General features: G+C 40.7%; 1 protein-coding gene, 1 long non-coding RNA gene and 1 other non-coding gene across 3 annotated transcripts; 1 reads left to right on the top strand and 2 right to left on the bottom strand.

Moving 5' to 3' along the window:
• The first annotated feature begins 38,862 nt into the window (after positions 1-38,862).
• On the top strand, positions 38,863-232,074 carry Ccdc192 (coiled-coil domain containing 192). Its single transcript, XM_034518367.2, has 7 exons — positions 38,863-39,035; positions 42,975-43,026; positions 67,235-67,342; positions 97,696-97,827; positions 99,708-99,764; positions 167,617-167,749; positions 230,378-232,074. Exons 1-7 carry the CDS (start codon positions 38,941-38,943, stop codon positions 230,695-230,697), a joined length of 897 nt encoding a protein of 298 aa, XP_034374258.2. The 5' UTR covers positions 38,863-38,940; the 3' UTR covers positions 230,698-232,074.
• LOC117720271 (U6 spliceosomal RNA) lies at positions 169,944-170,048 on the bottom strand. The gene has a single exon (XR_004608290.1). It is a non-coding gene; the product is annotated as a U6 spliceosomal RNA (small nuclear RNA).
• On the bottom strand, positions 230,312-240,287 carry LOC143434303 (uncharacterized). The gene is made up of 3 exons (XR_013103704.1): positions 240,189-240,287; positions 237,006-237,169; positions 230,312-230,416 (listed from the first exon to the last, which is right to left on the bottom strand). It is a non-coding gene; the product is annotated as an uncharacterized LOC143434303 (long non-coding RNA).
• Between the last annotated feature and the right edge of the window lie 16,675 nt (positions 240,288-256,962).

Genomic DNA, 256,962 nt, shown 5'->3' with positions numbered 1-256,962 from the left:
TCTCCTCTCCTTACTCCATCTCTTCCTCTCGGTACTCCTTCCCCCTTGGCTCCTCCTACACATCACCCTTCCTATTAAAATAAAGCTTTTCTCTCTAAATACAATTAGAGCATAATTATGCCTATTTGTATCAGTGAGGTACAAGATAGTCCTAATACCCAGTCCATCATTTTGTTGACTAACCAGAACCTCTGTCATCTCTCCTAACTAAAACACTTAGTTCTGAACCTGGCTTTTTTCTTGGCTTTAGAAAGAATGTCAGCTGAAAACCATCCACTCAGATCTTTTCTCTCAAAGTGAATAGCCAGGATTGGCTATGAGACTATAGGTTTTCAACCCCGTCAGAAATCCAGAATGACTGAGTTAACTGAAATTATGGGACACACAAAGCATAGCTTCTAAAACTTAGCCAATTTATAGAGACCGATGAACACCTGGGCAGTCCCTATACTACAGAATGTTGGAGCATCAAATCTTCAGCCTTCTGGCCCAGAATCATCTGACAGACCTTGGTGATGCAGAATTATTAAGGGCTGATTACTTTGTCTAGGCAGATATAATCTTTTATCGATACTTTGACAATTTCATACATGTAGACAACTTAATTTTATAGATTTGTTTTAATTTTGTTTGTATTTATGGGTGTCTGTGGAATATATGCCACATGTGTATGAGGAGGGCACTAGATTCTCCGGAACTGGAACCACCATCAGTTGTGAGCTGTCCATGTGAGTACTGGAATTGAACTCCAGAAGAGCAGCAAGCACTCTTTGCTGCTGAGCTACCTCTCCAACCTCCTGAGCAATATATCTTGATAATAGGTAAACAGACTCCCCTTGTCTACTCACCTTGGACACCTTCCTTCATGTCCTCTCCTATTTTATGTTTGTTTGTTTTTATAACCCACACAGGGCTTTCTGTTGGGATGTTGACTCATTAGCTTGATTTCCTGCAGGTCTTTATGCAGTAAACATAGCAGTGTGAGTTCATGAGCCATTACTGCCCAGAAGTCAGTGTTCCACAGGCTTTCTCTTCATCCTCTCGGTTCTTCCTTTCTTTCTTCAGCCTCTTCTCCAATGCTCCTCAAGCCTTGGGTAAGGACCTTTGATGTAAGTGTCCCATTTAGGGGTGAAAAATCACTAGTCATTTATTCTCAGTCATTTATTATTGACTAGTTAAGAGTCTCTGCACTAAATGCTGATCACTGCAGAGAGCAGTTTGGCCGAGGTTGAGGGCTGCACTAATCTATGTGTATAAAGATAAAGATTTAGAAGGTAGTTTGGCAACATGTCCATTGAGAAGATCAAGGTAGCAATAGGTTTTCCATCAGGGACTATGATTGCCTAAGGCATTTTTTTGACAAGGTTAACATTACCAGGCATGAATTCTTTCCCATATAGCAGGTCTCAAATGCAACCCAAAAGTTATTGGTTAAGCCCCGTAACTTTGTGCCATGTGGCTGGCATGTGTGGATCGTGACTTTGAAGTTTTAGATTTCTGTGTTTAATTTGGAGTGTATAGGTCTGGAGAGATGTCTCAACTGTTAAAGATTAGGCTCCCAACCAAAAATAATTTGGAGCGTACATAGAACTGAGGATGCTAGAGCCCATGAGCCCATGAGAGGATTAAAAGTTAGTAGAACATAGATGATATGAAAGTAGAGGCAGGGATACTAGAGGGTTGGGGTGGGGCAGGGTCAAAGGGGTTAAACCAAGTATCCTAGCCATAGCCTGAAATGTAGGATATGTAACTGTTGATCTGGGTGATGTACTCCGGAAGTTTTCAGGCAAAATGTTAAGCTGCCTCCTGGTTTCCGCTTGCTGTTAGGAGTAAATTAAAACGTGAGTTAAGCAAGGAAGGGGAGGGCTGATAAGCTGTGCAGAGCTAGAACTTGTCAGGTTTCAAAATGGCAAATGGTAGGAAATGACTTCAAAGCAAACCCCAAGCTTACAGCAGCCCCAGAACAAGGGCCAAGGCTGGGGTGGGTAGGGGTTGCAAAATCAGTCCTTAACTCCTCAGAAAAATCAAAAGGGTGCATCAGACAGCTCTTTAGTCATAGCAAAGGCCCTTTGAGATCAAAGGTGTTCAAAAGGATAGACAGGAAGAAGAGAGATGTGCTGGATTCCCCAGATGTGAGAAAGCAGGCTAGCAAAACTAACCCATCTGTAAAGTGAGAAAGGGAGAACAGTTTCACCGGAAGGGCCAGGGTTCTTGTGTGGATGGATCCATTCTTAGGAAGGACCTAACCTTCCCTTGGGCTTCACTCAGAGCTAGTACCTTTAAGGCATATACATATTAACTCAAAACCCACCCCTCTTCTAACTATTCCCCAGTTCCTAGGGCATCCCAGCTTTTCAGGTACTTGTTATAAAGCACTCACTGAAAAATACCAAAATTCTGTACGGGGCAGAGTGGCAGCAGAGTATACATCACATATGTACAGAGATATGGCACAAGTATGTGCATATCCACATGTACCGTTTGACCTTGAGCATCTGTGAGCATTCATTAGTTAGAGTGTGTGACGTTTGTTGCCTTTGTATCTAACACTAGATTTTGATGAGCATCCTTGTTGGAGACAAGGAACCAGAGTTGGGGGAGCCATAAATACAAAGAGGGATGAAACTCATGCCAGGTCTTGTTTCACCTCTTATCTTGATAGCGTGGGTGGTTTACAGAAACAGGACTCCTTATTGAAGAGCTAACACATACAATCAAGCCTGGTGTCGTCAAAGCTGAAGACAGAAGCTAGGGGTTTAGCATGTGCTGGTCAACACTGCTTTGCCCTGTGGATGGCTGAAAAGATGTCAATAGTGTGTCAGCTACGAGTCAGCTCTTTTTTTTACTTTCACCTTCAGATTCGCACCCAGGAGTCTTTCTTGAAACCTAAGCAGAACTATACAGCTGTTCAAAAATGGTAATTCTGGGGCAAACAATTCGATCTGGACAAATTGACACTTTATAAAGCTTCCATAAGAAAAGGGTTTTGTTTTTTTTTTTTATTTCTGTTGGTTTTGTTGTTGTTTTTCATTTTGTTTGTTCTTGTTATTACTATTTTAAGAAGTACTGTGATAAGAAAGAGCTTGTCAGAAGACAGTTTCTGTTAGAGAACAAAACAGGAATTCTAAGACTTGAACTACTGGGTAGGAAGAAGTAAATACAGAGTTATCTGGACCACAAACCAATGCTGAAACAATGTTTGCCTCCTTCAGAAGGAATTCTGAGCTAGCCAGGGGGATGAATTGGGTGAGCATTGATCATTCCATCTTCTTCCAGAATAAGAGATAGTCAGACCTTGTTTGGGATAACTGGATAAAGGGAGAAATATTCAAATAAATATTTCTAACTTTGAATGAGAGAGCATCTTAGGGAAACATTGAAACTATGGCAGTAGTTGGTATATCCCCATATTAAAAATTTAACATCAACCAGGATGTGTCCATAGGTTGGTATGGGGCTTAAAATGAAATGCTGATAATTAGGAAACATAAAAGTGTTATGCATGAATGGGTTAAAAATAAATCTGACCCAAGTAACTTCAAAGTACAGTACTTTTTACTATATGCCAACGCCTAGAGGCAAAAGGCTAGTGAATTTGTTTTCCAAAGGAATATGCCCTCAACATCCTGAAACCACCCTCAAGTAAACCATAGGCTCAAGCAAATGGGCAAACATGCTTTGGATCATGTGTGTCAGTGTCTTCTCCAAGGAGAGTAGGTAAGATGTATTAATGACATTGGGGTATTAACTTAGAATCAGAGTTAAGTGTGTGATGTATGAATACAAGTACACACAAAGTATGTATGGGGGCAGGTATGTCTGTGTACAGGCATTTGCATGGTTACGTTTGTGTTTTCACTCTCTCTGCTAGGATGGCACTGAATCTATGATACTTTAATGATGTGAGCACACATGGCGCCTAGGTTCTACTTTTTGTTGTTGTTGTTGTTGTTGTTGTTGTTGTTGCAGTCCTTCAGTAAAAGGAACTGAAACTATGGAATTGGTGAGAGAAGAGAAGGCTCCACCAGGGAGCCCCTCCCATAAAGGTGAGGCATATGCCAATATTCATGACAGGGAGACGTGTCAAGAGGGTACAGAAGTTCCCTGGCCAAATATTGACCACTTTGTAAAAGAAAGTTTAAAAACATAGCAGAAAGAAGCCATAATCCACAGAATAAAATAAGCATCAGCGAGTCCATTTATAAACAAATGAAGATCATGTTTAGAGTGTAATTCTAATTAATACTGTAATGCTGTAGAGTGAATCCTGTAAACTTAAATGATTGGTAAGCATCATAGAACAATTTAATTCTGGCAGGACTCATGATGGGTGTTAAAATTGCTAGCTGAAAACTATGATTAAAACAAAAGCTATTTATATAGAACTAAAGTACCTCCTTTCCAAATGCCTCTCATTATAAGGTGGGAAATGGCAACTCTAGATTGAAGAATATATCATCTTAGCAAAAGGATCAGATTAGACATCACCTGTATTAGTGCACTCAGTGACAAGGTCACAGTATTTGTATAGTTACTTTTCTCATTGATGACCCTGAATGCCAGATAAAGAAGCAACTTAAAGGGATAATGTAGTTTCACTCATGGCTTGGCAGTGTAGTTATGCATTGTGCTGGAGAATGTGTGCAAGAGAAGGAGCTGCTAGTGGCTGTGTGGGTGGGAGTGTAAGCCTGCTGACTAGATCTCAGCAAACCGGGACATGGTAATTGCACAAGCATCAAGGCTATAAATCTAAAGGACAGACCCTGGTAACTCACACTCTTAGGTGTGCTTCCCAAAGCTCTCACAGCTTCTTAAAACAATAGCAAAAGCTGGGAACCGAGTACTCAAATACACACACAGACACACACACACAGACACACAACACAGACACACACACACACACACACACACACACACACACACACACACACACACACACACACACACACACACACACACACACAACTGAATTCAATCATGTAGGAACATGAGAAAAACCCCAAGTGAGAGACATTTTTTTAAAACCAGCCAGGGTTTCCAAGAATCATAGTTGTGGATGACAAAGTCTTAGGAACCATCTAGATGAAGGGAGATATGATGGCCTCTGGTACGGGCCATGGGTTCAAATCTAGGGCAGAAAGTCTACATTTGTGGAATGTTGCCACATATGAATCAAATATATAGATGACTTAATAACATAGTAGTTGATGTAATTTGAGAGAAGTTTGGGGAAAAATATATGAAAATAACATGATATTGTTTTTATAATCTTTTGTGAGACATTTAAAATGAAAGTAAAGGCTTAAATAAGTTGTCAGACAGTAGTAGGCATGAAGTTTAAGAGTGTAGATCATGTAGATCAGAGGGTAGGCTGTAGCAGAGGAATCCTAGATATGGTTACACAGCCAGCCCCATCTCAAAGTTGACTTCTCCATGTACAATTATGGTGGTCAATAGAACTTAGTTCATGCTGTACATTGAACATTCATGTTGACTTTCTCACTTGCTTCATTTTTTCTTCATTTTTAATAGGCAGAGATATATAAAAAATAAAAAATAGGAACCTCAAGGCTAGAGAGATGGCTCAGCAGTTAAGAGCACTGGCTGCTCTTCCAAAGGACCCAGAACCCCCATGGCAGCTCACACCCATCTATAACTCCAGTCCCAGGGGATCCAGCATCCTTTTCTGGTCTCCACAGGCACAGTAAACACATGCAGCACTGACATGCATGCAGGGTATAAGTATACCCAGAAGTTTGGGAAGAATTAATCATTTCTATATTACTTATTTTTATTATTTTAAAAAAAGAAGCTGGTAACTGCACAGGATTACACACCCCTAAAACACTGTAATAATATGGCTAAAGGTTATTCCTGTAGGCTCAAACACTGGAATGCTGATATATAACCACAATGCCAATTCCAAAGTATTTAATAAAATGAGATAAAACTTTAAAAGATGAGTAGATCTGGTAACAGAGGCTGTAAGTCCAGGCTTAACCCAGGGTACAGAGAACAAAGAGCCATGTAAGTGTGGTCGACGGACAAGAGAGAGAGGGGATTCTCCAATTTAAATTGTCAATGGGATGTGTAAACAGAAGTGCCGTTGGGGTTTTGATTTATATCCAAGAATAGATCTGTCTCCCAATCTAGTAAGTCTGCAAACACCCAAGTATTCCGGAACAATCCAGACTGAAAACTGGAAGTGCAGCATTGGATTTAGAGGAACGTGTCCCATCCAGGTTGGCAATGAATTTAGCTACTCAGTAGGGCATGGCACATGGAATATATTCATCCCTGGAGACAAATAACTGAAGGAATGAAAAGGAAAAGAGGAAGTAGAGGAAGTAGACTATGTCACACTATGTTAGTTCATTTTCTGTTGTAACAAAATACCAAGCCCACTGCTTTCCAGGAAAGTTAATTTAGCTCACAATTTTGTAGAGGTAGGAGCCAAGATATGGCAGTCCTGTCTATTTGGCCTCTAGTGAAGACTCTCTTGGCTGAATCACATGGTGGAGAATAAAGAAGGAAACTAACTGTGTGCAGGAGAGACCAAGCTCATGAGTGCTCTTGCTTCATTGCAATCTACTCCTCAGGGAACGTATGTATCCTTTGAGACCAGCATCAATACCTTTCGAGAGTAGATACTTCGTGTCACAATTACCTCACTGTAGGCTCCACTTCTTAAAGGTTCCATTACCTCAAACCCATCCCTCTGACGGCCAAGCCTTTAACACATGAACTCTTGGAGAACAAAGTACACCCACGCTACAGCAAACAGCCAAGGGGGTAGCTCTGATCATCAGCTGCTGACTGACTCTTGTCCATAATGAGCGCCTTGGAAAGATGACTACTGCCGATCTTTGGCTTCGGTATAACAGAACCTATCTGACAGGGTTGCCATATGAAATAAACAAATGTATTTATGGTCATGCTGACTTTAAGAGTATGATGACTATCTCCAGGCAAAGTGGAAGTTTGGATAAATGGTTTTACAAAGAGGTAATTTGTCAGCATTCCTTAATGGACAAGTAGACAATTGGTCTGACTGCCCTTAGACATTTGAGGGTTCCATCAGGACACTGAAGAGCCTTGGCCGAACCTGCAAATACTCATTTGATTCTCTCCATGTGTGATAGTGAACAAGCATGTTTACTTTATGGCTCAAGAAACGAAGCTCATTGGTTACAGCAAAGTCTCTCAACATGAGCACTGTGGTATTCTGGATCAGACCAGTCTGAGCCATCACCTCCAGAAAAATATATCTTCCAAGCTTTCACGTTAAGGATATGAACATGCAGGACTATTTTCTGTAATCAAAATACTTTTATGACATTGAGTCTTTTGTTCATGCACACAAATATAACCATATTTTATTAGGTGTAAATAGTTAACATGCAAGGATTTCTCAGACAGTGCTCGTGTATAATCCAGACATATAGGTGAAAAGCTTCCTCATTGGCTTACCCCTCTTTCCTTCCCCTGGGGGTGGGTATAAGTTTGTAGGAGGAACAGGGTAAGGGATAAAAATACTGTCTTGTTGTGAGTGGAGCCATTTGCTTTCAGGTTTTGATGCCCTTTCTTCTTAGGATGATATTCTTTGAGCTTTAGAAAATTCCATTTATTTTTTGATAAATAATTCCATTTATTTATCTTTTTTGTTTTTGAACGCAGAAAAATTCACTGCCTCACAGAGTCTGCTGGCACCAGCCTCCATCCTGGGCTTATCTGCTTACAAGCTTGTGCGAGGCCACAGCTTCTAGCTGTCACTGTATTTCATTCTTAAGCTAACCACTAGGCTTCTTTTGACCTTCCTTTTTTTGCCTCTGTCTTTCTCTTTGAAATCCAGATTCAGGGATCCTTACAGTGCCCTGCCACACCATCCTCAGCACCATTGATAATCTCGCCTGTGCACTCCTTTTCCTAAGAGCACTGGCACACCCACTGGCTAACATAAGCTCCTCACACTGAGCCACAAAGGTGCTCACCCAGAACACCTTGCTTCTTTTGATCATGATGGCATCAACAACTTCTCTATGCATGTCTAGGCAGCCTTTGTAAGGGATTTGGGGGCCAGGTATACTCTGATTAAGCACCACCAGGTGTTGAAGGGTCAGAGTGACTCATGCTACGTGCACTCTACTTTCTCACTGGGCTGTATGTACACACTCTTTTCTTTCTTCTTCTGGAACCTTCCCATAGAGTGTAAAGTCATGCTCTTTTTCACATTGTTCTCGAGCATCTTTCTTTTTCTAACTAACCAGGATTCAATTCTGTTTTGAGTTATTAAATAATTATTTCACAATTGTTGGTTATATTTTTCCCTATAAGAAAAACATGCCATTTGAATATAGTGGTCATCACTTTTATAGTCTGTGGAGTATCTGCGTTGCATACATATATATACATACCTATACATATATATGATATTGAATAGTGATATATATATATTAGATATTGAATATTGTGATCCATTGATATAAAAATATAAAAAACTCAAGCACAGTTCCAAATTATTTTCTAAGATTCACAATAGTTTTGAGGCATGAAAATATTGAAACAAAGAACAAGTGAACTTGGTTTTATAACATTTATAACGTGATTTATAATGGAATGATGGTTATGGATATGAGGAACTACTTGGAGTGCCAAGTAAACAGTGGGGCTCGTTCTCTGAATTTGCCATTGCTGTTTTCCAGTGGGCCATTTCTTAGTCAGTTGTTCTTCCTCTTCAGAGTTCATTTTCAATGACACAAGAGTGAAACTTCAGTTAAAAAAAAAAAAAAAAAACAAAGAAATCAGAGGGCACAAAGTTGGAGAAATGGCTCAGTGGGTAAGACTGCTGCTAATCACACATGAAGACCAAATACTGAATTCCTAGCAGCCTCATAGAAATCTATGCATGGATGCATGTGACTGTAACCCCAGCACTGGTAAGTGGAGACAGGTGGGTCCTAGAGGCTGGCTGAAGCCAGCCAAGCTGAAATGGTGACGTTAGGATTCAGTGGATGATCCTGTCTTTAGGAAATAAGGCAGAGAGTCATAAAGCACCTGATTGTTTCCCTTTCCACACATACATAGGTGCTTGAACACACCACACACACACACACACACACACACACACACACACACACACACACACAAGCAGCACCAGCATATGGCATCAATACAGAGTTTAGAGGAACAGGGTCTTTTATTATCACTACCAACCGTAAAAGTAAGTATTTCCCAGAATACTTTTATTGTGGACAAAGCTAAATCCACTAAACTTTCCACTAAATTAAACAAATTATCTTTCTCAGCACTTAAAGAATCCTCTGGGGTATTTTTTATTCTTTCATATTTAAAAACCAACTAACAAGACCTTGATTTGGCCAATATCCCACCCATCCATTTATTCAGCAAGTGATCATTGGCCACTTTTTATGTTCTGGGTATTGAGATTCCAGTGGCCTTCATCATCAAAATCCTATACATTTAGGGCTGTCTGGATGACTCACTGAGTAAAACGGTTTGCCACCAAGCCTGACAACATGAATTCAGTTCCCTGGATCCCATACAGTAGAAGCAGAGAATTGTTTTTCACAAGTTGCACTTACATGTACACAAAACAAACTAGTAATTAGCAAAAAAAAAAAAAATCAGATGATGTTTTATTTAGGACTTAATTTCGTAAGCAGATACCTCAAATCATGTAAGAATTTTTTAGGCAACTTAGAATCCCCTTTAAAATGGCTCTCTTTTTCATAAACACTTTCAAAAAACCATTTTTCCATAAATAAGTTCAAAGTTTTAAAATGTAAAATGTAATTGGAAATTCTGAACATCTGACAGATTTTCTTTTGAGTATTAAGTTTCTTTTTGCCTTCGAATTTGGGGCAGAGGAAGTACTTGTGAACTGTGTTGAAAAAAGTAGCCGAATGACTGGCACCTTCGGAGGTAACTGCCCCCGGTAAGGATCTGCAAGCGGGGGACGATGCTGAACAACGTATGACGCATGGGGCCTGAATCGAGTTGCGTTTTAGTATTAGCATTTAGAAGAGAGATAAACACAGCAGCCTCCAAGGGAAGTGATCCTTCCTGAAAACGATCTGGGCACACGTGGGAGGCCAGAGAAACCCCGGAGCTGTTGACAAGTGGAGGTTAGTAAATATTTGCCAGAAACCCCCACAGCTCTCAGAGCAGCATCGCCCCCATTCCACTGCTCTGCTAGACAAGTAGACACGCTAGATTCCTCCCTGGAATGCCTTAGAGGATACTATATTATTTCTGTCATCTTTCAGTAAAATATTAAAGAGACTCTCTGCACAGACAAATATATACCAGATATCAGTTCTTCCTTGGCTAACTTGACAATGCCACACCCGATGTTCTTTGCTGTCTGACTGTCATTTGACCCGGCTGAAGTTTGTCCAGCACCTCTGTTGTTGCCAGCATGCTCTACTCTGTACATGGTTGTTACCGAGTCCATATTAGGAGCGACTTGATAGCTGATGTTTACTTTGACAAATGGAATACAGTCCTAGAGGAAAGAATAGACTTTGTGCAGTTCGACCTTCCGGGGTGTTCATGAAGACGTGGTACGCACAAAATCACCGCACTCTTCCCTTGTTAGAGACAGAATGAAAACCTGCAGCCATAATTCTAAAACTCCAAAAGTGGTCCAACAATTAAAATATGTCTTTTTTTTTTCCCAGAAGGCAAGGGACTGCTATACCTAGGCGAGTTTTCATTTCAAAGCTGAACAATGTGTTTTCAAACAATTTTCTCATTAAAAGATTTTTTTTTTAAACTTGCTTCGATTAATTGCCTTTGATCCTTTGACTACTCTGCCCAGTCTTGGTCAGGATAGTTTGTTTAGTAAAGCTCACGTTATCATTTTCCTGCTGCAGATAAAACGTCCTAGTTAATTAGTTGCAGCCAGGAAATGCATCCATTTCAATTATTTTCTGAGATGTGATAAAATAACAAATCCTCATTTAAAAATCACATTAAAGGAATCAGGCTTAAATGCTAAACCACGTTTAATATAACTCACTTCAGTGGAAATATGCTACCAAAGGAGGCTGAAAAATAGGTTTTTCTTGATTTGATAATCACTTACTGGGCTCTTTCTTGGGGAGTGTTAAAATATCAAACCATGAATGTTTCAGTGTGGCTAAGAATTCCAAGAAGCTTTCACAGAAGTTTCTAGAACAAAGCAAGTATGGGTGCACGTGCGTGTGCTGTGTACTTGTTCACATGTAGGTACGTGTGTGTGTGTGTGTGTGTGTGTGTGTGTGTGTGTGTGTGTGTCAGGTTAGAGGCTTTTCCTGGGGAGAAACAACATTTGCACAAGTCAACTAACCCCAGAAAGAAACCCATGCAGACTGAAGAAAAGACTGCACTGAAGTTCAACTTGATGAACCAGTGAGTTTTATTGGAGATATTACCAGGTAACTCGAGTGTGGGTGAGGGGTTAATCATAAAGAATAAGGACAACTCAAAATCAGGCCATATCTGGGTGATGACTCACAGAAGGTAAAACCCTGGAGAACCTCTGTGCAATTTTAAGACAGCTCAATAGACCCAAGCATCTCCACTCAGCATCTTCGCTGGCCAGTCTCTTCCCCAAGTAGTATCTAATGTGTCTGTAAATCTCTGGAGGAGCCTTAGAGAGTCTTGCATGTTTTCACTTTCCCAGACATAAGATTCTGGAGTCTCATGAGCCTTCATCTTCTGAGTAACCTTGCTACATTTTTAGAGGAAAAAAAAAAAAAAAAAACAGAGATCTCAGTTCAGGAAAAAACTGAAATGCAGCTATGAGTGCATGTGCCTGTGAAGGCGAGAGCTCTGCATCCTATTTTGGGGGTCAAGGTGTTTCAGTGAACCTGGAACTCACTGATTTGACTAGGCTGGGCCTCTCCACTGAGGATTGGGGGTCTGCCTATCTCCACAGCCCTGGGGTTACAGCAGTACATGCAATACATACACACATACATACATATATTCACACATACATACATACATATATACTTACCTATCATCTATATCTATCTATTATCTGTTTATCTATCTATCTATCTATCTATCTATCTGTCTATTATTGAGAGAGATATTTTAAATGGCAGCATTCAATGTCTTTTCTTAATCAGCCACCATGTTCCCGACTAGCCTAGGCCTGTGGCCACGAGCGACAGCAGCCTACCTCCACTGCTCAGCTCAGGCCGTCTGCTCAGGAGACCAGAGACACTGGCCCTACCACCCATGAGATTCCAGGGTGGGAGATGTCTCTGCCAATCTTCCATGCTGTTTCCACAAAGTTGGGCTGAGCCCAGACCATCTCACCATCCACTCGGTACCCAGTATGAATGAGACTCTAATGTTTGAAGATTAATCGAAGGCTTTATATGTTTGGTAATGCTCAATTAACCAGATGCCCACACAATTGGAGGTGTTTCCCAATTAACTAACCTAGATATAAGTTGTTACCCAGGACTGCTCTTAGTACATGCATGGTCATCCATGGTGCCTACAACTTTGCCTCCCTTGCTCCTCCTCTTCCTTCTCCTCTTTCTCTCTTTACTCCTCCTCTTCCCCCTCCTTACTCCTCCCAACTTGTGTAAATTTCCCACTACATCTATGTCTCTGTATCATCTGTATCTGTATCCATACCTGTCTGTCTCTGTATCATGTTTCCATATATATTCCTATCTATCTGTCTATCTGTCTGTCTGTCTATCTATCTATCTACCTATCTACCAACCACTGTATCACTATATCTCTCTGTGTGTATATGTGCATCTTTCTGTATATGTGTGTGCACGCACACATGTACGCATGTGCACTGGAGGATCCAAACTTAAGTTCCCATGCTTGTGCTACAGGCACGTTATTGACTGAGCCATGCATCTGGTTTCCAAGGGAGAATGTCTCTCTTTAAAATGATTTTTTAAAGAATATTATACATGATCAATGTCTCTGTATCACTTCCACCCCCTCCTCCTTCCTTAGACTCCTCCCATGAATCACTATTACCTTTTTTTGTCCCTTCAACTCTTCCCATTCACCCTCTCAACTCGTGATCTCATTATTATTCCTAACACACACACACACACACACACACACACACACGGCAACCTCCCAAATCTGTTTAGCAATGCAAATATGTACATGTGTCCAGGGATGATCACTTGGGATTGGACATCCTATACAGAACTTCATTGCTGGAATAATTTGGTTCTCCCTCTCTCCATAGCAACTGATCACCTGTAGCCTTTCATCCAGAATGGGATCATGTGGAATTTCCATTTTCCATGCTGGCGCATCAACTAGTGTTGTCATCATGCAGATCCTTCTTGAACAACTGTGTTGTTGAGATTCATGGGTATGTTTTCTCTGTCATACATAGGAGATACTTCTATCGGTAGATGTCCTGGGCCTCTGGCTCTTAAAACTTCCCTACCTTTCATTCCCTAATTTTTTTCTCTGAAAACAATATAGCCTATTACTATTGCATTGGTAGCCTTCCAGAACATATAGGTGAGACCGTGCTGCTGAGGACAACACATATTTTGTACACAGGACATGGAAGAATCAAGATGGAACTGATCTGGAAGCCTCCCCTCTGAAGCTCTGAGGGCTGGCTTTCCTTGTAGCCAAAAGTATTGGCAATCTGCCAATGGAGAAGAGCAATTGGTAGGTCCACTAAACTGTAAAGCCAGTGAACCGTAACAATGACTGTGGCAGCAAGAGCTACCCAAGGGTTCAATAGTGGCACTTTTATCTCAAGTACAATCAATAGTTTCCTAATTTTACATAAGGCCCATTCATACAGTTGAATCTGTGCCTGTACCAAAAATCTCACCAACTACCTATGGCTGGACAGGTCATAGACTCTAGAGAACCTACTACTGCCATTTTTTTCTAAACCAATATAATTTCTACCTGTGATCTAAATGCTAAGTACTCATGGATAAGTATAGCTCTCATCCTTCATCAAAGAAGGTTATTTCTGCAACAACTGGAGACCATTACAGAGATTCACAGCAGAACAAATGCATTGACTAAGGCACTTTGGGTGACCAACCCCAAATGATACATACACAACTCAGCCCCCAATTAGTGTGCAACGCTGACCTGTCTTTTTCATCTTGCCGTTAAGAAAGTAATTTAATTTCCCCTCAACCTAATCTCTTTTGGTAGATAACTGAGAATGGAAGAAAAGTATTCTGTAAAGTTCAGGGGAAGGAGAAATACTGAATGCTAATTTTTTACTTATAAGTTGCTGTGACATATATAAGGATAAGAGAATTGTCAGTTTATCAGAAATTGTATAATGAGGGAAAACTTTGTGAAAACTCTCTTAATGCCTTAAACTGTTTCAGCTACTTTAGCAAGTCATCAGAATTCAATGATCCTACAGCATTCCATGCCCAGCTGCTGTTGTTATAAACAAGAAGGGGTCAACACCCTAAGTGGATCTTTCTTGAATTTAGGTCTAACATAAAGCCAGAGGAAATCTTGGAAAGCATCAAGCTAAGACAAATACTCTGTCTAGCTTACAGAGACTCTCGTGGGTCTTGTAGACTTCCACAGAATTTCAGGCTACTTTCTCCTTCTGTGCTGTAAATTCTCTTCCTGAGACTTTTAGAGAAGCCCACATTCAAGGACAAGGCACTGTGTAACAACAAGATTTAATTAAGGACCCAGGAGGTGGTGAAGATTGAATGTTATGCAATCAAATGAAATATTCTTCTGCAGTGTTTTGTTTTCTTAACAAATTACCAAAGTTACTTGGGAAGAAATCTAATGGAGAGTAAACCCCAGTGATTAAATCAGGGGTGGTAATGTCTGTGACCTTCTCAGAGGGCACCTTGTTTTCCATGTTTGTCTGAGTCCATTTTAAGTACAACTAACTTCAAAAATAATACAGAGATGGTTCAGTGTGGTGGCACTTAGGAAGAAAAGGAAAGTGGGTCTCTGAGTTCTAGGTGAGCCTATTTCAGGCCAGCCAGGACTACATAGTGGGACTCTGTCTCAAAGAAAGGGGTTGGGGAGGCCTGGAGTTGGTGGTGCATACCTATAATTCCCACCCTTGGGATCCTTCTGCAGGAAAATCTTAAGTTCAGTTCAGCCTGAGCTACATACTGAATACTATAATAGTTTGAGATATTTTGGTAAAGTGAAAATTGGTTCAGAAAAAAATTCAGAATTAATTTCACAGGAAGGAGCAAATAATGCTGACGTCTACGTCAGTACAGCAAATGCTAACTCAATGAGCCTGTTACTTTTATAAGTTTCAAGTATCTACTTTGCAAGAGCTCAGAAAGCTCTGGGTTCAAGTTCTGGTCTAAGTCATTCATTCTTTCACTCATTCAGACTTTCCACAAACATGTTACCAACTGTGTTCTATGACTGTGTGAGATACTACTGAGAGGAGAAATATGTATGAACGCTCCAAAGATGCGACATGCTGTAGGATCAGGGCACCTCCAGTCTAGGCCCTTTGAGTAGTTTCCTAGGGGAAGCATATTTATGCTGAAGTCTAAAAAATGACTATGTAGCATTTACTGTGTGAGAAGTAGGGGGAAGCATTCCAGGTGGAAGGAAGGCACACACAGAAGTCATGAGGATGCAGACAGCACAGTGTTTGGAGACATGGAAATACAAGGTTAGTATGTGTAAGCACAGCACCCCTGTAAAAGCTTTGAGTAAACAAAGCCACTGTCCAGATTGTGGCTTTAGATACAACAGAACTCCTCACGGAGAAGGCTGAATTCTCTAGAAGAGACCTGAGATGTGTCAAGATTGAAGTCGATTCAGCTTGACGGCGTTACTTTTAGCCAAATGCCTGACAATTTGACTATGAAAGGGGGCAATAATGACAGCTTGTGAAGCATCAAACAAAATAGAAAACCATTGGTGTATAATTATTTAATTATTATACATGAATAAATTTAAAGTTTGGCAGCAGATGAGATTTTCATGTAGTTTCAAATTATCTTCCTATAAAAATAGCTGTCAATTTAAAAGACAGAGAATACAGTTGTCCATAGATTCCTGGCAGACACTACCTTGAGTGATCAACATTAAGACGGTTAATGTAGTTAGTACATACTGAAATGGTGTATCATATTCGAGCAGTCACTGAGAACGGAACACCATTTCCTTATATTGGCTACCAAAGTGCATAGGTATCATGATGACAGCTCAGGCCCATCAGGACTAAGAGGCACATGATTACCCTGGCTTGTAATCTTCAAGTTTAAGATCATAAAAGTCAATGGAAGAATGAAAACCTTGTTTCAGCCAAAGGATCCTAAGCAGACATCGTAAGTGATGACAGGGCTATGTCAGCATCTTTGGCTGAAAGAAATATTATTTGGATATGTTTTGTAAAACTTGAATAGAGTTTGAGAGATGAGTGAACATGAAGCACCTTCATTTCGTGGCTGGAGTATGTATATGTCAGGGAATGCTCTGATTTAAAACAAACCCTTTGAAGTTTTTGAGGATAATGATGGTTGTATCCATAGTCTGTGCACCCAACTGATTAAAAAAAATATTCCGTGTACTATATTTCCAAATATTTTTGAGCAAGCTCAATATTCTTTTAAAATAAACAGTAAATTCAATAGTATAAAGAATAAGAACAGGGGCTGGAGAGACTACTCAGCAGTTAAGAGTGTTTGATGCACAATCATGAGGTTTGGGGATCAGATCTCCGCTCCCACTTAAGCCTGAAGTTCAGAAAATTCTCTGACTCTAACTTGGAGGGACCTGAGGCTGTCTTCTGACTTCTACATGTGTGTAGGCTACTCCACCCATGAACGCATACAGTGTGCATATGCTCACACCGATAAAAGTGGTGTCGTTAGAAAATGATAAGAAGGCTAATATGACTAGAAACCTTGACTTGGATTTCCACATCTGAATAAGCAGTGCTAAGCAGCTATGCCCCAGTCAGAACGCATTGCGATAACTAGTCCTCGGGAGTAATATACAAATGACAAAGAACATGTGTTAAGTTTCATTGCTATGTAACAAATGTCTAAACAATTGGTAGCTGAAATACCACAATTTATCATCTTGGAATATCTAGACTGGAGTTTGGAGAATATCTGAATCAGCTCTTTGAGGAAAGGTGGAACACCAGCCCACTGTCTTCTCCTCTGGAGCCCAATGTCCTCTTCAAACTCATTCCTAGTATAAGTGGAGTTCAGTTCCTTATAGTGCAGGACGGAAGCCGTCTGTCTTCTCTGACTGTCATCAGGGGAAGTCTCTTGACCAGAGAAATGCTTACCCATGATGCCTCCATGACAGAGTGAAGAACTTCCTTCACATTGGGTCCTCGTGTTTGGGATCTCTCTTTTTCTTCTATTACCATCTACAGAAATCTCTGCTTTTAAAGCTCATGGAATTAGGTGAAGTCACCCAAAAAATACATATATCTTGTTGTCATCACTGGAGATTGAACCCGAGCCTCCTGTTGGGTAAACACTCTACCAATGAGTGATAGCTTCTCCCCAAATTCCCTTATTGTAACAATGAACTGATTAGTAATTCTAACTGCATGTATACCGCCCCCCTTTGTCATGCAACATGATCATGGAAGTAATGTCTGGTAAAGGTCATGAGACCATTTCAGAACAGTGATGAAATGGACAGATCGGAGGAATACTTTAGAGTCTATTATTAAATGATGCAGGTGGGAAGAGCTTGGAAATTTGGTTCTTATATCCATGATCTGAAAGTTGAGGCATTTGGGGTTATGATTTGAGACACTGCCAATAGTGAGTGTCCCTGACTTACCTCTACTATGCTACAGGAGTGGTCAGAGGGCCTCTGATGTATACTGCAACTCTAGCACAGAACTCAATGCATATTGCAGATGCTCAAATGACAAGACAACAACAACAAAACAGTAAATGAATGATAACATACAACAGTCAAAGATTTATTTCTTATTTAAGTAATCAGAATCCCAGGTGCAAGTCTCTCTGAGTCATTCTCCTAGAATAAGGCACGTTAGGGTAGAAAACAGACAGTGAATTTCCAGTTTCCTTTTGATTAATGATATCTCTGTATTTATAGAAGCCAGAGACACAATTTTAGGGCATAATTTGCCAAGATGGCTTGGAATATTGCCATTTATCAGTAGAGGCAGTTAATACATTTAGTACAAAAGATATTACAGTGGTATGCTGCTGCAATTAGCAGATTATTATTATTATTATGAAACTTAAAACGTTGTAAGAGGAGGTAACTGTTTTGAAAATTATTCTGACAGTATCTTTATTTATTTCTAATATACAATTTGAATCTGCTGTTCTAGTTTGCTTGTGTTGCTGTGATAAGCACTGAGACCAAAAGCAACTAAGAGAAAAGCATCTTTTTTTTTTTTTTTTTTGCTTACAGGTTAGTCAATCATCCAGGGAAGCCAAGGCAGGAACTCAAGGTAAGAGCTTGAAACAGAAACCACGGAGGAACACATCTTACTGGCTTGCTTCCTCTGGATTGTCAAGCTACCTCTCTTATACAATGGAAGCCTACCTGCCCACTTGCATAGGGATGACACCACCTATAGTGAACTGAACTCTCTTATACCCATCAGCAGCCAAGATAATACCCCAAAGCCATTCCCACAGCCATGTCCACAGGTCAGTCTAACAGAAGCAGTTACTCAATTGAAATTCCTTCTTCCTTGATATGTCTAGGTTTGTCAGGAAACTATGACAATGACCAAGGTTAAAAACAAATTGAAGCCTTCAAAGGAAAACAAACAAAAATCCATGATAGTATAAATCAAAAGTGATCATATTTTGATAAATGTCTGTGTAGTAATCTTTGCAGCCTCAGCTATGGCACACCAGCACATACACTTACAGCTCTCTATAGACAATACTACATGGTTTTGTAGTTTGTTTCATTTGAAAATACATGACAGGCATATTTTCATGGCAATGAATACAAATAGGAATTATCATTTGAGTAGTTACATGATGCCTCCTATTCTGCTTTTGTGATATATTTCATTAGATGCATTTCTTTCCTGGTGGACTTCTTCTAAATAAGCTTCAGTTGCTCTAGCGGGACACACATTATGTTGACCAGCATCCTGCTACATCAGCCTTTGCATGCCGCCCTAAGTATTTCTGTAAAATAAATATCTATCAATATTACAGATACCGAAGGGTAACAAAACTTGATATTGACAGATTCCTTTCAGAAATGTCTAATCTCATGCTTAGATTATAAAGTATGTGTTTACCCCTTATCAACAAGGTAAAATCAATAGACTATTGAATATTTTCCAAATATGTGAAATACATGCTGTTTTATTTGCGTTTTATTTTATATAGTATTTTGCATCTCTGCTTCTCTGAATTTCAAAATCTCCTTGAAGGTGAGCTTATTGAGTGGCTTTTAGGCATTATCTTTTTTCTCATCCTCCTTGGAGAGGAGCTGCTTCCTGCAGAATAAAAAAAAATTGTCTCTAAATATCCTTCATAAATAAAGATTTAAGTTGTCTTATTAACATAAGAAATCAGAACATGTCTGGTTTGATCCTCTACTTATGATATGGTCAGGGGCCTAAAATTACAGTTTGGAAAGTAAGAAGAACCTCATCTTCCCATCTTGCAATCTTTCTACCATCTTAACTGTTTGACTTCTGCATTTCCTGGGTTAAATACAACCTCAAAAGAAAATGTAGTACTTCTATACAATGGGGTATTATTTAGCTATAACAAAGAATGGAATTATGTCTTTTAGATATGTGGAAATGTGAGCTCTATGTTCAATGAAATAAACCAGAAAACAAGAAAAGCATGTAATAAATACTTACTTCTCATATGTGGAAATTTAAAAAAAGAAAAGGGAACCTGTTTGTGGAGTAGATGAGGTCTTAGGAGATGTATATTGTTGATTCTGGAACAGTCATGTCAAAAAGCCCAATACCTCTGCCCCATGTGAATGGTAAACTCTTCACTACTATGAGGTTCAGAGAAAAGAGAGAGACTTCACCAACTGGCTAGATTCTAGCCCAAGTATTGGTGTTTACAAACAAGTGACCAGTGTAGGCAAAAGGTAACAACCAGAGCCTCCTTTTCCAGAATTACTGCAGCTTATGACAACTCCCCTACAGAGACCCACTACTGAGAGAGATTACATAAACCTACATCCTTGCTCATATGCACAGCAGAAACCAGCATCCTTGATTCAGATGTAGAAAATAAATGGGTTAAGTTTCTGGATTGCATAGTTGGTGATCTCCATTAGATAAGCACAACCTACCAGATCTTGGCTTTTCTGTGTGTGTGTGTCTATCCTTTCTTCATTCTCTTGCCTTCTGAGTCAGGTTTCCAGGATGAAGCCACGCAGATCGCAGCAAACCTGGATATTAAATAGTGACTGACAGAGCATGGGAAGAGGTGTATGTAGATAAAGTCAGGCTGAATTTGATCAGTATAACCTGTGTACATGTATTGCACTATCACTCTGAATACCATCAGTATGTGCATTTAATACATGCTAATGAAAAGTTTCAAGAAATGTAAAACAGACCTCTTTGGGAAATGGAAGATAACTTTTTTCTTATTAAAATATCTATTATTTTGGGAGTTGGGGGTAAACTAAATGATACATTATGAGTAACATGTTTTAACAGGTGTTGGACTTATGGCTCTATATAGCAGGTGTTTGCTTCTCATCAGAGCATGGTTTCAGAGGTAAGAGGTAGAGCATCTGGGAGAAGGCCCAGGGATGGAGGTGGAGGGATGCAGAAGATACAGAGGACCTCAGATATGCCCTGGACAAACTGCTTTTAAGTGGTGACTGCCCTCTCTGTTCCAAGCAAAAAGCTCTCTCCTATTACAAACTTTTACTGTCACATTTTAAAAAAAAATTTTATTGGATATTTTATTTACATTTCAGATGCCATCCCCTTTCCCCATTTCCCCTCCCTAGAAAACCCCTATCCCATCCCCGCTCCTCCTTTTTGCTTTTATACAATTTTTTAAATGTGAATCAAAGGCTTCATAAGTTTGTTAATGCTCAATAACAAGATGCCCATACAATCAGAAGTGTAACCCAATACCCAACCTAGATATATCAACTAACTTTGACTGGCAGAGACATGCAAACATCCGCCTCCATGTCCGTCCCCCCTCTCATCATGTAGCTCCTCCTCTCCTTCTCCTCCTCTTCTCCTTGTTCCTCCTCTTCCTCTCCTTACTTCTCCCACCTTAGCTCTTCCTACATATCATGCTTTCTGTTAAAATAAAACTTTTCTCTTAAAATACAATTAGAGCATAACTATGCCAATTTGTGTCAGTAAGGTACAAGATAGACCTAATAACCAATTCATCATTTTGTTGACTAAATAGAAACTCTGTCATCTCTCTTAACTAAAAGACTTAGTTCTGAACCTGGCTTTTAAATCCAAAATGACTGAGTTAACTGAAATTAACTCAGTTAATAATTTGTGGGAAGCACAAAGCATAGCTTCTAAAACTTGGCCAATTTATAGAGACTGCTGAACACCTGGACAGTCCCTATACTACAATATGTTGGGGCATCTGATAATCAGCCTTCTGTCCCAGGATCATCTGACAGACCTAGTGATGCAGAATTATTAAGGGCTGATTACTCTGTCCTGGCAGATATAATCAGTCGACTATTACGCAAGTGTGTCATTTTCTGGACAGTGATTTGTCTGTAGATGAAAAGAGAGAATTCTTGCCTAGTGGCTGCCTCACCACAACTGGAGTAACTCCAAAGATGCTCAATTTCTTCTTAGAATCCAAGACAGGAAGCTGTCAGGAGCAGACAGGTCTCTAATCAAAATGAACATTAATACAGAAATGTTTGTAACATCAATTCTGTGGACTTCTGATGTTTTGAAAACCAACTATCCATGTAAGGCAATCTGGACTGTTGTCTGTTAACTCCTCTCAGCTATTTCTAAATAAAATATAGAAAACACTTAACAATAAACTCAGAGCCATGAATTTGATATAGGCCCTTAACTCACAGGCTAACCATCTCAAATCAGTTAGAAAAGTTAAAGAAGGACTGGGTCTAAGCCTTGTATTCCTAAATGTGTTATATAGGCAAAATGCCTATGAGAGTAACAATATTAATCTCACTTTTATATTAACAAGAAGCTCATATCAATGAAAACCTTAAATTCTAAATCAAAGTAAAATTTGTACAATTTAAGAAATTATAACTTCATCTTAATAACAATTATACTTATTTCTACGAATAGGTTATGGCTATGCAATAGATCCTAGCTAATCCTCCCTGTTCCAACAAAACCACTACTTTTTTCTAGAAAGACAGCCCAATTTTAACCACCTCAGTCCCCAAGCCCAGGCAATAGGGGCGCTGACTCTTCATTAACCTCTTCAAGCTGATTTTGAGTGTTGAGATATTAGAAGAAGGGCAGGGGGAAAAGTAAATTGGTAAGCCTCTGATGATGTTTCACTGCATCCAGCTGGAATTCCAGGACATTAGAGGTTCAAGCAGGTCTGCTCAGCTTGCTTGATGAGTAGATACACCGAGGCTGTGTATTCTGCAATATACAATTCTCAAAACAAATTTTAGTATCAAGATAATTTTTTGTTTGAATTCTGGAATCTAGTCTTCTGGTGGCCTGCCTCTGTCATATGTAATTCATATAATTCTGGAAGTTTCTGTGAGGGTGTGCTCCCACCATCCTCCCGTTCCCCGCTCCCTGCTCTTGAATTCACCAACACTAGGGAATCCAAACTTTCAGGCACCAAGGCCTTCCACTTCCACTAATACCTGGCAAGGCCACCCTCAACTACATATACAGGTAGAGCCATGAGCCCCTCCCTTTGTGGTCTCAGGCTAGAGATTTTAGAATGGCTACTCCAGCTTGTTTCTTAGGACCATTTGCTTGAAAATTTGTTTTCCAGCTTTTTACTCTAAGGTAGAGTCTGTCTTTGTCACTGAGGTGGGTTTCCTGTATGCAGCAAAATGCTGGGTCCTGTTTACATATCCAGTCAGTTAGCCTATGTCTTTTAACTGGGGAATTGAGTCCACTGATATTAAGAGATATTAAGGAACAGTGATTGTTGCTTCCTGTTATTTTTGTTATTAGAGGTAAAGTTATCTTTGTGTGGCTATCTTCTTTTGGATTTGTTGGAAGAGGGTTACTTTCTTGCTCTTTCTAGAGTAAAATTTCCCTCCTTGTATTGGAGCTTTCCCGCTATTATCCTTTGTAATGCTGGGTTTGTGGAAAGATATTATGTAAATTTTTCGTGGACTATCTTGGTTTCTCCATCTATGGTAATTGAGAGTTTTTCTGGGTATAGTAGCCTGGGCTGGCATTTGTGTTCTCTTAGGGTCTGTATGACACTTGTCCAGCATCTTCTAGCTTTTATAGTATCTGGTGAGAAGTCTGGTGTAATTCTGATAGGTCTGCCTTTATATGTTACTTGGCCTTTCTCCCTTACTGCATTTAATATTCTTTCTTTGTTTTGTGTACTTGTTTTGATTATTATGTGATGGGAGGTATTTCTTTTCTGGTCTAGTCTATTTGGCATTCTATAGGCTTCATCTCATTCTTTAGGTTAGGGAAGTTTTCTTCTATGATTTTGTTGAAGATATTTATTGGCCCTTTAAGTTGGGAATCTTCACTCTCATCTATACCTATTATCCTTAGGTTTGGTCTTCTCATTGTGTCCTGGATTTCCTGAATGTTTTGTATTAAGAACTTTTGCCATTTTGCTTTTTCTTTAACAGTTGTGTCAATATTTTCTATGGTATCTTCTGCACCTGAGATTCTCTCTTCTATCTCTTGTATTCTGTTGGTGATGTTTGCATCTATGACTCCTGATTTCTTTCCTAGGTTTTCTATTTCCAGGGTAGTCTCCCTTTGTGATTTCTTTATTGTTTCTACTTTCATTTTTATGTCCTAGATGATTGTGTTCAATTCCTTCACCTGTTTGGTTGTGTTCTTTTGTAATTCTTTAAGGGATTTTTGTGTTTCCTCCTTAAGGGCTTCAACCTGTTTACCTGTGCTCTCCTCAAATTCTTTGAGTGTTATTCATGTCCTTCTTAAAGTCCTCTATCACCATCATTAGAAGTGATTTTAAATCTGAATCTTGCTTTCCTAGTGATACAGGGAATTCAGGACTTTCTAGTGTGAAAGAACTAGATTCTAATGATGCCAAGTACCCTGGGTGGCTGATGCTTATGTTCTTGCTCTTGCCTTTTGCCATCTGGATCTCCTTAGTGCTACCTGCCCTGTCTCTGACTGGAGCCTGTCTTTCCTATTATTTTGGTTGTATCAGAACTCTGTGGGATGGGTGTTACTACTGAGGTTAGAGCTGGGGCCCAAGATCTGCTCAGTGCTCAGGTGCAGACAGGAAGGAATCAGTGCTCCAGGCCAGGAGTGACTTACTTGGTCCTAGTGGGTCCCAGTTACTTTCTGTTTGGGGCAAGTGTTGTTATCTCCTTACCTAAGATACTGTCTGGGTTAGAGCTCCTGGGAGGCCGGCTTCCTTTGTATTCTATGAGATTGGGGGCAGAGCTGCTGCCTGGGATCCGTGCTAGGGCCCAGACCTGAAGGACTACTGGCAGGTTTTCATTAAGAGATGTCTCAAGGTCAGTACTAAATATCAAGAAAGTTTGGCAAGTCAAACAAAAGTAAAGATAGAATGCTTTCTATGGAGGTCAGCCTACTCCAGACTAATCCCTTCCACAACTCCAAAGAGGAACACCATGTTCAATGCTGATTAATGATTTGTAGATTTGTGTCCCAGTAAGAAGATGCTGGCTGTCCCACTGAGAGAAGCCCCGCATCTCATGCACACAGTGACAATAGTAAGAAGATAATTCAACCTAAGACCACCTTCTGGGATGGTCCCTGAGTGGTAAAGCTTAAGAAGGGACAGCTTAAGAGTTTCACCTCCACCTTCTCTTTTTGAGCTTTCAGAGTAGTTAAGTGTAATGTGCTACATCATGGAGAGAGAACACACATAATTTGTAATCCAAATCCTTAAACTTCACCGAGGACTGACACCTGAGTGAACAGCCAATACAACACCACTTTCCTTGTGAGTAACAATCCCACAAGACTGTTTGAAATACACTCAGATAAAAATTATAAAATATGCTTTACCACACATTATACTTGTAAATTTTATTGCCTTGTGTGTGTGTATGTATGTATATATATGTAAATTTCAGAACATTTAAAGAGAGGCAGCATGACATAGTTGTCCAAACACAGATGCTGTGAGAGAAATATAACTCTGTGACTGATAAGTGCCACTAAGAGATGTCTCTTCCATCCCTTTAGGGCACATCCAGATTATGTCTACAATATCCTTGGAACGTTACTTTTAACTGGCATAAAGAATTTTCCATTTTCCTTTTTTCTCCCTTGATAGTAGCTAAATTGTAAAATTCGAAACAGCTCAACTAATTTAAAAAATACATTTATCCTAATCCAACAAAATGTCTGGCCAGTCTTGCTACATAAGTGACAGTTTATAATAACATAAAGAGACAGTTTAATAACAAATACTCTTGAATATTACTTTCAGATTAAGTAGGTACTCCGTTTGCATTCATCTGACAGAGATGCGAGAGAACCACAAGAGGAACAGTGAAGCTGAGTGGCTACTGCTGACCCGTGTCCTGGAAAGGTGTCTGGAAGGGGGATGGGATGGAAAGTATGCTTTCTAGAAGAACAGATTTCAGTTATTGGTCCAGTGAATGAACCTGAGTAATACAACTTGAAATAGTCAAATATTTTGAATGATGACGTGACATAGGAAAGAGATGTAGCATGGAAGTGAAAAGTATGAATTTAAGTCTCAAAAGGACATGTATCCGAATCTTCCTGTAGCTACTTCCTAGTTGTAAGACCATGGGAAAATGATTTCTTCACATGATTCACTCATAAGAGGTAGCGATCCAAACAGCTGTCACCAGATTTATGAGCTAAACAATGTAACATGAACAGGACATGGAGGCTGACATTGCAGGAGCTCAAAAGCCATCTTTGCTTGTGTTGCTTGCCTTCCATGAGCTAGTAAGTTATAGGCAAAACAGATGCAACCAGATCCCTCCATGGTGTACCTCGGGCTCCACATCCACCTCCAGTCTCATTGCACCTGTGTCTTTCTTCTTCCATGGTCACTTTTCTGATTCTTTCCGAGGAAAGTCAAACGTTTCCCTCACAAATTCAGTAATCTTTGAAACTCATTTTCTATTAGAAGGTAAGAACTGGGCATTGCCGAAGAGAGTGAGACTTCTTCTTGTGGAATAGTGTTTCAATGTTCTTGAAGCACATACTCATTTAACAGGCTGGTGAAAGGTAACCATATTCTGTCTAGGTGCACACACCATATATCTTTACATGTCCCAAGCTTCCTTTCTAAAAGAGCTTGTCAATCAGTCTTAAAATAGTTCAACTAATTAAATGAATAAACTTTTAATATTGAAAAGTAACCCAGTCCTTAGTTTTCATTCGACACAAATTTGAATTTATGTATGTCAATTTTAATGAGAGACCCTCTATAGGGTTTGATATTTAATGCAATCTGAAATACATTCAGATACCACAATGTTTTTATTACAGTTATTTTCACCCTAATCTTATGAATTCTCATATCTCCACAGTTGTAGATTCAGTGAATAAATGTCACTGGAGTCCCAGGAACATGAGTTGTTTTATATAGCTAGATTATAACATCTAATTACACTGTCTAATTCATTTATGCCTTTTCTACACCAAAGAACCAGAAAACATGACTCTCTTTTCCCAGAACACCTCTTTCAAATTCCAACTTCTAATTAAGCATCTTTTGGACATTTCTACAAAGTACTTAATTTCCTATCAAGATCTAATGGAAGGAAATAGATACTTATATCTTAAAATGACCCTCTAGGGTAGTAAGTTTACTATTGGATATCTGGCCTCATTCCTGTATGTGGTACTGCATATTAAAACAAGTGAATTCTAATAGTGTGTATGGTAGAATAACATATGGGTAATAGACGCTAAAGGTTTCCCTGCTGGCAAAATTTGTACTTGTGCTAATAAAAATAAATCACACTTCCTTTTACATCTATGTTTAAAAGACATGAAAAGTCTGGTGGAAATGAAGTTTAGCTGTTAGAAAGCTTTGGCATTTGATTTCTAAAGTTATAAATTGTTTGGAGGAAATTATTGCTTTGAGGGGGGCACTGGTGAGCTGGGGAAATGTACATCACCGTTTCATGTGTGGCTTGGCTCTGTGTGCTGCCAACATCCAACTTATTAATACTGGTTGCCTGATTCTCCGCTTTCAAGCTCCAGGATTCTAAGAATCCATTGTCCATGATTGCTCAGTGTGAGACTGATGTTTGCTGTTGGCTCGTAATGTCATTAGGAAAATCAGGAGTCAGATAAAAGCAGTTCTTATAGTGGGAGTGAGAGACAGCCTGCACTGGCTGTTTGGTTGCCATGTTATGCATCTGCCCTGCACAAAATGACAGCGGGATCGTTGAGGGAATTCAATATGCTCGTAGTGAGCTTCCAAATGAGACGGCTTATTTTGGGAACACCCTGACATGAGGATGCATTTGTTCTTGGAACAGCCTTGGAAAGGCTTTTACTGAACTTTCTCTTGACTAAAGGAACAGCCCATGTCTGATACATAGAGAAGGAGAAGCAGTTTTACTTCTGTCAATGTTTTTCTTATTAGCCGGAAGGTATTTTATTGCTAAGTATTTGCTTATCATCTGTTTGGAGCAGCACACATTGAAAGTTTGTTCCTGGAAGGCTGGGCACTTTCCAAGGGAAAACTGTACAAACACCACTCATAATAATACGTACTGCACTGTTACTACGTTGACCATGGGCTTTGGAAGGAGACCTGGCATTGTAAATAATAGTCTTTTTATTTTAAGGTTTGTGGGTTTTTTTGTACTTGTACCACAGCTCACCAAAAGTTTCCAGTAATCAAAATTTGAAAATTGACTTCCAACGCTATTATGCGTTAACCAGAGTATGTAGGTGGCAGAAAATAAAAGCTTATTGTGTTTATGAATTATGCCTGACATTTCTTAGAATGTATTATCATGCTTTTTTTGTTTTTTCCTTCACTTGAATTATGTTTTTTTTCCTTTAAGTATAATTTCTGTTCAGTCCTAGGATTTGCCATTTGTGTAATCTGTTTTGCGAATGAGAGCTGGGATGGCCAACTGGTCCTCTATAGATGATAAGTGACATATCGGAAGTGATATATCGGAAGTTGACAGCTGTCTCTACCTTTCCACTTGCTAGAACTTCAAACGTCCTATGTTGCTTTTGTATTCAGTAAGCATATCTCCCAAACCTTATAGAATAATAAAAATAATAAAATGAAGATCAATAATGATCATAGAACTATAAAGTGATAAAATATTAGCCATCCTCTTGCAAGGGTGAGTAATGACTTACTGGTCGAGAAGTGTTGGGTAGGCTGGGGGCAGTTTTACTCTGTGCAGTGTAGCTTGGCCATCCTTAATGAATACCGAGGACTCCAACAAGAACTGTTTCTTTGACTTAACCTATTTTTTTTCTTTTCAGCAATCCACTCACTGCTCTTGTTTAGCACAACCTGAGTTCTATTCCCACTACTTCCTGTGGATATGACAGCATGTTAGTATTTTTTTTATTAGTGTGTGTGTGTGTGTGCATGTGCATGCCTGTGTGTGTCTCTGTGTGTACTTGCGCATATGCTGAGTCCTCCCCAGTCCTCCCCACCAACCTACCTTCAAAATTTTTAACCCAGAATCATTATTGTCTAAAAGAAATGCAGGGACAAAAGTGGAGCAGAGATTGCAGGAAAGGCTGTCCAGTGAACCAGCTTGGGATCCATTCCCATGGGCAGGCACCAAACCCTGGCACTATTACTGATGCCATGTTGTGCTTGCAGACAGGAGGCTGGCATGGCTATTCTCTGAGAAGTTCTACCAGCAGCTGATTGAGACAGATTGGACTGAGGTTGGGGACCCCTATGGAAGAGTTAGGGGAAGGACTGAAGGAGCTGAAGGGGATGGCAACCCCATAGGAATATCAACTGTATCCACTAACCCAACCGCCCAAAGAACATACATGGGGTGGTCTGTGGTACTCCAGCATATATGTAGCAGAGGACTGCTTTGTCTGGTCTCAACGGGAAAGGTTACACCTAATCCTGCAGAGACTTGATGCCCCAGGAAAGGTGGGGGGAAGTGGGTGGGTGGGGCACCCTCTCAGAGGCAAAGGAGAGAGGGGATAAGGTAAAGAACTCTTGGAGAGGGGACTGGAAAGGGGGCAGCATTTGGAATGTAAATAAATAAGACGAATTTTTAAAAAGAAAAAAAAATATAAAGGATGCACTCAGGTGAAATTTTGACCTGGGCAAGTGCTCGGGTTTTGATACTATGCTGCTTGATGAGGATGGAAATACATTCATGTTGTGGACAGACACATTAGCATGTGCATCCTCTCTAACTGAATAATGTATCCATAGACAAAGTTACAAAACAATTCCTAAGCTACAACAACCACAAAGTAGTTTGTTAATGTTATGAATAATACAAATGAATACCAAACATTTTAACTGAGATATTATGTGTTTAAAAAAATCACATAAAGCCCTTGTTAATTACTGCTTATTTATTTTACAATGTTTCTCATGTTGACCCTCAGGTTATTTTCCAATTCAAAATACAAAGCATTAGGGTGGGATGTTTGTCAGTTGGGAGAGTGCTTACCTGATAGGCACAAGACCCAAATTTCATTCCTAGTACTACATAAATAAATGGACGTGGTGGCACACAGCTGTGACCCTGGCTCTACTCGGGTGAAGGTGAGAGAATCAGAAGTTTAAGATCAATGCTTTGTACATGAAGAGTTCAGGGCCAGCCTGGGCTACCTAAGACCCAGGAATTATGTAAGGTCAAGCTTCATTCATGGGTGTTTCCCCTGCTGTAGGTCTGTGGAAAATCTCAAGGTCACAGGAACACACTTGTCTCCTTTGGTAACAAAGTGTATAGCCACACCCCTTCTCTCAGTCTGACCTCTGCTGGCAGTTTTGCTCTTTCTTGATGCAGGGTGCTGCTTTGTTTATGATTCCAGGTACTAAATTACATCACTTCGGAGCATCGTCAACTCATCAGCTGCTGCTACTCACTGCTGTAAATAGTTTTTACAGCTGGCAGGCATATCCTATTTTATAATCAAGGTCATTTTCTGCACGTAGATCCCACAAGTCAACAAGTCAGAAAAGACGGTTTTGAATGCAGTGCTTATTGCTAAACAGGCAATCTCCGCCTGCACTGGGCTTCACTGGGGGATATTAGAATCTTGTCTGATAGCAGACAATAAACACAGGTTCTGATAGTCAGGTGTCTTTAGTACTGAGCTCTTGAGAAAAATCTTTGACTTTATCCTTTTTTAGAGTCATCCTGTTGGAGTGGGTATAAAAGATGGGGGTCTGTAAAATCTATCTTTAGAAAAATATTGACCAGTTCTGTAGAGATGGTTCTATTAAATGTTCCTCATCACTCAATACCACGCTATGAACTAAAATATGTGTCAATTATGCTAAACTCGCACATTTATCTTTATTCCATTTATCAGTAACCCAAACAGTAAGGCCTTTAAAACTGATTCGAAAAATGTTTGAGTCTCTGTCCAGACCAGGTTAAATGCAGCTAATATCACCTAGGAAGCACTTGAAGGCATTGTGTTAGGTATTTACTTTCTAAAGTACTGGTGCAAAGTAAAGAAATAAATGTGGAAATACTATATTATATTATCATCTGTACTTCCGTAATTATGTAAGCAACTAAGAAAATGACATAAATTATACATAGACTCTGGGAAAATGCTATCTTTAGCTGGTCCGTGGTTAGATCTTCCTCAGTGTATTTCAGCCTTCCCTGCTGCATGTTAGCCACAGCCCTTGAGTGAAGTGGGTCCTACTGATGATTCTAAAGCTTGGTTCTGTGGCTCTCCTACCTCATATTATGATTAGTGAGAGGTGAATATATATTTCAGGTTGGCAACAATGAACATTTTCCCAGTGATGGGGTTCTAGCTATTTCAGATTGCCCAATTAAAACACAATATAAGACTTTGGTTCTATAAGGTGATGGGAGGCCATCCTCTTTCTCCATCTTGGACTCCAAACAAAACCACTTGTAGCTCTAGATACTGCTAAAACTAGCTGGGTACCTTGTGTAGCCCCAGAGGAACACAAGCCTGAAGAATAAGACTTTGTTCTTCTCAGAACAACAATATGGACCAATGCTGCTTGATAATGACATTATTATGGCTGGGAAAATGTTCGTTCCTATTTCTGGAGGGTGTCCCACGATGATCTCCCAACTGGGGACAGGGTGAGAGCAGGGAGGGCTCACTACTGTCTCCGCGCTGCCTCCGGCCTGCGTCTCCGCTGTCTGTAGGTCTCCGACCGGGCCTGATGTGGGAGGTCGAGGCCAAAGGACACAGAGTGCGAACAGGAGGGGAGATTGCCTGCCCCTGCCAATGCCTCTGGCGCCCCGTCGCTGACCGGTCTCTCCCAGGTATTGCCCCCTGTCTCTCCTCGCTGAACCGGTCCAGGCCCAGGCTGGGCAGATAAGGAGCCGGCTAGCTGGCAAGGAGGCAGGTTGGTGTCCCAGGCAGGTTCCGGGAGAGCAAAGCTCTTCCCAAGTGTTACAGCTCTTGTGACAAAAACTCTCGGACACCAGGATGATTCTTGAACACGCCTTTACTTCCCCTAAATAGAGCCCTTTTATACAGTTTTGGGGTGGGTTAGGGTCTGACAGCAGATAATGTCTATTGGCTTGACCTGAGAGCTTAGAGATACCTCATCTGCATGCAGAAGAGCATGAGGGACTGTTTCTCATGACTGACAATCATAAGCCTCTCTGTGGGAGGGGTTGTTGGAGGACTGAAGCTAAGTGAAAAGAACCAGGGCCTGGGAGCAGAGCTGAACTCCTGCCGTCCAATAAAGGTTCTGGGGTTCGAAACTCATGCTCAACCAAATATCCAGCTGCTTCTCACACCCCACTGCCCTACAAGAAAACCTAAGCATTTTAAACTCTGGAGCCTTCTGTCTATGTGAGTAAGCGAATTCCCTTGCAAGGTAATTCCACAAGTTGCCTTTTCTGTTACTTATGAACTGAAGTGTCTTGAGTGGTGCAAAGTCCATTACAGCATCTCTGTCCATTTAGCTGTGAGCTATGAGGAAACTTTAGAAGTAAAGATGACTTTTCTGAGACTTCCTGGGTTTCCCTACTGTCAGTTAATCTGTTTTTACTTGCATGGCCCTAGATCCTCTACTTCAAGTCTATGAAAATTATCAAAGACACAAAAAATGCAATATTTGGAAAAAATGTATTTAATTTTGCAGCTAATGAATCTCTGGGATACTTACTAAAAACATAATTAGGAAAAAATGTTTTCACAGAGTCTGGAGTAGCATTGAAAGGACATGAAGATTTAAAGAGGTAGCAACAAAAACAACCCTGAGTGAAGTCTTCAGCAAGTGTGTCCAAGACCTTCTCAGACACATAAAGGCTTTGTTTGGGTGAAGTTTTTGTTTTCTTCTCGTGTGTGTGTGTGTGTGTGTGTGTGTGTGTGTGTGTGTGTGTTCCTGTTTGTATGTGTGCAGTTCCTACCTGCATGCATGTGTTTGTGCATGTGAGTGCATATGTATGTATGTGCATGTGTGCATGTGTGCATGTGTGCATGTGTGCATGTGTGCATGTGTGCATGTGTGCATGTGTGCATGTGTGCATGTGTGAGAGTGCCAGTAGCTAATATTTTGGGGGAAACAAAGACTCCTACTTTCTAATAAAGACTCAGAGTGTCAAGAGCTAGGTAATTTATTTTAGTCTTTCAAGGTTGTGCACCAATCCAGACATAGTGACCCATTAGAGTCAAACGGCACCCAGAATCACAAGTTCTTCCCCTCTCTTTGTCATTAGCTAGCCATTCAGGGAACTACAATCTTTTCTGTACATCCTGCTCCTTTTGACCTATGTACTTAGTCACATAACACACTGCCATTCTGAGATAAACTTTTGGTTTGAATAAAGAGTAGCCAAAAGACCCAAACAGGCAGGTGTCAGTGTAGGAAAATCTTATGTCTATTGTATGGAAGCATCACCTGTCAATAAAAATCCAATGGGACGGCCAATAAGCTGAGGCAGAATTAGAAGGCGGGACATCTGGCAGGGAGAAAGGAACTGAGATCCTCCGCCTGGATTCAAAGGAAATCTGACAAATGAAACTGAGGAGAGGTAATTAGCCATGTGGCAGACATAGAATAGTATAAACAGGTAAATATAAGCTACAGGCTACTCACTGAACAAACCTAGCTATGTCCTAGGCATTTATCCATAAATAATAAGCATCTAAGCCATTATTTGGGAACTGGGGTGTGGGTGGAAAAGTCTGTGGTTACATGTCAGTGTGCAGCAGGATACTTAATGCATCCTGGTCATCTTAAGCCTTGTACTGGCTGGTTTTGTGTGTCAACTTGACACAAGCTGTAGTTATCACAGAGAAGGAGCCTCTCTTGAGAGATCTCCATGAGATGCAGCTGTAAGACATTTTATCAGTTAGTGATCGAGGGCTGGAGGGTTTATTGTGGGCGGTGCCATCCTTGGGCTGGTAGTCCTGGGTTCTATAAGAAAGCAAACTGGGCAAGCCAGGGGAAGTAAGCCAGTAAGCAGCACCCTCCATGGCCTCTGCATCAGCCCCTGCCTCCAGGTTCCTGCCCTGTGTGAGTTCCTGTCCTGACTTCCTTTAGTGATGAATAGCAATGTGGAAGTGTAAGCTGAATAAACCTTTTCCTCCCAACTTGCTTCTAGGTTATGCTGTTTCATGTAAAAAATACAAACTCTAACTAAGACAAACCTAAATCCATCTAAGCTACTTTTATATTAGCAAAGGCCCACCATATTGTGTTTCTCATAGTACCAGATACCTCCTTCAATGATGTCCACCTTGCTTTTTAACTCTATATGTTTTTTGAGAATTTCACACGTAAGTATTGTATTCGCATCCTCCTCCTTCTTCCCTCCCTCCCTATGTTCCTTCTATCTTCCACTTCCTTCTTAAACTCATGGCCTCTTTTCCTTAGTCATTATTATTGTTTAATACACATGCATATAATATATAAATACTCTAAGTCTATTCAGTGTTTCTTGTATGCCTATATTTTTCAGGGCCAATCACCATCCACATTATTGTCTTGAGATACTCTTTCGTGGAACCTGGAGATTATCAGTTTGTCTAGTCTGACTGACCTGCAGTCTCCGAGGATCCATTGTATCTGCCTCCTTAGTCCCGGGACTTTGGGCATTCTTCAGTCCTTTACTTGGGTGCTGGGAATCCAAATTTGGGTATTCATGCTTCGTTGCAAGCACTTTCATTGACTAGCCTAGGTCTCTAGTGCTCTCTTTAAAAGTTAATTTATGTTTCTTTTTAGTTTGAGTGAAAAATAATGGGTTTCATGCACATATGTCATGAGTTTTCTTCATCTATTATCATACTTTGGTCATTCTATCCCCTGTTACATGGCCTTGTCCCTCCTCTCATCTCCCACCAATATCTTGCTTCCCCCAAATAGTCCTCTTCTGCTCATCTGTCATTATCCCCATCATCTCCATCTCCATCGTCTCCATCACTATCTCTAGCTCTCCATGTCCACCTCCACCTCCATCATCTCTACCTCAACCTCTATCCATCTCTATGTTAAATCCAGGTTTTGCCTATGATCAGTGTTACACAGTGCATGCTGTTCTTTCCGCCATCGCTCTTCCATGCCCTTCTGACCAGGCATGCTTTGAATCATGCCTCATCTCTAATACCATACACCACAATAGACCTGCTGATAAAAATAAGTTTCATAAATGAATGAGGGTCTCATTTCGACTTGGAAAGCATAAGAAGAACATAAGTTGATCGCAGGGAAAACAAAGATATGCTGTCACTATACAGTAGAGATTTTTTTTGTGGGGGGGAGTGATAAATAAAGACAAAAGAGTGACTAGAAGTTGTACTGGGACGTCTGAGCACTTGTTTCCTAGGCAGTGTTGTGCATACCGTGAGGCTGAGGCAGACAGGTCTCAAGTCTGAGTATAAGAAAAGAAAATTGAAGTGTATGAGAAACAGTAAGGCTTGCATTAGACTTTACCAGCTGCAAGTAGTCAAGCCCAAATCTAGTGAAGGGGCAAGTGAGGAGGGACTGATGGGACCCTGGGTTCAAGGAGGTTCAAGAGGACTAATGAGGGTTAGGAGTGTATATAACCAAGCCCAGTCCTGCCTCCTGGGAGCTGGCAAGATGGAAGCTAGTGATGAAATGACAAGGGGACGTGTTAGAGGACTCTGTGGAGCAAGAGAAATGTTAAGAGGGAACTCCTCTTCTAGAGAGGAGCTCTTTGGATTTCTTTTTATTTTTGTTAATAGAGCACAGGGAGATGTGAGGTCAAGAGGTGCCTTTCATTCATGCTCCCCTGATGCCAGGACTGGCTGGAACAGTCTTCCCTGCAAGTGTCTCGTGACTTACTGGTCACCTCCCATCCTTCATGCTCCATCCAGATCATGTCACCTCCTGCTCCTATTCTCACATCCTTCTATGTTCTTTCTAGTACATGTTCCTCTCTATCATGTTCTTAGCATGTTCTTCTGTGTGTGCTTGCCTCTACCACGTAAAATAGGGACTTCAAGGGGACAGCAACTTTACCTTGTATAAACCACTAAATCCACAGATCCATGCTAGTTAGGCCTACTCAGAACCTCATTATTTTCAAGTGTTTCGAGGCTTCAGATTCTGTCCTTAGGTCCTGTGATGAACAGCAAGGCTCAGATGAACATGAGTGTGGTAATGTTGTCTGTTTTCCCTTAGCTTATGCGATGGAGACTGGATATCTGAACTTACTGACCCTGTAAAGGTAAATCTTCAGCATGAGGAAAACATTATTGCTAGGAGATCCTGACAACCATTGCTCACTTCAGCAAGGAACTGTAAGATTGGAGAATGAACATGCCTTTTTCAGCCACAAACAAACCATAAAGGGAAAGTTTACATCCTCACTCCATAATAAAAGCTTTTGTGTTTATGGCTGTGTTCCCCAGGGAAAGAATTTAGGACCAAAATGGGTAGTAGAAAAGTCTCTGCTCATGTAGATAAACATTGCTTTCTCTGAAAACAGATGGGAGCCTGGAGGTAATTAGACCCACTGTGAAGAAGAGGACCAAACAATAATGACAAGGGAGCTAGCTTTTACAGACAGACAGCAAGCCTTTCAGTCAATGGGTCATGTTCCCATTGTGCTGGTGCTGATCTGGGCCTGTTCATAGGCTGTTACTCTGGTTTCTCCATCAACTCTCCTGTCTCTTCTTCTCCTACCCAAGCATAAATACATTAATCTGGACACAGCCTCCAGTCTCATCTCAATGTATATCACACTGGGAACATACAGAACTTTTCTAGAACTCTCTAGAAATAGGACCATTTTTTTTCCTCTGCAGGATTATTCCTCCATAGGAGGTACACTACAAATGACTTCAGCTTACTTTCTTAGTTACTTACTTATGCCTCTGCAGAGATAGAGCAATAGTTTTAGAATTTCCAATCCACTTTATTTATTCATTTTGCAATAAGCCAATTGTTGCCACTTGACTGAGTTCTCAGCTCCATGAAAGCTGAGGCAGGGTTGATTTTGTTCACACTACCACCATGTACAGCACACTGTGCTTCAGTAAAGAGTTGGTAAGTAACAAGTAAATCAATGAAAGTGAATGAACACACAAGCGTAGCAGACCCCAAAGACCTCTTCTACGATAATATTCCTATTGTACGCAAGAGTATAATACACGCTACCTCAGCCATGTCACCTCACAGTAATTTATTCCTGTTCTTAATTGCTCTTTTCTCAGTGCTATATTCCTTTCCTCCCATCTTTTCTGGCCCTGTGAAAACCTACTCATTTAATTCAGCAGCAGAGTACATAACACACATAAGCACATACGTGTACATATGTGTATAAGCACAAGCGCATATGTGTACATATGTGTATAAGCATAAGCACATATGTGTACATATGTGTATAAGCACAAGCATATAAGTCTGCATATGTGACTTCTGATTGTCAGAAAAGATATATATTGAGAGCCAGCAAGACGTCAGTGGGTAAAGGTACTTGCTGTCAACTCTGACAACCTGAGTTTGTTCCCTGGGAACCACAATGGTAGGAGAGCACTGAATCCTGCATGCTGTCCTCTGACCTCCACACCGTGATAAGTGCAAATTCTCCTCCCTCAAGACAAAATAAGTATTAAAAAAGAAAAAAGAAAAATACGTATTCGATAGGCTACAAGGTAAGGTTTTAAATGGTGTATTGTAGTTTACAGCAACCATCCTGAGTTCACATTGCTTTTAGCTTCAAATAGTATTAATGATAGCATCAGATATTTGTTATAAAATGCTTTTCCTTTAGACTCAGAGAAAATGTGGGTTTCCATAAAATGCAATTCAGACTTTAAAAATAGAATTATTTACATGATTTTTAACTTAGTTGTGACAGAGTGCTATGATTAACTTCATTAGCCTGGTTAGTCAAGAATTTTGTGAATAAATATCTTTGGGGAACTTGAACACTTGTTAGCCGTCTTGTGAAGGCCTTCACATTACTATACAGCATTCTTTTTAAGGCAGCCCCAGTGAGGATGGAGAAGTCAGGCTTCTTGTCAAGGACCTTAGAAAAGTCTGTTTTGTGCCAGTCATATATCTTCCTCACTTTCTTTTTTATCAGCCAGACATACAATAAGATTAATAAACATTATAAATAGTTAGTGCTCACGGTGCCTCTCGTTAACCATTTCTGAGTTGACCTTCCTTTCATAAAATGTTATGAACCATCTTCTACATGTGAGCTTTAGCCCATGTCGCTAAAGTGCATGGAACTGTAGCCTACTATGTGGGTTTTAATGAAATGAGATACAGGAAACACCAGGATGTTAGACCTGTAAGAGACCAAAACAGTTCAAGTGGTACCTTTGAAAATAAGAAAGCCCAAGTATAAGGTAAGGTGATGTATTTCTGATCCCACAAAGGCTGCAAGGCAGTTGTAATGCCAACTGTAGTCCAGAACCACACACAGTTAGTGTTGGCTTCTCTACCTGGCCCACCAAGTACTCAATTCATATTCCTTTAATTCTTAGGGTTGAAAAAATTGTTTTCATCCTAACTAGTTTATTTTGGCATGAGCCATGTGAGTAGTTTGAGTTCAGAACACAAATAAAAAACTCAGGGGCGTTTCTTAACCATATACCACAGGGTCCTTATGTGTCATCCTATGGAAGCTAGAAATGGGGGCTGCCAGAACCTCCATCAAAAGCTGCAGCAACTGTCTGGGAGAAAACTGCAGCGACAGGTATCTTCTAAGAAACAATAAGGAAGGACTGCAGATATGTTGGGACAGGAACCACACATCATCAAATGTATTACCTGCTCAAGCCTGTGTTAGGGAGCTTGAATGCATAACTGTGTCAGCTGGGATCCCCTCTGTGAAGACACAGGGACAGCAGATTAGCATAGCATAAACCAATCTGTTTCTGAGTGTGCTGCTCTGTCAGACAGCAGAGGGACAACTGCCTCCTTGGCATTAGATCTGGATTTTAAATATCTGCTCTAAGCATTAATCCAGCGCTCCTCTTAAGCTTTGAGTCGATTTCCAGAAATGATGGCACTGTGACGTTTCTCCATCTGTCCTCATGCCTGCGTGTGATTTGTGAGATGTTTTGAGGGAAGCCTGTGGCTCTGTAATGGATTCTTTTTAGCTTCGGGCAGTTAACTGTCATTGTAGTTGCCTAGCAACAATGGACAGCAGAGCAGCACCGGGGATTCCGAAACTCTAAGGAATGAGGTTAGTTGGTGTCTGTCCATGGACAGAGGATCTCAATGGGCCTGCCTTGAGATGGGAGGATGTCACAGCAAGAAAGTTGTAATCCCAGATATTGAGACCTCAGCGAGATGCAGGTGAGTCCTAAGCTCCTTCTGTCCAAAATTAATCCATGGAAATTTCTGGATAAAACAACCTTCACTTCATACTTCAAAGATGACCTTTCTTTAAAGTCTTGGAGAAAACATCAAAGGAACTTTTTTCTTTCCTGGTAAGTGACCTTTTTCTGTGAATGATTGTGTCTTGCCAGATCACAGGGCAAGGCCTGACAAATGAGAGATCTCAACAAGTGTTTGTCAAATGAGTAAAAATGTTCTTCATGTACATTTCTCAGAACCATACACTCACCCATCCCAAGTGTGGGAATAGGGGTGCTGAACCAGACAGCCCTCTTTTCAGAGCCACAGAAAAACAGTGATGCTATCCCCACCCTCCTCTCACAATGTGCAGGATATACCATGCTGGGGCATTCCCCCTAAACCTGTTCTCCAAATAAACAATGCCAACTAGCCCCAACCACGGGAATGAACGTAGAGATGACCTCTATAATCGATCTGCAGTCAATCGCTGGAAAACTTGCATATGAGCTCAATACACATTTTCCCCTTCAAATATGAAAATAGCTTCCATTTAGAACTTCCTTTCCTATCTTGAGTGAGATAATTGGGCCCCTTTTGTAGAAGAAGTTGTCACCTGGAGGGCAGTTTCTTGTGTGGGATGGTCACATATAGCCCTGGTTTCTACCTTGCTTGGCTCTAAGCTACGTCTACATTTTAGTGAATATGTGAGCTTTGCTTTTGACATTAGATCAAAGGTCCATGACTAGTACAGAAAACTCATTTATCTCTCACAGTTTAATGTAAAGATCTTGTTTCTATTTGTAATCTATGAACCTCAGAAGATTCACGGCCTCGTTTTTTTTCCTATTTTGAAACAATGAAACTTGGCCAACATCCATTTTCTCTTAATTTGCCTTACAAAATTATCGAGTGGATTGATATTTGGACATGCAGGCAATTAAAAAAGGTGAACATAGTGTTCTAAATGGAGGCGAAATGTTCTGTGATTATCAACTGTGACATGAATAGCCCAGTGTGAAGCAACAGTGATGCCTAGAGCAAGGCAGGACACAGTTTTCATTGTCAAGTGTACTGTGGGCTCTTGTTCTACTACACAGAGCCTGTGTGGGATGCAGGTACCAAGCAGGGCTTGTAAGGCAGGGGTGCCCTCCTGTAGTTCTTGATCCTGAGATGAGTTCAGAGTAGCATTCTCTCTTCTGAGCATGTATGAACTGGTCTCCTAATTATGCTTGTCATTTTCCTTTCTCCTCTTCCCATGCCCTTAAGACAAACCCTCTTCATCCTCTTCACAAACCATATGAGAACTTGACTCTATTTCTCTAAACAAAGGAGGGTTAGACTCTGGGATGCTACAAATCCAAGGACCAAAACAAGCACCTTCCCAGCACCCCTATCTCCTGTAAGAACAGGGTGCTCACCAGCAGTGCTGCCAAACCATTTGTGTTGAAATCAGGTATTCACACAGCCATAAAGTAAAAGGCATGGGGGAAAGCCTAGCAGTCACATGTTATTAAATGCAAAGATTTATGCTGCAGTAAGGCATTGAGAGAAGACAAACCTCTTCCAGCCTCACGTGATATCACTGCACTCCATGTGCCACAGATGTTTAATAAAGCTTCTTCGTTTTTCCATAAATCCTAAAGCAAGAAAACACTGTGACAAAATCAGGCTCAGAAATATATTTGTTAATTCCTCCTAGTTTTATTTCAAGGTTAAGAAATTGGCATTCTGGAGCTTTGTTTAATTATTATATGTGTCTCCAATGTGTATGCTGAGTTGCTATGGTTACTCTGGGGCCGTGACTCATGGCCTTTAGATGTTATTGTCAGGTGGCCAAGGCTCTCTTTTTTGAAGTCAGTAGTTTTGTTTTATGCTTTATTAAAATTGCGTGGGTTTTGTTGTGCATGCATGGCTTATCTAAGTAAGCCAGTTGGGTATGTTATAATCACAGAAGCTGAACATGCTATTATATAAATAAAGTATAGCCCTTGTTCCCTATAAAAGTGTCACTGAGAGATTAAAAAACACAGACACACAATTATATACACAGTCAAACATACTGAGGGCTATAAGAGAGAGATGCCTAAAAACTACTTGTGAAATACAGAGGGTCCAAGATGTTTCTGGAAGAAGTAGCATTGAGGGTGGTATAAAGAAGTGACAAACCTTCGGCAAGATAAAAGAATTCAAGGAATTTATTAAGAAGAAATGATTGAAGCAATACTCTGAATCATAATATAGTTCACAAGAACATCAGCTGTGTGAGGCATACCAATCAAAGATGAAAAGTTAGATCATTAAAACCTAGATCATTAAAGTCATTCAATGCTACATGTTGATTTTCCCAACAATTATAACCAAGAGGTTACTTTTCATTCTATGAGAAAGAGGAACTGTCTGAAAGGAAGCACCAGAACACCATAGTTTACTAGTGTATCTATGATTCAAGGAAAGCAATTACGTTTTCGAGAACTCGTGTCGTCTTCCATTAAGTGAAAATTGGATTACTTTCACTCATTAATCACTGATTGCTTTGTGAGCCTTTTTTAAGTGGTTCTGATGTCATTGAGAAGTTAGAAAAGTAAGCTGTAAATATTCACATACATGTGAAAATGAAAAAAATATTTATTTCTTAGGATAGAAGTTGAGTAGGTAGAGTGCTTTAAAGGAAGGCTGTAAGCGATTGAATGTGCTAACTCTGAAATTCATTGAAACACTCATCTACTCATTGATTCTTTCAGTGTTAGCCCTTCCAGTCTTCAGGATGCTAAATACTGGAGCTGGAAGGCCACGCCATGGGCTCATCCATTGGTCAGCATGTGCAGGGTTCTAAAGTTAATCCCCAATACTTGAACACACATAGAAGTTGTTGTGGATATAGTAACAAAGACAAGAGGGAAAGATGTCCTATACATTTAAGGAATGCACCTGGTCAGTTGTTACGACACATACGTATAATAAATAAGTGAACTCTATAGAACACCAGAAAATAGTGATAGCAGCAGGGAAAAGTCAGGAGCAGTGATTATAAGCAGTCAGGAGCTTTGATTATAAGTCAGACATATATGGTAGGTCTGTGGAGAAGATGGCATTTGGACAGAGACAAGGAGAGAACAAGGAAGGAAAGAACAGTAAGTCAGATAGGTTTATGTGTATTCCTAAGGTTTTGGGATGCCCTGGGAGTCAGGCGAAAACAATATTTCCAGGATGAAGAAGTGATGGATCCTGTCAAAAGCTGTTAAGGTGAATCACCACAGGACCAGTGCAGATAGCAATGAGGGGTGCCCTGGGGATGCCTCACGTTCCATGGAGTGGTACTAGAGAAAGCCTGGCAAAAGGAGTGGCTTTAACAAAAGATGAGGAGGAGTGGAACTGGGGCCATAGTTTTTGTCATGAAGTGTGTTAGAGGACTCAAGCAGAAACTCAAAAAGCCAAGGAGGCTCAAGCTGAAACAAACAACATATCTGTAATCCTGGGATTGGACTGGGGAAAAAAGAGGAGATGAAAGGAGGGAGGGAGCAGAGGAGAGGAAGGGAGGGATGACCGCCCTGCCTGCTTTTCACAGAGGGCATGCACTTCCCACACTTCCCTCCCTTTTCTTTTTTGAGTTGAAAGAGGAAATTTTGCAGGATTTCAGAACACATTGTACCACTGTTCAGTCTGCTTATTCTCAAGAGAGCCTTTAAAGGCTGTTTCATCTTCCACCTAAAGTTAATGTTCTGTTACCTTTACTTCCTTGTGAAATGTCCAGAATATTTATGGGAAATTCTCTCTCTCTCTCTCTCTCTCTCTCTCTCTCTCTCTCTCTCTCTCTCTCTCTCTGTGTGTGTGTGTGTGTGTGTGTGTATTTGTGTATTTGTGCGTACTGTGTGTGTAGCTGCCTAAACTAAAATTTTGGAGTTCTAAACTCTTATTCCTTTTCCCCATGTCATCCAGGTCGATGCTTGGAAGTTATCAGTCAGATAGTCAGCCACAAAAGAGACCATCGGTAAGAAATAAACTTTGCCTGTTTTGTTTTCTGTAAGAAAAAAAAACAACACAATGCAACTTAATATCGAGGTTTTCTTGATAGAGTTTAGTTTTCACATCCTCTTAGTAAATATTTTTTAAACAAACAGTGAACCATTCTTTCTCGAGTAGGATAGTGAAGGAAGGGGAAGGGGTGTCTGGCCGAAGGGAAGTGGGAAGGGATGTCAGATAAGAGTGATGTGGCGTAGCCTTTCCCATCTTAACACATCATTGATGTCACATTGTTCTTTGTGGCCCTAGGATAGCTTAGACTTCCTGAGCTATTTCATTTGTTTATATCTACAGACATTCTGGAGTTGAGACATGATATAAATCCAGCAGAGCATAGTATTTGGCTTAGTTAAGCTTGGGTTTAAAATACAGTTGATTCCAGACACATCCAGTTAGGGTCTCTTTCAAGGTAATTGAAATAACGGACTCTGGCCTCTGAGGTTTCTCATAGTTCTATCATGTTTTGGGACCACTGTGAGCCCTCCTTCCCCAAACCCACTGTGTCTCTCTGGCCTGTGAAGAAATCTAGGTGGTCATTGAGCCAGGTGAAGCTCAAAGCTGGAGGGTATAGGGACTATTTTTTCTCCAAGTGTAAAAGTTTTCCTAAGTTTCCCTCAGCCTCCCTTGGTTCACTTTTAGGACTTTGTAGACTCGACCCAAAGGCATTTCTTAAACTATCTGAGATCTGAGTTACAAGAGAATGGTACACTGTACATAGTTATAAAACTAGGATTCACAACACAGATCCGGGTCCATGGTTTCCTCTTTAAGCTATATGGTTGCAGGTGATTCCTCTAAGCTCTGTGTGCCTCACTTTTCACCCACACAACTGACGATGATGCGGCTTGAGTAATCAACTTTAGGTGAGATGGTCAGGATCCAAGAACAGCTTGGATAGGACCTAGAAACACAGGAGGATGCTACTTCACTGACAGCTCTCAGTGGGCTCCCCTGTGCATCAGAGGCTGTTCTCAGTGGGCTCCCCTGTGCATCAGGACAATGGTCTCAGTGTGCTCTCATGTGCATCAGGAGGTTGGTCTCTCCCTGGCATCATGGGTTAGAACAGTTTGTTTGATATATATCCAGGATATCACCTTTTCACAAGTAATTTAGTTCAGAAAATATGCTAACCTCTCTGGCTGGAGAGATGGCTCAGTGATAAAAGGCACTTGCTACTCTTGGAGAAGACCCAATTTCAGTTCCCAGCACCTACATGGTAGCTTATAACCATCAGTAACTCCAGTTCCAGAGGATTTTCCGGCCTTTGTGGGCACCAGGAATATACATGGTGCACACATATAGACTAAGCATTAAAATACATAAGATAAAATAAATGTATATTTTAACAACAGAATTAACACACCTCTACTCTTTAGTATAGTTTTAGTGCTAGACAAACTGAACATACCTCTCAAATCCATGAACCATTTTCAGACAGAAGATTTTTGTTAGAAAAAAATGTTAAGTAGAGACTTACTTAAACAATTCAACTTTTAAATGGTTGTAACTTAAAAATGTAGCTATCTACATTGCTTTTGGGGGGAGGGAATTAGGTAGGAAAAACTAATAATGAGTTTTTATTTTATATAATGAAGCTATTTGTGAATACATGGTCTGAAAATTGACTCTCCCATTACCTTTCTATTTGAGGGCAACCTCTAAGTCTGAGAAATGGGACACTTCATGGCCCCAGTGTCTGTAAACACTGACCTTGCTTCTCAGTGTGTCTATCCATCAATATCTTCTTGGTAGCATCCACACCGACAAGGACAGTGACCATAATAGGATTCTGCCTGGGGCTTCCAATTAGCTTCCCAGAGTTAATAATCCAACCCTTTCCAATTTACAGTTGACATGATTTGGATGTCTGGTTCTTGGAGCTATGTTTTCCTTCCTGTGTTTTTTTACATCTCTAGAGAATTTCAGTTAGCTGGAGGAAGTCAGGCTCAGAGACCTCAGAGGCCATGGTGTGTACGCATGCTGCCCCCTCTTCCACACAGTCCTGTTAAGTCATGGAAATTTTAAGGCAGAGAGCCTTAGAGCACAATGTCCCATGAGGGACCAAATCCCAGGTGACATTTAGATGTCTCTCTTAAATCATTAGTTTTAGTTCGGGCAGAGAAAATTTGGGGGCTGGGGGGTAATGAAGAATGAAATCTGCTTCAGTTGTGTGAGGACCTCTTGGCTACATGGGCATATTGGCACACAGTCTGTCTGTCACACTTGTTAAGCTGTGAGTTATTAAAGGGATCGACTTTATTAGTCTCAATAAATCTGTAACCAAATTTCAAACATCTAAAGGACTCTCCGTTAGTATCATTTGAAGTAAAAATTATAGGCTGAGGTACAGGGATAAAGCAGAATGTGTCTCCTCAAATTCTTACAGCAGCATACGAGTGGGGCCCAAAAGGCCTTTCTTCTCTTTGATATTAACCATGATATTAACCATGAAGAAGCTGTGACTGAGGGAGGATGGAAGAGCTTCCAGCTCTGAACGATAAAGTTAAAGGTGCTCACATTTGGTAGGGACATTATAGAACAATCTGATGAGGCCTAGGTATTTCAAGGGGACCTGGAGACCCCCACTATTCTCATACTATTCCTGTGAACCAGTTCGAGAATCAAGATATTACTTGAACTATTGTCTTTGTTTTGTTTTACCATTCTCTGGCAGAGAACACCAGTGTGTATCATCTTATTTAAAGCTGTTCAGGAAATAAAAATTCTATTATACAGAGGATTGGCCTGAAAATGATCAGATTGCTCTCCCTGAGTCAGACTTGAGAATCCCAGCAATGGGGAATACTGATGCCCCTGGTTACAAGGGGACAAGCACACAAAAGCAAGAATATGGCTATGGGTTAGGCACCCTAAATTTATCCCAAAGCTATTCACTTCCCAGCTGTGATTTCACACTTCTTGGTGTAATAGCTTCATTAAAGAACCATGAGTTTAGTACCAAAGATACAAACATTCTCTGGGGTTTTTAATTTCCATGGTTGGGTTTACAAGATGGCTGGAAGTTAGCTAAATGAAGTCACATTTTATAAAGTGAAGATGGAGAGAGATACTATAAGTTGTGTGATATCGTTGGCTCTTCTCTTCCTATAGCAGCAGGTGTGAGGGGCAGATTTCCACTTTCTCCACATTTTCACTTTTTAAGATGGGCTTTTAGAAGATCCCTTCCTTTGAAGAGCAGAAGTTCAAATCATTAATGAATCAAGGTGTCAACAGGCCACTGCACTTTAAAGGAGAATTTCAAGGGATTACAAAGCCCTTTCATTCTTCAAATGAGAGCAACACAGACCTGTATTTCTATGTATATTTAAATAGAAAGATTTGCCGGGGGTTCTAGAAAATAGGTTAGATTTAAAAGTTCACCACTTTGGTAAGGAAAACGTAATTACTCAGAACACTTGCTCTGCTTGACTCCTTCCTCCCTTCCTCCCTTCCTCCCTTCCTGCCTTCCAGCTTCTCTTCCAGAGTCAAATACACAAGCTCTGTTACACAATTAGTCATGGGAAGCCATCCTTTAGTCTAATAGAGCTATCCATCAATACTAAAACTTTGTGTCCAGTAGAATACCCCCCACAAACACAGCCCTCCAGTCTTTCCCCTGAGCTTCAAATACAGGGAGTCAAAAAGTTGGTACCTTTTGCATCAGCCTCTTTGACTCAGAAAAAAAAAAAAAGTCCACTTACATTTACTTCAGTATGCCAGCAGTTCATTCTCACTGGGGAATCAGATTCCTTTGTATGGGATACACATCTGTGTTTATCTTCTTGTCTGTTGACTGACATTCAGGTTATTTCCAGGTCTGGGTTCTTACAAATGAACCTGGGGGTGTTCGTGGTTGGGTCTTTGTATGCACATGTGGTTCCATTTCTTTTGGGTTAACTCCGAGCACTGGACTGGTTGAATCATATGGTAAGCGTTCCAGTTGTTGTATGGAAATGATTTGTGCCCTCTTTTGTAAATACCTTGGGGTGGAATGGTTGAGTCATATGATATAGGTCTGACTTATTCTGTTTAATTGCTAAATTGTTTTACAAAGCAGTCATTGGCATTTTTACACCTTTTGCAGAGGCATGAGAAATTTCAGTTCCTATACATTATTTCTAAACCTGGTAAGATAGCCCTTTTAATTTTATTTATTTTTTTCTGATATTATAATTATACCTCATTGTGGCTTTCGATCTGCATTTCCTTACATAACAAGTAATACCAAGCATTTTACACAGATCTGTCACTTTTTTCTGATACTTACATGTTTTGTTCACTTGTGTGTTGTATTGCTTATTTCTTATTATTTGGTGTTGAGAGTTCCTTTGAAAATAGATTTGGGGTTAAAGTAATTTTTTTTTTATCTTATTCTGACAGCACTTTCCTCTGTCTTTGTTCTCTTTGTTCAGCTAATGGTGTTTTGAGGAGAGCAGAAGTTTTCAGTTTGGTGAAATCTAATTCAATAAGGGCTACTTTCATGGCTCGTGCTTTTGGCATCGTATCTAAGAAAGCTTTGCCCTAGGTCACAGATATTTGTTCCCAAGATTTTGTCTAAGAGTTTCATAGTTTTGGGTTTTATAATTAGGTCTACGATCCATTTTAAGTTCATTTGCCTGATAGCTGATTTTCTTTTCAGGAATTCACATCAATTGAATGTAGTTGCCTCAAGATGACACGCGGGGTGGGGGCGGGGGGCTTCCCATGATGACTTGGTGCAGGGCCTCTGAGCTGTGCCTGGGACCATTCACGAGACATGGCTGACTTGCCAGGCTGCCTTTAGAGATGAGCTGGTGCTCCATTGCCTTCCTTAGGATCTTCCTTCTACTGTGCTGCATCTGATCAGACCTCTGTGGCCAGATCTCTCTTTCCATCTCAGTTTTCTGACCTTAAAACAGTCACAGAATCAAAGTTAGTGGTCAGCTAATGAAGGAGGGTTTGTGACTGAGAATTCATAGGAAGAGCTAATGTGTGGACAAGAGGGAAATCGGGAAAAGAAACTAACATTTGACAGCCCCTTTGAGAAGTCTTTCTCAGTGTTTTAGTGTATAGCTTTGCAAATACTTTTTTTTTTTTTGTAAAAGAAAGTAAGATATTTCATTAAATAAGCTGGAATGATGTTCTTATATTCAATCTAAAATATTTTCCCACAAAAGAATGCAAATATGCAGAGAGTGAGAAAGGAGAGGGTGTACTAGTTAGGTTAGAGTTTTTGTTGTTGCTTGTTTGTGTTTTTTAGGACACAAACTAGAGCTACCTGAAAAAAACAGGACCCTCAACTGAGGAGTTGTCTTTATCAGATCGGCCTGTGGGCGTGGCTGTGGGGCATTTCTTGATTAATGATTGACAGGAGGGCTTGTGGTAGGGCCCAATTCACTGTCAGCAGAGTCATTCTGAACAGGTGGTGGCCATGTGTTATTTTAAGAAAGGTAGCTGAGCAAACAGTAAACAGTGTTCCTCCGTGGTCTGGGCTTGAGTTCCTTCCTGCTTCTAGAGCCTAGACTCTAGGTCCTTGCTTGAATGTGTTTATTCTCTGGCTCTCTTCACTGAGGGACTTATGACTGAGAGACATGTAAACTGAATAAACCACCTCCTCCCCAGGTTGATCCTGGTCAATGTTTTATCACAGCAACAAAACAAGCTATCAGAGGGTTAAGCATGGTGGAGAATGCTCTACATGTACGCTAACTCTTTGTAAAACAGTATCGTATGCCATATACAACTGTACAATAAACAGAAACAATGAAAACTTTCAAAAAAACTTCTTAAAATCACAAATAACACATAAAAATAAACCTCTACTTCTAGAAAAATTGAAGTAGGTGAGTATTATTTCCTTCCCAGTTCTTGAGAGTAAGATGCCAGTTGGAGTTTCTAGCCATTGCTCGTTCTACAGTAATTTGTGCCCTGAATTCTCACAATCTGAAAGTGGCTGACACTTAGCAAACTCTGGTGTCTCTAGCTCCAGTCCTGGCCCACACACTCACTTCACTTAATTGAATTTAAATTTTGTAGCCTGAATTCTATACAGGATATATTTCTGTAGCAATTTTTGATTTAGTAGAGCCTAGAAAATAAGCATAATTAATTATACTTTTATAAATGATAATTTAATCTTTGAGTTTACAGGAAAACAGATTAAAATGCCAATCGATTTTATTTTAATTTGATTGACATTGGGTTTGGAAACCACATCAATCACAAATGACTGATATTTTAATATTTTGTTTATCTAAATAAAGTATTTCTCCATCACAAAACACATCCGAAGTATCAGACAGAGGGGTTCAGAGTAGTTCTCAGGGGAACTCTGGGAGGATGCTTTGGCTAAGCACACACTTGCAGCAGCCACAGAAAAGAAGGGACAAATGTCTACAATGGGTGCTTCACCCATCAGTCAGCATAGCGCTTCTCCCACTGTAGTGGAGAATGAAATCACGTGGTCCAAAGTACTTTACAGGCTGAAGCAATGAGGTCATGTGAGGGGCCTGGGAGACATTTCTACAATGTTTGGGTGAATAGGTATTTTAACTCAATACAAAGAAAGATTTTAGGAACAGAATTAAACCTAAGAAAAGAAATGCTGTAAAGAGACAAAACAGAGAGAAAGAAAGGAAAGCATTGGCCTTCTCATTCGCACCCCATTTTAATAACAGGGTCTGTTTAACTTGGGAGTCAAGACTGGGAAAAAATACTTAGTTTAAAATGAAGCTGGACAAAGAACTGGAAAGGAGAAGATCTTTCCTAGGCCTTTGGGAATGCGGACCTATTTTATTTTTAATTTCTATGATAGAGTAGATGTATAAGAAAAAAAAAAGAGCCTGTCGTCACGCAAATGCCTTCTTTCATTTCTTAAAAATGTCAACAGGCAAAGAGATTTAAAAAGCATGTGTCTCAGGAACAGATTGTTTACACACAGAATGTTTTCCAGAATTCCCCCAGGAGGGTTCAAGGGAGTAAGGAATCTTTATAAATGGAAGCAGTTGATTGTCTGCAAAATTGTTCCACGAGGTGCCTATGACTTTTTCATTTGGTCCCTTCAAATGGTGAAAAGGTCCGAGTAACTGGGTACTATTTGGAGAAAGAACACTAGTGTTGTGAAGCTAATGTGTTATTTTCTATGACAGTGTCAATATTGAGACAGATGTATGAACAGAAGTAGGAGAGAGGTTAAATATCTGCTTCTTAGAGACTGAGGGTTCCTCTATGTTAACATTTTAGATAAGATCCAATTCCATGTCTGTGGTGGTTTGAATATGCTTGGCCCATAGGGAGTGGCTCTGTTAGGAGGTATGGCCTTGTTGGAGGGAGTATGTCACGGTGGGGATGGCCTTTGAAGCTCCACCCAGTGCACAAGAGTCAGTCTGCCCCTGGCTTTCTTTGGCTGAAGATGTAGAACTCTCAGCTCCTGCACCATGCCTGCCTGGATGCTGCCATGCTTCCCCCTCTCTCCTTGATGATTATGGACTTAACCTCTGAACCAATAAGCCAGCCTCAATTAAATGTTGTCCTTTATAAGAGTTGCCTTGGTTGTGGTGTCTCTTCACAGCAATGGAAACCCTAAGACAGTGTGTAACTTTCTCCTCTTCTGAAAGAGGCTGAATAAGGCAGATGTGTCCTTTAGGGGCCATAGAATCAATCGATTTGACTTGAGGAACACACTTTAATTGCTGAAGAAAATTAAAAAATTGGTAAAGATTTTCTCAAGAGGTGCTATCCTCCCAAAGCATTAGAACAGTTATCCACCCCTGTCCTCCCCAAAGGGATGAGTGGTCTTTTGGTGACTGTGCTCTCTGAAAGAGAGGTTGTGAGAGTTGGGGAGCCCTGAGGCAGACAGTTTAAGGATAACAGAGTTCAAGGGAATGCTTAGGTGGGGTTGCTTTCAGCCTCTGCAGCAGAGCTGAGCACATAGGCATAACATGTCTTAATAATTTAGTTAAATTGAAACTAGCTGCTGGTGATAACAGCCCGGGGCCTCTCGATGATAGCTGAGATGTTTACATTAGGTCAGCTCTCAGAGAAAATTGGTTACTTTAAAGTATGTTTGCTGATTCTGACTAGTCTGCTGTGTTATCTGTACTCAGCGAGGGCTAGAGAAATGAAAGGGCTCTCTGAGGCTGCTTAGTGGCTGGCTTCAAAGAGCTGACTTTCTTCCCAAAGCTGTGCATGAGTGAACACACAACGATGACAAGATAAGTTAGTTCATTTCTGAAAATTCCTTATCTCATTAAAGAAAAACATTACCATCTCCCACCAAATTGATCCATTTAAGGAGCAGTTAGAAATATTCACAATAAGCAATAGAAAGATTATTCGTGACCTGTATTGCAATATAGTATATGGGATTGGAAGATTGCTTCAGAGTTAAGTGCAACTGCTGCTCTTGCAGAGGACCTGGTTGGGTTCCCAGTGCCCACATCAGGTGGATCCCTGTGCCTCCATCTCCAGGGGATCCACAGAAAAATGATACCAAGCATGTACTTTCTTCACAAGGCTCCCACCCTCATGGTACTGAAGTCTGCTTTCTAAATGTCCATACTCACATTCTCAAGTTTCTACATACTGTGGAAAGTTCAATTAGTTAATTTTCATCCTCTGGGATTTTGTTCTTGACCTTATAAACTAAATATGCTTGATAAATACCTGAATTATATTCATCTGTGTATGTTATTGAATACCTAGATTCAATGTGCTCTTCAGTTAGGAAAACCCCCAAACTTTCTTGGTTGATTCATAACTTCATGCAAAGGGAAATTAAGCTGTAAGATATTTTTAAATTAAAGGTGATCTGATGGGACTTGAGGGGGTGAAGGTCTGTTTATTATTTGTTGCTTGGTTGGGTTTACTTGCCTTAAATGCTGTGTATCCGAAACGGCCTTCTTCCTGTAGGCGACAGACCTACTTATCATCTTTTTGCAGTAGGTCCCTGGGGACCAGGACCTGAATCCCATTGGGTCTCCTCTTCTGTGGGGAGTAGGTTTGGTTTCAACATGTGTTCTGAGGGTTTTTTTTTTTTTCCAGTGTTCATGTCAAAAATCTGGAGAAAGTTGCTCACAGTGATTTTCTTCCTTAAAGTGCAACTTGTCCTTCTGAGATGTCCGTGGTCCAAGCAGCAGAACTGGTTTGTGATTCAAAGCAAACAAAGTAAACTGTGCAGTGCATGCGGGTGGCTTTCCGATCACACAGGCTGTTACTGGAGAGCCAGGAAGCCATCACGGTTCTCTCCAGGAGCCACATCAGCCTTTCTTGTTCCTTTTCTCCCAGTCGTTCTTCAGCCATTCCCAAACTAATTTATGCCTTGGGGGGGGGGAATTAGATGCTTCTATAAAATAAAATTTAAACTGAGAACATTTCTTTGTGTCAAGTGAAAATTTTGACTTACACAAATGACTGATATTTTAATATTTTGTTTATTAAAAAGGTGGGAGAGTTCTATTTCCCACTCTCCTGGCAAAACGGAAAAATCCACATTCTTGTCCCCAGACAGCATGGATTGTCATTTGTTCTGTGTGAGAGTGCCCGTCTTTGTTTATTTTGTTTTGGTTTTAGAGCTATATTGCTTGTTTATTGATGCATGAGTTAAGGATATCCATTGAAAACTGTAGAAAACTATGATCTGCACACTCAATGTCTATTTCATGTATGTGATTAATTCCACTTTCAGCCTTAGTTTCTAAGCACACTACTACCCAGTAGAAACAAACTATAAGCTGTTCATGAAATTTAAACTCTTCTATTTTAAATTTCCTAATAAGCAACTTAAAACTCTAAAAGTTCAATTTTAATACATGATCCATCTTATTTAAATTAATATAGCCAAGTCTTTTAATGTCAACATGTAATAAAAATATTAATGAGATAAACTATATTCTTATATAATGGGCTAAGTTAACAGAACCTGGTGTATACTTTCTATTTACAACACATCTTGGTTCAAACTGAGCAGTTTCATGAGCTGAAGAGTCGCCTGTGGTTAGTGGCGTTGGGAATCGCTGACTGGTGTCAGGTGATGTGTACCTTCTACATTCATCCTCTGGGTTGTCTAAAAAGTTGGAAATGTTTTCTCTGGGTCTGTTTTCTTCTTTTGTGCAGAACTGATGAAAACATTCAGGATTTTTCACTATTCAGTGAAAACCAAAACAGACAATAGAATGATGTCACCTCTTTAATACCTTCCTGGAGACTCAAAGTACTGTAGTAGCAGAGAGGAACTGAAGGATGGCTTTAAACTCATTTCTATGAATTGCCTGTCTAGACTTCTCTACCATTCATGTTTTGGTCCCCGCTTGGTATATTTTTAAAGTCATATCGTTTACTTGTTGAGCATCTGGCTATGGTTCAGACAGTTACTTTCCCAAAAGTTGTACCTGGTAATCTTCCAAAATTGCTTTTAAATAAAATTCTTAAATTGTAGCAATAAACAATACAGAAAATGTACTTTAACAATACTGCAGTTCATCAGAAGCACATAAGCAATTCCAACTCTTGTTCTTTGTGTTATAAAAAAAAAATCAATGTTTTTGCTACCTTATAAATGTGTTTTTCATATAGTTGTTTACATAACTCTAGTAATGCAATTTAGTGGCTGTAGGATCAGACTGATAATTTAAAATACTTTTAGATTTATTTATTTTATTTTATTTTATGTGTATGAATGTTTTGCCTACTTGTATGTGTGTGTGTATGTATGTATGTATATGTGTGTATGTGTGTATGTATGTATGTATGTATGTGTGTGTGTGTTGTATGTATGCCTGACATCTGCAAAGGTCTGAAGAGGATGTCAGATCTAAACTGGAGTTACAGATGGTTGTGAGCCACTGTTGGAATTCTGGGAACTGAATATCAGTGCTCTGCAAGAACCACAAGTATTCCTTCAGACAAAAACTAATTTTTTACTAAAAACATAGACATACTTAGCCATTGTCTTTACCTGTAGACCATGTTCACTTATGCTTACATTTCTATATTTGCTGTGTCACTAATTTGAAAAGTCATAGCCAAAGGATCCAGCAAAACCCAGGCAATGTAGCATAATTGGTTAATCCTCAAACTTGTGAGATGCCCTTCATTGTTGATATTACGTAGACAATAATCAGCTCTGCAATTTGTATCATAGTTTAACTGTATGCAGGCAACGTGCTGTATATAAAAAAATAACTGAGCTCCAAGTGTTTAGTACCGAAGAAGGAACCGGTTCTTACGATTTATTTTATATAACAATCTAGGCAAGTTCGCTGCCACCAGCAGTTTGAGTGCAATTCCAGTTGCAATTGGGATAGCAGGAATGGTGGCGCTCTTTAGTGTAATGGTAAAATGCACACACACTTGTGCTAGCACATTTGGAGAGACCTAAATTGACCTTGGTTTTGTTCTCAGCAAAAGGACATAGCCTGCTCACTGTGGGTTTAATGGTTCCCGTTTGATGTGTGCTGTCTTTCTATAATAAATTCATGACCCCAGAAAATACCAGTCTGATAGACATGACATTAAGACCCTCACAGCCACCCTTGGCTTTCTCCTCTCTGTCTGTTACATTCTTCTAGTGGTCCACTTTGATTCTGCCGTGGCTTTAGCTTCCAGCCAGTTCTTTAGCCTCCACAGCCACACAGGCCCCCTTCCAGCCACAGTCCAATTCAGGTCCATCCTATCTGCATCTGCCTATCCCTGTGGTGTGGGTTCCAGAACACCAGAAAGGAAATTCCTCTTGAGTATTTTAAAATAATTAACAATGATGTAAAATAATTCCTGGGATGACCAAATAGCAAAACGTCTCCAACACAGGAAGAGTACGCTCACTAAGATTCCTAATTATCTTAAATTCAAAAAAAAGTACCAAAGGACCTGTTTGGGGGAAAAAAAAACCTGCAAGACAGAATTAACTAAGATTCCTAATTATCTTAAATTCAAAAAAAAAGTACCAAAGGACCTGTTTGGGAAAAAAAAACCCTGCAAGACAGAATTAACTTCGTTTCTCTGAACAAATATATGGAAGCTTTGTTCTTTGTAATACTGCAGAGTCATGAAGCCTCAATTTTTTACAAATGTAACTGTTCAAAAAAGAGACAAAGTTCTAATTGGGACCCTTGAACTCTTTGACACGTGAAAGCTGGGATCACATTAATTAAAGAGCAACAGAGGGGGTGGAGAGGATGCCGAAGCTTCTTTTTAAAATAACATTTCTTCTTCTCCTTGTGCATGCATTTCTATCTCGCCCAATAGCTTTTTCCAAGTTGTCTCTACAAAATTTCCTCAAAATCCTTGCTCCTTTGGCCCTGCACCACTGTTTACTGACTCTTCCCTTTCTGACCTTAGAAGGCCCACAGAGCAAGTCATAAAGAAACAAAGTGAAACAAAACATTAAAACTGGGTGAGACTCTAGCTGGTTGGCAGGCGAAGAGCCAGGCTATGTCTTCCAGTCTGCAGTGCTAAGTATTTGCTCTTAAATTGTTCTTTGTCCTTGCTGGCCAGGGAGAGTCAGATCACATAGGCCCCGGGTGTCAAGGCCACCCCTTTCTGAGAATGTGTGGCCCTTACAATCTTCTCCCAGCCTCTCCCGGAGCTGCGAGCTCCCAGAAGCTACACCAGAGAAAAACAAGCCTCAGAGCCTTTACTGTTAACAGTTACCATATTCTTACCACTGTGGATCATCATGAAAGTCCTTGCCTGGAGTTACTGCCTCTATTTTCATAGATGAAGAAATGGGACTTCAAATAATCAATTACCCACTTAACATTACACAAATAAGTGACACACATTTCAAATCCCTCACATTAGTCACATTTATCTTTGAAATCAATTGATAGTCTCTTTCTCCTTATGTTGGAGAGGAAAACGGGTTATTGAAGGTTACAGGTGTTCCAAAAGCTCTTCAGGACGAGTCAGGTCTGATAACAACCCTGTGACTGCTGCCACTAGGCTGGGACCCAGGCATTGCTTGTCACTTTACCTGAGTGTGAAATACACCTGCAATTCTGACACCATGGCAGCTTCTGGAAGCAGCATGGCACTGCCTACCTGGCCAGCTTCTAGTCTACCTGGGGTCTTTTTACATCACTGCCATCCACACTGGAGTCTTAAGATGTTGTGTTTGACTGGTAGAGTCCAAGTCGCCCGCCTACACCTTGGCTGCCAAAGAAAGTTAAGAGTTCTTAACTTCTACACTAGAGACCTAGAATTAGTAAGACAAGAAACTCTCCAGACACAAAGAGACCAAAGCCAGCAGAGCAGCCAGGCAGATGGCTGCACTGAGCTAAGGTTGGATGAATGGTATAGCTCCCTTCACAGGTGAGGGATCCGAGCCTCACTAAGTAGCTGCAGTTGTGTATGCTGTACCTCCTCTCCTGTTAGGACATTGCCTGCATCTTAGAAGTAGTTGACTGGGAGACCTTAAAAGAAATGGAAATTTACAGGGAAAAAAAAAGAGTGCATGCGTCTGTCCTCTGCCTGCCTTATCCGTCTGGAATGTACTATGGAAATTATTGCCCTGCTTTTTATCTGATAGAAAAGGGTGCATAACCCATCTCTCCTTCTGATCTTTGTTAAAAATAAAGAGTTGTGCAGATGCCAGGATTGCAGGGAAATCTTTCTCATTAGACAGCAAGTTCAACTAAGGATTTCCTTGCTAGGTTTGGGGAACAGCCTTGTTGGAGTATAGAAGTTCTTATCCCTGCAGCTCACTGTTTTGAACATTTTTTTTAAACATTTATGTATTTATAATCTAACCACCGGGGGCAGAAACACATTTGTCACCACCCTGAACACTGTCAGTATACAAAATGTAGCAATAATTTACATAGCAAAAGTAACTGGCAAACCACAGGCATCTTGGGCAACACAGTTGCATCACCTCAACTATACTGTGGCCTGACAATTGTCCTTCCTGTCTGCGTGTCTATTTCCTCAAATAGTGATAGTTAGTAGTGGAATGAATTGCTGATTGATATGTCCAAGTACTCAATCTAAACTTTTGTGTGGTGTATGAAAAAGAGTCTGTTCCCAAATATTTTAACTGTCTAAAAAGCAAATTATAAATTTTGGGTAATTTTAATTAGAAAACTCAAAATTCATTTTCCCCAGAAAGCAGACTCCTTTGGCTTTTAAAATCTCTTCCTTTATAGTTTTATTGTGTTTTATCTTCTTTTCTCTAGTTGATTTTCACAACAGACATTTAAAGTAGGTATAAAGAAGAGTTGAATTTATTTTAATATAGACTTCTCATGCTGTGTGTTTTACAGGCTGGTCATATAGGACTATTTCTATTTTCCTCTTGAACTGTGTTAAAATATGTGCAGATTTTACCATTAAGATTATTTTGCATCAACTACTTTATCAGTGTAGATCATACCTCACACTGTTGCAAGTTTCCTGACATTTCTCATCATACAAAGTTGAATCTCCATTCTTATTTAACAACTCCCCGTTTCTCTCTGTCTCCTCTATATTTTAAAGAAATAAAAATAACTTTCATTAGCAGGATTGCCTTGCTTTGTTCTATTTCCCCCTTTTCATTGTGAAGTAAACCTATTCTCACTAGAAATATCTTTGGTCTGTAGCCAACAAGGTAAGTTGACATAGATAATTGGGAAGTTTTAGTTTTAAAACCAAGTTTGGTTTGGAAGGTGTGCTGTTTACTGAACAGAAAGGAAAAATTATTTTCTTCTTTTGAGTTTGAGCCATTTCCTGTTGAAGAAAAGATTATTTGTTTACTTACTTGAATCATTTGTAATGGAGGAAGGAAGAGCATATAGAACATGTTTGTCCAGAATTTGTATTTTATTTTATAAAGATAATAAAAAAAATACCCTGAATATTATAACCCTTCTAAACAACAGCTTCATAATAAATTCTGAAATTGCAGATGGAATTTATCTTAAAGTTATATGCATACATACATGTAAAAAAAGTATACATGTAAGTCATTCAACTGTGTGGACGTTTGATTAAAAAATTCATCAAATACTTTAAAAAGCTCATGAGGTTTTAAATCAAAATGGCAGAGCACTGTTGTTAGAGCACAGAGGAGACCTTGAAACAGACCTAATAGAACAGAATGTGTATCCAGGTGTCCTTGCCACCAGGTCCTTTTTGGGCGGATGTAAGGTATAGAAGGTGTGTAGTTTCCATGGTCCCTCCCACCACTATTGGACAAAGTCAATGTTACTTGAGATCAAACTGGAATATCCCAGGGCAGGTTAGAGTGGCCACTTACTGGTTTAAATTTTTTACAGTTTTTATTTTCTTGTTAATTTTTTTTGATATTATAATATATATTTTCTCTTCCCTTTCTTCCCTCCAAATCTCCCATAACTCTCTCTGATCACCTTCAAATTCATGTCTCTCCTTTCGTTGGTTGTTATTGCAAGCATATATGTGTCTGTATACACATGTCTATTCCTCAATATAACCTGCTCAGCCCATATGATGTTTCTTGTTGTTCTGGTCTGCACCCCACGTTTGGTGCCAGATGACCCGGCCCACACTGCCCCACATTTGGGGGACAAGTGCTCCGATCTGAGTCTTGTCTTGGTATGTGGCCCCAGACCTGGCTCCCAACAGGTCCCCCTTTTTAATTTTTTTCAAAAGGGAAGGCTGGGAAAACTTATGAAAACTGTTCCTGTTTTAGATTAAGACAAAAGACATCAGCCTTCCTTTCCCATCTTTGAATACTCAACAGCCATTTGGTTGAGCTCCTGTCTTAGGATGGTGAGGCTTCCCAGTTAGGGGCAAAGGTCTTGAGGTATTCTCTTACCTGTCATTGTTTAGTCCTCATCAGTCTCCATGACAGAAGTTTTAGAACCTCCTACTTCAAGCCTGTAATAATGGACCTGTGTGGGTTTCATTTGAATAGTGTCTATCTGTTGTCATACAAAAGCCATCAGTTTGTTGAACAGCATGGACCTGAGAGACAAGAGACTTAACAATGCCTGAATGGTTGGTATAAAAGCAATACTCTTTTTTAAGGGCAGCACACAATTCCCCCTGTTGGAGAAGTAAAAAGTCTAAGCCTTGTGCCAACAAATTGAATTAATAAAAGAAATTATACCAATGAAACCATTGAATTTGCATCAAAATTTTGTACCATCTAAGAAATTATAACTTCAGCTTAGTAACAATTATACAGATTTCTACCAATAGATTATGGCTGTGTAATCAATTTTAGCTCTTTCTCCCTGTTCCAATAAAACCATTACCTTTCCCTAGAAAGACAGCCTAATATTAACCACCTCAGTCCCCAAGCCCAGGGAGTTGGGGCGCCGACTTTTCATTAACTTCTTCAAGCTGAATATGGATGTTGAGATATTAGAAGAGGGGTGGGAGAAGGGTAAATTGATAAGCCTCTGATGTCTGTGTCTTAACTGCATCCAACTGAAAGTCCAGGACATCTGTAGTTGTAGGTGACAAGGAGATTCATTCACCAAGGCTGTGTATTCTGTAATATACAAATCTCAAAACAAATTTTAGTATCAAGATAATGTTTTGTTTGATTCTCTGGAATCTAGTCTTCTGGAGGCCTACCTCTGTCATGTCTGATCCATATAATTCTGGAAGATATAACTACTACCTTAATGACCTCTTTGGAAAACACATAGAAAAACCTTTTTTCTCAAATCAGCCTTTCCTTGAGCCAATAACCAGAAAAGCCTTTACATTGACCTTTTATCCAGAGGAAAAATATAACTACACAACTCAGAATCACACCCATTTTGAAAGTTAAATCAATCTAATACAACTTATTAACACTATCTTTCTGTTCGGCTCTCTGCCTAGAGCAGCCTTCTATTTACTTATCTGTCTGGCTCTCTTGACTCAGAGCAGCCTGCAGTTTACTCCTTGAGTCTTTAAAGCCCTTTTCATCTTTTCCTGATGACTTATTTCTTGCCCCATTTTTGTTACTATGACTTACTGGCAGGTTCCCGCAGTAATCACCTTTGTTTCACTTCTGAATTTTTTGTCGACCCTTCTTTCTTCTAGTAACGTCCCTCACTGGGTCTCTCATTCTTGCTGTCCCACATTGGGCATCAGATGCTCTGGTCTGCATCCCATGTTTGGTGCCAGATGACTGACCTGGCCCACACTGCCTCACATTTGGGGGCCAGGTGCTCCGGTCCAAGAAGCTCTGTCAACAGGGTCTAGCAAGAGAGAGTGGGGAGGAGCAAGAGACGCAAAGAATGGAGACAAGACAGAGAATCTGTTCAAGTCCCGTTTATTGAAAGGAAATCATGGGGATATATAAGCACAAGCAGGGGAATGCCGCTGAAGACACTTTACCACATGTGCCTAGCAGCTGGGGCACTAAACAACAAAACAAGATATGTGAGAAGACCAAGATGTTTATCAGAGTGTGCTCAGCTATTGTGGGCTGTGGAAAAACAAGTCTCTTGTCAGGATGTATGGCCCAAGACTTGGCTCCCAACAACTTGTATGCATGTTTTCAGGTGGGCTGTTTGGCATGTGATAACCAACTGGTATGTTCTTCCCTGGAGAAGCCAACTCTTCATCAAAGAGGGAAAACGAACACCACAAAGTACAGAGTAATATATTATAAATCAATATAAATGTGTTAATGTAACCACCAACTTTTTTCTTATTTTTATTTACAACTAAAGCCTGAATGAAATGTTTATATTCAGCAGAACCCCTATGGTGGTGACTCTGGTACCAACATCAGCCATGTCTGATTTGTTTTTAATTTCTTATTGTTTAACATAACTCTTGACAAATCTCAGCATTTTTAAAAAATGAATTTAGTTTTTTACTTATTCACTTACTGCCCCCTTCCAGTCACCCCCTCCCACAATTCTTTATTCCATTCCTCCTCTCCTCTTTCTCTTGAGTGAGTGGTGACCCCCTTGGGTATACCCTTACTCTGGCACATCAAATCTCTGCCAGGTGCTTCATCTCCCACTGAGCCCAGATAGAGTAACATAGCCTACAGTCAGGCAACAGTTTTAGGGACAGCCCCTACTCAACTGGTTCTGTACCCACATGAAGACCAAGCTGCACATCTGTTACTTAAGTGCAGGGAGGCCTAGGTCCATCCCATGTATGTTCTTTGGTTGGTGGCTCAGTCTATGAGAGCCCCAAGTGTCCAGGTTAGTTGACCCTGTTGGTCTTCCTGTGAAGTTCCTATCCCCTTAGGGACTGCAATCCTTTCTGAATTTGTTTAGTAAGAATCAGTGAGTTAAGATTTTGGCCATTATTTACAAGTTACTGGTGAAACTATGAAATGGCATCAACTCCTATGACATTTTTCTCTTAAATTAAAATGTGAGCCCATGGATCCATTGTTCTGTTACTCTCTGTTGACAATACTATAGACTTTTAGAAACAGTCTAACCTGATACAGAAGGAAAGGCTAACTTTTAGAAATGAGTTTCATTTGCTTTACGAGATACCAACTATCCTTCACTCTCTATCAGACGGCTTGATAGATATTACAGATCCACTTTGAACTGGTCCAGAAGCCTGAGGAACCATAATTCTAGATGAGCTATCTAATAAAGCATGCATTTCATAATTAACACCCATCAGATGAGTTGGGGAGAGTACCTCATATGCATTTCATAAAGCAGTGAGAGTGGCTACCTCAAAATAAGTAGGATGAGCTCTCACAGGGTTGCCAAACTTTTATTCCACCCACCCTAAGACAGCATACCAATCTGCAGCAGTTCCTGTATATTGTACCTTAACTTGGTTAAAGATGAAAGATGTTATCCATGGAAAGGGTAGGGGAGAGAGAAAGGAGAAAGATTATAATTTCAGAAGAGGTTGGGCTTCCTGGGGAAAGCCTCTGATTTGCTCCTGTCCTTTCCTTGTTGACAGCTGACACTTGACAGTGTGTTAGCACACGCCTAGCCCCGAGGCTGGCCTCAGAGAAGCAGAGATGAAGTTAGTTCCTGTTGAGCTGAAGTTTCTCAGCATATCTGGCTCTTTTCACCCCTGTTCCTCCCTCTCTCCCTTTTTCCAGGAAAAGCCATTTTCTCTACACCTGTCATTCAGGCTCTCTAGTCCTTTGGCTCCTTACCAAGGGAAAGGCAGAGGAAAAGAGGTGAGAAGGTCAGGCTATCTGTGCCACTGTCTCACAAAGTGGCAGAGACTGTGTTGTGTCCCTCACCTACAGCTTTCTGTCTAGATCCTTCTGTCATGCTCACTACCACCTCCTGCATCCCTGCTATAGGTCAGGAGAAGGCTAAGGCCACCTGCATATCTAGAACTTATCTGACCACTCTCTTTTGATGACTTTACACTGCCCACACCTTTAAACAATCCGTTTGCTTCATTTTCCTCAATCGCTGCCAGGAATTAACATTCTTAATTGAAACATGGAAAGTCAGCCACAGACAAATTAAGTCATACAGTCAGTTCAGGGAGAGAACATGACCTCCAAGCTGAGGAGCTGAATGCTCCCCAGACAATGCTGGTCAAGCTGCTTCCCTCACCCCCACCCGTACCTCCTACTCAGTCATGTTGATAGACACTTCCTGCTACCTCCAACTGTGGTTTGTTCGTCATGGTTTGAACTTTAATATCTTATCGGGCAGAGATAAGGCAACTCCAACGGAGACAAACATGGTTTCCCTGGAGAAGGTGATGAGATTTCCACTGTGAGTGAATTCTGATCATGAAAACCAAGAGTGAACAAATGACATAAAAGAGTCTGTAATTCAGGACTTGGAAATGAGTTGAGGAGGAGGTGTCAGCAGGGACAGACCTGAATCTGAAGGGAATCTGAGCAGAGAGCAGACAGTTAAGGACATAGAAGCCCCTGGTGTCTACCAAGCAGGGAGAAAAAGGTCAGAAAGTATCACTGAAGAGGTGAGATACCAAACAGGAAGCTTAACCACTAGAAACTCTTCCTAAAGAATCTCCAGTATGGATGGAAGTGACTATACTTCTGAGGAGGGGCCCTGCTGAGCACCTGGCATATTAGAAGTCTCAAATTTTAGAGGCACTGTCTCTAAAAATGAACTGGGCCAAAATCCTCTTCTATAAAGGTAGAATCCATGACCGCTTTCTTTTTAGCGAACTTTCTTTTAAATAAACACATATGCATGTATCGGCTGCACTAGCTAGCTTAATTCTATACCTGATTAAACTTTCCACTTGCTGTTGTGAAAGTGTACCTGTGAGAATTCTCTTTTAATGTTTTCCCCCCAATCATCTAGAAGGCTTTAATCGCAAACTATTCTTTTTCAGTTGGCTTGATGAAATTGTTGTTATTGATTGAGTGTGATCTGTTCACATGTTTACCTGCTTTATTTAATTAAAGCTTGCTCTTTAATGGCACTACCATCATCTAAAACTATGACTATAACCTTGTCCTCTGCTGCCTCAGTCTCACCCTTGGCCCTGGCAAACAGAACTTCCTAGGGCTGTAAACTCTGTCATTGTCACTGGGGTGATACACGGAAAGCTTTGCTCAAAGAAACCATTGTCAAGACTCAGCACGGAGGACAGTTGCTTTATACAAGTATCTTCTTTGAGCTGCTGAGCTCCTGATCAATCAACAGCTATTTATTTGGCTTCAATCAAGGGCTCAGCAAAGTCCTATGTGACCTCTGCACAAACAAACTGGATTCGGAATAGAACACCAAGTCTATTACATCAGTGACCTTGAGCCAGCTCTCAAAGTTTGAAGAAGTTTAATGGCTGACACAGATGAGTTAAGTCATCTAAGGACACAGAAATAAAGGCACTAAGAGTTAGTGATAGGATACAAAGAACAAGCTGGGATAGATTAGAGGAAGTTATGGAGAAAGAAAAAAATAAACAGGGAAAGTTGTAAGTTTTCCTATGAACTCTCAAGTGAGAAACTTCTCCAGCTAAAAACAAACCTATGCTTATGTCTTATATGTTTGTTCTATTAATGAGCTATCAGTCCAAATACATGTTCACCCATACATAGTTTGACATAGTTACTGTAATGAAGGAATATGTGTATGATTAAAATTATTTGCTAGTATTTTAGTTTGATCACCTGAACTACATCTGTCAAGATTAATTTGACATTTCTGTAGAAACATTTAAGAGGCCTAAAATTACAAATTACAAATAAGAGTAAAGATGCCATCTGTTTTCTTGTTTATGGCATTTCATTCTTTTTCCTGGCTAAATAAAACTCCACTGTGTATGTATATGCCACATTTTCTTGTTCATCGGTGGGCAGCTAGGCTGATTCTAGCTTGGCTGTTGTGAATATCATGGCAATAAACATGGATGTGCAGGTATCTCTATGGGATGCTGACCTGGACTCTTTGGGTACAATACCCAAGAACGGTAGAGAAGGATGGAATGACAGTTCTAGTTTTGTTTTCTTGAAGACCTCACAACGCTGACTTTCACAGTGTCTAGTCTAATTCATGTTCCTCTCTGTAGTGTGCAAGGGTTCCCTTTTACTTAATTCTCATCTAATTTTTGTTTTCATGCAACAAATTGTTAATTAGTGTAATTCACCTGTCAATTCTTTAACCCTTGGGAGTGTTCATTGTTATGAGTCACACAGTATGTAGTAGTGTCTACAAGGGCTTCAACTCATGAGTTAAAACCCATCCTTGTTTTTCTGCCTTCCTGTCTTACAAAATGAACAATGACTGACCAAGTTTCACGTTTTCTGGTCTTCTGAAACTGGAGGTGCCCCTCCAGTCAAATTCATGTTGTAATTTCTTCTAAATTTATTAATTAATTTATTTATTTGTTTGTTTGTTTGTTTGTTTGTTTTTCGAGACAGGGTTTCTCTGTGTAACCCTGGCTGTCCTGGAACTCACTTTGTAGACCAGGCTGGCCTCGAACTCAGAAATCCGCCTGCCTCTGCCTCCCAAGTGCTGGGATTAAAGGCGTGCGCCACCACTGCCCGGCTCTAAATTTATTTTTAAGTTTTACTTTTTCATTTGGTTATTAATGTTGTTTCTTACTGAGAAGAGCGTGCCTTTGTACAAGCTTTTTCTTGTAAGTCAGTGAAGGAAGCCATGGGGATGCTTAAGAAAGTGTAGAAGGGCAGACAGCTCATGCCTGGGTGCAGGTGCAGACTCTGCATTTTATACTTTCCTGAGGCTGTGCTGTATTCTAAACCATATGATGAGTTCCTAATATTGTCTATATGAAAACCCTTTGCCGTCCAGTCCTCAGTGGCAATCTGTTCAGCTTAGTTTTGCCGTCGCAGAGCTTCTGTCTTACATGGTTGAATTTCTTGGTTGGTTTGGGTGTTTGGAGTAAAAGGACTAAGAAATTAATTAGCTGATACTGACACAGATTTTTTAAAACTTTTCTCTTGATACTAAACTCCAGGCAAGAAGATTCTCCCAGGTAATGGAGCCAGCTCCACACACTTTTGTGCAATAGTTTGGCCTCTCAATGATTTTCCCTTTCTGCCAAAAAAAAAAAAAAAAAAAAAAAAAAAATGTCGTGCAGCACAGGTTTATTTCAAAGCATGAATATCCAAGAATTACTTTTAAGACTGCGTTTTGGAGAACATTTGAATCCACTAAAAATACAATGATTACATATATGTATATACATCTATGAATACATCCTACTGAGATCACTCAGTGTTGCTCACATGCATTTAGGGCTGACTTCTTGGAATTGGTGAACCTATGGGGGCAGAGGTTGTCTCTGAAGAAGACTGAGTCTCCACCTCACAGCAGCCATTAACTGCCTGGAGCTCTTCTATGAATGATACCTTGCAAGAAGCCCTCACCCACTCTGGCATGTCCATTGGTGGTGTCATTTTGTAGGTTTTGCTTAAGCAGCCATGTGGTAGTGATTTTGATACAGCTCCTCTATCATTTCTAGAAAACACGGTCTCAGTCCTCTGTGTCTTACAATCTTTCTACCCCTCTTCCATGATGTTTTCTTGAGACTTATGTATAGGGGTTTTCATGTAAATGTATCAACTGGGGCTGGGTACCACACAGTCAAAGGTTCTCTATATTTTGACCAGTTGTGACTCTACTCTTGAAATTACTAAATCACCCTGGTATAAGGGGGGCTTTGGGCTCCACATTGCCTGTACCAGCACTGCTCTAGGCCTAAGATGTTCATCCCCTACAGTCAAACTTTGGAGAAAGCTGAACAGCTGTATAGGACAGACTTTGGTCTAGAAGACAAATCTCTTGTGCCCTAGAAACTTCTCTCTGTCCTTTATCCTATGGTGGCCCATTGATTTCACTAGGCCAGTGGTGAAGGCCCAGGGTTCCGCATACAGACAAACAGAATGAAGGTTTTGTTTTAAATCGCTGGTTCCATTTACCACCAGATGGCACTATAGTATTACCAGGAAATGCACATGTGCTAAACCAGTGGTGTCATAAACCAGAGGAAAAAACAAAGCTGTTAGAGTATATAGGACCACAATTTTCTTTTTTCTTTTCTTTTCTTTCTTTCTTTTTTTTTTTTTTTGGTAGGGATTTTTCTTGTTGTTGTAGGGGTTGATCAGAAACATCTGTCCAGCAGGAGCATCAGCAAGAAAACGACACACCCAGGGAGATCATAATGCTTGCTCTGATTAGAACTTTTCTGTTGTAAGTTTTCAAATTGATCAGTGAATTGTGGTTGCCACATTAGTGGAAGAATAGTTAGGGCATATTCGAGATTCAGTGTCCAGTCTGTAACTTATCCTGGTCCAATTCTCTACTCGTCACACAGCTTGTAGAAAGTAACTCTAGAGTAATTATAAGCAAGTTATATCTGCTGCCTTAAGTCTTACTAGCTAGGCTGTGGGAAAGGTGATGTCATTCTTAACCATGGCTGTCTTTGCTTAAGTGTCTCTCAGAATAGACAGGTGAAGATCAAAGGGTGCATGTATCCAAATGACCTTCCTGAAGGATGAGTGTTCAACACATAGCATACAGGTGACAGCTCCTGTCAGGATGTGAAACTTTGATCGTAACCTCTTGAAGAACAAAAGTTGCAAATTAACCAAATTCTAACATGGACTATTTTATTCTCATGTTCTGAAGTTGTTCCTTGCCCTGTATCTTTTGCCTTCCTTTTAGACCAAGTTGTTCCTATAAAACTCTATTTTGTTAATAGTAAGAAGAAAAGATTGGTGAGAGTCTATGAACTAAACTTAGCCTCAGTTCATAAAGTTGACAAAAAGTGCTCAGAAAACTATTCCTACCAAAAAACAAACAAACAAACAAACAAACAAACACACATTGATTTTTGTTTTGAAGGGAAACTCACCAGACAGTGGACAGACAGTATTTTCTTCGGAACAACTGGAACACTTGGAGATTTGCCTGAAAGAAGCAGAGGAAAAGGCTAAAGCTCTATTGGAACAGGTAATACCTAGCATGGGGACTGGAAATATCTGGTGCTTGGGCTGCCAGAGAGCAAGTGCAAATCCTTTAACTTCAGACCCAGTGACACAGCACAAATGTACGCATACACACAAACACATGTGAACACACTCAACATACATGTACACAAACCCACACCCATACACACATGCACATGAACACTCACAGGCACACATACACATAAACATACACACATGAACACATACACACACAAACACATGTGAACACACTCACATACATGTACATGAACCCACACACATACACACATGCATATGAACACTCATAGGCACACACACACATGAACACACACATAAATATATATGCATGAACACATACACACACAACTTCATTTTCATCAACACTTCTTTTAATCTACAGAACTTTTAAATTTTCAGCCATTAAAGCTTTGTTTTTTTCACATTTGTGTTTTATTTGGTTTTCATTTACTACAAGTTCCTCAGGAGTCCAGCGGGCCTTCCTTAAGCATGTGGTTTTCCTGAAAAAAAGGAATGTGTATTTGTATTGTAAACAAATAAACTCAGAGGTAAATGAAAACCTAGCAGAACCACACAGATTCTTCTTAAATTGTTCCAGGGAAGTTGACTCTGCAGAGGGGTCTTCAGATAATGGCTTCCTTTTGGGGTTTTCTAGCATTGAGCAAAGCAGGACATAAGAGACACTCGGCCTATGTGGATAGCCTGGACATTACACAACAGGTGCTCTCTGTACATGGCTAGGCCTTGATTTTAGGCACAGTGGGTGTGGCTTATCAGAAATTCTCAACCAGGGTCTGTATCATTACCTAATATTACTATATTTTGAAGAAGAAGAAAAAAAACTAACAAACCCAAACCACAACCAAAATCAGTGTATTGTTCATTGTCATGGACTCAGAGTAGAAATCTTCCCAGAGCTGAGTTGCCCTATGTGGCACAAGGCCACCAATGCACACCCTTAACGACAGTGAGTCGAGGGCAGAGGACAGAAATCTGAATTAATACAGCTGTTTATGTGTATGTGTGCCTGTGAGTGTTCATGTGCATGTGTGTATGTGTATGTTCCCCAAATGACAGAAATCTGTATTAATTTCTCACTGACAGACGGATTGAGGATAGAGTTGGCAAGAAGCTATTTCATGAGGCTTTTAGATTAGCAAGGTATTATACATTTGAGTCTCACAGGAGTGTTTGAGGGACTTGGAAGGAGAGACAGGTTTTATGAGGAGAACTTTAATTGACATGCGAAGGAACCCACGCAGCAGCCTTCCTTTTCTTTTCACTCTATAAGAAAACAGTGTCCTCTAGGGACTGCGTACCGTGTAGCCACTAAACGTAATCAATGCTGTGGTTTTCACAGAACTTTCCCAATCAATGAAACTGTGGTGTTCCCTTGGGAAAATGTCCACTACAGATCCATGCCCTGTTGTTTTCCTGAAATAAACCTCAAACGACAGCAAAATCATGCATTATATAGAAAATAATGATTGACATAAGACTGTTTCAAACTCCTCCCCAAGGAAGACCAGAGTTTTGGATCAGTTTTGAATTCATACATAACTAAGAGAGAGACCCCTACACAAAGATGTCTGTTTATTTTACATTCAAAAGCTTTTTGATACCAATTTTCTCCCCCTACTTTCTGAGAGAGGTTGTTGCTATAGCTCAAGTGGCCTCAAAGTCACTATATATCCAATGCTGACCTCAAATTTATGGCAATCCTCCTGTTTCAGTCTCTCGAGTCCTGGGATTAAAAGTGTGTCTCAATAATCTCAGCTCTTATTTTTTTAATTAAAATAAGTGAGATTCAATTTATTCATAACATTTGTTTTTCATAAAATATTTTTACTCAACACAAGTCCTAATACTTGAGTTCTTAACTGGAAGAATTTCTTGATTTAACAGTAAGCAATTAGCTATGTTTTTTTTTCAGCATTTAAGAAATTAAGTATCTAAAATGGAAATAGATTTCATCCAAATTTTTTGTACCAACCATCGTAAAGGCTAGTGAACTGCTTGGGGAAGGTAGGTGTACAAACCAGGTTCCCAAATAACTCATAGAGAGAAGAATCAGTGGGCATGTAGAGAGGGAACGTGGGTACTCTTATCACTCTGGGTGAGCTGCATGGTAATATTAGGTTTGGGAGTCTGAGTTACTGTACTAACACAGTTCTTAACATTTCAGACTTGTATGACCAAGTGAATTTAGCAAGAAACTGGCAATAGTGTGAGGAATGGAAAGAATGATGTATAAAACACATTATGAAGATTTACAATATTACAGTTTTAATTAATTAGAGCATTTTATTACTCTTGGCTACCTTTACCTCTGCTGTTGAAACAGATCAATCAAACATGAACATAGCTCCCGAAGTATTCAACCTGACACTTCTGATTTCTGCTCTAACCTTGTCTTTGAGAAGATAAAGGATGATAGTTGAATCTAGTAATAACAAGTGAAAGTCAAAATGAGTTTTGGGGATGACTTTTAGGCACTATAACATGCAAATGGGGGAGTTACAGTAGTTAAGTGGGTAATACACACTGGCTGTGAAGGAAATCTCATGATTCTGTGCAAGGGTTAGCCCACAGGAAGCCAGGTGAACACCTCAGCGTTTCTAAGCTATTGTTTCTGTCCAGTAGAGATGAGGGGTAGACACAGAAAAGAGCCTGGCATAGCTTCCGTAAAGAAAGGCTGATTAGTAGACAAAAATGAAAAACAGCAGAAACTTGCAGGAAAAAAAAAGCATGGTACTTTCATTTCTTAATTTGGGTGCAAAGCACTGTAAGTGTTTTTCTTTCTACTCTCAGTAAGACTTTCTGTTCCAGGTAGACATCATTTTTCCTTTAGCTCATGACATGAACGTTGCATTTGGAACAGGACATTCATATACTGCCGCCCTGTAGTTTATCTGACACCTATGGCATATATACTGAAAAGCAGTTTACTTTTTTCTCCTGGAGTCTCCTAAGCTCGCATCCTACATGCAAAAATATGACAAGCCATCTTCGATGCACTGTAAATATGCTCTTCAGTGAATGAATGCAGCATCTTTCCTTTCTTTTAAAAAAATTATATTTATTTGTGTGTGTGTGTGTGTGTGTGTGTGTGTGTGTGTTTTGCTCAGAGGACAATTTTCAGATGTTTCTCTGCTCCGTGGATTCCCAAGGATGGAACTCAGGTCATCAGCTTGGCTGAAAGCACCTTCACCTACTGAGCCATCTTGCTGGCCTAAGGAGCTAAGTTTCTTTCTTGAGTACCTCAAGAACTCCAAGTGCAGAGCTTAGCTTTGCAGGTATTTTACCTGACAGACACAGTAGTCTTATAAGAGGTTCTGCTATAATCCTCACTTATTAGTGAGGGCAACGAGACTCATAAATATTCTCATTTCCCCAATGCCATAGAGTCAGGAAATAGTGACTCTGACATTGGAACTCAAATATGTTTAACTGACTCTCAAAGATCTTTTTAAAATATTTTTATTAAGTTTTTCATGCAATATATTTGATCATGTTCCTCCCTCCCCCAATTACTCCCAGATTCCCTTCTCCCCACTCCCCACCCAACTTTATCTTCTCTTTTTTGCCCCCTCTCTCAAAAACAAAATAAAAACCTGAAATTAAAAAATCAAAAATTAGTAAAACAAAAAATATCAAAGTAAAACAAAGCAAAACAACTCCACCCCCAATGTCCTTCCCCCTTGCCCCCTGAATACCATAGAGTTAGTATTCTGTTGGCCAACTACTTCAGGGTTTGAGGCCTGTAAGGTATGTAGTTTAGACACCCAGTGATGCTCCATTGAAGGAAACTGGTTTTCCCTTTCCCAGCTGGAATCAACTGCAAATAGCTTATTAGTTAGTGGTGGGATCTTGTAGGATCCTGTGGGACCCTGTATCCACTCTTAGCACTGGGACTCTTAGCATCTTGTTTGAACCTCTGCAGGTCCTATGTGTGCTGCCAGTCTCTGTGAGATCATTTGTGCACCAGTACTGGTGAGCTGTTGGCCAAAGGGGTCCCATGAGCCCACCCCACCAAAAAAAATCACAGCCTATTGCCAAGGCTACTGGTTGCTCTCTACAACTTGATGGCAAGGCCCTGGTTCTGAAGACAACCCTCACAGTTCTTAAGCATAAGCCGATGACACCGAGATTTTTCTCTACCCTGCACCAGTGAACAGGAAGAATTTATCTTGATTCCTTAACTGGGGTTTCTACCCTTGAGGGCTTGTTGAGCAGATAGGTTGGCAGGCCCTTCCTCCAAGTTCCTGATTTACTAGATGTGGTGTAGGGCTTAATAATTTACATTTCTATCAAGACCCCATCTAGTTTCAACACAGTTGTTCACCCAGACCTCATGAGAGTTTTCTTCCCTGTTATCTGTCACTCCACAGCTGTGTGTGGGCAACAGGGTCATTTAGGATTCGGTGTGAGTGCACTGAAGAAACATCCCTGAAGAAAAGTGGTTGACTTTCCCTCACATAAAGTAAGTGTGGTGGTAGGCACAAGGAGGCCCGAGCTTTGTCTCTTTTGCATCCACAAATGCAGCATCCATCCTCGAGGACCAAGAGGCTCTACAGCTGCACTGTCTATTTGTAGGCCAGTCAGCAACATGAGAAGAGAAGAGGCAAGCGTAAGATAAGAATCTTTTTTCTGGAGACTTCTGTTAACCTCACACACCATCGACCCTTCTATTTGCATTAGAGCTGAGAAATACAAGTAATTAGTTGTACATACAATTAATAGTTGTTTTAATTGTTACCAGCACAAATGTGGGAATTTTTTTTTTTCATTAAGTAAGGGAGAATGGATATTTAGTAGAAAAAGCAATTTCTGCTTTCTTCTCTGTCCCATTGACCACACTGGTGCATGCAGAGCTTTATCCTGGTAAACTCCATGTTCTTCTGAATAAAACATTCAGCATTCTCAGCAGTACCTGCTAAGGAGAGAATTCTTTCACCACTGAATCATCTTGACACCTTTGACAAAAACATAATTGTCTGGGATGTATTGGTTAATCCCTAAACACTAAATGCTGTCCCTAGAGCTTCTACCTGTGTGACCTTCAGCAGGTACTGCTCTCTGGCAGTCCCAGTTATTAAGTTGTCCCTGGAAAGATATTTATGCTCTTGGGAGCTTCATGCAGAAGAGACTCCTTTGGGATAAGCTACGGCATCTCAGACTAAGATTAAACTAAGACAAATGAAATATGCCTGTTTGCTGTTTCAGCCTAAATACCTGGCATAAGAGCAATGCACCTCAAAGGCACCGTAGCCACTAGGCAACTTTTAAGCATAAAACAGACATAGGGAATGTAACCAGGAAGAACTGTCTTGGAATCCCTGACTCCAGTGTCAGAGGCAATGTCAGCAAAACCCAGAGCTCAAGTTAGCAGACAGTGACATGCACTGAACTCTAGGACACCAGACTTGGAGTTGTGTGAAAACGAAGAGGTAAAGATAGATTATCTGCATGCTTTATTTCAAAGAAAGAAACTATGGTGTGTGCTTTCTTAGTGTGAATAAGAAAGTTAAACACAATCTAAGAAGAGGCAAATCGTAAAGAAAAAAATCCAGAGCCTCCTCTGCTGCCTCGGTATCCTTTTCCCCTGTGGACTTAGTCTAACTGCACAATCCCAATGTGGGCACGAATGGCTCAGAAAGTTGTTAAAGTCGAGATCATGACAACTTTAGTTAGCTAGCTTTTCACGTTGCTCTTGCTCGTGTTGGGCCTCCTGTGTGTTGTTCTACATAGTGCTCTGTTTCACAAATATTTACTGAGCTCTGTCCTGAAAAGAAGGGACACAGCACTGAACAGACCTGCAAATTCTCACACTCAGAGAAGATATTCATGTGGGAGGGGCGCTGGCACTGACACACAGGTGCTGAAAGCACAGAGCTTACAATGTTCTTAGCAATTTGCTGGGGCACGCTAAAGAAAGCCAGGGGGGATAGTAGTCCTGCCTGGGAAGCCTCCATATTGAGACTAGCCAGTGAGAAAATGAGGATTGTATCCCATTCATACTCTGTATCTCTGCATGCTTTCTGTGTGTCTACTTATGTGTGTTTCTGTTTCTCTGTTTCTGTCTGTCTTTATCTTTCTGACTGTCTCTGTCTGTCTCTCTGTCTGTCTCTGTCTCTGTCCGTCTCTGTCTGTCTGTCTGTCTGTCTGTCTGTCTGTCTCTCTCTCTCTCTCTCTCTCTCTCTCTCTCTCTCTCTCTGTGTGTGTGTGTGTGTGTGTGTGTGTGTGTGCACATGTGTGTTATTCTTATGTGAGAAACTAAACAATGAGACCTAAGTCTCAGTTTCCACCTTAAATTCTTATTGGGGCCTCAGGTTTTGTCTTCAACTTTGTTTCCAAAGCAGACCAGACATTTCTTTCAGGACTCCTTTGGCAGGAGTGTGCAATAAACAATTAAATGAAGCTCAGGTGGCAGCCGGTGGGTGGAAGAGAATAGATCACAGTAGAGGAATAGGGAGGATCCTGCAGTTTACTTTCTCTTGGGAGTTTCATCAACTTGGCTAATGTTTAGCCTTGCTTCTCCAGCATCTGTGTGTGCATTGTTCTTTAGCTTGGACAGGAAAGAAAGAGAAACCTGAAGGATTAGCATGTCCTGTTTGATCCTAACAACCAAGAAGCAATTAAGCATTTCGTATCAAAGACTTCATGTATCTTCCCATTATTTTTCTCTCTTAAACCTTAGTGTTGGATTTTTTTTTTCAGGTATAGAAAGAATGTTGATCTCTAGCAAAGTTTGAGACACTGAGATGTGTATTGAGTGGGTAAAAGTGTTTGATGTGTGCTGGGATTATGACCAAATAAAATAGTCCTAGGTCATCTTTACTGCCCAGATGCAATAACAGGTCCCCTCATGCAAGTGTATTGGAGCTATTCATTCTGGAAATGCTCAGAAATCATACTCTGCATGCCAGTATGAAAGCCAGGGGTTTTATGAATGAGTTTCTGTTTTCTGATCTAGTTTGAAGTCTACTTTTAATGCAACAAAAGCACACACAGTCAGTTTGGTTTGCAATGGGTTTCTTTGCCACTAGGAAGTCTCATTGGAACCTCATTGGGTGACTCTGGGTTAATCAAAGTCTTGACTGATTTTAGAGCCTGCTTTAATTGGAAAAGCTAGCCCCTCCTTTTAAAGCAGATGTTAATTTTCACTCTGTGACTGGGTTGTTGGGTAAAAATCGGACAATGTATGGGCAAAAATTCAACTCCCTGAAGAGATTTTGTTGTTGTTGTTTTGAATGGAATCAGGCACAAGAACAGATTGGCTTCTGTTGTTGTTACAGGCTGGCTGAATGGACTGCTAGCCTGTTACATAACTGAGGACTTCCTTTTGCTTGTAAATGTCAAGATCAAACTGAGGTCAGTTTTAAATAGCTGACTGGGTGCTAATTAATGTGATTTTCCTATACAAGGAAAAGCAAAAGTTCTTGTCCCCTAGGAGTCATGGCTTTGTTGATAAGCGCAGATATCCTTTGCATGAACGTTACCTCTTTTTCTTTATAATGTTTCTTCTGCAAAGGTAAACTCATTTTTCTTAATGTTTGCAAGTAAAATAAAAAGTTAATTCTTCCTCCACTATTATAAAATACCTGAGGATAAGTGCTTTATATAAGGAAAGGACTTTTTATTTTATTGACCAAATAAAACTGTTTAGACAATAGTTTCAGATGATCCGAAGTATGGTATCAACATCTTTTTAGCCCTGGGGAGAGACTTGTGGTGGATCATATTGCAAAGGCAAAAACTCATAGGACAGTGGTGAGTGGTGTATACCCAAGAAGGATTCAGAGCCAACGCCTGGGTTGCTTATAACAACATTCTGTTAGGAATTCTCCATTTCTGCAGGTCCCAAGCCAGTTGTGTGAGGCAGCACTATTCCTATTCCTTCAGAAGATGTAGATCTCATGCCCCAACTCCTTGCCACCAGACCCCACCCCTCAACAGTCTCCTTCCACAGCAGTGACTTTGAGCTCCCAGCACACAGATCTGTAAGGGATGTCAGGGTTAAGCCATACCTCAGCCATAACAATCAGGCCCATGCTATCATTCGATTATTTTTTCTTTCAGGAAAATATTTATTGAACTTGTGAGCTAGCATTCTTCTAAGTATCCCCATATAATAACTCATGCACTTTCCCAAACAGTCCTAGGCAGCTGCATGTCATTTTGTTCATGGAAGTCTCTCAGTGGATTCACAGGCCTCGTGTCTGCCTTTCTTCATTCTCCCTTGGTGACTTGGTTCAGGGTACACACTGCTAAGAAAGTCAAGTCTTTGTTGTCCTGGATTTTTTTTTTGCTGCCCCTAGGCAGGACATCTGTTAAAGAGTACCCTCAAGGTCACCATAGTCACCTCAAGTGCTACCTCTCCAACGCATCAGCTTTCTACCACAAACCTGTTCCTTGCTTCACATTCCCTAGGTAGTGGTCATTGCTACTTGACACCTCATGCCTAAAATGAGAAAGCTGTGCTCCTTTGGTCATTTCTGCTTCTGCACCTTATAAGTACTATGGATGACCCTTTCCTCAGGAGAGTGAGCCAACACCTTCTCATCTCAAATAGGACACCAACAAAACATTCAAACAATCTCACTCAAGAGTTGCTTGGTAAACCATTGAATGAGAGGTGACTTGCCCATAAGTTGCCAGTTAAAGTCTCCCATTTTCTGGGACTTGAATTTTTGCTCTTATATTGTCCAAATTATACTCAACAATTGAGTAATGGAATGAAGATTAATGTCTGGTAGAAGGAAGGTTGTTAGGTAGTACAATGAAAGAGCCCCCCTTTCAGAAGGAAAGTTAACGGTCCCAACCTTGTTTGCGTCTCCTGTGGGTAATCATAGCCACTGACACTTGAAGAGAGAACAGTTGGCTACAGTAAACCTGGAAGACAGCTGGCTCATGTTTCTCTGAGTTATGCCTTCCGTGTCGTTCTTGGATTCATATTTTTCCTGTTTCCACCATTATCCCCCCTTTCAGGAACTCCTGACTTACCCATTATGGTTCTTGCTTAGTGATTTACCAGTTTTGTGCCTGGCATGAAACCTGCCAACACCCTGTATTTCTCCTCAGCTTAAGATCCAAACTTTGCACCTCTCTGCTGTCAAAGTCAACTCTGTGTTCATGTATCTTGTGCTTGTTTCTCTAAGTTTGTCTTATAATCCTCCCCGACAACTATTCTTAGCATTTTCTTTTCTTTTCCTATGGTTTTTGTTTTTCCTGTGTATAAGGGTTTTTTGTTTGTTTGTTTGTTTGGTTGGTTGGTTGGTTTTTTTTTTTTTTTTTTTTTTTTTTTTTTGCATGTACATAAGTGTACCACACGTGTGCCTGGTACCCACACAAATCAGAAGAGGATATGAGATCTCTTAAAACTAGAGTTACAGATGGCTGTGAAGCACCTTGTGGTTGCTGGTAACCAAACCTGAGTGCTCTGCAGGACCAGCAAGTTCTCTGAACTACAGAATCACATCATTCACAGTACCTTCAATGAACAACCTGTTCTCTTTAAGGAAAAAAAGAGCATCTTCCTCAGAATCAAATTTTAGAACACTCTTTCCCTTCAGCCCTGTTGGGAAGTTCCCTGCTCTGTTTCTATGATCTTTTCTTATCTTTTCTCCTGCTTCACAAAGCCTCAAGAAACCTTTCCAGATCTTTTAGACACCACTTCCTCCAAAAGGAGAATATGAGATTTGGCATCAGACAAGCCTGACTTTCTTCTTTCAGTCACAACACAACAGTTGGTGTTGACATGCAGGCAATCAGGATCAAGGAAACATGTAAGGGGTGGGGGCAAACTCAGATTTGTACTCAAGAGACAAAGATGAGGCTCCCGAGAAGGACAGAACAATGTATAGGTACTTGTAAAACTCTAGTTTTAAAATGGTGAGGATCTAAGACAGCATAAAGATAAAGGGGAGAAAGCAGAGACAAGAAATACTTACCAGCAGTGTTTAGTGATTAACAAAGTACAAATAGGATTCAAGCCTGGTCTCCTAGATGCAAATGGCTATGATCTGAGGTTCACTGTCTTATATGTGAATCTTTACATGAAAAGATTTTTGTATTTCCCAAGAAAGTCTCCATGGAGGCTTATTACTATTCATGCTATGCACTGTTTACCCATCAAGGTTTGTGACTTGGCTTATTTAGTAGATCTTAGAGATTTCAGCCTTTGAAGTTGCATGGTAGGTAGCCTTAAACCCATTCTTAGAAAAAAAAATATATATATATATATTTTTTGTCTTAATACTCATTTTCAGTCCCAAATAGTTTCAGGGAGAAAATGTTGGGTGACTGTGTTTTGGGTATAAAGATCCAGTTTGCCAACCAAGGGACAGTTCACTGTTTATATCTGGAGCTATACAAATGTCAGTCACGTGAAGTCACTTAAGTGGTTATAATAATGACAAACAGCAATCTAGGGATGGTTTTATAAATGAGCTTCCAAGGACCTTGGGCATGGCTATCTTCAAATGTAGAGCTATTCGATTTACATTATCAATAAGTCATTGACTTTTTAATACTACCATCTTCTTATGGGAAGCCACGAGTGTCCTGTGTCTACACAACACTTTGAACAGAGAAGCACATCTGAAAACCAGGCTGTCCCCTACAAAGAAAGATATTATGTTTTGGAAAATGAAAAACAATGCCATTCTTTTAACATTGTTTTTGGTGGTGGTGATTCTAATTTTTGTTTTGCTTTGTTTGTTTGTTTGTTTTTGAGGGAGGAACTCACCACATAGGCCTGTCAGGCTGGGAACTCAACTATATAGACCAGGTTGGTCTTGAATCTGTAGTAAGCCACCTGACTCTGAGAAATGAGAGTAGAGGTGGATACCACCATGCTCTTATTGCTTTTAAACCAGTAAAAGTTGGTTTTAATTAAAATATGTCATTTTGTTAGCATATGTGGCATTCATTATTTTGAAATGAACAAAAGGAAACATTTTTTTTAAAAAATTGTTTTCACTCTTAATATAGCAAACACGGGTAGATAAAACTAATATAACAGAAGATCCTTACAAGCCTCAATATTTACTTAGAATATTAAAAGCCCCAGATTTTTTAAATTAAATTGATTTTAAGTTAAAATATAGTCACACAATTTCTCCCCCTTCCCTTTTGCTCCTATAGCCCCTCCAATGACCCTTTCCTCAATCTCTCCTAGGTATACCCCTCACTCCATCACAAATTCATGACCTCTTTTTCTTTATTATTTCTACACACAGACACATACACACCACACACACAACATATAAATACAACCCAGTGAGTCCATTTTTGTAACTTGTATTTATATGATTTCAGGGCTGGCCACTTGGCGTGAGATAACCAGTTAAGGAGCTCATCATTGGAGGGTATTAATTAGTTCTTTCTCATCTCTTCTACTTGCCTGTAGTTTTCTGTCTAGGGCCAAGGCCCTGTGAGTTTCTCCCCTTTCAGCTTAGCTTACCTATTGATGGCGCCATTCATTGTTAAGATCTTGTTTAGGCGGCCATATTGTGTAGCTTCCCTGTCAATTATAGAGAACCATCTCATAGCAGACATCCTTGCCCTTTGGCTCTTACATTTTTTCTGGCCTTAGGTGCAGGAGTTGTGTTGAAGATGTATCCATTGGGAATGGACAGTTCTTGATCAGTTATCTCTGCATTTTTGACCAGTTGTGGTTTTCTGTAATGGTCTCTGTCTGTTGAAAAGACAAGCTTCTTTGATGAGGGGTGACAGCCACATTTGTTTGTGGGTATAAGGATAAGTTTTACAATGCAGTTAGAAAGTATGCCTGTCTAGTGAAGGGGCAGTAGTGGGTTCCCTTTTAAGATAATTGTCCTTACTAGCCCCAGGTAGTTGCCTAAGTTTACAAAACAAAACAAAAATGTTCTCAGGGGGAAAAAATGTTTAAAAGCTGCTGGTTTTGTAACTTTTTTTTTTTTGTAAATCATATGTAATTTTGCATATGATTTAGGAACATGGTTTGTTAGGGATCATGCCCCGTGATTAAAATCACTTTATATAAAATGCAAAGGAAATTCAAGTAGATTTTATTGATACACCAAATAATGCTAAGCAGGACCCTTAACTCAGGGCTTGAATCCGCTCTCTTGCTGATAAACATGGACTACTGATTACTAAATCATGGGACAAGAAACATCCCCTCAATTAGTAAGACAGTCAATGAAATGCAAATGTTCCTATTCATGGTGCATAAACCATGCACCCTAAGAGAACCGCCCACAACAGGAGACTGTGCTTTTCTGAGCCGCTCTCCTTCCCACTAGATATTGTGCATCTAAATTTCCCAGAGGCTGTTTTGTCCTCCCCAGTTAGAAAATTCTCTTCTCCCACTGCCTGTCTTCAGCTTCTTAAGCATATTTTCACAATCCTGGCCCACTCAGACATGCCCTCAGTTGATACTGTATTGTTGATGCCGATGGGAGTGTTTTCAATTCAGAGATGAACTGTGCCCTTTTCAGAGTTGTATAAGGCAAGCAGAGGGGTCAGAGCCCTGCTGATTTAGCTTAAGGTGGCTGCCAGCATCTTGGTTTCAATGGTGGTGTAGGAGAGTGTTCAAGGAAGATTACCTCCATGGAGTGTGCCTTAGTTTGGCGAACTCCTGAAGAGTCAGGGCAGCTTATTGAGAATAACTGACTTCAGGGTATAGCATACAGGTGCCAATGATGAAAATTTCTGAGAGTACACACAAAACATAAGATTAAAAAAAAAAAAAGAAAATCCTTGTCTGGTCATGCTAAGGAAGAAATATTGAACAGGTTTGGACTTTCATTTTAGGTTCTAGAACTTCTGTGTGTCCCGTATTGTCCGTGTCCTCTGTGTCCTCTGTCATTTACCTTAGGATGTCTTCCTGTTGCTTCAGTTGTTAGTGTCCTGTATTTATGTCTGGTATCCAATAACAAAGAAATAAACCCCACAGACCGTTCTTTCACTGCTTTGTCCCCTCGTGAGCTTGTACCACCCCTGACTTCTCTTGGTAACAAAAGGGGGTGTGTCATCCTACGATGGAGCATGCAGAGTCTTCCCCACCCCATTTTCCATCGTTTATTAATAGGTCCTCATCTTGATTGTTTGTTTTATTTTATTCTGGGTTTTCACAGACTCTGAAGTGGCAGTGAATTGAACTGTCAGTCCATCCCAGTGGAAACAGCCACGCCCTGCTTTAAAAACCGCATCTGGGACAATTGCCTTCTTCATTCAAAGAGGGCCTCTGCATTTTTTACCCTCAGGGAGGCTTTTCTGAAATTATTTCACTTTCCTTTAAATCCTTCACATTGATAAATAGGGACTTTAAGGCAGGGACTAGCCCTTGTCTTGGGAGGGCAGGGACAATCAAAGATATCAAAATACATTTTTTCTCAGTCTGAAGAGCAGGAAGGCAACTCCAGAGGCTCGTCATCACAGAGTGCCTGCTTTATGATCCATGAAGTTGCGTTGAGAATGTATTCAACTTAGAGACTTTCTGTGTCCTAGCAATGGGCTCTTGGTCCCTACAGTGAGTCTGCAGTCAGTTCACTTATGGGGTCTAGTCTTTGTGGACAAGAAATTTTTGAGTCCTGACAAGAGTTTCTTCTCTAATGCCTTGAAATTTTGTAAGGCTCTCAGATGGATGAATAGCCTGGTGGATGTCCTGAGAGAGCTGCAAATATCCATAAATGAATATATCAGGAACATATATGTGCCTATGTGGTATGGAGGTTTCACTGGTGGCAATATGCCAAATACTCCCACTTTCCTTGCTATCCCTGGACAAGACAAATACAGGTTACTTATTCCAATCTTAATTGCTAGTATCAACTCTCAGTTCACATACTACAGAGGAGACAGTAACTTTGTCTATTTTCTATCTATCTATCTATCTATCTATCTATCTATCTATCTATCTATTATATATCTATCATTATATGTCTATATATGTCTATCCTCTACCTATCATCTATCGATCTATGATTTATCTATCATCTTTCAATCTATCACCTGTCTATCATCTATCTATCTATCTATCTATCTATCTATCTATCTATCTATCCATCTATCCATCCATCACCTATCATCTGTTACAGGATACTTGCGAAGGGATTAAAAGGCTATATAGAAGAGTTCAATACATTTCCTAGAAGCCTGGGAGACGGAAGTTCACAAATATGCAAAGATAGTCTCTTCAGGAACAGGATGACAAGCTGAGTCTGGAGGTTTGCTGTGCTACCTAAGACCTGGGTTACAGAGTCACAGCAGAGCTGCAGAAGCGTGATGTTGAGGAAACTGTAGAGGTAAAGGGAAGATCCAGGTTCAGATGGTCAACTATGCAGATAAGTGAATGGCAGGTCCAGACAGACTCATGTGAAGTTATAACCTTTAGGACTACATTATGAATCATCAGGTGCCTTGTGGGTTATGCCAGACAAACAGTGCTGTTTGTATATCCACCAAGGTGTTTGTATGTCTACCAAGGTAAAGAGCCTTTATTTTCAAAATGGGGTTAAATGGAGTCTTTAAAAATGGAGTCTCTGAGTGCAAGACATAGTCTAAAAAAATCACTGGTTTACATTGTGGAGTTACAAGGTAGGGCACACACATTTTTTCAACAGAAGGTCTTTAAGAATTATTTTCTGTTTGTTTGTTTGTTTGTTTGTTTGCCTAAGGGTGAGACTCTGTGAGTTGAAATAAATAAGATTTACAGCTGTTGTTTCTAGTACATTCAAGTTTGTGTATTGGGCACATTCTGCCTGGCAGGAATAGCTATGTGTTTGTTTGTTTGTTTGTTTGTTTGTTTGTTTTAATTATATTATGTCTAATATGCTGACTTCAGTGCCTCACAACTTGATGTTACTGCTTTTTTAAAAAAATTGTATTAGATATTTTATTTACATTTCAGATGTAATCCCCTTTCCCCATTTTCTCCCCCCCTCAGGAGCCCCCATCCCATCCCCCCTCCTCTTGTTTCTATGAGCATATGCCCCCACCCACCCTCCCACTCCCACCTCCCCACCCACGATTTCCCCCACACTGGGGCATCCAGCCTTCACTGGACCAAGGACTTCCTCACCCACCTATGCCTGACAATGTCATTCTCCTCTACATATACAGCTGGGGCCATGGGTCCCTCCCTATGTGCTCCCAGGCTGGTGGTTTAGACCCTGGGAGCTCTGGTTGGTTGGTATTGTTGCTCTCCTGATTGGGTCGCAAACCCTTTCAGCTCCTTCAATCTTCTCTCTCACTCCTCCATTGGGAACCCCATGATCAGTTCAATGGTTAGCTGTGAGCATCCACCTCTGTATATTTCAGGCTTTGGCAGACCTCTAAGGAGACAGCTATATCAGGCTCCTGTCAGCATGCACTTCCTGATATCCACATCAGTGTCTACCTTTGGTGACTGCACAAAGGATGGATTAGTGGAACAGTCTTTAGACGGCCCCTCCTTCAGTTTCTGTCCCACGCTTTGTCTCCATCTTAGCTTCCATGAGTATTTTGTTACTCCTTCTAAGGGCCAAAGCACTCACACTTTGGTCTTCTTTGTTTATGATCTTCATGTGGTCTGTAATTTGTATCTTGGATATTGCAAGCTTTTAGGCTAATATCCAATTATCAGTGAGTGCATACTTTTACACCCAAACACTGACTTTCATAGCCAAATCAATTAATCACCTCACCTTTTTCCATGGCTCTTCGTTTCTCTCTAGTATTATCTACATTCGTGTGCACATATAGATGCATTCACACACACCCATGCACATTAAATACAAATTTGGAGTCTCTGTGGCTGGGCATCTATATTTCAATTATTATTTGGCCTTTAGGTGCAGATTTCTTTACATTTTCACTCAGAAACTAAGTTGTCCTGTATTGTGAAGGGTTTTCCCCCCTCAAATAATTTGGGTATGCTATGAGTTGAATTGTGTTCTCCTAAAATCCATTTGTTGGCATTCTAACTCTGTGTAGCTGAGAATCCGGTTATACTCGGAAGTCGGCTTATTGTTGATATAGTTGGCTGAGATGTGGCTGCCCATTAGTAGAGTGAGCAAGCCTTCCATCTGAAATGATGGGATCCTGACTAAGAGTGGAGATGGGAACTGTAGATATTCATGTGGGAGAAAGCCATGCAAAGATGAAGGCAGACACCAAGAGGATTATTCTATCAGCTAAAGCACCAGAAACTTCCAATAAGCCACCAGCATGTAGTGAAGAGAAACAGAATCAGTTCTCCCTCATAGCCCAAAGGAGGAGTCAATCCTGCTGACACTAAGATACAACCTTTAGCCTCTGCAACCAGGAGACAGTAGATCCTGCTGTTTATGCCACCCAGCGTGTGGTCATCTTTGCAGCAGCCCTGGCACTCTAACACAGGAGTTACTCTGCTCTCAATTGTGTCCTGAAATACTATTTTAGTTGTACACAAACACTGAAGTACTTGGAAAAAACTATTAAAGGCAAACTATTAATGAATCCAAACATTTGTTTTCAGTGGTCTAAGACTCGGCATAGGATAGGGAATTTGTTGTTTCTTTAAATGTATGGTTAAATGAGATAAAAATCAGTTTTGTGAGTCAAAGTGGATCTTCAGCCATGAGTTTCCCTCCCATCCACAAGTGGGATACAAATTATTATGGTATCTGTAGTAATGGTCTAGACCAGCAGGTAAAGCACTTAGCACATTGCTTTCAAAGTTTTTTCCTCTACAAACTGAGCTCTGCAAAACTTGGTTAGATTTTGGCTTTGAGCAATTTTGTGAAAACCTAGTTTATACAATTACTTGCTGAAAATTTATGTATAGGTTGTAGAGCAGAAAATTTAGGAACGCAGACAAGAAGCAATAAATTAACCTGTAATTCCACATTACTTAATAGGGTGATTTTAACAATTGTATTTGATGGCTGGATGAATGTCCAGTCTTTAATTGCTCATGGCTTCAACTCCATTTTCTAAGAGGGGGAAAAGGCACTGACCGCAAGTAGATCCACTTTGAACGTGCTTCCTACAATTATAGTTAACTCAGTCATTCTGGATTTCTGACGGGGTTGAAAACTTATAGCTATTTACCTTAAGAGAAAAGATTTGAGTGGATGGTCGTCAGCTGACATTCATCCTAAAGCCAGGTTCAGAACTAAATGTTTTAGTTAGGATAGATGACAGAGGTGCTGGTTAGTCAACAAAAGGATGGACTGGATATTAGGACTATCTTGTAAATTTCTCAATGTGTGTATATGTATGAATAAAAATTGAGTGGCTAGTTATAAAAAATATTGAGAGTCACTAACATATAATTAGTGCTTGGACCACGATTGTCAACAGGATTACATAGAGGTCTCTACATACCTGTGCACAAAGCAGAGAGCAGTGCCCCAGATCAAGCCCTTTGATTTTTACAGTCAGAAGATTGGAAGACCAGAAAGAGTCTAGCCGAAGCTACAGAAAAAGTTCAGAAAATGTTCTGGAAGCAGAAAGAAGAGAGTGTTTAAAGAGGCATGGAGTCCTTGGATGCGCAATACGTTATACTGTGAGGTTGAATACAAAGGCCAGAAAGGGTACACTGCCTTTGCTGAAGAGACTATGGTAGAAACTTGACACAGTAAGAACCAGTAGAGCACAGGAGGGCAGAAGCCAGACTAAAAGGGAAGTGTAATTGAGGCTGTTGACTCAATTGCCTAGAACTGGGCACTTTTTTCATAACGATATGTATGTGTATGAGGAAGGAAGAGGGGAGGGTGGAAGGAGAAGGATGGGCTGAAAAGGAGAGAGAAAGGCGTGGCAGGGAGCCAATGACAGGAGAGTAAGGAATCTCTCAAAATCTAACAGAGGATTCAGACCTCAGGAGTGTCTACCTCCCAGTAAGATGACCCAGTGAATTATGTTAAAGCCAATTTGCTTTAAGCGTCTGTAGTGCAACTGAAGTGGTCTTGAGAAATCAGTGACACTTTGCTGATGAAATCCCCTAGTTCTTTTCTTAGATATAGGCATGGGGGGGGGGGAGGTTCCCAACAGTCAGTTAGAGCAGAGTCAAGCAGTTGTTCTGTCTCTACTCACGGCACTGCCAGGATAATGCAGCCTTTCTCCGTATGAGGGGTATAACGTGGCAATTGCCACGGCTGGTGACCGCTACAGATTCCTTTTCCTTGCCTAAGTTGCTCTATCTTCTTCTATATATTGTGCACATTAACCATGACCCATTTTAAATTTGGTTTTGAAATGCCATATCCTGAGGATTCTTATGTGTCTGTGATTTCCTGGGGGGAATAAAAGCAGCTTGGAGACTTGAAAGTGAAACTTGATGAAGTAAGTTGATACGATTTTGTTGTGCTGCCTTTGGGGAACAGGTGGGTGCATTTTGTAACAACTACAGAATATATACATCATACTATGTGAGAACATTTTAGACAATCCATGTATTATAAGAGCATATGTGTGTATACACATGTTTGTACATGCACACATATATGTGTATGCACGCATACTTGTGTAGTGAACATAAGTGTATATGAATATATGTATGTCTGTGTGGTAGTGTGAATAAGAATAGCTTCCATGGACTAATGTGCTCTAATACTTGGTCCCAGTTAATGAAACTGTTTAAAAAGTATTAGGAGGTATGGCCTTGTAGGAGGAGCTATGTTACTTTGAGGTTTACAAAGCCCATACCATTCCCAATGTCTGTCTCTCTCTCTCTCTGTGTGTCTAATTTCTGCATATAGATCAGGCTGGAATCTCTCATTTACTGCTTCAGCACCATACCAGCCTGATTCCATGGTCTCTGACATGATGTTCATGGACTCACCCTCTAGAACTATAAACTCCAGGAAACTCTTTCTACTGTAAGTTGCCTTGGTCATGTTGTCTCATCACAGCAGTAGAAAAGTAAGCAAGACAGTATGTGCATGCACATAGTATAACATTGTAATTGTCCTGAGTATCCACATGGTGGACCGTAATTGGCCTGTTCCTGGAACTGCCACTTTTGGACTCCAGTCTCATAATAACAAATGACTGTGAATCATGGTGCTCATGGCTAGAAAACCAAACTTAAAGCATATGACTTAAGTTCAGGTAATGATGGTAGCCCATCTTCTTGACTGTAAAGATTGATCCAGGAGAAATTATATGACCTAAGATACCAAGGAGAGTACTTTTTCAATTTTGCGTGGAAAATGAATCGTCTCACTGTTGAGTCTGTAGGTAGGTAGGTAGCATCTTTGATGTGTGAAGACTGCTAGTTTCCTTTGGGAAATAATGGGGCCAGCACAGGCATAGTGCTGAGATAAAAAAGCACACATGAGACACATGGTATGTTGACTCCTTTTGAATTTGTAGACTCTATCTGTGAATGAAACGTTAGTTACCTCTGACTCTCCAGTCAGAGGTAACTAATTACCTCTCAATTTTGTGTCTCTTGAAAGAGAATATGAATGGATGCTTGCCTGAAGATGTTTGACTGAGCAAGAAGCAAGGAAATGGAATGATAACCGAGGGAGGAAAGAAGGGAGAAGTTCAATGACATTGTTCATTTGTGAGAAATTGTATTTTCATATGCTGAGCAGAATTGTCTAGAAAGGCCAACACAGAAAACAGAGTGGATTGGGTGATGTCAGAGAAAAGACAGCAGAAGCAAAAGCTTTGTGACAAGAAGAGATGAATAAAATTTAAAAGGATGGACTTTGAGAACATCTCTGTTGATCCATTATGGATGCTTTTTACAAAGCAGAAACTCAATTGACAATGCAACAAGTCTGGCTATCATATCACATAAAAGCAAGGCCAGAAGAGGGATGCATCCAGGTTGACTCAGTCAGTCAGGAGTGCTCACCCAGATTGTGAGTACCATTCACTTCTGCCTTATCTGCTTTTATAAACCTAAATGTACCATCTTGTAAGACACCTGCAATAAGACTAAGTAAGCATCACATGCAAGATTACATCCTGGAATAGAGTCTTTGCAAAACTATGGTAAAATTCTTCTCTTCAAGCTTCAGGTGTCTCTACTATATTATATGGCCATTTCTAAAAGAGTCACTTAGGCCTGCATGTCAGGCAAACATGACAGCTTATTTCAGCCAGGATTCAAGTGCTGGGTTGGGCAAAGTCAAACTCCTTTTCACATGTGGCTTCTGCATTCTAGCTGGGTTTTGGTTCAAGGAATAAACATAGAAAAAGCTATCATTAAAAATAAGGATTATTTTGGTTCTCTGTATTTGATAGGATGTGGTTTTGGCATAGAATATGGTCTGCTATAGAAATGGCTCCAGGGCATACTGAGAAGAACGTCTGCTTCATTCATGCTCGATGAAATACTGTCTTTATGTTTGCTGGTGCAACGTACCTTGAAGGTTTCTTTGTTGGTCTTTAGTTTGGATGACCAATTTGAAAATGAAGGTAACATGCTAATCACCAGCATTGTACCAGGACCAATCTGACATTGTATGTCCAGTAGTGTTTTGTTTTGTTTTTATGAAAGTGGGCGTGCCAATATTTGATGCATATGCATTTAAGATTGTTATACTTTCTCCATGAACTGTTCACTTTCTTAGCATAGAGTGACGGTCTTAAAATCTTGCAGCTAATTTTTGGTTTGAAGGCAATTTTATCAGATGTCAGAATAGCTATGCAACCTGCTTTTCAACTACAATTCACTTGAAGATTGCTTTCTCTCTTTTGACCATCATCCAGTGAATGTCCTTATCAGAGAGGGGGACCTGTTTCCTGGAGACCACAGATAGTTAAATCTAGTTGGTTTGTTTTATTTTGTTTTTAAATCCAATCAACCAGTCTGCTGCTTTTTCCTGGCAGCTTCAGGCTATTTACATTTATTTTTGATAGAAGTTTGTTGGTTACTGTGATTTCATTGGTTGTTTCCTTGTTGGTTGGATTATTGTTTGTTCCTTACTTCTTCCCTACTGATAGGGGTTTGTTGTACCTGATGGAGTCCTACCTTTCCTTGCCTTGTTTGTAAGGGTGAGCAAGGAACATTTATTGAGAGGCAGAGTAACAGTTCTCTGCTGTCCTTTGTCCACCTAATCCTCACATGAAATGTGTTCTTTCCTGCACTCTTGTGATTGAGACTTCCTCTTTCCTTGCATAGTATTCCTTTAAGTATCTTCTGGTTTCTGCTCTGTTGTCTTGCTCATGAACGTCTTAGGTTGTGCTTATTGTGACATGTCTTTGTTTTTCCATCATTTTTAACAGGTAGCTTTGTTTGATAAAACAACCATGGTTGACTCTTATTTATATTCAGGACTTGAATATACATATGTACTGTAAATATATATGTGTATTTTCATGCTTCCATGCTTTTTGAGAGTTTTTGAGGATCTATGTTATTCTGAGAAATGGTTAATTGTACTGGTTATCTTTTGCCAACTTTACACAAATAGAGTTTTGGGGGAAAGATAGAAACTCGCTCGATTAAAGAGCTATTTTCTTCAGATTGGCCTGTAAGCAAGCCTGTGAGACATTTTCTTGATGAATTATTGATGTGAGATGGCATAGCTCACTGTGGGCATTGTCTTCCCTGGGCAGGTGGTCTTGGGTTCTGTAAGAAAGCAGGCTGAGCAATCCATGGGAAGCAAGCCGATAACCTGCTTTCCACCGTAGTCTCTGAATCAGCTCCTGCCTCCTGGTTCCTGCCTTGAGTCCTGCCTTGATTTTCCTTCATGAGAGACTGTCATTAAGACATGAAAGCCAACTAAATCCTTTCCTCTCTAAAGTTGCTTTTGGTCATGGTGTGTTACCATAGCAACAGAAACCCTAAGACACGCATTGCCAAGTCCAAAATCTTGAACATGCAATAGTATATTATCACCAAATAATTCTATAACTTTGATTATTTAGTCATTAATTCATTTGAGTTGATTTCTATATAAATTGTGGTAGGGGTCCAATACCAGGTTTTTGCAATATATTACTTAGTTGTCCTAATAATTTTTTGAAGAAAATCTTCATAATCTTTTTGACATACTGGACAAAAATCTGTTAGGTCTTTGGACTTAATTATATTCTATCATTTCATACATCTGTCCTTGTCCCAACCTGACAGTATGTTGACAATTACAGATCTGTGTAAGCTCTGAAATTGGGAGGTGTCCATCCTCCAACCTTCTTCTATAAGATGATTCTGAGTAATTAAGTTCCTTAGTATTCCATCAAAGTTAAACAATCAATTTGTTCATTCTGAAATAAAATATATAATTTTAATAGTGGTTACATTTAATTTATAAGGGGTGTTGGCAACTTAACAGTATTAAATCTTTTAATCTATAAACATTGGATGTATTTCCATGTATTTAAGTCTTATTTCATTTCCTTCAGTAACATTTGTAGTTTCAGCATACCAGCCTTTCACTTCTGTGGTTAAATTTATTACTAGGATTTGTTTTTCAGTATGTTATTATAGACAGATTTTTTGTTTTAATTTTCTAATGTCATTGCTCATTATTTCAGTTGTATGTTTTAACCTTCTAACTAACCTTGTCAAACTACAATTTCTTCCCTAAATACTGTTATTGTTACGGTTACTTTACATATTTTGGTTCTCCTGTTTGGTACATTTATAATCTTCTAATCTTGATGAAATGATATTTTGTTAATTAACATATAATGACTTTATTTTTAATAAAAATACTTCAGAAGAACACTATTCCAAACATTTTCATTACATTTATTTTTTTTCATGTGAGTATGTGTAAGCATGTGTATCACAATTCTCTCCTTCTAACATGTGGGGTCTGGGGTTAGAAGTCCTGCTGTAAGAACTGGCAACAAGGTACTTTTACCCACTGAGGTATCTCACAGGCCCATAATAGGAAGTAGTTCTCTTGGCTATTGCATGCACATAGTACCTTCTCTTTCACTTTTAGCCTGTTTGAATAACAAGTCTGTCCATTTTAGGCAGCATATTGTTTGATCATATCTTTTAGTCTTTTTCTTTTAACTGGGAAGTTGGATCCACTGATAGTTAAAGTATTATAAATAATGAAATATGCATTTCACTTTTTTGTTTATGCATTTTATGACTTTTTGTGCTTTGTTTCTGTGAGATAACTTCTAATGAACTATTTGATTTTCTCTTATAGTTTATTTTTATCTAATATATATCAATTCCCCCCAAATATGTATTAGGGCATTTGATAGCATCTCATAGGCCTCTTGGATTTCCTTTCTTTCTTTAGATGATTCCAGTGCCCTATTACAATTCTCATGAGATGTAGGTCACCCGGTCCAGAATCCACATGTAAAATCCCGCATCTCTAATTTGATGATATTGGGAGATGCAACTTTTGTGATGCAATTAAGCTTAGATAACCTCAACAGGGTGGCATTAGTACTCTTATAAGAGGAGGAAGAGACAAGAAACCTCTCCCCCTTACCTTGTGAGTCTATAGCAGAGAGATGACAGAAAGAAGAATCTAATTACCTCTGAACATACTGGGACCTTGAACTTAGACTTCACAACAGTACAATATAAAATCTTAAGCTACTTGGTCCATAATATATGTGTTTATATTCTTAGCGAATTACTGACAGATATTGGTATCATGAAATAGTGGGCCAGGCAGATGGTTTAGTAAATCAAAGTGCATACCACCAAGGCTAACGATGACTCTGAGTCCATTTCCTGGAAATCACATGGTGGAGGGGGAGACTAGAGTCCTACAGGTCAGCTCTAACCTCCACATGCGCATCCACACTCACATCCAGACACTAAATAAATGAAAATTGAGAGATGTTTTTGATTGATTGATTTTTATCTTATGTATATAAGTGCTTCACTCTCATGTATGTTTTTGAGCTGCACAGATGCAGTGCCCACGGAGTCCACAAGATTGTGTGGAATCCCCTGGAGTTGTAGACAGTTTGAGTTACAACAGGAGAGCTTTGAACTGAAAGTTGGGTCATCTGGAAGTGCAGCCAGTGCTCTAAATTCTTGAGCCATCTCTTTGGCTTTGAAAATGTTTTTTTAAAAATAGAATTCGATTGTAACAAGTAACTAAAATGTAGAAGCAGATTTGGAGCACCATGCTGGGTAGAGGCTTGGAAATTTTAAGGGAAGTGCTTAACAAGTAGATATTGGGAAGGCATAGATCGGCAGAAACAGTACTTGTCTGGTGTGTACTAAGATCAATTATTTCCCCAGTACTGGGGGGATGTAGCTACCATGAAATGAAAAGAAACAGAGAGCTGAAGAGAAAGCTCTACTTTTTCTGAGAAGACTAATTATCATGAAAGAATATTGGTAAAAATATGAATATTAACAGGGATTCTAACAGGGTCAGGGGAGGAAAAGACAAACATGGTGTTTAAAATGAAGGCAAGATGATCCTGGCTGAGTTGTGTTCACAGCCTGTTGTGAGAAGTGGAAAACATGTCAGTGATGAAACTGGAAATTTGGCTGAAAAGAGTTCTAAGTGTTGAAGGGACAGATAAGGAGATACACAAGTTAAAAAAAGTAATTGTTAAGCAAAGAACAGAAAGTTCTCAGCTTATTTGTATTGCAGAGAATGCCAAGAGGGGTTGCCGCGCAACTGTCTTCTAAGGAGATAGTTATGAGTGTGAACCACAGACCTACTCAGCACCCTCAACAGGAACAGCAAGAATTTCAGTTACAAGTGATGGAGATGGGATGGAAGAAAGAGGAGGGTCTCTGACTTCTTAGATTCCACAGGACAGACAATTAAGCTATGCACATGTAAATGTGTTATCCTTAGTCTCAATAAGCCAAACAAGCAATGATGCTGGGGTCACCTGAAACTATGGGGGTGTAAGCTAGCATGGCAGAACCTTAAGAGCTAGACTCACGTGGTAGAATTTTGGCCCCTATGAGGCAGAGGCCTGGAAATGAGACTTCTATGCAGTATAGGTGTCAGGCTATGACTCACACTGTGCACAGCTGCAAAGGATCAAGCCCTGCCCAACAGAACCATAGCACGTCATCAAAGAATGATTCTCATGCCTTGCAGGCTCATGCATTCATCTCTCCGTCCTTCATTTTCCTTTGTGGAATGGAAATGCTTCTACTGTGCCTGTTTGACTACTATAGTTTGAAGTCATACACACACACACACACACACACACACACACACACACATATGGCTTCTTGTGTTTACCAGCTAGAGAAAAGTATTTCTCCCAGATGAACTGTCTTGAATCTTACTAATATGTGATTTAGATGATAATTTGATAAAACGTAGACTTCAAAGTTGAAAGTTGTGCAAGCTAAGAATTTGGGGGCTGTCCTCTCAGATGTGTTTGCATTAAGTACAATGTGAATTTGAGGAGGGCTAGATGTGGAATACAAAAAGCTGAACTTGTCCTGAGTGCATATGTTGAGATCCTAATACTTCAGGAAATAGACCTAGAGATAATCATGAAGCTGAAGTAACCTAAGGTGACATGGTTTTCTTCTAGGATAGAGAAGAGACTGACCAATTTGGGACTCATGTATAGTATCATTTATAATATTGATTGCTTTAAACACGCAGACTATAGTAGATGTTGTTATACTCGTCTGAATTGATAGAGACCCCTCTTCTGGCTTCCTGACTCTTCTATCCTAGGCTGCACCACACCTTCCTAGTGGAATTTCCTAGAAATTCACTTGAATTTCTGCTTGGCTCCCTTTTATAATCTCTTTGCCATTTCCCATTTACTTACATATCATTCTCCAGATTTCCGTTACTGCTGCTCTGTCCACAGGTTTCTTTGTTTTGTTTTTAACTCTGGTATATTTACATAAACTAACCATCAGGGTTTTTGTTCAGAAAGCCTAGCACTTCTTTGGGATCCCATACAACAATTTCTGTCAATTTCTCTTAATAAATGAGTTTTCTCAAAGAAAAATGCACATTACATTTTGAAGGTTAGTAATTTTACTGAGAACTAGACATGCTAACTACTGTGTGAGTGATTCTAGATGCCAGATCTTATCTTCCCACCCAAAGAATTGTTCATATCACTTGTTGAAGACAGTTGTTCATTTAGTTAGTGATTTTTCTTTGCACCAACTTTGCAAAGACTATATGCCTTATTATACGATCACTGAAGTTTCATTTTTATTATTTCTATAGCTAGTAATATGACAGAGATTTCTTTGGATATCAACATTTTTCTTCATCAAAAACTTTTCTAGAACCAGAAAGTGTTCTTCTAGATTTTATAAATTCTTCAGTGATTAATTTTGACCTTCTTTTTTCTTTTTGCCAACCCAATAATTAACTTGCATCTAGACTACTTCCTAGAGCTTCCCATCTGCCATCCTCTAATTTCAATGAGACATAAATATGACTCTAAAACATCAATACCTTTGCTTGATCCTCACTATGGTACAACTGGTGGAGTTTATCTTTGACTTCTCATGTTAGAATTTTTCAAATGTTTTATTTATTATTTGACAACTTCACATATATATGATACATTTTTGATCACATTAATGTCAGTGCTCTTATGATCATCTCTTAGCAACAATTTGGTATCTTAAGAAGAGGCTTAGGACCTTGTCTTCAGGATGAGTCAAAACCCAAACCATGAATGTTAATCCCTCAACAGGTGAATCATATGTTCTTGCTAGGTTGGTACTCAGGGTCCATAAGGTCTATCATTTACAGGACAGATGCTGTCCACTGTTTCTCTCTTCTCAAGCAGAGGCCTGCTGCTAAGTTAGATAGAACTTTTTATTTTCATTCCATCATATATCTTTCTCTTTTGTTTTCTTTCTATCAGGCTTGTTTCATGGCCTTTTGCAAAGGGGGAAGGGGCTACCAATTGTCCTGCTAATAATTAGGTTCACAGATACATCTTAGACACCAACAGTAAATTACCAGGTTTTGCCACAAACCATCCACTTGACAAGAAAACAATAAAACCCTTCTATTGTGCTTTCATGAGACAATGATACATAACAACAACCAAGACACACATTTCAAAAAGTTAATGCAGATACTTCAAAGCCAAGATTGGTGCAGGCCAATATGATTTCATTTGCATGTGTGTATTGAGACAGGATTTTATATGACCCATATTTGCCTCAATCTCACGGTGTAGTCAAGAAAGGCCTTGACCTCATGTTCGCCCTGCGTCCACTTTCTCAGAAGCATGATTGCAGGGGTCTGCCAACAACCACCTCTGGCACTGGGGTTGGTGTTCATGGAATTACCTGTTCATTTTCCTTTATAGTTTAGTCTGAACTTCTGGGGAACTAATCTGTCAAAGCATAGCAAAGCACAAAGCAGCATAGTAAAATGCAGCCTTTTCCAATGAGATCAGAGTATCAATGAATTGTGGTCCCAACACTCAAACATGAATCTCCTGACTGAGTGAAGACTTCTCTAACTTATGTTGAGCATGAATTAAACTGTTACCTACAAAGAAGAAGGATATGAGGTTAGTATCTACCTTAAAAGGAAGACTGTGGCAAGATAAGGAGATTTCTTACTTGTAGAAGAAAAAGTAAATTCCTCATGTAGATGAGCCAACATTCTGAGAAAGACTTCACAGAGCTCATCTTGGTAGACAACCTTAGAGGTAAGGCTGAACATGATCAAGAGCCTAGTGATTGAAGGCATACCAATGTAGTCTGAATCTAATCCATTTGATTAGCTATAAAGTCTTACTTAAGTAAGTCAATTCACCACTGAGTATCTAGTCCTTCAGTCTTTAAAGAAGTGATACCAAAAAAGTATAAACAAAGCTACACATGGGGTTCCAGGTGATGGAGTAATACAACCTTTATGGATAGCATCCAACATAATGTATCTACAAAACATCACCATTTATCTATAAGATACATATAAATGCTTTTTCTCAGCTTCTGACACTTGACCAAGTATTTGGGATTCGAGGATGACTTAGTTTATCAGCTGAATACTTACAACAACAGATGTTAGAAAACCCAATACCTTGGGTACTTCTTTAATGGTACCCACTTCTTTATGGCTCACTGTTGGATATTGGTAGGTTGGACTTCAAGGTCTAGTGATAAAGCATTCCAATACTACCCTCAGGCATCTGATTTTCCTTTATTTTCTCCTGCCAAAGGGTGGGTCATTCAGTGCCTAGTTTGCCTGAAGTTTATAGGATGGCTACAACACTGACATATCTAGTAGATAAGAGAACATACCTCCAAAGGAAAGTTCAGTCTGGTTGAAACTCAACCTACTGTCTGAAAAATGGGAATAACAACCGTCTAAACTTCCCAAGGAGTTAAACGAGGATGCTGGAATAATTTAAAAGTAAAAGGTTTTGCAGGGTGTCTATTACATAGTAATTCTATCGTAAATGTGAACAATTATTGATATAGTTCTTCATTGTTTATTCATATGTACAGTTCCACATTGTGTAATATTTATTTTTAAATTGTCTGCCTTTTCAGTTAAAATGTAAATAATTTTTGAAGGTAAGAATAATACTTTTACTTTTAATCTTCTATTTCTTATGTAGAACAAATAACAAATTTATTTTTCCAGCAAATGAATAAATAAATAATTATTTGGTGAAGGAGTAGAAACTCTCCAAACAACGGAAAATAGATTTACAAGAAAAACAATCAAATAATGACAAGATATTTTACTCCTCAGACAGGATATTGAAACAAAATGTACCTAACTGGGGAAAATAATCCCATAAAGAAGTTTTAGTTAATAATGGCAAAAAGTGAACAAACCAAATTCAATTGAGAGAGAGAGACAGACAGAGAGAGAGAGACAGAGAGACAGAGAGAGAGAGACAGAGAGACAGACAGAGAGACAGAGAGACAGAGAGACAGAACTCTCACCCATCCTCCAGTGTTTCAGAGATCGTTGTGGACTAGAGATCTGAAAAAAATATAAGGGCCACTGGCAATGATGACTACAAGCAAGCAGTCTTTGTTCTGTGCATTTTTAGCAACTTCTACCAGCAAATAAAGTATTCTCAGTAAAACAAACAAACAAAAATATTTTTAACACTGAAATGGAGGCTGGTAGTGATTAGAGAAGGTAGAAGAAGAATGAAAGTCATAATATGTTGCAGATTTCCTACTGAATGTTGCTCTGTGAACACACATAAGTGTCATGCTTTAGGTAATATTCTTTTCTTCCCCACTGTCATTGCAAAGGGAAATGAGAGGCCCAGCAACTCACCTCAGCCACTTAACAAAAGTGAGATGAAGGCTTTTGACACAGAGTCCACATGATTAGCTAGTCTAGCTAGCTAGAAAGACAGAAGTGGGCTCAGAGAAGCCAGACCACATTCCCAAGCCACCATGAGCCCAAGAGTCTACTGCCTTAGTGGAAATAAAAGCACACTGAGCCTCCAATACAGCTTAGAATTGAAAGGTGTCCCCAACAGTTCTTGGAATGTGCATTTCTTCTGGCCCTGAGTATGCACCTTAGGGATTCCTGGCCCATAACACAGTGGCTGTGTTATGTTCCCATTGAACAAATTCATGTTAAATGAATAATTTGTAGATCGACTGGGGAAGCCCGTGTATAGTGTAAGGTATGTATGCTAGCTCACTCATTTCCTTTCAGATAGCTCTCTTCATATGGTTAACTACTTAACAGCACTGATTTTTGAAGGAAAAAAAGTATATTTTGCAGTAACATCCAGGAAAATGTGAAAGAGGTACCCAGAGATAATCTATGCTTCAAAAGATACAGAGAGATGCTATGAACATAAAACTCTCCAGATCTTCCAGTGACTCACAGGCTTACTACTGAGCATCAGAGACTGAGCACAGGGAGCTGTCTGAGAGAAAGGAAGAGCCAATCAGGGAGCCAGGTTTCTGAGGGACTAGGGCCATCACACCACACCCTCAAGAGGGACCGGAACAGTTGAACAAGCACAAAGGGGTATTTTGGTTGTGGTTTGCATGGATCTGGCTCTAAAAAGACTTAAACTTGAAACATTTAACTTTCAACCTTCCCTTCTGCCTCTTAACACAGTTGCTCTTACGGTGTTTGAGTGAGTGAGATCCCATACACTCTGTGGAGAGCTGTAGACCTCCAGGAGTTAAGTTTCAAGAACCTGGGGTGATCACAAGATGGTTTTCAGAGGCAGCTGTGCCAGCAGTGGGACCTCAGAGTGCAGGGAGGTGAGCGCTGAGAGCCCATCATAGGGAGAGGTCTCCTGCATCGTGACTGTGTTCTTACCTTGCTTGCCCATGTTAGAAGTAATGAAATCAATGGAAGTTCCCCTTTTCTCTCATTACTTGATATTTGTAGAGAACGTTGCAGAAGCCCTTTATGGAAAGATTTAACAGACCTTAGTAGAGGACAATTCATCCCTAAGTCGACCCTATAAAAGGAGTCTTTAAAGTACCACCGAATCCTATGTCCTGACAATAGCTTATCTGTTTAGCTTACAGCTTCAGAAGCAACGAAATCACAACTACTCGAGAAAGTTTCGGTGCTGGAAGGAAGGCTAGAGGATGTGAACCGAAAGAATGTTGGTGGAGAGATGTATGAAAACATGGTTCTTGAGAAAGACAAGGTACGAGGAAGAAAGGTCATCTGTTTGAAGTGTTGCTTAACCGTATATGACAAGTCGGTAAGCCATTGCTGGGTGCAAAGTTCGCATTTAAACAGCTGGACCTGTCACTCAGAGGTAACAAGCACTTGAAGCTGTTCCTACTTAAAAGTGTTGACTTGTTCCTTTGGCCCACAGATAACTAAAATCATAAGGGAAAATGTACAGCTCTGCCTGTGTTCTGTCTGTCTCTTTGGCTGAAGACATAGAGATAAGTTATCTAAACTTACAGTGACCTAGGATTTTAGAAGACCAAAATCTGAGAGAATAAAAAGCACTCCCTCCAGATAGGGCAGTTGTCCACAGGAGTAAGGTTGTTTTCTAAAATTAACAACTAAATGGAGTAGAAGACGACCACGCAGGACAAGAACCAGCTGAGGACGTGGTGGGCCAGTGTTGGGTGGATCACATCTTGACGTAGAGTGCTTCACTGTGCAGACTTCTTGCCTCCTCGTTTCCCATCAGTACTTCAACATCAGACGGGGCAGGGGATGTCGCTGGAGCCTGTATTTGTTCCTCTTCCCGGGGTGGCCATGTTAGATATATCTCCCTTCTCTTCTGTTTACTATTATTTCCCTTCATTGGTGTATTGGGATAGGGGCCTGAGCCTACTTCATTGGGAGTTCTGGAGCCCAAACTTTTAACCTGAAATCTGTTAACTGTAGTTTGCTTAAACTGTACAAGTACCCAAGTTTAATCTTCAGCATTTTTTTAAAATTAAGTTCAAATTCGAGTTAATGGGGGTGAATGTAACATTTTCATTTGGCAAAGGTAACTTTATTTCCTGCTGAACATTGACATATTAGAATTTTAAGTTGCATTTTAAGCTTTTTCTTTTTTGATAATGTGCCTTTTGGGGCAATATTAACTGAGTAGTCTATTTTGTCCATGATATCAATTGTACACATATTTCTTAGTTTTCAAGGTTAGACCTTAGGAAGGCCTTATTTCTGTAAAATAAAACAATGGGTCTTAAAATTTGATGTGCTGTCTTAGTTAGGGTTGCTGTTGTTATGATAAAACATCATGACCAAAATCAAGTTGAAGAGGAAAGGTTTTATTTGGCTTACACTTCCATTTTGCTGTTCACTGTTGAAGGAAATCAGAACAGGAACTCACACAGGGCAGGAACCTGAAGACAGGGGCTGGCACAGAGGCCATGGAGGGGTGCTGCTTACAGGCTTGGTCCCCATAGCTTGCTCAGCCTGCTTTCTTACAAAACCCAGGACCACTAGCCCAAGAATGGCACCAAGTGATGGGATGGCTGGGACCTTCCCCATCAATCAATAATTAATAAAATGTCCTATAGACGGTTCTTACTGAGGTATTTTCTCAATTGAGATTTCCTCCTTTCAAATAGTTCTAACTTGTGCCAAGTTCAAACAAACTATCCAGAACACATGTTTTTAATTTGTAAAGTGATGGAACCCTGAAAACATATGTATGTGTCATTATATACATTTACCTCTTGTTCAATCCACAGAGTTTGTATATGCCTATGGATATGTTTCTTGTAAAAGTACTTATGTGCTCATACACTTGTAAACACACACACACACACACACACACACCCAGAGAGAGAGAGAGAGAGAGAGAGAGAGAGAGAGAGAGAGAGCTCATTACCTCAAGTCATCATTTTCCTCAGTTAACATGTTTGTACTTTGCCCTTGGGCTCTCTCGTAGAATAGAAGAGGACAAGGAATGGAGAAATGACCTCTCTAGTACAGTTTTCCACAACCCCTAATGCTGCCAGTCAGGAGATTGAGAAAAGACACACATTTGCCTGTGGGGTCCTTTGACTATGAAGACTTACACACCTATTCTCCTAACCCTTCTCTTTCTAGTGCATTGAGAAGCTGCAAGCCGAAGTAAAAGCCTCCCAAGAGAAACTTAACGCCCATGTAAGTGTTTTTCTTTTTTTCTCTCAGTTTCCTGATTCATACCGATGTAATCCTGAAAATGAACAGAACATTTTCAGAAGTCATAAGGGAGGTTTATCCACTGCAAAAAAATAAAACTAAAAAATTAAAAAGAAAAACACAACAAAAACATAAAGTTAAAAATCAGTATTTTTACTACTCCATACATAAGGTTCACATTCTTGCAGATGCTGAAAATGAAAACAGTATGTACTCTTATACACAGTCAGATGGTTTAACCAGTCTAAACTGACGGCCCAACTGAGTAGTAACTGTAGGAAAGGATGCCAGGTAAGTCAGTGAAGAGCCTCAAGTGGCAATCAGTGGTTATTGATACATAGAGCATAGATCTGAAGCAGAGATCCTGAAACTTCCATTTACACAAAAAGACCCTGGAAAGTTTCAACCAGCAAGCTTCCCAAAGATGCCATTTTCTGGGCACTTAGGCCTCAGGTGACTGTAGAAGACACTGATGCCAGTGCATCCAATCCTGAGAGTCAATCTTGAGCAGTATATTTTATATGTATTTGTTTGCTCCAGATTGTGATATTTGAAAAAGTAACCATAAATCAGAGTGTGCGAATGTCCATTTGCCCCCCTAACGTCTTTGACGAAGACCTCACAAACTCCTGGGGCAAATTCATTGCACTTTAGCCTATGTGTGTACAGAGGTGTAATGAGCACCAACAGACAGGGTACTCTTGTGCACCACTGTCCATTTATCAGTTACCCTGCTACTCTTGAGGATATGAATGATCCTGACATCTTACATGTGTCTCCAAAAGCTTGCTTGTCATACTAGTCATCTCCTTCTCCATCTGGACAGCATGGCTTAGTCCCGATGAAGGATACTGGCCGGCCACGTCAAATGGCCACTCTCAATAGCACCAAGTTCCTCAGACCAGCTCAGGATGCAAGCAAAAAATTATGGAGACCTCCCATTGACTCTGTGAAGTGAGCTGGCCTGAGAAAAATCTTTTTAATCATCCCATCTTTTTGTGCTGAAGGAAAAAAAAAATCTGTCAGACCAGAGCATGTAATTTCTAAATCCAATCTTTTTCTGACCTTGCTTACTCGTTTGACCAATACTGAAAATGACTCGTGTCTGCGTCTGTGGCATTGTGGCCTATTCTGCAGAAGTATGCCACACTAACTCAGCATTCTGTTGCAGAGTTTTCCCGCTGGTCTGCCCCAAGGGTGCCAGTTAATGACTGTAGTTGGAGGAAAGCTCTGGTTCTTACCCTGCCACCTACATCTGTGTGTATAAAGGAAGGCAGATATACTTCCCAAACTTCTGATGCTGCCTTCCAGCATCAATTAATGACAGGCTGACTTTAAAGGCTCCCTGTCATTGATGCCTTGAGGAAATTTCTGTGGTATCTGTCTCCTAATTCTAGAGAGTTTCTGCCTCCACCATGCTGCTATTGTTCCAGGCTTGTCTGAACAAGGATTGTTTTGTTGTTGTTGTTTAGAGTGTCTAGAATTTTCTAAAGTTATTGTCAGACATCTAGGTTTCAATATACCAGTTTACATCCATCAAGGATTTTTGTGAATTCAAGAAATTTTAGATGAAAACTATTAATAATAGCATTTTTATTGAGTTGGCTATGTGTAATCCTATAATATCAGTTTAGAATTCTAATAAAAACCTGACAAGCTGAGCGTTATTTCTCAGATTAAAAGACTGAATCTTACAAAGGTTAAGTTACTTTTCACACTTGTAAATTCATGATTTTGCCATCCCAACTGAGTGTCTTTCCAAATCTCTCTCCCTCTGTCTCTCTTTCTCTTTCTGTCTTTTTCTTTCTCTGTCTCTCTCTGTCTCTGTCTGTCTCTCTCTCTCTCCAAGCTCTCTTGGCTGTCAAAGGTCATTTAAAACTCTACTTCCGAGATCCCTTTCTCTTTCTCTGACCTGGAAATGAACCATGCCTTTGCCGAGCTTCAACTTACACTCCTCTGTAGATGAACAACCACTTCTTCCACCTCCTGCAACTTCTTTATATCTTAGTTATCCTGTCATTCTAACCACTCTGTGCATTTCTTAAAACATTGTCCCTGGAGATACCCTTCAGTAGGATACTACTACTTACTCGGAAAAGGAAAAGTGTGAGGGGGGCTGGGCGGGCTGGAAACAATTCAAATCGGGTTTGTTCCTTTTAGAAATTATCCATGGATAGCCAGCCTGTGAGCGTGTCTATCTCTAAGTACTATTTTAGAGCACATAGCTCTGTAGGCTGCTGACATCTAACATCAAATGAAAGCAGAACTTCCCAGTGTGACCTAGCATTGTGCTGCTATCTCAGGATCAGCATCAGCAAGTCGAATTTGTCATTTTTTTTTCTGAGTCTTGAATACGTCTGTCCCTCTGTTAGTCTCCAGCTATGGTGGCTAATGTAGCACTATTAGATTACTCTAGAGTTCAACTAAAAAGCAGTCTTAATATCCTAACCTTCTTCACTTCCATCCTTCAAGTAGTTGGCTGTAGGGTCCTGGCGCCAGATCCCCAGTTTACCCCACGTCCACACTTTATCATATTACTGCTTCTCTGTGCCTTCCTGCCCAGTGTATAGTTTAGCTGCTGTAAGTGGTTCCAAATAGTTGACATATGAAAATTTGGAGCCTTCTCCTGGCCTTCGACAGTCATCACAAAACCAGCCCATTTGTTTTAGCTGCGCAGGGTTTAACTGTCTTAGAAGAGAAAAGATAAAATTTATGTATAAATATTTTAATTGAGCACTGCAGGCATAGCTCAGAGTGCTTGCTTGGCATACCTGAAGCATATATGCAAGAAGGGGTAGAGACAGAGGAAAAGACAAAAGAGAAAAAAGAAAAGGGAAGGGAAGCGTGGAAGAGTAGTCGACTTAAACTAGGTGCAGACAACAAAACTAAATTGTGTGTGTGTGTGTGTGTCAGAAAGAGAGAGAGAGAGATTGTGACCCACTACAGAAGAGAAGAGGTTTAAGAAACCAGGATTGTGCTGACCAAACTTCATAGATGGAGGGAAGGTTTTTACAGGAGAAGAGAAAAGAAAGATCTTGAGATGTCTGAGGATTCAAATAGTTACAATATAAATACTAGGGAGAGCTTGCGAGGGTTTCTTGGTGTCATGTGTTTCATCCTTCATCAGTATTTGAGAGTCCCATTAAAGACTGAATGTTCTATTTGTAGTGTGACAAAGGTACACTTGTGTAAATTAACCACTGTGCTGGCCAGTGATACAAGCTAATGTCATCTAAGAGGACTGGTCCTCTGAGGATCTAAGAAGATTCCTCCATAAGATTGGGCTGTAGGCAAGCCTGTAGGGCATTTCCTTAATCAGTGATTAAGGGGGTGGGCCCAGCATACTATGGTTGGTGCCATCTCTGGGTGAGTGGGTCTAGGTTCTGTAAGAAAGCAAGCTGAGCAAGCCATGAGGAGCAAGCCAGCAAACAGCACCCCCACATGGCCTCTGCATCAGCTTCCATCTCAAGGTTTCTGCCCTCCATAGCCTCTGCATCAGCTTCTGCCTCAAGGTTTCTGTCCTGTTTGAATTCTTCTCCTGACTTCCTTCAGTGATGAACAGAAATGTGGCAGTGTAAGCCAAATAAACCCTTTCTTCCCCAAGTTGCTTTTGTTATGGTGTTTCATCACAGCAATACTAACTCTAACTAAGAAAACCACCTAATGGTATTCCCATTTCCTAAAGACCATCCTGGATGTGCTTGCAAACACAGCCCCTGGCCCTGGTCTCTGCTCACCCTTCTCTCATCTCCTTTACTCTTACTCTCAGACTGATCCTGCTACTAAAATGAAACTTCCATTTCCCCTTATATTTACAGTACTTCATGACTCTCTCTACTGTTTGCACCATTCTCTGGACCAGAATGTCTTCCCTGGTCTCATCCAATAACTCTTACTGTTAAACACGTCAGGGGCTAGAGAGATGGTTAAGGCCACTCAATGGTTAAGAGTACTGGCTGGTTTTCCAGAGGTTGAAAACTCTGGCTTCCATGGACCCTGCATACACATGGTGCACAGACATAACATGCAGGCAAAATAGCCATACATGTAAAACCTACACTTAAAAACAAATACACATTTCTGATACATTAAATTGAACAATTTAATTTGAGCAAAGAACAACTGATGAGTTGAGCAGTGCTCAGAACCATGAGTCCCAGAGAGTTCTAACAGCAGCATGTACTATGATTGAATGTGAAAGAACTTCAGAAGACTTCTGTGTTGGAACATTCAATCCCCAGCTGGTGGTAGTGTTTTGGAAGGCTGTGAAACCCATAGGAGGCAGAGCCTCACTGGGGGAATCGAGTCACTTCGGCTTTACTTCCTCTCCACTCTCTGCTTCCTCACTGTGGGTAAAGGTTAAGCTTTTCCCACAACTATATACTGCATCTTTTCTTTAAACATAAACAAAAACCCAACCAGCCAAACAAACAATCAATCATTTCCTTCTTCAGATTGCTTTTGTATGGTGTTTTGTCATAGCAATGAGAAAAGCAATTGAAGCAAGAATACACAAGGGGGATTCGGAGACCAAGCACAGAACACGTACAGAAATCACTCAACTGACCATGTTAGGCATCTGCTCTATGGTGTAAGGAAAACTGAGATATGTCCCTATTTTTTTATGACCTGGCCAGTTAGTCGTGTGTTCTTGGCTGAAGCAGTCTTTTCTTATAGAACAAATATACTCCTGCGTTAGATTGCATTTTTGTTCATGTACTAAGTTAGGTTGATGGTTATTATGTGGAAATCCAAAGCAGAGAAATTGTAAGGCCAAAATGCCTTCTGTTCATTTAGCTCTACAGAGTTTAGTATACCCTATATCTGTTTTCATACTATCTGTTTATATCAAACTCTGAGGCATTTAGGATAGTAACAATGGACATGTGTGTGTGTGTGTGTGTGTGTGTGTATGTATCTATATTATAATTATACGTGCACTATACTATACATACACTATACCCTACCATACTATTCTATATGTATGCTATACTGTATTAGATACAGGAGTCATCACCCTACACCCTTCAATGGAGCTAAGGCACTTGTACGTTGTCTCATCTATTTGTGTATCCTACCATAGTTTCGAACTGGGTCTGAATAAACTCATGTTCCAGAACTTGGAGAGTTCAACTCAAGGAGTAGAAAAAAGATAAAAAGAGAGATCCACAGGTGTAGACCCATAGGGAGGTGGCTCCTGCCTGAGGAGTCAGAAAGAGTAGACATGTGAGTAACGGAGAAACTGAAGAAAAGCCTCACTCTGAACCCAGAGACATCCTTAGTGAATTCCAAGATCTCAGTCTGTGCCACCATCCAGTGCCAAATGACAGTAGGAGCCATGGGCAGAGTGTCAGCCATAAGGGCTTGGGTCACAAGCAGCCAGACACTTGCACATCAAAATCTATAGTGCCGGGAACCAACACTGAAGGCATTGCTTAGTGTTCACCCCTTTCCTACTTCATCTCCACCGCATTCCTGTGACCCTCCCCCTAAGTGTGTCTCTGGGGACTCTGCTTCTCATTCCTTTGCACATGGAATACTGCCTGTCTGTCTCATTCAGTTTGGCGTATTTTTCTCAGTCTTGATGGAGATAGCTCTTCCCAGAAGTTTCCTCTTACCCAGGAGCCATCTATCTTTCACTGGAGTTTTCATTTCTGTGTTCTTCTCTTCACTTCTTACGGCTCTGTAAACCCCATGATGAAGTAGCCTTGTGCAGTCAGCCTTTTCTCCAACAAGCCTGGGGAGCAGAACACAGGCTCACCTTTGTTTCCCATAATGTCTCTTCAGTGCCTTGTGCATATTAACGAAACAACTTAAGGGGAAAGAGAGAAACAAGAGGAGATGTAGCGGGAGATATTAGAAAAGGAGGCGTCCTGCTGGCTCCTGGCTCAGCTGCCGTGTTTCCGCACTAATGCCTGGTCCCAGCTGGGTGTCCTCCAGGCTACTCTCTCTAGCTTGCCCCGTAGTAACCAGTCATTGTGCGTCCAGCTACGGTTCACTTGTCCCTGGGGCAGCTAATTCTTTCACAGCCATACCACCTGGTTGTCGGAGGATCCACCTTCCAGTAACCCAGTTAATCAAAACTCTAGATGCTTAAAGTTAACCAATGGATTTATATATAAAATAAAATTACAATACACAAGATGCCCACACAATTTAGGTTAACCCAATTACTCTAACCTTTAGATTTCATATCTACCTATTTGCTTGATGCCATGCAGGTCCACGTCCACAACCATTTCACCTTCCTCCTCCCTTCTGAGAGTCTCTCTCTCTCTCTCTCTCTCTCTCTCTCTCTCTCTCTCTCTCTCTGTGTGTGTGTGTGTGTGTGTGTGTGTGTGTGTGTGTGTCTTTGCCACCCTTGGCTCCTTTTTCCTGTCTAATCATAGGCCTCACGCTGCAAATAGATTGGGCAGGGAAATTTCTACCACAAGAAGTCATGGTGGGAAGAAAGACAAATGGTTACATGCATTCTCTCATGCATGGGTTTAAGTGCATGTGCATGCTTGTGTGTGGAGTGAAAACAGAGGTGTGTCTACTTCAGGGTAGAGGGAGAGCATCAGTGAGAAGGGGAAAGGAGAGTCCTTCAGGGGGAGCGAGCAAGCACATGATATATCTGTGTGAAAACGGCATCATGAAATCCATTAGTTTGTATTTGAATTTTAAAAAATTAATAAAGCAAGAAATGATGCAGCCAAACTAAAGTGAAATTTACTTTGGCATTTATAGACACATACTTTATGCTTCTGGGCAAATTATTTGTGGGTAAAATTATATTTCTTAAAGATGCCAGTAACATAAGGCACCACTTCAAGCTAAAGCTGGTACTGTCAGGGTATAGTGTGCATTCGTCACTTTTCTATTGCTGGGATCAAACCCTATGAGCAAGGAAACTTACAGAAGAGTTCGTTTGAGCTTATACTTCCAGAGGGAAAAGAGTCTGTAATGGCTGAATAGAGGCAGAACCAGAAGCTGAGGGCTCACATCTTCAATTGCAGGCATGAAGCAGGGAAAACAAACTAGAATAGGAGTGGTCTTTAAACTCTCAAAATCCACCCCCCAGTGAAATACTTCCTCCAGAAAGGCCATAGCTCCCGAACCTGCCCAAGCAGTGCCACCATCTGAAGACCAAATGCTCAAATGCCCAGAACTATGGGGACAGTTCTCATTCAAACCATCACAACATGCAAAGGAGAAAGATAATGATTTCTTCTAATGGAAGTGCAGAATAAAAACAAAAAAAGAACAAACAAAACAAAAACCCTAGAATAAGATAAACTCCTACTTTACATAAAGAAATATATCTAAAGGAGTGGTCTTAACTGAGCAACAACTTGGTGTCTGGGCTTATTCAGCTCAGTCATAAAGAACCCAGTTGGTGAATTATATTATTATTTAATCTAAGTAATACCTATGAAGTAGAAAGTGATACAAGCCGTAACATTTCTGAGTTACCATTTGCTAATATTTTTAAGATTAAAATCACATTCCTTAGCTTTACTGTGCCTAGAAACAGCTTATGTTTTAAAATGGTTTTAAAGATTTATTTTCTCTCAGTGAGTAGCAAGTCTGGGCCACCCACAGAACTAAACTGCCCTGACCAATTTTTTTTCACTATCTCATGGTTACATAACTGCTTAAATCTACACAAGCTAAAACAAATACTTCAACTGAATGTTTATAGTCACTTGAAGATAATTGTTCAAGTTATAATGACTTGAATTAAGACTAGGTATTTTAAGAGAAAAATATTCCTTTAAACATGAGTGCCTTCTAAGTAGTTGGATTTATTTCTTGTTGAGCTTTAACATTTGGAGTTATAGTACTCTGTCTGTCTGTCTGTCTGTCTGTCTGTCTGTCTGTCTGTCTAACCCAGCATTAATGTATACAATAGCCCACAGATCCGCAATCCTAACATACCCTCATCCCAGTGGTCATATGCTCTTATGGTGTCTAACTATCCATAAGATCTACCCAGGACTCAAAAGTTCTGTTCATCTTCAATGGAGTTCTTTCAAAGGGGAAATCTGGGTAATTAGGTGGGAGGCATTCAAACGTTGCTACTCTTTATAGCATTATGTGTGTCTGAAATACGTGAGTAAGACTAAGAGTTTAAATTATTCCAATGAAGAAATCCTTCAAATCAACTCTGTAGCCTTCCTCGGTCAGTAGGATAGGTAATTGTGTGTTGAAACCTGAACCTCATGAGCCACAGTTCCTTAGGATGCTCACAGACTGAGTAGCTGACGAAAAGGCGCCAGGCACGTGGGCATGTCCACCCACCCTTGGCACTTTTGAAAGTTTTGCCTAGGAGTTTGGTTTAACTTCTTTTTTAACTTTCTAAATTAAAGCTCTACAAAGCTCCAGTCTAATTCTTGTGAGGTTTCTTTCTGCTCTACTGATTGACCCTTCCCTCTCTTGGGCCACTTTCTTGGGGTTGGCTTTGTTCCTAAACATCCATGAACACACTTTCCCCAATAATACCCAGATTCCCTTTACAGTTGAGTCTTTCTCACTTTGTGTAATCTTGGGAGGCTTGTCATTCAAAATATTCTATTAGCTTTGAACTTGAAGTGACTTGAAGTGAGCCTACCCAGTAGGCTGCAAGGAATCTACATACTGAGTCAAACAGGAGAAAAATAACAGTGTGGATGTATTTTGATGATGGTACCCAGGCATTACATCTAATTGATACTGCCTGGACTAGAACTGTTGTAGACCCTTTTCTGAATCAGGTTCCCATCACTTGTTGCTTTGGTGGTGGTGGTGGTGATGGTGGTGGTGGTGGTGGTGGTGGTGGTGGTGGTGGTGGTGGTGGTGGTGGGTTTTTTCTTTTTCTTTTTTTTCTTTTCTTTTTTTTGTCTCCAGAAACTCCTCTGACACACACATACCCAAGCACAATCTCATTTTATTTGATTTGCTCATAATCAGAATAAATCACATTGCTTACATTAGCTCAGTAATTTTCAAAATGTGCTCCCTAAGTCAGAAGTATTGGTGGCACTTTGGAGGTGTTTTGAAATGCATATTTTGAGTCCCCCATTCCATATCCTCATCTAGAAGTTTGGAGAATAAAAATCCAGCAGCATAAACATTTGTTTCTGAGGCTGGTAATCTTGACCCAAGGAGTCACTGCTATGATCAGCCAGGTGCCTCCATTCTGACCAACATTGTCCTTGAGCTACACATCACAGATACTCCAACCACCGAGAATCATCTCCAGGCCTGACTCCTAACACAGCACCAGGACTGCGGCATAGCTCAGCACATGGCCCTGTTCAGGAGGTAAACCAAAAAAGGCATGCTCTTCCTGCCCCTCCTCTGCAGCCCACACTTCTGCCTACCCTAGAAGCATCACTACATTCCTGAAGCTTGTCATGACTAATTCCACCGTCATGTGACAGTAATTAATACCTTGGAGTCACTAACAGTACAGTTTCCTAGTGCTGCTACCCACATTATGTCATGCCCTTTTCACAACAATCCTGGGAGGTATTTCTTCCCCATCAGATAAGGGAAGTGAGAATCATAAACGCTATGCTCTCTACTCACAAAGACTCCACTGTAGCTGTTCTGGGTCTCGGGTACCTATTTCTAAGACTGGTCTCATTCAAAGTCAGAATTATGGCTGCTTTTATACCAAAGCCCACACGATGCCTATGGCAGTGAATGTCTATGACCAGTCTACTTTACATCCTAGGGTGGATGGTGGGATTAATCCATCTGAGAGAATTGGGCAGATGTCTCTTAGGGTGTCTTACCTGGAACCAACGAAGGGTGACAAAATTCCTTTTTAATAGAACACTTTAAGGCTATTTTTAAAAAGCTATATATATTTAACCTAAATGAATAATTCCTCAGCAGCTATTTATGGGAGGAGCCACATAATACTCCACAGCTGCACCTACAATGCATATAGGAAATATTGCCGCATGTGTTGCATACATCCGTCTTTCCTTGGCTGGATTGTCTGTCCTGCATCATAATTTAGCCACTCATTTTAGCCGTTGTGTGGTCAGTTTGTGGTTTGTCTTCACTGTAGTTGATTTGAAGAATTTGAAAATCGGGTCATGGCGGAGGTTTTCCAGTTGCTGAGTGTTGTTCCCGACCCCTGGGTGCTTGGAAAGGTAGGGGATCTGAGCTGTCACTCCGCATAAGGTCATCCCCCCCACACACACACACACCCCGAGGCCGGTTGACACCAAGGCTCTGAGGACTTGGAACTCACCAAGGATCACCCCTGGGTTCAGAGAGAGCTTTTCCTCTACTACCATCTCATCCCTTTTCCTAGCCCTTTAGGAGGGAGCTGTTTCCTTCTGGTGAGAATCCAGGCGCCTCTCCTTTAGTCTTTATTCTACACTGAGAGCTGACTTCACCAGGTTCTGGGGCACAGTTATACTCATATTTTACATTTAATGTGAACTTCAAACTACAATAACAAATAAGCAAGTCTTTCTAGTTTATTATAAAGCATTTAGGAAGAGTAAAAATATTTATTATTCTATCCTATTCTCAAAAGGAAAGAAACAAATAATTGTATTTAATCCGACACAGCCTGGAACTTTATGAGTGTTCAGCGTCAACTGCTCTCTTGACATAACTTTATAGTTATTAAGTATTAACTACAATGTTTAACTCTGTTTACTTATTTATACTATAATTTCACAAAAGATTTAAGAGGCTCATAAAAGCAGTGCGAAATAGCTGTTCTTTAAAAGTCCACAAATAATAATAATTGAAACCATATGTTAAATTAAATGGCCACATCAAAGAAAGTAGGATCTGTATGGGTAAGTCATAACTTACCATATAGAACAATATCAGACCAGTAGTATAGTAACAGTAATAATAATGGAGTTTGGATGGCTGTTTCTGCACTTTCCAACAGCAGAAAGCAAGCTCTCAACATGGGAGTAACTTTCTTTCTTTCTTGTAATTATAGTGTAGCTACTTTGTGTATGATTTTAATCCAGAGCTATTTGTGATAATCCAGCCAGGCACATTTTCCTCCAGTCAAAACCCAAGCAAACAATGTACAAGATGAAAGGCAGCCATAAAGAGTCAGGTTTGTTGAGAAGTCGCCTGACTTACACAAAAAAAGAGAATAAAGCCAGAGAGCCAGGACATGTGATTTTTCAGAAGATGAAAACTCAGCTCTATGTGAAATTTCCCCATTTATAAGTATTGGCAACTAATTCAAAGAAAATAGAGCTCTCTCTCTCTCTCTCTCTCTCTCTCTCTCTCTCTCTCTCTCTCTCTGTGTGTGTGTGTGTGTGTGTGTGTGTGTGTGTGTGTGTTAAGAGAGAGAGAGAGAGCAAAGCCTACACACAGGTGAACTAAATAGCAGCCGTTTTTCAGATTTTAAATCCAGGCAGACACTTTAGTCCTCTGTTCTATTGTTTGAAAAATGATCTTTGCAAAGAGCAGGACTGTGTGGTGATTGTAGCTGAGGGGAGTCGTATGTTTTATCATGGTCTTTTCTGGTACTAATGTTAGTTGGGATAATGGTAGCCATCGTAACAAAGAAACCCCAGAATTTCAGCACCTGAACAAAATAGAAGTTCACTTCTCTTCTCTGCTTAGATTAGCCTGTCGTAGGTGTTCATGTCTGGAGGCAGATGTCACTACTCTGTGCAGACTGAAGAATCCTCCTTTAGTTTGCAGGATCCAAGGTCACATTGGGGGTCATCTCTATTCCAGACAGTCAGACCTAATCTCTGCTTAGACACTCCTAGAAGTGGGACTGCTTACTTCTGCTTATATCCCAACGGTTAGAACTCAGTCATAAGACACAGTGACTGCAAGGAATGCTGGAAAAGATGATCTGGCAGTGGACCAGGGAGAAGGTGATGTTATATATGTCAATGAGCAACTGTCCCATCCACATTTAAGCCATCCTCTGATCTAGGTTTTGTAGTCCTTCACAGTTTGACTCCACAATAAAGTACATTCAATTTTTATTATTATTTTTAAACCAAATAAGAATAATAAGAATATTAAAATGTATGCAATAAATACCAGACAATCAAGAGTTATGCTTGAGAATATACAATATATCTTCAAATATCTTATGTTTTGATATTAAAGCACAGGAACATTGAAATACTGTGTATGTGGGTGTTTGCACGCACACACATTTCTGTGTGTATTCATATATGTGCAGGTGTGCACATGAGTACAGAAGTCAAGGGGTTGATTTTAGGTGTCTTCCTTGATTAATCTCTAACCTGGTTTTTGAGACAGTCTCCAGCTGTACCTGAGGTTCACTGATACAGCTTACTGGCTGGCTGGGTGCTGGGGATTGAACTCAGGTCTCTCATGCCTGTGTGGCAGGCACTTTCTCTCTAGTCCTCTTTTTCCACATTTCAGATGAGATTAAATTTGACCCGGCCCAGTGTGTCACTATTAGCAGAAGGTTTAGTCTTAGTCACTTACTTAGAAGTATGTCCTTCTCTCTTCCAAAGGGATTTTACGAACTCAGAGTCCAAGCCACTGACTTTGAGTCAGGTGTGTCTGTCATGGCCTGCGCCCCATGCCTCATCCCAGAAACCTTTACAAAGACTTGTGGCTTTTGCTGTGGTTGAGTGGTAAATTTTATCAGAAGATTTGGGAGTAGCTCTGGTCTGTGCACTTTGTCCAATCTTTCTAAACACATGTTCCAATTAGGGTTTATACCCAAATATCTTGTGTACAGGGAAGGTGTGCATTCTCAGAACTGTCAGTACCTAACTCTCTGTTGTACTTGAATCTTTTAAGTTGCTTGCATCCTTTCCTTCTCAAAGCATGGCTTCTATCTCTTCTGCACTTGGGGTGCTTTCTCTCTGGTTTCTCAGACATCTCAACAAAGGCTTGTAGACAATCACAAGGCCAACAGCAAAGCTGAAATCCCTTTCCTTGACAGGAGTTGGGGACAGTATTCGCTGTTAAACTAGTTGCAATTCTTCATATGCAGGTGGATGTTTGCAGGTTGCACTTACTTGAAGCTTCAGCAATTTGTCAAAATGGCACTTACTTATCAATAACACTAACAAGCTTAGACAGCTGAGCAGAAACAACAGCATTTGTAGCTTGTCCTGTTGCCAAATGAGAAGTGTGAAATTTTCAAGTATGTGCATTCTGAACTGTTAGTTTTAGCTAGAACTGAAGCAGACAGATCCTTAGTCATTTGGACGTTCCTCGTCTCCAGTGATGGGCCTATTATCCCTTGCCTTAGGAGAAGGCAGCTTCCATAGGAGAAAAAGCTGGTGCTTAACACCAATAGACACGATGCCCAGCAGTCACTGACAAAGTCTGGAGAGAAGAGAGAATAATACATTCCTGTCTCTTCCTGAAACTTTTCCTCACATTTCCCACCTATCCATATAGTCTCAAACCATCGTGGTTAACTACATACTTTCTAAAATTATTATCTCTGTGCATACTGTTTGCATGGGTGTGCATATGCCATGATGTACGTTCAGAGGCCAGAGGACATTTTGACCCAAGTTCTTTCTTCCACCTTTATGTGGGTTCTGGGGCTCAAACTCAGATCATCGAGCTGGCTGGTGAAGCAGGTGCTTTCCTGCTGAGCTATCTCACCATACCTTGCTATTTCAATGTTACACCATCAGTCCCATTTCATGAAATCATTTCCCCTTCTGAATATCCAAAAACAAACTGCTAGAGCCTAGAGGCCAGCTCTCCCATTTACTTGCTGTTTGTCTTTAAGTGGGTGCCTTACTTTGTCGGAGGCTTAAAATTTCACACTGCAAAGTGGGAGTATGATATATTATTCATAGATGTGCCCTGATGGTTAAATAAGTTACTTTACAGAACTCCGAGTATCTGTAAAACAGGTATAAATATTACATAAAGATGCACTAACAAATGAACAAACACAATGACCAACCAAGGGCAACAGCCATGAAAGAAGCCAGTGAACATTCCCTAATTTGTTCAGTGGTGAGCTGTCCTGGAGTCTTTGTGACTGGTCTGCAGTGTGAGCATTTGCATGATGGAACCCACTTTAGTGGGATTAACTGAGAGGAGGGAGGGGATTACGGTAGCACCTGCTTGAGACAGCCAACACTTGCCGCTTCTGGCTTCTGTTCCTGCCTTTGCTTCTGCTCTGATGCCCCGCACTCAAGATATGTGCTTTGACATTACCTAGTACTTCATAAACATTTATTTTTCAGTATCAGATTCTATTACGCTGAGTTTAACTCTCAATTACTTCACTGTTTTCAAAATAAATCATGTTCCCGTGTTGAGCCCAAGTAATGACTCATTCCTTGCGCGCATGAAGGGCTAGTCTAGTGTAGAAGGCAGCTCTCAGCCTGCCAGAGCTGGCTCAGAGGAATTAGCTGGGTGCTTCTGCTCACCTTCACTTCACTGAGAATACACTGGTGGGGTTAAGCAGTTGCCAGTACCACGGGGAATGGAAAACCACCGCTGAGGTGGTTTGCAACTGAGAAAGGTCCTCTTTGATGCTCAGGGGCGATTCTGAATCCTCTCGAGCCCTTCCACCTTGGCTTTCCCAGCCATTGCTGTCTCAGTCCCCTGGAGAATGTCATCCAACCTGTTTCTCTCTAATTCTTGCTTGACCCCAATAAACAACTGTCCCAACTGGGAATGTTTATGACGTATATTCCCTGTGCTTAGTGATGCTGAATGATTGCGCTGATTTTGCCAAAGTTCCTTTAACTTCCAACAGGAGATACTCTTGTCTGGAGACATCTGAAAGTGACTCCTGTAGATATCAGTACAGGGTCGAGCAGTCCAGATGAACCGCTTTCCATGTGATGCTTCTGATATTACTCTTTACCCTCCTAATTTCAGTATAAAAGACTCAAAATCTAAAAGACTCAAAATGTCCCAGGTTTTTTTTTTTCCCTCCCATTCTCAAACTCTCAGACAGCAATTCCAGAGTGGAAGTACCTATGCTCTCCAATCAAGAGACCTCAGAATGGTTGGGAATTTCTTTCTCAAAAAGTAAATTTTAGTATCTAGAAACAATAGGTTATCAACCTCTCTATTGTTGCCAGGTGAAACAGACATCCGCCTCTAATTTTAAATATTAATTTAAATAACTGCTTAAGTGCAGGTGTGTATTATTTTTAGTGTTTCTCCTATAAATAGGTCTATCTTTTGTCCAATTTTTCTCCTGGGTTGTATGTGCCATAAAGCTCACTGCAGGGATGAAGGGACGGAGAGAGGGGCTGGGAGAGTTCTACTGAACCTTTGTAAATAAATCATTTGCTGTAAGCTTGGAGTCTGTAACAAAAATTAGCCACCATATAAGTAAATTGTGTTAGACCGAGTCTGAGCCAGCGTGATTTCTCAGATGAGGATAACCAGGTCAAAGAGTTGACAAGTGGTTTAGATATGAGTCATTATCTGACTGAAGGAAGGTTCACACAGCAAGCAGCTCCATGCTTTTTCCCACTCTCCATTTAACTAAGTATGGCAACAGTGCAGGAGAAACTAAGGGGGACTTGAACTTCTCCTGCAGAGGACACAACCATATTACATAATTCCAGGAAAAGGCAAATGGAATGTGAACCCAACAGAAATGGTTATTAATTATTCATGCTCCATTCAGCCTTTTCTGCTGCTGTTAACAAGACAGTCTCTCATGCTTCGGGCTTAGTGGGTGCAGGGAGCTTCGACTGTGAACTGTGATTGTCCTCTTGAAGCACTATTTAGGAGGAAGGATTATGAGGAGAAGCGGGGAGGAGGCCGGTCCCGATCAAAAGAGGCTGCGCCAAAAGAGGCGCCAGGCGTAGGGGAGAATTCGGAGCACATGAAGATGCCGTGGGAGCTGGAACAAAGCGAACAGTCAGGCCAGAAGTTCAGAAGAGAAGGGACGGGCCGAGATGAGAATAGGAGAGCATTTTTCAGCTTTGCGAATTTGCTAACGAGAACACAGCTAGATGTTTACAGTCACACATCGAAAACAAGTTGTGTCCAGTTGAAGCCCATGGGGACAGTTCCCAGTTCCCCTTGAACACTCTTTCAGGCACCGAACATACCTATCCCCAGAGACAAGGCTCAGGAGTTTAGCCCGAGTAGTTAAGAGCTCTACCACAGTAACTCTTGAAGGTTTGCAGTGTTCGTTAAAGTTCTTGTTGTGAATTCACATTACATTGATTGGCCGGGATTCTCAGCTTCAGGAGGCTTTCAGCCTGAACCAGCAGGGTAAATATTTATGAACAAGTAATTTTCATGTCCTACCACTGCTCCAAGTTGCTTGGACGAAGACACGGTAATATTTTAGAGGAAAGTTCTCACATTTCTACAAGACCCTGTTGCCCAGGGAGTGGAATTTGCCTTTCAGACATGGACTTTAGGACACAAATTGGTCCCTTACCTGCCAGCCTCAATCAGACACCTTTGGGAATTCGGGTCAACGAAACTGACCTCCTCAGCTCCCATTTCTGACTCACGCACCTTGATGTTGTTTCACGCATTGTTAATGACTTATAATCACCTTCAGAGGTTTCTTTAAGAATATCCATTATTGCTCTTTTTCACTCTGCGTGGGTGCTTTCTCTCTTTCTCACCCCACCCCCCCCTTCATGGCAACTTCCCTCTCCTCAGCCATTGGATCCAGTAAAATTGCTTCCCAATAAACCTGCCTTTAATAATATTTCTTTTAAAAAGAGAATGGCAATTATTTTCTTCTTAGAACTTCTTAGTTTTCTTTCCAAGATTGTGTTGTGGGAAATTTCTGACCTTAAAATGTGATTCTTGGCATCCCTTGGGAATGAGTGTGATAGGAGGGGCTCTCCCTGTAATCAGTAAGCAGGTTTCGCCTTACAGAATGTGCAGCAGTAAGACTCCAGGCTCCTTTTCTCGGAGTGAAGTCATGGCCCAGCCGTGAATGTGCTGTGCATACCTACTGTGTGCAGTGAAGCTACTATACAAGTCAGCTTTGCATGCGTACTAGAGAGAATAAAAATGGTTCCTATGCTGTTTTCTGTGGACAGGCATGTTTCAGAGCAAGCTAAAATTAAATCAGAGATGGTGAAGTAACAGATCATCAAGTAACCCCCTGACTCTCTCCTGCTGGACTTTGCTTGAGATCTGGGGACTGTAAAGCCTGAGGCTGGGTCTGTGTTGTGGCCACTTGATGATAGAGTTAGGTAGGTAGAAGATAATGATATTTAATACATTACCTATAAACTCATGGGGTTTTCCTGCATGGATTTACCCCTGGCATCATAGAATCTGTCTCCTTATGGGAACATCCAGATTGATCACTTGCATCTAAGGATAGTCTTTAAATATGGGAGTATAAAAAAGAGAATTTGTCTAAATTACTGCTTGAATATATGCTATTTCAGTTTTTTCTTTTAAACTCTCAGTATGTCAGGGCTGGAGAGGAGGCTCAGTGAGTGCTTGCTCTGAAAACATGAGCTACCCAAGTTCAAATCCCCAGGACCCACATAAATAGCTGGGCATGGCTGCATAGGGCTATAATCCCAGCACAGTGGGCGGGGTGAAGGGAGCAGAGACAGGCAGAACCCAAGCACTCATTGACCAGCCTACCTAGAAACAAAGTTGGGCTTTCTGTTAGTGAGAGATCCTGCTTTAAGGAAGTGAGACAGAGTGTAATAGAAGACGTTCACTCTCTTGCTTTGGCCTGTGCATTGTACAGACATGGGCTTGCTTACCCACACTTTCACAAGCATGTGACACACCCCACCAAATATATACAAACACCAGAAATTATATCTCTCTATAAAGTATAAAGACGACAGAGACATTTTTATCTTTACGACTTTACCATGCATCTCCAGGGCACAGAGGGAACAATCTGAGGTCTCAGAAAGCTGCTACGGTATTTGCAGATGTGTTTGGGGAAAACTGTGGAGTGGTCAAAAAACACAACTAACCTACAATCTTAGGGACTCAGGAGTTGGTGTTCTGGAAAAAGCATATTAGAAAGCAGTGTTTCAGGGTCCCTGGCTTGGCAGTTAGGCCTTCCTGTCCTTGCAGAAGACCCAGTTTTGGTTCAGAGTACTCTATGTCAGGTGGCTGACAACAATATGTAATTCTAGTTCTAAGAGGATCTGTGGCCATCTGCACACACATGTTGTGTATAACTCACACAGGTGCACACACATACACATAAAAGTAGTAAATTCTAAGAACAAAATCAATGTATCACAATATAGGGCTTATCCCTAGTGTTAAATATCACAAAGCATCCTAGTTGCATTAGTGAAAGGTTTCATGTTTTATGATTAAAATTGTAGAGAAATTTTGCCAAAGTGACTTATGGGAAGTGGGATTTTACTACAAAAGAAACAGGAATTGGTCAGGCCACTGAAGCTGATTTGCAATTTAAAAGTACCCTTATACTTAACAGTAAGCATTGTTCATCTTCTGAGATTGGTCAGAGTCCCATTTACAGAAATATATCTCATCTATGTTAGCAGAGTTCATGTTAGTGGCAGTCACAGGCAACTCGCAGACTCTCCAGGAAGCATAAGATCAGTGCTAGGAACAAGCTGGGAACCAGAGTCCAGGTGTCTCCTCCCCTTGTCTCACAAACTGACCACCTTCTCTGTGAACCACTGCCATTCACACCACAACTGTCCATCCCCTAATTTAATGCTGAGCTCATGTCCCCATGTTTATGGTGGCTTGTGTCCACCTCTGGCCTGAGTCCCCACAGCAAGGTTTCAGAGACCCAATATCAATCATGACCCTCAGCTAGAAGAAGCGGGTGTGAAGTAAAAGCCCAACAGCCTTGTCATGTGTTTTATAAATGACTGTGTCTGAAGTTTCCTCAGAAACTGCTTGAAGTGACAAGTGAAGTGACAGCATTGGAGCTTCCAGGTATATTTTTTTTTCAGTTGAGGAAATAACCCCATCGCCTGCATTGTGGGCTCACAGTAGAAGGTCTAGCATGCCGGGTTTTTCTGTGAAGATCTTAGATATTGAAATAAGTCCTGGAGTCACTATTTTATAATAAAATTTAAATATGTCTTCTCATTTCAAGTTCTGCCCCCTTTTCTGGAAGTGTCTGCTCCCAGGTAAAATTCCTCTCTTGTCCCTAACTTAGTGGCTGCTGAGAAGCAGGGGCAATGCTAGCTAGGCGAGAGCCAGGAAGTAAGTGACTCTCCGCGGGGAGAAGCAGACTTCTGCTTCTCTCCTAGCCCTGCAGTTGGGTAGCTTCCACCTCGTTGTCAGCACGTCCTGCTTTAGGCTCCTGCCCTGCACTCTTCCTATCTTTAGGATCAGACAGCCATGTGATGCAGGTGGTTCCCTGCAGAGTAAACAGTCTGAGTCATTTCTACAGCACTGTTTGAGTTGCCTTTATCTGATATGGTAGGGTCAGTTGTACAATAAGACATACTCTCTATGTTGAGTCCAGGTGGGCACTACAACCATATGTGTTATAAGAGCTAAACTAAAAGAAGATTGTATGTTGGCAAATATTGAATACCCTAGTAAAAGTTAGCTTGGCAGCCAAGCCTTCTGATAGTTTCTTTTTCAGTGTCTGTACTGTTTAGATGCTTTAAATTTATTGATTCACTCCTTATTTGCAGTTCCCTTCCAAGGTTTCAGAGACCCAATATCAATCATGGCCTGAAACTATTAAATGAAAACTTCCAGAAAAAAAAAAAAAAAACCATTCATAAGCTTTAAAGCATGTGCTGTTCTGAGCAGTATGATAAACTCACACTTGGCCCATTCCTGGGTATTAACACTATATATGCCACTTTCCTGACCATCTCCATTATGAGATCGTGGCAGTACCATGCTGCTGGTATCTCATAAATCTATGTAGAAGCCCTATGCTGTGTCACCTACCCTACTTTACTTCCTCTTATCAGATGGGTCCTGCATCCTTTTACATATCACAAAAATAAATAAATAAATAAATAAATAAATAAATAAATGTAACAAAATATAATTTTGAGAAAGAAAGTGAAACCATTCACATTTTTATTACTATGAATTATTGTAACCGTTTTCTCCTGACACTGTTGTTAATCTTACCATTCCGTATTTATCAGTTAACCTTTATCATGTCTATGTAGGAAAAACTATGGTGTTCTACTTCCATATCTGTTGCTGTGATAAAATGTTCTATCTGAAGTTATCCTGGGAGAAAAGGTTTCATTTGGCTTATACTTCCAGGTCACAATCTATTGCAGGAAAGTCAACACAGGAATTCATGGACTGACACATAAACCAGATTTATTATTGTCGTTTTGAGATGTGACATCTCACTATATGTCGGGGGATAGCCTTCCTCCCATGGCAGTCTCCTTGCTTTTGCCTCCCGAGTATGCCACATATCCAGCTTGTTTTGTTTAGAAATAGTTTACTTAGCAGAGACTGATCAGAACTTTCCCCACCTGGAAGAGTATCAAAGTCAATAGAAGATCTATAAAGCACACAATGTATTTATTAGTGTTTTATTTATCCTAATACTTATTGTCATATGTGTGTGCATGCATGATGTGTGCTGTGAGGTCTGGTGCCAAGGTATATGTTTGGAGGTCAGAGAACCTGGAGTCAATTTTCTATCTCAACCTTTATGTGGGTGTGGGGATTGAATTCCGATTGTCAGGCTTGTACAGCAGACACCATGGCCCATTGAGTCACCTTGCATGACTTTTGTCTTGGTTACTTTTCTTGGCTGTGGTAAAATACCACAACTACAGCAACTTATAAAAGAGATCACGTAGTTGGCTAACGATTTCAGACAGGTAGGATCCAGGATGGTGGAGCAAAGAAACAGCTGGAAGCTCACAACCTGAACCACAGGTGCAAGACGGAGCATGTAGGCTTGCTGTCATATTCGTTTTGTTTCCCGAATATCCAACTTATCTGTTGTTTATGGGGGACATGTGCTGGGATATAACTGTAAACAAAATAGACAAAAATCTTTGCTCCTGTGGAGCTTACTGTGCGGGTGGAGAAGTGAGAAAGGCTATAAGCAGATAACTAAAATACTGTAGTGAAAAGGCAGCAAAGAACAGAGTAGGATAGAGCCGAGGATGCTGGGAGAGGATTGAGGATCTCTTACAGAGAGTGATGGGGAGAAATTTTGAGCAGAGAAAAACAGGGAACTCTGGTATAGCTCTGAAGTATCATTCCACTAGCAACTCAAGGAAGGATGAAGCCCATACCTCTGGTTTCTGAGGACAGCCTGACTGCTCTGTGTCCTGAAGTATAAGTGTCCCTTGGGCATAAGGTGCTGTTGTGGCACCTGAAGCTGTGCCCTACACATCAGGTCTTTGAGGCACAATCATTAATACCTGCTTTTAGGAACATCTACATTGTAGGTTAGATAACTTCCCATAGTGTCATGCTTTGAGGCAAGATTTCCAGGGGGAAGTAGGAACCAACAGGTCTTCCAGGACCCTCCAGAGATGCCCCTAATTTAGATAAGTTGCAGATTACTCTCCAAAAATAATAACAATGCACAGACTCTGTGTCATGAGAGAACAGCACAGGCCCACCTGGCCCTTCCCTAAAAGTATCATACCCTTGAGGGAGATAGTTGGTTTTGCAGGTCAGAGTACTTACGGACAACAGTGTGGTAACAGTATCTATCTCATTGGACAGGTTTCTCTCTACATTGTGTTTGGGTAAAGTCTGTGTTCTCACATCTGTGGGTACAGCTGATGTTGACAGTGCCCACAGCTATTTGTAACCGTGCCTGTCCTCACTGCCATCTGCCCTGTGTTTGGTGAGAGTAAGTCCCTCTGCTTTTGACTGCTGAGTGCCAGCCCGACCCCTTTGCCCTTGGAATGGTCTCTAGTAAGCCACATGACTAGTAATCACATTTTAATATGTTCTTGTATATGCCTTTCCTCGCTCCACTGATTGAACCAACTCAACTCCCAAGGATTATTTCATTAGTGAGCTATCCTTTCCACATGATGGTTGTTAACCATATGAAGCCAATGGTCCCCTGTGCTAATCAATGTATTTCCATTTTCCAGCCTTCTTGTGGTCTCTGTCTTACTTTTTAAAAAGCCACGGAGAAACTATAGGACTGCCCTCATTACAAAGAGTAGTCCCCAAGGCTCCATACCTTCTGTAACCTACGTGGTCACCTTGAAAGTCCTATGTGTTCTAAAAGAGGTCATGGATTTTTCCCCAGTGCCTCTACATAATTGTGTTTCAGAGGTTCTGTTGAAACTGGTGAAAGGTTCACTGTCCCAACTGTGTCCAGACACAAAAGAGTCATTGTTCACTTGACCTTTAGTTGTCAATCGGCCAATTTTTTTTTTCTGCTGATAGAAATCATGGCTATTTCCAAAATGCCAGATTGGCATGCCACCCCGGATCACAGGTTGCAGCATGGTTTGTCCACTAAAATACATCCAGGAAAGAAACAAGGATAAGTAAAAGACCCTCAGAGACATTCCTTCTTTCTCCTCACCCTTTGGGAAATGGGAATTACAAATAAAAGAACCTTTCTGCAAAGACAGGACCAAGGTTGAAAGCTGTGAGTTGTCTAAGAAAAAAACCCTAGCACTTTCGCCTTTTCCTTGAAATTTTCTCCATAGCACCACCAACTTCATCCCTGGCCAATATAAGCCCAGGGGAATGATGGAGGGAATAACATAACCTTTGGTTGTGCTTGAGAAAGGTACCGGAATTGCTTAATGTTCCATGTAATCTGTTTGAATGGATCCTGTTGAAGTGTGCCAGCTGGAGGAAATATTATTTATAAAAGCAACAAGCAACATTCAGCAAGGAAGCAGAAACTCTGAAATAATGTGGAAAATTTTCATTTCAAACTCCCATTCTTAAAACTCTCCCCCCACTAGGGTTTCATATAATTTAAACAGGTTTTGACTGTTTCCAAAATGCCCTAATTCTTTTACTGAATGGAGCTATTTCTAAGCACCTTTCCCCCATACACCCCCATGGGATTTCACAGGCTCAGCTACCAAAAAAAAAAGAGCTTTGCAGATTCTGAATGTATCATTTAATGTAAACATGGCCTTGAGATGAAGCCGGTCTGTGTTAACAATCCATTGCAGTTTGTGGCAGATGGGAGCCCTGTGACTTCTCTAGGGCTCCATCTTACACTCCACCCACCCTCCTGACCCACGTGAGAGCACTGTCCTTATAGAAGGGTCACCAGCTGGGAAAATGGAATATTCAGGAGGAAGTCACAGGGCTCCCTAGGGTAACCTGTTTTCACCACCTGTGTTAGATTCATGAGGTGACAGTGCTGTCAAATCTTTGTTTCCTGAGAAACAATGACAGTTTTTATTAAAAGTTTTTAATATAACAGAGGACAAGCCCAGGAGTTGTTCAAACTCATGACCTGATCCCTAAGATCATCTGGAAACCCTAGTGGAAATATCACAACAGGCCATGAAGCTTTTTGGCCAGTTTCTGATATCCTCAGAACACTAAAATTCAAGGTACCCTGACCAAGTGTGTGAAGAGCCTTGTGGAAGATTAAAAGTAGTAACCTGAATGGCATTGATAATAACGATTACTTATGTTAGCATTTATTAAAACCCATTCCTAATTTATAGTACATACAAAAACAAGTCATTCAGAACAGCATGAGACTAATAGTTCAGGGATACAGTTTAGAAGCTAGTAATTCACACTGCTTACACTTTCCCCCAGGAAATCAAGAGTACAGCCCCTGAAATCAAATACATAGCTGAAACTCTGGTCAGAAACATCTACTGTAATCTCCGTTCGATTATAAATGTGACTATCACGGTCATAAGGAGCCTTAGGGACCTTCTTTATTGAAGATTGGAAACTCATCGGCATCTTAGTATTTGAAAAATAACCAGCACCACTCCATCAGGAATGTCTGTTGTCCCTGAAGGCTGCAGCTCTCCTCCAACTGTGACACTTGGCTTTCCTGAGGGACATTTCAAAACCTAGGGTTCTGTAAAAGCCTTCTGATCAACCTCTGAATGATTGAACAACACACAGTGTAGCTTCTACTTCTAACCAATGATGGGTATTTCCATATGCATTCACTTTTCAGGAGGGGTGGAGACTTCTCATTAAGTTGAAAATGGGCTACCATGAATGCTTGGTTGGAAAGTTCACATTCTCCTCAGCACCTTGCTGGAATTTAAGGAAGGTGATGTTCTGCATGGGACCGGTATATGCAGTCTTGCTAGCACTGAGATCTCCTATGAGGAGAACCACCAGACACTTTTTTCTCAGAGCTATGTCGGCCTCGAGAATTGATTACAGTATACAGCTGTGGCCAGAGCTTTTTCTAAATAAAAATCATGATCACTAGTAAATGTTGGGTTAGTGTTATAATTTTTAGTTTTATCTCGTGATTATTATTTGGTTATTTATTGAGAGTTATTAAACATTATTTTGACAGCCAGGGCACGTTGCTATCTCCATCATCTCAGCATTCAGTATTCTCAGTCAGGGATGACAAATTCAAGGTCAGACTGAGCTATACTGTGTCAAAGAACACAAAAGTTTACTTAGTGTGTCGATGGGTATTAGCATTGTTGTATTTTTATTTATATCTTTCAAATGTTAGTTATTAAATGTGTGTACATTAAGGCTGACACAGGAATTATTAATGTCACTATTACTAAGAGGATGTACAAAGCTCCAACCACACAGTCACCTCACCGACTTCTGCCAAATGGCCAGGAGCAGGAAACCTCGGCAGTGAAGTGTACTAACTGAATCTATGGAGATGGGTCAGTACTGAAAGCATGTAGACCCTGTGTTGCTGACATTGATTAATAACATAGCATGGGCATAAGCTCAGACTCCAGGGGCAAAAACAGAGACAGAAAGAAAACAGGGAAGGAACACAGGAGTTAAAATTACAGATGCAAACTTCTGAATCTTGTCTCTACCATCTTCATTCCAGAATGTGGAGAAGGGAGACTTATGTAGGGATAGGTACTCTCTCCAAAGTAAAATTCCACACAATGAAAATGCCAAAGCATGCAACCATGCCCCCAAGAAACCCACCTGTCTGTCATTCCTTCCAGGAAGAGAGAAAAGAATACATATTTCTCTGCCAGCACCAAATACCTATTTGATTTGTGAAACTTCGAAGGGTAGCTTCCAGGGCTTGTTTTCAATACCCGCTCTCCTCAGACACTACGGGACCATTCACTGAGCTCTTTAGAAATGGACCTTTAAAAGAGAAACAGCTGAGTCTATTCGGAAGTTAGCATAGTGTGTCATTTTAGAGGTGAATGATTCGCCTAAAGCCTTAGAGATGCTTGACATTTTAAAGCCCTTTTGGTTTAGATTGGCATAGTTTAAGGTGTGCAGTGTCTCTAAATACGGAACCTTGGTGTTCTTAAATATTTAATCAGTATAAAAACCTAGGTGTGGTCTGCAGAAGAACTGTGTGTGCCGTGGCCTGTCATTAACTGCCTTACTGGACACAGCTGTGCAATGGTTGTCCTGAAACAACAAACCAACATGTGGATGTCAAAACAATAAAGGAACACTTGTCTACAGTGTGACCTTTCTGCCCGACGGTGGCTCCTCACTCCTTGGAGCAGTCCCAGCAGTTCTCGATCAGAAAAGAGAAGCGTAACCATGAAGTCTCCCGTGAAAAGTCCTTCACTCAGTAGGGTAATTTCTCATCTATTTATTTGCTGAGAATGTTCAGCCTTGGCTCATTGATTTGATATCTACATTTCTTTAAAAAACCTTAAAGAATTATTTTATTTCTACAAATATAATAAATATATATAATACATAATGATGTATAGTATAAAATATTATAATATATAGTACGTGAAATATGAGAAAAAGCTTTATTTCTCTGGAGTGATTAGAAATCATTAGGAAAAGGTGTTTTACACTCAAAAAAGACATTGAGCCACATCACTAATCAAATCTTTCAGTAAGTGACAGAAATGGAGGCATCTTGGTCCACTTGGGATCCAAACCACTTTCCTTCCCTGACAGTGAACTGTATGAAAAATAAAATAAACTCACATAAGAGAACTTCTATATTTTTCAATCTCACTTAATACATCGATAATGCAGACAAAGCATTCAAATGAAAAGACAAAAGAAATCCATCAGAAATAGTATAGTCTTTGTCTCCTTCTGTTTTTTACTCATTTATTTACTAATACGTAGAATCGTCTGTTATGTGATGGGCTCTTTAAACTTAACAATGGAAAATAGTGTACATATTATCTCTACTTTGCAAACTCAGACCAGCAGAGAGCCCAGTCAAATTAGTATTCACTTACCACGAAGTCTGCAAAGGACTAGCACAGTATAAACTCACATTTTTGTGATAAGACCTGGTGCTATCTTCTAACTGAGAAAAAGAGGAGGTAAGGAGGCTTCCCAGAAGAAATAACAGATAAATGAAAACAGTAAGTGTTCTTAGGAGTACACATTAAAGAGAACACTAAGCAGAAAGACAGCAGATTGGGCTCCCCAGAAAGACAAAAAAGCTCCACAAAGAAATCAAGACAGGAAGCAGCACCAGTAGCATCAGATACTGCAAATTATTTTAGATATTATCAGATTTGTATGTTAGAAATTTGGGGCTGGGAACCATGGAGAATGGCCTAGGGAAGATGGACCAAGATTACCCACTAGAGCTACCCAGTGGGAGACAGAAGCACCTTTCCAAAGAGCAGCCTGTGAGCTGGAAGGTAGAAAGGATGCAGAGGGAGAGAAGGTAGGAGAGGCTAGGATGCTAAGATCTTGGGATGGGAGTGGAAGTAAGTGGTGCTGCTCAGAGCAGACAGTGGTCTGGAGCAAGATGAAAGTGATTTCAAGCATGTAGCCTTGATTTGACCATTGGGCATTTAAAATGACTGAGGTTGGGAGTAAGTTGAACATACAGATTTGAAGCTGACACTGTAAGTAAGACACTGGCTGAAAAGTGTTCAAAGGGAACTCTGTGACAGTTTTTTTCTCTTTCAGCATTGAACTCTGTCGGTTAACATTATAGACAACTTTCAGGAAGTAGAAAACAGAAGCACACTCTGCTACCTTTGTCTTTCTAACATTTGACAGCACTGTAATTTCCAATGAGTTTGTTCATCTATTTTTACCACCATTGCTGGTAACAAAGAGAAACCATAGCAGAGAACAGAAGAAGTTGCTGCAGTCCGAGCAGGGTGAAGATCAACTATGCCAGAAATGTTTTTGTATGTGAACTATCAAATATGTCTCTTCTCACACACTATTTGCCATAATGTTTTCTTATATTAGGATCTGGCTTTTTTTTTTTTAAGTTTCAGATTATTTTTCTTTTTAGCTTATGAATTTCCAGAATTGGTGCTATTGTTTCTTGGTTGATTTTTGTGGGGTCAATGGTAAGGTCAATTTCCTTTTCCAACTATAGTCCTATACCTTTACAGTGGTGACAACAGAGACACAAGACAATAGTGGAGCGAGAATAGCATGCTAGTGGTTTGACTGGAGTCATAATGAAAATTAAAGTAGTTCCTTGGTAACATCTATTTTCAAAAAATTCTCTACCATGAAATGTAATGGAAAAAAATAAGATATGGACCCATATTTCTTATCTTCTCTTTAGTCCAAATTTATTTCTTGGATTTAAAACAGTCTCTTTTTTCCTGGAAATAATACTCCCTGTATAGGCAGGGCACTCAGGGACCAAAGTAAGGATCATATTCAAAGGGTACACAGATGCCTCTTGTGGTTTAGAGAACAGTCAAGAATGCAACACCTTCTTTTATAAGTTTAAAACAGCTTTCCATAAAATCTATTTTGACCATGTTCTCCTCTTCCCTAACTCTTCCCGGATTCTCTCCTTCTCTCCACCTCTTTACCCACCAGCTTCATGTCTTCTTCTCTCTTCCCCATTTCTCTCTAAAACCAAAACAGTCCCCCCCCCAAAAAAAAAAAACCAATACAAAACATAGAGTTCATTTTGTGTTAACCAACTGCTGCTGGGCATGGGGCCTGCCTAGTAATTTGGTTAAGATACCCAGTGATACTCCACTGAAGAAAAAAAAGTTTCCTTCCCCCCAGCAGATATCAATTGCAAATAGCTTTTTGGTTAGGAATAGAACTTTGTCCACTTTTTCTTCTCAGTGGAGGGACTTTTGTCTGGTTTGGTCTTGTGCATGCTGTCATGGTCTTTGTGAGTTCATATGTGCATCAGTTCTCTTGTGTCTTGAAGATACTCTTTTTGTAGAGTCATCCACCACCTCTGGCTTTTGCATTCTTTCTATCCCCCACCCCTTCTCCATAGATTCATGAACCTTGATGGGGGAGATTTTATGAAGACATCCTGTTTATTACTGAGTGCTCAAAGTCTCTTACTCTCTAAACAGTTGTCAGTCTCTGGGTTAATTCATATCTACTGCAGTAAGAAGCTTCTTTGATGAGTGTTAAGTAATTTTCTGCTCTATGGGTACGGCAATATGTCATGATGAGTCATTTTTTTATTACTATGCTCCTTTAGCAGTAGGTTTCTTTCTAGGCTCATGATCTATTTAGTCTCAGGTTCTTGGCCACTTTAGCACTGTCAAGTACAGATTCTAGCTCACAGACTTAACATTAATTTAAAAAGAAATATGAGGAGGAGGAGGGAGAGGAGACAGTCAAGAAGAAGAAGAAGGAGAAGAAGTGGAAGGAGAAGAAGGGGAAGAAGAAAGGGAAGAAGGGAAAGAAGGGAAAGAAGGAGAAGAAGAGGTGATTGGTTGGTTACTTCCATAATGTTTGTGCCACTATTGTAGCTGGGGATCGTGATGATTACTTTCCTCCTCTGGTAGCATGCAGAGTATCTTCCAGCATCATAAACGATGTAATAGTAAATAAATCTTAAACTCAAACTATAATTGCTGTGAGAATAAATCATGCTTTAGCATATTCAAAATTGTGTGTGTGTGTGTGTGTGTGTGTGTGTGTGTGTGTGTGAATGTTCTGCAGACGCTGATTACTAAGTTGTGTGGCAAATTAGACATTTTTATATTCTGAGCCTTCTCTTACAACTTTCTTCTAAAATTGTAACATTTGTATTGTACTTTTTTCTAGTAACTACTTATTAGAAATTAGATCATGCCAGTAAGAAAAGTACGAAAGTACTAGCTACTGATTATAATATATATTGTCTTAAAAATATCAAATACAAAACAGATAAAAGTCATTCCTAAAGGTAAAACTTCAGGATGACAAGATACTGATAGAAACTGTCTTTGGCATTCTTCCTCAGTGAGAGCACTGTCATACTGCAAGTTTTCTGCTTTCTTCAAGATTTATCTTCACTATAAGAGAGATACAACTAGTCAAAATGGTCACTGTCAATTACATAGACTTGGTTTCTATCTATTTCAGTCTACCTCAAAGAAAAATAGTAGCACACAACATCATCTCAGAACTTCCAGAAGTTTGGGGAGATATCTCGTGCACAGGAACTCTCTCAGGCTGCTGCATAGACACTGTGATATCAGGTGACACACGATTCCCTTGTCCCAGGGCAAAAACAAACAAAACCTGAAATATAAAGTACAGATTAAAGCTAGGAAAAAGAAATCCTCCTATTTCAGTGAAGAAGATAGATCAAGAGGAGAATGCTAATCTAGAGTTGATGACAAGAGGCTCATGGGAAATCAAGACTACATTATTGATCAGTTGCTGGTGTGGAGTTTCATGTGAATGCTGGAACTCAGACTGCTGTACAATGGAAAAGAGAGAAGTACCACCTAGGATAACTGGAGGGGCTATTCATCAACCCTGACTGGTGTTTTCAGTTGTAACCAACTACAAGAACTTAAACTCCTAGGCATACTCTCCTTAGGGATATAAAGTCTGAATTTAAGTGATTATATACCCACACTAAGAAATTAACAAGATTCACCAAGTCCATTCCTACTACAATGGACCACAGGAAAGAAGGGCAAAGGTTATAAAAATCAGAGTCCACATTTTAAAAAACTGGAACTGGAAGATGGCTCTTTGGGTAAACCATTTGGCATGCAAGCCCAAGGACCTGGGTTTGATTCCCAGAAGTGAGGACATTACAATCCCTATGCTGGGAAGGTACAGATAGGTGAATCCCTAGGGCCAGCTAGCTAGCTTCACCTATGTGGTGACTGGTGAGTTCTCGACCAGTGAGAGGCTTTGTCTGAAAAAATGGGTGATTGTGAACAATATCCCAGTTTGTTCTCTGGCCTCCACATGCATGTCATATACATGAGCGTGCACATACCTGCACGTGGAAGCACATGTACATCATAAATGATGTAGATGTTAGGTTAAAATCCAGTGTGGTCCTTGGAAGCCTGATAGATAATAAGAGCCACTGAATATCTTAGGTGAGGGCTTAGAGAGTGAACAATTTTCATGTACTAACCAGAGTTCCGTGGAGGTGACGATGACATTGTACATTCTTGAAGATATATGCCAACATGCTTAACATTTATGTGTCATTAAGGAATGCACTAGTGACAAGATGGCAGCCATCATGGTGGTGGGGATAGGGATGGGGTTTGGAAGTGAAGGGTCCCAGGGTATTCATACAGACATATCGTCGGCTTCTGTAGGTTTGACGTATATTGAGCTAAAAAGTTGGTTATAGATTAAACCCAAATTTATTTAGCCTTTTAGACAGTCTGGATATGGAAGGCTGTGGAAATCAGAGACAGATTTGAGCCAAGAATTATAATGTTTCAGAAACACGTGATTTAGGATGTAGAGATATTGATTTACTTTAGAATTTGTTCAGATGAGCCTATTGAAAAGGTAAATGCTAACACACACACACATACAAAAAAAAAATACAGGAAATAAGTGTATAACTTCCCAAGTAATAATAGGAGGAAAAATGTGTGTGTGTGTGTGTGTGTGTGTGTGTGTGTGTGAAATAGAGTAAGAAACACAGAGAGAGAAAGAGATAAAGAGAGAGACAAAGTGCCCACTTCAACCATGAACCATGTCTGTGCTAATCATGGTGGTTTGGTTTCCCACGGGAAATGAAAAGAAGCCTTTTATGTTTCACAAAAAAACTTGTGAAAGATTTACAAAAAAAAATGTTTACTGCGTGTCCTTTTGAGTGTAGCCTTGTGGAATATCTCATTGACTTTGAGCTGCTTTATAACTGTACGTTGTAGAAAATGAATAGTAATGTAAATAACAGTCCACAGAAATGTAAATGAGCTGTCTGGTGGAATGTAATTAATTCTTGATTCATTCGACCATTCCTTTCAGCTCTCCTTATTGTCTTTGTATGTATAGCTCTTTGAATTCTCCTTTGAAAAAACTGTAACAGTTTGGAAGGAAGCTCTTCCTATGTGGCCCAGACTGGCCTGACCTCATAGTCTTCCTGGCAAAGAACGACAGCCCCTATCTTTCAGAATATAGCTGCCCAGAGTGTGGCTTGGAATATCTAAGACAAATTATGACTATCAGCTCCAGCCTAAATCAAAATCTATATTGTAAAGATTCCAGGACCTAAACAAATCAAAAGTTATCCTATCCTGCATCAGACGTGTTGCTATTGTTAAGACACCAATAAAATTCAAATTTAACAACTTATTCAGAGCAATGGCTAGCAAAGTGACAGCTGGCCTCTTAGAAGAGATTGATAGACTTATCCTAAAATTCACATGGAAATCTATGGGACCAAGCAACTCTAAGGAGAAATAAGGTCAGCATACTGACAGTTTGTGTCAATAACTAATAATGAGATAGACAAATATGGCGATATACTTTAATAGACTTACCAACACCATTGCTCTTAGGTTGGGAGCCCTTACTCAGTAAAACAACAAATACTTGAGCATGTATGACACTGTGACAGCCACTCTGACCACTGTGACAGCTGCTAAGTGGTTGTGGTTGTGTAGCATGGACAAATTAGATAGAGGGACGGTTCACCACTGCACAGGATAGAACAGGATGGAGTGTGGTTTCAATCTTGCTACTCACAATGCTGTGCAATTTGAAACCCGAGAACCTTAATTTCTGGAACCTCTCACTTTGTGCTTTTGGACAGTGGGTAAGCTCTAATCACTGTGGGTAACTGAAACAGAGAAAAATGCAGCTGCAGGTAAGAGGGGGCAGCTGTGGAAACTTCACCAGAACTGGGTCTGAAGATAGAGTCAGTACTGAGGATACTGATGTGAACTATCATAAAAGCACACAAAGAAAGAAAGTCATAGAATGTGCTATAGTAAAGGGACAAGAAGAACCAATAAGAAACTGTATGATGGCAGAATTGTTTCAGAAAAAGAAATCTGGAAAGATTACAAAAGAATTCAGAATGGTAGTTGCCTCTGCGGAAGAGGAAAATTTGAAGAATATTATAAGCAAGTAAATCCAAAGTAGATTATACACATGTATGAATATGTCACAGTGAAAACCGTCACTTCGTGCAGGAAACACTGGAGGCTAAGACTGGAACAAAGTAGATTTCAAATTTATTTCTAAACGTATAAGCTACACATGCATATGTATGATACATATGTGTATATATGCATATCCTATAATGTATATGATGATAATCTATATGGCCTTGGAATCAAACTACCAAACCCCAAATTATAGGTTTATATCCTATCCATACTTGGCAACAAACGACTAAGACAAAATAAAGCCGACTGGTGCCTAGACATCTTTGAATTGTCTAGGTTTTCATCAGGCATTAGCTGAATTCTGTGAGCTGTTATAGAATTCAAATCTCCTAAGTGTCAAAACTGTACAGAAGACTGAGCTTGTCATATATTCTCAAGAAAGCCCAGGAAAGAGTTATTCTGCCGCAGGATGGAATTTCTGCTGGAAAATACTGATCGCAAGCTTTTAAAAAATGCTTGGCCTTCTTCATGGGTTATTGTGTTCTTTCCCTTACCTCTGTTCAGCTGATTAATTCTGCCCTAGTAGGCAACCCATACTTCAACTGTTGTTTAAATTGTTGTATTAAAATAAATATTATCTTGTTGGGATTCTTTAATGTGTTCACTTTGCAGAATAATTTGGCTTCCAGCTTAATGTGTCCAATGAGCACACACTGAGAGCAAGTAAATGTATACTATCTTGAACTTGTTCAAGATATTTGTTCCAGCTTGTCTTCATACTCTATAATAGACTTCCTGAGGGCAGAGGCTTTACCATCTGTGCCCTGTCTGCACAGATCATGTGACCATACACATACCAACTGCTTCAAACTGTTTGAAGGATTCTTTACATAGAAGGGTTTAATTTTTCCCTATTTACTAAAGAAAAACACAACATCTCTGGTCTTCCAAAGAGTTCCAGTATCGCAAATCCATGTTTCTACAGGTGATCTATTGTTTGTGCATCAACAATAAAAAGCTGATTTCTTAGTTACACAAGACCAGACCACAGAAACGAAAAACAGTAGTAATAAAAACAATATACAAACAATGATGTTTGAGCCAGGTATGGTGACATACTCCTGTAATCCCTGAATTCTGGAGGCCAAAAGAGAAGGATCACAAATTCAAGGTCATCCTGAGCTATACAGTGAGATCTTGATTCCAAACAAGAGGACAATCAGCAACAGAACACAATGAACCAGAAGTCTGTCTCTCTGGAAACATCTCAGTTTCCAGCAGGAAGAGGAGACTTGAAATTTTCTCTTCTATCTCATACCAACAATTATTCGATATTTATAATGCATCCATGATTAAGAGAAAGTTAACTAAAAATTAGGTTAGGAGGATGGAAACTGTGGAGAGCTGGAGGGATGGCTCAGCAGTCAGGACCTCTTGTGCTCTTACAGATGTCCTGAGGTGAGTTCACAGCATGTAAGTGGGTGCTTACACACACCTGTAACTCCAGGGGATCCAATGCTTTCTTCTGGCTTCTTTGGACACTACACACATTTACACACAACAAACGGAGACACATGAATCCTCAGAATGAGAGACAAAACCAAATCTTTTTATTTAAAGAAAAAAATGGAAATCATCATAGTAAAAGCAATATCCCATCCCCCGAATAAATATTCCCATTAATATGAGGGTTATTTTGTTGAAGAGAATTTAGAAATAGCAGATGAAAAAGAAAATGCTTCCCACTCTCTCCTTGTTTTCCTAAAAGTGGGGCAAAAGCATGCAAAGTTTCCCTTCCTTCCTCCTCGGGGGAAAGCAGTTTAATCACTGGAGATCACCTAGACCCGAGTCAAGCTGGAGCCAGAATGAGATAAATCAACATAACTAACTTTGCCAACTAGACGTTATCTTCTGTGAGTGGCTCCATACGGCTGTGTCTTGGAGAACAAGCTCCCAGAGCTTTGGTAGATAACAAAACACGAGTAGATGTCCCTTAGATAAAACAGTGTGGTGTAGTGTTTACTTGGAACCTACATACACACTGCATGGACTTTAAACACTCACTATGCTATACTGAACATGAGATGAATTCTGTATGGGTTTTGTGGCATGGTGCTTAGGGATGACAAAGAGATCACATGTCCATATGTACTTAGCAGGTTTTTTTTTTTTCCGGGTGGTTTTGATCCAGAATCAGCTCCATCCACTGAGGCAGAGCCCCACAGCCCCCAAAAGATGACAAAACTGTGCCCCAAAACTGTGCCGATCTTTCCACAGATGCACACCCCAGAAACTCAAAACTCATCTCCCCTCATCTTGTAACGTCTCTAAAACATGCTCTTTTCTTCTGTTATTTTGCTAAGGAAGGATAGAAGCCTGGGTTGTAGCTCTCCTTGACAGAACCTAGTCCCCGAGGACTCCCATGGGTACGTAGGAGGCAGAGAAAAGTCAACTTCTAAGTAGAGAAAAATGAAAACTTTTCCTCCCCTGTGATAAAAAGCAAAACTTCACTCTCAGTGATTGTGGTATCTAAACAAACTTAATAAAGCATGCAATTTTTATAATATCACATGTCAACCATAGTATTTTTTTTTTTTAGGCAAGCATTTGAAATTAGAACAACAATCTAAAATCCTTGCCAGGAGGATTTTTTTTTTAAGACAAGCAAGTGTTGTATGTAAACAAGTGGCCTCCTGGGCAGACTCAGACAGCACTCTTGAGGGTTGGTGGCTAATTGCTAACTCTCGGGGTGCAGACAAAACAGTTGTGAGCACCTGATCTTGTGAGTACAGCATCACCTGAGGATGGGAGAGGAAGCAAACGCACTGCAGTAAAACATGGGAAGTGTGTTGCTAAGCAAGCCAGGATCTTACACGGACATAAAAAAAAAAAATAAATAAATAAATAAATAAATAAATAAAAAAGCAGATGTCAGATTATTTGTGAACCTTGATACAAGAATGCTAACATTACATGTTTAAGATATTCTCTTCAGCCAGGGTCTACCATCTTAGAAAGCAGCTATAACTTGAGAGAAAAAAATAAAACAATAAAATGCCTAAAATCCTATTTAAACTTACAAACGTGACAAAAAAGAGTTGGCTTGATTTAATTTTTTCTTTGGTCCTATGGGATGTATTCATATAAGTACCATGACTTACTCCAGGAAATGCAGAGATTCTGGGGTTGGGGACAGGGGAAGTAGATGATGGGTGCAATGTAATTGAACTGTTAAGTAGAAAATTGGTCTGGTTTCATCCTTAGGAGATATCCCAGATGTTTCTGCAATCAAACCAGAATCTCCCAGGTTTCCCAGATTCTCTCTAATATTCCCTCCTTTGAATCTTCTCTCAGAGTCTTTCTTTCACCCAATTTCTAAAGGCAAATTCTTAACCCATCTTCCCAGTCAAGCATCTTCTTGATATCTAACCTGTTTTCATTTTCTTCCTTCGAAATCTGGGTGTCCCGAGGCCCTCATCAGGAGGCTCTGGGTTGTGGTGATGGTAGAAGGGTCTCCCTCTCTTTTTGGAATACAAATGTTTCACGTACCAAGGCTGTGCTTTAAAGATGCAGAACAGCCTCCTTGGGAAACAATGTCAATTACTCAAGTAGCAGGTACTCAAGGTTGCATGCAGTAGCAAAAAGAATCAAGACATGGTCTACACCAAAGTTTCTGAAATGTGGCGTCTTTAGTGTCAGTCCTACGACTCTCTGCTACCCTCTCAGTGCTCGTCCTCAAACACGGAATAGGGAACCAACTTGGTTCACTCTTCCCCTTGACTCTGACTATAGCCTCACTCTCCCTCAATAGCCTCTGGGAAAGCCGAGGCTTTGTCTCACATAGGGCACATCGGAGGAGAGTGTCATGTATATACTTCTCCTGCAGTGAATATTGATGAGAATGAAACAGACAGTGGAGTGCTACTGTTTGGCCTAGAGGAAGTTAAGTTATGGCTAGAGAGCTCTAGACTTTTTTCAGTTGAAACTGGAAAAACACTACTGAAAGTTTTCAACTGGTGACTCTGAAAGAAAATGCTCCGGGCTTCAAGTGATTAATTTGCAAGACATTTTAATCACAACAGTAAACATGAATGTACCCAGGAAATAAAAGCCACAATCAAGAGTGACTATTTTGGGAAGGTGAACTATGTACACACATCTTTCTGGGGATTAGTAGATGAGCTGTCAGGAATGGGAACAGCCTTCTCACGGGCTCTCCAAGACTTGCTTTTCTTTGGCCCATGGTCCCCCGTTGTATGACTGAGCTCTACTGTGATGCTTACTGTGAAAGAAAAGGAAAATCAGACAGAGAAACTCATCCTCACTTTGCAACTCAATATTAAGAAAGTAGTGCCTACTTCCTAAGTATGACCAGAGCTCTGTGGTGCAAAGGAGAGTCAACTTTAAGTATATGATACACTGGGTCTTTGTTGGAAAACTTAGAAGCTGAACAATGCCCATGAGAAACACCACAGGAAGCTGCTGTTCTTGTCAGGTGATGTTTCTGGTCTGTTATCAGTGGTCCTTCCATGTGGGAGAGACTCTTTATCCTACTGATGAGTTGAACCAGATAGCTTAAAATGAAGGTTCGTTGCTTTTGGAATCCCATCATATGTGTTGAGTGACATCTTAGAACCAGTCTGAGTGTTAAAATGTAGCATAGCTTACACACAGGAAGTTAGATGGGCATTGAGCTCATGTTCTCTCCACACCTATAATATCATAGAGAAGGAATCAGCAGCACACATGGTAAATGAAGAAATGAAGCACCATTGCCATGTGCTCCCAATATTACTGACGTATTAGAATGTGCAAGAGACTCCATAAAAGACATGTTTCTCTCTGCCCTCATATATTGAGTCCTCAGATACTTGGGTAAAAAAGTTCAGTGTGTGATGTTGAGAAAGAAAAAGAGAAAGGGAAACTATATTTTAACCTGAGAGGCTTAAGTACAGTGTCATGATAAGAGCAAAAGTCAGGAAGAAAACATAGCAAGACTCTTGCAATAGTGATAGTTCAGTACAATTTAAGATGACCTAGATGTTTGTTCTTCCCCAAATCTGCTTTCAAGATCTTCACAAAGACCAGCAATAGCATTTCAAGTCACAAAAGGAAATCATCATTCGTTTTATGCTAATATACTTGAATGTGAAAAGATTTTGGAAGAGAGAACCATTGTGCTATGTTACAGACAGTGATCATATGACTGCGGAATCTGATAGCATGGCTTCATCACCTTGGTCTAACATCTCTTACTATCTTTTCCTTGTCAAGTTGGATATTTGACAAGAAAAAAATATCTCATCAAATCCAGTGATTTGGCTGTAAGACATGTTCTCCATTATTACAGATACTATAAATATATATATATATATTTCCCATGCTCCATTGTAAAACCTCATTCATATTGCAGAAATGTAAAACAAAAAGTCAGGAAATAAACAGAATGTAGTGATAGATAGTTGTACCTAGTTCATAAGTTTCTGAGAATTAGACCTTAAAATCTTCATGAAATCCTATCCTTAGAAGTATACACAACAATAAATATCTAACAAACATGAGTCATTATGATATACTTAAGAAGGTCATGATAAAACTTTGGGATGAAGCAGGGATTTGAGAGGAAAACCTGGGACAGTGGTTGACCACTAGGGGAGAATGAGACTCTGCATAAAGACTGGAGGTCAAGGGCCTTGGAGCTGCATATGAAAACCACCAGAAGTCTTAAGCAGCAGTGTTACATGTGGCACTTGCACGTAATGTTCTCACAACTTGCTTAATGACTCAAGTGTGTCGGGTTGAGAAAGAACAAGTAGAAGAGGAAGAGACTTTGAGGTTGAGTGGCCCAAGTACTTCAGTCACTCTCATTGCTCCTCTGTCCTATGCCCACTGAGTGACTACAAGACACCGAGCTCTGCAGCTGAGCTAGAATGGAGACAGGCACGCAAAGCAGAAACAGGTCTGCAGACTCCGTTCACAAATGACTAAATAAATAAAGGTGTATGCCATAAGGTTCTGCAGGGGTAACTACACAACAGATTAAACATACTTGCAGAAACAACAGCACGCTAAGGTTTTGTTGTTGAGCTATTTCACATTTCCTGAACTATCGTGAGGTTTTAAGTTTATGCCTTTCCTTACACACTTCGGTTTTTTTGATCTTTTGTGACTAGATGACAGCACACCAGTAGTAAAAGATTAATGGTAAAGACTCAAAGGCACTGAAAAGCAGTGCATTTTATTCTATCACTCACTTAAGGGCTTAGTATGCTATGTTTTTATTTACTGAGGCGTACAGAACCTACCAAGCATTTACAGTGTGCGTTCTTAAGCTGAAAGCCCCAGAGAAGGTTGGAGCTAGAAACAGAATAAAGAGTGTTGACCAAGTGGGAGAAATTTGGTGAAATGAGTCAACCAGAACCCTGACTATTGAACCTTCTCAGGGTTTGTATAGAAACAAGACCTAGCCTGGAAGCTGTCCAGGAAAATGAAATATCCTCTGGTGCCAGGAACCACATCAGGTCAAACAAAGGGGAAAAGGAACTATTGGCAAAAAATGATGCCTTCCATCCATATGTACTCATAGCATAAACATCTGCTTCAGAGGGCAGAGCAGCAGCCACAGCAGGGGCAGAAAGAACTGTCTAGCTTATTTTGAGTTATGAGGTTCAGTAACACACACCAAAGTCAGATATGGAGACTCATTCCTGGGGTCCCAGTAATTAAAGCAGAATCATTGCTGTTCAAAGCCAACATTGGCTAGTGTCAGGTCTTGGAAAGGGAGAGGAGAAAGGAGGTTATAGAGAAAGACTTTTAGTCTGATCATCTAGTTAATGCTAGTACAGGCCATGTGGCAGGGGTTCAAATCATCAGTCCCACCAGACAGAGCAAGGTGTCTACTCATCAGATTTCCAAGGAAGTACATAAACCAGAGAACACGCTCACACCAAAACATGCACACCAAAACACACACCCCAAAACACAGTTAATTTTGCTGTATGCTACATGGCAGAGGTAGGGAGCAGGATTTAGGCATCCTGACAGGTGTCACAGAGATGCTAGATAGGAAAGGAGGGCTTGTTCGAGCTGCCTTGAAGCCTAGGTGGCCAGGGGCCTTGATGTGTTTCCTGCCCTGCTCATAGCCCTGTTTGCTCAGGACCTGGTTGTCTAGAAGGCCTGAGTTCCTATGCGTTCTATTAACAGCCACATAATAAGTTCCAGACAAGCCAGGGATGCAAGGTGAGCCTCTGTCTCTGTAAATGAAACTTGAGAAATAAAAACACCAAAGAACCCATCATTTTGGAATATGTCATATTCAGGAACAGCTATCCGGATGCTCTGGGCTTATCCTCCCAGCTTCCCCAAAGCATGAGAAAACTCACTGGAGTTCATCAGAAAGAGTCAAAGAGAATGACAGACGCTCAGTACCTCACAAGGAGTCTTAAGGTTCATCCTTGCTTCTTGGAGTTTTGATGGTTCTGTTTTATTTTTGCTTTGGTTTGGTGCTTGTTTCTGAGTGGTTTTTAAATAGTTGTTGTTGTTGGATTTTTTTTTTTTTTTTTTTTTTTGCTTTTTTTTTGCTTTTTTTTTCCCTCTCATTTGGTTGGTTTTGGGTTTTAGAACAGAATGAATCAGACACAATAGATTTCTGAACTCTAGAGTGAAAAGGGGCTTATATTACACCAGGTACCAATCTTGCCTTGTTCCATACATTCCCACTGGAGGAGAGATAGGGAAGAGGGACTCTGTGGGTCACCTGAGGTGCCTGTTTAACCTATGTCCACCCTGCAATGTATCATCTTGCAATAAGGAATTAGGGACAAAGCCTGGGGTCCTGGTTTTCCTGTTCCAGTGGGTGATGAGAAAGCAGTCCTTGGAATGGGCTGTATTAACCTTTGCCTCAGATGGCACAGTTCTGATTTCTACAGGGGCGGGAAGGTTGCAGAGAGGAGTTCAATGGATCTGTGCATGCAGAAAAAAAAAAAAAATCAATGGAGCAAGCTCAGTGACAGATGTTGACCAGTTGTGGCTTTGGTGAGGAGTGTGACAGAGGCCATGGTGACATAGCAACCCCCACTCGGCTTCCATCGATTGTTGTCTGTGTGGGCCAGTCTCTTCTTTCCCAGAAGGGTTTGTTTCTTGGTTACGTGACCTGTGAAGCGGCACAAGGCTCACACTGAAAAGGTTCCATATTTGGTGTAACGTACGATGTCACCAACTTGAAATTCCTAGTAATTTTTTTTTTTTTGGACTGGTATTTTTATTTTGTACCAGGTCTCTCCCTCCACAAAATACATGGTGTAACCCATCCTATTTTTAAGAGCAGCCATTCATAGCTTTCTCTAAAATATTTTTACATATCGGGCAAGTCATTTAAAAGTTTAAATGTAGCAAATGTTTGACAACTGTAAGCCAGCTGATCAAGGAATGTGCCAACAGATTTGAACCTGACAAGGCCTCTCGGTCTAGATGAATCTTAAGACTTGGGGCTGGATCTAAATTGCAACCTGGCCAGCCCCTTATTCTCCAGAGGCAGCCATTTATGGCTTCTCATGTTTGGGGCCTGTTGGCACTAGCTCATCCTGGACATCCTGTCCCCACCCGAAAATACGATGATTTGAGTCTTGTGGCATCTGTGACAGCATGCACTTTCTGCTTCATTACTTTTATTTCTTGGGCTGCGTTTTAGCCAAGAAACCGTCCTTCATCTTCTGCTGACACGGTTTTTTTTCCCAGGGACTTTAAACCACTGTCGGCTTTGCTGTCACTTCGGCAGCAATTTTGCAAGTCATGCCGTCTGACTTAGCCAGGGTTAGTGTGAAGCTGTGGCTGAATCCACTGCAGGAAACGTTACCTGATCCTACTCAAGAGCTCGCCTTCCCCCTCCTTTTCAAGTTTTTAAATTGTGTTTTATACCTATGTGTGTCTGTGTCAGCCACGTATGTGCACAAGCCTGTGGGAGCCAGGAGAGGTCACAGGATCCCACGAGGTGGAGCTGTGGTAAGCCACCCAACGGAATTCGGGAACTGAACTTAGATCTGCTGGGAGAGCAATAAGCACTCTTTGCTGCTTAGTCATTTCTTCAGCCCCTCTCTCCATGTTTCTCTTTTTTAATGGCACCAGCTTTGCAAACACTCTGTGTGCTGTAAACAATTGAAAATATAACATACAGAAATGCATAATGATCCTCTCGTGCTTATAATGTATGCATTTTAGCACATTAGAAATGCACTAGGGGGAGAGCAGGGGGGTGGTGTGTCTCCAAAGGAGATCTCCATCAGGTTCTTCCCCTTGGGGCTCAAGGGATCCCCATGGAAGAGGGGGATGAAAAATTGTAGGAGCCAGGGAAGTTGAGAACACCGGGTAAACATGGCCCACAAAACCAACTAATCAGGGCTCATAAAGACTGGAGCAGCAATCATGGGGCCTGCAGAGGTCTGTGCTAGGTCCTCTGCAAATGTTATGATTGTTAGCTTGGTGGTCTTGTGGGACTCCACAGTGAGAGTGGAGGTGTCTCTGACTCTTTCACCTGCTACCGGAACCTTTTCTTCCTAGTGGGTTGTCTCACCTAGCCCTGATATGAGGGTTTGTACCCGGTCTTATTGTAACTTATTATGCCAGGTTTGGTTGATATCCCTGGTAGGCCTGCTCTTTTCTGAAGGGAAATGGAGGAGGGATCTGGAGTAGAGGGGGAGGGGCCTGGGAAGAGTAGAGGGAGGAAAACTGTGCTCAGGATGCATTGTATGCGAAGAATAAGAGAAAAGAAGGAAAAAACCTGTGTCAATAGGTTAGCAGACATAATAAAGGCTGTTTATATGGATTTTAATTTTTGTTGGAGCTAGTCCTACTTCTGAAAATTATAAAGTAAACATATCTTTTCAAGAATATGTTGTTTCGATTTGTTTTGTTGTTTTGAGATAAGGCTGGCCTTGAACTTGCAATCTTCCAGTATCAGCTTCCCAAGAGCTAGAATTGTAGATGTATGGTACCTGTGCAGCCCTAGTATACACGTTTGTCTTCATGGAGAACTCTGGGAAGCCACTAATAGCCTCCTCTCTCTCTCTCTCTCTCTCTCTCTCTCTGTGTGTGTGTGTGTGTGTGTGTGTGTGTGTACACTTGTGTGCTTCTGAATGAGGCAATAAGTATATTTCTAGTGGTGAAATTACTCAGAGTCACTAGTTAAATCATTTGAGCCCTTTGTATCTTAAAGTCTCATTGTCAAAACAGGGTGACCTTTTATTTTGCCTATATAATTCTGAGATTATGCACTTGAAAAATATTGTAATGGGGAAGGCAGTCATTCTCAGAAAGCAACTCTTAAAAAATATATAAAAAACAAATGGCAACCAAGTGGTATCTAGAAAAGAGTCCTGGTTGCTAGGCGAGGGGTCTAGTTTAATTTCAATTGTCTTTCTTTGGAATGTTCATCCCACCTTCTGAATGTGTCTGTGCTCTCTCAGATCATGCTGTGTCATCAAGCAGATGGTGTCTGCTGCTAAACTGGATTTCCCTCTCAAAAAGCCATGGCTTAAGTAGACAGGGCTGTGTGGTAGATGAGCGTGATCTTCAGTAGACACAGCAGGCTGTAGATGGTGTGGCTGCTCTTTGTGTATTCATGGTGGCAGCCTGCCCTGGTGGCCCTGCCAAAAGTGCCCTGTGCTTGCTCTTTTGTTGTTTTGTGCCATGTGGTGACAGCAGTATTCTGGCAGCTGACACCATCAGCAGGTGCCCCTAAAATACCAAGTGACTCTGGTAAGGCAGGAGGAGGAAGTTATGTTAGTGGCCACCTAGGGCCTTGTGCCACCGTTTCACAAGACATTGGCTTTTGTTATTTGTTATGTGCTTATTATTTTTTTAAGCCAAATGGTGCCACCCTTCTCTTTGTGGTTCTTTGAAGACAGCAAGAGTGCACTGCTACAACTTGTGCTTAAGAGGGATCATGTGTGAAAAAATAAATAATCCAAGAGCATAAGAACGAATTGGCCTAACTTGAAAAGGCCACATTTGGCATAAAACAAGTCAATGCCACTGTCCAAGCAAAGCAAAAAAGGTGAAGTTTTCTCTAGAGAACAGAATGGGAGATGTGCGTGTGTGGCGGGGGGACTTTTTCACCATCCTTGTTCATCCTGCTTCAGAACGCATGATGTTCATAAACACAGGGACCACAGGAAAGATGCTTCCTGGATCCAGCCACAATAAGTAGAGCTGAGTTACTGTTTATAGGTGCAGCAAAGCCTTCCTATTTATTTCCAATTTCAGCCTTATGGTCTTGAGAGGGTGAGGGAGGGAGAAGGGGAAGGAGGAAAAGAGGAGAGAGAGAGAGAGGGAGAGAGCGTGAGAGCTGCAGATTTATCTGAGTAATCGATGTCTTCTACTGAGAAAGGCAGCAGCTCCTCCCATTCAGGGTTCAACTCTTACCTCTGAATGGTTTCCAATCACCATGGAATGGAACCATTACCTATTAAAAATTTCTACTCTACAATTTTTTTTACATCAACAAAAACTAGGTTGTCCCCCAGAAGTCATATCATCCCAACATGTCAGGTAGAAAACTCCTTCATTTAGAATCTAATATAGAAAATTAAAAAAAAAAAAAAAAAAAAAACCTGAAAGTGGCCTGTATATTTAATTTCATTCTCCCATTCAAATATATTTCTGTCTACACACTGCTTTCAGGTCAGCCTTGGATGCAGGACCTGACCTACAGAGGGATGAGAAGTGAGTGAGAGATGGAGAGTGGAACTGGAGAGAAGCTTCTAGAGGCAGAGAGTGGTGGTCTAGGAAGTTGAGGTTGGGGAGGCGACTTCTTTACTAGTTTATTTTTAAGGATGGAAAAATCTCGGACATTTTCATTTCTATTAAGACAAATCTAGAGAGGAGCCAGTCAAGGACATGGGAAGAGAGTGATAGGGGGAAGACCCTGGACAGATGGATGGGGGTGGGACCTAAAGCAAAGGGGGGCCATCTGACTTTCTGGACTCAGCCCTTTGGAAGCAGCCACTAGAAGAGGGAGAGAAAGACACCAAGGCATGCTGTTCGGCAGAATGTGTGGTCTAGCCTTGAAAGAGCTCCTGTCTCAGTTGTTCAGCTGAAGTGTCTCTCTCTCGGAGAAGGAAGTTGCAAGGTCATGTGTAAGGAGACAGGAGGTTTCTGAAGAGAACCTAGGGTTGCTGTATGAATAAGCACCATGGGGATGAGAGCATGCTACAGGAGAGGCTGAGCCACCTGAGAGACTCAGCTGAGATTATGTAGATGCCTGGTGTGTCATAGATCATTAAACTGTGACACCATGAGATTGGTCTGCAGGGATCGGCAGCCCTGGTGTGAGTCTGTAAAAGCTGATAATGGTCAAGGGTTAGGGGAAGTGAGTTAGGGGGAGGGGCATGCAAGTAAAGGCAATGGAGAAAAGTGCTGAGAGAGCAAGTGCACTCTCCCTGCACTAGGAAGGTGAGGGAGGCTGTATTTGAGTGCAGTTGTTTGTCCCCAATGCGTATTAAGGAAACCACAATTCTGAGAGTTTACATTTAACAACTGCGGTTTCTGATGTGTGTGTCTTAAGGGAAAACCATCTTTATCACACTTGTGAGGTTCTCCTGTAAGCTCTGTGAAGAAGAAGAAGAAGACGAAGAAGACGACGAAGAAGAAGGAGGAGGAGGAGGAGGAGGAGGAGGAGGAGGAGGAGGAGGAGGAGGAGGAGGAGGAGGAGGAGGAGGAGGAGGGAGAAGGGAGAAGGGAGAAGGGAGAAGGGAGAAGGGAGAAGGGAGAAGGGAGAAGGGAGAAGGGAGAAGGGAGAAGGGAGAAGGGAGAAGGGAGAAGGGAGAAGGGAGAAGGGAGAAGGGAGAAGGGAGAAGGGAGAAGGGAGAAGGGCGAAGGGAGAAGGGAGAAGGGAGAAGGGAGAAGGGAGAAGGGAGAAGGGAGAAGGGAGAAGGGAGAAGGGAGAAGGGAGAAGGGAGAAGGGAGAAGGGAGAAGGGAGAAGGGAGAAGGGAGAAGGGAGAAGGGAGAAGGGAGAAGGGAGAAAAGAAAGAGAAGAAGAAGAAGAAGAAGAAGAAGAAGAAGAAGAAGAAGAAGAAGAAGAAGAAGAAGAAGAAGAAGAAGAAGTCATGACTGAGCAAGATCTTAGATTATAGACAAAAACACTGATGTAAATAAAAGGAAACAAACCCACCCATTTTACTCAATGTATGAATTACGCTGAGTCAAGAGAGAGAAGTGATAAGTATATTGACCATACAAAAGGTTTCCATTTATCTATGTACATCACAAATCTGTCCTGAAATTAATATTTTAGGTTTTTTAGTCTAAAGTAGCCCCTATGATGATCAGAATTTTGATTTTTGCCTTCTATGGCATTCCCAAACCCAAGAACAGTTCCTAGATAGGTGAGCATTTGATTAATGTAGTATTTGTTGGATGTATGAATGCATGAAGCTGGACAAGATCTTGTTTTGGCCTTTTACAGGTAGCTGAAAGTTAAAAGTGAAATCACTTTACAACCACACACCTAACAATGTTCTTATTATCTAACTGAAAGATATTTCCATTCTTTTCATGACTACAACAACCCAATGCAATTGCAGCTGGGTGTGGTGATATATGCCTTTAATCCCAGCATTTGAGACACAGCAGCAGATGGATCTCTGTGAGTTTGAGGTCAGCCTGGTCTACATCCAGGACAGCCAGGCTATGTAGAGAGAACCTAACTCTAAAACCAAACAAAAGCCAGGGACATGTCGATGACTTTGCAGTAATTATTCTCAGACCATTTGGCTTCCAGATCCTATGGATGGTATCTCAGGAAGGGTTAGGGCAACAGAGCTCACCCATCATTCCTATGCTGAAGACCACTAGGGTCACTCCATTTGATGATTGTGCTGGTGACACATTTAACTTCCCTGACTCGAATTTTCCGCATAGGCCCATCACTGTTTGCAGCTTGGTGCAGCCTTTAGCAAGGTGTAACACCTCCTTTGCTGTGCATCAGGTTCCATCTTTCCCCACCCTGCCTTTTCCTAAGGCTGCCCCTCTGCCCTCCAGCCCACCCTGTGCTTTTCCCTCCTGACTTCTACACCTCTGGCCATGCATCTTCCTCCGTGCAGACCACGCTTACCTCCTAGCCCATCTCATGAAACTGTAATTGCTCTTTACACTTCCCCTTCCAAATTACCCCTCTCTCAATTCACACAGTAACACTAAGTTATAGCTTTCCTGCTGACACTATTTACTTTAAAATCCCATTCTCCAAAAAAGAACTATTTATTATATGTAGTTAGAAGAGAACAGCCTATTAATATGAGCAGTAAATCCACTGTAACAATGTGCATAAATTATAAACAGCTAAGATGATCAGCTCTCTTCAAAATGTAATTAAGACAAAAATAACGATAAAATATAATTTTGAAACTTCCTGGGATGTGCAAGTTTTACCGTAAAATGGGATGGGCTAGGATATAAGCACTCTTAAGTAATTGGTCAGTTGAATATTGTCCTGCTTAGGAAGGAAATTTTTAGCTAATATCAACCAGACTTTTAGACTCAGCTGCAAATTAGTGATTATGAAATTGTAGCTTTCACAAGCCTGTTGTTTCTAACTTCTCAGCTGCTCCATCTTAAAAAAAAAAAGTTTTAATTATTTTTAGTATGTGGGTTGCCTGCATATGTCTATGTGCTGTGTAGATACGATACTCATGGCAGCCAGAAGAGGGCGTTGAATCTCCTGACACTGGTGGTGGGACCACCGCGCAGGTGCTGGTAATTAAACACAGGTCCTCTGGAAGAGCAGCCAGTGCCCTTAACCACTGAAGCATATCTCAGTCTGTATCTATGATTCTCATTCGAGACTGAGATTCAGACAGGAGTCAGGTTCTAGCAGGTATCAGTAGTTGCTTCAGTGAGTAAATCTTGTCTACTTTGGGCCATGGATTGTTAACTTCTGGATGATGCCATTAATGTTTCTCAAAGGCCCATTAAAGGGTTGACATGAGCAAATTGGGCACAAACAGGCAATTTCAAATGGCTTCTCTAGAACTGCAGCTGATGTATGTTGTCCTTAGGCTGTGTTATCCATCTTTGAGACGATTTGGAGGTAATGCCTAGGAAACTGGAGATGCACTTCTGCAGTGTACTAATCAGCCATCGCAACAACGGGAGCTGGGAAAGTAGAATTTCCGCATCCCCCAAACTGTCTCTAATAATAACATGATTGAACTTAATTCAAACAGTGCACTTCCTCTGAAAGCAGAACCCTGGACCAGTGCCCTGTGCATTGCTTTATCTGGATCATTTGTTCTCCAGAAGCTTCTTCTCTAGAAATTCTGTAATCCCTCTGCTGAGGCTCTTTAAAACCTGAGTTTGATGTAAAAAAAAAAAAAAAAAAAAAAAAAAAAAAAAAAAAAAAAAAAAGTAATACCCAAGGACCAATCATAGACAATAACAGGAAGAGATGGTGTGGCCCAACTCATTTGATTATTTGTTTAACCCCTCCCTTTTCAAGAAGTCATATGCATTGCCTCAAACTGGTTTTGCCTTTAATAATTTTACTATCAATGAACAAATTGAGTTACTCTTTTACAGGTCAGACTGACACTTCCTTTCCATGTGCTAATGGCTAAGACATAGTATGGCTTCTCTTCTCTTTGATGTTCCTAGCCTGGTTCTTTCCATGGCTGGCATCTAGAAAGCAATTCTAGTTCCTCCTAGACTTAGTTCTATTGTTAACTTTGACATGGTCTCATAATCTCATCCTTTTATTCTGAGAGCTTTTGAACTATTGCACAAGGAATGTAATACCAAAGAGTTTGCCCATAGCTGAACTTGAGAATGAAGTCTGCAACTTCCTGGGTCTTTTTCCACGTCTGTATTTTCCATGTCTTGAGCCACATTTACTCCCATCCCTGGTTATTCAATTCCTGACCTCCTTTCTTCTAGCCTTTGTGCTTTCTTCCTGGAAAGCCTGGGTTGCTTTCTTCATGATGCCAGGCTGGCACAGCACTTAAGAGGCTCAGACCAGAGTTAGCATCTTAGCCTGAAAACCCCGGAGCTAGCTTTCTGCCACTGGTTGGGTGTGGCCTATTTATGTCTCATAGCCAGTCTCCTGTGCCTGGTTCCCTCAACTACAAAATAAGGCTGCTAACAAGAGTCTCTAACACACATTTATTTCTTATGATGACCTCATGTGTTAATGAGCATAAAACATATACAAAAATTTCTGCTAATTAGCATTAGCTGTTGCTAACTCTCCAGAGACATGGATAAATCATTCTGGATAAAAAGCAAACCATTATTTATCTAAATTTGTGGAATTCTGGTTCTTTCAGAAAAAGCATATATAAGAAAAATAAAGTCTTAGGGCTATAGAGATGACCCAGTCGATAAATACAGTGCTTGCTTTGTGAGTACAGGAACTTGAGTCTGAACACCCTCCCCCCACATAAACCACACAAAATTGCTGGGTGAAGTAATACAGGCTTGTAATCCCCAAGACAAAGGAGGAGGCGACAGGTGGATTGCTGGCTGGCTAGCCACACTTGCCTTCTTGAGATGCCCCAACCCTGTCTCCAAAAAAAAAAAAAAAGTAGTGGCCGGTGTCTGAGGATTATCCCCTAAGGTTGCCCCCCCGCCTCCATATATGTATCCACCTGAGCTCACATACAAAAACATACAACAAAGAACAAACAAACAAAACCTCCATGTATAATACTCATGTCTATGTAAACATTAAAACTTCTTATCTATGTTCTGCTGTGAGTTTAGTTCAACTTAGCATGTGTAGGTGGCTCATTCAGTTCCTAGGATCCTCCTTCAAGTTTAATGTCCACAGTTCCACAATCTCAGTTACTCTCCACAGCTTCCAGGGGCAGAGTGCTGACTGCATTTGGCCATTCTGGTCTAAGAAATCCTCAAGAGGGCTGGCAAACATGATTCATTTCTGCTCAAGAATTTCTGTAAGATGGCCTGGAAAATTCTAGAATGTTGTTAGAGTTGGCATTGCTCCTCTTGTAGGGACCACATTTTATTGTGAGATTCACCAACCTACCCTCATGCTTCTACAACTTGCAAAAGCCCAAGTGTTGCTAACAAAGTGGTTTATGTGTCTGGGGGAATTAGACACTAGTAAGGCATATGAAGAGATGAGGAGAAATACCAGGTGATCAGAGAAGATGCAAATCCTCTTCTCGGTGAAGCCTTTTACCAAAGCCCCTCCTGATTCCTAGAGTGACTCAAGCCAGGATTTTCTATCTGGAGAACATTTCTTTGAAGAAGAGCCTGTCATGGCAGGAGACTGAGAAGACCTAAATAAGGCCTCTATACACGAAGTGAAAACTAGAGCATATTCATCTCACTAATCTACTTGCTACATAGTTGGATCCCTATCTAAAGAATAACAGCAAAAGAATTTTAAAAGGCTTTAGCTGATAACATCTGCCCATTGGATGCAAGGCAATAGTTTATAGTTTTACAACTTTACAATTAGCTATAAAATAAAAGCCTCGTAGAGTCTGGAATCAGTGCAGCCGCCTGGATCTGTCATTTCTTTTCAAGTGGCTTTATGATTATATCTAATCCCCTTATCTTGCAGGTGAAGTCATCAAGGACAATCCATAGAATTGGACAAAGGCTCCTGGCAGAGGAGGGAGGGCCAAATGTGGCTACATTCAAGCACTTGCTTGACTCAGGAAAGGATTTCCCCTAAAAAAAGAATATTTGAAAAAAATCCTCACTGAGGATGCATCTTGACTGTTGGAGAATTTGTCTAGGAATACTCCATCCTCAGCACTGCAAAATTCTCTCAAACATACTCATATGACTAATACCTAAAGATATAGCTGCCTTGGTAGGGCACTGTGACTGATTCCCACATGGGTTCTCCATGAGTCTTGGACATATTTTACTACCCAGAACTCTGAACCACTTGCCTATAAAAGGACCTTCAGTGGAAGCAGATCCCACTCTATAAGCCAACCAACTTATCACTTCTCAGCTTCCCTTACAGCCAAGGAGAAATAGTATGACCAGACTGGTGTACCTTCCTGAGTCTGTGAGTTGGAAATTGGAGATGCAGAGATGGAGATTGGACATATGAAGACAGAAGCAGCAAACTGCACCTTGCAAAGCAACAGAGGCAGCAGAAGGCAGCAGAAGCCAGAGGATGCACCTGTCACCTGTCACTTCTGTGATGACTTTACATGCTGGGGTGTCTGGGACTCTGATGGGGGATCTTGTAGAGGTCTGGCTGTTGCTCATCTCTTCTCATTGGGTGCCATGCTGTAATCTCACCCTCTGAGATTTTTGGCCATAAATTCTTTCTGTTGTGTTGGTTTCTGATTTACAACTATGAACCACTTATCAGAAAGTAGGAAATGTTCCTGAGAAATGTTATTAAATGGGACTATTTGCTCTCCTGCCACTACACAGATGGGTATGCCTAAGTCTTCTGAGACAGTATTCACGTAGCTTAGAGTCCAGTCCTCTCTCACCATCTCAGGAATCTTAGATTACCAACTCTTTATTCCTTTCTTGTATATTTAAATTACATCCTTTCAACTTGATCCTTCCTGTCAATATTTGAACAAGATTGCAAAGCTCGGGTGAAATGAAATGGCTTGTCCGGATTCCACACATCCATGTGGCTACGTCGATACCTCAAGGTTTACCAACTGGTGTGCCAGAGAACTTGGTGTTCCAGCAATCGGTTCTAGATGGGCTGTGATATGTCGAGGGTTGTAAATATTTATGGTTATAAAAAATTAAACCAGTTTTATGGCCATTTAAAACTTAACAGTTGAAATTACATCTGAACACTGGTTCTGTGTTTCCTTTTCTAAGCCTTAAAGTCAGGAATAACTATTTTTGTACAAAAAAAAAAAAAATGTTTTCTATAGCAACCATTTCAGGCTTCAAACATCATTGTTTTGTCTCCTTCACTTTGCCTTAGGGACAGTCCGGTTTATTGGAAACCTATCATCCTTCTGAGGATAGCACTTGCCTTTGCATTTGGATTAATTACTCTAATCTTTGCAAAATTTAGAGCACAAGGAATATGTCTGACTATTCCTTTATTTTCAGTCATAGTAAGGCCAACAAGAATGTAGAGTTAGTTCCTGAAAGAGACACCCGTTGAGCCTCACGGGAGAGAGATTTCTACAGTATTTTTCTCATATGAAGAAAAGATGGGGTACAAATAAGGCAAGCCTAGTCATACATGCGCACTCCCAGGAGACAGGGTAGTGTTAAGAGCCACATGTTAGCATCTTCAGTGGCGTCTGACTGTATGTCGACATGCCATTGTTTATTATCCTATGTAACCAATTCTAGTGAACCCCAGCTAAGCCCATAGTCATCTTTGGAAGTCAGTGTTAAGCTTCATTCTTCAGTTTGAAGCAGTGAGCTGGAAATTCCGACAGGGTTTCTGTGGTGGTATCTTGAGGCAGGATTGCTTTTTCTTCAAGAAACTTGAATCTTCTCCCTCGAGGGCTTCACATGAGTCCATCCACACACATCATAATGTTCTTTACTTAAAGGCAAGTGATTGTAAATGAGAATCATATCCACAGGTGAATTTATGTTACCTTCTAAGCTAGTGCTTGACCAAACAACTGGACAATATAGTCCAGCAAGGTTTGTGTACCTAGTTAACCCTCTGCGTGACAACTACCAGGCTGCTTGCTTGTATTATGAGAACATCAAGAGCATCTTACCAATGAGTCGTTGTAGGTGTGAAGAAGGCGATACATGATAAATACTCAGAGTGATGCCTAGTTGATAGTATATGCTAGATACATGTTAGCTGCTGTAATTACCAAATTATAAATACTATCATATTGGTGGCTTGCATAAATTATTTCAGGTCCCTTTTACTGTTCTCAGTATCACCCACAGGGCTCCTATCTATCTCCATAGCCTTGCACTCTCTCAACAGGACATCTCCTGGGTTCCTTTCAGATGCTTCTGCTCATCCTTTGTCTCTCTATCACAAGACCCTACACATTCTGTTAAATCCAATCCAATATACTTTTGTTCTATTTGGACCTATTAGCATCTTTTCTTTCATATCTCCTTATACTATGAAGGACGTTTCCAAGCTTCCAATATCCTTAGTGAAGTCACTTGTTTTATAAAAATCTATTTGGATATATATCCCTCCTTCATGACAGTTGTTGCAGTTGTCTATGGAGTGTGTGTGTATTGGTTTTAGTCTGTTTTCATAACTAAACAGACTAAACACTATCTAGCAGACTCTGAACACTATCAAAGGACTGTGATTATTCCATTCACCCCAGTATTCCATTTGCTGAGTTTATCTGTGAGAAACAAATGCATGCTTCATCTATCTCTGCACAAAGCAATTGCCTGCTCCTAACTTCAATCTGTAAAGTCTGCAGAGACAAACTGTAGGCTCACACTGTGCATTCACAGTGATCCTCCCACAGCTAGAAGAGAAAAACACAGAGTCGAATCCAAGATTTGCAACTGCGTTTAGATATTCCTGTACTATTCCAATTTTAGAGTGTTCTTACATAACTTACATATTTTCCCTCATGTCTGTGTAGCTTTACATGCCCCATCAGACACATACCCTAATCACATGCCAGCATATTAAGTCTGTTGTATCTATCCTATGGTTTTATATACATATACATACATACATATACATATACATACATACACATATACATATACATACATACATATACATATACATATACATATACATACATACATATACATATACATACATACATATACATATACATACATACATATACATACATATACATATACATACATACATATATACATTCATTTTCATTACCATGACTTTCATTCACTCTCAATTTGCTTTTACTTCATTCTACTCCAGACCTGTTTTATATTTCTTTTTCTTTCTTCAAGTCTGAAGATCAATGCCAAGAACTTATAAATGCCAGGCAAACACTCTACCAACTCAGCTATATTCCTGTATATGTGTTTAAAAAATATATTTACATATGCCCTATGACTGTAACCCAGTGATAGAGAATTTAACTAGCAGGCATGTGGCCCTAGGTTCAATTCATAGTGTATATGCATAAGCATTTAAATGCACATACACATGTGGGCACATACACATACACTATGCCTCTACATATACAAATACATGCATATGAACATTTGAATATGTAAAATACTTTCAAACTCTTATTACTAATAATATAATAATTTCTTGGTAGGAGTTATGTTCTTGTTTGGATTCTATCTCTCTTTCATTCTTTGGTTTTTACTTTTGAGATAGAATCTTATACAGCCCATGCTGACTTTAAACTTTCTATGTTGCTGAGAAGACCTTGACCTCCTTATGCTCCTGCCTCTGCTTCCTAAATGCTAGGACTATAGACCTGAGACTCTCTGCCCAGCTCTTGGGTTGCTTTTTAAGTAAGAAAAATCAACAAACATCTTAAAGCTTTTAAAAGGAGAGTTCCTTAAAGGATTCTTTAAGCAACCACTTTCAACCTTGCTTTGAGTTGGAGTCACAAACCATTCAATCCGTGTGAGTTTATTCATCCACTTATAAACCCCAAGGTGGTTTCAAAACTTCCATTTGGCATTGGAAAATGAGAAGAGGCACTTGTCTCAGATTCTCTGCCTGTTGCTGTCAGAGTTAAGGGAAGGACTTAGAATTCTCCTGGTAGGTCTCTTTGTAGCTTATAGAAGTTGCTGGCATGACTCTGAACAAGGAAGGCATAAGTATTTTCTTTAGCTAGCGTGGCCTGCAAAGGTTATCAGCAGTCATGAGTAGGAACCAAGAATTAGAAGACAGAAGTGCTTTGCTCAAGAGGAGGGACAATGTGCTGGAGTTCCAAGCGACTTGGTGCAGGTTGGCCATCATGACTACGACACTAAAGAAGTCTAACTCTATATTTATGATTTCCAAAACCAGAGATTCTTTTGCTTTAACTAATCTTTTTTCTATCTAAAGCTGAAACTGTCCCACCCACATTACCTGAACTCAGTTTTTGTGAAAATGGCTCCATATGCAAATTAGCGGAGTTGTCCCTACTCTCAGAGACACACTCCTAGTTGCATAAGTGCTCTGGGGTGTGCAAGCACACTGCTGTTCATAGAGCATTCCTGCAGCTTTTGTGGCCAACATCTGAATCTTCCCCACAGATTTTCCTCTAGTCAGCCTCCACGGAACTAACCAGGAAGCCTAAAATGCAGATTAAAATCTGATCCCAACTTCAGTTGAAGCTGACTTGGAGAGAAACTTGAGCTTATATGTTTTGTAAATCCTCCTCCATGTTTGAGGGAAATTTTAGCATATCTATGTTGAGAAAGTGGATGAAAGAAAGACTACACTGAATTAATTTGCCTTACAGCCCATGTCTTTTTAACAACCTCTGAGCAGTTATAACATTCCACCAGTTTCCTAATCTAGTGCGTTGGATTATGGCTGCATGATGACCCTGGTCTCTCTACTGTCATTAGGTTTACAGTTTAAAATAAAACAAGTACCAGGCACAATGGCAGCCTATGCTGACAGGAAAGGCTTTAGGTCAGACTTATAAGAAAAGCTACTTTATAAATCCATGATTTAAAACAATCACCATAAAACTGCTGGATAAGATATAACAGAAACAATTCAGGACACTGAAAGAAGATAGGATTGAGATGAGACCCTGTAAGCAAAAACTCAACAAAAGCCAAACCAGACAGAAGAGTGTTTGCTGCAGTTAGGGTGTGATTTGTCCCATAGAGTCTGAGCAGTTGAGACATGGTTCTTAATGTGGCCATGTCGGGAGATTCGAGATCTTTTGTGGGGCCCTTGAGTCACTGGTAGCACATTCCTCAAAGGAATTGGCACTGTCCTCTTAGGACAGTAAACTAATCCTTGTGAGAAGGTTGTCATAAGGCAACAAGCCTGGACACTCCTCTTTGGCTTCCCGTCTAGTGATGTGATCTCTCCTTCTTGCACAAATTCCCACCTTTATGACACCATCCACTGTGCAATTCTCACCAGAACAGAGCAAATTGATACCCTTGGCCTTTCAAAACTATGAGCTAAATAAACCTCCCTTCTTTATAAAGTACCCAGCCTTTAGTCATTAAGCTATAGTTAAAAATAATTATTGAAAATGGGATTAAGTCAAAGTAAGAAATGTCTCCATAGTAAAGAAAATAGTCAACCAAGTAAATAGTTAGGCAACAGAAAAGAGGAAACTATAAATATTCATCAGATGAAGGATTAATATGCAAAAAACCCAAAAATCTCAGCAGCAGAATACCCCAAACAATCCCATTAAAATGACTAAGTAATCTAAACAGACATTTTCTCAAAAATGGATACACAAATATGTTGAAAACTGCTTAGTATCACTAACGATCAGGAAATGCAAATCAAAATGGGATATCAGTCATCTCGTCTCGTTTATAACTTTACCAAGAAAACAGATAAGGATGAGAAGGAAGAGAAACCCACTCACTATTGGTAGACAACAGTGGTGAACATATGAACAGAATTAATATGTCATCTAGAAGTCCCACCACAAAGAGACAAAATTGTTGCATCAGTGTGGCACACATACTTCCGTGGTTATGGAAGCACGACTCTCGGTAGCCAAAATATGATATCGTCTAAAGTATTTATCAACATATGCATCAATAATAATAAAATGTTAAAAATATACCCAATAATTAAATATTATTCCACCATAAAAAAATAAAATGGTGTCATTTGCAACATGAAGCGAAATAAACCAGCCACAGGAAGATCAGTAATTCGTGTCCTCGCTCATCTGTGGAAGCTAATGACATGAGATCATAAGGAGAAAATAGGATAGTGGTCAGGATGGAGACCAGAGAGAGTAAAGAGAAAGACTGGATAACAAGAATCTAAAAAAAAATACAGTTACATAGGAGAGGTAGGTTCCAGTAGGCTACAGCACAGCAGAGAGAGTGTAGTTTATAATAATGTATTATTTACAAGAAAATTGGAGAAGTTTGGAAATCCAAAATATAAAGAAATAAAGTAATGAAAATACTAACTAGCCTGATTTGATCCATGTACACTGCATACATAAGTCAAGAAATTAGCATATCATACCCCAAATTCATACAACTAGTGATCTGGGTCTGACTGTACATGCTTGTAATTCTAGTACTGAGGCAGGAGGATCCCCACAAGTTCAAGTATACGCCAGTAAGAATTACCAAAATCTTGCAACGAGATCTAAAATAACATCTAAGTCCTCCCCATTTTGAAAACAACTTTAATTGATAACAAAGGCAAAAATAATTTGAGAAAAATTCAAATAAACTTTATAGTAAAAGATAAAATGTTTCAGTTCATCTACAGAATTATTATAATTATTGGACTACTATGATCACTATTTCAAGAAATATCCTCTATGAGGAAAAGCCCATGAGGCCTCAACCCTACATAAAGAACTACAGGTAACAAACGGATGCTGAGAGAGGGAGAAATAGTCTTCCCCAGGGGAGAGCACATACAACGCCAGCCCTGAATCAAATGATCAGCCCTGAGAAACTACAGGTAACATATGTAGACTGAGCAGGTTACATTTAGAAATACACACATACACACACACACGCGCGCGTATATATATGCATATAATATATGTAGGCAGGCACATATACGTATGCATATACACATACATATGCATATAATTATCAATAATAATTAATGAAAAGTAGAGCACAAATTTGAAAGAAAGCAAAAAAGGGGGGGTATATTGGGTAATGTGGAAGGAGAAAAGGGAAGAAAGAAATGTGGTTATATAATCTCAAGAAAAATAAATATTTATGTGAAGAGAGGGGAGGGAGAGAGAGATCCTCTATACAATGCAAACATTGGAATCAATATATGTGCTTAGATGAATCAATGGCTAAACAAAATGTCACCTAGGGCCAGATGATTTATAGTGCAAAGGCTCTGATACAGCCTGGAAAACTGAATTTGATCCCTAGGACCACATAAAAGTAGGATTTTTTTTTTTTTTACAGACAATTGTCCTCTCACCTCCATGCATGTGGCATGCACATCTCCCAACACACACACACACACACACACACACACACACACACACACAATTAAAGAAAAGAAAGCATATAACCTATACATGCCATAAAATTTTACTTTTTAAAAAATATGACAAGAATTCTGATCCATGTTTCAGTATGAACAAGCCTTGAAGATAATGTGCTAAGTGATAATCTTATTTATATAAGGTACTCAAAATAGTCAAATTCATAGAAACAAAGAGAAATTATGACTGCCTGGGGGAGAAGAAAAGAGGCAATGGGAATTCTAGGTTTTGCGAAATGAAAGAGACCTGGAAATTAGTAGTCCTACGGCACCTCTATACATGACACCACTGCACTATATACTTCCGAGTGATTCAGATTATGGACATGCTGTGCTCTCCGTTGGAAGGTGAAGCACACTGGTGACTGAGAAGACTGACATTGTCAGTTTACATACAGCGCTACAGAACTGAGTACGAGCAAACAGAAGTCAGAGTCAACTTTGACTGTCACATCTGAACAAAATAAAGGGGCATCTTGTTCATCTCTTCATTCTTTTATGCAATAAAAAGTATGTCCTGTGCATACCCTGCATTTTGGCTTCATAAATGCTTGACTGGCTGGTTCTGTGTCAGTCTTACTCTCATCCAAGAGTTTCAGATGCAGTCTTTGGTACTCAAGGATGTGTTTCTGGGCACCATTCTGTCAGGCTAGTGTTGCTTTCACTATTTCAAAAGAGTATTTGGAAGTTCAAGTCTAAACCAGAACTCAGTGAATATGGTCCCCACACTATTGCAGTTTGCTTTTTGTTGCTGTGATAAAAAAAAAAAAAAAATGACCAAAAATCAACTTGGGAGAAGAAAGGATGTATTTCAGTTCATAGCTTACAGTTCGTCATCATCCAGTGAAGTCAAGGCAGAAAGCTGGAGCAGAAACTGAAGCAGAGGCCATGAAGGAACACTACTCACTGCTTTGCTTTTCGTGCCACCTCAGCCTGCTTTCTGATATATCCCAGGATCCCTAAGGGTGGCCCTGCCCACATCAATCATCAATCAGTGCTCATAGGCCAACCTTTTGGACGTTCCTCATTTGAGGTTTCCTCTTCCTAGGTGACTTAGTTTGTGCTGGGTTAACCAAACTCAACCAGCACATATCAGCTTTCTGGGTCAAGAAGAAAACAGGTAATTTATCATGAGTCTGTTGCAAAATCTTCAATCTTTTATTGACAAACAACTGGCATGGCTATCCCTAAATCTTACTATCTCAGACTCTGGGAAATTGTGACATAATGAGTTAGAGATGTGGCAAGTGGTACTCAGCCAAGTCCACACAGGCCCCTCCCTGCTGTTATCCTGGCTCATCTAAGGTGAGGGTGTGTTGATGGGAACAGACATTGAGACCTACTAGTGATGATTCCTATAACCAATTACAGATCTTTACCAAGGAGTTCAGACTCATGTACAGTCATCACCCTGTTAGAGTTGTAATGGAATTTGAGGAGGCCCCTTGTAGAGAATGAATCAACAGGTCAGGCAGACCCTTGAGACCCACAGAACCAAGGAATAATTTTCATCTGGTGAGTTATTTTCTAGCTAGAGTATTTGTTTAGACTTGTTAAAATATGCAATCTGAAACTTGCTAATACCTCCAAAGCCAAAGTTTACATCACCAGGGCATCTTCCCTCCCTTCCACACCTCATGCTCTTGCCACAGGTGTCGAGCACATTTTTATCAGGTCATGCTGTTCAAACCAATTCACAAACAAAACAGATGCTGAAAGTAACTTGTTCTAGCTCCATTTTAAAATAGCTATGCATAAAAACCAACAGGTTGATCTTAACACCAAGAAATGTGGTTTCATGATACAAACTGGAGAGTTTCTCTAAGAACTAGTATTGCATGAATTTATTGCTGAATGTTAAGTCCTTTTCCCGAGTGCTGAGCTGTGTCTTCAGAGAAGGATACGATTCAGCAGATACAATGAATGGCAAGCCAAGGTTACTTCTTCTCTCACCTCTACTCTTTTATTTTCTACAATCTTTATTTTTTAAGAACTTGGACCTCTCTGCATTGCCCATGCTGGCTATGGACTCTGGGTTCATTTCATTCACCTTCTTGAGTCTCCTGAGAAGATGGGACTCCAGATGTGCATCACACTGCCCACAATCACCCCTAGGACCCCAGATGTGCATCACACTGCCCACAATCACCCCTAGGACTCCAGATGTGCATCACACTGCCCACAATCACCCCTAGGTTTAGGCAACTCTACTTTCAAAGAGCACCTGCAGTGAACCTGGTAAGAAGTTTTTAGCTCATTGGCCCCTATGAAACTATTTTTGTTTCAGATTCATCAGATTAAAGCAATTGAAAAATTAAAGAACTAGCAAATTACTCATTTAATTGTGGCTATTAAGTAGATGACTTGCAGCTTTTACGATAAAATTATGTACCAGGATGAGTCACTCTCAAGAATTGATTGGGATCTCAGAAATTCCTCCTGTAAAGAATCAAAATTCTAAACAGTATAGTCAGTTAGACTCATAACTCATACACTTCTCAACAATTTTTAAACCACTCTCCCCTACACACTTTTAACATAGAAAAACTTTTCACACGAGAGCATACAGGTTTCATTTCCAGCCTGAGAATTTCTGTTGTAAGATATCGACTGTTTTGAAACATCACATTGCATGGGGAAACAATACACACAGAGAGACAGTTCCCACTTACTGCTCTCTCTGACTTCCCTGTGCAGTGTCCGCAGGTATTTGTGTTATATAGTCACTATTCCCAGACTAAGACTACTTTTCTGTTTTCTGCTTGAATTTCTTGCTCACTGCAGAAGTGTTTTAAAGTCAGCACTTGACCTCAATATGCAGGTGCCCTCTGTTGCTTAACACTTTGAGGGCCAAAGTAAAGCAGGTAAAAAGACCTACTGACTGGGAATATTCATTTAACTAGGCTATCCGAATTACAGGAAGAAACCTTGAAAGTCATTGAAACAGCTTGATGCTTGGGACTTGGTTTTCCAGTCCTTGAACGTATTCCTTTGCTTTAGGAGTCAAGATGGATCACAGGTGGCCAATAGCTGCTGACTCACTTCTAGAAAGATGCCCTTTCCTCACGTGTAAATGGAGTGCCAAAGTCCTGGGCTGTGGAGGAGGGGAGATAAAATAAAATCTGCCCAATTATAAAGTAATTGCATAGCGAAGTGCTTTGTTATTTTGTGATCATGGTAGAGGAACTTAGCACGTTTCTCAAAAGGCAGATAAGGGAATTCATTTTCACTGGTGAATAATCTCTCCTCTCTGGTTTCTGTTCTTTTCCACCCACGTCACTTGGGGCTATTTGCTAATGATCGCAGCACCTGTAAAGGTGGGGCTGAGAAAAATGAAATTGCTTCATGTATAGCTTGGGCCCTTTGGGCTCTCTCTGTCCCCAGGGAGAATTGGCCTCAAAAGCAGCTTCCTACTAGGCTCTGTTAGGTGTGACAATGCACCTCTCTCTGTTCCTAGGGTGTGGTTTGAAATGGTGAGACCAAGTAGACTTGGCATTCACAGAACTGCCCGCCTTTTCTTTCTGTCTGATCCCCTGAAACGTTTTTGCTTTCTTCTTGCTGGGAAAAATCATAGTTATCATGCAATAGCTTCTTTCTCAAACTTCATGACTTGTCAGCTTGGCTGATCTTTTCTAGGTAAGAAAACTGAGGCTGTATTGCACAAAGAAAGAAGAGGCGAACCTTCCCCCTTGATCTCAGTACATTGTGAACAGTATAATATAGCACATAGCCTAACATGGTAAGAGCGAGTTTGCTGGTGGACATTGACTCTGTTTGTTTCTTGTGGTGGAGAATGTGGAGTGCTGGTCTTTGAACATGGAGCCTCCAGCATAAAAGGCAAGCAGTCCACCATTGAACTACCTCTCCAGCCCAGGGCTCATTTCTTTCAAGTTACCAAGAAGTTGGATACTTAAATTCTTCTTTCTATCATGAGTAAGTTCTCTCTCTCTCTCTCTCTCTCTCTCTCTCTCTCTCTCTCTCTCTCTCTGTGTGTGTCTTCCTCCCCTCTTCCCCTTTCCATTTTCTCCCACCTCCCCCTTTCTGCTCTCCTCCCCCCTCTGTGTATACATACATATGCACACCTACCTGGAGTCCTACTGTTTCAGATACTGGAGCCTTAAGCTTGAGGAATCTTAGGTACAGCTCTGTGTTCCAATCTTATAGCTATCCAATTGCTCTTAAGCTCTTATAGATAGAAAGCAGCATAATATTGGTATAGGAAAAGGAACAAAGATGAAGAGTGGGGACCCCTGACTCTGAGACCTACTTCCTACAGTTTTATTAGCTGCAAAGGAGCAACTTGCTGATTTTCCTCTATGCTTGCTTCTAGTACTAAGGCTGCAACTCGACTCCAAGAGAACACCCAAATCTTTTATTCTAGGATTTGATGGTCCCATATGGTTTTCCAGGTCTCTTTCCATAGTCAAGTTCATAGTGTCAGGATTCCACAGTCAGGAGCTGCATACCACTTTCATTTCCATAAGAAAAGTGTAGACTACGAAATGTTCTGTGCTAGTCATGCCACAGAGGCCTGTGTCCAGTTTGCCTTAGGGATAGATGGTAGGATGTAAACAGACCACATGCATTTGAATCTTCAGACTTTGAACAATTCACTTTAACCTTTCTGTGACTCAGTACCTGTGTCTAAAATAAGAATAACGATTGTTCAGTTACACCGAATAGCTATAAATATGAAATGAGCCAATGCATACTGCAAAGGGTCAATAAGTGTTCATTTCTCTCTAGAAAATTCCCGGCAATGGGCTGTATGCCACAGGAAGGGAAGGGCAGCTTATTGTCTTTAGTGCAAAAAATTTAATACAATTCTTTTGTTAGAAAGTACTCCCTAATCATGGAAATTCTCTCCAAAATGTGTAATACCTCTTTAGTTTGTATTCATCTGTAATTTCTGTTAATTAGCCACTTACACTGGTGTTCTGGAAGCTAGGATATAAATTGGAAATCCTCTCATATCTATAATAATTGTTTTTCTCACAGAGAAAAGAAATTGAGACTTGATTTTTTTTTTTTTTTTTTTTTTTTTTTTTTTTTTTTTTTTTTTTTTTTTTTTTTACTATAGAGCAGTCCTTCGCCTGTACAAAATTCAGTTGTTTGCTGGATTATTAAGATCACTTTGTCATGGGCAATCTCAAACTGAGTAAGTTTGGGGAATGATTAACATGTATTGTGTAGGCAGAAATTCCCGCTTCAATATTGCATAGATGTTCTCCCATCAAATGAGAGAAGTAAAAATAACAAAATTGGAGGTAGGGATATTGTAAAGAACTAGAAAAAGTGTTGATTCTGATTTTGAGTCTGACTCTCTTGGCATCTAACCAAGGTCATGCGTGCATAGGTGCTTGGTGAAGGCCATGCCAAGCCCTAGACCCATAGCAGCTGCTGTATAGCAACTCTTCACTGACCACTGACCAGCTAACTTCAGTTTCCATTTGTGTTTTTCCTTCAAGATGCTTTGTAGGAGAGTTTCATTTGACTAACCTTTTCTGTCATGCCATATGACTCAGAAATGTGATGTTGATTGCCAACTAATAAATAATAGATAGATAGATAGATAGATAGATAGATGATAGATAGATAGTAGATAGATAGATAGATAGATAGGAAAGAAATGGGATGATAATCCCCTTATAAGAGCAACGAAGAAACATTAACAACAGCTTGTCCACTTTATTAGCTGGGCTTATCAAACCTTTCATCTAATTCCTAGGTCTAAGAGTGCCTATAGCAACCATCCTACAGATGCCTCCCCATATCACTCAAAAACCACTGTTTTATATCCATGTCTGTTAAGTAAACAGATTTAATTAACTTTAATTAACTTACAAGATATTAATGGTGCCATTGACTAATGATGTGTCCCATTGCTTTGGGAAGAAACAGAAAAAGACCTTGGTTCAAGTCCATCTTACTACATAGTCAATGACAACGATTAGGTACAGTGGGGCTCAAATAGGTCAGTTTTCTCATCTACCTGGAGAGACAGAAGTTGAATGACAGTTAGGTTTCACCAGTGAGAAGTGGAAATGCTGGTTAAGGGCTGGAGGGCATGCTTACAATGTAGCATGAAAGAAAGCATCTCTACCCACGACCTGCATGTGCTGGGAAGAACATACGCAGCCCATGCAGTTGTGTTTTCTTTGGAGTGTGATGAATAAAGATGCAAGGGAAGATGTGCAGTTGACACTTAAGCCAAGTTCTACCCTCTACACTTTCACCACATTCAATATTAACAGGCAAGGGATTGAAAGGAGAGATTTAAGTCTGCAACCAAATCCAATGCAATTCTGCTCTAAATCCTTGGGAGTGAGCATTCTATTAATGGCCATCAGTAGACAACATTTTCATCTTTTTAATATAAGACATGAAGGTGAGATGAGGCAGGTAGATTTCAGACATGAGGGAAATATTTGCTGTTGTGGAGATAAGAGTCTTGCCCTGGGAACGTGAACCTTGGAACATTCTTCAACTCATTCCACATAGGCATCTCCTAGCTTCACCTAGGCATCAGGACATCACTGGCTGAAGACAGGATCAAACTGTTCACATGTCTTGTTTTTAGGACATTTAAGTTAAATTTTGTCTGCTCAAACAAAGAAAGAAAAAAAATCAAGGCAACCATGCAGAAATTATAAAGAGAAAAGTCGGGTTTTCAAATAACTACAGATTCATGTCTTATAAAGAGTGAAAAAGACATCTTTTTAAACAATGCATTCATACACTAGTAAAGGGTTAAACCGTGCCCTGTGTGTTTCAGGTGAGAACAATAGCCCAGATACCACTCTACTGCAAACATCGAGTAGGAGGCACATCTATACCTTATGTCACTGGATTACGACAGCAGGAATGGAGCTTGTCAATGACATGTGGCTGGCCCAGTTTCTCATGACCATTAAGTGACAAGGCCCAGCTGCATAATACAAGGCTGTGATTCAAAGTATGTGGAAATACCCCAAAATTTAAAATATCACCAACAGCTCTGTGTTGAAATTCCTCTATAAATAGTTCCCTGGCTATTTCTTGACTTGCTATAATGCAAGCCATTCAGCAATATGATAGAGATAAATATTTCCTTTTCAAAACATTGCACAAATACATGATTTCCTCCCTTTTTCCACCCTTTGGGAGACATAGGAAAACAGCAAAGTAATAGGAACTTAGCTCCAAGCGATACAAGCTTTCCTATCCTTTCAGTAATGACTAAAGAGAGTCCCCAGTTACTAAGGAGACCATAACAGACTCCATTAGATTCAAGCACAAAACTTGGGTTGCCTGGCTAGTGAATGCCAAGAAAAGCAAAGGAAAATATTATCATTGTTGAAATCATTTGATGTCCCTGACTAATAAAAACACATTGGCGAAGTGAATTCTTCAAACTGCCCAAAGGGCTCAGTTAAAGCTATGAATTAGTACCACACGGCAGTTCTGTCTGGAAAGAGGGTGGGCAGGGAAGACAAAGATGCTAAACTGTTGTAAAGAGAGTTTAAATAACTAAAAGTTTCCAGTAGAAACCTTGGCAACCAGTCTAGGTTTGTTGTAGTTGTTGCTGTTGTTGTTGTTCAATTTTTAATATAAATTTAATTTCTCCTAACCTTTTCCCTGTAGCTAAATAACAAAGTTAATGTTTTGAGTCACATTATCCATGAACGCTAAAGGAAGCACAGGCCTTCTTATCCAGTTTCTAATGAATGCCAAGGTCATCTTTAAAATGTCCCTGGTGACTCTAATACCCCTCCAAGCTTCGAGGCTGGCCTCTCCTTACCTATAGTGTGCCCTTTCTGTGTGTGGGAGGAGCCATCGGTGGAAAGAACTGGGGGGGAGGGGAGCAGGGGGGGGAAAGTAAGCCAAACTCAGAATTACCTCTTGACCCAGCTTCCAGAGTTACCTTGGGCCTGCCTGGAGATGTTCCTCCTGTCTCTGCTTGATCATTCCCAAAGCGGCATGTCCTCACCAGGACCCATCCCACCTTATTATGGATGCAGCTCTGATTGTTGGGAGTGTTTTCTCATGTTCTGCCAAAACCTGCCTCCTCATGTTTTCTCTCCATTGTTCCTCATGGTATCTCTAGAACAACATGATTGACTCAACTTCCTCTCCCCTGGAATAGTCCCTCAGATAACTAGAGTCAACTGTCATGACTGCCTTTGGATACTGCTTTTTTTTTTCTTCTTCAAACAAAACAGCCTTGATTTCCCTATTAGGTCATTAGGCTACTAGACAAATGTTATCATAATAAGAAAGGTAGACACATAACTTCCATAAGAGAAGAACAATATAGTTTAGAAATTATGTTTTTTAAATAAAATATGTTAAATGAATGGTTGAGGGATTGAGGGCATAGCTTAAAGGTGGAAACATTCTCAGTGTACGCAGGGATCTCAACTCAAATACCAAGAAATAGAAATATAACCAAGAAGGGGAAAGGTTGAAAGTCTTAGTGCTATTGAGATGCACTATGTCTATTCCTTGGGCTCCTGCATTCTACTGTCTTGTCGAAAATACCAAAGTGACTCTCTCTAACTAGTGAATACCATGTCAGCTCATGGTTGTATTTCACCAGCCTTCACCAGGTTGCCTTTATTTATTATTTATCAGTATATCCAATCCCCAATGCTTCCCCATGCATTTCATTATAAAGGCTTTTTCTACCTAGAGCTCGCCCTCCCTTCTTTTTCCCTCTTGATATCTATCTCTTTATCATCTCTGCTTCTTCAGTGTTCACGTCTGTCTTCTGTCTTCACAGTTCTGAGTTGTAAAGGCATGGTTCTGAGTATAGAGTACTCTTGAGAGAGAGCAACAGGAAAAGTCAGCAGAGGTCTAGTGCCTCCCAGATGCCACTGCTGCTGCCCTCGGGTAGAGAAAGTCTTTAGGAACAAACAGACTGAAGCCAGCTCCTGAGAGGAGGAGACACAGATCAAGCAGACAGCTGACTGAGAACATGTTTCCTGACACACTCCCTGAGCAGTCCAGTCTCTTCTGGAACTATTGTATTTCTCAAGGTGAATCATGAATGGTTTCAGTGATTAGCTATTCGAGATTGGAGAAGAACGTAGAAGGTTCTACTGGTCTTGATTTCAGCAGACAGCCTTCCCAGTGCACAGTTCCTGATAATCAGGGGATGTGTCATCATGGAATGAGGAAGGCTGATAAGAAGTGAGGGTACCTGGGCTGTGGACCACCAAGGGTAAACCCCACCATATGCCACCTCTCTGGATCCCTGGAGAATGGCTCCTTTGCTACCATTTCTTTGAACTGATCTTTTGCTTTTAGCCATCCATTGGCTGTTAATTAAGATTTCAAGTTCTTATCATCCTGTGTTAAGTCTGAAAGACAGTCCATCTCTGCTTTTATTTCTCAAGCCAGGGTCTCTTGTAGACCACTCTAGCTTTGATCTCTGGTATGTAGTTGAACATAACCGTGACCTGATACTCACACCTTCAGTTCCCAGGGACTACTGGGGTGACAGGCATGGACTCCCATGCCAGCTTGACAATCTGCCTTTAATTTTGCTTTTCCATGCAGGAGATGAAAACCTTGCTTTCATGCATCTGCTTTCCCACTTTCCTACATCCCCAGCCCTATCACCCATCTTGAGAACCTTAGAGCTGTGTCTCTCTGACCCCATGTTTGACTTAATTGACTTCACTGGCTTTTCACTCTGAGGGCTGACTCCCAGTGACCTGAGTGCTTGCCCTTCAGTGGCCAGGGAAGAGTAGGTTCTTTCACAGTGAGCATTCCTTTCCCTATCTCAAGATTGGTGTCTGACAAGCAATGTTATTTGTTCGTTTTCTGAGTTTCTTAATTATCGGGCACAAAGACTTGGCAAGGTGAGCTGCCCAGTGGAAAGGCAGCTACCCAAAAGCAACAGAACTGTGTGACCGCAGTGCTTGTCCCAACAAACAGTGGCTCCAACTCTGCAGATAAGTCCAGTTCTGACAGATCAAATCCACTTTGGAATCCATAGGCACTTAAGGTGAATCCTTAGTTATGGCAATACTGCCCAATAGAGTTCCCAGGAAGGTTCAGACCTGACAGTGTCCCCCGTATTTACAACACCACAATAAGTATCTGCAAGCGTCTACATTTCCACACTTTCTGGAAGCGACGTGCATTCCAGAGTCTATTTGAACACAGATAAAATTCAAATGTGGGGGAAAGGACTTCTAATCAAGGCTCTGGCTGTGAGTCTGCTCACAGATTGGGGTAGAAACCTGATACTCTGAGGGATTAGCATTTTGGGAGTAAATGCTAAATGACCAGAAGAGATTTTCTAATTGCCTCTATTCAAAGTAAACAAACCGAAGGTTTCAGGTCCAGATTGAACCTCTCTCCCCCTCCCCCCTTTAAGAGTAAAAAAGCTGATGAAGCAGAGAGTGAGCTTAGATGAAGTGTCCTCACTGAGCAGGGCTTCAGAAGCAATGTTTGCCCAGACACCATTAATTCCTTTTATTCCTTTGATGCGTCTGCCATCTCCAGTGACAGGAAATTCTTATTTTTTTTTTTTTAAAGAAACTAAAGCACAAAAAGGCAGTGAAAAAGCTACAAACTGATTTGGCAATAGCTAAGCAAGAGGCTGCCATCACTGTCCTGGAACTCAATGAGAAGATAATGGCACTCTGTGAAGGAAGACCTTTCCCTAAAGGTCAGTATTACCATGTGACAGGGGCACAATGGCCCCTCATTCTGGGTGATGCATATAGATTGTTCGGCAGTGAAGCAAAATGCCAGGTTCTGTGCTTGGCAGCATTCTGGCCTAGCAGTATGCTGACCTGGCCTGGTTCTGTTACACAACACATGAGTTGAGGCAGCACAGGAGCTGCGAACTCCAGGCTGGATTTGCTTTGACCTTTTGACAGGGAGCTAATGAATAGGCAGTTGTAGAGGGGATGTCTCTGTATGTGGAGACCTGGGCTGAGCCGCATCTATGAAATGTCACTGGATAATCTGGGTGGCAGAGAGGGAAGGGTGGAGTGTAAACAAAAGGTCAGGGCACTTCAAGGCCTGAGGCTCTAGAATGGGGCCAATAGTTTGTTAAAAAATAAATAAATAAATAATAAGTGCCTGTTGGCCAAAACAGGCACAAGGAAAGAAGAAATTATTTCTTGCCAGTAGGTAAATAAAGCAGAAAGCAACCGGGAATGCTGTTTGGGAATGAAATCTGGGTAATTCAGAACAATCACAATAGCTATATAGGTATGTGGGCAATGTGTGTATGTGCAGGCGCATGTGAAGGCCAAAGGTTGATACCAGGAGCTTTTCTCTATTGCTTCCTCCCTGTTTATAAGATAGGGTCTCTCGCTGAACCTGGAGTAACTGTTTTAGTCACACTGGCTGGCCAGCGAGTTCCAGGTGTTACAGACATGTGCCACTTGGTCCAGCTTTTTATGTGGGTGCTAAAGGTCAGAATTCAGTACCATCTACATTAGTTGTTGAAGGTTTCTGTGGTGGTGTCTCACAGGGAGAATGTCATTACATAGACCAAGATGGCTTTGGACTTTCAATCCTCTCCCATTGGCCTTCAGATGCCATGATTGCAGACATAAGCCACCATGCCTGGCTTTACACTGATTTAGAAAAACTAAAAGGACTTCTGCTACCAAGAAACTGTAAACGCACCAGGAGGGACAAACAAAACCGCCCAAGGTGTCCTCATTAGCAATAACTCAAGTTAGTATTCAATAGTATGTGCTAGTTTACTGAGAATGTTGCACATGCTTCTCAGAATAGCTACAGGATAAGTGTATAGACAGACTCCATTGGAGTGACAGAAGCTTGGGGACAACGGTCAGTTCATCCCAAGTTAGAAAGGAGCAAGCAGTCTTGGGCATGTAGCATCAGGGCAGCAGCAGACTAAAGCAGGGGAACCTCTCAGCTTCAGTAGACCAAGAATGCTTTTCTCTTTGGTCCAGAGCAGCTTGTTTCTGCCCGGTGATCTCAGGGTAAGCGCTGGTTCTCAAGGGCAAAGGTTGTTATTTGATGTGTGCTCTCCCTGCAAAGCCAGGAACATGCCATTGTTCTTACTCTGGCTTCCTTGCTTACTCATAAGTAATGCTGGAAAAAGAGAAGCAGCTTGGGAACAAATGGAGAAGGAAGCAGTGGGCGAAGTGGTAGCTTCAGAAAGGGGACACTCCCAGCATCCCGACTGTGTAAAGACCTTCATATGAATTTGGTTTTCTTTCTCTTTTGTTTCCTTCATTTTTCAAGACAGGGTCTCTCTGTGTAGCCCTGGTTGTCCTCCTGGATCTTGCCCTTTAGACCAGGCTGGCCTCAAACTCAGAGATCCTACTGCCTCTGTCTCCCAAGTGCTAGGAGTAAAGGCATGCGCCACTATTGCCAGGCAGGCTTATATCTTCAATTCTGAATAGCAATTTCCCAGAATGCGACTGATAGATACATTATCACATTGTCACCTCAAAACACACAGAAAGACAAGTGTTTTATTTTTCATCAAAATAGCATAGAAATAACATTTTTTTTTAAATTGCCTTTTGACCAACATAAATCCTTACAAAATTCATTAGAGGATGTTCTTGTCAACTTAAAGGTTATTACATGAGGCACCATCCCAGAGTTCCAATGGTCACGTAAAAGAAGCCAGCAGTCATGCTAGAACACTGGAGGACAGTCTTCCACTTACTTGACACAATCTTTCCACTTCTCAGCTGCTTGGTAAACCTGCTGCAGAAGCGTCACTGCAACCTGTCCGGTTCCAGCTCTTCATTTTGGCCCAAATGGTATTTTGTGCTCTTTAGGACTAAATTGGGGTTTTGAATAGTTCACTTTTAATGATTTGTTTGCAATTAGCATATAAGTTGTTAGATATTTTCAAAGTCTTCAAGGGCATGGGGTGCTTCATGAATTTTTGTATCATCCTTGTGTAGGGGCCATGCTAATCTGCCCTCTATGACTCCAGTTTAGTCTACGTGCTTCTGAAATAAGTACACCTTGGTAATTCTAATAGGTCAAAATTTAAATAATATTGAAGGGAAGAAAATAATAAATACTGTTGTGATCTGATACACTGGTAAAAGGATATAAATACAAGTTTAGAAGCCATTAAAAGGCCTATTGTGGACCCACAGATGCTTTTCTTATTTGGTGAGGAAACTGAATCACTGGACTGTCACTAGGTTATTTATTTATTTATTTATTTATTTATTTATTTATTTATGTGTGTGACCCTGTGTGAATGTATGTACCATGCATCTATCTGCAGGAGCCTGAAGATGCCTGATCCTGTGGAACTGGAGGTCTAGGCTATTGTGAGCTTCCATGTGGGTGCTGGAAACCGAACATGACCAGACACAGGTCTGCTACAAGACCAGTAAGTGCTCTTAGCCTCTGAGCCACCTTTCCACTCCACTTTCAGTCAATATTTATTGTGTGAAAGAATAGCCAGGTGCTTTAATGGCTTGTATGTAGCCACAGAGAATCAATATCTCTCTCTCTCTCTCTCTCTCTCTCTCTCTCTCTCTCTCTCTCTCTCTCTCATGTGTGTGTCTGTCTGTCTCATGCACGCACACATACACACATATTTAGACTTACAATATTATCTCTTTCTCCATTTTCTTAGATCTTTTTTGTAAAATGTTTGTTTAGGGCTCTCTGACCGAATGGCAGATGCCCAAGGCCTAAGGGCTTAAGAAGAAAGGATGAATTGTGATTCTTGGAAACAAATCAAGAAAGAGAGTACTATTAGCTAATGAAGTGGAGTCTCTGGTACCCTAAGGACATTCTTTACCATCCATCTCTGCTTCTTTCTGCATTGAGACTTCCCTGTCTCCATAGATCTAAGGAGAGAAGCCGAAATGCAGGCAGCAGTGATCTGCCCTTATCACCTCTGATAAAAAGAAAGCAGGCATTTCCTAGCAGCGCTAGTAAGGAAGGTGTCCAAGAGAAGACTGAGTTGAGTTGGGTACCTATCCCTGGGTATCCCTGTGTGGCCAGGGTACCCATCCCTGGGTATCCCTGTGTGGCCAGGGTACCCATCCCTGGGTATCCCTGTGTGGCCAGGGTACCCATCCCTGGGTATCCCTGTGTGGCCAGGGTACCCATCCCTGGGTATCCCTGTGTGGCCAGGGTACCCATCCCTGGGTATCCCTGTGTGGCCAGGGTACCCATTCCTGGGTATCCCTGTGTGGCCAGGGCTGGAGAACGATGTATGGATAAGAAGTCATCCACCACTGGGTGGCAGGGTAGATGGAAAATCCTGTAGGAAAGAGTTCTCTGCCTGGCAGCTCCCACTGGAAGGCACAGAGCTGGAGTTAAAGAAAAGGGTATTTTATTACTGGAATGGAGAAGACAGACCAGTACCTGCACATTGTCAGCTTGTGGTCAAATTAAAATATAATCAAATACTTTCTGAGTCGTTCATCCCAGGGATGTTTCCACTTTAAAAGTAGTTTTTCCTTGTTGTTGTTTTGCTTTGCTTTGTTTTTGTCTATCTACAGAAGAACCCCCATGCTCCAGGAAATAACTATCTAAGCGGTATAAATCTAGGCCCCATAAGAGCTGAAGTGAAGTTTAGGGAATGTCATCCCCTTCTAGCCTCTGTTGGTGACATGGTAGCCACCTGCCACATTGGCCTGCTTATTAAAACAATTCACACCGAGGGGAGGGAAAGTGTTGATTGTTAAGTAGCAGGTCATGTCACTGGATTAGCATGACACTGCTTCTCTGTCAGAATCACACACAAAATTACAAGTCTAACACATTAATGGAATGTTTCCAAATAAAACAGAAATCCCTGCTACCCACACATAACATTTTTTCCTTGTTTGCTTTGTTTTCTAAGTAATCGGCTTGCCTGTCAGACCTTTGGATCAGAGTGTGTGTCCCAGAATATTAGGAATATCTTTATGCATATTCATGCGCGAATTGAGAGAACAGTAAAAGGCCAAACTGTTTTTTTTTTCCTCACACATGAGTTCAGCTGAGAATAAAAACACCCTTGTTATAAAACTAGCACAGCAGGAACCTCACAGCCAGAGTCTTTGTTGGTTTTCTTTTGTGCACATAGTCTCAACCCAAGGCAGATTCCTTCTGTCATTTCCAGAGTCCGCCCCTGAAGCGCTTACAACTTTGTTTACCGCCAGAAAGAGCTGGAATCCTAGAGTGCTAAGGTCCTCAAAGTCTGGGTGAGTCTACTCTTTAAATCACGATGTGTAGGAACTGAACAATCTTTCCATTCTTTGCTTTAGTAAGACTAAGTTACCCAACTAGGGCAGAGGGGTTAAGGTGATGTAAATTCCTGACGGGACGGCTTAAGCGGGAAAGATTTGTTTTAGCTCATGGTTTCCGAAGTCTCTGCCCCTTTGGCTTCTTTGTTTTTGGACCTGCGGTGAGGGCATGCTGGCAGGAGAGTCTTGTTTCAAGATAGCTCTCTGGATGATGGCTGAGGAGCAAAGAAGGGCGTGGCCAGGTCAAGTTTTCCCTCAAAGCCACTCCCAGTGACCTACTTTTACAAACCAGTCCTCTTCTCCTACCTGTTTCCAGCCCCTCCCAACCAACTGTCTGTTCAAACTGGACTGCATCCATGGAGTAAACCATTGGTTCAGTTAGCACACGTGCAGCTAATCTTCCCTAGAAATACTGGTAGGTGTGCACCCTCCCATCTTCACCCAAGTTACTTTACAAAATACCTGTTGTTGATTGAGTGCAGTTACTTGATAGCATGTAGGTTCTTCTTTTTAACCAAGAGAGATTTCTCAAGCTTGCTTCCTTAAAGGAATATACTCCTTTATGGGCTTTTTGTTTTGTTTTTTAATTTTTTAATTAACTTTTCCTATATGGCATAACGACCATCTGGCCTGGCTCTGTCATCAAGTCAGAGTTATATCAACTCTTAAGCAGTCTTTTAATTGTCCTCTTATTTAAAGGACATTCTCTACATGACACTATTATATCCCAGCACAGACATTTCCTGGATTCAATATCTGCATAGAGCCAGCCACCTTTGAGAGGAAAACTTGTAATAGAAGTAACATTAGCCACATTTGTTAGGGGAGGAGATTACAATAGAAGTAACATTTCCATTTCAAACACTGAACAATTATCCCATGGCTTTTGAGAATTCTTTCTGAGAATCAAACTGTTGCTTTTCTATATTCCTCAGAAAATTGAGAAGGAAACTTTTACCTCAGGTGCTTTGGGCTCAACTTCGTTGCCCCTTTCAAACATCTTCAAGATCAAAGCTCCTGTAGTAGGAGTTTAGGAACTAGGGATTAGAAGATGAAGAAAATGCCCTAACGCTAGATTTGACAATTCCCCTGTACAGTTTATTCGTTAAATTGCTCTGAAATGATGATCGTGCTGAATCGTGTGGATCAAGATCATTTAGAGAGCGTTTTTTTTGATAGTTACTGGACTGAGTTCCATCTTGAATAAGTATCCTGTGTGTAGAGATTTTGAGCAATGGCACCCTGTGCTCATCTACAGTTTTTTTCAAAGACTGTAGATTCCCCAGATCAGGGATCAATGGCTTGACTAGAAGTGTTTTAAAGACATACTTCCTTCTGAACAAAGGATCCTATTGTAATAGTCAACCCAGAGTTGTATAAAAAGTGACCAGGACAACCCTGGAACCTCACTGCATAAACCACTATGATTCTTTCACAAATACTGCTGAATGCCTGTGTCGTTAGATGGTAAGGGGTTCACTCGGTTGTCTGCTGAGAAGAGCATATAGGCAGCCTGCATTTCTACTGCCTGCACAGGATGTCTTTACCTTGATACATACATACATACATACATACATACATACATACATACATAACAAGACTTCAAAGAAACAAAAGATGGTTTCTCTCCCAGCAGGCATCAGTCCCCAACACGTTTGCAGAAAAAGTCAAGCAGCACCACAGAATTTTCTCATGCAGACGCTCCTCTGGGGTGGGGCCATTTCTATTCAGAGCAACAAGAGGCAGCACTTAACAGCACCAAGGCTGAGATAGCACAGGTTTGATAACATCAAGAGATGGTGCTTCCCAATACAGGCTTTCCAGGGGTTTAATATGTCACTCACAGAAGTAGGATTCATTGAGACACTGTGGGTTGCCCATTCTCTCCACCGAACTCATCCTCAAACAGATTCACTGACCCCAAAGCCAAAGCTTTCTCACGGCTTCTGGAAGTCTCTAAGAGGTTTGACAATGGCCCCAAGGGTCCCTCACAAAGATGATCGATCCATTGCACAAAATCTCAAAACACAGAAGTGCTCCATCCAGCTGAAGGCTGCCCCCTAATTTGTCATGCACAAATTAAGATAATGTTCCTTTTCAAAATGACCACTCAGAGACCTCCAGGCACACAAAGGACCAGCATATAAACTAGACCTAGATGGGGATTTTTATTAGCTGCAACTAATAATAATAGGACATCGAACTGTAACAGGAACTGAAATAAAACCAGTTTGAGCAGGAAGCAAAGTGTTAGCTGCCAAGGCTGGCTTAGAGGCTGAGCGTTGGGTCTGGGAACTGCTCAGCTGGTTCCTCTGTGGGTGTTGGCCCCATCTAAGGCGGGCATGGGCTAGGAACAGGCTCCCAGGCTGTCCTGGCTTGCAGTGCACAGCGACCATCTGCTCTTTCTGCCTGCACAGATCAACCTTCCCCTCCTTTCTGTAACAAAGCATGATCTTCCTCTGGGGACCTCTGTCATCCTATGGAACTGACAAGCTAGGTGACTTCTCCCTTGTAGAGAGTCTGAATGTAGGTTACCCGATTACCAATCCCACTTGCTTTTCTTAGGACCTTGAATCTTGAGCTAAGCTAACTTTGGCATGCAGTGGGGTGGCGGAGGAAGTGGAGAGGTAGGGAGTGAGGAGGTGGGGTATGGGGAAAAGAGAGGGGATGGGGAGTGCCATGGACACCGGACATGGCACACTCATAGAAAAAACACTAGAGCTAATTCTTCTGAAAGTTGGCCCCTGGCCACTGAGGAAACCGTCTCATGGTTTCCGGTGCCTGTGTCTCAGCTGGTGCCTCACTCTCTTTTCCTTTATCAACATTTTCCTTCAGTTCTGGCAATCTTAAATGTTCTTCAGAATTAATACTATACATTTTCCTAAGGTTGGTGCGTATTGGCTCGTGGTGTCTGTAACCAAAAAAGCCATGCTTTACATCCAATTCTAGGGAACCCAGTTTCTTTTGTGTAGTCTGTAGAGAAGTATCAGGGAAGGAATTGGGCAGTGCTTAAACTACATTGATATTCCTTGGCCAGTTGTCATGTCCAAGGTAACAGGGTGTTATCATGGTCTACACCTGAGCCTTGTGCCAGAAGGCAAGGGCCCAGGAACATGATCAGATAAGAGAAGAGTGGGAAGTTTTTGAGGCTGAAGAGAAGTGCACCTGTCACGGTCCCCTGTGATCTGCTTTTGTTACATCTCATAAAAGTAGAGAGCAGAGCCATTCGGTGTCCTATCAGGAGAGAACACGGTGTCTTCTCTCTCTCCTTATCAGTTTCATTGCTGTTTAGTTAGGCTCTTCCTTTACAAACATTCTGGAAATCTATTTCTTTTCTAATAGGCAGAAGGTAAGAAGATGCACTCTGAAGCTTTTAGTTGAGGGCCAGGACTCAGTAGCTAAAGCAGCTGTGGGAATTCAGTGACGTCAGGCCCCCTCCGTCCTTTGTTTGGGAGACTAATTTTGGAAGTACAGCATTATCAGGAAATGGTACTCCCTTCCTTCTGTCTATCCCTAAGGAATGCTTCATTTCCTTTTTCTTTCTTTCTTTCTTCTTTTTTTTAAGTCTCTTGGGTTCTATATCCAGAGAGGTTGGAGGAAAGGGCAGGCATAAGCTAAATGTCAGACAAGGCACGTGGGAATGGGAATGAGGCCGTGAGCAGTCACAGAGACTTCCTACTTCACCATGGTCACTGCTGTGCCTGCTGCCTGAACGCTGTTAACCATTGCAGCTGAGGGCAGAGGAGGAAGGTGCTCTCTTCCAGGAAATTCACTCTGCAGTGTCCATGTCCGGCATACCTTCATTAAATAACAGCAGATAGATGCTTTGGAGACTTTGGGGCTACAAACAATTGTCAAACCCCTCTTAAAACAAATGCAGCTGTCCCTCCTTCAGACCTCCTGTTGACAAAGTTAGAGAGTAAAAATGATGCCCTCTTCTTTGGTTCCCCAAGAATGTCTCTGGGTTTTATTTGGGAACTTGATATTTTCGATAAGATGCAGAGATTGGAGATTAATCACATTGAACATGAGGGTAAATTGGCTTAAAGGGCAGGTGATTGAGGAGACTTGGGCTTACCAACTCAAGTGTATAAAAGATACAGAAAAAGATAGATAGTAGATAGATTAGATAGATAGATAGATAGATAGATAGATAGATAGATAGATAGATGAGAGAGAGAAAGAGAGAACCTTAATTCAGTGTGACAAGTGGGAGAGCTCTGTAATTACTTCTTGGATGGAGTATTGACAACCTTGTGTACACAACTTGGTCTAGAAAGAAGTGTTGGTTTTTAAAGAGGCATTATCTGCATCTTATTACCATGTTATACTTTCAGCTTCCCCAATCAAATGCAATCACACAGAACACATACCATGAAATATAGAAGATCCGTAAGACTAGGCTATAGCTCACTAGTAGAGCAGCTGCTTAGCATGTGTGAGGCTCTGGACCAGTACAGGAATCATTTAAGAAAGACAGGGACTGAGGAAAGGGGAGAAGGATGAAAAGGAGAAGAGAGGAGAGGGGAGAGGAGGAGGGGGAGAGGGAAGAAGAAAAGGCAAGAGAGGAGAGGGGAGAGAGGAAAGGGAAGGGGAGGGGAAGAGGAGGAGGAGAGGAGAGGAGTCAGGAAATAAGAGGATAGTATGGAAAGACAAGGAAGAGTATGTGTGAGTAGTTGCTTAGGATGTAGCTGAGTCCACAGAGTTGTTAGCTCATGTTGGCAGAATAAACGAAACCTAGAAGATGAACCCTTCACTCTGATCTGCAAATGCTTTCCATCTTCCCAGACCCACTGGCTGATGGAACAGGCAGCCTTCTAGGCCCACCAGGAAGTCCTGCCTCAAGGCTGCATTATCTCCATTGGGGCCCAGCAGTCAAGAGTCTGCTCCACCGAGTGTGGCCCGGTTGTACTCCGGGGGCCATATTTTCCACCCCTATTCCTAGTGAACAAGGAAGGAATCCTGCCCAGAGTCTAGAGAATTTGAAATGGAGTCTGCCAGCTAAAGGAGGGAAGGCTCTCTAGCAACAGTCTGAACTTGGATTACTATAAACTGTCAATCATAACTCAGAAAAGTGAATTTCTGAAGCCAAAAGAAGGATCCAAGAGACAGTTGAAAAAATGTGTATATGTGCCATGGATAGAAGAAAGCAAGAATACCTGATTTCTCAGAGGCAAAGCAAGTGCTTCATAGCGTGTGTGTGTGTGTGTGTGTGTACATATGCATGTATGTATAATTTAATTATTTAAGAATTTCATATACATACAGCATATTTCATCAAATTCAGCTGCCTTTTCCCCACTTCATGGTCTTCTTTTGGTTTGTTTATAACTCACCATACCCAATTCATAATGGTTAAACACTCATGGGAGAGGGGCCAGTCACTGGTCTTCCTCCAAGGGTCTGGACTCACCCCTTAAAAATCTTCTGACTCCGACTCCTCTATCAGCTATCGACAGCCAATAGTTTCTCATGTAGGGGTGGGGACTCATGAGCCATTCCCCTTCCATGTTGGAATATTGACCACCATTGAGGCAAAAACATAGTTAATTCTGAAGCCAAATATGAGTGGTCATGGCCCAGGATCACAGGTTTAGGTTACTCCAAATTTCATGTTCCAAGATGGAAACAGTTTCATGAGGTTTCTGTACTAACAACAACAAAACCTCAGATACATTGGTGGAAGTATTGGTGAGGTGGACTTCAGCAGAGTAGAGAAATCTCAGCTACTGGGTTCAGATGCTTTCTGATGGCTTTGTTAGTTTTTGTGTTGGTGGGAAGTAGTTATCTGTTAAGCTGACAGATTTTAAGGAGTTTTTAATGTTAGTCACAGGATGTTAGGTCTGGTAAGGAGTGGCTATACCAAGTTGCTAAGTAAGTCTCTTTTAAAAGCCAACTAATTTCTAATTTACATTTATCTTATTTGTATAAGAAAGTATGCAACAATCAGATAGTATTTATTTCATTTTACTTTATATATTATTAATGAATTTATACAAAAAATTATTTGCCTTTTTTCTTTTTCATTATTTTCTCTTTTTTTCTTGTTTTCTGAGAGTTTCTCTATGTACTTCTTCCTTACTTTGTAGACCAGGCTGGCCTCAAACTCAGAGATTTGCTTGCCTCTGCCTCCTGACTGCTGAGACTACAGGCCACCACACCAGTGTCTCCTGCTATTTTTAAAAGATAGTTAACTTTTGGTTCAAAAATTAACTCTCTTAAAATTCATTTTTCTCAACTAGGTACAATGATTGGCAAACACAAGAGTCTTAAATTTTGTTTTTTTCAGGAGTCCGGGATAACAGGATCATTTGATCCTAGGAATTTGAGGTCAGTCTAGATAATTTGAAGAAACTCTATCTCAAATACAAGTAAATATTACTTAACTTTATTTGGTGTGTTTGAAATATAATTTCACTATGTAATCTCAGCCTTGTCGATCCTGCTAGCTCAGCCTCCTGGGTGCTGAGACTATAGGCATGTTCCACTATGCCTAACTGAATTAAGACCCTAGAAGATGGAAGGCGAACCCAAGGATTGACTGCTAGAATCTCCAAGGAAAAACTAAAGGTAGTTGAGGTGTACTATTCTACAAAGTACACCTCAAGTGAGAGGGGAAGAAGTTTAGTTCCAGCAGCAAAATAAAACAGTAAAGTTTGCAGAGCAGAAAAGAAAGAGCGTTCAGAATCCATTTCAGAGAGATTTGGCCCACCTGTGGAGTCCTCTCCTGCAAGTCAGGAGTCCAATTGAAGAGGGTTGGAACTGTGACTTAAGACAAAGAACTACAATAATGTGTGCAACAATAATGACCAATCTGGTAAGATATGGTTATGGTGAAATGGTGGCATGAATGCTCTGGGGATAATCCAACAGTCTCTAATTGAATTCAAAGATGGGTCCACACCAGGGAACTCATGTCTAGCACTGTAAATCTGAACAAGAAGGCATGACTACTAAGAAAGCCCATGGACCTCAGGAGTGAATCTACCACTCTTATTTTACAAAATAGACACAGTATAAAGATTCCCTCTAAATATATATCTATCCAATGGGTTGGATTCAATAACAGATACAAGAGAGAGGGGACAAAAGCTACACATGGCAGCTGCATCTTCAGACAAACCAAAAAGAGGCACTAAGAAATTCTTTCTTCTCAGAACTCCAGAGTGGAATAAAGGCAATTTTAAAAGAACTTTGCTGAGCCAACTGCTTAGGGTCAAATCTCTTCCCCCAACAACATGCCCTGAGAACCCAGAGTATCTTTGGAAAGATGCTCTAAAACTTGGCCTTCAGAATATCTTTAGACAGAGAGGGACACCTGTAAGTCACAGTTCATTGAGGAGGGGACCTGACCTGAGCAATGGTCTGGAGTAGATGATGCAGAGAAGAGACTACGTGCAGGTCATGACCTAGGAATGACCGCTCAGATACAGAGCCTGCATCACAACTATCCATAAAAGCACCCAGGGATGAGACCAGCATCAGCACCATGGGTGTAAACCACATACAGACTCTTCACCCACATCTCTTTACTTTCATACTTCCCCTTTTTTCTACCTACTATGTCAGTTCAGTGAACCTATGCTGTCCCATTCTGTTCTGTTTCTTTTATTCATTTAGCTTGTTTTTCTTTTTAATGAATTTTCCAAGAAAAAATTTCAGAGTTGGGAGCTAGAGTTTGGGGACTCTACCTCAGTCACTTGTGTATGGGGATTGTTTTAAATTGTCTTTGCCTCTTTCTGCATTCTACCTTTAAGCAAAGTGACCTTATATTTCCCGTTGTTGCTACTGCTTCTCCTTTGTTTGCTTTTTTCTGTCCCCCCTCCTTTGTCACTCTAACTGTAGTCTGATTCTGCTAATCGCCTTTACATTTATTCTACCAGCAAGAAATGTCTTAGCACACACAGTAATCTCATTCATCTTCATTTACTTACCAGCTGTACTGGAGTTAAAAGATGAGTTCTTAAATCGACTTTCTGGCTTGCTTTGTTTGTTTGTTTGTTTGTTTGTTTGTAGAGATAGTGTTTCATTATGTAGCCTGAGCAGGCCTTGAATTCTCTATGTAGATCAGACTAGCCTTACACTCTTGCAGATCCTCCTGTCTCTGCCTCCTGGGTGCTAGGATTAGCACACCTATTGATTTACTCTATTTTTAGATTTGGTTATCCATTAGCTGTGATCGCTTCTGCAGATAGTAGTCGACTTAGTGGAATAGCATAGGGATTGGTGCTGGTGCGCTGCGCATGTCCACTGAATGTCTAAGCACTGAGCTACATTCTCAGTACAGTGATGAAAAAGATTAACTTAGCACTACTACATCTTAGTCCAACTTTACCATTGAAAATATTTTTACTAAAGGAATACAGGTGATATTGTTCGTAATTCAGCAGTGAACAAGTCCAAATTAAACACACACACACACACACACACACACACACACACAAAATCCAAGGCAACATGATTATTCAAAAAAAAAACCAGTTTTAAATTAGTAACTGCACAGTAATGGCCTCCAACAAGAAGGAATTAGATGAAAACATAGACAAAGAATTAAAAAGAATGATTGGAAGAGTATTTGAGGTCTAAAGAGCTGACTCAGTGATTAAGAGCACTTTCTGCTCTTGCTAAGAACCCAGGTTTGGTTCCCAGTACCTACATGACATCTCTCAACCAACTCCAGTCCCAGGGATCCAATACCTCTTCTTATTTCTGCAGATACCAGACACACATGTGATGCACACACAAACATGCAGGTAAAATACTCACACACACATTAAAAAGTAGTAAAGTAAATAAATCTTTTAAGCATTTAAAAAAAATTTTCAAACATATCAAAGAAGACATGAATACATTCTTGCATGGATCCAAGAGGAGCACAAAAAGACATCATGAAATAAGGAAGTTACCCAGGATATCAAGAACTATTCTCAACAATGAAAGAACTTCTGGGGGAATCACCATCCCTGACCTCAAACTGTAGTACAAAGCAGTAGTGATAAAATCTGCATGGTATTGGTACAAAAACAGGCAGGAAGATCAGTGGATAGAATTGAAGATCCAGAAATGAACCCACACACCTATGGTCACTTGATCTTTGACAAAGGAGCTAAAACCGTCCAATGGATAAAGGACAGCATTTTCAACAAATGGTGCTGATTCAACTGGAGGTTGGCATGTAGAAGAATGAAAATTGATCCATTTCTTATCTCCTTGTACAAAGCTCAGGTCCAGGTGGATAAAGGACCTTCACATAAAACCAGATACACTGAAACTAATAGAAGAGAAGGTAGGGAAGGCCCTTGAATACCTAGGCATAGGGGGAAAGTTCCTGAACAGAACACCAATGGCTTATGCTCTAACAGCAAGAATTGACAAATGGGACCTCATAAAATTGCAAAGCTTCTGTAAGGCAAAGAACACTGTCAATAGGACAAAATGGCAACCAACAGATTGGAAAAAGATCTTTACCAATCCTACATCCGATAGAGGGCTAATATCCAATATATACAAAGAACTCAAGAAACTAGATTCCAGACAACCAAATAACCCTATTAAATAATGGAGTACAGAGCTAAACAAAGAATTCTCAATTGAGGAAACTCGAATGGCCGAGAAGCACCTAAAGAAATGTTCAACATCCTTAGTCATCAGGGAAATGCAAATCAAAACAACCCTGAGATTTCACCTCATACCAGTCAGAATGGCTAAGATCAAAAACTCAGGTGATAGTAGATGCTGTCGAGGATACTCCTCCATTGTTGGTGGGGTTGCAAGCTGGTACAACCACTCTGGAAATCAGTCTGTCGGTTCCTCAGAAAAATGGACATAGCATTACCTGAGGACCCAGCTATACCACTCCTGGGCATATAACCAGAAGATGCTCCAACACATAACAAGGACATATGCTCCACTAAGTTCATAGCAGCCTATTTATAATAGCCAGAAGCTGGAAAGTACCCAGATGTCCTTCAACAGAGGAATGGATACAAAAAAAATGTGGTACATTTACACAATGGAATATTACTCAGCTATTAAAAACAGTGAATACGAGAAATTCTTAGGTAAATGGATGGAACTAGAAAATAGCATCCTGAGTGAGTTAACCCAATCACAAAAGAACACACATGGTATTCACTCACTGATATTAGTCCAAAAGCTTGAAATATCCAAGATTCAACTCACAGACCACATGAAGCTCATGAAGAAGGAAGACCAAGTGTGGGTACTTCAGTCCTTCTTAGAAGGAGTAACAAAAATACTCAAGGGAGCAAATATGGAGACAAAGTGTGGGACAGAAACTGAAGGAGGGGCCATCTGGAGACCATTCCACCTGGGTATCCATCCCATGTGCAGTCACCAAAGGTAGACGCTGATGTGGATGTCAGGAAGTGCATGCTGACAGGAGCCTGATATAGCTGTCTCCTTAGAAGTCTGCAAGAGTCTGACATATTTAGAGGCGGATGCTCACAGCTAACCATTGAATGGATCAAGGGATTCCCAATGGAGAAGTTAGAGAGAAGACTGAAGGAGCTGAAAGGGTTTGTGGCCCCATGAGGAGAGCATCAATACCTGTGCCTCCTGCTTTTAGAAGACATGTGAGCTCTCAGCTATTGCTCTAGCACCGGGCCAGCCTGCTACTAAGCTTCCCACCATGATGGTTTTTGACTAGCTCTCTGAAACTGTGGGCAAGACACCAATTAAATGCTTCCTTTTATAAGTTGCCTTGGTCCTGGTGTTTTGTCACAAAAATAGAACCACAGCTGAGATGTCCCTATATCTTAGAAACATAAGAACAAGCCAACCCCCAAATCAGGAAATGGAAAAGAGGTAAACAAGCATCAGACATTTATAAATGGAAATAAAAAGAACAACAAAAAAATTGCTAAAACAAACTTGACCCTTTGAAAGGATAAGCGAGATTAACAAACCTGTAGCCAAAGTAAAGAAAGAAAGACGAAGACCCAAATTAATAAAATTAGAAATGAAAGGGGAGATATTGTCATAGCTTTTGTTCTAAAAAAAAAGTAAAATCTAGAAAAAAAATGATTATATCTCTACACACATATGACCTACAAGATTAAATCAACAGAAGATAAACAACTGAAATACATCTGTAACAAGCAAAATGATTGAACCAATAATGAAAGGTTTCCAAAGTTAAAAAAAAAAAAAAAAGTGCCTGGGTCCACAAGTCTGCAGCTTAATTCTCTCAGAAATGTATAAGGTTTACTGACAATGCTCCTCAAACTATTCCATAAGATAGAAAAGGATGTCACCTTCTCTATACCAGTTTTGAAAACAAGTTTTACACTAATATCAAAGTCACACAAGAGCACAATGAAAAAAAATGAAACTATAAATCAATCTTCTTGATGAACATGGGTTTAAAACCTCTCAATAAAATATCTCCAAACAAAGCCCACTGATAAATCAAAAAGGTCACTCATCAGAACTAAGCAGGCTTTGTTCCTGAGTTACAAGGTTGGCTTAACAAATCCAAATCAAAATGTAATATATCACATTAATAGGCTTCTGAAAGGAAATAACATAGTCCAACAGCCTTTCAAGACACATGCCCTGAAGAAACTGGGAACTGAAGGAACATACCTTAATCAATAAAGGCTTTACATGAGAAACTTGTAGTCAAGATTACACCAACTAGAGGAAAATTAAAGCATCCTCACTGCAATCAGAAATGAGGTCTTTATCCACTCTTGCCCAATTGATAGAGCAATAAGAAGAAATGAAAAGGGTATAATATTCATCAAAAAAGACAAAATATTCCTATTTGCAGATACATGACCTTATGCAAAAGAGATCCTAAAGACTTCACCAGAAAACTTTTGGGACTTATAAGAACTTTTAGTGAACTGTCAGGGTCACAAAACCAACATACAAACATCAAGTACTTGTTTATATACTAATAATTACCACACAAAGAAAAAAGTTAATAAAGTAATCAACTCACAATAGCTTCAAAAACATAATAAAATACTTAGGAATAAAAGTAATCAGGGAGACAAAAGTCATAAAATGAAGACGTTTGAACACTGAAGAAAGAGACTGAAGATAACATGAGATGTTCAGGCCATCTGTTCTTGTGCAGTGGCACACATTGGCTGTTTTTACCAGGCGTGATCTACAGATTCAACACAATCAATACAATAATAAATAAAACAAGAAAAGAAATCCTAAAATTCACACAGAAGCACAAAAGATCCCAAATAGCCAGATCAACCCTGAAGCAAAAGAACATTACTGGGAATCTTACCATCCCTAAACTCAGGTGAACCAAGACATAGTAACAAAAATATGTAAGACCAGAACAAAGTAGAGGTATAGAGAAATGAAACAGAAGGAGGAAGATGGAGCCAGAAATAAACCAATGCAAGCACAAGTGCCTGACTTTTCACAGAGATTTCCAAACCATACATTAAATGAAAGAGGGCCTCCTCATCACATGGTGCTGGGAACCTGCATATCTACATGGAGAACAATAAAACCAGATCCCCGTCTTTCACCCTGTACAGAAAAAGCCATTCAAAATGGAGAAAAGACATCAACGTGATACCTGAAGTGAGACTTGTAGGACGCTTTATAAGCAAAGAACCTCAAGGTCTAGACTTAAGTATAGAATCTCTGAGGACTCCAGTAGCTCAAGGAATAATGCCAAGAGTTGACAAATGAAATTATGTAAACCTAACAGGCTGCAAAGCAAGGAACACTAGTAAGAGACAGGCTACAGAACGGGAGAAAAACTTCACTAGCTTTACATCTGACAGAAGATGAATATCCAAAATATACAAGAATTTCAAATAACTAAACTAAAAAAAAAAAAAAACACAGTTCAGTCAATAAAGAGATTAATGAAATAAATAGCAGGTACTGAATAAATGAAATACAAATGACTAATAAATGTCAAAAATGCTCAGTATCCTTAGGCACCAAGCAAATGCAAATTGAAACCACACTGGGATTTAATCTCACCCCATTCATAACAGATATCATTAAGAAAACAGAAGCAACAGATGCAAAGAAGGATGTGGGGAAAAGAAGGACCATTAGGCATTGTTAGAGAAAATGTGACTTGGACCAGACACTATGGAAATGGTTTTGTTTTGTTTTTCATAATAAAAAATACATTAGAATTATGATGAGAGTAAGCTATAACACTTCTGAATATTCACCCAAGGGACTGTAAGTCAACATTACCTCAGTGACATTTACATACCATGTTTATTACAGTACTACTCACAATGACTAAGTTACAGGATCAACTTAAGTGTCCCTCAACAGATGGATATATACATATATACATACACATACATATACACACATATACACACACATACACACACACATACACAAACATACACCACACACACACACACACACACACACACATATATATATATACTATTTTGATGGGAAAGAAAAAGACTAAAGGGGTGAGGGAGGAAAAAGTGGAATAAGAAGGGAGTAGGGGCAGGGGAATGTCGTCAAAGTGTATAATATACTTGAAATAAATTGTCTTTATGAAGCTTAATGCTATATACAGTGTATACGCATCAGTAAAATCCAAGTATGGCTTGAGAGGCAGGCCGTGTCAATAGTCATACTTTAGGATTCCATGTTTTATTAGCATGACTTTTAATTCAATGTCATAAATTTTGAGGATACCAACAGCTGAAAATATGTTTCACCAGAAGAGTCACAGATTTTGGAATGAAATCAAGCTCAGGGATGTGGCATGGGAAGGCTGGCTAGGCTTTATCAGCACTGGATCTGAGAAGAGGGGAACTAAATTGAGAAAATTCTTCTATTAATTGGCCTATAAGCAAATCTGTGGGGCATTTTCTTGATTAATGATTGATGTGGGAGAGGCCAGTTCCCTGTGGGTGGTGCCATCGCTGGGAAGGTGGTCCTAAGTTATAAAGTAAGCAGGCTGTAGAGGAAAACGTTATAAATAAATCACTTATTGGGTGCTGGGATGTAGCTCCCTTGATAGAACGTCTTTTAGCATGCATGAGGTTGTAGAAGCTGGTGTGTAGCTAGGTTGCCAGAATGCCTGCTTAGCATGCATGAAGCCCTAGGCCCAGTCCCTAGTACTGACAAATGAAGCATGGACATGCATGTGTATCTATAATCCCCACACTGAGGAGGTGGTAGCAGAAGGGTCAGTTCAAAAAGGTTGAGGTCATCTTCAACTACATACTGTGTATAAGGACAGCCTGTTTCAACCAATCTGTTTTGAAAGAAAACATTATTTTATGTGATACTAAAGGTGTTATTAAAATTGAAATTAGTATTCAAAATAATTTTCTAATTCATTTGATGTCTGATAGTGTGGTCCACTGGCATCCACCTCAGGGTGGGCCCAGTTCTTTTGTTATTTAATACATCTGTGTTTTACATAGTGTTTCAAGAAGAGCCTAAGTAATTATGGATTTAAATTAAACATTCAGAAGTCTACATTATTGTATAGCAGGAATTTAATTAAATATAAAAACATACCTCCAGGTTAGGAAGAGAAATAGTGCAGAGTAGATTCGTGTGCAAAGAAAAAGACAGAGAAAATAATGTTGTCCATTGTTTGAAGTGACAAAGAATTGGCAAGGTCCCAAATACCTCAGGAGACAAGATTAATATTAAGCATATCTGTCAACATCCTGTTTCAAAACCCCAGCCAGGATCAGAAGTATCTAAAAACATCCAAGGAGGGTTTCGCCCAAGAATGAGTCATGCACTGCGTATGAGAAAGCCATAAAACAATCAGCAAAGGCCATCAGAAGTCAAACAGACCTTCTTGATCTCCTCATCCAACTCCTGAGATTTACAGATGCGACCATGGAGGACCAGCAAACCAGCCTTCTGCTCTGCTGCCCAGGAAGCATTGGGAAGCATGGCAAATTATGGATTCAGTCCGAAACCACATAGCTCAGCCTGTTTCCTTACCTGAAGAATGAGGGTTATAGTCACTACTTCATGGGGTGGTTGGTAGATTAAGAGCAATGTACATAATCTGGCATACAGGGAATCAACAAATGCCAGGTCTGGTTGCCCAAAGTTCTGGGATTAGCAGCAGTACAAAGACACCCCGCTTTAGTCCAGGGGCACCCTCCTATATCTTAAATTGTCTGCCTGTGGGCCTCTTCCCAGAAAGGGGTTTAGGGAGGGATCATTGTACTAGTCTACAAATACGTAGGCATTTAATAATCTAGAAATACCAAGTGAGTCAGTATTATATAAAATGCCAAGTGGAACTTTCTAATTTTTCCAGAACATAGCAAAAGATAGCACAACCAAAGGGGCTGAAATCTAATAAGTTAGAAAACCACTAGTAAACAGAGCTGAAGAACCTTCTGGAAGAGAATCTTTTATACTTGAAGATATATAGATACCAATTTTATATACATGCATGTCAAATTAGATTTTATAAATCATAATGGCCTCTTTTTTAATTCAACAAAATTCCAATTGAATTTACCTACCCAAAGTACAAAGTAAAAATCCAAACATTTAAACAGGAAGTGAATTCCATCAGAAAAGTAAAGGAAGATTACTAATATGTTAACAATAGTCAAAGGCTGAGAACAATTTTTTAAAATTTATTTATTTATTCTAGTTAGCTATTTCTATTGCACTGATCTATGACATGAAAACACATACCATATCACTTACAATACACTTAGTGAACTCAGTCATACTGCCTCACATGTTGAAAGTCCTGGATTTGATCTCCAGCACCAGGGATAGATGTGAATGAATCACAAGCAATCTTATATTACTCTTATATTTTAATTGTATTTAATTCTAATTCAGGTACATAGACATAATCATTGGCCAAGATTTATTGAGGCTGGATAGACAATTTATGTTCTTACAGCTAAGTTCTTATTTGATCATTCTTCCACAAACTATTATTAGTGTCTTCTGGCTATAATTTGAGTTCTTTCCAGGCAGCTCAAAGGTTGGAAGGAGTACACAGTTTTATAATGAAAAAAAAAATTCTTCAATTGGCTAAACTTAATTCATGGTTTAAATGCTGCCAACCAAAGTATTTTGTAGTATTCTTCAACACTACTGTCTATGGGGCTGTGTTGTATGTTGGGTATATTCCAATGATTTCAAAGACTTAGCAGTTGGGAGATTTTCCATTACCAGTAGGATTTCCAATTTTCCTTGGAAAGCCAGATTATCTTGTAGTCTTGAACTTGGACTCTTGCCTGTCAACCTTTGGTTATCTCAGAACACTGGTCACTCACTGCAAAAGTCCTGTTAAGTTGTCCTTCTCCCATCTCTCCATGGGGTGACCCAGAGGCCAGGGCAACTCATATCCTCACCTGCATGGTGCTTGTCTTGTATAATCCACATTTGACAGAAAAGAAAACCCTAAACTCAGTCAGACTAAAAGACGAAGCTAGCTCCAGAACTTGCTACGCCATTTTCCATTTCAAAAAGCCTGTAATACTTATCCTATTTTAGTTATGTTCTGAAATGAGCAATTAGATAAACACAACCTAGAGCAAGAGATAAAACAAATGAATAATTAGGTAAAAGGTAGAGGCACCTCAGATGAAATATTGCCTATATGTAGTTGCCTGGTTTGATCTTAAGTTAAAGACATTCATTTTCTTTCCTCCTCCTCTTCCTGCTCCTCCTCCTCCTCTTCTTTCTCTTCTTCCTCCTCCTCCCCTCCTTCTCCTCCTCTTCACTTTTATTCTTTCACAGGGTGAGCTTTCCAGGCCCCAGAACACATGGTCCTCCCCCATTCACCATCCGAGTGCTGGAATTTCAGCTGGGCACCACGGTACCAGCACTAGAAACACTCTTGAAAGAAGAGTAACCATCAGGAACATGCACACGTACTTTTATATCATTTTTTTTTATTGCTCTGATTTTTTGAGACAGTCTCAGGATAGACACACATAAGGCTGTCCTTGAATTTATTATATAAAAGAGTTGGCCTCGTGCACTCAGTCTTCCTGAGCGCCGGTATTAGAAGTCAATACATTCTCATGTTTGAGTAAAAAAACAATGGTTTTATTCAACTTTTGTGGTTAACTAGCATACACAGAAATTGTCCATTTACTATGTGTACATAAATACTTGCTTTTTTTTTTTTTTCAGTACTGAGGGATTAAACCTAGTTTGCGGGGAAAGCAAGGCCGGAATTCTACCACCAGCTGGCTATAACCCCTGTTTGGGGATTTGATATTTTTCATTCCACCTCCCCACCAGAGAGCACAACTGCTTGTGTCTCCTCAGTGCTGGTAAACCCTAGCTCTTAGCTGGGCCACTCTGTTCCCATCTTACTCAGAGAATCCGACCTTCCTCTCCGTGCTCCCCAACGCTTTCCTTGTACTTCTCTGTGTTGCACTTCTACCTCATTGAACAAAATTTATCCACGGTGAAAGATAAGTCTGCTGTAATCCAAAGGATGCAGACCTAAACGGAGCCATCAAATTGGGGTCTGGACTAGGCTGAAAGGGACACTCGAGGATGCCTGCTCCAGACTTTGTATCTTGGTTATTTTCTTTGACTTGAAAAAAAAATGCCTTTACGAGTCTGCTTTATGACGATGACTCCATCAAATGTTAGCTTCAATCTTCAGAAAACTGTGCTGTATTTCTTCCCTAAAACTTGTCCTCATAAAAGTTTTATATCTTCCCCTTTCTAGGCTTTATTATAACCCCAAAGCAAAATGGATGTGTTTACACTAGATCCCTCACCTGTGACCAAATATAAAAAGGGTTGCATATACTTTATCAAATCCAAATGCATTCTGGCGTGTTTCACTTAATACTATTTTAAAGGTTTTTTAAAAAATCTATATTCAGTTCAAAACTAAAAACACAACAACAAAATACCTATTCGTTACAGGAAAGAATTTACATCTATCCAAAATTCATCCATATTGAAACTGCAAAACAAACACATTAGGATAAATAAGTAGTAAGACACTGAGCTGGATTTCCAGTAAGACAGTTTTGAATAAGTGTTAAGGCTCTTGGGTTAACTGTTTATGATTTCTGAGTTATGATTTCTGAGAGTGGATGAAGTTAGCTAGCCAGATTTCTCATAAGAAGAAAGACCTGGGAAGATTTTTTTAAATATATATTATTCAATAGAAAAAGAAGTCTAGGCACCAATGACATTATATAATTTTTTTAAAAATAGCTACATGGTATTTTCATTTTTCTTTGTAGAAGTCTTATTTTAAAAGTCTTATTGTTGCCAGGCTGGTGTCGCACGCCTTTAATCCCAGCACTTGGGAGGCAGAGGCAGGCGGATTTCTGAGTTTGAGGCCAGCCTGGTCTACAGAGTGAGTTCCAGGACAGCCAGGGCTACACAGAGAAACCTGTCCTGAAAAGCCAAAAAAAAAAAAAAAAAAAAAAAAAAAAAAAAAAAAAAAAAAAAGTTTTATTGTTTTTTTTTTTTTCAAACTTTTGTGTTAGAATGGATATGCTATTTTAAGAATTGCTTTTGGTGGAAAAAGTCACTGGAAAGAGTAAAATAGATTTAAGAACTTTTCAGCTTATGTATTTTATTTTAAAAATAGTGTTAGTGATACTAGAATGTAAATCAGTGTGCTTTACTGGGCAGGATTTCATTCAGTACGCTTGTCCTCGGTATCAAATGAGAAACTAGGCATCATGTGTGCTCCAGCAGTGACAGCTTGAAAGCACTATACTCCGCTTCACGATTAATATGGGAACTTAGGAACCTGATAGCTTAAAAACACACCAGAGAAGATGCTAATGGCCCGCAAGAGACCATAGCATGGTCCAGACATTACTTACTAGAGGAAAAGAGCTTATTTAGTTACTTGATTCAGAGTTCTCGAATAATAGAAATCTTGTTTGCAGGTACAGTAACTAAAGATAAAGGAAAGCTAACCCCAAAAGCACGCTGAGCGTGATCCGTGCTGTTTTGCAGGTAGGAGAAGGAGGGAGGCGCTGGCAGGAACAGCACACCAAGAAATATAAAAGAGATATGGAAGGGGCAGACCCTAAGGGGGGAGCCAGCTCCTGCTCTAAGTCTCTTGCTGTAGCCTAGGTTGTCCCAAAGTGACCCCTGCTAAGGAAGAACGGAAGAACAGAGGTCATTGCACGGACAGAGTGGTTTCTAGGAGAAATCTGCAGGGACTTTGACTTTAGAGTTGACTTGTGGGCTCCCTCCTTCAGTGATACTTGCGGATCTGCATGTAGGTCCTATCTAAAGAGAACAGATGTCACAGCAATCAAGAGTTACAGATCTCCAGTTTGCTTTCTTTGTGGAGCCTGTTCTGAACTGCAAGGCAGTGCTAACAGCTAGAATGTGGGTTTCTTAGAGTCAGCCAGATGTTTGGAAAGACGAAATGAAATACAGACTCATTTGGAAATTTAGTTTTAAGTTTTATAGGAAGCTAATTTTAAACTGTGGAATAAAATTTGGGAATGAGGTCTTTATTTTGCTTTTTATAACTGGGAGAGGGAGCCAGTAAATTTACTTCCAATAAAACAACAACAAAACCAAACCACCCAACCAATATGCAGAGGTTGAATCTCAGGGAAAGAGGACCAAAAACAGGTCACTCTAAACCAGTGGCTCTCAGCCTTCCTAATGCTGTAGCCCTTAATGTTGTAATGACCCCCAACCACAAAAGTATCTCATTACTCCTTCATAACTGTAATTTTACCACTGTTGTGAATCATGTACAACTGATATGCAACCCCAAAGGGGTTGTGACCCACAGATTGAGAACCTCTGCTCTAAGCAGAGCTGTTCAAGAAAAGCAGAAGAGTTGGTACCCTCCAAAGTGAAGCAGAGCTCTGCCCCCCAACCCCCAGGCTCCTGACAGAGACTCCCAGCAGTTCAGGCAGCAAACACAAAGGAGAGAAAAAAAAAAAACGTTGGAAGGGTTTGTGGCACAACAAAGGGACTGGCTTAATCATAAGAATTTAATGGCAATAAGCCAGGCAGCTTATTCCTGAACTTAAGGTAAACATTCCCTTTTACCCACCAGCCCCAAACAGATTAAAAACAAAACAAAAACAAACGAACAAAAACCAAAACAAAAAAAAACTATCACAAGTATTAACCAAAAATGACGGAATAAATGGATGAGTAAGAATTGTGCTCAGATATCCTGCAGCCTGCTCATGCTCACTTGCTGGTTTGCTCAGTTTAATATTCCCTGGGAGCACATAAGGAGGGACCCATGGCTCTATCTGTATATGTAGGGGAGGATGGCCTTGTCGGGCATAGGTGGGAGAGGAGATCCTTGGTCCCATGAAGATGAAGGCTGAACACCGAGTGGGAGAGGAGTGGGGGGGTAGGTGGGGGCACATCCTCATAGAAGCAGGAGGAGGGGGGATGGGATAAGGGTTTCCTGGGTGGTGGTGGGGAATGGGGTAAGGGGATAAAATTTGAAATGTAAATATAATATCCAATAAAAATATAATAAATTTATAATAATAAATTTAAATAAAATACAATATAAATTTAAAATAAATTTAAATTTTAAATATGAAAAAAATAAAAACAAATAAAGTTTCCATCCTGACCTTTGACCCTGTAAGAGCAGCATCACAATTTCAGTGCTCAGAGAATTATGAAGCACTCTCATCAAAACCTGCACATTCGTCTTCAGCTGCTCACCCATATGCGCTGGATGTGTAGCTGGTTCTTAGGCATATCAAAAAGGCCTAAGCTCTGAATTCTGCATGGGGAATCAGGTCCCTCTGAGGATGGCCCCTTGTTAGTATTTAAATTGACACTTACCAGTGCCTTAAGATCCCCAGAAAAAGCTGATTAGTCAGCTTCAAAACTACCTACTTTATGTGCACATTGAGTGATTGTTTGCCAAAGAGGTTTTAATTTGTTATATTTGGTTCTCAGGAGAAAGTGTAGAACAGAAAGATACACAAAAACTGACATCTGAATTCACAGCTGTATTGATCCTAATACTCTTTCTATGCCTCAATCTTCTTATTGCTCTAAAACCAGAAGTGAATTGTATAGTTTTATTGAAAAATAGTATGAAAACTCTTTCCGCCCCAAGTGTTCCCTTTCTAGGTGTCTGTTCCTTTTAGGGATAGAGGTCGCAAGTTTCCACTCACTCCAATGCACTTATGGCGTGGTTGTGTGTATTCTGTTAGTTAGCAGAATGTGGCTGAGACCAGTGCAGATTCTAGGGGAGAGGAATGGATTCCATGGGGTGTGGCAAGCTCATTTCAGAAGAACATGTGAAGTGGAATGCCCTGCCGTAGCCATCTTTGGAAAATACCATCCGCCACATGTGGTTTGCTTTATAACCTAGTTTTGAAGGTCAGTAGCCGAGTATAGCCTGTCGGTGTTTCCTTTGTAATAAATTCCATTACTTCTCAGGCCAACAGATGCTTAAAGCAGATTAGAAGGAAACGTCAATATGGGAAAGCATGTTAAATGCTCTGACATTCACAAATGCACCTGCAAATTAAAAAAATCGTCATTTCTCAGCCATAGTTTCATGGATAGAAATGGGTGACTTTGTACTAAGAATGGGGCTGTAGCAACTTTTCTTTTTTTTTTTTTTTTAATTGAACTTTCTATCGAAACGTTTTATTAGAGAGATACTGCATGCAATTGATGCCCTCTAGTTCGCCACAACTTACTAAACAGTCTCTCTTCTAACAAGGGACAGACAATAGGAGAGAAGCAGCTGGGCTCAAAGCTGCTTTGTTGAAAATGTTTAAAGCTGTCATTTAACTTTTCTATTTTGTTTGTTGGATTTATTTTATATGCACATGACTATTTTGCCTCCACATATGTATGTGAATCATGTAAGTACCTATGAATGGTTGTGAGCCACCATGTGGGTGCTGGGAACTGAACCTAGGTCATCTTTAAGAATAACAAGTGTTCCTAAATGCTAAGCCATTTTCCCAGTTATATATATATATATATATATATATATATATATATATATATGTGTGTGTGTGTGTGTGTGTGTGTGTGTGTGTGTGTGTGTTTGATCAGACAGTAAAGCATTTCATAAATTCCACATAACTAATTGAGTATCAACATATAGTAGCCAAAAAAATTGATTCCCTATTTTTATGGATAGTTTTATCACTTGTGTAATAAAAATCATTCCATGTTGTTTTACTAAAATATTCCTGAAAATAGTGATCTATTTTATTAAGTAGAAAATTGTTAATTCAGGCAGTATCATGAAAAACCATCTCTAACAAATCACTAATCAAATTATTTTGAGTAGATAGTGGTCAAGGAATGAAGGAATATTTAACAGGTGATTGACAAACCTATCTCCTATTTCTCATTTCCATTTCTTATTACTGATTAATAAAGGCTTTGTTCCTGAGTAAAAATATGTGAAGTGATACGAACTTTGTAAAATTATATTTAAGTCCTTATTGAATTTGACTGATTTAGAATTCTAAACATATGTACAAAGAAGGAAAAAATAGTGATAGAGTCCATCATGTGGCTGTGAAGGAGGAGCAACCATAATTAAAAATAAAACTAAGAAAGCCAGGCAATGGTGGCATGAGTTTAATCCCAGCACTCAGGAGTCAGTGGCAGGTGGATCTCTGTGAGTTCGAAGTCAGCCTGGTCTACAGAGCTAGTCCCAGGACAGCTAGGGCTATACAGAACAACCATGACTCGAGAAAAAACAAAATAAATAAATGAATAAATAAATAACTAAATAAAATAATAATTAATTCCCAAAGGACTGAAATAAATGAAGAACCTCCCTTGTACAACACTGTCAGAGAAAGCCTCGAGGAAGTGTGTAGCCTCTGCTGTGACGGTCCCTTTGTGCTCCACACCAGTCTGCTTCTGGCCAATCATCTGTTTTCATTCTTCACATTTTTGATGGTTCATCTCAAACCTCAGCATCCTGGGGCTATTGAAACCAGTTCTGTCTTACTTGGTCATTTCTCACCAACTACAGCCTCAATTTTCTGGCCTTCCTACTTGGAACAATACTTATGGCCTATTTTGTACCACTTTCAAACAGTCGTGTTTGATTGTTTAATACTGTTTGTGTGTGTGTGTGTTTGCTTGTTTGCTGGTGCCAGAGATTAAACCTTCTCAGACAAAATCCCATGCTCCAGAAGTAGTCAGTTTACTTACTACACCACACAGAGAGAAGATGAATTGGCAGCTGAATTTCATATTTTAAGATGAAAATGTATCAGGTGTAGTGAAGTATAAACAAGAGTATTAGAGGGTCAGATTGGAATCTTACACGTTCCTCAGGGTCTCTTCTTCTCCCACAGCTCCTTGTAGCATGTGGGTTTCTTTGAAAACCAAGAAGAACTATTTGCACGGGGTTATCTGCAAGCATGCTGCAGTATGACTGAAGCCCTGGAGCTGCCTACCTGAGACAGCCTGAGTGGAGGAGTTGACTATTAATCTTGCATTTTTAACCCCTAGTTAAGAACCTTCTGGGAAACATAATAAGGAATGCTCTGGGCGAGAAAAATCAGTCTTGGTTTTAGAAAATTCGTGGTTTTCATTACCTCTGATTAGAACAAAATGTAAGGTAGAAATCTAGGAACTTAAAGAGATGGCCAGAGTCTCATAGAAGCCCAGGAAAGCCATGGCCTAACTACACTATAGAGTTGTGAGCAAAGCTGGGCAGGAGTGCGTCTCTATGCCTTACCTTTTCACATGGCTGCAGCAGGGATTTCAACACTAATAACTTTATGTTACCTCCTCTGCAGACATGAGGGAGTTTAAGAGGGGAAATTAGACAGATCTCTCTCGAGCTTGCATTGGTCCCGACTCAGGAAACAAAGGTCAGGAGGTGAGTGAGCACCTAAGTGCATAATCAGAGCATAGATTGGGGAACATTTGCAACAGTCAAGTGTGCCGCTGCATGACTACTGTCCCAGAAGTGTGAGGGCTCTGGAGAATGAGAATGACAAGCTACAGGCTAGCCTGAGACCCTCTCTCAGCAACCAAAACACAAGCTCTACCGAAAACAGAGAACTGATCAAGAATGTCATCAATTATAACATTCACCTTAATTCTAATAAGATAAAAGTTATCCATGACTTTATTATCCTAGCAACAGGGTGGATTTTGTGTCTTAGTGTTCCTTAGAAACATGTTTACACGTGTTTCTAATCAAAACACCACATTTTATATTCTTCTGTTTTAATAAGATCTTTTAAATTTCAATGAATTTCCACTCCTGGGCATCCCAACTAGAATGAACAAACTGTGTGTGTAAGGGAATGGTTGCTGAGGAATGTCAACCTTTCTTTTAACAACAATAACTGAGTGATCTAGGGATAACATCACAGCCGGAAGCTAAAAAATGGTGTTCCATTCTTGGATCTGAGCCCTGACATTTGTAATGTGCTTGTTTAAAACAAAACAACAAAAAAAGAATGAATGAAAAAGAGAAGAGAAGAGAAGAGAGAGAGAGAGAGAGAGAGAGAGAGAGAGAGAGAGAGAGAGAAAGAGAGAGAGGAAACAAGAAAGAAGGGAAGGAAGGAAGGAAGGAAAGATGGAAGGAAGGAAGGAAGGAAGGAAGGAAGGAAGGAAGGAGCAAACTTCCTTCCCACCTTCAAAGCATTTACTTAGGCATTTACTTCAATGTACATTCAAAAGCAGCCATTACTTGATCATTACCCTCGATTTTCACAAAGCTCCCCTCTGTATGCATCTTTGATGGCAGTGAAAACCAAAAGATGTGCCTCATGTTAACCTCTTCAGCGAAGCATTCAGACGTGCACATGACTTTGAGGGGTGAATGAAGTGAGTGTCCACTGGCTGGCTGTTTTCTGTGTGGCAGTAAGGCAGCAATCAGGTATTCATACTCAAGTGAAATGAAAGTAGGGGCTGGAGAGATAACTTAGCTATTAAAAGCACTATCTTCTCTTCCAGAGGACCCAGGTTCAATTCCCAGCACCCACGAGGCAGCACAAAACTGCCTGTTAATTCCAGTTCCAGGAGAGCCCTTATAAAGACATATATGCAGGCAAAATATTAATATGCATAAAATAAAAATATGTTATATAAAAAATGTTAAACATAAGTAAATTTCATCATGACAAAAAGTGACTATTACAGGCAGAATAATCACACACACACACACACACACACACACACGGGGTGGAGGAAGGCAGACAGACTGATGAACACATTGTCTTCATTCTAAATTCTGCAGTTTGTGAACCTTATGTGACAAAAGAGAGTTTAGAGATATGGCTCAAGTTACAGATCTTGAGGTGGGAGCTGTTAGTGAGTTATATTGGGTAGGTGTGTAGATAGAAAAATGAGCTCTTAAAAGCAAAGATCATTGCCGGCTGTAGTCAGGGGGCAGTGAGAAAGGGCCTTAAAGACGGACTCTTTGTGACATGGGACTATTAATGACTTGGGAGCTAGGAAGAGGAAACTGGATGCCAAGGAGTGTGGACCGCCTGGAAAATGGAAAAGACGAGGAGTAGACTCTCCTAACTCTTCCCAAAGTGCGCACCTCTAGTGTCTTGGTTTGGTTTCTGCCATTGCCATAGTCACCACAACCACAAGCAACTAGGAGAAAAGGATTTGTTTCATTGTGCTGTTTATGGTACATTAGGCAAGGAAGTTAGGGCTGGAACTCAAGGGGGCAAGGAACCTAGAGGAACACTACTTACTGGCTCCCTCTCCTAGACAGGCTCATCCTGCTTCCTTATACCACTCAGAACCACCTGCTGAGGAGTGGCAACACCCGCAGTGAGCCGAGACTTCCATCTCAATCATTAAACAAGAAAATGCCCTAAAGACTTGCCTACAGGCTGATCTGATAAAGGCATTTTCTCAATTGGGGTTCCTCTTCCCAGATAATTCTAATTATATGAAGTTGACAAAAATTAACCAGGATACCTGGCATCTCTTGAGTTGGAGCCTCCTGAGATTCACAGTGGACCTTTGGACTATAGAATAAGGAACACAATGTGTGTTCTTTAAGCAGTGGTCTGTAGCACATTGTTACAGCAGAAAGCTATTTCAGAGGCTTCCTAATATGACCTGAATCTTTAAGACTATGGTCATTTCAGACCATGTAGAATGCTCAGGTTGAGGAATTTCATTTGTTCCCAGTGACTGTTGAATATATGTACCACCTATCTTCTCATCTTCTAGACAGTGATAAGGGGTCATGTGACCTTCTCTGGCCTATGGGCTATGAGCTTAAGTGACATGGGTTATTCTACAGGCTGAGGGGATGAAAGCTTCCATGTAGCCTTCTGGCTCTCTGTCTTTCCCATCCAGGCAAACTGGAAGGCTCTCAGTGAGACAGATGGTAGCATGGAATTTCATGGTTAATAGAAGGTGGGAAGATCCTGCCTGGAAGATCAATGGATTTGCATGAGAAAAACTACATTTTGATGTTTTGTGTCACAGAAGTTTCTAGGTGTATTTGTTTGTAGAAACTAACTTACTCAGTCCTTATTGGTGAGCATGATCAAGATATGGCTAACCTAGGAGATAAAGGATATAATTTATTTCGTGTGAAACTACTTTCTGACTCTACCACTTCCAGTTACATGGCTATGGGAAAGGACATGTCACTCTTATCAACCTATGACTTCTTCTAAATAGGCTTAAATTTTATTTTATAGGATATTGCAACTCATAACTCATCTTATTGAAAAGTAAGTAACTATGGAATGACATCTTTATGACACTCCCTGTGCCCAAAGATCAGGGGACATCCTGGAGGGGGGCAGAAGTCTGTAATAGACAGAGGACCAGGGGAACTTCTGCACTACGTGTTCTTCTGGACATGAGAGGACCACTGCACCCACAAAGTCACAACAGCCGTCATTGAGTGCACAAGACCCATGTGAAATCAAGACAGTCAAAACCCCAGCATTAATGGAAGAGGAACTCACAAGACCCCATGGCTAGCTGAGGAGCTATTAACAGCTCCTGAGAGGGGAGGGAGCCAGTTTTCTTCAAGGGTATGACTCTTAGCAGGTTGCCATGTACAGGTGGATGGCACCACAGTTGTACACATATTGGACTCTGGGATTTTTTTTTTAAAAAGAAAACATGATGTTGAGAGGGAGATGTTATTAACGAGGAGGTATAGGAGGAGAGGAACGAACTACTAAGGGGTAGGCATGCTCGAAATAAATCGTATGCCTATAGGAAATCCTTAAATAGTAAATAGATTTGAATGTTTTGTTGATAATCTTGTTTTTCCGTCATTGGAACCCACTAATGCAGATTAGTGTAAATGTGTAAAGTTCATCATTTCTGTTAAGAAAATTGTTTTTTTATCTCCAAATATTTTACATTTAAAGCAATTGCTGAAGCTTTTCCTCTTTTACTTCTCAGAGAATTTCATACAACGGGTTTTTATCATATTCACTTCCCTCCCCAAGCCCCTTCCAGATCCACCTTCTTTACCAAACAAGTTTGGGTCTTCGGTTTCATTTTGTTTTAAACCCTTCTAGTTCACTTTGTGCTGCCCACATGGTCTTGGGTGTGTGGCCATCCACTGGAGTATGGTTGTCCTACCCATGGCCACGCCCTTAAAGAAAACCTTCTCTTCCTTTCCCAGCAGCTATCATTAACAGTAGCTCCTCTACTAGGGGTGGGACTGACTGACTACTTGGTGTGTACCAAGCTCCTCTCTCCATGCTGGGATTTTGTCTGACTTGTGCTCCCTTGCTGTAACATGCTGTAGCATGTGTCACATGCTATGGCGACCACTCTGAGTTCATGATGTGCAGCTGCCCTGTTTTGTCCAGAAAATACTGTTGCGCTGCAGTTTGCTGCTTCCTGTGGCTCCTATGCTCTTTCTAACCCAACTTCCAGAGAGAAGCTTACCAAAAAAAACAGTCCTACAACCTCCGACAATGAAAAGTAAATTCACTTATATATGCCTATCCTGCAAAATAAAACACAAAAGAATAAAAATATAGTCTATTTTAACAATAGTACTTGAAATTTTCTTTTGAACAGTGCAGGGTGGTAAAAGTAGATCATTCATTTGACTAATTTGCTAGACGAAAAATGAAAGTTAAGTAGGCAAGTAGCCAGAAGGGGGATAACACCTAAGGGTAAACAAGTCTGGACAGAAAAACATATATTTTATGTAGATATCCCAGGTTTATACAGCCAGAAGTCACATTTTAGCATGCTAGGTTGAGGGACAGAGACATGTAATACCACCACTAAGGAGGCTGAGGCAGAGAGATAGCAAGTTCAATGTCAGCCTGGGCTACATATAGCAAGACCCTATGTCAAACAAAATTTTTAAAAAGAAATACCATTTAAAAAGGAAACGAAAGCCTTTTATGTTGTGATAAGAGACGCATATCCTACAATTTAGCATTTTAACCAGTTTCAGGTATCTGATTTAATGGCACCAAGTATCTGCATTGCTGTTAACACCTACCCACAAAGCACTTTCCTCACTTCAAACTAAACTTCTCTGCCTGCTCTGGAAATAACTCTTCTCTTTCCTCTACAGGAGATGCCTGTTCTGCTATTTGTCTGTGTGCCTACTTTAAATAGACTCATACAATATTCGTCCTCATATACCTAGCCATGTATAAGGATTTCAACTACTCTTTTGAACAAAGATATATTTTATGTGGATGAATGTTTTGCTTACAAGTACATTGGAGCATCATTCAAGTACAGTGCCTACAGAGGCCAAAAGAGGTCAGATGTCCTGGACTAGAGTTAGAGACAACTGTGAGCTGCCATGTGGGGGTTGGGAACAAAACCTGGGTCCTGTGCAAAAATAGTTGACTGTTCTTTACCACCAATTCATCTCTCCAGCCCTGTATAACTGAAACCCTATGCAACCCAAGGACTGCCAATTTAATTCATCTTTCCCAGGACAGAAGTCTATTGGGGGCAAAAAGTATTAAAAAACATGCTGATACTCTACCAGGTGTATCCAACCTTTTGTCAATGTGACTTGATGTCATCTACAAAGTTCACTCTAGAGAACTATAAAATCAAGTTATGGAAAAAAAAAAGAATGAATGAATGAAAGAAGGAAGGAAGGGAGGTAGGAAAGAAAGAAAGAAAGAAAGAAAGAAAGAAAGAAAGAAAGAAAGAAAGAAAGAAAGAAAGAAAGAAAATAACACCAAAAATGTAATGATGCTTTAAGTAAGTTTGTGAGTTTGTGTTAGACTCAACACATGAGCCCATGAGCTATGGCTTGGGCATGCCTAGAACCCAAACTTTGGTTGGAAAAATCAGTTTCCCCTTTAAAGAACTTAAAGATCTACATTTTTTTTACCTGAGGAGTAACCAAATAACATTAAATAAAAACATTAAATCTTAATTTCTGCAGAAGTATGAAAGAGAGGAAAAGTAGTTTTCTTCTGCCTTCTAGGTTATTTGGCAAACTAAACATCTTGACTTAAGATTGGTTGCTAAACAAAAAGCCATTTTCGTCACACAAAAAGCCATGGGCGTTCTATAAAATATTGAGAGCTGAAGAGTTAGATGCTTGGAGTTTACATAGCATTGTGAGCCACCAAAAAAGAATTAAAGGCTTGGGGTTTCTGAGCAACAAGACGCCACACTGACTGGCCGGGAGGCGGGGAGGAAGTGCTTTTCTGCTTTCTCAGAAATCACACAGACACACTGTTATGGAGAAACAGAAATTCTCTTGAGTTCCAACAGGGTAGTGAGTCTCAAAACTGCTGGGATCCCAAGAGGTTCATGGCTGAGGCAAGGAGACAGGACTGAACCCAGGATTAAATGGGCAGGATCAGAAATTGGCACCTCTAGTGTCCAGTTCCATCCATGGCCGACCAAGAACCAAGTAGCAAAGTACACAGACAAAGGTCACAAAGCAAGACATGCCAGAGCAAGGGCCATGCAAGACATGGTCGTCTTTCTGTCACACCAAAGCAAAAGGATATGTGAACTTCTTAAAGACTTTATTGTGGAAAAGGGGTAGGGAAAGCAGATATAGGGACCTCTCAACTGAGTAAACTTAGTTGTGTCTTGTAGGAACAGTTATCCAGAATAGGCAAGCATGAGTTTGCTTTCTTTGCCAGCTATCAACCGATAAGAGATCAGTAAAGAATAAATCAATTAAAAATTTTTAGACACTGAATACCCATGATCATGCTCTTTAATGGGGGATTGTTTGTGGAAAAAAAAAAAAAAAAACATGATTCTGGTTTTAACATGGTTGCACTTTTTTAAAAAAAAAAAAGCAGAAATGAAAGAAAAAAAGCAAACAAACAGAAAAACAGTCAGGTGGTAGCAACACATGACTTTAATCTTGGCACTCAGGAGGCAGAGGTGGGTGGCTCTCTGAGTCTGAGACCAGCATGGTCTACAGAGCAAGATTCAGAACAGCCAGGGTTACATGGAGAAACAAAACACACAAAAAAAACAAAATACACAAAAACAACAGCAAAACAAAACTCACCATGATTTCAATATCTTAAATTCACCATGTGGCTTGCAGTCCTTGGAGGGTATATGATGTCCCCAATCTCAGCTGCTATAAAAACTGTGAAGCTCAGATATTTGTCATTATCATATTGATGACAACAGGGCCACTTATATTAGATCCTGGGCACTTCTAGGAAAGAGAATTAGTTTGGGTGACACTTTAAATAAGTGTAGCTAAGACAATGTCTTACTAAAGTTTATCAGACTTGGTGTCAGTTACTTTTTTCTTCTGACCAAGATAAACAAAAAAGTTTTAAGATTTGACAAGATTGCTTGTATATTTTATTACTGCTAAAGGAAAACCATAAATTCAGTTTATATCTAAGATAGTTTTTCTTAACTCTTTTGTGAAAAAGAACCAATACAAGTATCAATTTCAGGACTTTGAAAAGATTTTCATTTTAAGTGGGTACTTTGCTCACTTTCCCTGTCTTAGGCTTATTGCTGTGAAGAGACACAATGACCATGGCAACTCTTATAAAAGAAAACATTTAATTGGGGCTGACGTATATATAGTTCAGAGGTTTAGTCCATTATCGCCATGGTAGAAAGCATGGTGGCAGAGACTGAGACACAGGGGCCAAGCTTGAGTATCTGAGACCTCAAAGCCTGCCCCTGGTGATACACCTCCTCCAACAAAGCCACACTTACTCCAACAACACCTCCTAGTGGTGCCACGCCCTATGGGCCTATGAGGACCATTTTGATTCATACTATCACAACAAGGATCAATGTAAAAGCAAGGAGATGGTGTTCCCTTAGGAAGACAAAAAGAATAAGAGTATGCTGAGAAGAAAATGTCAGTACTTCCGTGCTCTTGGAATCAGTTGGAGATATATCTTAGGCCTACAGCTAGACAATAGACAGTTCTGGTCTTGTCTTACATCTGTGAAGTAACACAGGATTTTATGGCTACTTGGTCTTACTTATCTAGTTTATAAGTTTTTGTGTAAGTCATATTGCATGCTAAGCATTTATGCACTCTCACCTTACCCTTGCTCTCCTTCCTCTTGACCCTCCCCACTCCTGCATGCTACATACACGTAACTGACTGTGTATTTGTATGAAATCTACCAGCCACATATGAGAAAAAAAAATGTGATATTTGTCTTTCTCTGATTGACTTGACTTATATCACATTATCTCCAGTTCCTTCCAATTTTTTTTTGCACATGAAACTTCATTATTTTCAAAATGTTTCCTTTTTATTTTGTGTGCATGCATGGTTTGAGGGCGGCATGTACCGTGTCACATGTGTGGAGGTCAGAGGACAAGCTAAGCTCCCTAGGGGTTAGATTCAGGTCTTGGGGCTTGGAAGCTGCAGCTTTCACTTTGCTAAGCCACCTCACTGATCCAACTTCCTTCTTTGTAGCTGAAATAAATCCCATTGTGTATATATGCCACATTTTCTTTAGCCATCCCTCTGTAGCTGGACATCCAGATTACTTCTATAATTTAGCTGTTGTGAATAATGCTACAGTAACATTAATGTGCAAATACCATTGTGTTGTGTTAACTTGAAGTCCCTTGAGTAAATACCCAGTTATACCCAGAGTGGTATAACTGCGTCATATGGAAGATCTGTGAAGAGGGACTATAAAATTCTCTGTTAAACTGGATCGCTGTTCAAAATCTGTGGGAGCTTTTGGCCACCTCATTCATTCTTGAGATGATTGGCAGTTCTTTATACTGGTTTCCTCAGTAAATTACCAAGAATTCAGACTCCCATTAAACCAATGCTTTACTCTTTGTTCAGAGTGAGCTTTCTGTCTTTGTTAGCAAAGGACTGGTGTGGTACAGCATTCATGGAAATGTCTAGCTGAGCTTGTCAAGGACATGGAATAAGGAAATTCACAGAACGATAAAGTCCCTGTGTTGAAGTAGGCACTGCTCAGAATTAGATGAGAATATTGTAGTTTTAATAGTTTTGTGGAGCGTGAGTCTCCCAAACATTCCCATTGCAGTAACGGGCCTTTCTTTTCCCATGCAGGAGTCATATGGAAGGTGGTATCTATTAGTGAGAAGTGGACCACTGACTGTCCAGATCACAGGCTTTCACATGACCCTGTGCACAGACCGACGGCAGTGTTCTGCCAAAGTAGAGCCCATGGGGAATAGGCCTTTGAGGTTGTTTAAAAGTGGGGGGCTGTGAGAGAGCAACATATTTTCTTTTGGAAGCTTAATTTAGCTGGAAAAAGAAGATAGGCAGAATGTGTTTCCTGTAGTCTCATGTATTGTGTAATTTCATTAGATATAAACAAACTTGCTCTGAGTCATGTAATCAACTGACATATTTACTTCTATGTAAAATCTGACCTTCAAGCTATATATAGCACATAACCCAAAAGAACACTTTTTAAATAACTCCCCGAGTGCTCCATTACAGTCCGTCCAATCATCAGATCCCACAACAAAGGCAACTTCACAGGCAAATGCTGTCCTACTACACTATTGCCTGACAACAGACATCAATAGGACACTAAGCTTAGGTCACAGAACTGTCTAACCGGGGGAAAAATGTGAAGCCAGGTAACATTGTCAAGGAGTTCACCTGTCAGTGAACAGAACAAAGATGTAGGTAGGTAAAACAAAAACAGAAACAGAAACAAAGTAACAGTAATCCAGAGTCCGGGGAAACAGCTCCATGAGTAAAAGCACTAACCTCCTGAATTTGGATCTCCATAACCCACATAGAGCCAAGATACAGTAAGTAGAACCATGTTAGTGGCTCCCAACGTGCTCCAAGAGAGAAAAGGAAAGTGAGACAAAAGATTCTCCAGAAGCAGCCCTGGTTTGCACAGCGCTGAAGAGAGCCTGTCTCAAACAGGATGAAAATGCAAGCACCAACACCTAGAAGCCATCTTCTGACTTCTATACAGGGACCATGGCATGAACATACCCATACCCAATACACAAATAGGCATTTCCCCTCCTTCTCCACACACTCACATGTCTAACACACACACACACACACACACACAGAGAGAGAGAGAGAGAGAGAGAGAGAGAGAGAGAGAGAGAGAGAGAGAGAGGCACAGAATACTAATTGAGTGTATTCTGATGCTGAACCAAAGTGTGGAAAACACTTGCAGCTGTGTATTCTAGGATGTGCTCATGATTCTGAAGATGGGACCGTTTACCCAAAATCTAAATGGACCTGTTCCCTGCCATTTTCTATAACCAATCAGCAGAAACTTTTCTTAAAAAAAAAATCATGTATCTTATCTCCCCTAGCACTGCAAGTTGATACACTCTGTAATGTATAAATATTCGTTGATAAATGAAGATAGAAAAGCATTTTCTTTTAGGTCCATGGATAAGACAACAATATTCAAAACTAAGTGTCGATGCTACAATCCTATCTTCTCTTATTTTCAGTGTTGTACATACTTTTTCTGAAGCATATACTCGTTCATTTACCTTTACCCTCCTCTCTTCTCCATTCCTCAAAGATACTTGCCAACTGATGTCAAGCAAGGAAAGGCTACTCGCCCAAGACAGCATCTTCTGACTGACATTCCAATGGTCTCCTTTAAAATCCATTAATCATGGATTCTCATTAATATTTAAAAAACGATAGTTTGTGTGATACTTAATCTCAATTGTAAATTTGATAAGATCTAGAATCACCTAGAAGATGAGCCTTAGGGCATGCTCGTTGTAGAATAACTTGATTAGATTAATTGAGGTGGGGAAAGCTTGTGCTCTTATGGGTGGCACTGGGACTGTGTTGGGATCCTTGCTGGTATAGTGAGCTGAGCACAAACACTCCGTCCTCTCTAATCCTGACTACAGACACAATGTGGCCACCAACCTCAAACTCCTCCTGCCATGGCTACCTGACCAGGATAGACTGTACCTCCAATTGTGAACCAAATATAAAATCTTAGGTTGCTTTTGTCAGAATATCTTGCCCCAACAACAGGAAAAGCCATATAGATTAAATAGATATTTTCTTCTTATCCCCGCTGAACAGATTCTTGAGTTGCCCCGCCTCTACCCGGTTTGTGGGAGAGTCATACCTTATGTTTCTAATAATAATAATAATAATAATAATAATAATAATAATAATAATAATAATAATAGAGTGTTTTAGAGGGTATACCAGAAAGACTGAGATTCAAAATCTTCTAGGAAACCAAGTGTTAGAATACTGAGTGACTCTGGTGAGCAGGCTTCTCAGCAAGGGCTCCATCCAGTCTCTTATCACTTGAATACTTATTTAATTGTTCTTATCTTGCAAGCAGGAGGTTGAAGCTAGGGCCTCACACATACTAAGTAAACACTCTTCACTAAATGGTATCTCTAGCTTTTTCTTATTTTGAGACAGGGGTCTCCCTAAATTGCTTATGTTGGTCCTGTCTACTCTGCAGAGCAGGCAGGCCTTAGACTTCTGTCCTTCTGTGTCTGTCTGTGAGTACAGGCCTGTGGCATTCTGTGTTCTATTTAGGGTGGATTCTTTCTGGTAACAAGGGGGAGCCACTGAGCCACATACTGGTACCCAAAATTGCTACGGAAGGAAGGATTTTTTTTTTAACTTGTCAAGTTGTTTATAAAAGCAAGTAGACATTTCTGCTATAATTTTTCTGCTTTTGTTTTTTTAAGATTTATTTTGTTTTTATTCACTGTGTGTATGTGTGTGTGTGTGTGTGTGTTTACATATATGTATGTACCTTTGTGTATAAGCAAGTGCATGCAAATGCCTCTGGAAGCTACAAGTTGGCAACCATGTGCCCTGGAGCTGAAGTTATGGGCTGCTGTGAGCCACCAGTGTAGGGGCTGGGAACCAAAAGCATTGAGTACTTTTCAATTGCATGGCCAACTCTTCGGTCCATTTCCCCATTTCCTACACAGCTCTCAGGGAGCTCCAGGTTTTAATAGGACTTCCTAAGGAATGAAACACTGTGAAAACCATCCCTCACTGTGGCAATAGCCAGCTGACATTTTCAGTCACTAAGGGACTCTCTTGCTCTCTGTGTGAATTTTCCAGAGACAACATACATGATTTAAGGGCAAAAATCAGTAGTTTGCGAGTCTAACCAAAAAAAAAAAAAAAGAATCTGAGTCTTAGCAATTATTAGCTTGTGACCTGAGCTGATTGTGTAAAAGCAGGGACTCTAATGCCTATGTGAAAGAACTTGAAACCCCCAAGAAGCTATGGGAAAGAGGCCTATGGAGGACTGATACATGGATGCCATTGCTGTGTTTCTTTAAAAATGGTGCCTCTACCGCCTTGTGATCTAAATGTCCCTCTTGTTTGGATTAATATATTTACATAAAATAAAAAAATAAAACACTGCCTCTTCACTGTTGGCCTCTCCAGGGCTAGTGATTCCACATCCTGAAGCCTCTTCTCTTACCATTTCAAAGGGAGAAAATGCCAAAATGCCCTGCAAAGGGGACCTACAGCATCATTTCCACCTGTACAGATGCTTTGTGTTAGAAATGAAGGAAAGATCGGATTTTTCAAAGCTAGATGTCATTACTCTAGTTAACTGATGTGGCGATTATGTCTATTTTGAGATTTTCTTTTAATGCATGCAAGGACTTTAGACTTCCTAGAGACACAGCAAAAGGGAAGCTGTTAGAAGAATTTTCACCCAGATCTCTGGCGAGCTCAAGCAAAGTTAGCAAGAATAGCGTTTTGAGATCTGCTTGTCCCTTCTGGAAACAGAAGGTGAACTGCCTGAAGATGACAAGGGTCTTCAGCCAGTATTCTCCTGCAATAGGACACCTGGAGGGCCAACGCAGTTGCCACCAACTTCTTGATTTCTTCACTCACCTCAGGTGGAGTTAGATAGGAAAGCCACCAAGAAAACAGCACAGAGAGAACACAATGCCTCTGCCAAACTGTCTGAACGCTTTGACCTCTGTTTCACTACGTATTTATACAGACGTGTATAGAAATGGGGTAGATGTTAAGATAATGGGTGAGGAGAATTATTTCAACCTAAAAATATGTTCCAAAGCCAAAATAAATAAGTGTTCCTTGGAAATTATAGTAGAACAAGTAGGAGAGAATATTGACCTCGATATTGAATGTCACAGAGGAAACAGGGTTCACGTTGCTCAGATCCAGGAAGCTGATTGGACCAGCATGTCTATAATCGGAGCAATATACATGCTTGATTAATAAGTCTTGACTCATACAGCCACAGATGGAAATCACTTCTGTGCTGCCTACCCAACCACTCTATGACCCTTTATCTGAACCTTAAAGCCCTGGTGTTTTTCAGAATGCAGAGTTTCTCAAATTGGAAGGGCACCAGGTAGGGCCTGAGACAACATTCCATCATCAAACCCAGCAATGTATAAACTGGAGGGGATGGGTAAGCACCATGCATAGCCTCTCTGTTCAGATCAGGTTTGGTTGCCAAATAAATTGAGATGAGGTCAGACTGGGATTTGCCACCAGATGAGCTATGAAAAATTGATTCCCAGAGCTTTGGGAATTGGGAATCTGCAACTTAGAACCAGGGGTAGGTAGCTTGTACAAATGAGAATTGCTCGATTTTACGACCAACAGGTCATCAGCTCAACTACAAAAAAAAAAAAAAAAAAAAAAATGGGGAAATTTAGCGAAGGGATTTAGAAGCCTACATGGATAGTAACTATACTTAATATCTCTTGAGCAAATAGTATGTGCCAGATACTAATTTAAGGATTTTTTAAGTACTTAATTAATTTATTTTCAAAATAACTACAAAGTATTAGGTATTATTATGATATTTTCAAACAAATATTGTTTTAGTTCAGTATACTCCTGTAGTATATTCTCGTAAGGAATTCCCATATTCCTTAGCCCCCTAAACTTGTCCTTGCTCCAGTGTCCTCTGCTTGCTTTAATTTTACCCTTTTGCCCTCTTTCCTATTCCTCAACTTCTCTTCTGGTTGTCAGGCTTTCTTTGTATTTATTCCCATCTGTATTCATATATATATATATATATATATATATATATATATATATATCACATATATATGTATATATATAAAATAATCTATGGTTTAAGAGTGAGAATGTATAATTTTCTTCTTTCTTCGCTTTGTTTTATAAAATATTTTCCTAAAATTTTCATAATTGTATTATTTCTTATACTTCAGAAAAATTTCATTAAGTATATGGACTATATTTTCATTATCAGTTTATCTGTTGATGAGACTCTTGGCTGTTTCCACTTACTTGCTACTGTGAATACAGCAGCAATAAATATGGATATATAAATGTCCTTGTAGTGGTGTGTGGCGTCTTTTTCATGTGTACCCAGGAATGGGATAGCTGGGTCATATTGTATTCTAGTTTGCTTTTCCATAGTTGTGATAAAGCACTGACCACACACACCCCCAAAAAAATACATGTGGGGAGGAAAGGGACTTTTCACTCTATAGTTTGCAGTTGCTTGTGAAGGAGAGTAAGAACGAGGTCTCAGTGAAGGAACCTGGAGGAAGGACCTGAAGCAGAGGACAAGAAGAAACATTGTTTACTGACTTGCTCAGTCTGCGTTCTTCCACAACCCAGAACTACCAGTCCTGGTGTGGAATCTCCCTCATTAATCCCACATTAATTATCAATCAAGAAAACTCCCCCACAAACTTATCTTCTGCCCAATTTGAGAGAGACATTTTCTCAACTGAGGTTTCTTCCTCGATGACCCGAGCTTCTATCAGGGTGGCAACGAACTGACTGCATATATGGTAGTTCTCTATCTTTTAGTTGATTAAGTTTGACGACAAAGATGCATGGAATGTATTGTGATCATACTCAGTCCCTTTCGTCCCCTCTCATCCTTATCCTTCTGTAACTCCCTTCTTCCCAGTTAGTCCCTAGGGATCTCTAAGTCCTTTAAGGACTATAATGTATTTAATATCCATAATGCATACACTGTGCTTTGTTCTTATCCCACAGCTATTCTCTCCCTTCCAGTTCCTCCACTATCCCCATCAGCACTTCTTCCAAACTTCATGTTCTCCTTTTCCTTTAAACACACTAAGTTCAGGTAGTGCTGCCAGCATTCTTTGTCACACGCAAGAAAGCTAACTCTGCCTTCCCCAGCAGCCATTGTTGGCTAATAGTTCTGATAAGGCTGAGACATCATGAGTCCCTCCCCCTTTCATTTTGGCTGATCTTTGATTTGATCTTATGCATGCAGTCCCGGCCACTGTGAGTTCATGTGTGCAATGGCACTGTCATGTCCAGTAATATTGGTTCTCTGCAGTCTTCTATCTTACCGTCTCTCTGTCCTTCCCCATCTCCGGCAATGATCTGAGCCTCGGGAAAAGATACGATGTAGATTTCCATTTAGAACTGAACACTCCTCACTCAGTCTCTTGTTGTATGGTAGCCAGATAGGGGTCTTAATGGTATTAATTTCCATCTACTGCAAAAAGTTGAAAGATGCGCTAATTTATAGGTATAAGGAGAAATTGAGAGCAGTTTATAGCTCTGTTCATTTTGTATAATCTAAATATTTAATTTAAATCTATCCTCTAAGTGAAGCATGAGACACCTTGTTACAGTACTAACAGAACTATTGCCAAGTGAAAAAAATGGGTGAACAGAAAGTGCAAACAACTCTAACAAGCCAACAACAGGCAACTGGAAAGGACCACATGTAATACATAAATTGGTCCATTCTCTCAATATCAGTATTAAAATTTATTTGTAGACAATTGAAAACAGCATTCTCAACATATTCTTTTTGACATAAAGAAAAGGACACATTTTAATGTTTTTATTTAGAAGTTTTTTTTTTTTCATTCACAAACATCTGTAATTCATTATCTTGAAACTGAGCTCATTAGCGGGATTATTGATACATAGTTAGCTTTTGAGTAATGAAGGAGAAAATGGATTGTTTACATTTTCCTTAAGGGAAAGGCTGATTTTTATAAAATAAATAAATAAATAACTGTTTGATCCACAAAGCCAAATTCACCTTGTGCATGAATTCACACTATCTGAAACGGATGGCCAGATCTCTAGCCACTCCCACCCCACCCCACTACACACCCCTGTTGGTATAAATTGCATCATTTAAACACATGGCAGTAAGTTGTAGGCTCAAATAAGAACCATACAAGTCCTTCGCTGATGCCAAGACAATATCAGAAACTTACTGAAACAACAACAGAGGAGATCATTTCTGCGGCGTATGGAAAAGAAAAACTGCCCATTTCCTGTGATCGATTCCCTAATAGATTCTCTTTGACACTAGACTGAAAGGTCTATCCCTAGAAGACGGGGACAACCATCTGTCTCCTAAAATACTTCAGGGTTTTGGAAGAATTTGGCATTGTGAAGACTGAGCAGGGAGACCAGAAGAAGCCAAATTTCAATTACATTATTGAGATTGCTACTTCAAGTCTTGCCTGAAGCTAGCACTGTCTCTGAAGCCAGTACATTCTCTTCATTACTTAAACCAGCTTGGCATGGGCTTTCAGATTGTTTGAACAAAAATAGCTCTGACTGATACACTATTATTGGCTTTTAATATAAAACTGTTTTTTATTCCCACTGTGCAGACATCATAATGAATTACACAAAGTTTCAGACCAGCCTGAGCTGCATGATTTCAAAAACATAAAGAAAAAAGAGAAAAAGGAGAGGAAGGAGGGAGGGAGGGAAGGAGGAAAGAGGGAGAGAGAGGGGGAAAGGGGGAGGAAGAGTGGGAGAAGAGGAGGAGGAAGGAGAAAGGGAGAGATATTCTATTCTTCGTTAACAGAACTCTAATTTTACATATACGTTAGGCAAATAATGTTTTAGAAATTTCCTCCACACAATGCAAAACATGAATTGTTATTAGCCACATTAACTATGGGGAATTTTTATTTTCAAGACTGCCTTAGGAGTATGCTAGAATTATGAAGGTGTATCTATAGCATCTCTACAAGCATATACAGAGAGGATGCAGAAGAGGAAAGGGAAGAGACTTTGCAAGCATGTTAGCATCATAGACATTTTCCTACCTCCTACATGGGACATTAAAACAAGATTTTCTTTTCCAACTCTTAGACAAAGCTTTTTAAAGAATGCAGTAACCTTGCAAGACAAACTAACCCTGGGAATTCCTCAGATTCACCAATGTGGAACAATAATCTCTCTTTGTTCAAGTTGCTGAGAGATGGGCCATCTTAAAAGTAGCTCAATCACCCTGAATGATAAATCCACAAATAGTATTAATTCTCTAATCCTAAGTATAAAATCAAGTTACTCAATTGATTAAAAACAAATTGAGTCAGAAAAAGAAACATATATTCTCAATCCTAGGCAAGCCTTAACATTGAAGATGTTATTTGGCTCCAAGAATTATGTTGACCAATTACTACATAATATAAATTAAATTTAAGCAATTTCTATATCTTAAGATAGAGTTAAAAGTCTGGGTTGCAGAAATGAATGTATGCTCTAAGTCTTTGTTTATCCAGGTGGTTAGAACCAGAGGACACTGGGAGGGTCATCTTGGAAAGTAACCAGAACAAATGCCCACAAGTCTTCATGGTAACCCTGCTGCCAATTCCTAAGATTCTTAACATTTGCTAGATCATAAATCAGTAATAAACGGAAACATATGAATGAGTCATCTGACCTATTGTGTTATTCTTCTTTTGCTTTTAAAAAATAAAACATTTTATTAAGAAGTGAATAAGTGAATATAACTATTATAATCATATTCATTCTCTAACTCCTCCTAGATTCACTTCCACTCCCCGTCCCCTCCCAACTTCATGTACCCTTATTTTATAATTCATGAAGTCTGGTTTATGCCTTCCATATGCTTGAAGGAGTACAGTCATCCATTGGAACATGGTTGAGCTACAAGGGGCCACACTATTTCTAAAAAAAGACTCTCCTCCAGAATCTATCCACTGTCAATAGCTCCTCAACTGGAGGAGGGGATTACAAGCCCCTCCTACTTCCATGGTAGATTGGCTTGCTCTTGTGCAGGTCTTGAGCAGATGACCACAGCGGCAATGAATTCATGCATTCAGTGGTTCTGCAATGTCTAGAAGGAACTGTCTCATTGTCATGGTTTGAATTAAAATGTCCCCCTATTGATTCATATATCTGAATGCTTAGTCATCAGGGAATGGTACTATGTAAGGACTGGGAGGTGTGGCATCATTGGAGGAAGCATGTCACTGGGAGTGGACTTTGAGGTTTCAAAAGCCCATGCTAGGTCCAGTCTCTCTCTCTCTCTCTCTCTCTCTCTCTCTCTCTCTCTCTCTCCCTCCCTCCCTCCCTCCCTCCCTCCCTCCCTCCCTCCCTCCCTTTCTCTTCTGTCCCTCTCCCTCTCCCTCTCCCTCTCCCTCTCCCTCTCCCTCTCCCTCTCCCTCTCCCTCTCCCTCTCCCTCTCCCTCTCCCTCTCCCTCTCCCTCTCCCTCTCCCTCTCCCTCTCCCTCTCCCTCCCCCTCCCCCCTCCCCCTCCCCCTCCCCCTCCCCCTCCCCCTCCCCCTCCCCCTCCCCCTCCCCTCCCCCTCCCCCTCCCCCTCCCCCTCCCTCTCCTTCTGTCTCCTCACCTCAGTAGACATGCCAATACACTAATTTTATAGAGAAAAGCATTTTCAAAATCAAAGTTCCTTCTTTACTGATGATCCTTGCCTGTGACAAATTAACAAAAAACTAACCAGTAATACTATTGATGACTTTTATCCCCTCACCCCACAGCCTATATCACATCTCCTGGCTTTATAAAAGTTAGCCAGTGTGGAGGAAATATCCTCATCAGCACCTACTTGATTTCTCCATGTCATGTGATCAACGTGTATGATGTTTTTAGCAAAAGGGTTTTACTGTTGAGTTCTGGTCAAAAACTAAGAGGAATGGCAACAGCCTGTGTTATTTAGGGAGCACTCTATTCTTTTTGCATGTGGAATCTTCCATAATCAATTGGGCATGTTGTGCCGTAAGACAAGCAGGAGATGCTGGTGACACAATGTTTATGTAGAAATGGCATCAGATTGTAACAATCCGAGCAAAAGCAACTATAAAGAGACATGACGCTTGTGCCCCCTCACTTTGGCCATGAGACTATTGAAACAAAGGACCTCACGAAATTAAAACTTCCCCCAGGAATCTCATCCTATAGGAAGGGAAAGACTGAAGCATGTGTGCCAGACAAAGGAGAAACTTGCCTCCCAAGAAGAGATTCCATAAGTCTGCAACTTATCAGACTACTTTACAGGAGAGATTGGACTTGAGACAGGGATCAGTCAGTGATGAGTCAGTCCTAAGAGTTAATACAGCTTGACCAAGACTGCTTCTTTATACAGATTTCCTGCCATCTATTCAAATCCAAACCTCCTGAAATTATGCCAAGGTATCACTACACCTCTTCATTTGTTCCTCTTTCCAGTGTGGTCACATTGACTAACTCATTCTCTGCTTTTCTCTTTTAGTTGTCTCTTTAATTATCACAATGGAGACAAGCAGGAGAACCAAGGCTTTTGACCATAGAAACGCCAGTAACAAGATGTAGTGCTATGATTTAATAGCTGCCTACATATTTTAAATATGCTTTTAGACAGAGATCCTGGGGGCATCCAACCAAACTAATGAAGCAAAATGTAATTATTTACATGACTTAGAATTTGGAGCCACACAACCCACATAAAGCTAAATGTAGTAATGTGTATTTCGTTTTGTTTTAAAATATATCAGTAACATCTCTTTTTATTTTATCTTATTACAGTACAAGTTTGGATAGATAAAGAGGTAATAAAAAAAAACTGTCAATATTGCAAAAAATTACCCATATGCTAAGATAACCATATTTTGCCATTTGGTAACAATAAAATTGTTTCAAATGTCACTTTAAAAACAAATAAAAATTTTCCTACATATTTATTTATATTCAATATAATAATAAAATGTCTGAGCCACAGCATTGCATGAGTCAAGCACATGTTTTGCCAGTAACATGCATTTGTAATGCAGGCACTCTTATGACAAGATGGGAGATAGAGACAGGTGAATCCCTTCTGATCTTTCCGGACAACTAGCACAAGTAGTGGCATCCAAAGAGACCCTGTCTCAAGGTTGAAGGAAATGACTGGCATGAGAGATTGTCCTCTAATCCTGACCTTCAGCTTGTCATGTGTGAAGTATATACTCATTCATTCATACATATGTACATACATACACATACAGACCACACACATATTTAAAATAATAGCAAATAAAATCCATAAAGAATACAAGCAAATGAATTCACTTATGGAAATTGTTTGATACATTTAAGCATTACATTTTCCAGATTTTAACGTCCAATATATTTCGAACACATACAATGAAACTTTTTATATCAATACAAAAGTGTTTTTGTTAAGTATTTTATCAACTCAGCATATTTTTTATCCTTCTGTAAAGTGCTTTGAATTTAAACCCAAGCTGAAAACAATTAGCCTTGATAATGCTCTCGAAAAATATAACTTACCTGATAAAGTAGAGAACTAATGGGACAGCATCTATGAGAATTACCATTGATAATGAATATGAGGAGGCTTTGTAAAGAAAGAAAAGCTTGTTTGAACTTCATTTGCTTGAGTTTCTCAGTCACTTTTGAATTATCTCATGTAATCTCAAGATGAAATTACATCATGAAGCTGAAAAGAATAAAATCAAGCAGATAAAGTTGGAATAGCACTGGACGGGGAGGCGGACCTGAAACAACCGTGTTCTACAAGGTATCCTCAAGAGCAGGGCATTCGTTTCTGCTTTATCTCAAATAGTATTTTATATTATAAAAGGTTCATACCTTTATACAATGTATACTAATCATATTCATTCATCACTGCCTCTCCAACACCCACCCCCGCCCAGTGTTTCCAGCCCTGTCTCCCACTGCAGTTTTTTTTTTTTTTTTTTTGCTATGGTGATGCTTGCCCATAATTCCAACACTGTGGAGGTAGAGTAAAGAGGATCAGAAGCTCAGTAAGTTTGAGGCGAGCCTGGGCTATATAAGAAACGATAATAATTATAATTATTGCCTCATCCCTAGGTCCATGTTTTACTATTAGTTGCAGAAAATAAAAGTGGAACAATAAAGTGTTAACAAAAATGAAGTTGAGCTAGTGTGGTAGAGTAAATCTGTAATCCTAGCACTTAGGAAGCAGAGGCAGGAGGATTACACATGCAAGGGCATCGTGGGCTGTGTAGGAAGTTTCAGACCAGTCTGAGCTGCATGATTTCAAAAACATAAAGAAAAAAGAGAGAAAGGAGAGGAAGGAGGGAGGGAGGGAAGGAGGAAAGAGGGAGAGAGAGGGGGAAAGGGGGAGGAAAAGTGGGAGAGGAAGAGGAGGAGGAAGGAGAAAGGGAGAGAAGGGAGGGAAGGGAGAGAGGGAGGGAGGGAGGGAGGGAGAGAGGGAAGGATGGAAGGAGGGAGGGAATAAGGGAGGGAGGAGGGAGGAAGAAGGGAATGAGGAACAGAGCAGAAAGGGAAGGAGGAAGGGAGGGAGAAGGAAGAAAGGGAGGTAGGAAGGATAGGAGGGCCGAAGGGAGGGAAGGACGGAAGGAGAGAGGGAGGAAGACATTGGGATTGCTTACACTGAAGGGAAGATTGAGAAGGTGATATTGATTTCCTCGAGCCTCTCCTCTCCTGTGGACAAGGGTCCTCACATTTTTTCTTTCAACCTACTACTGTTTCTTCACACTCCTGAGCACTTTGACAGCTCCTTCCCTCTTTACTACATTTTTCTTGGTCACTTCTGAACGGGTCCCTGTATACTTTGAGAATAAATGTCCAAGGGCTCAAGCATACCACTCAAAGCCACTGGTATCATCTGATAGACGTATCCCACCAGCTTGCTAGTTCCATATCTATTATATTTCCATAAAGTAAAAACAAGAAGGAAGACAGCATTCGGAAACTATAGCTTAGCACCCAAAGAGATGGGAGCCAGTGCCCGAACACACAGTATTTGAAGGAGAATTATATAGACATGTGAAACAGATGCTTAGAACCCACTTTTGCTAGAAAGCACAGACTTCTCAGTTGGACCCACAGGGTAACTAAAAGAGAGTGGACAATTGACATCTCGGCCTTCAGTCTGTCTGTCTTACCCCCTTTACCCTGGCCAAGGGACAGAGACCGCAATCTTCAAAGTGCAGTTACCTTGGGCCGAACAAAACCTTGCAGATCAGAATATGCTCCAGAGAAGAATGATTACCCATGAGGCAAGAGGCTGCACCCTGGAGCATACGTATCATTTGTCACCAACGCAGTCTCTCGAGGGATGACAGAATGTCAGTAATGTGGACTTCTAGAAAACACCCTGAAGAACCAGAACTGAGGCAAGTGCTGAGTGGAGGCACACCTTGGCTAGTGTGATGACTAGGACTTGGCTAGGACTGACGACTAGTGTTACCTCCTGCCCTCTGTTAAACCCACAAGCTCCCTTCACTACATTAACGATGGACTTGTAGTCTTCTCTGTCTCTTTGTCTTCTAACAGAGCCATAATGAACAAATCTTCTTTCTCTGCTTTTCACAATTATTTAGTTCTTTAACCAGCAGAACCCAGTAAGATGGGGCTGCTAGCAGAATCCAGAAAGCACCACTGAAGTGACAAAGTAGTGAAGGCTTCTTCGTCCTTCTAACAACAGCAGGAGGACGTCTAAATGATAATTGTGTGCAACCACTAACATTTACAAAAGCAAGGGGTGATAATATCTTAATATTCCACAAGAGACAGAACACCTTGAGATCCAGAACTTTCTGGATTTAGGAAAATTCAGCACTCTCCACTTAAAATGCAGAAGCCTGAGCAGTCGTGTGCCAGCCTAGGTGAGCTCCTGGGCTCAACTCCTACTATTGATGAGAACAGTAGTCTGCCCTCTGTTGACTTCCTATCCCAGCTGCATGATAGGAATCACATATGATCACAAACCAAGTAACTTAAAACAGCCCAGTTGCATTATCTCATAGTTCTGGAGGTCAAAATGTCAAAACAAATGTGTCTGGCCCACAGTCAAGGTGCCAACAGCCAATGGGGAGTCCCTGCTAGCAGTCCTGAGCAACAAGATTCTTGGCACTTTTCAGTTTCTATAGGGTAATTAAGCATCTTGATTCTGGGTGCCTTTCTTATCTGCAGAGCCAGCAGTATCGTGTATCAGTTATTTTTCTTGGCACTGTGACCTAATAACCCAACAAAACTCCACTTAAGCAAAGCAGGCTATGTTTCGCCTCAGTGTCATGATGGGGAAAGCATGGTGGTAGAGTTTCAGCTGTGGCCACAGGAGCCTGCACCAAAGCTTATTACATTTCCACAAATCATGAGGAGAGGGCAGAGAAGGAGGAAGATGAAAGAGAATGGGGGGGGGAGATGGGGAGATGGAGGAGAGCAAAGGAAGGAGGGAAGGGGAAGGAAAAATAGGAGTCGTAAGGGGAGAGAGGGTAATGTTGGGAGCTGCAGTGCCAAGATGGCTCGGACATCCTGTCCTCCCACTTGTAAACAACTGACTGCACAGGTGCAAAAGGCAAAAGGCTCGCCAAAGTCACTGCCCATCCCGGGGCGTAATATGGGGTGATGAGTGAACAGCCAATCAGAAGTGAACACGCCACTCTAGGGTATATTTAGCAGTGCCTTTCCCAGGCTTGGGGTCTTTTCCGCTTTTGCTGTTACAAGAAGTAAAGCCTCATCTGTAGTGATACCCGATTACTGCCTCTGTGTCCTTTTTCGCAGGCGAAGGGGACACAAAAGAGGTGCGTGTTACAGGGTAACAAGGAGAAGGGGGATGGAAAAGGAAGAGAGGAAGAGAGAAAAGGGAGGGAGAGGAGACAAAAGACTGACTCAGGCCAGAGCCAGAACCAAGCCATAACTCATAACTCATAAGCTTGCACTGAGTGATTGTGTCTGCCAGCCAGGCCTCTTAAGGATTACTCCAGATAACATTCTGGCTGACCACATCTCTCCCTCTCGTGATTACATTGAGTCTACCATGGTAATGCAGGACAATCTTTCCATCTCAAGATCCCCGGTTATTTTTGCAAAGGTGCTTTGTTACATAAAGTCACATACTTTCTGATTTGAGAGCATTTCTTCAGAGCATTATTTTGGACAATATTACAGACATCTCTGAGAGCGGTGTTACTCTGTAAACCCCATAGCTCTATTTCCAAAGTACTCAGCAAAGCCAGCTGAGAATTATGAGCAGGGCCTTCACATCTTCCTCTGGCCAATGTTTCATATAAGTAAACGCCTCAGTAACAAATTTCAGCCATGTTGCTCTGCAATGATGGAGCACTCACAACCTGGAGAATTTGCTCTGAGAGTTATGTGACAGTGTTATTCGGCTGGCACAAGTCACAGGGGATTTAATGTTCAGAACAAAATAAATAAACCCTCCCCACACACACACACACAAATAAATTCTGTGTGAGTCTTCAGCTGCTACAGAAGTTACTGTCGTCTATCATGTCTTATGCCCAATTTTAAAAAAAGTCTTCAGGCAAGATGTGTTGATTCTAGGCCATAGAGCATATCTAGTGGACTGGTAAAGTCGGAGATAATGTTGTCACCTTAGAGCTAATCTAAAGACAGAGAGAAATGGGTGCTGGTTAATGATGAGAAAAACTTCATGGAGCGGGGTAAATGGTTCCCAGCCTTCAAACCTGTACACAAAATATGGCTGCACTGCATTGCATTGCCAGGGTTGTTGGTGGTGTCAAGTCAGTTGCATAAAAATTACTTTTTTCCTACCTAAATAAACAAAATTTTAATAAGCAAAAATCATGTCCTTTATCCTATCATTCTCAAAAGACAATCCTCTAATGTTCTTTGTTATTATCAAAGAATATAACTATGCCAATGCCATCATTCCCAGAATATTGTTTTGCTTCTCAATGCTACATCACACTAGACATCATAAATCATCTGAAAATAAACACAAACTAAATAGACCTTCCTCATGTGCCACTGGGTGGGGAGAAGAGCTCAGGGACAACAGACCCTAAAAGCTTGAAAGTCATCTCAATGGACTTTGAGTCCATCCTTTTCCCATACACACAGAGACAGACTTCCACCCACTGTCTTCTCTCTTTTGTCCCTTCAGACCATCTCCTGGGTCTCTCTCTGCCATGAATTTCTGACCCTTCCACCAGGGTTCATTTTCACCTCTGGCTTCTGGCCAGCATGGTGATCATTGTATTTTATTCTTTATTTTCTTTGAACGACCAACTTACTCAGCTTTTCTGAAAGGTGCACTGTGGGCCTGCTCATTGGAAGAAGTAAAACATTTCTAAAAATCCCCCTTCCTTTGCTTAGATTGACTCTCTCCTGGAGTAGCTCATGATGCTGGCAGTGTTTATACCTTCTCGACTTCGTTCAAGAACCCATGCTGTATAATATCCAAAAATGACTTGAGACCTCAAATCCTAGAAAGAGGATGAGAGTCAAGTTCACCCATGTGCCCTTACCTTCCCCCAGCAGAACACCTGTGCTATTGGGAAGCTGACAGAAGACAGATGCTATGGTAGGTGTGTAAGGACTGTGAATAGACACTTCTTGGACTATGGAGAAAAGTGGGGCCTGGCTAGCAGAAGTAGGCCTACCAGAGTTGCACCTTTGAAGTATGTACCTGCCCTGCTTCTAGTCCTGCCCTCTCTGAAGGCTATACCTTTCCTGGTCCCTGACCAGAGAGAGCTCCCTAGTATAGCGACTGTCACCACTTGAAGGACAGCTGTCACCCACTTCTCAACTCCCAGACTGACCTACTTTCCCCTGCCTCCTTTCCATGATGAACTTAAACTCTGTGAAACCACAAACCCTCCTCCCTATCACCAGTTGTTTCTGTCAGGTAGTTTCATCAGTGTTATAACTCACGGAACAAAATATGCGTTGACCTCTGCTGACCAGATGATGTCTAACTCCTTGAATTTCTCTCCCACTTCCTACCATGGATCAGCTTAGGAAGGTTTTACACACATTCATTCCCTCTGAAGTTTTGGTAATCTTAGTCTACATACATAACTGACAACAGGCACAAAACAAGAAAACAAATGTTAACGTGGAGAAATATGTGGACACATGCAAAGCACAAAGAGGTCTAGACAGATGCGACTTACACAGACCTAAGCAAAGACAGCAGGCCTTGGGTTCTAGAAGAGATGGGAGGTCAGAGCAGGCTCTTGAATGCTAAAAGGACAAGTCTCCCTTTTAGGACTACATTGTTAGACAGAGAATTGTCCCAATGAGATGTACATTTGACCCTCTATGACTGGACTCAGTGTCAGACCCCCTCCCTCACCTCCACCTTCACTCTTTCCCCTCCCGTTCTCTTCCTCAGAAAGGATTTGTTCTAGACAGAAAGAATGCCAGATAGAAAAGCAGATTTACATGCACTGGCTTTTTAAACAACCAATGGAAATTTCCTCTTAGATACTAATTTCATTGACAAAACAAAGAGCTGTAGCTGTAGATAGTTCTTGAGAAGTCATCATGAAAGTTGTCAAAGATTTACATTTCAGGAAACCATAGTTAGGCTTCTGTACCAACCTATGTTAGTTTTGCATCGTATATAGTCTCATTGTTTCTCCACCCAATTACTACCTTCCCAAGCTGACACCAAGGTATCACTCTATCTTTCTGTGACAACGTCCTTAAGTCTTTGGGGGCATATTATCTGACTGTAGCAAGCTTTAAAAATAAAGGGGGCTTCACTCATGAAGTCCAGAAAGTCTGTTTCTATCTGAAGTATGATCTTCACTTCCTCTGCCTTGTGAAGCCTCTCTCTTCTCTATCCATTCCTCACAGGAAGAGACTTCTTTGCGGAGAATGGAAATGAACCATTCAACACAACGAACAGAACCAAACCAAACCCCTCAACACTCTTCATTTACTCTGGATACCCTGGGGATAATTTAGCCAAGTACAAACTATTGAGATGTTTCAGGGATATAATCTAATCAATCAGATGAGGGTAGAGGCTGTGAGAACCATGACTACATGTAGTTAGCCAGTAACATTTACAAGCAGAGCCCTGTGGCCCAGCCAGGGAGAGGCACAAAAAAACAGAACAGATGCATCCCTTCTCCAGTCTTGTCAAGAACAGGCTTATCTGCATGTCTGCTGACCTACCTTTTAGGGATTAAGCCAAAAGTTCACCATGCTTCTCTCATAGATCAGCAGAAACCTGGCTGATCAGAATCATCTGTGGAGATCTTTAAAAACAGATTCCTAGGCATTCTGATCCACCCACCCAACAGAGAAGTTCAAGGCTGAAGCCTGGTTTGATGAAGTTCCAGGTATCAAATTTAAGAATCATTTTCATAGCTTTCAGAATCTAACCCACAATTCTCAAAGAGAGCTAGCAGGTCCTACTGGGTTAGCTCTCCTCACCGTTACATGCCTGTTTTTAAAGAGATTCACCTCAGAACTGTTGTATTCAGTGTTACAGAATCATGACACTATATTTTTATTGTTGTAGAATTAAGACACAGTCCCAGCACTCCTGAAGCAGAGGCTGGTAGATCTTTCTGAGTACAAGGCCAGTCTGGTCTTCACAGAGAGTTTCAGGACTGCCAGGGCTACGTGGAAAAACCCCAACTCAAAAACAAAATAAATAAAAAGAATTAATATGCCTTCTCGGTGAGAAATCGTTCAGAGAATTTCCTTTCACAAATGATTATTAAGAAAGATAGAAAACTAGGAAGAGTTTTGTTTCTTCATTTTTTTATATATAAGTGGAAGAGGTGTATCCCAACTGGTGTGCCCATGGGAAGCCAGTGTCTGACAAGAGGTAAATCCTGACTCCCCAGTGGATGTTGACAAGCATACAAGGCTTTCAAAACCAGCCCTAAGTGACTCAGAGGGATGGGCATTTGTACAGAGGAGGAGGCTGGCACAGTCTTAGAGGCTGAACAGTAATCCTGGGTGACTATGGGATGAGGTATTTAATCACCTCAACACTAAGTCTTTCTTATTGAGTAAATACTTGGCAGCTTCAGCATCCGCTTGAAAAACAAAGAGGAAAAAAAAAAAAAAACCAGCAAACCTGTCAGAGTGAGTACCCAGTGGGGGGTGATTCTTCTTGCTAATCCTGACTGTCCTTCGGGGCTTCACTTAGAGCTGCCATTCCCATGCCCCATAGCAGAACATGGCTACAGGAGCTGACATCACTTCATCATCATGCTCTATGTACAGGGCCTAATCACTAATTGCTAGAAAAATGAATGAGCTAAATGTGTCCATAGAAGATATTTGAGTATCTGCTAAAAACAAAATATGCCACCTATGGGGGCATTTGATTCACAAACCAGACAGTGATTCTCAGCTCAGTAAATACTTGGGGAAGACAGCAATAAATGGACTTAAAGGGGACACCCTTCTTCAGCAATGGTGTATTTAAAAAGCCATTCACCAGGCCCCCATTCAGCGTGATAGGAACTCCTGTACTCATGAATTGATGGTTCCGTGTGCTAGGTCTTCTGATCTACACACCAGTGTACATCAGTGGGTTTGCCCTGCTCCCATCCTAGGCTGTCCATGACAGCTTTGTGCCTGTCCATTATCTCTATATGTTTGTAACCTCAGTAACAACACAGATTTTATCCCTTGGTTACAGTTCACTGGCTAAATGAAAAGTCTGAGGGATGCCAGATTAGAGGATCAGTGTGGAGCTTTTCAGAACTCCTGTAGTGGGTACAAACAAATGCAGATTGTCTTCAGAATGCATTCCAACTCTTAGGCTCTAAGCTATCCCTTAAATGTAGTTCCCTCTGGAATAATCTACTTAGGTACTATTGGCTATTTTTGTATAACTTTCCTGAGGTGCACTGCTAAGAGTGCAGTGAGGATGAGATGGAAATGCCCAAAGGCCAAGGTCACCTCTCTGCTAGCCTTTGGTCCTTCCAGGCTGACTCAAAAAAGGGAGCAGCTCAGGACAGACTCAAGAACACTCCTGGACTCCTCATCCTAAACCTTGCTAAACATGCCTGACGTCCACCACCCATATATTGTCCACTTTTCTTATTGCTGTGAAAGAAGAAAGGATTTGTGTTGACTTCGTGATTTCAGGGCATTCCGTCGGTGGTTACCTAGGCCATGCGCTCAGGTGGAACATTGTGTCCATAGGAGCCTAGCAGACAAGAGGCTGCTCAGTTCATGAGAGTCAAGAAGTGGGCAGCAAAGAAGGAATTGGGGACCGGATATAGGCTTGCACAGCATGCTATCAAAGACCTACTTCCTCAAATGTGTCTTATTTCCTACTGTTTCCAGAAAAAAAAAAAAACCCACAAAACAACTGAGTTCAAGCATGCAGCACAGGAAGCTGTGGGAGATATTTCACATTAAAGTGATAACCTGTTTTCACCTCTTCCTTGCTGCAGTCTTTAACTCTCAGTTTTATTCCCCTTTGATGTCTTTTTGCCCCCTGCGGGATTGAGGATCGAGCCCATTGCCTTGCGCATACAGGCAAGCATTTTCTCTACCGCTGAACTACCCACCCAGCCCGTTCACCTCTATGTTAAGTGCAGGCAGAAACGAGGACTGACAAGAGCTGTCATATGCTGACAAAAACTCCTGCAAGTGTGACAAGTTCACACTCTGGCTGTGGCTAGTCAGGTCTGTGCCTCTCTCACAGGTAGACAGGCCCTTTCTCGTGGCTGTCTCTGTCTTTGAAACTCTGGGTATGGAATGAAAACTTAGCTTTCTTGGTCAGATGGAAGACCCTCCATGTCTAAGCATCTATCTGATCTGCTGGCAGAAGTCTGGGAGACGGCAAGTGTTGAGATTTGGGACGTGTAAGCTGTCAGAACCTTAGAGAGCCTCGTCCCTTCCCGCTACAAAGGAGTAACTACTGTTAAGGAAAAGTAATGATTAGTTGTTGCATCAAAAACCAACCAGGGGTCCTGGGACAATGTCTAGTGTATGCATTCCCTCACTTTGATGAAGATTTTCAAAAGCTTTTGCCATTTCGGACAAGTAGGAGGCTGGGAGGGCTGCTCAATCATTAAAGTAATTCTCAGAATCCATGGAAAGCAAACATCTGTAACCCCAGCTCTCCTCCATGAGATGGGAGAATCTCTGGAAGCTCGTGGGCTAGCCTGGGGTACACAGCATAGCAGCAAACCACAAAAGATCCAGTCTCAAAAACAGAGGAAGGCAAGGAACAACCGCTGAGGTGGTCCTCTGACCTTCACACATGCACCAGGGCACATGCATGTCCCACACACAAGAAAGGGAACAGATTTTTCTGTGATGTACACCTAACGAGATTGATAAAATTACTTGTGTAGGAAATGTCCCCTTTGTCACACATACCCATCCACATTCCTCCTGCTCAGCATCTTCATTTGGTACAGAGAAGCAATGCAGTGGAGAGCTTAAGGTATCTTGCCAGCCCTCCTTTGTTCAGCTTCTTAGTCTTTGTCTAGTTCTTTTCTAATGTCAACTTACTGAGCCACAGATTGATTGATTGATTGATCAACACCTTTCCCAAAACTCTCTGTTGAATGCTGGCCTTCCAGCATGACAGCAATCAGAAATAAGCTTGATGGAAGTTGGATTTGGCTGAGGTTAGGAGAACAGGGTCCTTGTGCTGGATGCTGTTAGTGCCCTTAACACCAGTGACTGGAGAGATGGCTCAGCCTTTAACAGAACTGGTGGTTCTTCCAGAAGACCAGGGTTCAATTCCCACCACCCATATGGCAGCTCACAATGATTTGTAACCCCAGTCCCAGGGGATGTGACACCCTCTTCTTACCTCTATGTGGCCTGCATCCACATGTTACACAGACATACCCGCAGGTAACACACCCATACACATCAAAAATAAAATAGATACTCTCTGGGTATGTGCATACCTGTAAGACCTCTTTTGAGGTAGAGGCAGAATGATTATATGTTTGAGTCCAGTCTGAGCTAGGTAAAACCCTGTGTCAAAGACGATGAGGAGGAAGGAATACTACTGAATTTGCAGTCTCTCACCACACCATAGGGTCACAGACGGTTGGCATCTACAAGCCAAGAAGGCTTCATCAGAGCCCAACCATCCTGACCTGGGATGTGCCACCTCTGGGACTATGAAAAACTATGTCCACTACCTAAGACACCCAGTATGTGATCCTTTGGTGAGGCATCTGAACCCTGCCATGTCTCTCCATCTCTTTCTCTTTCCATCTTCACTCTCTGCTGTTCTCTTCCAGAGCAAGAATTTAGACGTACTATCTAATATCACCTAGGCAAGGCCTCTGATGCTGTACTTTGCCATTTATCATTAGGGGCAGACAGCCAAGGTATTTATCTGTAATGTCGCACAGGCCTGTTCTCTTCAGACTATATAAAACTTTCACCATTTATACTTTCATTTATCTTAGAGAGAAAGAGGGGGTTAGGGGAAGGAGAAGAGAAAATGAAGAGAGACACCAGGGTGGCTTCTGGAGTGTCACTGCAGCCTGGTTTTTTGTTTGTTTGTTTGTTTGTTGTTGTTTTTGTTTGTTTGTTTCACATGTCAGTGAAGGACACAATCAGGAGAGAAAAATTTGACAGAGGGGTTAAAGTAAAAGGCATTAGCAGCCAAACATGCCCAAGGGTAGGAGCCCTAGAGACATCTGTCTCCATCCCTGGGCTGCCAAGCTTGGCATCCCACCCTGCTGCTCTTCTCAGCCTCTGTCCACATACCTCACCTTGCTGGGATCTTTCGTCTTACCCTTTCCACTTTCTACCACTGTTGAAACTTACTTCAGCCCATAAGAACCCATTCCGAACCTGCGTTTCCATGCCTCCACCCTCGGGGACACAGAAAACATTGATCTGTTGAGAGTGACCAATCCTCCTTCCCTAAAACCCCTGTGAGGGCTGAGTAGCTATGTACAGTCAAAAGCTACAGGGCCATCTGGATCTCAGAGACCACTCACCTGCAGGAAACGCCTGACCAGCGCCACCCAGCAGGAATATAAGTGTTTCATGATCTCAAACCATGTGATTTCAATGTTCTGGTAGAAAACATCAGTGAAATAAGTTTCAACATCATGCTTTATCTGATGCAAGAGAGCCAAAATATTACTACTTTAATAATAGCAAAAATTGCCTGGCAGTGGTGGCGCATGCCTTTAATCCCAGCACTTGGGAGGCAGAGGCAGGCGGATTTCTGAGTTCGAGGCCAGCCTGGTCTACAGAGTGAGTTCCAGGGCAGCCAGGACTACACAGAGAAACCCTGTCTCGAAAAACCAAAAATAATAATAATAATAATAATAATAATAATAATAATAATAATAGCAAAAATTAACAAGATATTTCATATTTTCCCAAGCTGTGTTCAGAATTGATGCCTATTTTACATTTATAGCATATCTCAAGTTAGAATAGCCACATCCAGTTGCTTGTTAGTCATATGTGGTTGGTTACTGTAGCTGCCAGCACAGCTCTGGCCAGATGTAAAACGTGGGACCCTGGTATGTCAGCAGCTAAGAAGGCTCCCTGATATATGGGCAGCTTTTCCTGAGCTGGAGCACATGTGCCTACTGCAGAGACAATGAACCAAAGAACTCTTTCAAATGTTATATGTCACTGTTCTTTTTTTAAAAATGCTATTTTTAAGTGTGTGTGTGTGCGTATGTGTGTATGTCTGTGTGTGTCTACCTCTGTAAATCTAGTCATGTGTGCCAGTGCCTGTGGAGGCCAGAAAAGGGTATTCAAGGGTATCAGAGGATGTCAGAGGGTATCAGGGGGTGTCAGAGGGTATTAGAGGGTATCTGAGGGTGTCAGAGGGTGCAGAGGGTATCAGAGGGTGTCAGAGGGTATCTGAGGGGATCAGAGGGTGTCACAGGATGTCAGAGGATATCAGAAGGTATCAGAAGGTGTCAGAGGGTGTCTGAGGGTGTCTGAGAGTGTCTGAGGGTGTCAGATGGTATCTGATGGTGTCAGATCCCCTGGCAGCTGGAGCTGCTGGAGTGTTTTGCCTCCAGATCAGGTGGAGATGATACTGTGTGCTGTGAACCACTGAGTGTCTCCCCTGCTCCTTGTGCTGCTGCTCTGTAACTTAAGAGAGTTGACCAAGTCACTGTCCTTCAATATTAGCATTAGAATTTCACATAATGAGAACTAAAATTTCTGAGACATCCTTGAAATGTGCTAATTTGCAATAATAATTTCTAAGATCAGAGAATGGATTGGTGTCTCCTCATCACATTTGTGACCAACAAGGATGCTGAACATTGTGCTTCCACCAGAGATTCTTCACAAAGGGTCTTAACTTTTATTCACTAATGAATTTGGGGGAATCTTTACCTGAACACAAATGTGCACATGCACACACGCATGTGCACACACACACACACACACACACACACACACGAACATACATGCATGTGTGCACGCGCGCACACACACACACACACACACACACAGGGAGGGGGCAGAAGATAGCAGGTCTAGGTTTGCAGCAGTAGTGTGTGTGTGTGTGTGTGTGTGTGTGTGTGTGTGTGTGTTGTGAGGGTCTTGCTCTAGATCCCTAGCTGTCCTTCAGCTCCTGTCTTATCCCCCTGAGTGCTAGGAATATAGGCATATACCATTACAACCTGGCTTGTGTAGAAAGCCTGTTTAGCCATGGTTTGCAAGAGTATATCAGATTTGGTCCTTGGGCTTGTCTTCACTGAGAATGGAGAAAACAATGGGCTTCCCATTATAATATATCAACTACTGCAGCCATGTATCAGGATGCTATTGGTTCCATTATCCATAAACTGATATCTGAGCTCTTGAAATCCCTTACTACTTATACCTAAGTCTGATTTTTGCATAGCTTGGAAAAGTTTGATGGTGAAAATTCCGAGTACAGAGAGTTAAGGGGGATGGCATTTCTGAGGTCTAATAAGATGGAGTTTATTCCTCAGAAGCCAATAGGCTGAGTTGTGGGGTTCATTTTCCAGGATGCCAATGCACCAATGACTCATCTTTCCTCTCATTGTTGGACTTTCCTTCCCCTGCTTCACTTCTGCATCCCTAGCTCAGAGATTCACTAATGACCATGATACTGGGTTAACTGGTGTCCTAGAAGATGATCAATTTTATTTTACAATGTTGACCAGTCTTCAGACCTAAAAGAACTAAATCTCCATGATGGATCCCATGCAAGCAAATCCCTGGCTGGGCTCAAAGTATACTCCTGGCAACACTGAAGCTTGGGCTGAGAAATTTGTCTTTCCATAGTACTGTATCCTCTGAAAGGAGCAAGGGCAAGTTTTGCTATTGTTTTTCAGGTACATAAAAATATAATCTGAAGCATATTTTCTTTATTGAGGTTCTTGTGAATGATTCTTTGTGGGAAGGAAAAGATGAAACCTGGGATGGCTATTGTTTGGGGGTCTGTATTTTCAAGTTTGGCTCATTCCCATGATTAATTGAAAGTTAAAACACATACACACACACACACACACACACACGTGTGTGTGTGTGTGTGTGTGTGTGTGTGTGTGTGTGTGTGTATGTATAAAGAGTTGGCAAGAACTGATTCTTCTTTCTCTCCAGAGGCTTCCAAGTTCTTTCATAAGCACCCCGAATCTCTCCTCCCACAGGAATCTGGATTCCATTCTTGGTGTGTCTTACCAGATAATGCAACATCTGGGATGTCTCTCGAAAACGTGCAAAATGAAGCGTTTTTCGTCTTTGCTCTCTGAGTTCTAAGAACGCTAATGGAAAATGACTTTCCTCTTTTGTTGTTTGTCTTTGCTTTAGCAACCAACTCAGTGGAAGTGCTCTATGGGGGTCTCCCACCTGTGGAAGAAAGTGACAGAAAGATTACCCTGATAATGGAGCTGTCCACTCAACTTTCCCTTCAGACAGAGAAGATCACTCAGCTCGAAGAAGTCTTAGCGGAAAAGGAAAAGAAGATTGAGGAGCTGGAAGCTGAGCGCAGTTCCCAGTTCCCCCAAGATGAAGATAGACTTACAGAAGATATACAAGAATCCCCTACTGTATATGATGAGGATAGGAACGCTCCCACAGCCTCTGATGGGGAGCATGATGATTTCCCATGTAACAATAAAGTTCAGTAAGCATCATCAAGGTGAAGTTCAAAACCCCAATAACCTGTCCAGTTCAAGTTCACAGGTTCGAGTATCACCTACAGTGTTCACACTAGCAGAAATCCACAGAGAGGGGAGCATTCAGAAGCACACCCTGAAACTATCCACCACTCAGTAGTGGAGTGCTGTGTCTTTAGACATTCCTAGTTGACAACGGGAGAGGGAAAAACACAAAACTAGGCAGCTGGCAAAAGGACTTGGTACTTTCTCATCTTACTAGAAGTTTGCTACACTGTGAAGAAAAGATGCTAAGTATCCCTCTGTGCAGCACTGTTTGGGGTAAGAGAGTGTGTTGGGGGGCCAGCTTCAAGTTGGGGAAGCTCAAAGCGCAGAAGAACTAAATCATTGCCAAGAGAGTAAACAGCTACACAATCTGTCCTTTCATGTCCTCTAGCGCTTAGTGCTTTATGACATGGATTTTACGAGCATTAGCAAGGGTAGAAACAAAATAATGTTGAGAAGCAAATTTTAAAAAATAAATAAATGAATGAATCAGAGCTGTGGTCCTTTGGGAAAAGGTTCTGGACAGTATCTCTCCGGGAAAATACACAACACTGATTCCAACCCCTTAGGAGAAAAAACTTAAGTCAAAAGGAAAACAGACACTTCTGCTAGGGTAACCACAAAGCAGGGAGCAGTGTAAAATGATTACAGAGAAAATGGCAGCATTGGGAAACAGAAGCAACCCGTCATGTCATGAATGGACTGCAAGGGATCCTGTCACACCTCCCCACTTAAGTGATCCATCTCGCTAGTCCCCAAAAGGCACTAGTGACAGATTCTAGAACTTAACTCTCCTGGTCTGCAAACCTTGTGACAGGCCACGCTGGCTGACTTCTGAGTGTGGCTGAAACTCAATGCAATTCATCCAGTTCAACAAAGGGGTATCAAATACTTTCTTCCAAGCACAGTATTAGGATGTCAGAAACACAGCAAACTAAGAATCCTCTTTTATATGCAAGGAGTTCATATCCATATCAGAGCCTCCTTAAATATGGTGATTTTAGAAATGGGAACTAGCAGAGAGAGCATGTGTGAGCCAAGGGGTGGGGAGCCTGCCTGCCTGCTGTAAAGAAGGGCCTCACATTTGTTGAGAAGTCCTTAGGAATGTGGAGCGCTGGCCTCTGGTGACCAGAAATACATATTCTAATGAGCCAGAAATTTCCTTGTATTATCCAAGATGACAATTTTAGGTAGGCTTCAAATACCAATTTTATTTAATCGCTCCCTGATTTGTGGACAATTGCTCTTTGCAAGCTGGGATGAGACCTGTATTATTGACAGAATACACAATCTTTTTGTGTGTCATGACTACATAGGAGACAGTTTCCAAACCAGAGTTCCTGCCCTTCCCTTCCCTTCCCTTCCCTTCCCTTCCCTTCCCTTCCCTTCCCTTCCCTTCTTCCTCCCCCCCCCTCCTCTCCTCTCTCCTCCTTCTCTCCTTTTCTCTTTTCTCTTCAAAGAAGCTTATGAAGCTTATTGTGGACATACGAGAGCTTTGAGATTCTAGGTATTCAGAAAAAAAAAAACCAAATAAATTGTTTTCTAAAAACATATCTCACCAGTTATCTAGGCTTTCGTGCTGAGCTATGAGCCTCCTATATTTGAACATAACCTCACTTCATATATAATGGCTACATGTGTCTGTCTGTGTGTGTGTCTGCGGATGTGTCTGTGACCAACTCAGAGCTTACTGGTCATGAGTACCGACTCCGAAAAGCAGCTGACAGCACTTCTTTACGTTTTCTGCGGTGTCTATGCCAGCCCTACAGAAATGCCTCTGACATCCCTTCTCTGGTACCTTCTCATCACCCTGAGTGGCATGATCGATCACCTTGGTTTAGCTCCATGATCTTTAACGCCAGCTGCACATGCCAGCTGTGGCTCTGGGGTTCTCCCCATGGCCCCTGACACAACAATGATGCTGAGGGTTGGCGTCTCCTTGCTGTGTGTTTATGAGCCAAATCTTCATCTTCTGGAAAGAATGGAGCACTCCCCAAGACAAGCCACATCTTCTCATTTTGATAATATGCTAATGGAACTTCCACTTCTTTATTTTGTGAAAGATTGCCTTAAGCCCCTGGGGTACTAAGGATGATAAGAAAGGAGGTGAGAATGAGACAGAGGAAATCTCATCACATCCTATGAGGGCCCATGGTAAGTTCTACGTCAACCTACTGGTTAGTGTCTGAGCTAGCTCAGCATAAAAGCAGCCGCAGAGTGGAGATAAGTAGTAGCAAGAGGTACAGATCTGCAGTTAATGATTAATTGAGCTTGTCACCTCTACATATCCAGACACCAGCCCTTGGATCGAAAATCATCAAACATCTTTATAAGAAAAAACATCTTTATAAGAAGTTGATCTTGATTCAGATCTGGATCACCTTCAAATTTGAAGGTGGGAAGAAACTTGGTTTAAATAATAAATAGACTAATTTGTGCTAGTGACATTTAGGTAACAAGAATTTTTTCAGTACCCATGACTTACATACACAGTAGGGGAGACATTGGCTTCTGAGTACTTTCTAAGTGGAAAAATTCACATTCCCAGATGAATCCCTGGAAGCTCAAGGTCTAGCTATTTTGGAGTTTGAAGCAAAGGGAAACAACAACAAACAAACAAACAAAAAGAAGATGTTGCCAAGAACAAGGTAGAAAGCTGAGACCAATATCTAAGGTACCTCTGACCTCTCCATGCATGCTATGGCACACATATGCCCAAACTCACACAAAGAATCATATATACATCAAACATACTTTATATATACACATATATGCAGGTAGCCATCAAAATAATAAAACCCATAGAATAAAATAATAATTGAAGCTATTTTTCAAAAACATTTCCAGGAAAACACAGGGTTTTTTGTTTGTTTTGTTTTGGTGGATATTTTATTTATTTACATTTCAGATGCCATCCCCTTTCCCCATTTCCCCTCCCTAGAGACCCCCTATTCCATCCCCCCTCCTCCTTTTTGCTTTTATACCATTTTAACTACATGCAAGTATTAAAGGTCAGTTCTAGGTTGAGGAACTAGCAATACAATACATGCAAATAGTCAAGGAACAAGCAAGACAGTAAACAAAATTCTGTTTTAACTATATATTTTCACTAATGGTGAGTTGTTTTTTTTTTCTTCAGAAAGTTAAACTGAATAAAGAGATATAGTCAATTTTGGTAAATGTAACTAACAATTGTTTCATTTCATTATTATTTTAAATGCTCCCAAATATGTTCATAACAAGATGAAATTGCTTTAAAGTAATAGACTTTAAAAATGAACAGGAACCAAGTCATTGGCCTAGTACAAATGAGGATTCAGTTCCCATAACAGCAAAGAAACCACAATTTAAAACAATCTGTCTAAATGCATTTCTGGGAAAAAATAAATTCAACCAAATTTTAATTATCTGCTGTCCCATGCTTTCTCCCAAATCCAATTATTTTCTTCTACATTTTGCTGATATAAAGAATTCTTGCTTTCAAAAAAAACAAATAGAGAAATATTGGGAGATTCTGTGAACCTATATCAAAATAATATTTACTTGACAATTAACAAGTACAAAAATGAAACTATCCCCAAAGTATTTTATTTTATGCTTGTGAGAAGGACAGATGGAGACCTGAGTGAATATGTATTTTTGGCCCAAGCACAACCATGTCAAAGATTGCAACACCTCAGATCCATGGGAATGGCAAGGCTTTCCCCAGGCTATGCTCAAAAGAACAGCAAAGTGGTACTCTTGTCCCTGGTCCCTGGTCCCTGGTCCCTGGTCCCTGGTCCCTGGTCCCTGGTCCCTGGTCCCTGGTCCCTGGTCCCTGGTCCCTGGTCCCTGGTCCCTGGTCCCTGGTCCAAGAACTGCACAGGAAATATCTACCAAAGCTTCCTCCTCCAGCTGCAGTTGAGACTGATCCCTTATGGAAGCTCCCCTATTGAGCTTAGATGACCTGCCCCTTACCTCAGCTGTAACTAGTGAGTGTGCTGAGATTCAGGGTGCTGGTGCACATCCATCAGACCACACAGCCTGCCCAACCCCAGAGCCGTCATTGTGTTTGGTCCCTGTCATCCCAGAAAGGTAAATCCCAAAGCCATGCATGTCCCAGCAACTTTATTGTGTTATTTTTATTCTATGTATGTAGATGTTTTGCCTTCATGTATGTCTATGTACCACATGGATGCCTGCTGCCCACAGAGGCCAGAAGAGAGATCCCCTGGAACTGGAGTTACAGACAGATGTGAACCACCACAAGTGCTGGGACTCAAATTTGGGTCCTCTGCAAGAAAAGCCACTGCTCTAAACCTCTGAGCCATTTCCTTGTGCCCCTACCAAGTAGTTTTTAAAATCTGTTTAAAGATTTACATTTTTATCTTTAAATGTGTGTGTGTGTGTGTGTGTAAGTGTGTAAGTGAATGTGCCCTCAAAGTCTAAAAGAGGGTATCAGATGCCCTGGACCTGAAGTTACAGGAGGCTGTAAAATTCCTGGTGTGGGTGCTAGGAACAGAGCTGGGTTCTCTAGAAGAGCAGGGTACATTCTTAAACACCAAACCAGTCCTCCAGCCTTTGCATTGTTTTTTGTTTTGTTTTGGTTTGGTTTTTTTCTTTCTTTTTTTAAAGATTTATTTATTGTAAGTATATATATACACTGTCACTGTCTTCAGACATACACCAGAAGACAGCATCAGATCCTATTACAGATGGTTGTGAGCCACCATGTGGTTGCTGGGAATTGAACTCAGGACCTCTGGAAGAACAGTCAGTGCGCTTAACCACTGAGCCATCTCTCCAGCCCCCTTTTTTCTTTCTTTTTGTTCTGAAGACTTAGAAAACCAAAGTTTGAGAATCAAAACATCTGAACATACTGACTTGGAATTTGAAAAAAAAAAAATAGAAAACCAAAGTTTGAGAATCAAAACATCTGAACATACTGACTTGGAATTTGAAAAAAAAAAAAAAAAAAAAAAAAAAAAGAACTGGAGCATAGCTCAGTGTGTGCTTAGCATATGTGAGCCCTTGAGTTTGAGCACCAATAGGAAGGGAGGGAGGGAGACAAGGAGAGACAGACAGAGATAGAGACAGACAGAGAGACAGAGAGTGGGGGGGGGGGCATAACCAAAACTATAAAGACTAATTCTTACAACAACAATTTTTTGTCAAGATTTCTCAGACATAGGAGACCATTCTCTTCCTGTTAATAGAGGAGAATCAAGTTCAAGTAAGAAGTGAACTTTGGGTGTGTGTGTGTGTGTGTGTGTGTGCTGGAACCAAGATCACAGCAAAAAAACAGGGCTAGTCACAAAGTTTCCCATACCTAAGGAAATTATGGTTTTATGGTAAAACGAAACAAAACAAAAACAGGGATTTTTTTTTCCTGGATTCCCAGGGAAAACATCTCCAAAGCCAGATACTTAATACGCATTTAGTATCCAAGCCTTTGATGGGAGGACCTGGATTGTCTGACCATCTCCATTTAGAACATTTACATATGTTTTTTGCTTGGTTGCTGGTTGCTTATTTAGAGAAGATTGACCCTTAGCATTCAAATCCAATAATACCGAGTCCTGTCCTTGAATAGAAAGCCACAGAGCATGTGGCCTGATAACATTTTAAAAATATATATAAAGCTGCTATGTAGCTCAGGCTAGCCCCCAATTTGTGGTTCTCTTGCCTAGGCCTCCCTACTGTTGGATCACAGATCTGTTATCTGGTGCCAATTTTTTCTATTGACTGATGCTATTCCAACAAAGATAGCAGCTGAGTGATCCGGCCTAGCACGAGCTATTTGCTCTCCATGAGCCTGGTTAGCAAGTTATAGCTCTAATCAGAAGTCAACTCAGCCTTATACTGGCATGCTGTATAAACATGCCAGTCACTGTTTAACAACACCTCGTTGCTGCTGAAAACACAAAAACAAACAAACAGAACATACAAACAAGCCAAGCACCAACTGCCCAGAAGCTCATGACCTTGTTAGGGACCTGCACAGAGAAGTGTGAATTCTGACTATAAAAATATAACTGATACTTTTCATAGTAGTTTGCAATTGATTGAAACGTTTTCAAAATTGAATTATTTTGTTCCGTTCTCACAAAGATGGTTTCAGTTAGATAACAAATCCCAGTCTTAATACTAGAAAATACCAGAACCGAGACACAGCCCCAGGCAAGCACACCTTCTATCCTACACCGCCTCTGAGGTTCTATAACAAAGATCTTGTCTGTCATCTTTCTCAAAACAACCTCTATTCCACACTTAGGAAAAGAATTTTCCATGGGTACCTTCTTTATCAAACTTGATCCCAGCAGTGGTTGAAAGATGAAACACTGCACACATCCAGTTGATCAACCTGTTTGCTTCAATGAGAACAAATTTGAGGGCTGCAGAGTTAGCAAGATGGTAGAGTGCTTGTCTGGGATGCATGAAGACCTAGGGTCAATGGAGCCTAGCAGAAGAAAGAAGAATGGAAAGGAGGGAAAGGGAAGAAGGAGGGGAAGGAGGGAGGGGGAAGGGAAGAAAAAAAGGAGGGAGGGGAAGAAGGGATGGGAAGAAGGGAGGGGAAGAAGGAAGGGGGAGGGGAAGGGAAGAAAAAAAGGAGGGAGGGGAAGAAGAGAGGGAAGGAAGAAAGGAAGGAGGGAGAAAGGGAAGAAGGGAAGAGAGAATTAGTTTCTGTTTATTCATTGGGCTTTGTTTTCTTCTAAAATAAATATTCCTGCAAAGAGTACAGGCTGCATCCTACAGTTTACACAGGGTTCCGTCACCCCCTATTGTCTTAGCCATGACTGCTTAAGATAGTTGGCTTACCTACCCAACCCTATAAATAAATGGCTTTATCACCCCTGATGAGTTACCATTGTATAGTAGGTTGTGAACTGGTACTTTCATAAATTTCAGTGTTTTAAGCTTTTGACTTGTGACTGGGGTACACACATATAAATTCAATATATATTCAAAATGAGTAAATTACACATCAGACTCCATGTTAATACACACACACCAAACCTGTGACAGAGAAAGGACAGACAAGAAAAAAGAAAATCCCTGACTGAGAGTCCACTGTGTCTTCCTCATCTGAGTCTTCTTGGATGTTTTGTGCTCATGGAGTAGAATTTTATCAGCGAATGCCCTTTGTCCCACACTCTAAGCACAGGGAAGTAGGTGAGGGATCACCACTAGACCTGCATTTTCTCAAGACAGGAAGAAGTCTCCCTTGCCTACAGATCTCCATTCTTGTTAACGCATCGTCAGCCAAATGATATTCCATGACGTCTGTGTGACTAGCTGCTTTTACCTTCAACTTGGATGAAAAATGCAGCAGGGATGGCTTTTTCATGCAGCATATCAGAAAGCAAAGGAATACATTTTGTGTTCACTTGTCCTGATGAGTTAATGTATTTCCCAACACACACAGGAAAACTGAAGAAATGCAACCATGGGCCAAATCTGGGTTGCAAGGATTTTGCAAGGCCTGCATAGTTTAGAATGCTCCTATGTTCTAAACAATCTTATACTAAAGAGATCAGTGTTTGTGACACAAAGTTACATGAGCTTTAACACTTGCTGTCTAGGGATATTACTGAAATGCAGCCATTCTCATTTGATTAGACAATAAATACATTTAAATTACCTGTTATTTGGCAGAAAGGGCTTGCCGACCCCTGATCTAGAGCAATGAGATGAATTGCTCAGTTAAATGGACAGTGTGTTCAGAATCAGGCCTGAGACTTAATTTCTTATTATAGGATGGGCATAACTTACACTCAGAATATAAACCTTTCTATATATATTTATTCTAAACAAGCATCATTAAAAAAATATATATGTTAACCAGGGCTTCCAAATCTCATGGAACCTTGGCTAAAAATAAGCAAGTAAATATTAATAAATAAATGTAGCCATCTTTTACAATTCTGTGTCAAAAAAGAACTCTCCCTCTAGATTATTGACACATCTTTCTCTGTATTTTTCTCATTCTATTCCCACATTAAGAGAATTCAACTGGAGGAAGAAGAGCAGAGAACATGCCTCTGAAAGGAACATGAGGAGATAGGAATGCATTTCCTCTATTCATTCCTGCATGTTGTCATGGCCTTAGGATGTGGAAGGGCTGTGTAAGGAACCAGCCCCACAGGATCCCATACAGGGTAGATTCTGAGGCCCTCAACATCAGACCCTGCTGAAGTCCCGTACACTTGCTTGGCTTGGATGTGGCCAGCAGCGGACCTTACAGGACCTCAGTGCCTGGGAGGAGAGGGGATTGAGCATCATCGCACAACGGAAGATGTATGAGGTCAGGCCTTTGAAGACACTGGATGACTGTTTGAAGTTACTGCCTCCCTGGTAGGACTGAAGCTGAGCATCAATACTCAAAAGCCTTAAAAATTAAAGATTAAAAGAAAAGGAAGGAATCTATACAGGGTTGACTTTTCTCACTGAAATTCACGTGAGCCAGAGTAGTACACTCTTCCATTCCAAACACAACTTGAAAAGACACCACATCTTTATCTAAACAGCTTTGTAGGATCCATCCTTCCAGACTTCTGCCCCAAGGGAGGTTTATGAAACCCGGTAAGACATCATGTTTTATTTCACAAATCCATCATATTGCTGGGTGATGACATTAGCCCAGGATTCTTACTTTGAACCCTGAAGCTTGACAATGTCCATCACCTCTTAGTTGCTGTGAGTGCTCGCCTTCCTGTTTAACTGCCTAAACATAACCAACTGAGCTGGTTGTACTAATAAAACTTTATTAAGTGCTTAAAAGCAACTAAGATCGGGTGGAAAAAGTTGCACAGTTGATTTAAATTATTTATGGGACTACACTAAGATTTGACATTCTTGCTTTCTTATTCTCATGTAGAAAATACTTTCAAAGAAATATTCCAACTAATGTTTGGCCAGATATTTGGAGATCATGGTCAAGTCATGTTGGCACAGCTTAATATAAAATGAACTACTATAAAATATGAATGCTTTAAATTCATTCTCTGATCTAATGTTGCCTCAACATCTAAAGCAGGTAAAGAGGCTGGGTACAATGGCACACACATGTTACCTCAGGACTTTGGAGCCTCACACAGAAGATCTGGAGTTAGAGGCCAGGCTAGACTACATAGCAAGGTCAAGGGCCAACCTGAGCTTCATAGTGAGACCCTTTCCCAACCCTACCACCCCACAAAAAAAATACTCAATCAACACAATACATCATACTAACAAACTAAAGATGAAAAGTCAAATAGCCTTATCAGGTGATGCAAAAAAAAAAAAAAAAAAATGTGGTAAAATTCTTAATCTGTCCATGGTTAAAAACTAATTTAAGTCAACCCTAACTTATTTTCTTATTAAGAACTTACTCTCAGGCTCGGGGTGTAGTTCAGTAATGAAGCACTTGCCTGGTATTTGCAGAACCTCTGCTTGATCCTGGGAGCTCCCAAAGTAAGAAAGAACTTAATGGAACTTACTTGCAACACGTTCAATGACAACAGATGAAGTGTTTCCTCACTGCAATTGGGAACAAAGTAAGGCTGTCCAGTTTCAACAGTCTTCTTCAGCAAAGTGCTGGAAGTCACAGGCAGGGCCATGAGGCAACCAGAGGAAGTCAAAGCACAAAGATTAGAAAGAAAGAGACACTCCCTATCTGACAGTTTGAAAAAAAAAAAAGCTCCTAGAAGTACTAAGTAAATTCAACAAGGTCTCAGGATCTAAGATAAAAAATAAAAACCCTGAATTACATACATATGGTAGCAATGAATCTGTAATGAAGAAAAGGTGTGACATCATTTGTCATTACTGTCATGTTTTAAATCAAACATTCTTGGGTGTAAATCTAACACATATACAAAACCTGTATGCTGAAAGTCTGAGACTGCAAAGGAAAGACAAAAAATAATAAAGAGAGAGACATATTGTGTTTGGGGGAACGGGTCAGAAAATTCAACACAAAGAAGTTATCAGTTCTCCCAGACTAATAATGGGCTTATCGTTATTCTGATCAAATTCTAGAAGAATGTTTAATATACATTCCAATCGCCACCCTAAATTGATGTGTAAAGGCAAAGTACCTGGGATACATGGTAACTAGAAATGTTTGATTAAGAATGGCTATGACCTTTCCAAAATAAATGGTGAGCACCAAATTACAGTCTCAAAAAATAAGGCCAAAGGAATTGCTCAGTAACCCTCCTATAGTCATTCATATTCTAGTCAATCTGAAAGAAAAATAGATACAAAAAGAAATTCTTGAATGAAGAGAAAAGATAAAAATGCCCTATCTATAGAGAACAAAGACACAAATTACAGTGTATTTCTCATTGGAAACAATCCAAGGGAAAGAGTAAAGGAAATGCTTACAATGTTAAATTAAAAGAAACTGGCAACCTAGAATTCTCTATCAGCAAAACCAGTTTTCAAAAGTGAATGAGAGATAACAACTTGTAAGCTGAATATCGATCGTCCCGTGGTTGTTGTTGCCTGTAATGCTTGAACTTAGAAGGTGTAGGCAGGAGAGTGAAGAGTTCAAAGCCAGCCTTGACAACATAGTGACTTCAAGGCCAGCCTTGGCTACATAGTGACTCCAAGGTCAGTCTTGACTATAAGAAATCCAGTCTCAAGAAAAAGAAATACCTTTTTGTTTCCAGAAAGGTAGAACTACAGAACTAGGTTGGATTAGTGATTGTGCAGTATATGAGCTACAGAAGACACAGGGTGTGCATATGAATGGTGGGCATGAAGTTGCTTGCAATGGAAGCATTCTGCACCTCCACGCCCTGGTACCAAAAGTACCCTGGCTGTGGTTTTATACTTCACCTTTCCAATCTGTTGCAATTGGAGAAAACAAGCACCTCTCTTCAGCTACAATACTGGAATACTCTGGTACATCTTGAAACTAAATGTGAATCTACTATTATCTAAAATATGAACCCAATAAATAAAGAACTCGACTGTTTTCATCAGCATCCTCTTCTTACCTCTTCCTTCTTCCCACCTCTTCCTCTCCCCCCCCCTTTCTCCTTCCCCTCCTTCTCCCCTTCACCCTGTCTTATTATTTTCACCTCCTCTTCTTTCCCTTCCTCACCTCCTTCCAACCACAGACAACAGTTCCTTTTCATCTGTATCCTGCAGTTGATGTTGATGAGGCTGGCAGAACATAAGTAGATTGCATCCTTACAGCAATGAGCATCGGGTATCCATTTCTGTGTCCTTTTCACAGTGGCCTGCTCCAAGTAAGTGTTATCCTATCTGGTACTGAGCAGGGACCAAATACAATGCTTTTCAATGGCTCCAGCAGAGACTCTAAATCTTTCCCTTGTTCTCACATAGCACTCTGGCATCTATTTGTTAATAGGTGACTAACACTCTCTCTAGGATCTAATCCCTCCTTCAGTGACTTGCTTCATCTCACATCTCACATCAGTGGCTTGTTCTAGAGGCTTAGTGAACCTACATGTCTTCGCACATGCTCACATGCTTGTGAAACTAAGGACAGTCTCTCTGGCTTTCTTCTGTTTTGATCTACTGGGCCTCTGGTTCTCCTTTATATCCGAAGGCTTCCAAGTCAGGATGGCTGGGGGAAAAGGTCATTCCCCTGAGGACTTCTGTCCTGTGCTCCAACCCTCCCTTACGTCTAGTTTCCAAAGGGCTTCTCCAAGGATGCTCTCAGCTGAACTGGAAGTTTTCAACTTCAGATCCTGTTTACACTATCTGGGTGATTCTGGCTTCACAGCAGCCACTATTCCCTGGGGACAATGTACAACTCTTACACCTAAGTTATCCTGCTAAAGGGGCATCTCTTGGGAGCTAAAGGGGCATCTCTTGGGATGAACAAATGAAGAGATAAGATCTGAAAAAGCCCGGGGAAAAAAGGGATAAACTTCCGACATTAGTACAGGAGGGAAGGCCTAACTCTTCTATGAAGTCCCCTGTGCTTTATGAAGGACTTACAGGGAGATGCTTCAGTTATACCCTTCCTCCCTCAACACACAGTGCTTTGACCATGCAGGGCTTCTCCTGACCACACTGCCTACAACTCGTCTCCCACATTGGCACAAATCTCCTTGTCCCTAAGATGCAAGAAACCCTTTGAAGCTTGATGTGGTGGCCTATACCAGTACGATATACCATAGGAAAGCCATCCTTCCCCCAGATACCAAAACAACCAAATAAAAAAGGAGGAAACAATCTTTTTAAAACAATAGGCACAGGGCTGGAGAGATGGCTTGGTGGTTAGGGGTACTGACTGCTCTTCCAGAGGTCAAGTCCCAGCAACCACATGGTGGTTCACAACTATCTGTAATGGCATCCGATGCCCTCTTCTGGTATATCTGAAGCTACAGTGTACTTATATACATAAATTAAATAAATCCTTTTTTAAAAAATAGGCACAATATAAGTTATGGGAAACACTGAGCACAATAATCACTGGGCAGCAATTACATCATTGTCAATTTCTTTTGTTGGGCTATGGGATTGGAGATTGAACCCAGGGCCTTGAGCTTGAGCTTGCTAGGCAAGCACCCTCTCACCTAGCTGTTTCCCAAGTTCACTGAACTATGGTTCAGTGCACTTAAAAATACCCACTAAGGACCGAGAGTGTAGTTCAGTGATAGAATGCTGGCCTGCCATGAGTAGGGGCCCTAGATTGGATCCCTGTGTTGACCCACGGAGCTGCTACCACACAACAGAAAAGCGTGCTTAAAGGTTTGTATTTTATAGTGATATCCCAGTACTGAACTCTGAATGTTACCATACTGACTTGACTGGCAAGATGCCTACTGGTGCCCACTAAGGCCATAGTGGCATGACAGTAAAGATGGTAACTAACTCCTTCCTCTTGGGAAACTGGTCAAAAGCCCACAGGTCTGGAGGTTACAGGGCCTGGAAGTGGGGGTGGGGTACCTGGAACCTACTGGAGTTTTGTGGGGGAGGTTGTTTGTTCAGTTGGTTGATTGGTTGGTTTGTTTTGGGGTTTTTTGGGGGGGTTGTTTTTTGTTTGTTTTTTGTTTGTTTGTTTGTTTGCTAAATGGTCAGGTTGTCAAACTACTTTATCAAGTATTTATGCTTATACTCATAAATTAGTGTTATTCTCAATCTTAGGCAGATAACCTGATTTATGCAGTGGACAGAAGTGAATGTGGAGACTCATAACTGATCAGTGTGCTGAGGATAACTACTTGCTACTCTGTCCTAAATGAGACATTGATATCATAACTCTCCCCCACCAAAAAGCACAAAGAACAACAAAGAAAAGAGAAAAGAAGGAATGTAAGAGTTGGCAGTTGGAGAGGTGTCCCATAAAAACACTGTCTTCTGGACATGACAAGCCTATCTCACACAGGAACTTGGGAGCAGGTGGGGTCACCTGCCCAAGATCAGGGCATTAAGATCAGGGAACATTCCAGCAGGCTTCAGTAACTGGACTCAGTTACCAACAATAACCAAAATGACAAGACAAGAAGGTGGGAGACATGTCTTTGCTGGAGAGCTAAGTGGATATAATCAAAATCCGAGAGCTTGCACACACACGCATGTGTGTGTATGTGTGTGTTTGTGTGTGTGAATTGTCAAAGTATAAATAAAAGATACTTTTTAAGAAATAATTATTGTTGAGTGTTTTCATGTTTCTTAAAGAAAAAAGGAGGAGGAGGAAAAAGAAGAGAAGGAGGAAGAAGAGGGGTAGGAAGAGGAGGAGGAGGGAGAGGAAGAGGAGGATGAAGAGGAAGAGAAGGAGAAGGAGGAGGAGAGAGGAGAGAGGAGAGAGGAAACATTCAAGAAGCAGAAGAATAAATTCCAAACAGAAACCCTGAGGGGCAGGGGCCATTTCTAGCCTTTTATCTCAGTTTTATCTGCACAGAAGATCTTTCCGTTTCCCCCAAACTGTGCTGTCTTCTAACTTCCTAATATTACTCACTGCTCAGGATCCAATTCCTTGTGGCTCCTTTGTAACACTCCCTAGGATAAACACAAAGATCCTTTTCAGAAACATGGGTCATATACTTGTTTCATTCTGGCCAGCTGCTTATTCAGTCACCCCACATCCTGGTGCACAGGGTACTATAGATAATTAACATTGCAAGTTCCCTATAAAAATCGAAGCCAAGGTACCCTTGGTCAAAGATTTCCAACACAAGAAAATCCTTTGTGTGAACAGGAAACTGATTTGCGGACTTACTGGTAACTAGACAAACAACTCATAAGTGAATTGCATTTGTCATCTTGGCAGCTCTGTTCATATAAAGAGGCTTAACTGGAAGATTAAAACAAATTCTATCTGAAAATATTGCACTGTAAAACCGTACACCTGCTGGAGTTCAAAGCAGTGTGGTTCTATTACAGGTTGTACAAGCACTGGGAAAATTTGACAAAGTCACAAGCCTAGAAGTCTAAGGCAAAGTCCCCCAACCCCCAGTCCAAATTTCCTTGAGCTCTCAAAATAACACTGAAAGTTACACTTGTCTACTTCCTGAAGGAAGTCCAGCGCCCTGACAGGGCAGGGCTATGGGATGCTACAGAAACTGCTGGAGTCCCGTGGAAGAAGGGAACCAGTGACCTCCAAAAAGCTAGGAAAACGTGAAGTCTGACAGAATTCCTCTGAACAGAGAGAGAGAGAGAGAGAGAGAGAGAGAGAGAGAGAGAGAGAGAGAGAGAACACAGACACACACACGACAGAAACACACACAGAGAAACATGACACAAACACAGGCACACACACAAAGACAGGCACACAGAGAGAGAGAGAGAGAGAGAGAGAGAGAGAGAGAGAGAGAGAGAGAATACAAACACACAGAGACACATGACACAAATACACAGACAGACACAAACACACACATACACACACACACACACACAATCACACACACACACACACACACACACACTGCTCCCTAGCCTATATACCTATAGGGTGATTAGACTTTATGTTCTGCCAAGGATTTTGAGCTGAAATAAAGAAACGGAAATAGATAGGAATTTCTGGAGAAGTAACAAGAGGCTTCAAGCCTTTGCCCAGGCTGAAGTTCTCTGGAAGTTGGCACCATGAAAGTAGCATTAGTATAACCCAGGTGTTCAGTGGGAGTAGCAAGGAGAGGCCCACTCAGCTCTGTGTTAAGCGAACCACTGCTGTTTGTATTACTACCTGCAATTTTCAAATTAATGACCTAATGCTTCACAGGAAGAATAGACCACCTCTTAGAGGGTAGTTGGATTTATTTTTTTAACCCAAAGCAGGAAATGCTCTGGCTGGGTCTGACCCTCTTCTGAAGCTGCTCTGGGCCCATTGCCAAGGCTGGATCACCAGGCCTCGCTTCTCCTGTTTTTATCCAGGCCAATCCTTTTCCCTTAGGCTTGCTCTCCTCTCCTCTCTCCTATAATACACCTCCTGCATGGTAGGTGACAGAGGGCAAGCTGGGTGCCTTGCCTCCTGCTTGAAACAGAGAAAATCACCTCTGGCGGAGCTAGAAATCACCTGTCACCTTCAAGGCATAGAATTGCACGAAAACTCACAAGACACACTAGACTATGCACTCTTGTGACTCTAGAGTGTCCTCTTCTCCCTCCTCCTCCTGCCCCCTCTCTCTGTCTCCAAGTATTAGGATGGAAAATATAAGGCCACTACATCTACCTTTGTGTTTTTCTTAGATTCAAAACAAAACAAACAAATAAAACATCTTTGGGAACTTGTTCTGTACCGGTGAATCCTTCAAGTGTAAACAGTTGGGCTGCTTGGGGCTCTGTGCCAGTGAGCTTCCGCCCCATAGGCGTTCATAGAGTGCTGGAGGCAGCCTTCGGTTTCCAGCCACTAATAAACAAAATAATCATTCTCCTGGTGAATTGGGCTATGTTTCTTTTGTTGAAAGAATTATCTCTTAATTATTCACTTTTCAGAAAAAAAAAAAAAACAAACAAAGCAAAAACACAAAACAGCATTCTTTCTAAAAAGCTCCAACATTCAAACCTCTTAGCAAATTCTCATCAATTTTAACATAGGCTTCAAATCAGTCAACCCTTCTGTCTTTTTTTTTTTTTTTTAACATCACCTCACCCCTGCTGTGTTCTCTTCATGGGACTCCTCTGATTCTGTGTACCTAATGAATTTTGTTTGTAAGCCCGGCTACAATTCCTTTAATATAAACTCGTTGGATTTAAGCAGAGATGGCAGCATGCAAGGCATGTGGAATGCCACCTGTTGGAGTTTTAGTTGCCTGGGAACTAAACTCTGTCTGGGAAGCACTCTGTGCTTGAAGGTGGATCTGATCTGACTCATTTCCTGAAGTCTCAGCAGACATGGGAGCAGCCATGTTCAAATTCACATTACACTACCCCCTAGCCATGTGACCTCCGGGCCAGTCCTTTACCTTTCTGCATCTTGTTTTCAGGCTTACTACTGAGCAAACACAGCTTTAACCGATCTTCCTGGGTTTTCCCTCGGAGCCAGAGGTCATTTCCACCTAAACTAGAAAAGACAAAGCGTTTTCAAGCAGCTGACAAAGAACTGATGCTGTTCTGCACCCTCCCTTTGTAAGATTTCCTATTTCCTGCTCCAGCTGTTGAAGCTAAGGATGCCCTGAGCTGGATACTCACCTTCCTGTTGGGCTTACCACACCTACTGTAGAAATACTTAACTAACAGAGATAAAAGCACGAATGGCTATTATACAGATGAGGGAGCCCTACTGAGTGAAAACATGAGAAAATGGATTTTCTCTTTTAAAACAAAAAGTGTGCCAGGACCAAAACTGTATTATTCAACCAAGCACTTGTAACACGGAGTGAGAAGTCCCTGTCTTAAGTAGGACTACTCTCCCGAACACTACATTCCCCTATCAAGATTGTGCAGTAATGAACTCAGAGAAGCATGACCTTCCAAGTTGAAACAAGGTTAAATTGTCTTGTCTGGGACACTTATCAGGTGTTTCCTGAATGCCGTGTGTCCACAGCTATTTTAATGCTGGCCCAGGAGTCTTTTGTTGCTAGAGCAAAGAATAGTAGATCAAAATCCTAGATAGGGGGTGATTGAGAAAACACTCCAAGTTAAAATCCCACATTCCAGTAGCTATCTCAGTGGTCATGGTGAGGGTTAAATTAGGTCAATCATATGTATGTCACACACTCAAGGCAGTATTTAGCCAGCACTTAGAAAATATACATCGTTGATATTTTTGCCAGAGTATAAAACCACATTTTGAAATTACACGGAGTCTATAAGTCTGCTAAAAATATGCCTCAACACTTACAAATATGTACTGGTGGCAAGCGTCATTCTGTAACAACTGCCTTGGTAGGGAAGCTGGAAGCAACGGATGAGTCAGAGATGGAATGTCTGAGTTTCTGAGGTAATATCCTTCAGTAAAAGCCTGTGAGGAAGGGAGGAGATGAAGGAAAACTGAGAAAGAGGTAAAAGTTGTGGTCTCAGACAAATCTATTAAGTCCACCTCCCTTGCCTTGGTCTACAACAGACTAGGGGTTCTCAACCTGTGGGTCTCGACCCCATTGTGGAGTGACTAATCTTTTCATAGGGTTCATCTAAGACCATTGGGAAACAGATTATTTACATTACAGCTCATAATAGTAGCAAAATTATAATTATGAAGTAGCATTGGGTGTAGTTTTATGGCTCGGGGTCACCACAACATGAGGAAAGATATAAAGAGTTACAGCATTAAGAAGGTTCAGAACAGCCAGGCGGTGGTGGCGCACGCCTTTAATCCCAGCGCTTGGGAGGCAGAGGCAGGTGGATTTCTGAGTTCGAGGCCAGCCTGGTCTACAGAGTGAGTTCCAGGACAGCCAGGGCTATACAGAGAAACCCTGTCTCGAAAAACAAAACAAAAATTAAAAAAAAAAAAAAACAAAAAAAGAAGGTTCAGAGCATGTGCTTTAGGGAGAGACTTAACCTTAAATAACAGCAAGTAGCTGTTGGCTTCTGAATTAGAAGGACCAGCCTTTTTTTTCTCCTATATCCACTCTAATTTGCTACAGGCTTCACCTCCTCTGTGAACATGAACTCCAAGGTTAAAATCTCTAGGGTAGGACAGTCTACCTTGAGCTAAGGCAATAACCACCCATCAACCCCTCCCCCAAAACAATCATAGTCATTTCAAGATTCTGTAACAGAGTAGGTGGACCCTGTAGTTTATATAACAGAAAGTATTTTCTCATTCTGAATGATGGAATTCTAGGCCAGCAAGGGCATTGATGAAGGAACATTGCCTGGCTTATAGATGGATATCTTTTCACAGTGTCTTCATCAGCTGAACAAGAAATTCTATTTAAAAAAAAAAAAACAAAAACAAAAAACTCCACCCCTGTTCTCCCTTTCATTATAAGGCTGCAATCCTGTTGGCTGACAGCCTAACTTTTATTACTTCATTTAACCTCAGTCACCCCCTAAAGGCCCTATGTCCAGATGCAGTTATGCATAAGATAAGAGTTCCTATGTCTACATTTTGAAGAGAATTGGTGTTGTTCAAACCCTGAGGCGTCTGTGACCTGTCAGCAGCCAGTACTCACAGCCACTGAGGCACAAGCCCAGATGCCAAGCATGCTAGACTAGACTATTACGAAAGTGATATCCAGGGCTTTCTTCTTTGTATCTGTCACTCTTTCAGTTTGGCTTTGCAAACTCTTCCTCCATCTTTTATATCAGGACTGGCTTTATGAACTATTTTGACCAACAAAATATACTGGAAATAGCAATTCCAATCTCAGAGTTAAAAAAGGCCTTAGGAGTTTCCATGTATTGTATTAGAAACCGGGTGCCATCACATGAATATGCCTGGGATAGTCTATGGGACAATGACAGACATTTCCTCAGGCACTAGCTAACCACCAGACCTACATGAACAGACTTCTCAAACTGAACTCGGACATAAATGAGTCCAGCTGAGTTTGGCAAAGCCTGACCCAATATCAGTCTGGTAGAGCTGGAAGGAAGAGTACAGAGCTTAAAGTGAAACAAGAGCTTGTTAAACAGAATAATAGATTGTGGACTCGTCCAATAAAGGGAGCCTACAAAAATAGGGAGAAGTTTAGGGTTTAAGAACTAGTTCTTCTCCAGATTTTAATTTGTATGACTTGGCAAATAACCTTCCTGAAGCGCGTTCCTCGTGCGCCAAATGAAGATTATGTTCTAAGCCATAAAGGAAGCTGCCAAAATGCTTAAGTGAAAATCAGTGGGAAAGTCCAAGGAAATTAAAAAAAAAAAAAAAATAGCTACGCAAACTTGAGTGACTTTAAGGGACTTAATCTGGACAGCAGGAGTCCTATTCTAAATGTCCCAAGTTTCCCAGGTTAAATCTCTATGGGTTTAAGAAATAGGTTCAAACTTGAAGTCTTGTGGTTCATTTTTCTAAGGGGTAAAATAAAGATGGCTCCCAAGTTCTCAGTCCTATGGTAAGAGATATCTAACATGGGCATTAGTCAGACTCAGAATAATTGTGAGGCAAGAAACAGCACACTGCAGAAGTGAAGTGATACTGGTTCTACATTCTTCAAGTGAAAGCAGAAGGAGGAGGAGAGGGAGGAGGAAAAGGAGGAAGAGAAGGAGGAAGAGAAGGAAGAAGAAGAAGAAGAAGAAGAAGAAGAAGAAGAAGAAGAAGAAGAAGAAGAAGAAGAAGAAGAAGAAGAAGAAGAAGGGAGAAGAAGAAGGGAGAAGAAGAAAGGAGAAGAAGAAAGGAGAAGAAGAAAGAAGACCTGGTAAGTTAGTAAGTCCTAAGCAATTGATTGGATTTCTGGGTAACACTGGGAAGTTGAATTTATCTTCTAGTGACCTTTGAAATATCAGAAAACCTTACAGAATACAAATGAATAAATCTTAGCAAAATGGTACGTTTGAAACTAATGTCACTAGTCGAATATTTAGCTTCTACATCCTATGTAGTAGTTTAAATACAACTTGAAAGTAAAACCTAGGAGAGCTAGGGAAATCAGTTGATTCCAAAGCAGTAGAAGGTCAAAGAGACCTTGCTTTCCCATTGCCCCAGAATAATCCAAACAGAGGAAGCAGTGGGAACCAGGGAAGGAGGAGGAAGAAGATGGCTGCTGAGGTGATTAATGGGTGGATGTCAAAACATTTACATCAGTGCCCACCCACGGCTCTGCTGTCAGGAAGGGGAAGGGCGTGGTTAGTTCTTATAGCTACAGACTCCTGGTTGGTCTCTAGATTGAAGGCAGAGCTCTCTTAAGAGGGAGTTGTTGAGTGGAGAAATGAATAGCCAAAACTGGGAAAACAGAGCATGCTCTGAGCAGCTTGTGGACACCGAGGACCAAGGCTCTTGGCACTTGTTCTCTCTCGCCCGCTTGCTCCCCACACAGGCTGTGGAGCCAGTTCTTCTGTAATGAGAACCTGTTAGGATATTACAAGAGCATTTGGACTAGGATCTGTGCCTGTAGGTCTGTAGCAAGGAGCAGACAAGCAGAATTGTAACGCTGAGAGAAACCAACTGTAACGAAGTAACCAAATGATAGCAACAATGAGGCTCTCAACTCAATAAATAGAATCACCCAGCCCAGGAAATAACAGAATCACAATCAAATAAAAGTGCAGAATCATATACACAGTTAAAAGAAAAAAGACCTCCAAACTGAAAAGCTTCTTTAAATTGCTGTGAAGGGATTCAGTGATGGATGCACCAGTAGAGATTTCTGGAGTGAAAAGTTTGATCTATTGATAGCCCAAGAACAAGAAAGGAAAATATGCAGAGCTGAAGAGTCACTAAGAGAACAGGGTGCTTCTCTGACCATAAACCGCAGAAGAACACAGATGGAAGATGTGAGCGAAAACTTTAAGAGCATGAGGAACAGCCTGAAGAATAAATATTAACTTAGTAAGAGTTCCAAAGAAAGCAGAAGAGAAGGGATGTTATAGAAGAAATAATAAACACAGTAAGAGATTAAAATGTCCTTATCAGATTTTCAGATGAAAATCTCACACGAAAAACAAAGACAAAGTCTCTTAGCCTCTGCTCTGTGAGTGTCAGGACCCAAATGTTGAACTATCCAGAAACACTTGAAGGGGACCAAGAGTGTACCATTAGGAAACACGATCAGATTAAAGTTGGCTTGATATCTGCAAAAATTGTTGCTAGAAAGCAAAAAAAGCATCAGCACAATCTAAAGAACAAGCGTTTGGGATCTAGACTTTTAAGGCCTGTTGAGATCTCAGAACCAGATAAGAGCATGCACCCATCTTTGATAAAATTCGTACTCACATACCTTACTCAGAAAAATGTACCATTAAATATTTTCTCTAAAAATATATAACACTCCTCCAGTTAATGTGTTTCATTTAATACATGTTGAAAAAACAGTATACTTAGTATATGTGACTATAATTCTTAAGTTCTGTGGAATTGTTAGAAAAAACAACCATGAGTTAGTATACATACACATTCTTAATAAAATTTCAAGGCACAGAAATTGCTCCAACTACATTTTTCTAACTCTAATGCAAAATGCATTAACAACACAAGAAGAACAAAATATTATTCCATTCATCTGCAAACTGTCTCAAACGTCTCCATAATAAGTCCTGTATGAAGTCAAAAGCAAACTTTAAATAGAGTCAAGTTAAAACTGAATGCATGTAAAGTAGGTTAAGGCATGCAGAATACGGTTAAAATCATTGGGGCAAGAAAATTCAGAATTAAAAAACATTTGTAAGAGAACAACAAAATTTAAAGTAAGTTAAGTAAGTACCTGAATCAGGAAGCTTCATAAATGAAAATAAAATCAAAGAAGATAAATGATAAGATCCCGAGCTGCAGGGAAAGATTTGAGGAATAGGAGAAACCAAAGGGGTGTTTTTGAAAGAAAGATAAACGGTCAACAGCCTCATCAAATATAAAAACAGGGAGGAAGTTATCATGCGTAGAAAGTCAGACATAGATTAATGACAAGCTGTGATGACCTGGATTATAAGGATTAAATGGACCAATGGGAGGCCATGTTCGGAACCCGTATGGAAAGGAATGATGTGCTTATATAGACTGCTCAGAGAAATGTTCCTGTGGTGATGTGGATGAAAGACGGGATGGATTGAAGATGTCAGCAGGCAGGCTTTGTGAGAGTCCAAATAAAGCCCTGACAGCAGAGACAAAAAGCATGAGAAGGATTCCAGAAATTTTTAGAACATCGCAGCACAGGCTTTGGTGGCTGCCTGAGTAGAGAGAGGAAGCAGCTGATGAGGAGCAGAGTTGGATGCTGTCGATGAGGAGACATGATTAAGGATGTTAAAGGTACCATCAAGTCATCTGGAAGCACATGAGCTATTTTGGACCTGCCCATAGGCATGGTAGAGGAAGTCTAGGTAGAATACATGAACTTGGGATTCACTTGGGTTCCCAAATAATTATTGGTTCCAAAGTAGACTTTTATCTTGATGCGAAGTCAATGTACTTGGTACAAGATCACTTAGTAGCATTGCCTTGAAGTACTGTGGGGCCAAGTCTAAGGTAGTAGGCGAATCAAGACAAATCAGCCACTTCTATCATGGACATGGGTGAGCAGGCATTTAGCACACTAGCTGGCCCTGCTACAGGAGACATTGAAATCATGAATGAAAATAAGGTTTGTTTCCCCCCACACATCATGTGATATAAAATGAAAAACACCAATTTTTTTTTTCCCATGAGACGCAGGAGGAGACCCACGGGAGTGAGCCGGATTCGAACCCTCAGGTCAGAGAGAGAGTGCAGAGGGCCCGAGCCCTCTGCAGGAAGGACGCCTCACTGGCTCCACCGGTTTGCTGAAAAACACCAATTAAGTAGAACCTAGTAGGTCATCAATTAAGAAGTGGATTTGAGGGGGGTAACTATTGGTCTGGTTTGCTTTTTGATGCTGTAATAAATAAAACACTCTGACGAAAAGCAACCTGGGTTTGGGGTAGTTATTTAGATTATAATCCCAGGTCATAATCTATCATTGAGTAACCTTCCCAAGAAATGATACTGCCCACAGTAGGATGGACCCTCCTCCATCAGTCATCAGGAGTACCCTTGTAGACACAACCACAGACCATTCTGATCTGGGCAGTTCCTAAAAAGTTGTTTTAGCTAGGGCTGTAAGCATGTTACCATTATCACCAGTCACCAAGGGTATCCTGGGCTCTGCATGTACAAAGATGGCTGGAAAGCTGGGGATATAAGTTCTCTTTACTGTCCCAGCTATGCCCCACAGGAAATCCAAGTGGAAGAAATGTTAATGAAGTACTTGGGATTGATGTCTCATTTTTTTGGTGTCAGAAATAAAACCTAATGTGTGGTGCATGTTAGGCAAGCACTACCATCCTCAGTGAGATACAGCACCAGCCCCAGATTTTATTAATGTAAATTCTTGCCCGTTGTCCTGTGCCTTTAATCTAAGCCTCATATACTTCAGAGCCAATCATGATGTTCCTGAACTAGTTTCCAGAACAAATGCTTTGCTGTCCCCAATACACTTCATTGATTTTTTCCACCACCCCGTTCAGTAGACAGAAATAGCCTGCCTTTATTGAATTGAAATTACATTGAAAATGCATCACTAATGCGGAGTCTGTAGAGTTGAGATGGCCCGAATAAGAAGTGGAAGCGAGCATCTAGAAAGCCATGTAGCGACAGCATGAAAGAGATGTTGTTACAGAAGACCACATAGGTTTCAGCCGACACGGTATCCATAACTGCTGCAAAACCTAGAGTTAACAAACTGCTTGTTGGTGGGACCACCTTATCTGCATTTGCATGAAATTTTCTACTTTTAGTAATATAATATATAATTATATATTACTAAATATAATAATATATAATTATATATTATACTAATATATTTCTAAATGATTATATGTATTCATTCTTTGAGAATTTCATGCAATATACTGTTATCATATTCATGCCCATCTCTCCCCCTAACTCATCTCACATCCATCATCAGTTCCTTTTAAAAATATTTCAAGCTACCCCCAATCTCACAGAACCCAGAGAAAGCAGGCCTTCCAGGACCCCTAACCCGGGCAGTATCTTAGGTAAGGGAAAAAAAAAAAAAAAACAAAAAAAAAAAAACAAAAAAAAAAACACCTGCCACAAACAGGGAGTAACTGGTACCCACTAGGACCCAGGAAGTCACTTCTTGCCCAGAGGACTGGTTCCTTCCAGTCTGGGCCTGAGCACTGAGCAGATCCCAGGTGGCAGCTCTACCACCAATCTCACAGAATCTAGAGGAAGCAGGACTTCCAGAAGCTCTAACCCAGGCAGTACCCTAGGTAAGGAGACAGCAACACCAGCCGCAAACAGGGAGTAACTGGGACCCACTAGGACCCAGGAAGTCACTCCTGGCCAGGAACACTGGTTCCTTCCTGTCTGCATCTGAGCACTGAGCAGATCTTGGGCCTCAGCTCTAACCCCAGTTGTAAAACCCACCCCACACAGTTCTGATACAACCAAGATAATAGGAAAGACAGGCTCCAGTCAGAGACAGGGCAGGTAGCACTAAGATCCAAATGGCGAGAAGCACAAGAACATAAGCCATCAGCAACCCAGGGTACTTAGCATCATTAGAACCTAGTTCTCCCACACAAGAAAGTCCTGAATTCCCCATATCACTAGGAAAGCAAGATTCAGATTTAAAATCACTTTTAATGATGATGATAGAGGACTTTAAGAAGGCTATAAATAACATTCTCAAAGAATTTAAGAAGAACATAGGTTAACAAGTAGAAGCCCTTAAAGAGGAAGCACAAAAATCCCTTAAAGAATTACAAGAGAACACAACCAAACAGGTGAAGGAATTGAACAAAACCATCCAGGAAATAAAAATGGAAGTAGAAACAATAAAGAAATCACAAGGGGAGACTACCCTGGAGAAAGAAAATCTAGGAAACAAATCAGGAGTCATAGATGCAAGCATCACCAACAGAATACAAGAGATAGAAGAGAGAATCTCAGGTGCAGAAGATACCATAGAAAATATTGACACAACTCTCAAAAAAATGCAAAATGCAAAAAGTTCTTAACACAAAACATCCAGGAAATCCAGGACACAATGAAAAGACCAAACCTAAGAATAATACATATATATGAGAATAAAGATTTCCAACTTAAAGGTCCAATAAATATCTTCAACAAAATTATAGAAGAAAACTTCCCTAATCTAAAGAACAAGATGCCCATAAACATACAAGAAGCTTATAGAATGCCAAATAGACTAGACCAGAAAAGAAATACCCCCCCGTCACATAATAATCAAAACACCAAGTACAAAAAACAAAGAAAGAATATTAAATTCAGTAAGGGAAAAAGGCCAAGTAACATATAAAGGCAGACCTATCAGAATTCACCAGACTTCTCACCAGATACTATAAAAGCTAGAAGATGCTGGACAGATGTCATACAGACCCTAAGAGACCACAAATGCCAGCCCAGGCTACTATACCAAGCAAAACTTTCAATAACCATAGATGGAGAAACCAAGATATTCCACGACAAAACCAAATTTGCACAATATCTTTCCACAAACCCAGCATTACAAAGGATAATAGCAGGAAAGCTCCAATACAAGGAGGGAAATTATACCCTAGAAAGAGCAAGAAAGTAATCCTCTTCCAACAAATCCAAAAGAAGATAGCCACACAAAGATAACTCCACCTCTAATAACAAAAATAACAGGAAGCAACAATCACTGTTCCTTAATATCTCTGAACATCAGTGAACTCAATTCCCCAATTAAATGACATAGGCTAACAGACTGGATACGTAAACAGGACCCAGCATTTTGCTGCATACAAGAAACTCACCTCAGTGATAAAGACAGACTCTACCTTAGTGTAAAAAGCTGGAAAACAAATTTTCAAGCAAATGGTCCTAAGAATCAAGCTGGAGTAGCTATTCTAAAATCTCCAGCCAGAGAACACAAAGGGAGGGACTCATGGCTCTACCTGTACGGGTAGTTGAGGGTGGTCTTGCCAGGCTTCAGTGGAAGTGAACAGCCTTGGTGCCTGAAAGTTTGGATTCCCTAGTGTTGGGGAATTTCAAGAGCAGGGAGGTGGAAGTGAGAGGATGGTGGGAGCACACCCTCATAGTAATTGGATATTTTTACATTTCAGATGCCATTCCTTTTCTTCATTTCCCCTCCCTAGAAAACCCCTATCCCATCCCCTCTTTTCCTTTTTGCTTTTATACATTTTTTAAAATGTTAATCAAAGGCTTTATAAGTTTGGTAATGCTCAATAACAAGATGCTCATACAAACAGAAGTGTAACTCAATACCCAACCTA

The sequence above is a fragment of the Arvicanthis niloticus genome, chromosome 14, assembly GCF_011762505.2.
Source record: "Arvicanthis niloticus isolate mArvNil1 chromosome 14, mArvNil1.pat.X, whole genome shotgun sequence".
In the NCBI taxonomy this organism is placed as follows: Eukaryota; Metazoa; Chordata; class Mammalia; order Rodentia; family Muridae; genus Arvicanthis; species Arvicanthis niloticus.
The sequence above is the reverse complement of the archived record's forward strand: the minus strand, read 5'-3'. Positions and strand labels throughout refer to the sequence as shown.

Bases quoted from the DNA above. Each gene is read 5' to 3' on its own strand.
- Ccdc192 (XM_034518367.2), top strand. From the start codon at position 38,941: ATGGACAGAGGATCTCAATGGGCCTGCCTTGAGATGGGAGGATGTCAC. The intron at 67,343-97,695 runs GTAATACCTAGC...TTATCTGTTTAG, and splicing joins CTAAAGCTCTATTGGAACAG to CTTACAGCTTCAGAAGCAAC. The intron at 99,765-167,616 runs GTAAGTGTTTTT...TTTTTTTTAAAG, and splicing joins AAGAGAAACTTAACGCCCAT to AAACTAAAGCACAAAAAGGC.